Source organism: Ammospiza caudacuta, chromosome 1 (assembly GCF_027887145.1).
Source record: "Ammospiza caudacuta isolate bAmmCau1 chromosome 1, bAmmCau1.pri, whole genome shotgun sequence".
Classification (NCBI taxonomy): domain Eukaryota; kingdom Metazoa; phylum Chordata; class Aves; order Passeriformes; family Passerellidae; genus Ammospiza; species Ammospiza caudacuta.
In genome coordinates, this window is record NC_080593.1 from 44,259,960 (window position 1) to 44,548,317 (window position 288,358).

At 38.4% G+C, this 288,358-nt stretch overlaps 5 protein-coding genes across 7 annotated transcripts; 3 read left to right on the forward strand and 2 right to left on the reverse strand.

Moving 5' to 3' along the window:
• The first annotated feature begins 15,011 nt into the window (after positions 1-15,011).
• Positions 15,012-71,305, forward strand: DNAJC13 (DnaJ heat shock protein family (Hsp40) member C13). Of its 2 annotated transcripts, XM_058820556.1 has the most exons (57): positions 15,012-15,207; positions 22,902-22,982; positions 26,749-26,824; positions 27,314-27,463; positions 27,807-27,848; positions 28,941-29,141; positions 30,198-30,404; positions 30,490-30,585; positions 30,725-30,816; positions 31,619-31,785; positions 31,884-31,963; positions 32,043-32,212; positions 33,030-33,129; positions 33,381-33,488; positions 33,990-34,145; positions 34,876-34,932; positions 36,189-36,310; positions 37,464-37,539; positions 38,569-38,664; positions 38,803-38,946; positions 40,126-40,140; positions 40,652-40,734; positions 41,893-42,046; positions 44,115-44,218; positions 44,297-44,456; positions 45,406-45,468; positions 45,810-45,911; positions 46,059-46,163; positions 46,548-46,750; positions 47,194-47,278; positions 47,743-47,897; positions 48,815-48,860; positions 49,039-49,193; positions 49,792-49,993; positions 50,664-50,779; positions 51,596-51,674; positions 52,249-52,384; positions 53,493-53,677; positions 55,106-55,180; positions 55,385-55,504; positions 56,769-56,948; positions 57,300-57,467; positions 58,086-58,199; positions 58,533-58,649; positions 59,171-59,348; positions 60,421-60,512; positions 60,865-60,964; positions 61,837-61,911; positions 62,075-62,187; positions 62,608-62,777; positions 63,141-63,183; positions 64,134-64,307; positions 65,291-65,470; positions 65,719-65,859; positions 66,296-66,439; positions 67,251-67,350; positions 70,480-71,305. In XM_058820556.1, exons 2-57 carry the CDS (start codon positions 22,915-22,917, stop codon positions 70,575-70,577), a joined length of 6,738 nt encoding a protein of 2,245 aa, XP_058676539.1. In that variant the 5' UTR covers positions 15,012-15,207; positions 22,902-22,914; the 3' UTR covers positions 70,578-71,305. The 2 variants fall into 2 exon arrangements, with proteins under 2 accessions (XP_058676539.1, XP_058676547.1); XM_058820564.1 differs by lacking the exon at positions 40,126-40,140.
• A 963-nt stretch (positions 71,306-72,268) lies between these two features.
• On the reverse strand, positions 72,269-101,326 carry ACAD11 (acyl-CoA dehydrogenase family member 11). Its single transcript, XM_058816412.1, is given in 22 exon segments — positions 72,269-72,612; positions 73,041-73,150; positions 73,545-73,661; positions 75,474-75,628; positions 76,155-76,226; positions 76,418-76,503; positions 77,990-78,056; positions 89,503-89,601; positions 90,753-90,860; positions 90,978-91,116; positions 91,472-91,549; positions 93,200-93,323; positions 93,465-93,571; positions 93,997-94,118; positions 94,719-94,866; positions 96,562-96,726; positions 97,149-97,310; positions 98,677-98,802; positions 99,004-99,103; positions 100,917-101,073; positions 101,076-101,259; positions 101,261-101,326. Coding segments are annotated over 22 exon segments (2,607 nt in total). The 3' UTR covers positions 72,269-72,497.
• Positions 82,626-87,786, forward strand: ACKR4 (atypical chemokine receptor 4). Of its 2 annotated transcripts, XM_058816445.1 has the most exons (3): positions 82,626-82,712; positions 85,499-85,505; positions 85,604-87,786. In XM_058816445.1, the coding sequence occupies exons 1-3, from the start codon at positions 82,626-82,628 to the stop codon at positions 86,665-86,667; spliced, it is 1,158 nt and encodes a 385-aa protein (XP_058672428.1). In that variant the 3' UTR covers positions 86,668-87,786. The 2 variants fall into 2 exon arrangements, with proteins under 2 accessions (XP_058672428.1, XP_058672419.1); XM_058816436.1 differs by lacking the exon at positions 85,499-85,505 and having other exon boundaries at positions 82,644-82,703; positions 85,587-87,786.
• UBA5 (ubiquitin like modifier activating enzyme 5) lies at positions 101,325-110,685 on the forward strand. The gene is made up of 12 exons (XM_058816424.1): positions 101,325-101,470; positions 102,461-102,506; positions 102,600-102,689; positions 103,395-103,504; positions 103,916-104,002; positions 104,560-104,644; positions 105,446-105,550; positions 105,729-105,856; positions 106,256-106,391; positions 106,852-106,927; positions 107,702-107,808; positions 108,425-110,685. Exons 1-12 carry the CDS (start codon positions 101,325-101,327, stop codon positions 108,506-108,508), a joined length of 1,200 nt encoding a protein of 399 aa, XP_058672407.1. The 3' UTR covers positions 108,509-110,685.
• A 480-nt stretch (positions 110,686-111,165) lies between these two features.
• Positions 111,166-136,941, reverse strand: NPHP3 (nephrocystin 3). Its single transcript, XM_058816398.1, has 27 exons — positions 136,594-136,941; positions 135,248-135,373; positions 133,870-134,020; positions 132,965-133,117; positions 131,515-131,648; positions 131,104-131,264; positions 129,533-129,680; positions 128,916-128,990; positions 128,231-128,410; positions 126,739-126,842; positions 125,950-126,064; positions 124,786-124,929; positions 124,155-124,252; positions 123,573-123,675; positions 122,877-122,959; positions 121,707-121,845; positions 120,735-120,899; positions 120,175-120,272; positions 119,203-119,325; positions 118,679-118,868; positions 118,295-118,536; positions 117,820-117,895; positions 116,540-116,667; positions 114,675-114,915; positions 113,587-113,712; positions 113,152-113,267; positions 111,166-112,969 (listed from the first exon to the last, which is right to left on the reverse strand). The coding sequence occupies exons 1-27, from the start codon at positions 136,939-136,941 to the stop codon at positions 112,789-112,791; spliced, it is 3,948 nt and encodes a 1,315-aa protein (XP_058672381.1). The 3' UTR covers positions 111,166-112,788.
• Positions 136,942-288,358: the final 151,417 nt, after the last annotated feature.

Below are 288,358 nucleotides of genomic sequence, written 5' to 3' on the forward strand. Positions count from 1 at the left end.
TTTCTTTGTGCTCTGTTTACACCAGCTAAATCTCTCGCTCACTTCCTACAGTGAGCCCTTGACATCAGAGGACACAACAATTCTCCTAGCTCATCTACCCTACAAGGTAAAACTATGGAAAGAAAAGTTGTAAAAGGCAGCCTGATCATAAAGCCTTTTCTTTAGGAAGATGAGAATAAATGTGGACTGTAATTTAAGGTCCAAGTAGGTAAGCTCTCAATCTTCTAACATACAAGTATTGACAGCATTTGGATCAATAATTACAGGCAGACTAGCAAAATTCCATAATACCCACAATTACTGAGCTGTCTGAGGACAGCACCAGTACTTCTTGGAAGTGGAGCTCCTTTATTCTTTCCATTCTAAGGCATTCTCACAGTTTGTTCTGGCTGCTCTTCAGGAAGCAGCAAGAGCTGAAGCAGATCTGAAGCCTACACCTTGTTCAGAATTTTTGAAACACACACATTTAAGATGAAAATAGATGTGATTAATGAATTACTGTTGTACTTGTACAACAGTTTCTTCACTTGTTTTATTAGAATCTATATGAAGAAATACTTTTACAGTGCAGGTTGATTCCTCCAGGGCAGTCAAATGAACAATTCAGACACAGCATGTTAAACTTGTATTCACATGAGATCATTTGATACTGATACAACTAGCTCTACATGAGAATCTTCTGTATCCTCTGTAATATGGTGGTGGAAGATAGCCTTATTAATCTATTATCCACAACAACCAGAATCCTCTTTTCTTGGTAAAAGAAGATGTGGACGAAAAAGCACAGTAATCTGGAGTACTCTTCAAATAAACACATAGAAGTCTCCTTTTGCTAAATGAAGGCCTAATTTTCACTACATCCAGTTAAATGTTTGGAAAGAAGGACCTGAAAAAGACAGGCTATACTAAATCATACAATGCTGTGGTTAGCCTATCTCCAGCACAGTTACTGAGTTGTCTTCTCTTGTAAAGCTATTTTCTTTCACCTCTGAGTTACTGATAGGGTAGAGGTGAAGGACAACAATACAGTGAGTACTATACATACTGTACTTCTACATATTTAATGACCAAAATATTTGGCCATGTTTGTGAACCAAATGAGTCATTAATCCCCTTGGCTCCTCATTCTAACTGCCACACTGAACCTCACTGTATGCACCAAGCATAGCCTCTGCTGATTTATCTCTCTCCCTTTCTGACCATACATTCAGTAATATCAATACTATAAAAAAAAACCACTAGCTGGGCTGCTTGGTCTGGTTGTCTGGTTGAGACTTCAATATGGTTTGAATACCAACTCTCTGTAAAGACCACTCTTCACTATGAAGTGCTGCTTCACTTCATTAATGACTGCCTGACTTAGGCCCTAAGAAGAATCCCAAATTCTGCAGAATTGCAGGCAAGAGTACAATCATTTAATATCTCTGAACAAAATGTTAGGAGATTTTCATAACCATAGCTTGCATTATCAAAGCAGACTGAGCATTCTAAACAAACTTGCTTCTTTATTTCAATAAAGTAGCTGCCACTTTGGAGAGTGCAGACATCCTCTGACTCTTCTTAAGTGTGTTATTTATAATCATGTATAATCTTCTGGTTTAGGATGTATTTTTAAAATGTAGTCTATATTTGTCATCAGAGAAAACATGAAGTCTAATAGGAGGCTCTTCATGATGATAGGTCTTGACTATTCAAGAAAGAGCTGTGTATCCTGAAATAACAATGACAAACTTTAAATGATCTACATTGCAGAGCAGAAGAATGTTACATGTAAATAATGTTTCATGTAAATTCTAAGAAAACTGGAAATACTATAGGAATGGTCATAGGTAAGGGTTTGGAAGATTTCTAAGAATAAAATATAAAAAATTTGAAAATGGGCTCTTCTGTCAAGAAGTCCTGAAGTTACTCTTGCTGTTTTTCTCAGAGATGTTTTTTTTTCTACCATGTGCTTACATGTTCACTGAGCCCTTGTAAATGTTACTGTGACAAGATTACTCCTGATTTCCCCTGAGTCTGAAAGAGTGCATAGAAGGGAGGAAGGAGAGGAATTGTGCATGGCTGGACAACACCCCATTCTCAAATCAATCTTTCATTTATACACTAAGCAACTAATATAAAAGTGCTAGCAAGCTAACATGACACATGGAAAGGAACTCAGAAAATATATATGTTTAATCAGGTATGAGTTCTTAAGAAATTCTATCATGTTTTAAGGAAGATAAAAGCAAGAGAAAGATGAATGGCATAATCTTAGTCTAGCCAAAGCGTGCAGTAGAAATGTAACATAGCCTGAGCAGGAAAGCAAACCTAAAAGAATTCTGAATCTGCATATCCATGGGATGTCTCACTAACCATCAGCAGAGCCTAAAGGATCAGTCTCAAGAGTTAGCTTAAATATAGAAGCAGCTACAATTAGCATAATCTTAATAAAAATATAAATTCCATAAATTCCAAAATATAAATTCCAAAAGTTATTTTTTACTTTCATAAGGCCTTTCCTAGTATGAAAATCTATTTTCTTTTAATTTTCCAACATTTTTTTTCATATTATCCAACATTTTTGCATAGTGGATGGGCAGCTCCCCCAAGTGTTTACCAACCATTGGATTGTGTGGTTTCCAGCAGTCTCCGGACAGCCCTCTACTTTGATACAAGAGCCTAGTTCTACGTGGGTAATGAAATGTCTTGGTATACACTAGATAGAGTCTGAAAGACAGCAAAATAATGGCATGAGAAACAAGTGTGAGGGGAAGGCAGTTTGTGTAAGCACCACAGGCTTCTCTTGAAATGAAACATGTGAGACAAAAGCCAAGGCATAAAGTGCATCCTTAAGTACATTAATTATTAGCAGCAGGGCATTGGGAAAACCCCTCAAGGTGAATTTAAATTCAAAATAAAATCTGCTATAAAAAGAAAATATTTGTTCCATATAAACATCATTTAGGTAAGGGTAAGCACAAAAAAAAAAGTTTTGTCAAAAGACTGGATCCCAGCGTTTTGGGTACTGTTCAGAAAATACACTGTGTATGTAGAGATCAGTAGAGGCTCTGGGGTACCCACAGGCATCCTCAGACATAATTGCATGTTTTAAACTCTACTTTGGTTAAAAATCTCCTTGGGTCTCTGGAGTTAAAAGGGATTTCCAAATGGTGACAAAACTACAGGCAAACTGTTGTGCAGAGGTGTCAAAGGCATGACAGCACTGGCTTTCCCTCAACAGTGGCCAATCCTCCAAAACAAGATCGAGGTCACCCAGCTGCTGCAGGGCAGAGTAACAGCCACAGTTACTCTAGGAACTGATAACACAGGGCATGGGGGAGCAACATCCTCGCCTGGCAAGGGCTGCCTCGAGTATCCCTGGCATGCCCTGTGAAATTAGGCAGACTGCTTGAACCCTAGGAGTCTCCCCACCTTTACATCTCTCTTCTCATCACCTTTAGCTACAGCCCCACGGGCATTACGAAGGGCTGTCACAACTTCAGTAAGGATTACTGGGAGCAGTCTGCCACCTACTGCTTAGACAAGATCTTGGTGTTTGCAGCTTCCCACTTATTGCAAGAAATCCTGTTTTCATAATCGTAAGAGATCATAAGAAAGTTTGTTTTAAAAGGGATCTAGCCCACTCTGATTCTTCTGAATCTGAAGCTAAAAACATCTTGGATGGTGAAAGTCAGTTCTGCCCTTCCAGAACTAACTTTTGTTTTAAAGGAGTAGGAAAGAGATTAACAATTTTCTTCTAGATAAAATGCAGAAAGTTGATAGGTAAATTAGTGTAAAATGAACAGATCTTGCTGCCTCAGAAAATACCAAATTTCACCACTACACTTGGCTCAGGGATTAACCCATGGTCTTCTTTTTCACAGACAAGAACCTCTAGTCAGTCATATTCAATGGCAAAACTTCAGAAGGTGATTGTTTTTCTGACCTCTGTTAGCCTGTGTGCATCTCGATCTGTGCTAATTCCTATAGCCAGAAAATATAACACACACCTTAAATGGAAGAACAGAAGAAAAATATCTATGATCAGTTTGCTGTTGATTACAGGCTTAGCTGTGCTATATGAAATTTCCACACTGATCACCAGCATTTTCTTACCTCTTGTTGATTGCAGTGATGAATCCAACCCATTGTATTTGGCCACTTGGTCTAACACTAGGGATTTCAGCTGGGGATTTCTCAACACTTTGTTATCTGAAGTCCAATACTGTTGCCACACACAGATACAAGCTTTCTATCGAAACCAACGATAGACACATTTGTTCTAGAAACAGATGTTCAAGGCCTAGCAAGTTTGAAACTTTGTATATTTTTAATTATGGGAAAATCTGCAACATAAAAATTTTAAACCCCCAAGCCATTAATGGCTAAGGCTGTAGTAATTTGAGATATAATTAATGGCAAGGAAATTCTCACTTCCAAATTCTCCTTCAAGACCTTGTACTAATGTAAGTACAAAAAATAGTGATACACTGTAAGCAAATTTATGGTTGCAACAGATTTATATTGCTTTTAATAGTAGTATTCACATTTTAAAAAGTGAGGTACTTCTTGAGGTAGATGAAGCTAATGATCAGAAATTATTTATTAACTTTGTGTTGCCTCCTGCAGTACAGAGCAATTCTGCTTCAAGCCCATTTAGACAAGACACGAAGAAGGGACACTCAAGAGAGATTAAAATAGCAAAGGAAATGTGAAGATATGCACAACACTTGTCTTGAAGCCACCTCGTGGAAATCCTCACCTGTGGGATGAGTACATCACACATGCACACATGCACACATGCACTGACTCTGATCCTTGACACTGAGAGCACTCACCTAAGAAAGGCTGGAAGAGCTAGATGGCAAAGGCAGGAGCAGTGAAACAAGGAACAGATTGGTAAACTGCAAACATCTCAGATTTTGGGCAGGAGGGTATTAAGTCTCTCCAGGAAATCAAGAGGAAGGAATAAATTCTCCTAGAGGGGAGAAAATATACAAAGCCACAATGAAACAGTAATATTCTGCATGGGGATACCGGAAGCCACAAATTAAAAGGAAACACAATGCCATGTGTTGAGCTGGTTAAAAATTAGAACACTGTCAAATGCAGCTTCAGGCTTTTTAATTCTGCTTTTAATCAGCAAAATCCATGCTGTGTCCCTGTTTACTGGTTGCACTGAAATAAATTTAGGGCCACAACTGAACAGTTTGTCCTTTGTCTGCCATGTGCCAAGTCATCACTTTGTGCTTCTGTCAAAAGCTACATTAGTTTTCCTAAAAAAATGGGTGTGCCAGCTCTCTAAGCACTGGTCAGAGAGAAAACCAAATCTTATTCAAAGACATAACTGCTAGTCACTTTTACATAAGAAAATAACAGCAAGTAAATTAATTAAATGCTTCATTTTCTCTTAATGACTACCAAAATGTTAGTTATTCAAATACAATAAACAAACAATTCAGTTTTAGTACATTTCTGTATAGTGTATTCTATACTTTACTTGACTGCAATCTTATTTGTGCAAAGAAAATTTTGTTGTAATTTGTCAGGTCACTTCAAATTATAAGATTCACACTGAAATAATTAATCAGCACACCTGGTGCTATGAAAATAATTACCTCTTCATAAAAATATTCAGTTTGAACATGATCAGTAGTAAAAAAAAAAAGGCTCAGTGCCTTTTTTGCTAAGAAACCACTTGTTTTGCAGATTGTGGGTGAAAGCCATCAGTAAAAAGCTTGAGCAATTATGAAATTGGCTTATATATTCATGAATTTTATTCTTGACTTTCCTATAGTGGAAGATATTCCTCCTCTCAAAATGCAATTTGGACCAGAAGCAGAAACAAATAATACTGTGATTTATAATAGTGAACATGGTCCTTTTCATGGTTGGTATAACATCATTCCTTTTGCAGGAGAATTCAAGCTTTTTTAAACATTTGCTACCCTCCTCTTGAGTGGATAGTGCTTACTTGCTGACCAACTAATTCAATAAGCACACTAGCTAATTTCACTTCTCTGTTAAGTAATTTATCAAAAAGCAGATTAATTTATATAACCCAAAACTGGTTACTAGTAAAGTACAATAATAATATGTATTTTCCACAAATTAAGATGTATAAATAAGAATATATATTTGAGCTTCTTTTGTTACATGCCTCTCCACCATACACTAAAAATACGACAGCAGAAGTTCAGAGGAATTTGGTCAAAAAAACAAACTAGCACTAAATAAGATTACATAACTGTCCATATGCTTATGCTTAAAAACAACAGCATATGCCTTATATACCACTTGATGGTCACGATCTGTGTCAAAGCAAAGCAAAAAGTGTGGGAAGATAATATGGATAACATACTGCCTGAAATGGATGCTAGAAGGGGTGTTAACTTACTGCTGTTAACTTTCTGACTTGCTGCTTGTGCTCTCTCACATTCATCTACTTCTGTTTCCATTAATTCATCCAAATGACCCAGTGATCTGGATATTAATGGTGAAATTCTTTTTCATCACCAGAATCTAAAATACCAGTATCCCTGCAAGACTGAGAAATTGGTAAGGGACTCAGTGATTTGTCGGAATGAGAAAAACGAAACCAGCAACAGCATGAGGGAAATGAAGGTGAAACTGTAACAATCTAAGAAAAAATATCTACCAACTCAAAAGAAAACAGAAATTTCCAAAGTACTGCTTCTGCTTATTACAGGAAATGGGAAAGAGCCGAAAATCATGCTGACTGCAGCTCTTTTATGACTCACTCAATCTTACATTGTAGCTGTCATTCAACAACGGGGGAAAGGCAAAGTATCAGCTTCTCTATGTCCACAGCTTGCAATGCAGTTTAGCATTACTGCAGAATATGCTACACCCTCCTTCTGCTCTTAGTGTGGATGTAATCTGATTATGACTCTAAATAGCTCATAACGCGAGCTTTATAAGCACCTGTGCCCATCTCTTCTGAGCCTTCTTCCAAGGAGAGGGTGCGTTGCCTAGGAATATTTCCCTCCCTCCTTCAGACCAGCACTAGCGATCACTGATGTTGCACAGAGAGCTTAAAACATTTCTCACATAAATGATGAGACCTCTTGCCTGTGAACAATAAAGGTGAGAATAAGCCTTTAGGGAATACCACCCACCTCTGTGGGTTCAATCACTTTATTTTTCTTCACAAGCTCCACAATGTTATTTGGAGATTCCGAGTCAAGGACTCCAGGGTAACTGCATGTGACCTCTCAGATCTGAGATCTGTCTGCATTGAGGAGGAGGAGGACACACAGCTCCCAGAATCAAGGCTTTTCCTGGCTCCATCAGGAGTTTCAGGTTCAAATGTCAATTAAATCAGATGCATCATGTGCCATCAGTGTGTGACATGCCAGCTCTGCCATGCAGGGACACGGTGACATTGTGTGCCACACTTTGCTGAGGGAAGTCACACCAAAATGTAAAGCTACACATAGGAATATAGCCTGGAATACCATCACTGATGACTTACAGGCATTCTGACTGAAGTGAGCTGAAAGGAAAGTCACTATAGTTAATTTCCGGTTTTACATAGCAAAAAAGGGACAGGGGTTGGGAAGAAAGCAGCTTAAGTAGGCTAGAAAGATGTGAATACTACAAACCAGCACACACAAAGATAGACTAACTTTTGAAATTGTTGTAAAGGGTTTCTTTGGAGAGCAGGATTAGATAGTGATTGGATAGTGATTTGGATAGCATCCAAAATGTGGGAAGCAGCAGGTGTTGGGCATCCCATTTTCTGTGCTATGGTGCTGGAGCTAGGGGTGCCTGGTGTAAACTCACAATGAAAATTCTGAATGCATTGAGAAATTGAACACAGCTCAATAAAACAGCGCTTGAACTAACATGGAATTTTTTGTCTTCTAGCAATCAGATAACTGCATTCTCTTTTACTTTAGAGTGTTTATGAAACCAAAATACATTTTTGTAAAATCTACCACGAAAAAACATTCCAAGTGTGGATCACGCATATAGGGCATTAAGGTATCATTGGGGTGGGGGTCCCTAGCAGGTATACATAATAATGCTTGAGATTAAATTGTTATAAAAGCAACACAGCTTTCACATGTGATGCAACTTAGATCTTTCAGCCAGAAACCTTGTCATTGCTGCTGCTGCTATTACTAGTGATCTGTTCACAGATGAATTAGAGTTGAGGAATGTTATTAGACAATAAAATGTTCTTTTGTTTTTGTGATAACACCTTGCAGCTGTATCATTCATAAATGGTTAGTGTGCATTTCTCAGCTAGCAGTCATTCTAAATGGTAAAGAGCATACTACTGGGCTATGAGAAGCTTTAAAAAAAAACAAAAAAGGAAAAATTAAATATTCTTTCTGATTTGCAGTCTTTCTCTCAAGGCTATAATTTCAATGGCTTGGCCTGTAAATTATGAGATCATAATTTCCTCTGTTCTTCTTTGTACTTCATGAACAAATTTGGATGAACTGGATATGCTCAAGAACATTCTTGCCCTCTGAAAATAGTAAGACTTTTAGGATCATCTGAGACACGGTGGGCAAGATTAATAATTCTTGTTTGTTGTTTTGTCCACAATTATTTCCGTTGGGCATTATAATCTCACTTATTCCTGCTTCTGGGATTTGACCCCAGACTAAAGAATCAAATCCCCTATTGCTCTACAGGCTGCAGTGATGAATCAAGTATAAGTGAATCCTTCATAACTCTTGATGATGAAAACTGTATTGTGTGAGCAACAGGAACCTCTTGCTTGGTTTTCAAAGGCCCTTTTGGTTTGGATGACCAAATTTAAACACCTGCACTGCAGGAACCTCCCTATGATTCTGAATGGTTCCACCAAAAAATTAGTAGAATTGGTTTACCAAAAAATTGATAAAATTCCAATGACTGAATTTTCCTACTGTCCCACTAATTCACTGTGTTCCTGAAATAGTTCCGTGTTCAAAATAACTTTTCTTAACTATTTATTTTATTTTATTTTATTTTAATTTTTTCTTACCCTAATTGCTCAATATAAATTTCAGCCACTCTGTCAATATCCAGTTCCTCAAATTAATAGCATTCCCATTCCTGCACTAGCATTTAAATTTAACTTTCCACAAAAATCAACTTTCAATAAATAAACTGACAATGAAATTGACAATGCAATATCTTTAGTAGGTGAATTTTATAAGACAGGAGCATGTACTAAAATACATAAGACATGCAAAAGTTGACATGTCACACTGTCACACAGATCAATACATTGAATAAGCCTGCAAGGTACACTGTCATGTGGTTTTGTTCTCATGTCTATAAAAAGAGACAGGGAGAGATCAAATAGCAATTTTATTTTTTTTAATAGGAGAAGGGTTTTTTGCTAAAAAACATGTGATGCTTAAAGGTTGTGTTAGGATACTTGAAAATTATACACAGGAATACACAGAAAAAGAAACATTAATGTACTTTCAACTAGTCAAATATTAGAAGCAGAAGGATGCTGAGAAAATAAATTAATTCATGTTTCTGGAGCACTCAGTGTACTGAACAATGTCACAGAAATGCCAATATGGAAATTAGTAAGCTTGAATATTCTGAAGCTTGAATAATAGAGCTCGTATAGTGTACACTAAATAAATCTTGGGCCAGCAAACTGAGCAATGTGAATAGAACACAGCACAGCATCCATGTGGAGTCAATGAGTCCTTTCATCTTGTGGAGTGAATAAGGCAAAGTTCCCATGGATAAAAATTATACACAAGCATGCAATTATTTGCAAAGGCAATCCTAATCTTCTGGAATTTTGTAACTCTAAAAGACTTCTGGGTTTACAATGTCAATACTGCATAGTTATTTATGTATGTAAATGCATAATTCTCTATGTTTATTTCAAAAATCCGCATAGTTATGATGTGGGATTTAATCATATTCCACATCTAGATCTGCAACACAGATCTCTGGTTGGTATTAAGAATAACTAACAACAGAACTAAGTTGAGATCCACTAGAGAGGATTTCAGATACAAATGGGCATTAGGTTTTTCAGCCTGAGTTGTCCTGCAAAAACTGTGGTTTCTAGTTTAGCAGAATGTTGTGGGTATTGCCTCTTTTGTCCTGTCTTTTGCAGCCTGTTGCTCTGCTAAGACCTTCCTCCCACTCTTTGCTTCTACATTTGAATCTTCTTATCATCCTATTCTTTTCCTCAGATCAATCCCTGTCTCCTTCCTAGACATTCCCAGCCTTTCTTCTCAGCTATTTGTATCATTAACAGCGCTTTTGCTAGGCCACATCTAAGTATATCTTCTCCTTTTGCTTTCCCTCTTCTGTGAATTGGCCGTATCAGTTTCCATGAGAAAAAAATCCTCTTCTCCCTACATAAGTACTTCTCCTGTTCACAGCAAAATTTTCAAACATCATAGCCTCACAGCTCTTCCTATCTTCCCAGTTCCCAGGTCTAGCCTGCAGAAGCTGACTGATTACTCTCCTTCTCAGTTGTTCAAGATACTTATCCATCCTATGAGAGTCCCATGTGCAAAACCCACTCCTACTACACTGGCCAGTTCTGCTCTTCCAGAACTCCAATTTCTTCTTTGCACAGGTCCTCACTTTTCTCATATTCTGCTTCTTCTGCAATACCTCTTTGTGTTTCAGGGCACTTCCCTGCAGGTGCTGTGTGTCAACAGTGTGAAGAAGTATCACCTGGGACATCCACAGTACCTTTTATCACAAAATGAGCCCTAGGAGTCAGATATTTCAAAGAACAGTTTACCTTAAGAAGCCTTGCAATGCTAAGGTGAAGTACTCCCAAGATGAAATAAGTATATGGGAATTTTCATTGTCGTTTTATTGAGGTTTCCACTGAACATATGTGTACAGATTGTTTTTCAACAACCTGACTAAATGCAGTCAAAAGAGAAGGTAGTTAAAGACTTACTTTATAAATTGGTTGCTATTTTGTTTTGCATGCAATAAACAATACATTTGTCCTTCACCTTTTCCTTTGAAAAAATACAACCATACTTTTTTTAAACAGTGTAATTTCATTAGGAACTGTTACATTATTGTGCATTGCTATTTAGTTCTATTATAAGATTCTTTGTACTATGAATGACATCTGAGGTTTTAAACAAATCTGATATATTCACTTTTCTTACACCAGATGTACCACATAAACTACTAAGACTGGATTGCAACTAATATTGGAACTTACCTATTGGAAGGTGAAAGAGTCAAAAGAGTTAAAAGATAAAGACAATTTGTAGATTTTGGTGTATCTTCAAAAGATACACCAAAAAGACCAGGTTATACAAAGGTATAGATGGATCAAGAGCTCAAAAGTTAATATGTGAGGGTTTACTGCACATAGGCTGATGCCAAAATGAAAGGATTATCCAAACAGAAGAAGAGTTATTGGAGGAATGCTATGAATATGAATACAGATTGGCATGCATCGCTGTATTGAAGATACTTATTAATTATTTACCAAAATTTATCACAATTAGCTATGATAACAAACAAGTCGTCATTTAACAAGTCCATCAGGAAATATAGAATTATTATTGGGGAGCATCCAAAAGTTACCTGTTAATAAATGTCACAGAGAAGACAAATTATCGTTATTATCTGCACTTATTTTTAGACAAAATATGTCAAGATACATAAAAATTTGATGTGAGCTTTGAACAGCTGGCAGATTGTCAGCATAGTCTTAATGAATCTTTGGGATAACAAGGAATAGAACAAAGACTGATGCAGGAATGTGGGTCTGATTTCCAGAAGGCCCTCAGTGTAACCTGCATTTTGCCATTTACAACAATTTTGCAGTAAAAGAGACAAGATCCAGGACAGAGGTTTCCAAAGGCATGTTTCTTAATTAGATTTATGTGGGACTTTGACATTTACTCCCCCCCTTTCAAAATCTTTCTGTTATCCCTTCTCAGTCAAGTACTATAATTAATCATCAAGGGATTACTGTTCTTGTTATTTGGTCATTTAAAATTACAATTATTAAGCATATCTTCTGTTAGTTATCCTAAATTCATACTAAGCTGTGTTGTACCTTTTAGATCCAGTCTTTAAGATGACTAAATAGATCCACATTACTTCATGGCAGAAAAACAGTAGTTGACCTTAGAGTGGATGGTCCTGCACCCTCCAACACTGCAAGTTAAGTAAGAGTGAAGTAACTATTCCCAGTTCTAGCAGGAACTTATTTTCTTCTAAGACAAGGAAGAGTGGAAAAATCTCTCCTTTGCCCAAACAGATGACTCAAAATTCTGCCCTACCATTAGAGACAGTACTAGGAAGGGAAGTTAATTTGTTCATTGTTTGCTGCACGCAGGCTAGGTAGAAACCTGTTCTTTCTATTGCTATAAACCACAATATATCTTTCTTAAAGGTAATAGGATCTCTACTATTATAGGTTGTATTTACAATCATAATATTTATGCAGAGAATCTTAGCATTGGCTCGACAGTACCTGTACTGTAGCCTCCTTGAAGAATTCAGCCATCCTAAACCACTGTCTTTCAGAATAGGTGCTGATCACAGAAATAGCCAGTACACTATTAATTATTTAGTGGTAGACTAGAACTCTTCATTCCTTCCAGATTTCAATAATTGGATGGCAAGGAGAGACTTTGGTCTCTAGACTGGAGATGGCCTGAACTCTTTTGCAAATGAAGTATTTAAATGGACAAGGTCATATTGACATTTGCAGTACTTCATGTGAAAGATCTGGAAGAACTGAACTTGGGTTTGCTTCTCCAAACTGGATTGAAGCAATTTAATATTTTAGCTTTCAAGAGGGCATCAAACTTCTGTTTTACTAATGCTATTTTGATAATGAGAATGGCTCTGATATGATTTCTGACTTTGAAAGTGACTGGGAAAAATAAAGCACTACCTGTGTCAGACACAGGTAATAACAAAACTGTCATTGACATTAATGGAGTGAGGATTTTGTTCACTTTCTTTTTAAACTAAGATAACAAACTTTTAAATTTGAGGTGTTAAAGACAGAATTTTTGTATTCCAGCATTTTCACAAACCCTTGGTTAAACAGAAAAATGAGATCCTATCTCTAAAAATATCCAGTAGTGTCATCTCACAAGAAAAAAAGACCAAGCGAGAATACTTTTTTTTCTGCACACAAGGTAACTTCACACATACTTCACAGTTAGTTAGTAATGAAATCCTGGTCTACTTTAATTTCTGAGAGATGTTGCACCATGTTGTACAATATCATTTCCATAACTTTCTGTCAGAACTGTTAAACACACTTTCCTTGTTTGCTTTTTCTCTGAATAATTTCAAAATTATTATTTCACTGTCTCTCAAATTTTCTTCATCTTAATCTGTGTCCTCCTTTTCTTTTATCATTTGTTTGCATTAGATCATAAGTTAATACCACTACTTAGGCAAAAGCATGTCCAAAAATAGAGGAAGACACAGTTACTAAAATACTAGTTTGAGCTGAATAAATATACTGAAATATAATCTGTGCTCTCTGATTAAAATCCATCCATGAAAACATTGATTACTACTTTGTTACATCAGTTTCATTATTCAAGTGTCATTCTTTGTTCCCCAGTAATAAACAGCTAACAAGCTCTTGCTTTACTTGATGTATTTTACTTACCTATATATTAACAATGCAAAATAAGTACTGAGAAAAAAATCAACACCCCCTGAATCAAAAAAACCCTCTGAGCCAACTAATCAACAAAACAAGAATCCACTCCAAAAACTCATCTATGCACTCAGAGAAACTCTTCCAAATCATATGACCTCCCTCTGAAATTAGATTCCTGCAATTCCTAGTACGTTAATAAAACATTAAATCTTTTTTTTTCCTCCCTTGAAGTTCTGTAACCAAAAGCAATTTATCAGCTTCCCTGAAGTAATATGTTATTTTCCCATCAGTGCTATTTTATCACAGTGCCCCAGATTCGGAGGACTAGATTTTACAGAAGAATGTCTGACTAGTATTTAAATATCTTAACCAAAATACAAGACAGTTTATCACAGAATATCCTGAGTTGGAAGGGAACCACAAGGATCATCAACTCCAACTCCTAGCCCAGCACAGGACACGCTGAGAGTCACACCTTGTGCTCAGGAACATTGTCCGAAAGCTTCTTGAACTCTGCCAGGCCGGTGCTGTGCCCACTTCCCAGGGGAGTCTATTCCAGTGTCCAACACCCTCTAGGTGAAAATATTTCTCCTGATATCCATCCTGAATGAACCTGCCCTGACTCAGCTACATGCTGCTTCTTAAGAGTAGATATGACGGTGAAAAGGATATTAAAGGATATTAAAAAAAAAATTAACACCTGTTGTTTCAGTATTTTTCACCAAAATAGTTAGTTCCACTTACAGTTTTTTCCTCTTTTCTCTCTTCATCTGCAAGACATTTATGACACTGTTTTAAGGGAAAGGCCATAGTATTCTAATCCAAATAATATTTTAAAATATTCAAAATATTTATGCCAATCAGTAGGGATTTTAAGGAGCTCGTGTTACAATGCTGCCGTCCGTAGTTTACATTTTTGGGAACCCTTGATCTGGTGCAGAATATGGGGAAGTTGACGGGGAGCTTACGAGTCCCGTAAGAAATCTGGAGGGTGGTTAGCCAACCACATAAATCAGTGATTCAGTCTCCGCAGCCTTCATGTGGCATTTTAACATGGCTTTTACAATCACGTAAGCACTGTGCACAATTAAACAGCGTGCTCCGGCTTTTTAACTGTTCCACGCGCCTTCCACGGCCCGGGGACGCTCGGGCAGGAGCGCACCGGTCACTGGCACCCCTGAGGCGACGCGCAAGGGGAGCACGACGGGCACTTTGCACCCCGGCGGCGCGGCGCCTGCGCACGGAGCCATGCCGGTTCCCGGCAGAATCAGGCAGGGCAGGGCAAGGGGCGAGGGTAGGAAGGAAGGAAGGAGGGAGGGAGTGCGGCGGGAAGGGGGAGGCAGCGCGGAGCACATCAGGTGACCGCGTCCCATGACGGCCCCGGGCCGCACGGCGACTGCGCCGAGGGGGCGGTCTCGCTGCCCGAGCTAAGATGGCGGCCTCCAGCGCCAGGCTCTGAGGCAGCGGGAGCGGTGTAGCGGCTGCCGCCCGCCCGGCCGGCCGGAGGGTGAGGGGTGAGAGCTCCGCTCCGTGCCCCTTCGCCCTTATCGCCGGGAAAGCGCATTGCTGGTGGGGGCAGGTCCGGGCAGCGCGGGCTCCCCGGCCAGGTAAATCCCAGCGGCGGGGGAGGCGAGGGGGCGGTGGCAGCAGCCCCCGCCTCCTTCCACGGTCCCGGGCTCTGCTCGGGGCCGGGCGGGCGGGCGGGCAGGGGGCGCGCCCGGCCCGCGGCGCCGTGCGGGGCGCGGGGTCGGGGCTGGGGCAGCGCTGGCTCTGCCGCCCGGGGGCTGATGCTGCCGCCGGCACAGCCCCGCTCCCGCCCCAGCCGTGGGGGCCTGGGGCTGTGAGCCGGCGTCCCCCGGCCCCAGCGCGGTACCTGTCAGCAGCCGCCCCAGCCCTGCCTTCGCTTCCTGTATCCGGGCACAGGAGAGGGCTGGGTTGCTCTCCAGCCTCTGCCCGCCCGGCGCTTTGCTCGGCGTGCTCCGCACCTGATGCGGCTTCTGTAGCCTCCGGGCAGAATTTGTCTTTTTTCTTAGAAGAGCATTGACGTGTCCATTAAGAAAAGACACGGTATTTTCCTCCTCCTGCCTTCAGATCAAAATACACATCAGGAGATGCTTTGGGAAATAATTTATGAAGGGTGGGAGAGATGTGGCAGAGATATGCTCTCACAGAGATGAGATTTTATTTCTTTTTTGAGTGCTAGCAGTGTGCCTGAAGAGCATGAGCAGAACTAGATGCACTTTTCAGAAAATCTACCCTTAATGCTCTTATTTTTCCAAGAGCATTTGATTTCCTTCCATGCATGCTTTTATCTTGCTTTTTGTTTTCTGAAAGTCAAAACAAGCAGTCATATTGGATGGTTTTCTGTCTGCGATGAGCTGCCAGCAGTCTTTGGGATAGATTTTCCTGTGGAGTGAAGCCTGTGCCTTCATCACGGTGCTTCTACTGAGGGCTGAGTTGTGGGCCATTAAAATGTTATCTTTGCACTTCAGTTTGGGAGAGAGAGGTCTTTTTTCTCTTTTCAGCTTGGTGCTCTCAAGCTGAGGGAGTGCTTGAGCATTCTGCTTGGGGGAAAACACAGACATAGAAGTTTATTCAGAGACTTCCTGTGAATGCACTCAATCTCTGCAGTGTGGCTGCTTTTGAAGTTAATGTGATCTGAAATTTGTTTTCTCTTTTTCTCCTGTGCTCTTTCACGAATAAGACTTGTGATGGTTGGAGTAGATGAAATTCAGTAGATAGCTGCTTTGTTTCATGCTACTTAGCACTGGTTAGATAATACTGCACTTCAGAAAATATTCCTGGTTTTAGAATTTAAGTTCTCTGAAGCTGAAGACTTTTTTTGTTGATTATTAGATTTGTCTGCATAGGCTACTTGCCTGTAGTGAGATCTGTTGGAAAGGAGGAGGCTGTTGAAGGGACTGCTAGTGACTTTGAGTTTCATTTTAGGATTGAGTTAGGAAGGTGGTTTACAAACAGTCTGATGAATAAAATCAAAATAACAGGACTGGTATTACAGATGTGAAAATTATGCTTGGTTCCAGCCTGCTTCAATTCATGAATGTGCAGCTTGGTCTAATTCCTGCCTGCTATAGGCAGCCAAGTGCCAGAACACTTAACTAGAAGTTACTGGCACCTTTCTATTATTTCTGACAGTTTTTTCCACTTGCAGCAAATACCTGAGTGTTTGGAGACAAAGTTGCATTTCTGTCCCTGTGTATTTTAGCCTTGTTGGAACACATTTTTTGAAAGATTTATTTTGTATGTATTTGTTGCTTCTCTGGGTGTCATGTGGCATTTTTCATAGTTTCCAAACACATACTTTCCTGAAGGACTGAATCACTTTGTATTTCCAGATTTTAAGTGATATGCTGAGGCTTGGTCTTTAAAGCCAGATCTGTTTTTTGTACTGTGGAGGTGACTTTGCTTTTAACTTGTTTGAAGCTCAGTAAGTGAAACTTACTGACTTAATAATTCTTCTGCTGGCATTCAACCATGTCTTGAAGTGTTAACCTTCAACTCCTTAGCTTCCTGATTTGCTTCCAAAACACTATTCTTGTGTCAAAAAAATTAACAACTCTCTTGCCTCACTAATAAAACAGAACATTATTCTGAAGAAATATGACAGGATTGCTAACCTATGACTGAAAGGAATATTTTTTTTCTTCCTTCCCTTAGTGAGTATATGCTTTTGTTCTGATACTCACCTGTCTAGCTGGTGAATCAGATTGGTTCACTGGTAGAGCAGAATGCTAATATAAATTTAAAAGAAAACCAGAATCTTCCACACTTTTTCTTATCCTTAGCACTGATCCTCAGTGAGGGAATGGGTCACCTGGAGGATGGGCTCTAATGTTGTCACTGTCATTTATGGTTGCAGTAAAGCTGGAATTCTCAGCCTCTTTCTGTCCTGGGGCACTGAAGGTGGGGTTGCTGCTATCACTGAGGCAGGTTGCATGTAGCTTCTTCTAAGGATCTGGCAGATCTTCTCTCTTTCCCCTCTTACAAAAAGGACTGGGAGTTCCTACACTGCAGATGAAATCTGTTTCACAGCTATTTAGGCTGTAGTACTTTAGGAGAAGAGTACTGTTCAAGGAAGAGGAAAAATTAATGCTTGTTAGAAAGAATCTGTCTGAAGGCAAAACTCTGCCACTTAGTGACCACAGCAATGAAAGAGGAGGCTGAAATGTAGGCAGCTAAAACATTTCAGTGCAGGAAAACTCACTTATTTAAATAATGGCTTTAAAGCTACAGAGGTGTAGATGACTGGAAATCAGGCTCCAGACCTTTAAGCTAGCAGGCAGGTGTGTAGAACCACAAAATAACAGAACCTTAGGGATTTTTTTAGTGCTTTGCTCTCATTGCTTTCCAGTTCACTCTGTTTTTATGCTCATACTATGTCTTCTGTCTCTCAGAAAAGTCCCACTTGAGCTTGCTATGACTCTCTGTGTAGTAAAGACTTTCCAGGAACTCTTGCTAATGTTCTTACTAGTGTGCTGGAATAAATTTTTAAAACAAAATCACAGTTTCTTATCTGTGTTTCTCTTCCTCTTTTGCCCAAGAAACTTCAGTTTCTTATCAGCATTTTTTTTACTCCTCCCTGAAGTAGAAAAGAATAATAATCCTGTGTGGGGCTCTGAATCCTACTTTGTTAAACCTTAGTTTAAAAAAGATATTGAGGCTTTGTAATAATAGAGAGATAATATAATCAGGAAAAAAACTCAATCTGAATTCTGCACTAAACTTTGAACCCATGTCCAAACTTCTGACTTTATTTAATAAATTGAAGAAAACTTATGTGTAACTACAGCTGTGCCTCTTGCTTTGATGTCTGCAAGGTCACAGCTTTTCTTCTGACTCCACAAGTGCTGGTTTGAGACTGACTTGTCTCAGTTTCCTGAAATAGATTGTTTTCCCAGATGGTAGTTTTGTCTACAGAATGTGAAATCCTGGAAAGTGGAAAGTGCATACAAGTTGAATATAGATTGTGTAAAAGGTCCCTTTCAACTCAAACTATTCTATGATTCTGTGTAGCTTAAACTCTGAGGCAGGGAGACTCCTGGAAGCAGTTCAGGCCCTTTAGTTTAAAGGGTTGCTATTTCTGGTACATGAGGCACTCAAAAATGTGGTTTCAGCTCTTCCCCTAAAGCTGTTTCACTGCTATTTACAGTACTACAGGAACCAAATAGGAAAGTATTGTTGAACTTCAGTCCTGTGAAAAAGCTGATTAAAATATCCAGGGGATATTTTGGAGAGTGCTTTTGTTAGGCTCCCAAAAGAAATTGCAAGTTGTAGACAATACTTTGCCTGCAGAATCCTTGGATAGTTTGACTATAGTCTGTATTCAGCATGCCCTCTCTCAACCAAGAAAGTCATGTTTACAAACTGCTACTTTCAAAGGAGTTTTTGCCTCTGCTCCAATGGAAATAGAACAACTGGGTGTTTCTCTAGTATCAAACCTTTAAAAGCCATCAGTATGGGAAATGCAATAGCTGTGCTGCAAAGTATTCAAAATAACCTTTGAAGTTGTGACTTCTCTACTCCTAGGTACCCCAGAGCATTAAGATGATTGCTCAAGTTAGTGCCTTACTGTCCTGGGGGCTCTTATGAGTGAGATAACAAATTTCACTCCATTTTTGTGTTAAGGCAGGCAACTTTTTAAAGGTCTATTGAATGGAGGAAGAAAAGGTAAAGGTAACAAGAATGTTGTCTTATTTTAGGAAATTAATATATAACTAAGCAGGCCACTATAGCTCACACTGACAATATGGCTAAACTTGGTTAATGGTAAAGCCTGATGTGTTCTGCAAAGTCAATGGTTATACTGCCTTAGGTGCTAAAATTACAGTGAATGACACTGTGGAGAGTACAAGAGAGGTGCCACACTGGTTCTGCTGGAATGAGTGAAGGAAGAGGAATTTCTTGGTTTCTTTGAAAATACTGTTGCCTTTGATATGAACTTTTTTTTTTTTTTTAATCTTGTTCTTACTGTGAAATCAAAGACAACCAGTAAATAATTGCTGGGCTTTACCACAGCAGCTCAGAACACTAGGCTATTGTTAGCCTTTTTTGTCTGTTAAACTGCTGGAAAATGTGTACAAGAATTAATTGTTGCTGGACTTGAGCATATATTGCCCCTGTGGTGGTCTTCTCAGTGGGAGGGATGGTTGCAATCACTGTCCAGAAGCACAGTGAATAAAGCATGAAAGTTAAATGATTTTAGTGATTTTCAGCTAAAAAAAAAAAAGCAGCCTGGTGAATTTGTTATTGCACTTCAGGTATGATACTTCATGCATCAGTATCCTGATCCTAGTTAGATGCTGTTGTTAAAATTTCTGGAAGCTGCTGGTAGCTCATAAATGAATGTTTCTTAGTTCTGTATTATTGGGAGTAGATATTTGCAACCTTGAGAACATCTTGCTTTAAATACTCTAGAGCAAGTGGTGTTCAGGTCTGGGAGACCTAATAGAGCTGGTCAGAGGAGTCTGGTATTGGTGAAACTGGAATTACAGATAAATAGATCTTTTAATCCTGTACTTAGTAAAGCTAGTCTTGTTATAAGCCTCTTATTTTATTTTTACTAATACTTTAGTCAATGTCAAGAAAATGGCTTTGAAAGAGGGGCGTGAAGATTGAGTATGTGGCATGTTGTTCTGAAAGATAACTTTGAAACAAAATTACCAGATCTAAAGTATGCTACTGTACAGTAAGGTCTGTGTAGTTTGGATAGAGTGTACTGTTTTGATTCTTATCCATGGTAATAATAATAACAGTTCTTAACCCAAGCAAAATGGGAACTTCAGGAGTAATCATAGAATGCTTTGGGTTGGAAAGGATCTTAAAGATGATCTAGTTCCAACCTTGCTGCCATGGGCAGGAACACTTTTCACTTGACCAAACAGCTCAAAGCCCCGTCCAGCCTAGCCTGGAGCACTTCCAGGGCTGGTGGAATGGAGTATCCACAACTTCTCTGGGCCTATTCTGGTCCTCACAATAAAGAATTTAATTCTAACATCTAACCTAAGCCTCCTGCCTTTCAGTTTAAAGGGTTAAAGCTGTTGCTCTGTCCTGTCACAACGTGCCCAAAGCCCCTCTCTGGCTTTCGTGTATGTCCCATTAGGTATTGAAAGGCTGCTCTAAGTTCTCCTTGGAGCTGCTTTTTCTCCAGGCTGCACAACCCAGGTCTTAGCCTGTTTCCATAGAAGAGGTGCTCCAGCTCCCTCCCTGGCCATCTTTGTGGCTCTCCTCTAGATTCACTGCAAAAGGTGTGGGCCAGGTCCTTCTTATGTTGGGAGCCGCAGAGCTGGACACAGTACTGCAGGGGGGGTCTCACAAGAGTGGAACAGAGCAGAAGAGTCATCTCACACAGCCTGCTGGCCAGTTTTCATTTGATGCATCTCAGAAGGTGCTTCTGGGCTGTGAGCACACATTGCTGGGTTGTGTCAAATTTCTCATCAACCAACACTTTCAAGTCACTTTCAAGAACTGCTTTCAAGCCATTCTCCACGGAGCTTGTATTTGTGCTTGGGATGGCCCAGCCCAGCTGCAGGGTGTTGCATGTGTCCTTGTTGAACTTTGTGAGACACAGACCCACCTCTCCCACCTGTCAGAGTCCCTTTAATGTCATCCCTTCCCTCATACCTGTTGATTGCAACACACTACTTGGTGTCATCAGCAAACTTGCAAAGTCCACTGTCCATATCCCTGACAAAGATGTTAACGCAGTGCCAGTTTCAGTCTCGACCCCTGAGGAATGCCACTTGTCACTATCTCCACTTTAACACTGAGCCATTGACTGCAGCTGCTTGAGTACAACCCTCTGGACAATTCCCTGTCCGATGCTGTTGAATATCCTGCCCTTTGTTTCCAAAAACTGGCTTTAGAGAATTTAACTTGCTACGAGTCATTGGAATATTAACTCTAAAAATTTGACTCGAACACTGAGTCATTGAAAGACATAAATACTGCTCTTCTCTCCTCCCAGAGGCAGTACTTCAAGTTTCCTTCAGTAGCTAGTGCTGATTGTGCTGGCTCTTCACCTGAGGGAAGGAATTCTAGAGTTCATTTTGAGCAGGTTATCCATTCTTCATGCTCATGACTCCATAACTGCTATAGCCTTTGCTCAGAAAGAAAATAACCTGAAGTCGTAGAGGGTAGAAATTAGCAATGAGCTAATGTTGCAGGTTGTCCATCTCAAAATAAGAAATCTTCCTTTGCCCAGTCAAGCAGAGTTAGATGAATGTAAAAGATAATGGGATGTTACTTAACTTTGAGTGGGGCACTGACTGGGATTGGGTTGTTTGAGAGTTGCTTCAGGCAAGCTGTGTTCTTGCAGACCAGTGTTAGTGTGTGGTATTTTGGGGATGCCACTGTGTTATTGGTGTGAATCTGAGGGTAATACCAGTCTTCAATCAGTTACAGGGAATCCTGATTTAACACATTTGAAAATATAGCTAATGCTGTAGCAGTAAATGGAGAGTGACAACTTCACTTTTGTACTTAATCAGGGAATGTCTGCTTAAGTTCCTTGTATATGCAATAACAGCATAGTGAAATAAGAGGGAGATTAATTTCCTAACTACTCAACATGCATTTGTTTCAGGCATTGAAAATAGTAGTGTTTAGAAGCATTCCTTAGAACTTAGCAACTCCTAGAGCAATGATCTACTTAAGCAATTATGGGGAAGTTTAACTAAATTCCTCTGTGTGTGTGTTTAGGGAATAGATATTCCCTCTGTGTGAAATAAGCATGTCATGATGTTAGTGGTGAGATTGCTTAAACTTTTACAGCATAGGAATGGTACTTAGTCAGTTCTTCAGTCATAATGCTTAGCTAGTAAGTTTCTCAACCTCAAGTTCTGATTCAGACTGGGAAACAAACGGTTCTATGTATCTGGTATCTCCTTACTGTTTATTTCAGAATTGCAGTAGAACTTTGGTTTAGCTAGAGTTACAGGTAGAGGTTACTTAAATAATTTTATATAATACAATTTTTGAGAGTAAAGCATTTTGGAGATGACATAAAATGTACTTTACTTTCACTTCACTTTTGCACATTCAAATTTGAGTGATTGTAATATGGAAAATATGACATAACTTACTGGAACCTGTTACTGTTAAGGAATAGCTAGTGTAACAAATGCAGTGGAGAAACTAATAATTCTTGTGCAACTTGGTCCAGGTATTGTTTGATAGACAAGTTTAAAAACAAAGTCTTTTTGTAAAAGCATATCAATGATTGGTGAACTTTGGTTTTAAATAAGAATCCTGAGTGCTAACAGGATGTCTCCTTTGTTTTCAGGTCTTGGCACAGAATGAATATAATTAGAGAAAACAGAGATCTTGCTTGTTTCTACACAACAAAACATTCATGGAGGGGAAAGTAAGTGATTTGAAGTTTGTTAATTTTGGCTTTTTGTTTTTAAAGTTTTGTGTGACATTTTTCCTCTGTTACTGGATTTAAGTGCATAGTTTTAACTTCATCCAAATGATGAATGAAAATTGAACTAAAGGCTCCTGCTGCTCAGTGTCTGAACTAAATGTATCTTTACTAGAATCAGTTTGGATTTGTAACATTGTAGTTTAGCTTTCCTCTGCTTATGTTCCCACACTGCAGTGTAGCTCTGAAATGGACCACCCGACCTCGTCAGGTTCTGAGCCTCTGAGCTAACTATATAAACCACTAAATTTAAGATGGAAATGTTTCTTCTCAGAATAGTTTTATGGAGGAGTAGTGTTTTATGTACTTTAATTCATGAGGATTACTAGTGTACATATACACTTAAGTTGTGTAACATATTATCTGTTAAACTATTAACTGGGATAATTTGAAGAATTCTGCCAATAGAAATTAACCTGATTTTAATGGGGGTCTTGGATCTAAAAATAAATTTTTGGTGATGCTTCTGTCTGCAAAAGCTTGGGAATGTCTAATAAAATTATCCACTAAGTTATCATAACTGATATCTGTTATGCTGTGTCCGAAGTCAGCTGTTACAGAACTTGATTTGGTATGTTCACCCACTGTCCCTTTTCAGATGCATAGTATCTCTGTAGAATGAGTTTTTCCTTGCTATCCAAAAATCAACATAACAAAGAGAGTGGGTTATCTGCACCTTGAGAACAGGAGTACTGCTTGATTCTAATGGTTTTATGAAGAGGTATTGTCCAAATCTGTTGTTTGATCAGTAAATTGAAACTGGTTGATTTTTTTTGTCTGACCCATTCATTCTATCAAAGACTGGGAGTACTGAGAAGGAAAGGAGAATTCCTCTCATTAAAGAGCCTGAAGCAAGCTCTTGAAGTTATGATCTTGAACCTTGATGGTAATGTTCTGGTACATTTATAGAATTCTTAAAGAACTTCAGGCTAAGTCTAAAGTCTAGAACAGATTTAGTTTAAAAATTCAGTGGTGTGTTAATTCTTTTGTAGTGAGGGGGAAAGAAGTATTTAGTAAGTAGTTGCCCCTTGTTTGTTGTAACAGAAGTTTATTTGGGTTTTAGTAATTTTCTATTTGAATTTTCTAGTCCACTCAGTTTGTAGTTATACATTCTCAGTATAATCTATGTATAACATTAAAAAAAACAGTAACTGAATGTGTGGTGCTAAATGAGCCTGAATCATTTTGACTACTCATAGAATTAGTCATTTTGAATATGGGCTCTGTGTGTCCATAAAGTATTTTCCAGTAGTGCACATGATGATGCTCCAGTGTTCTGTAGATCTGTAAAATTAACGAAGTTTTTTTTATTTTTTTTGTTGGGTGTGGTGGTATGAAATTGATCTGCCAGGTTCATTGTGATTAAAAAGATTTCTCCAGTGCTTTGAAATAACTAGTGAACAGGCCATTGCCTTTTCTTGAGTCAGAGGACATTTGCTTCAACTCTTCTCAAAACAGCCTGGGATTAGACGGTACTGCAGAGTAGTTTGAGAGATAATTAATAGTAAACTCTTCAGGTCCTTTCTTGTATGAATACCTTTCTTAAATATTTATAGGTGAAGTTATGAACAAGAGTAGGCCACATGTAAGAGCTGACTTCTGAATCTCCTCTGTTCATGAAACAAGATTTGGTTCTTCTGAATTTACCTAGGGAGAGGAAACAAGGGAAGTGGCAACTCAGCAAAACTGCTGTTCTGTGTTGTGTTCCTTATCCCAGCACATATTAAGAATGCTGGATAACAAATGCTTTCCAGATCTTGAAATGTAGGCTTGAGCATAAGGGGAGAAAAGGAAGGGGCTATGATGTTTGGAAGCTGATCTTCAGTTACGTGTAGTGGTTGCAAGTCCTTACTCTGCCACAAAGCACTGTGCAGCTCATAGTCGGCTCAGTAAGTAAACAAAACCTTGAGCAAGTAATAAAGAGCTTTATTACTTGTGGTATGCTGTTCTAAAGAACTTAAATGAGTTTTCTTTATAGGTCATATAAAAGACAGAAAAACCTATATAAATTGTGCAACAAGAGGAGAGGGAACAGTGTGTTTCTTCTTATGCACTAAGGACTGGAGCGTTCCTTGAGAGGCTGAATATAGTGGAATTATTAGCAGCTAGAGTAGCTTCAAACATTCTGCTTCATTACTTCATTACTTCCTTGACTTGCATCTTAAATAAGGAAATTTCAACTATGTAGAAAAACACAGATAGGTTTTGCAAATATGTTAAACATCCTTAAGGGGGCCAATCAGTTCAATACAGATGTTCCTAAGCTTTGAAGAAAATAAGCACTTGTTTTAATTCCTAAAGTAAACTCTGGGCCAGTAAAGCTTCAACTTGCACTGTTTTAATAATAATGGAAATTGGAAGGGTATTAAGTTTGTGAGATTGCCTGACTGTCAGATGGATGCTCTTGACCTTCCTGTTATAAGGGATATGTGAGAGCTGCTCTGAATATATTTGATGCCCATGCAAAGTTTGACTTTATACAGAAATGATGGTTTGTGCTGCAGACCTGTCAAGTGAGAGAGGAGAAAGGACTGCAGCACAAGAATGCAGAGAAGGATGGAAGGAGTGATCTGCTGGTTCTTGATGCAGTCTAACATGGCACAGATTCAGATTAATTAAGCATCTGGTTGCTAATATCTTTTCTAAGCAAACCCACGGTTTACCCAGAACTGAAACTTAAATTCCTACACTGAATCAGTTTTAATGTGGACAGCTAGCCAAAGTATTTTTATTTGGTTCAAGTTCAAGAAAGGCATCCATGTTCAGATGCTATTGGTTTTGTCAGAGAATACTTACTAGTACTGGCTCTGCTTCAGCATTGGCTTTTCTTGTTGGGCCGGATGGCTTCCAGATGGAAGCACCCTAGAACATGGCTTGTGCAAGTAATAAGCTATTATTAATAACCTGCTGTTTCAAACTCTGCTTAGTTATGTTTCAAAACTTTCAGATTCAGAAATATGTAAAGAGTCTTTGTTTGTTCAGGGTACATTTTGGAAATTATCTAGGAAATGAAGCCATGGTAAGGCTTTGATTTTGCACTTGATGCATCAAAATTCTGTAGCTTTAGCTCACTGCTGCTTGTGTCTGATACACTTGAAACACAAACAACTACCTTGCTATTCTTTAAGCCCTGTGACAGTTAACATATCTGTGATATCAATGTACAATGACTGTAGCTTTGGTGATATAAGTCTTTCTAGAGTTTGGTAGCTTTGGTTTCCCTCAAGATGGAGAAAATTAGGCTTGGCCATAGTAGTACTTTGACTTGGTACAGTATTGTGAACAGCTGTGTAAGTTGGATTTTGTGTTAAAACTGTTGGCTGAGACAGCTTCAGATGGATGCTTTAGACTATTGCAGGAATGGCTGTTTTTTTTTTTTCCCTACCTGTTTAGCCTTCTTAAAATTTATTTTGGTCTAGTAGTACCTTTCAGTGCAAGTCCATGAGTCTTTGATCCTGCCTTAGCCAGTAACTTAGGAAAAGGTATGCATAAGTAAATCTGTTTAGTAGTATTTAACTTGTACATCCCCTTTATGGATATATAGAACTGAAGAGCTTAACATGTTATAAGGGTAAACTGCAAGTTCCAACAAAGAAAATTCCATATCCATTTCCTAACAAAAACCTTAATGATCTTAACATCATTTTTGCAGTTCAGCATGGGTTTTCCTGTGACTTCTGGAGAAACTTAACATTATTTTGTATTCTAGGTATAAACGAGTCTTTTCAGTTGGAACCCATGCCGTCACCACATACAACCCCAACACACTGGAAGTTACAAATCAGGTAGCTGTCATTTTTGAAGCTGATGTTTGACATATGTCCATTATCCAGAGTGAATAGTGGCATTCAGGCTTAAGAAACCATCTAGTCTGACAAGATCTCAGAAAAGCCAGAAGGTGTGGCAGCTGTGTACAAAAGTACACATAACAGAAGGTCTGTGGCCTTTGCTAACTCTACAAATACCCAGTAGGGTTTTGTACTTTTAGGCAATTTCTCTTCCTTGGCCAGCAAGTAGTAGTTTGCTTTTGGCTGTGCTGTTCTGAAGGAACCAGGGTAAGTTTGATCACTGCTGAGCTGTGTCCCTGAAGGGAGTCAGGACACTTAGTTACTTTGCATATTATCCAAGAGGAAGCTCAAGCTTATACTGTCACGTAGTGTGCTAGCTGTCACATTGTTACAGCTTGGTTATTATAGGTTCTAAGGCGTTTTGAAAGGGGGAGATGTAGCTTTAAAATTACTAACAGTATAACCTAATTACTTTCCATTGTCTAGTGGCCTTATGGAGATATCTGTGGTATTTCTCCTGTTGGAAAAGGACAAGGAACAGAATTTAATCTCACTTTTCGCAAAGGGAGTGGAAAAAAATCTGAGACACTTAAGTTTTCCACAGAGCACAGAACAGAACTCCTTACAGAAGCACTGGTAAAATTTTTATTTTTATTTTCTTCAAGCAGGCAGTAAGTACTCAGTTACCATTTGTGCTAGTGTATTATGCTTTCTTGCCCTGCATACAAAGTAGGAAGGCAAGTTTTTTGAACTGTTATGTTAATGATTTTGATCTAGTGTCAGTTGGAGCAAGTACTGCATGATTTGTGAAGAGTGAGTAAAGGTACAAATATTGAATATATTAATTGCAATGGAATGGTGAGCCTTCTGAGGAGGCTTAATACAAGTCTCATAAAACAGAGTCAGCTTAAATGTAGACTTTCTAGATTGATAGGTTGTCATATTTGCATTCATTCACTGTTAACTTTTTTTAAAACAGAGATTCAGGACAGACTTCTCAGAAGGAAAAATCACAGGACGGGTGAGTGTCTGGCTTACCTGCATCATGTGCCACTTAAGGAAATGATCTAAAGACTCAGATTTCTGCTTTGTTCATGTATTTTATGCTTGTGCTATATGTGCTACCTAAAATAGCTTTTGTGAATTTGGATCTGAAGTCTTTGAGAAGAGAATGGAGTTTGGAGTTTGTTCAAAAGCAGTGGGAACCTCTTTACCAGTGGAATATTTGAGCTCATTTTTATTGGCAGGAGCCTTATACTTGTACATGGACTATGAATGTTACTGTTGAAATACAGGGCTGAGCTATGGGGAGTTCTTATCTGGAGAGGAGAAAAACATTGACTCATGTTACTCAATGTTTGCTTTACTTACTAATTAAATATTTTCTGCATAACATCCTGAAAATTTGATGCTTTCTAAAAGGATTTCTATAGGTCAGATTACAGACAAGATTGGCATTCACTGAATTGTGGTAATACAGCAATAAGCAATGCAGTCTACAGAGCTGGACTTCATATTTGTCCTTTGGACATAGAAGACAGCAGTACTTCAAGTGCTTCAAGTTACTTTAAGTAATTTAAAGTGTTTAATAAAATAAATCTTCAGTCATGAGCATAGTAACACTGCTGGAATATGGGGATCCCCTTTGTCTTATTGTAGTTTAGAACAGACCTCTAACTTTTGCTGGCTAAAGTAAGTTTGTATTTGTAATGGAATGTGACTGCAGGAGATGAAAAATTTTCACTACAGTGACAAACTTACCTTAACTTGATTTAATTAGCTGAATAATAGCATTTGGTGTAAATGCTATTTCCTCATATAACCACAGTGTTCAGAAGTCTGTGAGAAGACCACCTGCTGCAGCAAGAGAACTTACTTCCTTTGAGAGTGGCTCTTTTGGGATTAGGTTCTTGCTTCAACGTGCATTATTTAAGCTGTGACCTCCTTGTCAATTGTCAACTACAGCTACTTTCCTTTGCTTCATAGTGTTCTTAATATAGACAACAGCATTAAGGGAAATTATGTGATATTTTTAACTTACTAGCTAAGTAGAGAACTACTGCTGTGTAGTAAAAGAGTGTGCATAGATGTCTAAAAGTAGCTCTCCCTGCAGAGGTATAATTGCTATAAGCATCACTGGAGTGATACAAGGAAACCTGTGATTCTGGAAGTGACTCCTGGAGGTATTGACCAAATTGATCCTGCAACAAATAAAGTCCTGTGCTCCTATGACTACAGAAATATTGAAGGCTTTGTTGATATTACTGGCTATCAGGGAGGCTTCTGTATCCTCTATGGAGGGTTTAGTAGATTGGTGAGTATGAAATCAAAATATCTTGGTATGGTTCTTAGGATATTTATAGCTGCATATTTAAGAATGAAATTTCAACATAGTTGGAGCATACAAATATGTGCATCTTTGGGACCCAGTTGTGAGGCCTCATGGCTTAGGGACAGATCCTAAAAGGAAAGGAAATTAGTTAAAACATTTGAGAGGGTGTTGTATGGGTTTGGTTATGTTTTTTGGTGTGGGGAGTTTTGTGTGTGTGTGTATTGCATGTTTAAGAATTAGAAAGGGTGGGATATCTACTTTTTTAGGTAGTCAATATGAATGTAATGTGGATGTGGAATTTCCTGTCATTTCTTAAATTTATAATAGTGTGTTACTAATCTACCTAACTGATGTAGGGATTCAATTCAGAAATAGATTGATCAGTGATGCCATTGCCTCTTTAGACCTGTGATCTGATTACTTAGCAGCTTTTTGCTTAGGAAATGTTTCAGTGTAATATTGGTTCTAAAATCATGACAGGGTTTCTGTGTACTGTACTTCAAACAGCTGAAAGGGATTATTAACCATAAATTAATTCCTAGGTATGGCTACCTCAGTCTCTAAAATAGAACTAGAGGAGGGTTTCCATGTTGTTTGTATTTCAGCATGCTTTTCTTTGGCATAAAATTAGCAATGTATAATTGATCCTCTAGAGCTGCCCTTACCTTGAAGATCACTAGCGGTAGCCCCAATTGCTTCTCTGGGTCCTCACTCCTGCCAGGCTGTCAGGGTCAGTTGCCAAGGGTGGACAGGCAGGTCATGCAGACCATAACTTTAATGGCACACTAATGTGTAGCAGGGTATCCTTTAGGAATAGCTGCTATAGATTTTCTTTTTAAAGGCAAATGTAAAGTTAATAGTGGATCTCCTGTGTAATAAATACCTGTCTATACTGTGCACTTAGCAAAGGCCAGTCCAGCTGCTGTGAACATTCCCTACCATTAGGTATATAGTGGAGGGTTATTTCTAGCACTGTGATTTTCTTCAGCTGCGCCATAATTTTCACCTGTTAATTGTTTTTCCTGACAAAATTTGCAGCACCTGTTTGCCTCTGAGCAGAGGGATGAAATTATCAAGAGTGCAATAGACCATGCTGGCAACTTCATAGGCATCTCTCTGCGGATAAGGAAAGAATCCCTAGAATTTGAGCAATACTTGAACCTTCGCTTTGGGAAGTACAGCAATGATGAATCTATAACATCTTTAGCAGAGTTTGTTGTTCAAAAAATAACACCTAGGCACTTGGTAAGACTGTCAGACTGAACATACTTGGTTCCTGTTAAGCACTAAGTATTCTCTTTCCTAGCATGCCTCTCTCTTGTTTTACAAGGAACCTGTGAAAAGAATACTAGCTCTTACAGAAGCTTGCTTAGTTGAGAGGGATCCAGCTACCTACAACATTGCAACTTTGAAACCTTTAGGCGAGGTAAGTGCATTCTTTCTCACTACCACTTCTTCAAGTAAAGGCTCTAAAAGGGAGGAATTGATAGTATATGCAAGCTTTAATTTGTAGAGTAGCTAAATAACACTACTTCATGAATGTGATCCTTGTCCCTTATTTTCAGGTATTTGCAATAGTGTGTGACTGTGAAAACCCCCAGCTTTTCACCATTGAATTCATCAAAGGACAAATTCGAAAATACTCTTCAACAGAAAGGTAACTGGAGCTTCTGTGCATTACAGATTCAAATGGAAGTTACTACTGTAGCACTTCTAGTTCCTCAGCTTCTATAAATTCTGACCCTTGGGAAAGGTTAACTCAAAGCATTGCTGTTCTAGCAGTCTGCCACTTACAAATCAAGGTTTGTTACAAGAACTAAATCTCTCCCATTTACCTTCATCCCAACTTTAAACAAATATCTCCAGAAGTTTTCTGATGAACGTGAAAGGATTTGAACAGTTAGATACAGCCTGTTTCTCCTAAGTAATATAGTTCTGTGTTTGCTGTACTTGGTTAAGTAGTATATCTGAAACAAGGGAAGAAAGCACAGTCTAAGTAATATGGAAATGTGAAGGCTGTGAACCCTTTGAGCTCTCTGCTTGAGACAGTCTTAGTTGATTCTATTTAAAACAAGCAACAGAACAGTCCCTGAGTGCACTTGCAGTTGTAATACAGTCTAATCCTGCTAAGTGAGGTTTTGCAGAAAGCCCAGGGCTGAATTGGCTAACAACATGTGTCACTCATTAACAGATAATCTAGAACTGATCCCATTAGTGAAAGGCTGCAGCTGGCTATACTGGGTGTAAGTCAGCTCTCTCCCTACAGTGCATAAAGGAACACTGAAAGTTAGTGGTTTCTTCCAGAGGTGTAGCTGTTGGCAGTAGCATTAGTAAGAGATCCCAGGTATTGCTGCCTTTCATGATGTGATTTTTTTTTAGCCCCGTTTCTCCTATAATTTGTTTCTTTGGCACCACTTCTCTGATATCAATTGTATTTGTGTGTCATTGTCCCAATCCAGAGATTCTCTCCTGGCTAGCTTGTTGGATGGAGTGAGAGCCTCTGGTAATAGAGATGTCTGTGTGAAAATGACCTCCACACACAAAGGCCAGCGTTGGGGATTACTCAGTATGCCTGTGGATGAGGAAGTAGAGAGCCTTCATCTGAAGTTTTTGGCTGCTCCTCCAAGTAAGCTAATGCTTCTTACATGGGTTTATAGTGCTCTTTAAACCATCCAGATATTGAGTCAGTACTGTACACTCAACTTTTAATATGTCTTTTTCCAGATGGTAACTTTGCAGATGCTGTGTTCAGGTTCAATGCTAACATTTCCTACAGCGGAGTCCTACATGCAGTTACACAAGACGTAAGAATAGAACCTTTACCCATCCTTTTAAGATGTTGCTAATGCAGAAAGAAAGTAATGATTGTTATTTTTTAACCAGGGACTCTTCTCAGAAAACAAGGAAAAGCTCATTAATAATGCCATAACAGCATTGCTCTCCCAAGAGGGAGATGTTGCAGCATCTAATGCAGAGCTTGAAAGCCAATTCCAAGCAGTAAGACGACTAGTAGCTTCAAAAGCAGGCTTCCTTGCCTTTACTCAGCTTCCAAAGTAAGTGCAAAGTCTCTTCAAGCTTGGAAGTAGTAGATGAAAATAGGCCTTGAATTTCTGTTAGTAACTTTAAAGTGAGAAATGGAATTCCTTCTGAAGAGGACTGTAAGACTCTGTACATTATGGTTTTCAGTAGTATGAGGCTGCCACCAGGCTTTTGTGCAAATTGAGAATCCCAGGTAATCATTTGCAAGGGAAGCTGATTCTTCCTGTGCTAAATACTCTGTCTTGAGGCAAATACAGTTTAATGATTTTCCTAGTGGAATAATTTTTAACATGTACCTTCATCTGTCCTTGAAGTAAGCAGTTCTTCAGTCTCAAAGTATGCTGATGTCATTGCTATCTTCAGTTCAACACAAGATAAAATGGTGTCAGGAGGTTGTACTTCTGTAGTATGTACAGAGTGCTTGGAGTTTGTCTTAAATAACATAAGGAAGCGGAAAAACTGTCTATTGTTCTGAAAATGAAAGATTCTTTAAAATGTTTCTGACTAGGAAATATAGAGGAACTATAATATAGAGAATTGCAGGAAGAGTAACAAAAGCACTTTGTCTGAGACCTTTATAAATTTCAGTTTCTCTATAAATAGTATCCTGTAACTACACAGATACATCTTTATTTTGATGAATGTGCTTGGCATGTTAACAGTAAAGTCAGTATTTTCCTACCAGGAATCTCAAATTTATGAAAATATCAAGGTACTGGCTTGCTAAATGCAATAGGAGCAGACCCTTCTTGGCCACTGATTAGATTTCATCTTAATTTTAAGATTTTAGTTTCTTCTCTTATCTTAGTGGTTTTGCTTCTCTTTCAAAAGATTTCGAGAACGATTAGGAGTGAAGGTTGTGAAAGCCCTCAAAAGGAACAATGATGGAGTAACCCATGCCTCTATTGACATGCTGTGTGCTCTTATGTGTGTAAGTATTAAATTTCAGGTTCTTTCACTTTGGAATATGTGAACTTCAGGTTACTGAAAGATGTAGAAATAGGGACTGCCATTCAACTTGCAGTGTGTTCAGACATGGAATGACTTGTTTTACAGTGATTTCTTGCTGAACTTGAACTGAACTGAACTTTTTGTACGTAGAGAGAGTGGCTTTTGGATTACAGCTGTTAAGAACTGAGGGTTGAAATGTTCCTGTGTAGTGAATACTTGTTTTTTTTATAGCCCATGCATGATGACTATGACTTGAGGCAGGAGCAGTTGAACAAAGCTTCCCTTCTTTCTTCAAAGAAGTTTCTAGAAAATCTACTAGAGAAATTCAATTCCCATGTGGTAAGTCAAATTTCGGAAACAGATTTGAGCTTAAGTGCCTTTCCTAATTTTAATGAAAATGCTTTTATCATGCTGAGATGTATCTTTGAATGTATTTGCACCTACAGTTGAAAATACAGCTCTGTCTGGCACTGAAGTTTGTTCTAACTAAGATTGGATCTTGACAGGTTAGGACATGGCTGTCAATACCACAGATTTTGAATGTCCTGCAACAAATGTTTGCATGTTTAATGTGAAAACTGGATGTTTTTTTTAAGTAAAAGAATAGTGTAAACTCGAATTTGTGGGATTAAACTAGATAAAAGTATTTTGACTCTCTAACATGCCTTAGAAACCAATTATTTACCAGGGTAGTGCCATACTCAGAGTAATGGAATATTCTAAACCCATAGTTTTTGTTTACAGACTATTTTAATGCTATGACAGGGAAGAGCACCTTCAGCATCATGAATATTCTCAGACTGCTTTATCTGAGTTACATACCTGTCTTCCTAATTTCAGGATCATGGGACAGGTGCCCTAGTAATTAGTTCACTTCTGGACTTCCTGACATTTGCCCTATGTGCTCCATATAGTGAGACTACTGAGGGGCAGCAGTTTGACATGTTGCTGGAAATGGTGGCATCTAATGGAAGAACACTATTTAAGCTCTTTCAGGTAAGATTTACTTTTCACTATTATTAGAGGCTTCAGGTAATCAGTGAACATGAAATTTTTCTAGTTTTACTGAAAGCTGGATTTGGCTTCAGATGGTTAATGTGCCTAAATCTTTTCTATCTTGGTGAATGTTTTAGTGGCCTATTATTTTGCCTTCAGATATCAGATTGAGGTGATTATTCTATAGTGAAAGATACACCACATCATTGTAGAATAGACTGCCTAGGACCTGTTTCCAGAAACACAGTAAAATACCACTTGGACTTTAGGATAGATTCAACAGATGCACAGATCTTCCCCTGATTGGCAAGTTTTCTGCCTTTTTGTTTCTTTCTCTGTAAATGAGAGTTAAGAGTCAGAAAACGAAAGTAGCATCCTCTTCAGTAACAAACCTGTAAGGATTGTAGCATTTTTGGCTAAAATGTTAATGCCTTGTTACTGTAAAAATAGTATTTTCTTCTGCTTTTGATTAATGTCAGCTTGTGTCAGCCACTTTACTCAGCATTATTTCAGCTTTTCACTGCTGCTCAGTGCCAGGAATTCTGTCTGGGAGTTGCATGAGAGATGCTTGTTCAAAGATATAGGATAGGAACTCTTCTTAAGGCTAGCTTTCACAAAACTGAATTGGAAGTAGAACAGCCATGTACATTAGTTAAGGAAACTGAATCACAGATGATCTAATCTTCAATTTTTGCACTTGGATAATTTTTTTGTTAACATTCTGTTCTAGCACCCTTCCATGGCAATTGTGAAAGGAGCAGGTTTGGTGATGAAGGCAATAATAGAGGTGAGATCTTATCAATGTTAGCTGGGATAGCATGCAAAATATGTATTGTCTATTTTGGAAGTGCAATTGCTTACCAAGAGAAGTTTGTTTTATTAGCTTCTCAAAGTGGGGAGTGGGGAGGGGGAAATTGGAAGTGAGGAACAGAGCACCTGCTTAATTGTGAGTGGTTTAATATAGCAACTTGCTTTGTCTTACACTTGGGGGTTTGGAAAGCATGTGAGTTGGGACATTAGGTAGTGCCTTGCATGTCTTCATACTGCAGTCAAGATTTGGCTGTAAATGTTGTACGTAGCTCAGCCACATACCTCAGAGCCACCAGACTTCTGCATGTTGGAGGGTACTTCAAGGAGGAAAGGTCATATTTCCTGGGATGCATTGCCAGATGGAATGGGACTGGGATTAGTAAGCGGTAGTGTCCCAGAGCAGACTAGTGATGTCAGCCTCTGTTCTTGCTTTGGCTTTAAGTTTCCATACCACATAATGTATGGGCCAAGTCCATACTTTTCAAGGGTTGCTCATGATTGTTGCAGGGTGACCTTGCTAACTGACTCTTGACATTTTCTGGGTTGAAATTCAGGGCTTAAGTTAGTGCCTCATTGTATCACAATGGCTTATGCATCTGAAATCCATCTAGTACTTTCTTGGAATGGAAGTGAATGAACACTTGAAATAGAGGTATTCCAAATCTTCACATTTCCCTCTATCTACCTGATAATGTTAGCTGAAAGTTACTATGTTGTTTATTAAAAGTCCCGTAATTTAGAGGAGTAAAAGTGCTGCAAAACCTTTTTCTTATTCATTGCAACTAATGTGTCTTGAGTGAGTGGCAGTCTTACCCATGTGGCTGTCTAAACTGAACAGCAGCCATTAATCTTAAGTGGTTACTGTCAGCAAACGTCAAGCAAAAAGCAATTATGTGTGGCTGCCATTCTCTGTTTAATCCTAATTTATAATTGCAGTGTGAAAATGGTACTGCTACTACAACCTCCTGATGTATGATGGGAGACAGGCATCCTGCCCTCTTCAGTTACTGTCCTCATGGATGCAACTACCAGTTATCTGGTCCATGGCTTTACTACAGCATTGAGCAGTTGCTGTTGAGAACTTTCACTTAAAACCTATCATACTCTAAATTCTGGTTTTTGAATATTAGTTGGTATAATTGATGGTCAAGAAGGCCTTGGAACTTTAGACTGAGATAAAAGCAGCTTAACTAAGATTCTTTCCTTAGTAATAATCTTGCCCTATTTCCAAAGGAAGGAGACAAAGAGATTGCTACCAAAATGCAAGATCTTGCCCTCAGTGAAGGTGCCTTACCTCGTCACTTGCACACTGCTATGTTTACAATAAGCACAGATCAGAGGATGCTTACAAATAGGTATGTCCATTTCACTTGATATATCATGTTTAAAAAAAAATTTCTAAGTAATGGCCTAGCAAACATTGGGAGTTTAAGGAAGAAAAGTTGCAGTTCTTCAGGAGAATATTTTCTTTAGCAGCTGGTATGTTTTAGTAGGACAAGCTTCAGCTGAAACTGCAGCAATTTAATAAACCCTTGATTATTTTTTTGTTAACGTGGGTTTGTGTTGGTTACTTGTTAATGGCTCAAGTTTTGATTTTTATTTCTTTTAATTCATGGAAAGAAAAGGCAAGTAGAATGTTTGGAACTTGTAAAAAGTTTCAACTTGTACTGTACAACTGTTAAAAATGGGTGTGCACATCTTAGGCATCTTGCATGCAGTTAGGATCACCCATCCTATCTGAGAGAGAAGTTTCCTCACAGAAGTTATTCCCTGAAACAACAGTCAGTAGAACTTGTGATCTCTGAGAGTATGCTGTGGAGGATGAGTGATGATTCAATTAATTCCACCCAAATACAAGATTATGGAAGCTTTAGCTGTGAATTGCTGAAGTGCTTAGAGTTGCTAAGGAATGTAGGGACAAGTGGAGCTTGTTGCCACTGTGTGTCATCCAGGAGAGAGCGGGTATGAAACCATCTGTCATGCTAGTTCTGTTTGGTGCTACTACTTATAATGTGCTTGTAGCAATGCTTCAGTTCAGTGCAGTGGAATCCTAGTGACAAATGTTGGCAGAAAGAATCAGTTGGCATAGAAGGCAGGTTCCCAGAAAGGATTTTCTAGTCAATAACTGGTATTAAGAACTTCAAGTAGAGCATGTAGTAGTTCTTGATGACTTCTAGCCTCTTAACTTCAGCTATAAGTTAAGGTTGGCTGGATAGACTTACACTTGGTTATTAGATGTTTCTGCTCTATTGCTCAAGTGTTCTTTGAGGTCTAGATCAAAAAGCATGTGCTGCTGCTGCTCCACTAACTTCACTGGAACTTCTTAGAGGCAACACTTTAAAGCATGCTAAGCATATCCTTGAACAATGTAATGCTTTGTGCTCACTAAAGAGTGCGAAGCTCTTGCTCATCTTCATTTCATCAGCATGGTAAGGGTGACAGTTTAGTGGTTTAAAAATCTCTTTAAAGTACTAACTTGCAGTTTGTTAATTTCAATGGCTTTTTCAGGCAGTTAAGTAGACATTTGGTTGGCCTCTGGACAGCCGAGAACAAAACTGCTATGAATTTGTTGAAACGTATTTTGGTAAGTAAAAACAAAATATGGAGTAGCAAAAAAATAAAATATGAAAGCTTGCAGTATCAAAGTTGGGACAGTCTATATAGTAAACATATTCCCTTTTTCCTTCAAGGGGAAGGTCTTGCCTGGGAGATCAGCAGTCTGGCATCTGCTAATTAAAGGATATTGATGAGGTTCAAAGCATCTCATAATCTAAAAATTTAGTTACTTTCCTGACACTTTTTAAGATACTTTGACACAAAACTTAAAAATAAGGAGTCTTGACTTATTTTTCTTGATTAAAGGGGGGACACATTGTAAGCATGTCTCTAATGCTTTCTTGTGCCAATAAGAAATTAAGGTATCAGGAGTTTCTGTCCATGCTTTCATGCCTTGCTTGTCCAACTTTGTTTGCTTGTAACTTGGTTAAATCTGTATGTTGTTAGTTCATATGCTGATCGTTCATATGTTCTTTCACCCTTACAGCTTCCTGAATGCTTCTTGCCTAAGTTACTTCAGTGAAGTTAGTTCAATAAGTAGTGTTGTAAGAAATTATCCTATCTGTTAAATTACTAGCTTTTAATTTCAAAATAGCAGTTCCTTCATTTTTGGCAGAGCAAACTGTCCTGATCTTGAACACTATCTTATGGAAAGCTTCGTCAAAAAAGACTGTCTCATCTCTAATGTTGCATGTAACATTTAGTCCATATCAGAGGATGTGGATGGATTCTAGTGTTATTCTCTCAGTATTGCCCTGGGATCAACTCTTTTCTTCCTGCATTCTTTAGGTGCATTAAGTACTGCTTTAAGAAATGACGTATAGCCAAGAGTTCTGCTGTACTGAAGCCAATAATATGTCTCTGTTAAGCAATTCTGTTGAGGATGGTGGCATTTTACTACTCACAGCAAAAAAAAAAAAGCTGAAGCTTTATATACCTACTTTAGAGTAGAATATAAATTGAAAACCCTGATTTAAAGAAATTGTGTTATTACCTAAAGTGTTGGTTTCTGTTAATTAGCCCTGTGTGTGTTTACACTGGTTTTAAATGTTTTTAGCCACCAGGTTTGCTGGCATACCTTGACAGTGCTGATCCTGTTCCTGAAAAAGATGCTGACAGAATGCATGTTAGAGATAACTTAAAAATTGCAACTGTAAGTAATTGTAGTTGTCTTTCCTATTCCATTATATAGATGTATTGTCTTAGTGACTTTTGTAAGAGAAACACTTGATTGCTGCATTGACCTGCAGCAAACATAACCCACAACTAAATGATTGGTTTTATTCTGCAGGATCAGTATGGCAAGTTCAATAAAGTGCCAGAGTGGCAGAGACTGGCTGGAAAAGCTGCAAAAGAAGTTGAAAAATTTGCCAAAGAGAAGGTGGATCTAGTCTTGATGCACTGGAGAGATCGAATGGGCATAGCTCAAAAAGAGGTAAAAGTATTTGAAAGTCTTTGTTAGAGTAACTTGACTAAGTCACTGTTGAGTGTCAGAACACACACTGAAATAGTAAAGAATTGTTTTGATTTGAGAGTTCTCCTTCCTTTTAGCAAACTCTCTAGTGCTTACTATTCTTGGGTTAGAAATAGGATCCAGGGAGAATGTAAATCAGGCAAATGAATTCCTTCAGAATATGTATTAGGCATTTTGCCATCTGTATCAAACTGCCGTACAGCTTATATGCATTTCTTGTAAGATGATTATAGAGGAGAAAATTCCTTGAAATGTGGCAAAACCAGTTTTTGAGGTATATTTAAAAGAAATGGAATATTCTTTGCATTCAATATTATATACTTTACACCAATGATAATTTAGCTATGGAACCTTCTTGAAGAATCATAGACTAACCTGGGTTGGAAGGGACCTTAAACATCATCAAGTTCTATTTCCCCTGCCATGGACACCACCTTGGGATTCACTTGAATATAGGTATCTCAGTGCTTGAAGGGCAACACAAGACTGTACCTAATGTCATGATTGAGACTGAAGTCATAAAAAACTGTTTTGGTCTGATATTGTAAGAGGAGAGCTTAAGCATTGCTTGAGTCTGTTGGTCTCCTTTTTCTTTTAGTTTTATTGCCATGTTCAAAAAGACAAACTCTCTAAATTCTGAGGTGTTTCCCTTAACTTTCTTTACTATATTGACTAAGCTTGTTTTTATGCATTCTGGAAGTGAAACAATCTGTTGTGCATGCAAGGAAGGATGAAAAGCACAATGCAGAGTATTGAAAATGCCTGTCTTTGTACTTGTTCTGATATAGCAATAAGCTTTAATTTACGAAAATCTAGCTCAAGTTTGATGTAGAATGTGGTGCAGAAGTTTGACAATAATATTTGAGAAATAATGATGAATTAGGTTCAAAACAGGAGAAATGAAGAAATGTGAAAAACAATGTAAGGTCAAATTGTACTTTAAACAACTTGTCTAGATACTGAGTTTAAAGAGTCATTTTTCTGTGTGGAGTTCTGAGCTGTATCATTTCACAGCAAATGTGTGCAAGTGTAGCTTGGAAGATGTAGTAGAAAGTTTGGTGTTACCACTTTAAATTACTTCAGTGACTCTGGGGTGTTAAATGTATTTTTCTTTTTCTTCCAATTTTTCTTCATAATCAGGACAGAAACAATATGGTGAGTCTGTATATCTCTTGTCACTTGTGTGGACTCTGTTGCTCAGACTTCTGCTTGCATGTGATACCTCATGTAGATGATAACAGTGATTTCATGCTTCATCAAAATAGGGAATCTTTCAGTGACCAAGTCAGGCTTGGTTTTATTTTTGTGACTCCCTCTACTTCTTCCCTTTCAAGGGCAAAACATTTTTCATATGAGTTTTCACCTCCATCAGCTTTGGAGCTGATGAGTACCTCTGGTGGTGGGAATTAAGCTTTTATCAGGGATAACTTGCTTCTAAACAAATGATGCATCAAACAGCTGAAAGTTTCTCTGGCATGATTTAACTTAGTGCAAATAACACTTGTGAAAGTCTGTTGCTGCTACTCACTAGAAAAGGAGACATTATTAATGAGGCTTAACTTAGTATGGTTTTTGAAAGAGTGTAAAAAATATAGCCTTTTATTTTAAAAGGGAAAAATGGGAGACATCTGCCTCTACTGACTTATGAAATTTGGTTATTTTGCAGAACATGATTCAAAAACCAGTGATATTAAGGAAACGGCGCCAAAGGATAAAAATAGAAGCAAACTGGGATCTCTTTTATTACAGGTGAAAATACTAAATTTAATACATGTTCTTAGCTGGCTGGATATTTTTGTTAATATCTTCTGAGTTTCTGTGACTTTGAATTTCTGCCTGACTTGAAACAGTGCAAGTGTTTTGGAACAGCTACTTACTAAAAACATCCTAAGCTATACTTAAGGATTTCACTTGTGTTTAGGCAAAGGAGGAATTTAGAAAGCTTCTGAAATATTATCAAACTACATATTATTTTCCCTTTTAACCAAAAGGAAGAGTAAATAACAAACTGCAGGTGCAAATCTGCATGGTGCTGAAGGCCAAGTGAAGTAGCACTGGAAAGTATTGTAGTTTGATGGTGCCTGTAAGCTACTCAAGATGTTGTAACTTGAATTGGAACAAACATGAGCTTAAAGCAGGGCAAGAGAAAGCACATGCATACTGGATTTCAAATAGTGCCACAGGTCCTAAATGCAGCTTGCTTACCCGTGAGTTCTTACAGCTGTCAAAGTTTACAAGGGAGGAGCTTCCATCTGAAAAAAATACATCTCTTTGGCTAGAGCCATTGTGTTAGCCAAGCCAAGCTTTATTAGTCTAACAAACAATGTAAGCAAGCTTGGGGAATTCCATAAACCTAACTGCTTGATGTTTCTAAATGTCAAATACAGTTTCATGAAAGGAAGATGATTGTGTTCCTAAACCTTTGGTGCTAAAGTCCATTCTCAGTCTTTGGATCCAAAGGCTGTGTTGGTAACTGCTACTAAAGAATGCCCACTGACTGTTTTGTGACATTTAAGACATCAACTTCTATTTTACTGCATAAGCTATTTTTTAATGTTGTTATTGGTTTAAAACACAGCATGTCTGCTACTCTGTATTGTTTACCTGTAGCCCTTGCTGGCCTACAGTGAATCACTTGCATGTTTCCTTGTCATCAACTACATGCAGATGGCAAACTGAGCCCTAAGGGATGACACAGGCATGCTTTAGTCTAGGCTGGCCTCCATGGCTATCAAAACAGTATACAAGTGAACAACTGTAATTACTGTAGCAACCTGGAGACCACTGCTCTCTGCCTTCTAATTAAGGTCCATTAATGCTAATGATTTCCCCTAGCTTGCCAGCTGAATCTTGTCTGCTTTTCAGATCATGTTTTGAGGGGTTTAAACTATGTAACTTCTTTCTTAGATTTGTTCAGGATCATGCTAGATCAAACTTGATTTGGAACTTCAAAACACGGGAAGAACTGAGAGATACTCTTGAGTCTGAGATGAGAGCATTTAATATTGACAGAGAACTTGGTAGTGCTAATGTTATCTCATGGAACCACCAGGAGTTTGAGGTAAATGACCTATGAGAAGACAAACTGCATCTGTAAAGTATCACTTGAAATGTCACTTCTGTCTCTTATTCTACAAGTGAATCTTGTGTTGATGATCTCTGACTGCAAGCTAGATTTTTTTAGGGGTTATGGGATCAACTGCTAAGGCTTGAATCAGTGAACAGGTACTACTGTCCAGTGTCACTGGGCAAAACAGAAGCTTCTTTAACCCAACAAATGGTGCTGTAGAGATTAAACTTTTATCAGAACCCGTGGTGTATTCTTGAATTAAGACAAGAGTTAGTCCTTGCACTGTTTTCCAGATAAATTCAAACTTGTTTTTGAGTGTGTTCTGTCAGAATTGGTTTGGGTAGTTTCAGAAGTCACTTCTTCCTGATAACAAGTTTGTCTTTATTTCCTTCATGTTTCAGTAATCCTGTATCTGTTAAATACTGGCTTGCCAAATCATGAATAGCTTATGGGCCTAAAACATGTTGCATTGTAAATTATAGCAATATGGTCTTGATTGGCTTTCTCAAATCATCTTGCAAGATGTTTTCAAGTAATATGCTAATAAACACTTCCTGTACTGTTCTCTTATCTCTAGTATTGTTGTGGTTCCACACAAAAATGTGGTTTTAATTAATGTGTAACACTTAAGCAAAGCAAGGCCACCCTTAAATTTAACTGCAAGATATTCCTTAGATATTCCCATTGCCATCCTTGTTAGAGTATAGCTTTCTAGTGACATTTGAGCTGAGAACTGTTAGTGACATAAGAGCAAACTTGGTTTGAGGAATTTTTCAGCTGGCTCCTATGCAAATCAGGAAGAACTGCAAGACACCAGGCTAATGTTTTATGAGAGAGCAGTTTTATGTATGCAGTTTATCCCTATCACACAACTACAGGTTGCTTCTTATATTGATACAGGAAATAGCTAAGACTGGGTTTAGATTAATATTTCTTGCGCTGTCATTTGTGTTTCAAAGCTTCCTTCAGGTATAGGTCAGGACTTCTGGGTGTCAGTGTCTGCTATCCCAACTTTTTAGAGCTGCAAACTGGGACAGAATCAGAAGTACAGATTTGAAGCTTAGTAATGCAGACTTCCCCCATGTACCCTATGCTTCTGTGTGGCTTTATGCTGCTGGAATGTAGCAGTAGCATTCTTGCAGCTACAAGCCAGGATACTTTGGGACTGGATTGAACAGCTGCTGTCTCACAGATTTGCTTTTAAATAGTAGTGAAGATGTTATTGGACTATGCTGTAAATATTTGAATAGATAGTGGTGACAAAGGCTTTTCTATCAACTGTGAAAGCTGTCACTTTGCCAAGGAGGATGGTGGCTTGATACTCCTCTGAAAGCATACCAGTTAGTGGGATATCATTGTATGTAATGCTGTGATCAAATCTTTAGATAACTTTGTGGCCTCATGACAGTAATCTGCAAACTATAAATAACAAAAGCCACTCTACAGTGGTTTTTCTTGTATGTTAGAAGTACCTCTAATTGAAGTGCTTCCAAATTCTTGTTACCACTGAACATTGAGGCATTTGTTAAATTTAATGTAGTTGCTCTGAAGTTAATGATGGCTTTTATTGGGCAATTTTGCTTCAGATTCTTGTTTTGTGAACTGATGCCTCTAGGCTTTTATTATCCAGCAGAATAGCAAGTATAACTAGTAATTAGGTCATGCTTGTATTTCATACTTGCAGTAACATTAAGTGAAATACCTTGCAGTGGAATAAGTACTTATTAAACTTGAGTCACTGAATGCATCATGTGTTATCCAAGTTTAGTTACTAAAACCAGCTGGTATTAGAAACAAGTTAGTTAAAGTCTGGAAATGGAGATTTCAGTATGATGAGAAGCTTCCTTTATTCAGGGGGGCAGCAATAGCCAGTGAGTTCTGTTCTGTGGATGTGTTTCTTTAACAGAAAACCTGCAGATTTCAGTTTTCCTACAGCTTAGGAGAGGTTGCTAACCTTGTTGAGTTTTAAGATGCAATCAAGCTCAGTATTGTTTTGTGAGCAAAATCTTACAGAAGGAGAAACAATATATGTTGTTAAGTAAGGTGTTCTGTGTTACAGGTAAAATATGAGTGCCTTTCTGAGGAAATAAAAATAGGGGATTATTATCTAAGATTACTGCTGGAAGAAGATGAAACTGAAGAGAGTGGAGCAATCAAAAGATCGTGAGTCATTATTAAAACCTTATCTCATTCCTGGGGTCTGTGTTTGTTTTCTTTTCTAAAATCTCATTTCTTTTTTAGATATGAATTCTTCAATGAACTCTACCATCGCTTCTTGCTTACCCCAAAAGTGAATATGAAATGCTTGTGTCTGCAAGCATTGGCCATTGTTTATGGAAGGTGTCATGAAGAAATAGGACCATTTTCTGATACTAAGTACATTGTTGGAATGTTAGAAAGGGTAAGAATGATGTTAAATTACTGGATATAGTAGTTAGCATACTGCTAGTCCAACATACATTCAGATCTTTCAGTTACTGTGAAACTCAGGTTTTGGGTTTACAGCTTGTGAATACTTTTTTCCATGCTGTCAACAGCTGTTCTTAGAATCTCCCTTTGTTTTAGTTTCATTAAAGTTTAACTAAAAAAACCTTGCTGATCCTAGAGATGTTTCAAACTAGTCTCTTTAAGGCCAACAAAATGCAGATGTAACTTCAGCTTGCTTTTGAAAAATGCAGAAGCTTTATGAGAGGAGAGTGTTGTTCCATATCACATTATTTCAAAGTACTGACTTCAAGTCATAGCCCCAGACCTAATGAAATGACAGCTTTAGATGAGCACATGTGGTGGATTAGATTTGTAGTAGTAGCTGCTTTGCCTAGTAAGTGTTTGTTAATTTATGTCTGACAACTGATTCAGCTTGCAAAAATAAATTTCCATGGAGTCTGAAGGAGGAGTTCTTTCCTTGCATCAGCATGAGTTTTGGCTGTTGTAAGTGAAACTGAACCAGGGTAGTCTGTTGTTATTTTGCCTTGAGCCTTGGTAATCTCACCAGGGGTGAAATATCAAAGATCCTGTCTGCTGACTAAAAGCATTCTCTTTTTTTCTTGTGCTTGTTTTAACTGGTTCACTGGGAATCCAAACATAGTCCTGATAGGACTGTAGACTTGGCAGAATAGTGGATTTGATCCAGGGCAACATCAGTGTTGGAGGGCAGCAAGGCCTTTGCTCCTCAGTGGCAGAAAACTACCTTTATTAGCTGTGCATGAAACTTAACATTTAATAGTCATCAGTTTTTCTGGGCGTGAAAAAAACAATATGGGGATTTGCAGCTGCAACTGTGTTAACTTTTCAAGGGAACTTCCAGTATGTGCTGTGATATACTAAGTTGTTCTTTTCTACTAAAACAGTGCACTGACAGGCTGGAGCGGGACAGATTGATCCTGTTCCTCAACAAGCTGATCCTCAATAAGGTAAGGTGGACATGTACACTTAACAGCAGTTCAGCAGTCTTGACTCTATAAAATAGTCTGAAGTAATCTTTCAGAGTTAACTTGTACCAAAATTCAAGTATTGAGGAAGTTTTAGAACAATGTTTGCTACAGCTTTCTGGAATGTGATTGCTGTTATTTACTGGTGAGAAGGCTGAAGGAAACGTGTAGATATTGTGGTGATTGCACCAAATCCAGTCGCTTTAGAGAATGATTTGACTTTTTTTGTGGTCACTTCTTTTTTGAATAAAACGCTGCAATACTTAATTGCAGCAATGCTTATCTAGAAAATGCTTTTGGTAACTCAGTTCATTTGTTAACAGAGAAATGTGAAGGACCTTATGGATTCAAATGGTATCAGAATCCTTGTAGATCTTCTTACTCTGGCACATCTTCACACGAGCAGAGCTACAGTCCCTTTGCAGGTACAGGGCCTTTGTTTCTTACTACCCATATGTTGCTCTGTGAAAGGGACAATTCTTAACAAAATCAATGTACTTTTCACATTTCCTGTAGAAATGTGATATTTGCACTGTGAAGCTAAAGCTGTTCTTGTAAACATCAACTTTTAGAGCAACGTGATTGAGGCAGCACCTGATGCGAAGAGGGAGAGTGAGAAAGAATGGTACTTTGGCAATGCTGACAAAGAAAGGAGTGGTCCTTACAGCTTTCAAGAGGTACCTGTCAGCTTCAGACTCACAACTTGACAAATTATTTCTGTCCTGGTGCCTGGATGTGTTTCAAACAGTGAGAGGGACCATAAACAATGCTAAAGAATGTTCTCCAAGTAACTCTTTAGTTAGATAAGAGACTTGATGTAGTGCCAAAAACTGCAGCCTTTTTGGTAAGACTGCCTACCCCTCCATGCCTCAGTTAGTCTCAACATAATCAACACTGTCTTCTTCGTGATTCTATGACAGTGTTATAAACACATTGAAATTTCATGCAACTATAGGAGTCTGCCATATAGCAGTTAAAAGCTTGTCATGAGTGTGAGTGTTTAGGAGCAAAGGTGGCTCTGAATGCTGAATAAACTAAATTCATCTGTAATCTTGCAATAGATGCAGGAACTATGGAATGATGGGAAGGTGACTTCAAAAACTCGTTGCTGGGCTCAGGGTATGGATGGCTGGAGACCCTTACAGGTCATCCCTCAGCTGAAGTGGTGCCTGCTTGCCAGTGGGCAGCCTGTGTTGAATGAGACTGACCTTGCCACACTTGTCCTCAACATGCTCATCACCATGTGTGGATATTTTCCCAGCAGGTAAACAGTGATTTTCAGCAGAAGGGGTTAACTTTATCTAGCAGATGCATGAATTAATAAATCCTGTCTTAAAGCTTTTCTTAGAAAGTAGTACATTGAGAAGCTCTATTAAAGAGCCTTTTACATGGTAGTAATTAATTCTGTGGGCAAATAGAGAGTTTGTAAATGAGACAATACTAATATTGTGAAGGGAACTGCGGGAATGAATGCATAAGCTATGTGCATTTCTAATGCTATAGACAGGCTCTTGTTTAACTTAAACAAAACTGCTTTAATGCAGGACACTTAACCACACTTACCAAGTCTAACGACAAACTTTGAAGTTAACAAAAAAGATAAGAATATGGCTTCAATAGTCTAATATTGATGCTTAATAAAATTCTTTGTTCTTGAAAGAGAAAAAGCACACGTGTGCTTACTGCTGTACTACTTGATTTTTTTAGGGATCAAGATAATGCTATTATAAGACCTCTGCCTAGAGTGAAAAGGCTGCTGTCAGATAGTACTTGCCTTCCTCATATTACTCAGGTAAGTAACTCTTCAAAAATATGCCTGAATGAGTGAAAGTTTCACTTGCTCTGTCTTCCTCGTGTGAATACTTCAGGTGGGATAAATGCATCGAAGAACAATTGTAATATTGTGCAGGTTCCTGATCAAGCAGTTGTTAATTTCATAGGGTGTTGTTGCAAATTTCATGCTTTTCAGCCAATATCTCTTAAGGAAATATTTCCATCATTGGAGAAACTGAAAAGCCACCTGGACATGATCTTTATCAACCAAGTCTAGAAGATCACACTTTTAGCAGAGGGCTTTGACAAGATGATCTCCAGAGGTCCCTTTAAATGTTTTTTGACTGACACTTGTTGTTTTTAAGCTGAAGTATTCTTTAACTGTAATACCTGTAAATTTCTGGGTTGTCCCAAGAATTTGTTAAAACTTCAATTTTGGTTAGATTACTTGCAGCTAATATAAATGCTTGTGTTTGGTTTCAGCTATTACTGACCTTTGATCCTATCCTGGTGGAAAAAGTTGCTGTATTGCTCTCTCATGTCATGCAAGACAACCCTCAGTTACCTCGTTTTTATCTGAGTGGAGTATTCTTCTTCATCATGATGTACACAGGTTCCAATGTACTTCCTATTGCAAGGTGAGGAAAAAGAACAGCCAAAAGCACCTCTTGACCAGTCATGCTCAGGACTGCTGCCCTACATCTCTACATGCTCTGGGGAATGTGGCTTGCTAGAACCAACATGAAATTCTTCTAGAAGAATTGCCTCCACATGGTCTAGTCAGTCACAAAAATGAATTTCTTACCCTTCCAGAGAGGGAATGAGAATGTGTCTGATGACACAGTTCTAACAGTACAACTAGGCATGTCTTACTGTAGAATAAGCCATTTACAAACACTAAAAAGTAGTAACACAGGCTACATATATGCTGATGTAGTTTTTGATGGTAGACAGCTATTGAAAGAGTTTAAAAAATATAATAACCTCTTTCAATATTGAAGCCTAAAACAGTTAAAACAGTCTGTACTGCTGGATAATGCACTGCATATTTAGGTAGCTACTGCCGTTCTTGTCAGTACTTTTCTTCTAAATGCAGTAGTTTATAAAAAACTGTCCTACAATTCCAGTTAAGTCTCTTGGACAGTGAAATGCATTGGGCAATGATTGCATGCTTCCAGGATGACTGGTGTAATAGAACTGTCAGCACTTTAAAATAATCCTGTGTCATCCCTGCAGTGATGATCTAACAGAGCAGAGGTTGTCTGTGTCTCTATAGCATCTTTTTTTGTGTGTGTAGAAAACCAGCTTTCAGGAGTAAGACTTTCAAACTGAAATGATGAACATGAGGCAAGATTTATAACAGGAGTGCTTAGCTTGGTGGAGTTCCCAAGGTTTTAATGAACTTAGTACTTAATAAATTCATACATCTGTTGCAGTTACTCTTTTATCTCAAAGTAAATGTGTAATACCTGCCAGCTGGACTGTGTTGGTCTGCTACTATTCAAGAGTACCTAAGTATCAAACAAAAAGAAGATAACTGCTGTTTCTCTTCTAGGTTTTTGAAATACACACATACAAAACAAGCTTTCAAGTCTGAAGAAGTGAGTAAATTGCAACAGTAACTAACTCTGTTTCCAAATAGTTTTGCAGACTACCTGTAGATGTTTTAACTAGAATTTATCTACTATAAGGGAAAAGGGGGAGAGTTTTTAGGTCTCAAATTATTAAGCAAGACAGAATTCAATTATTGTTGAGATGACCATGTGATCTCTTCTGTAGACAAAAAGTCAAGATATAGTTCAAAGAAGTATACTTGGACATATTCTTCCTGAAGCAATGGTGTGTTATTTAGAAAACTATGAACCAGAAAAATTTTCGGAGATATTCCTTGGAGAATTTGACACTCCGGAAGCAATTTGGAGCAATGAAATGAGGTAACTGTTTTCTGTCAGAGGGCCAAATAAATCTGAACTACAGGTTATCTTGAAGAGGTATTTGATGTTCTTAAAGAAAGCTGAAAATACCTGGATTCAATGGCTTCACCTTGTTTGCCTTCTGCAAGGGCAGTATCCTGCTCTGCTTCAACCAAAAATAACCAGGGCAGGGGAGAGCAGAATTGGCAGTGGGAAGGGGAATATTTCCCTGAATGTCTTGAGTAAGTTCCTTCTGTGATTGGAGGCTTGACTGTGTATGTGAAGTGCTTTATACTTACTCATTTATATGTACTTTTTTATGATCAGCACCTATCTGTGTGATATACCTCTAATATTCTAGTACATATTAGGTCTTCCAGAAAGTAAAGAGGTGTTGAGAAAAGGAAAATATCACTTTTAATTGATTTAATACACTAATTTTCATGGTGTTTAAATAGCTCTCTAATAGAATAGGAGAGAGTCCTATTCTAAATCCCTACTAAAATGTGGGAAACTTCTAAGGAAAACCTTTTCAGAGGAAATCATTGAACATGCTTGTGCAGTGAGTGAGGATTAAGGACTGCTGGGCAAGTGTTAAACTAAACTTTGTCACTTTTAGGCGTCTAATGATCGAGAAGATTGCTGCTCATCTTGCTGACTTCACTCCTCGTCTTCAAAGCAATACAAGAGCCCTCTACCAATACTGTCCCATCCCTGTTATCAACTATCCCCAATTGGAAAATGAGCTGTTCTGTAACATTTATTACCTCAAGCATCTTTGTGATACACTTAGATTTCCAGACTGGCCAATTAAAGATCCAGTAAGTAAGAAGTATTTTAGGATTCATTTAGTTCTTGATCTTTCAGTCCTAAAAGTTAATGAAAAAGTACTAGGACTTTCAGTCCTAAAAGTTAACAAAATCAAGTGCTAGGTCTGTTGCAAGTAACTCCTTTATCGTGAATTTTGGTCCACAAGTAAATACATTAAACCCTGCTTTATCTTGAAGCAGCATAGTGTTCTTTCCACATAGCAATCTCAATAAGTGTATCCTTCTTGTGGTACTTGAATAGCAAACTCAAGCATCCAAGCAACTTCAGGGAGTGTTTCAGTGAATCATATTTTGGGGGCAGGGAGAGAGAATGGAAATCGTGACTTTGGGGTTCTTATTTGTCCATGCTGCAAGAGAAACCAAGCTAACATGTCAGTACATTAACTGAAGAGATCTTTTTGGTACAAGTCTATGGACTAGATTTGTCTAAGCAGCTTTATTTATTCACGCAGCTTTTCAGTTTCTATAGTATCATGATTTGAGCTGTGTCTTATTTAAGTGATTCGCCATCTTCTAATTTTACTCTTACATAGTTATTTTAGTCTCAAGGTGCTTTTATCTTGAATAAAATACAGGATTCTTTAGTAAAACAGCATTTTATTAAAAATTATGTATACTGGTGTCAGCATAAATTAAACACTAATAAATTGTAATTCTTGAGGTTAAACTGTTGAAAGATACCCTAGAAGCTTGGAAGAAGGAGGTGGAGAAGAAGCCACCTACCATGTCAATAGATGATGCCTATGAAGTTCTTAACCTACCCAGAGGACAAGGCCAGTAAGTTGTCTTCAGGATTTAAAGTTATGTAAATACTTTGATATAAACTCCATGCACTGAACAAACTGAAGTTTCTTAACTTGGTACATGGAATGAGTTAGTGGTACCAGCTCAGTCACGTGTAGCACCTGCTTCTTTCACAGTGGAGGATTGCTTTGCTAAAAAGATACAAAGCTTGGAAGTACAATTCCAATGTTTGAGAAAACAATTGTTAAAGTGTTTAGATAACCTGAAAATGGGGAAAAGAATGTTCTGAGCTTTGCTCTTTTAAAGGACAAGCTTTAACCATAGTGAGCAAAAAATATAGCAGAACTAGAGTATGTTCAAAGGAGCTTTTTTGTGTAATCATCCTTCTCCCTCCCCCATATTGCCTTTTTTTCTTGGTGATTATACCCTTAGAATTTTTTGTGTACTGTCTTCCCACTGGTTTCTGACTTCAGGTCTCTAGAAGTGAACCAACAGCAGTTTGTTTATACTTCAAGAACAGTGCACTTACAGCAATGGTGAAATACTAACTTTCAACACTTGTAGCTCATTTGGATACTTCATTTAAAGTATTGAGGGACTTTGAGCACCTTGAAAGTATTAAAATACTTTCAGTCTTTAAAATTTCTTCCTATTGTGACAACACAATTACCCCCCATTCTGTGTAAGATGATGAAGCAGAGTTTTAAAAAAGAAATAGGAGAGCTTTGTAGTTTTTACTCAATTGCACTTAGTGTTAGTACTGTTTTCAGAACCCCAGGCTTGTTTTGCCATGGTTGTTTTAGGTTTTTTTGTTATTAAGTGTAATTGATGGAACTTGTTTTATTGCAGGAATGATGAAAGTAAGATCAGGAAAGCTTATTTCAGGCTGGCTCAAAAATACCACCCAGACAAGAATCCAGAAGGCAGGGTATGTACAGCACAAATTTGGGGTGTTAATAAAATGGGAACATATTCTGCTCTTACATATATTAAGAATTTTGAAATGCGCACCTAAATTGTCTTTCTTCCTTTTAAAAGCTGTGCTCTAGATGAATGATAAAATACAGATTAATGCTACAGATTAATAATTTAACTAATACCATTCAAGGATTTAGGATTTCTACAGTAAACTGGTGTAGTCAGATCAGACTCATATCTCAGAAATGGTCTTGTTTAGGGAGTTACACAGGATCTAAATGAGCTACTTGTTCCATTGTGGAGACTGACTGCATCCTCTGCCCATTCTCACAATCCAGCTGTACTTACTGCTTTTGTCATAGTATGATTGACTTAAAAGTCTCTTGCCTGGGGCAGAGTTCAGGAGACAAAAGAAAACTATTCTATCAACCAGTGTTTGCAGTATTTCCTTGAGTGCAGTGAGGCAGCAAAGTTAGTGCTGTTGCTAGTAACCTGAAATGCTCTATTTTACTTGCACTTAAACTACGCTCCAGTAATTTAGGGTGTTCTTAACAACACTTACAGCTGTTTCTCCTTATTGGCAGGATATGTTTGAAAAAGTTAATAAAGCATATGAGTTTCTGTGCACAAAGTCTGCCAAGGTGATAGATGGGCCAGATCCAGAAAACATAATTTTGATCTTGAAAACTCAAAGCATCCTCTTCAACAGGCATAAGGAAGGTAAGCATGCTGCCTCAGTGTTTTATGTTCATTTTTTTAGTGGTCATTTCAGTCAGCTTTAATCTCCTCTCTTCTTTAGTCTGTGCTCTGTTGATCTGGTTTCTGACTTGCCACAGCACTATGTAGTTATGGTATAGGGCTTCAAATTAGTACTTTTTCTTCTAGGAAATAAACTAATCTGCAGTAAAACTTAATTCATAACAGCATGAATAGCTCTTTGTAGTGCTCTGCTCCAGTACTAATCAATTTGAATCTTCCTCTGTACGGAGAGTTCTGTCTGTGCAGAAAAATCCTCACTAGTACTCAGTCACCCAGATGCTGGTTATGCACATATATCTGGCTATTAACAGTGAGCCATTCTTTCAAATCCTGACCAGTGTTGGAGTCCTTGGGTGAGTGTGCTGCAACACAACTTATCTCATTGCTCAGTTGGGAAAGGGGGATAGCTAGGGCATCCTAACACTTGGCTCCAGCTACAGTCCCAGGCTGGTAGCTGCTGCCATGTCCAAGTCTTGCAGAGCCAACCATGTTTTGCTTTTTAAGTGTTACAGTATAATGGTAAACTAAGAACCTTAAGTGCAGTCCTAGTCCTGTCAATTATGTGGAGCTAGGGACAGCATTGGTATAGACTTAAATGTGTTGGCTTGCAGTTGGCTCCATATGAAAAATGAAATTATGCTTTAGCACCATGGAATTCTACAGGAATGAAAAATGCAGTTTGAAACTTAAAATTGTTGTGGCAAACTGGAGAAGGTCCTCATAGGCTGATTGTTAGTCAGTCCTGGCCCAAGACAGAGACCAAGCTATACTTGAGTTTCTCTGGAGAAAGGGAAGGCTTTGACCTTGGGGGCTTACTGAGCTGGAGATAAGCCTTTTTGATCTTTAATGAGTTCTTCCTGTGAAGCTCTGTTAGCTTCTAGCATGAACAGTTCCATGTGATGAGGAGTTCAGTTGCGTGGAGTGCTCAGTCTTGTTCCAGATTCCCTAGGTGTTTGCCTTCGTTTCCTAGTCCCTGTATACCTGCTATATCTTCCACCAATAATTTTGTGGTGGCTTAGATTGCTTAGACTGTGCATATACATAAACTTGGACTTTCTTCCTCTTTCAGATTTGAAACCTTACAAGTATGCAGGCTATCCTATGCTGATTAAGACCATTACCATTGAAACATCAGATGACCTTCTGTTTTCCAAAGAATCTCCATTGTTGCCTGCTGCTACAGAGCTTGCTTTTCATACTGTCAGTTGTTCAGCATTAAATGCAGAAGAACTGAGAAGAGAAAGTGGAATTGAGGTATATGTAAAGAAAAGTGTTGAAATGCATGCTTTTAGTCTTAACTTTTCCATAGCTAGAAATCTTAGATCCTCAATGCCTGGGAAATCAGATGTAATTGAGAATCACTTTTGGTCCTGAGACACCTGTTATTCTTAACATATCAGATATTCTGGATACAGTAGGAGAAACATCTTGCAGAATATACCCTTTTCTAGACCTAGGCTTGTCTATTGAACTGTGTGTAAACAAGCTACATACAAGGTTTCTCTACTCCTTTACAGAACTGCTGCATTTTTTATGTGAAAGAATAGATAAATGTGAACAAGTCACTTGAGCAGAATGCCTTTTCATTGCACATATTACAGTATTAGAACCATGTGGGTTGGAAAAGATGCTGAAGATAGAGTCCAACTGTTAATCCCCACACTGACAAGTCCCACTAAATCATATCCTCATGCCTTTTTAATTACCTTCAGGGATGGCAACTCAGCCACTTCCTTTGGCAGCCTGTTCCAGTGCTTGACCACCTTTTCAGTGAAGAAATTTTTTCTAATATCCAATCTAAACCTTCCCTGGCACAACATGAGGCCATTTCTCCTTGTCCTTTTGTTTCTTGGGAAATTAGACCAATCCCCACCTTGCTGCAGCCTCCTTTCGGGTGCTTTACAGAATGATGAGGTCTCTCCTTAGCCTACTTTTCTGAAGGCTAAACAACCCCTACTGCCTCAGTTCCTCCTTATCAGATTTGCACTCTAGAACCTTCCCCACTCTGTTGCCCTTCTCTGGACATTCTCCAGCACCTCAATCTCTTTCTCATAGAGAGGCCCCAAAACTGAGCACAGCATTCAAGGTGCAGCCTCACCAGTGCTGAGTATAGGGGGACAATCACTGTGCTGGCCCTGCTGGCCACGCTGTTGCTGATCCAGGCCAGGATGCCCTTGGCTGCCTTGGCCTCCTGGGCACACCCTGGCCCATGTTCAGTGGCTGTTGAGCAGCACCCCCAGCTCCTCTTCTGCCAGGCAGCTTTCCAGCCACTCTGCCCCCAGCCTGTAGTACGGCATGGGGTTGTTGTGACCCCAGTGCCAGACCCAGCACTTCACCTTGTTGAACCTCACACAGCTAGCCTTGGTCCATTGGTCCAGCCTATCCAGATCCCTCTGTAGAGCCTTCCTGCCCTCCAGGAGATCCACACTCCCACACAGCTTAGTGTCATGTGTGCACTGACTGAGGTATTAGCTCACATGTGAGAAGACTGTCAGCTCTTAAAGCATCATTACTAGTACTTACAAGGAATTTTGCACTACATACCACTTATGCAGGCAGCAGATTTTTGTCAAATGCTTCCTTTCAGCCATTACAAATGACTTTACCAGCTAATGTTTTGGTTTTGCTGGCTTTTACCCCTTTTTGTTGTGACTGAATTTGTGCATCATCCAATCCTCACAGGTATTGCAAGAGGCATTTAATCGTTGTGTAGCAGTCTTGACTCGATCTAGCAAGCCAGATGATATGTCTGTACAGGTGAGTTTAAAGCAGCAGCTTTAACTGAGTCTATGGTCTTCTCAGAAAATTGCACTATGTATATATATGTATAATATGATAATAAACACAAATGTGTGTGTATAGATAATAAAAACATTGATCTAGTATTGTACATATAAAAAATACAATTGTAAATATGCATTTTTCCTCCTCTTGGAACCAATAAAACATTGTGTTTTGTAGGTATGTGGATACATTAGTAAGTGTTATAGTGTTGCAGCTCAGTTTGAGGACTGCAGAGAGAAGATTACAGAAACGCCTAACATAATTAAGGACCTCTGTAGACTACTGTATTATGGCAAGGTGAGTGCTTCTTTCCTTTGTCCAAATGGATGTTTAACTGTTAAATGTTTAGGGGAATATTCTGGTTTTTGGGCAGATAAGACAGTCATGGAATCATAGATTGGTTTGTGTTGGAAGAGACATTAAGTTCTTTTAATTCCAGTTCCCCTGCCATGGTCAGGGACACCTTTCACTAGACCAAATTGCCTAGAGCTGCATCCAAACCTGGCCTTGAACACTGCCAGGGATGGGGCATTCACAGTTTCTCTGGGCAATCTGTTCCAGTGGCTCACCACCCTCACAGTAAAGAATACTTCCTAACGTCTGGTCTAAACCTACTTTCTCTGTTTGAAGCCTTTTCCCCATTGTCATGTCACTCCATACAGTTGTAGATAGTCACTCTCCCTCTTTTGTGCAGGCTCCCTTCAGGTACTTGAGGGCCCAATTAGGTCACCTTGAAGCCTTCTCTTTTCTAGAGTGAGCAAACCCAATTCTCTCAGCCTTTCCTCATAGTTGGAGTGCCTGGTCAAACCCTTCTGTAAGATCCCAGCAAATCATGAGTTACAGAACTCAATTGCCTTGTTTCAATACTTGCATTTGAATCCATTTAAACTGTAGATTTAAACTGCAGCCCCTCTAAAAATTCAGCTACTTTTGCCTTTTAACTGGCACATTAGGCAGTTTGGCTTACTGTACCTAATTAGCAAATGTACTACAACTAAGCCTTGCATAAGCAGATAGACTCTAAATTCAGCATAAACTATGGGAGCAATATTTAAGAAGTTTTCTTGCCATTTAGCTCTTTTGAACTTGCCTCATGTTATAAAAATAATTAATTTTGTCTGAATTAAGAAAGGAAAGCTTGTCTTTAACTTTTCATGTGGGGTGTGTGAAAATGTGAGACTAAAACCAGATTCTAGCAATTGACTGTATATGCTAGTGTGTTCTTTAGTCCCTACAGGACACGTGTATTGCCATAAAAAACTCTCCTGGCAATCTCTGCTGCATTTCTGAGTTGCTTTCCCAGCAGTTCATTAATGCTTCTTTCTAATCATATGAAATAACTTTTCAGGTACTCTTCCCTTTGAAAGATGCTGACTAATTAGCCGTGTTGTTGATTACCAATACTACAGCTGCAGAAATTATGTCTACTTCAGTCTTGTCTCTGGGTTGCTTGATAGTACTGCAGAATTAGCAAGTTTGGGCTTTTAAATCTTATATACAGAAACCAGTTGGCATTCTTCGGTTACAGACTTTAAGGCAAACTTCTTTTTTCTCCCCCCAGACCATACCACGAGTAGCTGCTTTAGGAGTAGAGTGTGTTAGCTCCTTTGCCTTAGATTACTGGCTACAAACACATTTGTTCCAAGCTGGAGTTCTGTGGTACTTACTGGGTTACCTCTTCAACTATGACTATACACTGGAGGAGAGCGGGATTCAGAAAAGTGAAGATTCAAACCAGCAGGTAATGTTGCTGAGGTGCTGTCAACAATCAGTGGCTGTTGTTTGCCATCTCTTACTAAGAGACCAAGTGTATTCAAATATTTGTTAGAATCATTGAATAGCACGAAGAGTAACATCAACAGAAAGTTTTAGAAGGGATTTTTTTGTAAAGTGATGAGTACTCTTTGAGTGTTTTTTTTTATTGTTGTTGGTTTTGTTTTTTAAAGCATTGAACTGTTAAAGCTGCCAAAGCCCATGATTTCTAATGGACTTCGTGCAAGACACTTTTAATCTACATCAAACAGTATAAAAGTAAATTTTTGCTATCAGAAGAAAGCTCTAGGTTTTCTCAAACTGTCTCCACATTTTTCAGGAGGTAGCAAATAGCCTTGCTAAGCTCAGTCTCCTGGCCCTGAGTCGCCTTGGAGGGTATCTTTCTGATGAACAAGCTACTCCTGAAAACCCAGCAATCAGGAAAAGCTTGGCTGGAATGTTGACACCCTACATTGCAAGAAAACTTGCTGTGGTCAGTCCTACTGAGGTAAGCATCTGTTGGCCAAAACTTTCTCTAGTGATTTATAAAAGGAGCAGCTGGTCACTTGTAAAACACTGAAATCTCTTTGACCAAATTGATACTGAGAACAGCAGTGTGATTTTTATTTGCAGTTGAGGTAACTGCAGGGAAAAGAAACTGATTGAGCCTCAAGCACTATGGACAGGAACAGTGCTTTATAGACTAATTTTTGCAAAACAAATACAGGAACAAAAAAGTGGAGTTAATTGTTCAAGGCTTAAGGACATATTGATGATGGAGAGCAAAGGTTAAGTTTAACTTTTAAAAAGTGGTGCCAAGGAAGTCATCTGTAAAGAGATACTGCAGGTAGTTGCTGCTCACTGTCAAAAATGGATGGAGAATCTGAAGTAAGTGTGTCTAAGAGCAGAACAAACAGAAAATTAAAATTTAGATTGCACTTTACCACATAACTTGCACATGCTGTTTTTTCTGTATGTTTTTCCTATATGGGAAGTTTCCTACTTTAAATTTACTTGTGTAATTAGTCTAGCTGTTAATGAGATTACCATGAAACATGCTGATTATTGTGTAAAACGGTCCAAAATTGTTGTAAATGTGTTACATTGTGTAAATTCCTTTTCTTAGACTCTGAAGATGCTTAACAGTAACACAGAGAACCCCTACTTGATCTGGAACAACGGGACACGAGCTGAATTAATTGAGTTTTTGGAATCTCAGCAAGAAAGCATGATTAAGAGAGTAAGATATTCTTTACTTTAAATCTCAGTACTATTTTTTAAAAAAACTGTTTTGTGTTTTTCTATATACTCTAGGGATGCAAGTGTATGGTTAATACAAGTATCCATTGTTGTCTACCCCAAAGTCACTTTCTTCATTCTGTAGTTTTTAAAAGAAAACAAAAAACCCTAAGATTTTGCTTGTTCATTTCGTGTTATGTTTCAGTCTGAGCTTCTGACTTGCTGAAGCATTAAGTTTTCTGTTCAAGTATTGCCTATTTCATGATAGGATTATAGCTTTATACTTCCTACAAGATTTTCTGTCTGAGCTTGTGCTGCTTATTTCTGCTTAAAGGGTGATTGTGACAAGAGCTATGGATCTGACTTTGTCTTCAGTGACCATGCAAAGGAACTTATTGTGGGAGAGGTTTTTGTTAGAGTCTACAATGAGGTCCCTACCTTCCAACTAGAGGTGAGATGTAGCTAAAAAATTTTCTGTTAAAACTAGTGTTTGGAATGCTACTTCTTCCTGTTTATCTGTCAGTGCAAACAGAATGGAGGAAATACAAAATGTTATGGAAATTTCCTTCAAGATCAGCATGTTATGAGAAAGCTCTTTACTGGAGCAGAATAAATTAAGAGACCAAGTCTGTCATCAGGATGTGCTTTTCAGATGTCTTAATGACTTCTCTCTACAAGCTTGTGATGCAGACACTTGGGTTGATTCAGTAATTCCAGGAGGAGCCTATTGCTTTACAGTCAATCTCTATGTATGGGCAAACACAGATCTGTTGGAGTAGTGCAGCTTTTTAAGTGTATATGTAGATAGAAATAGGGTTTGATGTGATCCAGGTGTTATAGTGATCATAGAGAAGATCTGCCTTTCTGGAAGAAAGGAATATGTGAAATGTAGAAGTTACTTGGATACAGTTTCTTGTACTGTGACTACTGTTGCACCACACAGCTAAAAATGCTGTCATCTCTGCTTCAAAGCTCCCTAAAGCATTTGCTGCAAGCCTCTTGGATTACGTAGGCTCACAAGCACAGTACCTCCATACGCTCATGGCGATAACTCAGACTGGGAAAGTGGAGTCCAATCAACATGGAGATCGCTTACGGAGAGTTGAAATGGCCCTGGAGGCTCTGAGAAACGTCATAAAACACAACCCAGGTAGGCTTAAAACTGAGCTTCCCCAGTATACTCTTCTGTGGGCAGCCTTAAAAACTCTGAAGCTCTGTAGTCTGTGTCTTCCAGTGAGAAAGAAGCTTTTTTTCCTTGCTGACAGACTTTAACATTGTTAGTAAGCCATATAAGCTTGCTGGTTTTTTCCCTTATCTGGAAAACACTGTCAGTAAATGTGGCAAAATTTTGGGTTAAATTCAAGCCTTATCTATTTTCATATCTGAATCATTAGATTTCAAATGTAATTCAATTCTGCTGTTGCTAGGAAGACTTAAACTTCTTGAAAGAAACTTTCTGTAATCCTTCAAAGAATCTTCAACTGTTTTTTAAACTTCCTTGCATCATAGAATCTTCCTTGAACTGAGTACTTTGTGCTAGTTAACCAAAATGGCACCTGTGTTAGGGTTGTAGTAAAGCAAGAGGAGAAGATGCTCTTGAGAGTGGGCAGCAAAGTTTAATGAGCAGACATCAATGTATAGAGTGGAAAAGCCTGAGATAAATGATTAGGATGTTTTCCTACTGTATTATATGCTACTTCTGAAAGCAAACCATGTTACTGTTGTGGCATCTAATAATAGCTGGTTGGGATGTTCTCCGTGCTTGCAATTATAAACCTGAAGGCAGCTGCTCCTGCTGGAGACAGCAAGCCTGCTCTGAGCTGGGGCATTCTGAAAGGGCAAGTGTCTTTGAAGACAATAGGTTTTGATTGTCAATGATAAATAAAATGACAGAATTTGTTTAGTTGTTTTATAAGAATGCAAGTAACTAGGTAGCCCAAGAATTACATCGCTTACTTTCCTTAGAGTGGGGAGTTACCCTCTTGTTTTTGAAAAATTATTGACCTGAAATTCTGTGGAAGCTAGATTAATAGAGAGGAGTCCATAATCTTCTAACTCTGTAGCAGATGCTGTCCTGTATGAGCTATTGAAGCTTCTGTGGCTGACTACATGCAGCTCTGTAGTCTGTAACATCTCTCTGTACAGTGAAATATGGGCATGGGAATTGGTCTTCAGTGAATGCTTTGGCTGGCATGGAGAGTAACTTATTTGGTCTCTTGCAGGTTCTGAGTGTGAATGCATAGGGCACTTTAAGTTGATATTCTCCCTTCTGCGTGTTCATGGAGCTGGCCTGGTGCAGCAGTTGGCTCTGGAGGTAAAAACCAAACCAACCAAAAAACAAACCAACCCCCACAAACTCCCAACCTTCCTGTCTGGATGCTTTATGTAATCACCATAAACAAACCTGATTGTGTAGCTGTTAGAGTAGCATCTAAAAATGCTAAGATTGGGGTTCCAAGGTGTCAGTTCCTCCTTGGAGGAACATGTGTCATGCATGTGTCTTTGCATCCTTCTTGCCTGAAGTGACAAAACAATTTGGTGGCAGGAATAAATGTTGTAAATACCAGTTCTGGTGGCCAGTGAATTGGCTGACTTCATACACTGGGTTTTCTGAAGTGTCTGAATAGCTGAAGCATAATCAAGTGCTGTTTCTGATCTTTTTGCAGGTAGTGAACATAGTAACAAGTAATCAAGAATGTGTTAACAACATTGCTGAGGCAATGGTCCTTGCCAACTTACTGGCACTCCTGCATTCCTTACCTTCAAGTAGGTACCATAGGATTCTCCATCTTGCAAGGGAAAGGGTTTCCAACTCAGGAATTTATAAGAATGCAGCTGAAATTAGCTCTGAGTTTTAGGTTACAATGGTCTTGTTAGCTTTATAAGATAGAGAGCTGGATTATGAATAGAAGCTACAGTAAGAACACCTATATATTGGAACAAAGCTTTCCTCAGGCTTCCCAGCTGTTGCTGTGCTCCATTCCAGTTGCTCAGCTATTAATGAGAGCAGTAAAGACAGTACTGCAATACATCCTCAGTGAAGCATGGTGTTTCTATGCCCAGTCCTTTCTTTAGCTATCAGTTATTCCCTTGCTAGATAAGAAAAGCAGAGCTACCAAACAGGAATCACCATTTTTTTTTTAAGAAGATGACAGGAAGCAGGAATGGAAATAGATAATTTTTTTAAACAGAAGGAAAATTTAGACCATCTCTGTCATCACAGGCCCTGTGATATACTAAGTCACTTCTGTCAGCTGATTTAGACATTAGTGACTATCATATCCAAAGGATGGATTACAAAAATGTTGTGTATGACCAGTTTTTTGTCTTAAATGTGTGACCTGAAACATAGAAAATACAGATACTCTGATTACTTCTGAATTGTGTAGTGTTCCATGGACAAATTATTCCTGGGAATTTAGCTAATTAGCATCTAATTAAGAAGTTATGCTGTATTGGAATGTGGGATTGATTTGACATTCCTTAACTAATGTAATGTAGGCAGAAATCCCTAAGCTTGTAATTTTCTGAAGCTTTATTGCAGTTTTGATACAGTTTTCTGTTGAGATCAGTTACATTTATCTTCCCTTCTCCATTCTCTGTGACACAAAGTTCTTAAATGCTCTTTATTTTGACAGGTCGGCAGCTTGTCCTTGAAACTTTGTATGCTCTGACATCTAGCACAAAAATAATTAAAGAGGCCATGGCAAAAGGTACAGTACTACACAGAAAGCAACTGTTTCTTCAACAATGGGCTTAAAGTGCATGGAGTGGCCACTCTTCCCTTTAAAATAATCAGTGTGGAATTGGAGATTTTCTACTACTTGTGACCAGAAAAATATACTAAATTGGATGCTCCCTATCTCTTTGTTACAGGTGCTTTGATCTACTTATTAGATATGTTTTGCAACTCAACTCATCCACAGGTCCGAGCCCAAACGGCAGAGCTTTTTGCTAAAATGACTGCAGATAAGCTGGTGGGTCCAAAGGTAAGAATCTTAACAGCTCATGTTGGAACTTTTTCTTAATATTACCTGCATCTTTCTAAAGGTGAGCAAAAAAATCCTCTTCTGTGTCTGAAAGACTCATGTAAGGAGCAATAAGGCTTTTTCAAAATTTAACTTCTAATCTGTGATCAGACTTCTAGAAACTGTTGTATGTACAGTAACTTGTATAAGCAGTTTGGTTTCCATTTGTAATGACTTTACAGTAGAGACCTAGATTTCAGTGTCACTGGCTATTGCTATTTGAAATGATGGCACTATTTTATTTTGTGGTATTGTAGTCTAGCACTTGGTAATTCTTGCATTAAAGACAGTTGGACATTGTAGAGTTTTCTATTTCTGTGAGCTTGTCCTGTCAGTTAGTCATATGATAGACTAAGTGTCATTTATGTTCATCCCTTCTAGGTTAGAATCACTCTAATGAAATTTTTACCTGGAGTCTTCATGGATGCCATGAGAGACAACCCTGAAGCTGCTGTTCATATCTTTGAGGGAACCCATGAAAATCCAGAATTAATTTGGAATGACAGCTCCAGAGAGAAAGTATCAACAACAGTTCGAGAAATGATGCTTGAGTACGTGGAAACCTTCTGACTCAGTTATCTTTAACTGAGACACTCTTTGGCAGTGAACCAGAGTAGCTGTAGAACTGTGAGACAGGGCTCTGCCTCTAAAAAGTAGAATTCTTGCAAGCCAGACTTCAGTGAAATAAACTTGTTCATTGTTTATGTACTGTACCAGTAAGTCAGTGATGCAGGTGCAGTTTGTGCACAGTCCAGATATTTGCTCACTGCAGTAGGATTTGGAGGGATACAATGGGGGTAGAACGGAGCTTAGGAACTAGAGCTGCTGCACAATGATGGAGGGAGACTAAGGTGTCATGTAGAGAAGACAACTGCTTCATTTACTGCTCATTAAAACTTACTTTCTTTTTAAAGGCACTTTAAACTTCAGAGGGACAACCCTGACACTAACTGGAAGGTAAAAGTATATTGTTTCTGCTTTGGGTGTGTCCAGGGAGGCTGTAAGCCACATGATAATAGATGCTTGTATTGGACTCTTAACAGGCTTTTTTCTTAAAGTACTAACAGGAGTTCACTGCTGTGCTGTAAACATAATTGTTCATAACTGAGAACAGAAGTGGTTTAATGTTGAATTGATGCTATTGTTACTAGCTTGCAGCTTGAAATGAGACACTTATAGATAAAACCACTGTCAGCGTACTCTGAACATTTTGATAGTTTAGGTGATTCTAAAACTCATCAAAAGTCAGCAACAAAGGAGAATATTGAGACATCACTGGCTTGCTGGAAAAAGTCCTGTCACTACATAGCCATAGTAAACCTGTTCTTGGTAAATGTGAAGTAACTTTAGTAAGTCACTGGGTCTCAAAAAATATTCGAGTCCTTAAGCCATTCCCTTGCATCAGTCCCATCAATGAGGTGTTTCAGCATGTAGTGATTCCCAGTATCTGTGAAAAGCTAGACATTACTTCCTTCCAACAGCCCTCTAATTCAACATTAAACCAGTTTCTGAACACATCATAATGTCTATTTTGATCCAGATGAAAACTGAGAACTTCCCTGGAGTGATGGTGAGAAATCTTTCCCTGAAGTGTGCAAGGAAGGAAAGAGCTGTTGTATCATCAGCCTCATTGCTGGTGCTTCTCTTGGACTAGGGTTTGCCACTGTTGCAGTTGTAGGTTCAGTTAATTGTGTTCTTTGAAAGAAAAGTTCACTGTAGTGGTCCTGCCTGCACTGCACTGTTCTTTCTGCTGTCACTTCTTACCTCATGTTCTTTCAAGATGAAGGGTTTGTTGGCTTGCACAGCTCTGTTTCGGAGAATACAGTTAGTGACCCTGCCCACTTAGAGAAACAATTTTAGGTCTCTCAAATACTCTTGTCAATAACTTCTACTTTACAATTCAACAGCTGCCTGAAGACTTTGCTGTGGTGTATGGTGAGGCAGAAGGTGAACTTTCAGTGGGGGGAGTCTTCCTCAGGATTTTTATTGCCCAGCCGGCCTGGGTTTTACGGAAACCAAGAGAATTTCTCATTGCACTATTGGAAAAGTTTACTGAACTACTGGAGAAAAATAACCCCCATGTAAGATGATTTTTTTTCTGATTCTGTGCTTTGAATTTGTTTAGCATTCTTAAGTTTTTAGTCTTTTCGTTTCTGATAAGCTTAGATTCTCACATTTTATTCCCATCATAAATGGGGCTTTCTGTCTGCTTTCTGACTCTCTCTAAAAGTGTGCTGATATGTTTAGGCAACTTTTGAACATGAGTCAAGGTTTTTAAAGTTCCTGAAGCCATAGAATTAGCTTCAGTTAAGTCTTAGATACTTACTTTGTGCTAGAGATGAGGCTTAACAAATGAAGTGTCTTTTAATTATTCCATGACTGACCGACCTAAAAAAATGGCACTTGTTCTACATCACCTAAAAATTTTCTGTTCTTGAGACTTTTGTTGTCCTTCTGCAACACTAAGTTCCCACTCTGGTATAAATTATGTGACTACGGCTGCCACCTTAGTGTAATGAGTACAGCAAATGTGTTGCAGTTTAAAAATTAATTTTTAAACAGTGTTCAGACAGATTCTGTGTCAGACTTGCGGGATGGAAGCTAACTAGCATGTTGAATAAAACAGGCACCTTTATTACAAAGATGTGACAGCAGATTGTAGAGGCAGGCAGAATACACAGAGTATGATGAGTGCTTCTGCACAGACTTGCAGAATCCTTTAGGAATTCAGGTGGTCACCTGAACATCCATGCTATCAGTGCTTCCACCTAGCACCTTAGCCAGATACACTGGATTCTCAATACATTAGAAATACTGCTTAGGAATTCCTGTGTGATCTGTCTTTGTGGAACTAGTGAATGTTTGCCACTATTGGAGCTGATAATCATGTTCTTCACTTTTGTTTTAACAGTTTGAGAGCAAAATGATATACAAGCATTAAGGCAAAAAAATATAATGCAAAGCAAGTGAGAAATGTTGTTATTACGATGATACATAAGGCTTTACTTTTTCTTATGTAAGTTTTTACAACTTACATTTTCTGTTGATTTTCAATTTTCTGCAGGGGGAAACTTTAGAAACCATTACCACAGCAACTGTGTGCCTGTTCAGTGCCCAGCCTCAGCTAGCTGATCAAGTTCCTCCTCTTGGTCATCTTCACAAGATAATCCAGGCTATGAATCACAAGAACAATGCCATTCCTAAAAGTGCCATTCGTGTCATGCACATATTGTCAGACAATGAGGTACTGAATCATTTAAATGCTTGAGGGGAGAAAAGCATAGCTGGAGGTACTTGTATTGTTTAGTAGTGTTCCTAAAAGGACTATTCCAACTGTAAGTATGGTGTTGCAAGTGAGCAGGGACCTATAGCTAATTAATGGAGAATTGCTAGATCAAACACTGAGAAATGTGTGGTGTTGGCTGACCATACCTGCAATAACCATTAATCTTGGCACAAAGTAGAGTCCTCAGGATGTTTCTCTCTCTACAGCTTTGTGTTAGAGCGATGGCATCACTGGAGACCATTGGCCCTCTCATGAATGGAATGAAGAAGAGATCGGATGTGGTTGGGATAGCCTGTGAAACACTGAATCGAATGTTTCAGAAGGAACAAACTGACTTAGTAGCCCAAGTAAGTAGTACAATCTCAGACTGTAGAAATGTGGTGTATTTAAACTGTTCAACTTAAATGGCATCTGGGGAGCCTCCTGGACACTTAACTAATGTGCTTTTCTTGTTGGAAAAGTGTTTTGTCTAAAAAGCAGACCTGTTCAAGGATGTTACCTGAGCATTGAAGCTTAATGCACAGGGTAGTGTTGTGTCCTCTGAGAAAGTGAAGTGGAATGCCAACTAATTCAACTGAGTTTACACCTAGATAGAGCAGAATTGCTGGACAGTATCTTTGCTTTTTCTTGTTTGTATTCATACAGCTCAGGAAAAATGGACTCATCTTGGCATTTGTAGTAATAGCTGTTGGCACTTCTGGTTCACACTAATGCTAGTGATATCAAAATTCTGTATGGAACTTCCTGTCTCTGTTAAGACAACTCATTTGGGTATGTTTGCAGGCTTTGAAAGCAGATTTGGTCCCTTATCTTCTGAAGCTGCTTGAAGGTGTTGGTCTTGAGACCCTGGAGAGCCCATCTGCAACAAAAGCTCAGATTGTTAAGACTCTGAAATCCATGTCTCGTAGCCTGCAGTATGGGGAACAGGTGAGTACTCACAAGTCCTTGTCTGGGCTTTGACACTTGGTAGGTGTGTACCAAACTCTGAACATCCCTTTTTTAATCTTCTGGCTGTCATGTACATCATTCCACCTAAAGTGTTAGTGCACTGCCACTGCAAAATGAATATGGTTTGGAATTTCTTCACCTCTTGCTTGTGGAGAAGTCGTTGGTTCAATGCATGTGAAGACCACTAATAAAAAAGACAAATTCCAAGTGCAGAAATGTTCTATGAGCTGGTTGTCTTTAACTCTGACAACTCTTCAGAACTTGTGTTATAAACGTAAATTTCTCTTCTGTTTTTTAAATAAATACATAAGTGCAGCAGCATTATGGATATATATCTAAGTAAATTTGTCCCAGTAACTGTGCTAGTTCTTAATGCCTTCCTCTTACCCTTTTGTTGAAAGCTTTCTCAAGGGGAGGAAACTTTGAATAGTCTTTCTTCCAAGTAGTCCTTATCTTGCTCTAGTACAGGAAAAGTCCTATTCTCCCTCAGCTGTCAGTGAGTGGCAAGGGCAGCTTCTAGGGTTGTTTTTCCTTGTCACCTTTCTGGGGAACAAAGGATAAAGTGAAGCTACTGAGTAACTTCTTTTGAGCATTGTGTTCAGCTGCACAATTCACATGGAAAAGCAAGTCTCCTTGGAAATGTGCACAAATTCCATATTGCAGCCTAAACTACTGCCACATTCTTTGGTGTAATCCCTTCAGAATGGTTTGGCAATAGAAAATGGGTTTGTTTGCCTAGAACATGACAAATGGCACTTGCTCACTCTGTTTATCTCTTCAAATATTGCAGGTAAATGAAATTCTGTCCCGTTCTTCTGTTTGGAGTGCCTTCAAGGATCAGAAACACGACTTGTTCATTTCTGATACACAAACATCAGGATACCTCACAGGTTAGCAACTCTTTCCTGTTTATGTTCTGAATTATACTGAACTGTTACTTAATTGTCACACTGGACTCTGGAGTTACTGTTTATCCCCAGGATCTAGTGCCATCATGTGGTCTGAACAGTCAGTGCTGTAAAAATACAGTAAGTTTTTAAAACACTTACTAAAAGGTAAACTTCTTGCTGGTTGAGAATTAATTTCTCTGCATAGTCTTTACTGTACATACTTAGCAACAGGATCTGGGCACTGGCAAGACTTGCAAGTACTCTGTAGTGATAGAGCAGAGATGTAATTGAAACTGATGAATGACAATAGCTTTCCATGCTTTCTTAGAATCAGTCTACTTCAGTTCTAGAACCTGTCTATATCAGTTAGCTGGGTGAATTAACACAACTTCAGGGTTAGGCAGGTAGTTGTACTGTTGGAAAAGTTGGAATGCTAATAGGTTGGAGTACGAGGCTATGTTCCAGCCAGAATCAGTGGCCTGACAGGGTGGCCTCGTGCCTGTACGTGGAGCTTGCAGCATTTGCTTCACTGCTGCAGTGATGCACCTTGGGTGGCTCCCCTGCTGGTGCCACCAAGATTGAAATGGCACTTCAGGTGCACCCCAGCCCTGCTGGTAGTGAAGTGCATTTTAGCTGTGTGTGCTGTGCACTGTGTGCAGAGTAAGGTTGGCAACTGAGGGAACTTCCTTGCATGGTGCAGACGTAATCCCAGATCAGTATGTCACTGCAAATCTGCTCCTGTTCTTCCTTCACTTGAGCACTTGACAGACACAGTATCACAGTCCAAAACATCACTATCACATAAAATATTTTCAGATGTAGCAAATAATGGCATTGCAGCAAACTGTCTGCAAGCTTCTGACTCCTCAGTAGCCATCAGCTGAACAAATGCTTGGTCTTAAAAGCTTTGCCTCACAGGTGAGGTTTTAAAGTCCTTTGTGACAAGCCAGTGTGGACACAGCTATGTGCCACAAGGAACTTTCTCATCTAACCCAATTTAGGAATCTTGATAAAGCTTTTGAGTATAACTGAACTAATGAGGTGTAAATCAGATGGCCAAAGTTTTACTGCAAGTACTAGCATGTATTTTGAGTCTTTCAAGTCAGGAACTACACCTTCTAGAAGTGGTTGCTTGTATTTTGAGAGTAGCTATTGGAACACTTGATGTATTTTTTTCACACAGGGCTCTGCGCTTTAGCGCTGAACCGGGGTTTTCTGGTTTTGTATTGTTTAATACCAGTTTGACAACACTGGAACTGATTCAGTTTGTATTTAATTTCCTTGGTATTTTCATAAATACTATAAATTTAAATTTCATAAATGCTATAAATTTAGGAATAGGAAGAAAATGCTGATTGATTATTGGCCAAGAACTGAAACTATATCAGATGTGGTCAGGCTTGAGACTGGGGGCAATACAGTTTTCCAATGGCCTTAAGGCCCATGCTGCTTTTAAACTGCCTAATGTTTAAGTGCTTGCCAATGTAGAATGAAGGTGCTGTACAAATGCAAAGTGTAGATGGAAACCAAGCTTTATTTTTAACCTCTCTTATCTTGTATTCTGCCTTATGTCTTGCTTCAAATTGCTTTGCTATTTGCACTTCCCTTGAAACTTCCCTTGCTTATTTCTCTTCCCTCAGGTGTCTCTTCTCCTTCCCTTCTAACTGGCAGCAGTCCCCTTCACCTGAGAAGTGGGCTTTAGATCTGCTGTGTCAGGCAGCTTGCTAACTTCTGTGTAGCTCTCTAAAGCAGGTAGATACCACCTCGCAGAACGCACGCTGCGCTCGCTGCATTCCGAGTTACAGATGCATGTCCTAGAGCTGTACAAATGCCCAGCACCGACACACCACACTGACACCTGCACTGGCTGCTACTTGCTGGTGCTACACAGGAATTCGGCTTTGGAACTGTGTTAGGATTCCTCCATAATGGAAGAGCTTGAGGCACGAGATAACTACGGGGAATTTTTGCACTAGGATGGGTAGCAGTGGGTGTGACACTTGGCAGGTTCCACTGATGGGCTGGCAAGGAGAGGTCCCCTCCTGCAGCCAGAGGGCTTTTTATTGCCAGAGGCACTGCTTGCTTTGCTCTCTGCCTCATAGAAGTCGTGTGGGACTGTTTGCAGGAAGACCAACCACGCTCTGATGTTCTGGCTGAAGTAGGAGAAAGGAGGGTGGGGCAAGAAAGAATAGTAAATTTGGGAGAACTCAGTGAGAATGGCTTAAAGGGGAAGAGTAGAGGACCCAGCAGAACTTAATATGTTGAATATTGGCAGTGTAGGCTGGAGGTCTGAGACCAAATTGATCGCTGTATTGGTGCAGGAACATTCTGTGAGTGATCAGTTTTCTAGTCGCTAATATGATAAAAATTACTGTTAAAACACTTCATGCTGAAACCTAAATTTTTATTGCATTTGTTGAAAGTTTCAATATGACTAAATTTTTAATTCCAGGCTTTAATTCCAGGGAGAGGGGCTTTGCCTGCAGGGCAAAGCTGATTGCTCCTATTATAATCAACATAGAAACTTAGTAATGGTGTGAGTCCTGCATCTCCAGTATAGAATTTCTGTATCCCAAGAATGCTGTCACTTTATTCCAACTGAAGGCACAAAATGCTGGCTAGACAAGCTTTAGGCAGTTCTGTTTCTTCATGGGGCAGCCCATTGGGCTTCCTGGAACTGTGCAGCTGGGAAAAACCTTTAAAACACTGAAAAGATACACAAGGAGCCCAATAGTTGAACACATGCCTGAACTGACTTTAATTCCATGGCAGGGCCTTTCTTTAGCAAAGGAATGCCATCCCTGCTTTACTGTTGCTTCCACGATGGAAGGTGAGACGGGTAATGCAGGTGGTTGGGGTTCTTTTTCACTTATTTGGCATATCAGAATAAAAAAAACCTGAGCAAGCCCAAAAATGGTCCCCACAAGCTATTCCACTTGGTAGACTAAGAAGTCTTAGTTTCTAGTGTTCCTAAATTTTAGAAAATCTAAAGAAAACTCTTAAATGTTCTTGTGTAAGGTGTCTGGTTGGCTCAGATGATGTATCTGAGTGTTACCAGAGGGGAATAAAGCTGCTCAGTCACCCAGTAGAAGGAGAACTAATCCCCAGTATTTGTTTTCCTCCTGAAAGGCCCTGGAGTTGCTGGTTACCTCACTGCAGGGACGACATCATCCGTAATGCCCAACGTACCACCCCCGGTAGACAACGAAGTGGGAGATGTCAGCTAAGGACTGGAAATCCTTGTGGAAGAGACAAAGGCAGACTGGCCAGTGATGAGGAACAGCACTTTCCTCCAATACATTGAAGTGAACTTACTGCCTTGCCAGGTGTTTATGACAGTGTTATTCCTTTTTTCTATGACTTTTTTTTCTAGGAAAAGTCAGTGATTCTAACTTCCACACTGTAACACAAGAAAGCACTCTGTGGATCAGCTGAAATGGGTACACAAGAATTTTTTCTTGTTGTACATAAGCACATTTTGTTCCTTTATATTTGTTTACAAGACTGTGAATCAAACTTTCCTAGTTTTTATATTTTCTGAATTAGCATGACTGGAGTTGAGCTACAGTCTAGAGGAATTGGGCTAAAATAACTTTGACCTCACCGACCCCACTAAAGGCATCCCTTCATTTCTCAGTCTGATGTGATCACTTCCATTGAACAGGACCTGAAAGGGTTTGTTCCTGCACCAGTTCACTCATGTCCTTAATCATTAACATTATCTTCTTCCTTGGATCAAACAGCATTAGACATTTGTATGTATAACTGGCTTGACCAAATTGATGAAGCTTCAGCAAAAAAACCTTAAAAAGTTGACATGTTATGTAAGAAATTAGTGTAATTGTGAAATGTTCTATACATTATCCAGTATATAAAAACTTTCTATATTGAGTGTACATTATACAGATCATTCATATGTACATAGAATTTTAAAATAAAGGGAATTAAGAGCCTTGTTAATGAGATAAAGATGGTATTCTTGTCTAGTTGTTCATTGACAGTGAGAGAAATGAGGGCAGTCCAAGACCCTAACTGGAACGTGGCAAAATGTGATGCTGGGCATTCTTGGTTGAAAAAACACTTTGTGCAGGTTTTGACAGCCTAGAGCAGAACTCCTGAACCATATGTAGTAGTGCAGGTGGTTTTATAGTTGAAGTGCATTTCAGTCACTGACCTGCTGACACTCTCAACTTCCTGGAAAGCATTCTTGGCAGGAAGCAAGAGGAAATGAAGGTGGATGGAAATGTAAACGAGAATTACTCATTATAATCTTGGTTTTAAGTATCATGAGGTAAGGAACTTCATGGAATGCTTCTAGTTCTAGGTACCCTGCCACTGTACCCTGAGTGACCACTGCAGCTGTGGCTGGACACCCTGAGGCGAGCGCTCGGCTCTGGGCTCAAGGACAGAACTGGCACAGCCTCATCCTGAGGACTGAGCCAAGCCCAGGGTGTTCTCTGCAGGCTCCAACAGGAAGGAGCTTGGAGGGGGGAGTTTGTTTGTTCATGCAAACAGTAAACCCTTGTGTCCTTAACTTCACTGCCCTTAAGTTACCAGCCCTGTGTAAGCTGAGAAGTGATTATCCTAACTCCAGGAATCATTCCAGGCTCCAGCTTTCTGTGCTGCCCTGAGCCTCACTTGAATGGGGCTGGGGGCAGGACTGAGTGTAGTCTCAGTGACAAGGAAGGCAGCTGTGAGCAGGAACTGGGGAGCAGAGGGTTGGACTGCAACTGAGCTTTGGAAAAGAAAAAGCAAGGTACTACCTCCAGTGTTTGTCAATTTAACAAATACAAAAGTTTAGCCTAGCTCTCAATACATTAAATTGTGTGGCACTTCTGACTCAAAACTGCTTTGTCTACAATAAAAGGATAAAATGCTCTGATTCAGAATAAAGAAAGCACTTCAGGCCTGTTTGAAAATAGATTTTATTTAGTATTATAAAGACACCCAGATTAGTTATTGCCTGGTGTTCTGCAAATTCTTAAAAGCAAGCCCATAATTATTAAGGGTAATAAGTGAAAACAGTGAGAGAATTGCTTCCAGTTAGAATCAAGTTTTTGTGTTCTTTCAGTTTTATCTTAGATACCATTATTACACTGAAACTTTTCCTTAATCTTCCCTCCATTAAAGAAGGCTTTATGCTGACATTAGATTTTTGCAGTGAGTTTCTTGGACTGATCAAGGAGCTCCCACCTTGCAATTGTTGAGAGATGAACTTCATCGGGCCCGTCTGCCAGGCGCAAGGTGCGTATGGACGCGAACCTGTGGGGGGAGAGCTGAGTTAGGCCTGGCCTCCTGCCCTGCCACAGCAGCCACACTGAGCTCTCAGCACTGCTTTTGCTGCCCTTTGGACACTCCTTGCTTGAAAAGTGCTGTCACAGGGAGACACTGCAGCAAAATCTTCCTGGCACGATTGAGGTGGGTGGGCTGGGAGTTCAGAAGTTTCGCTTCTCCCCAGGGCCATAAGAGATAACACTAAGTTTTAGAAGCACATCCTCTTTACTGCTGATAAGAACTATTTTAGGCCCAGTGCCGGCTTTTATTTTTTGTAAGGCAACAATTGGTTTAACTTTTATAGCTTAAAGGGACATATACTATTATTTCATGCTGAGGTGAAACAGCATGTACTGGTGTTATAAATTATTATAAAAGAAATGCTTAGAATCTACAGGAAATCTCCTTTTACTCACATGAACGCCAAAGGAAAATCCTGAGAAACTCCAGCTCCACCACACACTTGAACTGCACAGTCAATCACTTTCAGTACAGCTCGTGGAACAACCACTTTGGTCATGGCTACCTGTGGTTAGAAGAACTCATGTTATCAGTAACAGTTTCATAAGCAAGTGAAAATATTTACCTAACACTTCTATTGAATATTTGTATCTCTCAGTACATTCCTTCCTCTTGGGGTTGGATGAGAGCTCTGCTGTTCCTGTTCGCAGGGGATGGTAAAACTGTTTCCAGTCACTCCAAACTATATTACTGTGTTGAGACAAGCAAGCAATGCTTGAACACATTCATCTCCACTTCTGACTAACTCCCCAATCTTCTGACAATTAAAAGCATATCTTAAGGCTCTTTTCAACATGGATTTATACTCTACACTTAGAATAATAGTGTTTAACAATATGTTTTACCTTGTCTTTTAACCAGCTGAATGCACAGGCATTGCATCAAAAAATAAAATTTACCTCTCTCCTTGCTCTTCTGTTGCCCAGCATGTCAATCTTGTGGGCTGTTTGCAGTGTGAGCAGGCGAGCCTGTTCTATGCTAAGACGGCATTCCGCAATCCAGTGGGCAACAACTTCCTGCAGATCCCAAAGCCAACACCAGGACATCAGTTAATGCCTCTGAGCCCCTCTTCCTCAGCATGTGCACGTTCAGCCAACCTACAGCCACTTGTGTGCAAACTAAAGCATATCTAAGATGAGGCATAATAAAGAAAACACTTGACTAACAGAAATATTAAAGATAGGAAAAGAATTGCTCTGCCAGGAAACAAGAAAACGGAAAACCTGTGGATTCTGGCACCTGATCAGACCCCACTGTGTGCTGGCCATTTTCCAGAAGCTCTTCCATGCCTGCTTTTTCCTTCCTCTTACCACCCCTCACAGCCTTCTCTCCATATGATAAGCCCCAGTGTATAGAAATAAGGGGGTGACAGGGGAGAGGAATTCCTTGTTTTGCTTAAACTGGTGCTGTGTGGTGCATGACACAGAGGCGAACAGCTGCAGGGTGGTGCCTGCTGCCTCTGACTGATGATAAATTAGTAACTGTCTGGATCCAAAATGAAGTTATGATCTTGGCAGCCCTTCCCTGCTCTTCTTAGCTAATTCCCCCCTGCAGCCAACATACCACAGGAGAAACAAATATTTTTGATGCTTGTCAGTGCAAAAACTGTTTGGAGCCTGACCCAGCCTCCACTTCTAGGGCTGTGGATTTTGTAGGACACAAAAGCAAATGTGCAGCACGTGCTTCAGTGCAGTCTGGAAGCTCAGCTTGGCTGGTCCCAGCAAAGGTGATCTGAACCTAGATGGGGTGTTCAGTTCTCTTCAGTCAGCAGCTCCTGGGGTCATAAATGATGGCCTGGGTGGGGGCAGTCACACTGGTACTCAGGGAAGCCACCAGCCTCACCTTGTCTTAGCCATCCTCACTGAAGGACCTGCATGGGCTCAGCAGCTGCCTCCAGGTGAGGCCTGTGGTTTCATCAAACATCACTGTTACTTCAGCCAGCTTCTGAGAGCCAGAGTGAGCCTCATGCACCTCTTACTCATTCTAGGTTATGGTGGTGAAGGAAAGTTGGGAAATTATATGACTGGAAATACAGATATGTAAAGTTGCTCCCTCTGGATCTGCACAATTTGCTACAATCTGTGCCAGATGCTAATTCAATTTCTTCTTTCCATTGCTTTTACTTGTGTTTTTTCCAATAAATCTATCCTAGCTGTTGGGAAAATTTAAGGAACACTTGAAATGTGACAGACCAACAACCAAACTCCGATAGTTCTTCTGCAAAGCAGACTGTCATATTTTTATTATTTTAGCAAGCTCTTGCTCATGAAACAGTATTTCAATCCTGAGCAAGATAAGAGCAAGGCTCTCCAATCTTCCCTTGATGTGGTCTGTACTTTCATAAGCAACTACAAATATTTGATCAAAGTAACATTTTCAGTGAAATTTAGACCCCTAAGTGTCTCCAGTGGTTCTGAATGGAGACAGCCAGGTGACAGAATGGATACACAAAAATGGTGAACTCAGATTGAAACAGAAGCATAAATTGCATGCCTGAAAAAATACCTGTCCAAACTGATCAAGAAAAGCAGAGAACAACACACAGTGAAAAAATCCACATTCAAATCCAGCAAAAGGTATCTAATTCATTGCATATTGCAAAGGGGAAAAAAAAAAAGAAAAAGATGCTGTAGATTCTGGTGAAAAATGGGAGCCTTGCAATGTGGTTTGTTTTTTTTTCCCTTTGCCACCCAAAGGTTTATGAATAGGAATTCAAGGTTAGGGCACAGCTGCTGCCATGTCCATTATCAGAGCCACAAGGCTGTGCTGGGCAGAAGAAAGGTCAGTGTGTGCAGTGTGTGCCCAGGGCCAGGAGGGAAGGTGCTTACGTGCTGATAGAGTTTCTTGCCGAAGGTCTGGCGCTGAGCCGCGCGCTGGCACAGGATCTCCAGAGCGGCCTCGGCCGCACCCAGTGACCGCATGCAGTGATGGATCCGGCCCGGCCCCAGCCGGCCCTGGGCGATCTCAAACCCCCTGCCCTCACCTGGTTGGAAAGAAAAACAGGCTCTGCAAACTGCCTCCTGGAAGGGTCCAAGGCTCCAAGCAGAAGGGACCCCATAGCAAAATAAAAGAAGCAGAGGGGAAATAGAAGAAATCAGGATCTCCACTAAGTGAGAGAGCAGAGTTCTCCCTGCAGGGGACCACAATGGTGGCCTGCTTGTTATTTCTTTTTCAGTTCTGCCAAGTACTGGCCGTGGAGTGCAGCACAACATTCTTTCTAAAAGTCTGTAAAGTCTGCAAGAGCTGGTTTTGGGGGAAGAACAGCACTTAAAGACTTCGCTTTGCTCTACCTCAAGGCAATGATACTTGCATGACAGCCAGAGCTGCCCTGCTTCCTTCTGCTCTAAGGTACATTCAAACAGCAGGAAGGCTGCTAAAGGAAGAGTGGGCTCCCTCAACTGACCAGAGCTGTTTAAAATAACCAATGGTGATTCATGACACAAACCACTGTCTCATAAAGCTTGGTTCATTGTTGTATGTATTAAAAATAAATCAGTGCTGAAACTCACCCAGTATTATATTGGAGACAGGTACTCGCACATCATTGAAGTGTATCTCAAAATGTCCTCCATGGATCTCATCTACAAAGTTAGGAAACACAACAGCAGTGTAAAATGAAGGAGAATAAAAATACAGGCCTCCAGTTCCTAAGCCTTCTTCTATATACCCATTTTACTGATTTATTTCATACACAATATTTATTAGTGTAACTGCAGCTTCTGAGCCTGCTAATAAATTAAAACACATATAGCTGATAAATATGATCACCTACCCATGTAGCCAAACACTGAGAGAGGTCTTATCAGCTTCAGCCCTGGGGTGTCCATGGGAACAATAACCATACTGTGCTGCTTGTACCTGATCAAGACAAAAAAGCACAGTTACCTCTGAGCCTCCCTTCTGTCTGCCCCTTCTGCTTTTTTATTTTCCATCCTTAAATTAGGACTCACATAAAGCCAGTGCTGAGATTTATCTGTACCACCTGCACCATTCTGCCCACACAGTGAGTGGCTTCAACCCTTCTTGACCCACCAGTCAACAACTGAAAATGTATTAGTGGCACCTAACACACCATGACTGAGAAACTCCTGCTGCTGTCACTTCTGTGCACACAGTTCTGTATCACCCAATCAGTTTCTCCCCCTCTACCTTTCTGCTTTGTTCTCAAAACCAGTTTATCAGAATCACCATCTTGGCTTGCCTACAGCTTAGGAACGAGAAATCCATCCCCATGTTTACATTCCTTCAGAATACTTAGGTTTTAGTCACACAGAACTGGAGGTGATGCCCCAGGTCTCTAAATTCAGTCTCCAGTTCTAGCAAGTGGAGTGTCACATGATCCCCTACATTAAATTCTCTTCAGCTTCTAAGAGCTCAACAGATGCCACTGTCTGTATAACTTCCAGGCAAACCTTCCTGGGTGCTGTGTGCAAGTTACTGATTGCTTCTTGGTGGAAACCTAAAAACGTCAGATTATCCATGGAATTTGGGCTAAAATCCATCTTAGATATAAATGTCACAATTCTTTTGCATTACAAGCTGTGTGATGTTAATAGCACCAGGCATGGAGCATTTCATTCATTACTTGTATAAATTTTTGCAAAAGCTTGCAATTCGAGTTGAACGTGTTTGTGTCAAAGAAGAAGAGGTAAGGATCATATTTACACATACAGTAATAAAATGAGTAGGTCTGATTTAAGATGTGCAATGCTCTCTGCTTACACAGCTTCACCTTACCAACACCCCATGTTTCAGACTTAACTTTCTGTATCTACAGATACCTTTGTGGAAAACTTAATCAGTAACTTCAGGTCTCTGATGTGCCACTTCTACCCATTCTGATCAGGAAAGCTCTGAAAAGTTTTGTTTTTATTATATAAGCATTTTTATTTAATTCTTCCTGGTGTTAATTGTTTTATATCCTACACTTAGAAAATAAATTGTAAGCCAGAGTTGTTGGTTATTGATGCAGACTAAACAACTGATGCAGACTAAAATTTATGTGACCAAGATAAAGCTGGTGAAGCCCCCAAAATTTCCGCATCCAGTTCATCACACAGCTGCACAAACACTAGAGCTGGTGCAATTGAGAGAGGTGGGAAACATGCCAATGAAAGATGGTAACAGTGGAAAGGTTGGGAGGACTCAGTCAACAGCATCTGACAGCAAAACAGGAACTCAGGCTACAATAGACAGGTGCTGAGGTTTAAAACATCTTTCTAATTTAGGAGCAATCCAACTGGTCAAGGCAACTAATGGCATTTCACTTAACAAAATTTTTGCAAGCAGCAACTCCTCCAGGGAACAAGTTTTAGGGGATTCTGAGTCTCCTAGGAATTCTTACCTGGATGCTGATGAGTTTTTGGTTTTGCCCATTACAATTGCAACTTTGCAATTTGGGTTCCCAGCACCTTAAAAAAAGTGGCAAACACAATAATTAGTTTTAGTAGTAAAATCTCAATGTAGAATCAAACTACAAGGTTTCATAACAAGAAACCCTACTGCCTTCCTTTTGTGAGGCAGGAAATGCAATCTACCCCTGTGTTTATATTCTGAATAGCACATCAGAACAAAATACACATTAGTAGTTAACAAGTAAAAGGGAGCTGACTTGTGGGAAGGAGACCATGAAAAGCCAAATATCCAAACCCTCCAGGTTGTATTCCTATGATTCCTAATCACCTATTCCTATGAAAAGGGAACAAGAAGGTACTTGAAATGGAATCTGATTACTGGAATGTGATTCAGTCTCCATTACAGCTGAGCAAATAAGTGTGATACAACAGCCCATCTATCAAGGTGACATGCTGCCGTTTCAAAAGTAAAACTTCTAAAAAACTTCTTCAACCCATAAAGACTGGAGGGTCTATGTGGGAATGAAACACCAGCCACATTATAACCAAATTATGCAGATAAGGCTATCAAAGGGTTACCATGATTACTTTACTACTACTTCAGCATAACTTTTCTGGAATGCAGGACTTCTCCCCCTTTACGCAAATGATTTTAGATTGCACTTTGAAGAAAGATCTGAGTGAAAATTGTTACCTGAAAATAGCCTGCTAGCATTTCAAACTATTGATAACATTACTTGAGATGTTTCTTATTATGGACATATTTATTAAGCCTCTGTAGCATAAAGCCAGCACTTTAATGTACTAGTCGTGAAGAAGATTCTACTATTGATTAAAACAACATTTCTATGATCCTTAATCCTCCCTTTTTCTTTTTCTTTAAAGGTTTCTTAGTACCAAAGCATGCTCTCATTCCTTTCAAAGCCTCCCACAAACAATACAGCTAGGGAAAATACCCAATGGGTGTAGCAATCAGTAATTTTTTAGTGCAGATGACAAGCTTTGTAGAGATTCAATTCAAGGCTTGATCTGTAGCAGCTTGGCTTTGTTCTGAGGTTAGAAGCAAATACAATTTCATGACTCCTCTGGCAGCTGTTCTCACAAGGCTTGGGAGACTCTGGTCTGGACAATACAACCACCTGGCTTTCAGCTGAGCCACTTCCTCCTACAAGCAGCCACTTTGATGGCCAGGAAGTGGGAGAGAGATTTATTTAATTGTGATAAACACTGCCTGTTTGGAGGGCCAGACTGCCAGATGTTTACTTTCCTCTTCTGCAATAGGGTATTCAGCCATTATTTCCACAGAGGGCTTAAAGAGTGGCTCACAAGCTGTACAATGCCAACAAGCTAAAAATTCCAGTGAAAAGCTTTGGCCAGGGGCATAAATCCACTTGGCAAAAAAAATTACCTAACTGGATCCCAAACACTTGGCTCATTTGGGCAACTGCAACCAAAAGCAGCTGATCAGCTCCAAATGACCCAACATATGCTTTGCAGGGTACTACTCTGCACAGGGAAATGTCACCCCTGCACATGGGGTATTTGACTCTTCTCCTTTTCCACAGAAGGTAAAGAATTGCACAAGCGCTCTTTTCTAAAACAGATCTATATTCAAGTGAGGTTTACAACAAAATATGTTTTGACCTTCTGGAAACGCCTGAAAAACTGTTTTGTAAATAATCCTCAAGTCACATCCCTACTTGAAAACAAAGGGCAAATTTAACCATGTCATTTAATCATTTAACCATGAAAAAAAACAAAAACCAAAACCTCAGAAGAAGCTTTCATGTTGAACTCGGTGAGGAGTTCACTAAGAGCTGGACATCTGGTTAGATGTTCTAAATCATTTGTACAATTTCTGGAAGGCAAATGAATACTCTCCAATCTCCTCTCTAAGCACAGCAATGGATGGCAGATTCCTGGCCCTTCCACTCCTTAGAGTCTGAAGTCCTGAAAAACTAAAATAAATTTTATGTCACTTCAACCCATAAAAGACTGAAAAAAAGTTCTGGTCTAATGCAAGACTCTGAAAGACTCCAGTGCTTTGGAGGGAATGCAAACAGCCTGGATGGAATAAACATCTCTTTTGTAAATGACATTTTTACCTCACTTACAGAATTCAGAGATGTTGCTGGAGGATGGAGGGGAAGAGTCACAGAATAGAAGTAGTTTTGCAAGAAAACTCACAATTGAAGAAACACTAGGCGTTTCAGGTGGTCAGTTTTAACCATATTTCCATATTGATGAGCTTTCAATAAAGTTTTCAATGTATATGACTAAACAAACCAAAACTTTTAGACCACAGTGCTGCTACACTGGCAAACATCTTTGGTTTAACTAACATACTTTTGAACTCTTCATGGCACTCACTCACATAGTGAGGCAAAGATAGTATTTTAACATGTGCTTAGAGCGTTGATCACAATCCCATTAGAAGCCTAATCTTTGCTGTCAGGGGTACAACATGCTTAAGTTTACTGATCTTCACACAATCAACTTATAGAGGTTCTCTCTGGTGGAGAGACTACTAAATGTGACAACCTTTGAGTACTACCTGTACTTGAGGAATCTGCCATAAGGTAGATTTTTTTCTACCTTATGCTTTCAGAAGCCAGCAGCACCTTAATTCTTACATTCTATTTATTTTTCAGTGTTCAGTCTTCAGCGAGACTAAGATGACTAAGGCCAGATGAACTACTGCCTGAATGCTAAATACCTATGGTTTTTGCCACATTGGCTGTTGCACCCCTCAGCCCAGCAGGTTACTTCTCTCTGCTAAAGGTCAGCGGTCTGTGGTGGCTTACAGACCTGTCAGCTTCCTGTTCTTCTTGTAGGAGAGTTCTGGCCTCTCCTACAAGAAGAAACTGGTCTTGTAGGACCAACACCCTTGAGATGTTGGTCCTACAAGGCTGTGTATGACAGCATGGTACTGATGGTTGGAATATGGGAGTCTCCTGATGGAGAAAAGGGACACACACGGCCACATCCCACCAAGAGCCTGCAGTAATTTCTCTCCACTAGCATGTTGTATTCCACAGCTTTATCTCATCTTCTCCAGTGCAGGCAGCTGGTTCATGGAAAAGAAAGCCCACAGCTGTAGCTGCAAGCAAACAGGCAATGCTGGGGCTGTGCAGTCCTGCCACTGAATGTGGCTGCTGGTCATTCCCAGCTGGAGCTCACACGCTCTGGTGGTGCCAAGTGAGAGCAGCTGCTCAGCTCAGGAATGGTTTTTTCCTTGCCTTCATGCCACTTTCACACAGCCACAAGTGTTTTTACTTAAAATCTATTTTGTATTCACTCTTACTTCCTAATTTTTGTTATTTTTGACCCTACTGAAATACACACATGACAATATTATTTCTTTACTCTGACTGGAAGGATCTGTCCTCCCTGCACCCCCGAAAGGTTACAAGGAGCTGAGGAACTGCAATAAGCAAGGGAGGATTCACTGCCTTCCTACAGAACTTGTTGGAGACCCTATTGAGACAAAGCCTACTCAGAACTGAAAATCTCATTTGTTTTTTAAAGAGACAGAGCTCAGGCCTCAAAGCCATGACATCACCTGTGAGGAGATGGCTGGGAAGGAGCCCAAGCATCTTTTCTGCCACTGTGAAGAGCACCATTGAAATACTGTGATAACTCAAGAGGAAAACATTGCAGAAATATGCACAAATATTGTGGCACTCTTCCTCTAGGCTGCAATTCCTCTCCTAGCCCATTTTACTTTGTCATTCTGAAACAAAATATAGCATGTGGAAAAAATTTGCCCACTACATTCTTAGCTGCCCATTTTTAAGAATCTTTCCTTTAACATATTTCAAAATAATGGAAGCACAGACAGAAGGTTAATCCAGTCATGGCAGATGCACCAGCGTGCCAAAAACCCCCAAAATCTGACCTCTGGTCTCCTTAATATCTCTCTGTGTTGCTAGGCTTCAATATTGCATTTACTGAAGCTCATTAGATTGTTTTCTGATCCAGGATAATTCAAACAGGTCACTAATTTGATTATGAGATTGGCAACATTTAAGGCCCTGAGAACTCTCCCCCAGGATGCAGGAATATCTGCTTGTACTCTGGTTGACAATTCACATATTTTCCTTAGCATCTTTCTGGTTTCACACACTGAAAAAACCCCTTTCCCCACCTCACAAAAACCAACTCATCTTTCTATTGTATCCCCTAAAAAGTTATATAAGGAGGGGATGTAAGGATCCCTTTAAACCTTACACAATCAGCCATCAAAAGCACAGTACTGCCCTGAGGAGAGAATGGAGTGACTCCCTGTGGTGTCTGGGCCAGTAACTCAGCCCCAGATGCACCTCCTTTCCATCCTTTTCACCTTTTTAATGTGTTGTTTGATAAAAGCCTCTCGATGATGTATTAAACATTTGGACTTCCAGGAATAAAACCACAAACAACAAAGAGAAGCAGTAAGAGCGTCCTGACCTTCCAAAGAGCAGTCACAGTTTGTTGGAACAGGAAGGAATGTAGGAAGTGTACGTGTTCAACACAAGAAGAGTCTCCAGGAAAGCACAGTTTTTAAAAGTTTTTTTTAACTATCAAGTCAAAATGAAAGTGCAACGGACTTCCACATGAGGGTGTGGTGTTTGAAGACAAAATGCAATGTGTCAGAGCAATTCAGATCACTTCACTGAGGCACATCTCAACTGCAGTACCTGCTACTCATCTGCTGAACAAAAGGTTAGTTTTGTTTTAATTCTTACTGCTCTGTATATTGGATGATATTTTCTTTGCATACATTAACTCTTAGTTAAGTTAGCTTTACAGAGATATATCATTTCACTAAAGGCACATCTCCTTTCCAGTTTCAAAATCAGATTTGCTCAGTAGCAGGACAGAATACTGCTTAATTTATCAGAGGAAAAAAAAACCTGTCTGTTTAAACTAGAAATATTAAACTAATTCACCATCATTCATACAATCCTACATGAAGTTTAAATACATAGAAACACTGAATTTTTATCTGACTGGAAGGCTGCAACAATTCTGTAAGGAAGAATGCAGTTGCAGATTTAATATATTTATTAGTATAACAGAAAGCTACTTGAAAAACCAGCAGCTTCTGAGCTGTTCGGGTACTTGTGGGCAGTTTGCACATGATAAAATTCCTTTCTGTCATATCATTCTGAGAAGCTCCAGCTGGAACACGAAGTGTGCCCACAGCAATCTGCTCCAGTAAGCAATTCCACATGGGCATGGCTCCCTGTGTGGGATGGAGACTAAACTAAGCCTTCCCACCACCCTTCAGTGCCCAGCTCCCACGGGACTGCTTGGCTGTCTGCAATGGGCACATGCTCGTGTGCCTGAGAGACAGCACCACCAGGAAAAACAAACGTGAGCAGGCAGGAGAGCCAAAACATAACTGTGCTTTTAAGGGAGAAATGTCAATGTAGCATTTTACATAACTTTGTTTCTGTCATGAACTCAGGGCAGGCAAAAGCTTATCAGGCAGCGGAGCACAGAGTCACAGCCAAACCGCTTTGTCATACACACACTTTTAAAGTTTGCCCTGAAATGTTTACTGGTTTGCTTTCAAGCAAATTTACCAGTGATACAATTTGATTAAGTATTCCTTGATGGGTTCTGTATTAAGTGTTTTAAGACCACAAGAAAAATATTTTCATTTAAATTCTAATTTTCCTCAAATCCCAGCTAAGTGGATTAAACTCTTCTTGCTGCAGTTTCTCTTCTACTAAAAAAATTAATAAAATAAAGGTTATTTTGCTGCTGATAACTAAATCTTTCCTCAAAGTACAAAAAAGCTGCAAAAGATTACTGCTGCTGGAAAATCCTGCTAACACAGCTTGTTAGGCATGAACAGACATCCCTTTGCCAAAGTATTAAGTAGAGTGACTGTACTTTTCCATTCTGCACATCTCATTAAAGATGACAATAAAGATAACAATAAAGAAGAAATTGCAAGACTTAAAAAGGAGTAATCCTTTTTTAAAGTTTGATGGGAAGTGTTTTGTACTATTCTGTTAACATTTCAAAGTCATTAAAGATGGAGCCAAACCAATAGTTAATATTAAACTAATACACTTTAAAAATCTGGCTAAGAGAATCACTGAAAAAAATCAAACAAAAAAAATTTCATTTCTCCATTTCTCTCTATTTAATTGGTTTGCATCCCTTATTATGAGATCAATCAGTAACTTATTTTTTCCTAGTAGACAGATACATTAAAAAAACTTCAGGAGTTTAAATATTCATTTAAACTTCATTTAAACAATTGTCTAAGAAACAGAAATGGTATTTGCATTTTTCTTTCAGGCTTGAAAGAGCCAAATTGTAGCTCTGGGACAGAATATCAGATAACAATCTGCTTTCAGCAACATTGACCTCAAATTCTAAACACTGCTATGATGCCAAAAGGGGAACATGTTTTTCATTCTCAGCTGATTTTTGCTACTGCTGTTAAGAAACCTTAGTCCCATTTATTCCAAGGAAACAGGGTACTGTATGACTGTATTTTACAACAGACAGAATTTCAGCACACTAGTCAATGAACACAGTTACAGGAAAAGAAGAAAATAATGCAGGACACAAACTTACTTAAGACCTAATCTGAAGATACAAATGCTTAAACTTCAACCCTAAGCTGGCAGTGAGAAGCCACCCTCGGTGTTTACAGAGTAAATCCATCATGAGATCATACTTCAAAAACCAACATACTTCAAAAACCAAACTGAGCTGTTTGGGTACTTGTGGGTAGTTTGTATGTGATAAAATTCCTTTCTGTCATAACATCCTGAGAAGCTCCAGCTGTAAGATGCAGTGTACCCACACAATCTGCTCCTGTAAGAAATTCCATGTGGGCATGGCTTGCTGTGTGCGATAGATACTAAGCTTGTTCTGCTGCTGTTCAGCAACAGACTCCTTGCTGTGCTTTTTGTAATGGGCATGTACAGTGCACCTGAGAAACAAACAAAAACACTCTCCCTGTACTAGACTCATATCCAAAATTTGTCAGAATTTATGACAGCAGACAGCTGCTTGCCTCAGCTCTAATCAGCTCATATTCCTTATACACCTGATTGCAGCAGCATTTACAGCCTTCAGCTGGTATTGCTTTGCTTTGCAGAGGCTGGAGAGGGGAAGGTGTAATTCCAACCCCATAAAGGTACAGACAGTTATGTGCAATGGAATTTTGTCAAACATAACACAGTCAAAGCAGGTAAAGCAATGATGGCTCCTTGACTCAAATGCAGAAATCAATGAGAGGCACTCCAGGCATTATACAACCTCAAATGCTAAGGGTGAGGAAAGCATTTCAATTGAATCCATTTTACAAGTATTGCCCACACTGATGTCCTCAGTTACCCTATTTCATGTGAGAACTTGAGATGGTCTGCTCTGCCTCAGTTACTGTCTAGCTTCACTTTGATTATTCACAAATGTATTCTGAATATACATATATAGGTATATATATATATGTTCCTTAAATTTGAGATGTATAAGCAGCTCTGAAGAAGGGTTTTAGTTTTCAACAGAAATTTTAGAACTTAAACCTAATATTATTCCTTTGGTGCTCCCTTCTCCCCACTTTTTTGTGTCTTGTAGCTTTGCCACGGTCTGAGACATGAATAACTCAACAGATTACTGGATTGACGATGAGGAGGATGACCTCAACCCTCTTATAGATTACAATACCTATGAGCTTCTCTGTGAAAAAAGTGATGTGAGAAATTTCAGAAAATTATTCCTCCCAGTGTTCTATGCACTGGCTTTCACAGTTGGAGTGGCTGGAAACTCACTAGTGGTTGCAATTTATGCCTACTGCAAGAAACCCAAGACGAAGACAGATGTGTACATCATGCACCTCGCCATCGCTGATCTGCTCCTGCTCTTCACCCTCCCCTTCTGGGCTGCAAATGCAGTGCAGGGATGGGAACTTGGAAACCCCATGTGCAAGTTCACTTCTTCTCTGTACACCATGAATTTCAGCTCCAGCATGCTGTTCCTGGCCTGTATCAGCGTGGATAGGTACAGGGCCACTTCTGAATCCCAGGGCCATAGAAGAGTGGGAAAACACTGCAGTGTTACCTGCCTCTGTGTCTGGCTGGCTGCCACTTTCCTCAGTATCCCAGAGCTGATATTTAATCAAGTCAAGAAACACAACGAGAGGAATGAATGCCTTCCCATATTTCCAATGAACATGGAAACACTCTTAAAATCAACCATTCAAATCCTGGAAATTATCCTGGAATTCCTGCTTCCTTTCCTAGTAATGCTGATCTGCTATTCTGCTACTGCTCGGGCAATCTTTAGGTCTGCAAATGTTAAGAAGTCCAGGCCTTTCAAGGTGCTGCTGGCAGTAGTGGCAACTTTCATTGTCACCCAGCTACCCTACAACATTGTGAAGCTGTGGCGAGCCATAGACATCATCTACATGTTGGTGACAGACTGCCAGGCCAGTAAAACCATGGATGTGGCACTCCAGGTCACCAAGAGCATCGCTCTGTTCCACGCCTGCCTCAACCCCCTCCTCTACGCCTTCCTGGGCGCCTCTTTCAAAATGCACATCATGAAAATTGCAAAAAATTACGGGTACTGGAGAAGGCAGAGGCAGAATGGAAGACCTGAAGAAATTTCTATGAATTATGAAGACCCTACTGAAGAAACAATCAGTTTCACTATATAGGCCCTCCATTGCTTCCACCATCTTACATAACCAAGGGAATTGTTTACTGATTCCAGGAGGTATTGCTTCTAGACTTGTTTCTCTGCAAGTCAGCTTTCAGATGAATTTCTGAACCTGCCAAGACATCACAAAGCACTTTCAAATGGAACATGTTCATTGGAATCAAGCAAGAACTGAATACTGAAACCCCTAGAAACAACCCAAGATATTTACTAAACAACATCAAAGAACTCAAACAAAAAAAAAGCACCACAACAAAACCCAAACACCTAAAAACACCCATAAAATTTAAATTTCTAAGTGTCACAGTACTAGGCAATTAAGCAACTATGTAATGAACAACCTGTACACATCTAAGTATGTGATTAAAACAGAGAAAAAAAACGTCACCAATCAAAAAACAGGAATCTTTGTACCAGAAGTTAATAATCTTGTGTTTCTCCAACTATTTTATAAAACTTTAGAACATTTGCCTAACAGTTCAGCTCCATTTCTCAACTATCATTCCATAGATAACCTTGTAGATTGAAATGAAGCATAAGCTTATGGCTGAGAATTCAGAGGGAGAAAGAGGGGGGAAAAGCCATTCTCTGTGTTTCTACAAATATATACCAGCAACAACATCCTCCACAAAAACACTCCAGCAACTCCTTTTCTATAACTACAGAAAAATGATCTTTTATCTCTTCTTTTCTGCTTACCCTAAGCTTCAACCAGTTCTCGAAGGGTGGCTGGCATACTCTAGATTTTTATAAATGTAATAAAAATTTCAGGTAATCATCAGATACAAGGCCTGGATTTTTTATTTAGAATTGCTAAAATTAATCAAAGATTGCAATAACTGCATCTGCTAAAATATATGAAGATATAATAAAATCAAAGAATAGAAAAAGTGCACTGGCTTTTGTTTTTTCTTATCTTTATTTTTGTTTTGTTTTAGTAGGTACTGACATCTCTCATCATAGGCATTTACCAACCAGCAAATGGGAGAGGCCTTGCTTGACAAAACAGAGAGGCTCTCATTCCATATGGAGCTCATGGATTTACAATTTTTACAAAGAGAGGTACCAAGGCCATCCCCTGCCACAGTGTTGGCAGGGGTTCCAGGAAAACAGCAGTTTTCCATGAGTCACTGGAAGCATTTCAAACATACTGGCAAGCTAGCTTAGCTTTCAAAATGAAGAAGTGGTGTTACAGCATTCTGTCCTTGTCTTCAAACATCCTGTGGGCACTGACAAAATGTCTCATCTACAGATTAGAAAAGCCAGCAAGAATCTCTCATTTTTAGATACTGTTCCTAGTTACACAATTATGGACTGGAACAAAAAGCTCTAAAATGACAGACAAGAAACAACAGTAGCATAAACAAGACATGAGCCTCTTCTCCCTGTTTGGATTACAAAAGTTTACAGAATGTCTGCTCAGAATGTTTTGAGAAATACTAGGGCGTGAACAGGTAAGTCAGAAGTGCCTGACAGGTTTTCTACACATACACCATAAATCTGACCTATTTAAGCCATACTGGATTTGCTATACACATGCAGAGCATAATAAGAAACCCCACTTCTTCAATGAAGTAACTGACTCCTTGCATGTGTGGTTTATGACTTGTCTTCACAAATACAGAGGGACATTCTGACCAGACTTCCAGGCTTCTGGGATTCCCACACATCCAAGGTTTTAATGTCCCAAAAGTTAAAAAAACCCAACCAAAACCAACAACAACAAAAAAATACCTTCCCAGCCAGGCAGAAAGAGAGATGAATACAGAGCCAAATGAACACGTTTCTCAAACTTCTTGGGATTGCAGTGCCTTTTATGCATCTGTCTTTATGCAAACCTGACTTCACTCTTTGCATTTATTAAAAATAAGACAAATCAAATAATGCTGCCTTATGTTTACTCTCCTTTTTATAATTCACATAATATTATTTTGTGTGTGTGACCCCCTAAAACTTTCTTGTTTTATGAATATTATTTTGTGTGTGACCCCCTAAAACTTTCTCAATTATTTCCTCAGGGACAGCATTGCATAGCTGGGAGACAGTGACCCAGAGCAAAGGCTAAAAAGCCAGTAGTTGAGCAACACTCTTAGGTCAGGAGACAAGATTCCATGCCTCTTTTTGCTGCCAGTTTTACAGGAGTAGAACAGAGAGAGAGATCTATCTTCTGGTGACTCCAAGTATTGCACAAGCATGTAGCAGCAGCTAGCTGTCATAATCGTGTACATAAATGAAACATTCCAGTTTAACAACTTGATTTATTTACTTGGATTCCAAACTCCCAGGGAATGATGACTTTCAAGTTGCTGTGACATGTTTTGGCAAAAAAAGTAACAGTACTACAATATCAGGGACAGTTGCCGCAGTACAATGCATTGATTTTACTGGGAATTATAACATAAGGAAATCTCCTTTAATAGTCAGTCCAACTGCACCACAGGCTACTTTAAAAGCAGCCATGTTTTACTGTAGCTATATAGTACTCTCAAGCCTCTCACACAAGCTGCCAAAGACAGCTTCATGAAAACAAAGCCATAAATATGTAATTTAACTGCTAGAAAGAGGTAATGTTTAAAGAAAATAGCAGCATTCACTCTGTGAACAAAATTCAGAGGTTCCAAAAAGGGCCCAAATCCCCAAACTGGATTTGAATCTTGGACTTTGGTTCACAGAACAAAAGCTCAATTCAGCTCCTTCTATTGCTTTACATTCTATTGCCTTTACTCAGGAGAAGACAAATTTTCATCTCAGAAATGGAGCAAAGTGATTTTTTTTCAATAGTTCTTGAAAAAAATTCTGCCTTAGCCATTCTTATTTAGGTTTTCACACTTACCACTGCTCCACCACTTCTTGCCATTGATCACATAGCTGTTCCCATCTCGCTCAATGCTGCATTGCATATTGGTGGCATCACTTGAAGCCACATCAGGTTCTGCGTCAAAGGAAGAAAACAAACCACCAGATTAAATATAAAGGCAATACAACCTCCACAAATATAGGGCTCTGGATACACTATTAAAAGTTTTGCTCCCAGTAGAAAAACTTTTTGAAGAACTCACTGCTGGTGGTCAAAAGAATTCCTGTTTCCCAACAATCTGTTATTCACAGCCAGTTTAAATGTACTTGTTCTTGGCCTTGGACCACCCTTTGCAATCAGCCTTCTTCCTTTCCTTCTCTTTTTAAATCCTTTATCCTTCCATTCTACTTACAGGTAACAGTCATATTTCTCCTCAGCCTGTTTTCTCCTCTTGGGTTCTTCCCAAGCGAACATAGAGATTGAAAATAATTTTGTGGTTGTATACGAAATACACTACATGAAGTTGACAGCAAAATTTCATTAATGATTTTTTGGAACAGGAAAGATTCTTACTCTCTCCTTTCACAGTTACATCTTTTTATAGGCCATCTACTTTAAAACAAAAGTATCTATCTCCTCTTGGGAAACACAGTGAAACAGAATTTGCAAAGTAAAAGTTTGCAAGGTTGAGTTCTCTCAGTTCCATCTAAAATAGGAGGATCAAGATTTTGATCCTCCTATTTTAGATGGAAATAGTTCCAAAAGCTACCTTGCAGAGATGCTGAATGCCACAAGCTTTCAGGAGCAAAACTAAATACAATGCTGAGCTATGGACACAAAGCAAGTTATTTCTGGGTTGTGTCTTAAAAAAAAGCTATGAGACTGCAAAACCACACAACTTTAATCACAATAATCATACTTGGACCCAATTGTGTGTGTCTAGAGAACTCCACAGCACACTACAAGGAAGGGTAAGCTCTACTGCAAACCTGTTTGGTACTACAAATTTTATTTTACTAGTACAAAAAGGAAGCTAAAAAGACATAGAAAGCAAATACTAATTATTGTAACCATGAAAATTGGCAACTACCAGGAAAGGCAGTAAGGCTGCTCCAGTTTGCATTCACACCTCATAGGTGATTTTATATTCAAACACATTCACTGATACTGAATTAGTACAGAAATGTCCACTGTAACACACAACTTGCAGTTTTCTACTCTTCCCTGCATACACCATGTGAAGTTTCAACCAATTGGCTCTAACTTTCTTCTGGAGAAAAACTCACCTGTCATGCAGAAGCAAGAACTAATCTTCCCTTCTAGGAGAGGCTCCAGCCACTGTTTCTTTTGCTCTTCAGTGCCATACATGTGGAGAACTTCCATGTTTCCTGTGTCTGTAAGAAATCAGCAGTCATGATTACTGCTCAAGACACACAGCCTGTAAGGTGTGAGACACCCAACTTTTTAATGCTCCAGTGCCATAGTTTTGGGATTAAACCAGGGTTGCTAACCTGGTGCATGACAGTTGAAAACCTCAGGAGCAATAAGGGATCTCCCTGTCTCCTCAGCTATTAGGGCATAGTCAAGCTGGCTGAGACCACTGATATCTGGGAGGAAAAGGTTCCACAGACCTTCTGCTTTGGCTAATTCCTGTCACAAGAATCAACAGAAAAACATCAGCAATAAGTCATTAAAAAAATTCTGGTTTGCAACACATTTTCTTCACTCCTGCCTACCCTACTGTCCAATATATCTGATGGTTTTTGCAATAGCTATTCTGAAATTGTAGGTTCAGTCTTTGATTTAAAGGTCAGATATACCCCTCTCAGACTTCATTTTGTTTTTCTTCTCTCTCATTTGTTTTCTCTTCCTTTCTTTTCCCTGTTCTTCACATTGTTTATTTCCATGTGAAGTAACTTCTCTGACAGGATATACCAATCACTCTTATCCTCTATGTCTGTGCTCTTTTACTGCTATAGTGCTAAAAATATTTGTTATCCCCTACCTTCAGTTTCTCCAGCAGTGGTGGTTTCTTCCATTTGTCCTCAGCATTTCTGTGTTCAGTGTAATATTTTATTATTTCCTTAGAGAAAGAAAATAAAAGATGCTGTTTAAATTAAGAACACATGTAACACACAAATAATAATACATCTCTTCCAGATCTATGACCCAAGGAACCAAGTAAAAAATATTCAACACAGGTTTACATTATATAGTTGGCTGCATTATAAAATTAAATATATCATTGGAAGTTCAACGGCAAGCTATTCATTCTGCAAGACTTTAAATATCAGATGACCCCAATCAGTACATTAACTACTATTTGGTATTGTTTAAAGCATGTGATGGAGATAGTATCCTAGGAGGTCAGTATTTTCTGGAGATAAAAGTACCTATTGTCAACAGTACACACAAGAGGCACAAACCCAAAAGTAAAACAACAAATAAAAGCCTGATGTACTGACAGTTAAGATTCAGACACATAACCCAGATAATCTTTTCTTCACTGTGAGGAAAAAAAAGCATTTTCTCTTTCTGTCAAAATAATTCCTTAACAGATAATGTAAGCAGTCATTCCAAGCACCAGTCGTTAGTTTTAAGTGAAACTCTAAATTCAGTAATCTTAGTATTTTCACAAACATGTTTTACTGAGGCACAGAACTTCAAATCTGGCCCAAACCTAGTTATAAAATGAATAAAAGTAGTGCCCAGTTCTGAAAATGATACCATAAAGACAAATGGCCAAGTAGAATTCACAAGTCCTGATTCACAACCCCTGTTACCAGAAATAACATCCAAGCACAACACAACTCATGTGAAAAACTTGCATGTTTTTTGTGGTTCATTTGTTTTTTAAAGAAAATATTTTAATTATTGCAAGGCTTTCTTGGACAATCCAAAACTACAATCCCAACTTATCACAGAGATACTTTTTTAAGAAACTTTGCACATCAAGAGCTACTGCCCTCAACCCCTCCTTGTGATAAGTAGATGTATTCATTAAACATTTAGATTAAGACATTTTCTGCATTTCTGCTTGACTTGGAAAAAAAAATAATTCAAAAAGCCAAAACAACAAATTCTGTATCAAAAGCCATCTGTACTTCCATGAGGCTAAAAGCTGAACCAACTTGCTATGTGGAAATTCCTAACCTCCCTAGGACATGAAGTAAACTACTTCATCTAATTTTCCCTTCTACTAGCTATAGACTTTGTGCATATTTCATTATCTGATTTCAAACTTTCATGAGTATTAGATATATTCAGGAATGAGGCTATTCTGACACATTATGCAATCCCACTTTCTGTCACAGCCTAAAAAGCAAGAAACAGAAAAATGCATCTTCATATGGTTAAATAGGTGTCTTTTGATTCAGTATCTGAGAGTTCTAGGTGGTTGTTAGTCTAACAAGTCTTCTGGCAACTTCCTCTAAAAAGTAACTCTTTCTAAAAAAGAAGGTTTTACACTTCAAAAGTTTAAAAAAGAACTCTTTAATTAACAATGCACACAACATTTTAATGTTGCATTTTAATCCTGAAAAGAAATAACGCTGTCTATAATGATTTCTGATAATATTTTGCAATGCCACAATCATTATTGCATGAAAATCAGGCTGTTTTGGAAAAAATAAAAACTAACTAGGAAGACATGACTTCTATACATATTTTTACATTTTTATAACATCTAGTCAGAAAATGTTCCTTTATAAACAGGTTGATGAAAAGCTTTTACCTTCTCAGCTGGATAAATGTGCTGCTTCATGAACTGCTTAACCTTCAGCAAAATTTCTTGGCCTTTCCTGCTTTGATGGAAGAGCTCTCCAGAAATGCTGTGCTGTGTGCTGCTGAAGGATGACCTAGTGAAGACCATTCAATCCAGTAACAAGACCAGATTTTCCCTCATAATAACAGAAGCTGCCTTAGACAGGCATTTAAATAAATGAAGGTGTTGGAAAAGCTTTGCCTTGCCTTTGACCAGTAATCTAGACCACTCTTACCTTTTTGAGAGCTCTAATCCTCTTTGTGCCAAAGGCTCCACAAGCTTTGCAAATTCATGACTATTCTCTGCAGAAGCATTTCCAATAAGATACCTGGCATATACACCCTAAAACCAAAAGAAAACCATATAAGGCATAATTATGCACTTAAAATTGTTTCTTTAACACACTGGTGATTTCTCCAAATATAAAAGTAACACTTTAATGCACATGGTCTTAAAAGGAAAAAAAAAACTTACTGGGATATGCTAATATTGGTTTTGGTACATATAATGGCTATAATGAAGATGCTTGCTGCACAAAAGTTGAAATCATATCCCAGCTAAACCAAACAAAAGGCAATCACACAAAGTAGTAGTGGAAAAGTAAAAACTAAAAAAGACAAATGTCTGCACATGATATGCCAAATGAGCCCAGCCTGTCCCTCAAGCCAACTGACAACAGCATAGACATACAATTATTACCCATGACTAAATGAACTACCCACAAACACACAAGGTACGTGGCATTTCAGCAAATGTGAGGGTATTACCTGGGCTATCCCTGCCATTTTAAAATAGGACAAAGCAAGAAAAAAGTTCAAGTTGGGTAAAGCAGTGGAAATACGCCGGCAGCGGCAGTAAATGGAAACCAGTTCTTCAAAGGAAGGAGTTTCTACAAAAATAAAAAAAAACAAAGAATTTTTTTTAGAAGACTCAACATTTTCTATGATTTTTTCCCCACTTTATTCTTCAAACATTTGTGCAGTTTTTAAATTTTATGAGGTATTTCTTTTACATAGTAAATATATGATTTATCATTTCTCATGACATAACTGTGATATGGAGAGACCAAAGGAAGTAGGAACTGCCAGAATTTCAGATAACCATAACAATTCCTGCTGCCCTGTGTCTCCACTCCAGTCAGGCAAAAAATTAGACCTGGGGGAAAAAAGACTTTTTTTGAAAAAAATAAATTATATATTTACATTTACATTTATTTTTTCTTCCATTATCTCTTAGAAAGGTTCAAAATAAGGTTTTACAGAAGTAGCATGCTGTAGCTAAGACAAAGCTTGATAGAAGCTTGGTAGAACAAAAGTATCTAAAGCCTCACTATCAGCATGTTTGCTACAACAACAAAAAAAAAAAAATTATGGACAAGTTCTTTACAAATGCCAAACTATATGCTTGTGAATTTACCATTTAATTCCTACAACATTTCAAATAGAAACCAAGCCTAGGATTTGTTTCAAGAAAAAGATTAGTTTCATACCTATGGTGTCTTTGAAACCCAAGACAGAGCCTTGACCTAAGTTCTTAATAGATGTAGGCCAAAAGTAGAATTGAGCGGCATATGCTAAATCTGCTAAAGGATGACCAGTAGTTGAAAGTTCCCAGTCCAGCACTGCCAAAACACGAGCCTTAAATAAAAATAAAAACCTCAAGTGAGTGCTAGAAGACATGTTATCTCCATCCAGAAATGCACAACCCACTCAATATCCAAGTGTTTTATTTGGTTACTGTATGTTTAAAATTAAAACCACACTCTAGCTGTCAACAGCAAAGAGTTCCTTTTGGCACTATCTAAAGATCTGCAGAAATTTAACATTCACATAGGGACAGAAAGCCAGGCATTTTTCCAAAGAAAATCTCATTTAAATCTACATTTTTGAGTAGTGTTCTTTCTGTCAGAAACTTCCAAACTCTTCTAGCATAAAAGATGATTGAATTACAATTTCCTAAAGAACAGCAGTACTGAGAGTTGTTCTATTTCTTCCCCAGTCCTGTTCCACACTCCTTTAGCATAGAAATTCACACAAGACCATGTACAAGAAAACCTAATTTATCACAACATTGTCCATAGATTAACACTTCTGTGGGGAACTGAATTTCTTAAACAGGAAGTCAAACTGCCCAGAGTGAGTGTCTGCTGCAATCCTTGCAATGGTGTCATCAGCTGGGTGGTCTGAGACTCCCCACAGTCATTCTGCTAAATTCCTATAATCCAGCTGTCCTGTCAACTTGAATGACCCCTCCAGCCTACTCATGATCCATGGCTACTTGAAATACGTGGAAAAGTCTTTCCTACATGGCCAGTCCTGCATATTCAGGAACAATTTCTACAGATGACTTAAAATGACCTATGTACAACTTGGTCAATTCCTTCAGTTCCTTCAGGAAGAGCTGGGAGAGTCCCCAAGTCAAATTCCCTGCTCAGGGAATCAATCAGCACATTTAAGCCTATAAATCATGTCTGTCAACTAATCTATGCACAAAATCCCTAGGAATCTCTGGGATTGGTTTCTTTGTCATGAAGCATGAATTGCAGTCATGGTCACAAGTTCCAGTCATGTCCTCTGGTCACAACTCAGCAGGTAGCACAGAAAAAAGTAATGAAACTGTGTTGATATAGGTAGCACATATTTATTTCCATAAACTAGAAACAATAAAACAAAACAAAACAAATCTCTTTTTCTGAATGGGGAACTTTCAGGATCTCTGTGATCTACACGTGCTCCATAACTAAACAGCTTTGGCAGATTTTCCTTTGCTTCACTAGTGTCATGTATCCCATTCAGCTCCTGCTCCAAAAGCCCTTGTTGTTAACTGAAGCCACAAAACAGACATCAGTGGGCTTTGGATCAGATGCTTATGTAGCTCAATGAAGTGAGTCTTCAGCTGCACTGAATCCAATAGGATCTATGCGTAGAAAATGCTTTGTTCCTGAACTTTGAAGCAGGGACTGAAATGAAGGAATAGAGTATCTCTCAAGGATAGATTGGATGGGGGTCTGAGCAACCTGGTCTAGTAAAAGGTGTCCCTGCCCATGGCCAAGGGGCTGGAAATAGATGATCTTTAAGGTCTCTTCCACTCCAAACCATTCTATGATTCTGTGATTCCATTGATTGTATATAGCTCCTGCAATGAAACCCAGGACTGTATTAGGTACCTAAACACCTTACACAGAGTATAGAGAAGAGTTCAATTTTCTACTGTTTCTTTCAAAGGTGTTCCATGATCTAAAATAATCCACATATAAGTGTCCTATTACATGATAGGAGTACAAACAAATGAAGGGCCAAAACCTACTAAATATACAAATACATTTCAAATACCTCTGTTGGGTGGAAGATGATGTTATCTATTCTGAAGTCCCCATGAATCAGCGTTTCTTCATTATCATCAGGTGGCAAGTTGTTTGCTAACCACTCAGCCAGCTTGTTCATGGCAGGAATATCTGTATTAGCAGCTGCATCATACTGTTTTTTCCAAGTTGATACCTTAAAAATACAAACACTCCGACAGATTTTTCAGTTGATTCACAAGTTTTTCAAGACTACAAAATTTTGAAGCACATACTTCTGGGCTTTGGCTATCACCATGTTTCTTGAAAATTCAGCAAAACCTCTGCATTTGCAAATGTGAACTGAGATATCAACAGATGAAACGAAGACTACATCTACATCAATCCTATTTACATAGCCCAATTCTAGTGTTATTCCAAAAGCAAATCTGTTTTCTTTCCCTAAGTACAGCATTACAGAATCAATCTGAATGTAGTAGTGGCTTCAGATTGTGCACAATTCATTGAACTAAGTGAAGTTTTAATAGCTAAAATACGATAATTATTAATTAACGATTTAGCTTGCAAATCAAATAAATATTCAAAGACCAGACAAAACAAGAGAATGTTGAGTTGTACCTGTCTTTTGCAGTACCCTGGTCCTCTACCATATCCTTGGAGGCCCAATGACTGCAAATCAAAGGAGTGCAAGAGGGCCAGAGTTTCTATCATTGCAAGATACAGAGCAGAGCGCTCTGCAGGGCCCACCTCAGGCAGGGAGATGTCTCGGAAAATGCGACCCTAGAAATGCCATAAATCAGGTATTTAGTGGGACATGCACATCAGATGAAAAGAAGTAAAGCGATACATTCCACAGCCAAAACCAAATGTAGTGAACCAACACTCCCTATGCAATCAAAAATTCCTTCCTCATTTATTTTATTCCTCACCCAGGGCCAATGAAGGGATTCATGGTAAACCCAGGTCTTTAGTATATAGTGTATCTGTAGATGAAATTCTGAATTAGAGCACTCAATCCAGGTATCCTAAAGCTTGAAAGTACCAGGAAAAACAATGTTACTGTACTGTCTCTAAAAGCTAAGTTGCAGAAAAAATACCAATGAAGACCGCAGGGGAAAGGAGGGGCAGGCAGGGTAATGGGTGGGTTATGAGTACAAAGACTCAAACAATCCAAAGAAATTCACTTATTTTTCTCCTTAAGAGTAGTTGAATACATTTAGAAGATGGGTTTGTTGTTCCATTTTCACAATTGTTAAAAACAGAGCAGTGCCAACCACCATAGAATGGACAGAACATACATTTACATACTTAAAAATGTAACAAGGTTTCTTTTTAAGGTACCACTTTGTTCTAATCAAAACCAGTAAAATCCTCCATCTTTGGAGGATTTTAAGAAATCCGTTCCAAATTTCTCACAACTCTTACATTCTATTAACCTTGATTTACAGTTTTGGTAGGAGGGTTAACCTAATCTTCAGAAACGGGCCCACAAACTAACATTTCTAATTTCCCAGTGAACCTGATAGAACAGGATGCAATGAAAAGGAAAAGGCCTGAATTCAACTCCTCCCAGAGGATAAAAAAAAAGGAAAAAGACACAGTAGAGCAGACCTATGCTCAAAATCACCAAAATCTAACAAAAAGTGCATCAATTCAGCTACAGCACCCCCAGAGTGGTGGACCACAGACAGAGCTATGCTGTGTTCTTTCTGAAACTAGTGTTTGAACTGGAATTCTGCTTTGTTTTCAAGAACAGGTGATTGTATGTCAGCTCCTATCTTCAATACTAAAAAGCCTCCAGGATGTCCAAAGATTCATTTTACAGACTGAATTTTTTCCCTCTGACTTGTGTATGATTTTCACAGGAGCAATATTGTCTCATTTCAAGATATCCTTCCAAGAGCTCAAACAAGAACAAGAGGTTAAACACTGAGCTAAAAAATTCAACAAAGTGTGAAATAAGCCCTGGAGAAGCTGAAATCTGTGAGAATCACTGACAGCTAACATTTCTTCAAAGCATCAAAAGATGATTTACTCTCATATCACAAAACTGTGCTGAGCAAGGCTCTAACAGAAAGGTTTTAGACAACTTAAAAGCAGCTTGGAGTAGGGAGAAGGGAAGAATCTCTCACACAGGAGGACCAACCTGCACATGCTGCATTACATAAAACTCTGTTCCAATGACAGAAACATCACTGCAATACAAAAGGGGCTCAGGCACTGGAAACCCAGCTGAAAATAAGGCTTTCTGCACACGGTATTCTCTATCCACCTGAGGAAGACACAGAAATTTAGGGTCAATTAAAACCTCTCAAACATAAATGAGCACAGTGAATCCTCTTGAATGTTTAATTATTAATGCAGCAACTCACTGCATTTCTGGACACATTCATCAGTGTGCTGGACCACCATGTATAGACCCTGGTCACCTGCAAAACAAAGTGTTTGGAGCTCAGTGAAGAGTGTTACTTACCTTGTGTGCTCCAGGTAAAAGGGGACCATGGGGCTTCTTCCTGAGCACAAAAGCCTGCCCACCCTTCTGAAGGTAAAAGGTTGGGTTTGACTGGCCTGAGCTGCAGAGAGAAACATTATAATTACTTAAAAATTCAAGTACTTACAAATTTGTAAGCTTCTAACAGAAATTATACTTGCAAAATGCATTGCGCCTTGATCTGAACAAAATGGCAGGATGGAGGAAAGCATCTTCTGTTTTGTGTTGTGGTTTTTTTTTTTCCAAATCTGGACTGGAAGAGGCTGCCACAACAGAGAAGTTGTGGATGCCCCTCTCTGAAAGTATTTAAGCCCAGAATGGATGAGGCTCTGAACAACCTGGTGTAGAGGAAGGTGTCCCTGCCCATGGCAAGAGGATTGGAACTAGATGACCTTTAAGGTCTCTTCCCACCCAAACCACTCTAAGATTCTACTCTATGATTAAATTACTGATTATTCTAGTACGAAGCCCCATTGTTTGCCAGCCTAATTATCACATCCAAAGATTATACTTAAGGTACAGCCTATAGGAACTGTAAAATTTTAAAGAACGCGTGTTGAAGTCACAGAGAAAATTAGACATTTCAATCACGTGTAATAGAGAAGGACAACCCAGTTAAACCCTTCATCACACCTTGTCTATCACATTCTAATCAAACTCATTGATCCTTATTTTCCCCAAGGCTCATTGATCCTTTTTTTCCTCAAGTGTTAATCTGCATGCTTTTCTCTCCTTATTCTTGTTCATTTTAAAGAAGTATTCTGATCTAGACCAATAAACAATTAGACAACTATTGGAAAATAAAAATCAAATGAACTTTTGCCATCATTTCTCCCATTATGTTTCCATTCCCCCCAAAGCAGTTAGGGCACAGTTTGTAATAGTTTAAAAAGTTTGACTGACAACACTTTGCCTGGAACAAAACAAATTTAGGCCAGCTGAAGCCTTGAACTGTAATTACAAGACCAAGAAGTAAAAGCATAAATACTAACAAAATTTTAGCAGACTTTACTATGACTTTACTATTAGCTACTCTCCTAAAGCTCCTCCTAAAGTCTTCTCAGCTGAAGAAGATTAGGGCAGACTGAACGAATTAATGTTTTATATTTACATCAGAAGACAATGAAAAATTGTTCACTGTTTCTTAGTGACAGTTGCAGGTAAGTTAGTCAAGATCACACCTACAAAGGAATTAATCCTTATTTTTAGAAAAACTTTACTTCTAATAGTTAGTTCCTGACATGAAGTCGTGCGGCCACACCACTGATTTGCTGAATGCAAACTCAGTGCTCTACGGAACAGAGGCTTTTTGGTGTAGCACCTCCCTAGCACACTGCATGATGCTCCCCGGGCAGTAACAGGAATCTCAGCTCATCCTAACGCTGCTCTCGTGTATTTGCTTACCTGGTGATAGCCTAATGTTTTCATTATTGATTTCTCAAGCCATGTGTGTGTTTGTGAACATTGCTATTCGCTGTGCCATTAAAGATGGAGCACATCAATTGCGATTTATGTGTAGGTAATCAAACAATCGTGGATGTACTCCGAGGACAGCGGGAAGCCCATCCAATACACAGCCCGCCCACAGACGGCCACAGGCTGAGTGTGACAAAGGGCACCTCGGCCGCCACCGCAAACTTTGCCTTCTCCAGCAGCTCAAAGGGCGAGCTAGGACATGCCTTTAATTGGACTAAGAATGCATCGTAAAAATCCATCGATGGCTGCTGCCCGCCATCCCAGCAAAGGGTTCTACCACTGACCACTTTCCCTGGCGGGCGGCAGCGAGCGGCTCCTCTGCCCGCCCCTCCCGGGCGCTCCGTGGCAGGGGAGCGGCGGCGGCCCCGCCACCAGGGTTAGTGCCCTGTCACCTGTGTCACCGGTGTCACCTGCGTTACCTGTACTGCCTGACAGCCAGCGCGCCCGCGGGCTGCCGAGGGAAGCCGGGCAAGCGGCTGCTCAGGTACCGCTCCAGGCTGCCCTGGTCGAAGCGGTGCTGCGGCCGCACCTCGCTAGTGCCCGGCTCCGCCGCCATCCTCGGAGGCCGCACCGGAGGCCGCCCGGCCGGGACACCCGGAGGCGCCTCGGTCCGCCAAGGAAAGCCCTTCGCAGCCCCCTGGCTGTCGAGCCCGGCGGCTTCTCCCGGAACACGACTTTTCCCGGGAGGCAGGTCCCGCCGCGGCGGCCACCGCCCCTCAGCCGTGAGGAGGCGGCCCCGGGAAGGGCCGGTCCCTGGAAGGGCCGGCCCCGCTCCGCCCCGACGCTTCCCGGAAGCTCCCGGGGCCGGGCACAGACGTGTCGCTGCCATGGCGGATCCCGGGCGGCTGGAGCGGCTGGAGCGGCGTGTGCGGGAGCTGGAGGAGGAACTGGCCCGGGAGAAGCGCGGGCGGGCGGCGGCGCGGGCCCGCATCGACACCATGAGCGCCGAGGTGACCGACTCGAACCCCTACAGGTGCGCTGAGGGCTCTGAGGGCGGCGGGGCTCTGTCGGGGCGCGGAGGATGGGCAAGGGGGAGGCCGTGGGTTGAACGGTGGGGCTGGGGGAGCGGGAGAGGCTCGGACGGGTGGGAATCTCAGGGATGAGGATGGGTGTGCTCGGGAGGGTGTCGGGCAGCGCAGGAGGCAGGTGCTCCGGGAGGGATGCTCTCGGGTTTCCCACCTGGCTGGGCTGGATGTCAGGGTTACTTTGTATTATCTTGCTTTACAGTAGAGGCAGGCAGGGAGGGAGAAAAATCTGAAAACCTTGTGGTTTTCAGCTAGGTTGCTAGTAAATGGGACAGGTGTTGGTATTATTTGAGGTCTTATTCTCATTCCTCCAAATTGTCTATTTTAGAAGTTGGTTTATAGAATTCTTGAACTTTAGAGACCCCTTCCCTTCTAGAAATCTGATGATTTTTTGGTTTTTGTTGGTTTGGGTTTGGTTTTATTTTTCCTTAATACACATTGATACTTGTACTTTCATGAAAAATGCCATAAAGAGATAAAATGTTCCTTTAAAATGCTTTCAGTTATCCTCAAAACCTGATAGTCTCTATTTATTTTTTTAATGTTATGTTAATCTAATAAAGTCGAGCAGAAAACAGTGCAAGTCTTCACTAGGTTGCTGCCATATGGTTCATTACCAAAAAAAAAAAAAAAAAGTGTCACCTTTCATTCTGTAAATCAGGGATTGAGTTACAAAAATATCTGTGTCCTCCTGATTTCATGACATTACCAGAGGAATAGGTGCATGAGTTTCTGCAGGGTTAGGACTCTGGGGCAAATAGGAAAGCATCTACTCTGTCACTCAGACTGTACCTAGCTGGCAGTGGAACAGCAGGCTTGCATTTATTGGTCAGGTTATTTCTAAAGCAAAAGTGATTTTAAGTACCTGAAAAGCAAAATTGTTGTTAGAAACATAAAGAATATTTTCTGTGTTAACATTGCATTTTTTTTCTTTGTAGTCGCTTGATGGCATTAAAAAGAATGGGGATTGTCAAAGACTATGAGGTAGGATTCTATCTGTAATGAAACACTGTTTGCATTTTTTCCCTGGGAGGGCCACTTTTGACATACTGATGTGTACATTATTCCTTCCTACAGAAAATCCGTACCTTCACAGTTGCAGTAGTAGGTGTGGGGGGTGTTGGCAGTGTGACTGCTGAAATGCTGACAAGGTGTGGCATTGGTAAGGTAATGAGAGTTTTTTTGTTCTTCTTTATCTTTATAGTAGATTGACCAGTCCTCTTTGTAAAGAGTTTGATTTGATTTTACCCAAATAAAAAAATGTTGTGAAGAAAGCACTCAAGAACAGCACTTGTGTAAACATCACACATGATGAGTCTGTATTTTATTATGCTGGTAAAATTTATTTATTTAGGGCTTGATCATATGGACAGTTCTTGTTTGGATGTTTGTCATCTCCATATTCTTATATGAAGCTATCTCTCTAATCTTCATAGTACAAAAGGATTATTGCCAAAGGAAAACAAAATAAAGGAAAGGAGGGGGTATTTCACATAAAGTCTTATAAGAACCAAGTTTATATCACGCAACTGAAATGTAGTAGATGACAAACAGAAATCTTTACCACAAACATTAGTTTGTCACATGGCAGCAAGTAATATAGGTGATAATAGAGGTGTTACTGTTCATATAGGTTAATCTGTTGAATATTCTTAGTTTTAATGACTTAACAGATTGGTTCAGTTTTTCACATCCTTATGATGTTTGTACCTCTTGTATGTGAACTGAATGGGCTTCTGAGGGAGGGAGTTTGGTTGGGGGAATTTTCTATGGCTATGGTTTTAGAATTAGTTTTATTGTTCAAAATTGCCACAGTGCTCTGTTTGCAGAGTCTCTGGAGATTCACACGTGTTAAAACAATCTTTGTTGTAGCTGCTTCTGTTTGATTATGACAAAGTGGAACTGGCAAACATGAACAGACTCTTCTTCCAACCTCATCAAGCTGGATTAAGTAAAGTGCAAGCAGCAGAACATACTTTGAGGTAAAACTTGGAGAAATGGGTATGAAAATGTATTAGGCCAGGATGCTGCTCTAGAAAATCAGTGTTTCGCTCTTAATCATTTGCAAAGAATCATGATTTAATTTGGGAATTTGAGCATAAAATATTTGTGGGGATGATTGATACCTCAAAGACATTTTTGTACTGCCCAAAACCTTAATGTGAGTCTACTTTTTAGTAAAAGCCAGTTTTGCTCAGAAGTTTGGTATAAACTATGCCACTCCCACATGTTGTGGGGTTTTTTTTATCTAATATGAATTTTTGACAAATATGGGTGAATTCTAGAGTTCAGAGTGGAAACTTAAGACTGTAGCAACACTTGGGAAATTAGGGAGAAGAACGCAAATTACCACTGTATTCTTAACTGCTGACTCCTATTATTTCCTCCCTAAGGGATATTAATCCTGATGTTCAGTTTGAAGTACATAACTACAACATCACAACACTGGACAACTTTGAGCACTTCATGGATAGAATAAGGTAAAATCTCCCAATTTTAGCATATTGCTAGGTTTTGCTGATGTGTGGTTCTACACAGCCTCACGTTTTTCTTGTTGGGGCTCTTTTTCAATTTATTAACTTCCAGTTGAAAACCTCTGGGAAATGTATGTGTTTGAAGACATTCTTGTCTAGATGTGTTATGGAAAACAGATCAGATCATATCTTGAGTGCTCTGTAGTAGTTTTCAGGTATGATTTATAAAATGAAGAAGAATGTAGTTACTAGTGGATCTCATAGAGATCTGAGATAACTTACACCGTTTGCAGTTCTGTTGTACGAAGATACAATTCTCCAATACTGTGAGTGCATACTATATAAAACAGTCTAAAATGCCCATATATTTAAATCCCAGCCTCAGCATGGTGTTGTTTCTACTGCAGATCTAAGATACTGGTTGTGTCCTGTACTGCATTTGCACAAGCTTTGTTAAAAATTCACTTTTCTTGGGCTTCTGTACTGTATAGCAACATGTCAGTTGCTGTGTTGGTATTTTGTTCTGCTGGCAATTTCATGTAAATTTCTGATGCTCGTTGCAGTAACGGTGCACTGGAGGAAGGGAAGCCTGTGGATCTGGTTCTGAGCTGCGTGGACAACTTTGAAGCTCGCATGGCAATTAACACGGTAAGGCCACCAAAGGCACGAGCTTGTGGAAGACTGTTTTCTTCTATAAATGTTAGGAGTTGTGCAACTATAGAAAAGACATGAACTTAAAAACAATCTCCTAAGAAATGTCCCCCTTGGCTTGAGAAATCTGAGCTTTTACCCAGTTCTTATAAACCATTTTATGTGTATAAATATCACTGCATTACTATCAGCTAATGTTTAGTAAAAGAAGTATCATAAACTCTGTCTTTTCTAATTACTCTGTTTATAAAACGGTATTTTCAGAGGCTGGTATGTTGAATCTCAGAAACTTAAAAAGATTTTATATACCTAATTATATACCTCATGTGATTTTTTGTATACTAAAAATGCTGTTTATTTAATCAAACTCTTTTTCTTTATAGTAGCAGCCAATGTAAGGTATATGCCAAATGTATGTTTTCTGTTACCCTTCAGCTGACTTGATCCATAAATTGCAGTCAGGGAAGGCACAGAGATACACTGTACCCAAGCCTCTAAAATAATTTGTGGAATTATATTCTGTAGTGTGCTGTAATTGGGTCACTGATGTCTGTATTGTTAGAACATCTCAGGTCCTCAGGAAAGCACAAAGGGCTGGCTTCGTGAGGGCAACTTTAATTTGCCGCTTGATTTGTCCTTTGATAATAATTTCTATCTCTTCATGTACTTTTTTCTGACCATAGCCTTTTTGCCTGAAATCAGGGAGATGAATGTGTTTCATCACTCCCAATTGTTTGAGTTCCTATTATTTTCATTAAACTTCTGCAGTGCTGATGTGTGTGTGTCTGTGTTTATAAGGCCTGCAATGAACTTGGACAAATCTGGATGGAGTCTGGAGTGAGTGAAAATGCAGTGTCAGGACACATCCAGCTGATCATCCCTGGTGAATCCGCTTGTTTTGCGGTACGTGGTGCTCTGCTGAATTGCTCTCTTGCCCTTTAGAGTGGGACTGGAAATGTAAAGATCAGCTGGCCTTGTGAGTGTGATCCTGGCACAGCTGATGCAGTACCTTTAAATTCTGTGTGATCTGTGGGATGTCTTGAATGCTTTTTTACAGCTTTTTTTCTCTATTGCCCCTCAGTGTGCTCCTCCACTGGTAGTAGCTGCAAATATTGATGAGAAGACATTGAAACGAGAAGGAGTTTGTGCAGCCAGTCTTCCTACAACCATGGGTGTTGTGGCAGGAATGCTTGTGCAAAATGTTCTCAAGTAAGTGACTGAGTTGTTGCTATTTGATGTGTACAGCAAAATATTTGAATATGTAATCATGCTCTGATTTGACATCATTACGTTATACATAAAAAAATGCTGTTGTGCTGACTTGTCTTTGTAATTTTGTACATGGACAAAGAATAAATTACTTCTCTTGCCTGTAGCTGAGTTATCCTCACACACCACGAGAAGGTGGGATTCTGTATTGATCCAGTTATTCTGTTGCCAGCTGACTACAGCATTACTGGATTTAAGGCTATTACAGTAATTCACATTACAACTCCATGAGTCTGAAAGTATATTCTAAAAGTTCATTGAGGAAAAATTATTCCCTAAGCAACTGAATTTTTAGGTTTGCACCTGCATTACAAGCTCCTTCTTTCTCTGTGTTTCTAGATACCTGTTAAATTTTGGTACTGTGAGTTATTATCTTGGTTACAATGCAATGCAGGATTTCTTCCCAACTATGTCTATGAAGCCAAACCCACAGTGCAGTGACCACAATTGCAGAAAACAGCAAGAAAATTATAAGGTAAAAACAGTTTGGGGTTGTGGGTCAATTTTCTAATTTCCCTTTTCGTAGAGAACAAAGCAAGTTGCAAATCTGTAGTAAAAGAAAATGTTCGTTGCTACTCTAGTTTGCAACACTCATCTTCAGATGGTTGCATGTGTTTCTAAATATACAATACTTACCTTAAAGGGTAGGAAGAAGAGTTGAGCAATTATCTAGAAGAAAATACTGCTTAAGAGAATGCAAACTCTTCTAGTAGTCATATGTTTCTGAGTTTTAATGGGTTTGATGGTTTTTTTTAACTTACTGATATTCTGCTTTTTTGCTCCTAAGCAGTCACCATTTAGAACCTTTTTATCTTACATGTTGGAAGAAATGTGACTATTAGGCTTGAACTTCTTTGCAGTTTTTGGAAATTGGACTGGAAATTGGACTAAATGTTGGTTATTGAGGGGATTGTTTTTCTGTGTTCTCTCTCCAGAGAAAAGAAGCTGCAAGACCAAAAGAAGTAGTAATTGAAAAGGAAGAAGAAATAGTACATGAAGACAATGACTGGGGTAAGTCATCACCTGGAGACTAATTGATTTTCCCAACACTGAGATTCATTTTGGGTGAACATAGTTTAGGGTACATAGAATTTTTTTAGTTCCTATATTTTGTAACTTACACTGTGTAATCACTTTTGGCTTTTCCTGGATTTTGAAAGTAATTTTACCACAACTTGATGATATGTTTTTAGTGCAATGTGCAGGTTTTAGGCTCAAAATGTAACTGCTGCTTGAATAAAAAACTTTCTCAGAAGATGGTTTGAAGATAAGGGAGATATGAGAAGATGTATTAACTGCATATTCCTTTTAAAGATACTAAAGAGCAGTTGTCCTTTCCATAACCACTGTGCTGAGGCATCCCATGGATTTTTACTTTCCTCTGAGGATTTTAAATTAGAAGGAATTATCTTAAGGAATGGTAAATGTGTTTTATGTAACTGTTTTAAGACTGGAGATATATGTTCTGTTTATTACATGCTATAGAAAATAATCTTATCTTACACCTGGGAGAAGTGTCCTTATGGTAAAGTTTAAATGGTAAGGACAAGGAAGAGATGCCATTCTGGTTCATAAGTTGCCTACATAGAATTATGTCATATATTCTAAAGGGAAAATATTTTCTATTGGTAATGGAATGAAATTGTTGAAGTCAAAGGTGTTACTAGTTTAATTTAACTCTGTTTTTGGAAAGTAGCTGCATCTTTCCTCTTACTGTGATAACTTGGTGACTAAAGAACTTTCTTCTAACTCCTAATGGAGTTTTTGTTTCCTTTTAATGCAAAGGCATTGAATTAGTATCAGAAATTTCAGAAGATGAGCTGAAGGCTGCATCTGGCCCAGTACCTGAGCTTCCTGAGGGAATTAGTGTAGCATATACTATCCCAGACAAGGTAATGAACTTATTCGTTATGAATTTTTTAAATACACATTGTAGATTAAATTTATAATACCAGCCAGTTTGGTTACCCTTTAAACCTAGAACAGAATTCCATCTTGAACAATTCCAGTGAAATGTGACCTCAGTTCATTTGATTATTCCTTTTTATGGTCCAGTTTTGTGTTCCTGGGAAAGATAATTCTTTAAGTGTGGATGGTGTCGTTATGGTAAAGTTTAAATGCTAAGGACAAGGAAGAGATGCCAGTGTGAATGTACTGCTGAGATTATGGGAATTAATGCATTTGGGGCTGGGGGAAGAACAGCAAATGTCAATTTCTCAGTTGATATTTTGGTGACTAATTAATTTTTCCCATACATATCTTGTAAAAGCTGTATTGTCAAAGAGCAATGAGCATACCTGGGGAACATAGAATCTGAATGTACTGCAGTAAGAACATTCTAACTCCTAGTCAAAATACTTTACAGTTGAATCTTATAATTACTTAGGCCTAATCTCACTATTGAGTGTCTGCTTTTAGGAAAATGGTGTAACAGCAATAAACCTGATCTGTGAGGGCTTTTTTTGTTTACTTTTTTTGTTGACAACTTTTTCTTCCTGTTCCTAACAGGAAGAGAATTCAGTAACTGGGGAGACAGTAGCAGACTCTGAAGAAAGCCTAGAAGAACTCATGGCCAAAATGAGAAACATGTAGAAAAACAAATATGAAGTACAACTTTCATGAGTTTGGATGGACGTTGGATTTTAAGAAGACCAGACTTCTTACTTTTTTCCTTTTTTTTTACTTCCTTTGAAGCTTACTTTTCTGATGAAACAGAACTGTTACAGGGGCAGGAAGGACACAGACTTAATTGTTTATTTTCTGTTTTCTCATCATGTCTTTATTAACAGATAGAGCTGTGCTACTGTTAAATTTTAATTTCTCAGCATTGCTAGTGTCCAGATATTCAGTGGCAAATAAAAGGACCTGGATAAAGTAAAAAAGCAGGCACAGCACATTATATACCCTATCATGTGATGAGAATAGCACATAGAACAAGCCAAGGGAAGGATGAAATCTGCTGGAGTGGGCTGAGTGAGTGAAGGGCAGATGATAATGCCTCTCTCATGATGCTGCTCCTGATTTTCCAGGCACTTTTACTTGGTTGTCACTCATTGGTCTAAAGTCTTGGCATGGATCATGCTGTGGGTATTTTTTCCGAGAAATGAGAACATATAAGCCTTTTCATCTGCCTTAAATATCCCTGGGATGGAATTTTCTTTATCAATGTCTTACTTCTGCTTGTCCTTAAACAGCTGCCTATGTTTTGTATGTGATGTTTTGAGTATACTGTAAGAAGGTGAAGTCTTCTGGTATTATTACATTAGCAGCATGCCACTATTTTGTCTGGCAGATGCTTTTCATGACAAAATTATGAGCAACTTTGGAAAGAACTGGAGATTTGTCTACCTTTTCAGAAGTCTAAATATTATATTTTTGTTGGTTACTGAAAATTAGCTATAATTCTGATCACTCCCCATCAGGTGGGCTATATTGAGGAATATAAGTCTGAGTTTGCATAGAAAGTCTTCTAAAATTAGATACTATAAATTTTTAGTTTTGCAAATATTTTCATTGGAGTAGCTCACCTGTTGTATACTTGTCTTGTAAATGACATAAGTACAGTCATATAACCTTTTAAATGGCCACATGTTAAACTGACCTGTAAATATTTGCATCCTGGGGCACCAGTACCCTGCAGAACTGGAAGGATCAGTTTCAAATATTTTAACTACTGTGGGCATCTGATCCAGAACTTGGTGATTATTTCAACCTTGGCAGTATAGTACAAATATTTCCAAAGTGGGTTCTCCAAAAAACTTTTCCACAACGTGATGCAGCCAACACAGAGTCAGCTAGTATTGGTCAGTAGTATCCCACTAAAATGAGAAGAGACAGCAATACCATGGTGGTGCTTCTGTTTCTTAGAGCAGCTGAATGAGTATCTGTTAGTTATACTAATAATTAGTTCAAAAAATGTTTCATTTCTAATAAATGGTTACAAGATTCAAAATCAGTTTCCTCCACAGAAGACATCAAGTTATATTTTACATAGAAAGATAATTTCTGAAACCAGTGAGGGAGATTTTGGGTGTGTTTTGAGTGTGGGGCATTATACTGTAAAACTGAAGTGGCTTTTTTGGATTGAGTTCTGTTTTGGAGAAACCAGCTTTTAGAAATGAGCTGCAAAGAAAGATAGGAAATAGAATAATGAGACCATTAAAAAGGTAGATACTTGAATCTGTGTCACTAAGTCTACGTTAGCTTGATCCAGTGTCAATTTACGTGTTACTTACATTTCTGTGTGACTTTCACCTTTCTGTTGGGAACAATAGAAGTCAGGCACACAGCTGTGTGGTTCTGGAGATCCTGAGGGAAATGGCTGATTCATTTCTACAACAGCTCATTTCATCCTGACTCTTAATTATTTGGCTGACATGGCTGCTATCACAGGATTGACAGCTTTATGAGAGGCAACTTCAAGTAAACTTTTATGAGGGAATTAATGCACTTTTGTATGCCCTGTTAGAGAGTACACAAAATGGTTCCTGTGTTACTTTTACACTTTCAACTTGTATATACAAGAAAAATTTGAAATAATCAGAAAATGAATAATTGTATTAAAATAATTGTATGTGTCAATGGTTAAAATTATTTAAAAATAAACAGCATCCAAAAAAGCAGCACTAAGGATTTTTTTTTAACTAAAAAGATGTTTACAAGTATAATGTACTCTAACTGTAAAACACAAGAGAATATTTATTGCTTCCTTGGTTATGAACTTCAAAGTGCATTGCCATGATTAAGTCCAGCTTTGTTTATTCAGCAATCTTATAAAAGTGTTCAGTTTTTACCGTGTCTCATGAACGTTATTAAGATGTTGATATTCTGACAGTATAATTACATCTCCATTGAAACTGATGACCCTCTGCTTTGAGGTGGAGTCCTACACAGAAGTATTATCTGGCATATCCCATGTATAGAAATGACTTTTCCTTGCTGTCCATGAGGTACAGCTCCATGGAAGCTGTCTCGTAAGCTTTGTTTGGGTTCACAGGGCAGGCACATGGATTCCTCACCCTCTTTTCTGAAGGACAATGGATGTTGGGATCTGCTGTTTTTGAGGGACTAATTTTTTATTTTAATTATTTTTCTTATTCCAGAACCAATCCTGCAACCTAGGAGGAAGTTGGAGAGAAGTTGCTCAATGGAAGAAGAGTAACAGTTCAGCAACAGTAACACTGAGGCTCTAGAAAGTAACTTCTTATTTAAACTAGCTACAATAAGGGAAACTGTTTAGGAGAGGAAGATGTACCACTGTACCTATTAAAGTCAGAATAGACATGGCAAGCTAGACCAGACATCTGATAATTCTTTAGAGGAGAGAATTAGGGGTCTAAGAACATGAGGCAACATAAACACACACAAGCTGAGTAAGTTGAGGTTTTGGAGGGGAGGGGGGTTGGGCATTTTTGGTTGGGATTTTTTTCATGTGTATTTGTCTGTCTATCCTTTTGCCCCTCTTCTCAGTTGGTGACAATCCTGCAAAGAACTTTCCAGTTTTTAAAACTTGCTAAGGTGGTTGAAATAGAGTGGTAAACCCTTGCTTTGTTTACAAACCCATTTTCTGAATAAGAGGAAAATAGCCAGAGAGCTATTTCAAAGTGTCTACTCTTAGTCCTCTATTGTAACACCTTCAGTAACTATTTTTGATTTTTGTTTTCAACTAAACCTTAATCTTAAAAATCAAATTTGGGTTTTAATTTGTACTGTCAGTTTTATATACATTTTCTTTTGCCAAGTTACTGCAGTACCAAAATACTAAATTCCTCCTAATCAGAACAAGGGCTGAAATGAGTAATATTTAATTCTACTATAAAAGAGAAAAAACACTTGGAAGGCAAGTATTCCTTTGAAGTGAAGGCCATTTGCATTTTTGAAACTGGATCAAGTTAACATTAGTTGCCTCTGAAGTATTATAGTAGGGTTTCAAATAATTTTCCACTTACATTTCTTATTTTATAAAAAAGTATTTTTTTAGTATGTGTTTAAATTGATGCATACATTTATGAACTGAATGAGAATAGAACTCAGACTGATTCTTCCAATGACTTGGGTATTAAGAAATACAACAAGCAAGTAGATTTGATTAATATTTCTTTATCTGATGGCAATCTACTTTGCATCACTAGGTTTTCCCAGCTAGTAAAAACATTCTTGTATTTTAAGGGATTCAGTAGGACTAAACAGTAGATGTATTGCTAAAGGTTTAAGAACAGGAAATCTGGCCATAATCATATTCATTCTGATTCCTCACTGGAAGCATTTTTATTGAACAGAGTGGAATCCTTCAACAGCTTTAACTGTAGATGATGATGATATATTTAGATATCCTAGTTTCCCAAGGAAACCACTTCATTTTGCACAACTTCCTTGAATGAAAGTTTACTTAAACTGAAATAACCCTGCAGGTAAAACTTGAGGTTAAACAGTATTTTCAAATTTTTTTCAAAATTACCATTTCTTCAGAAACAACTTTAAAGACTTGTAAAAAGGCAGGAAGGACTGATGATACAAAAATACACAAATTCTCTAAGCCATGCTGTTACAACACATAAGTAAGAAATGTCTCTTAGAGTTTATACAAGTGGTTCAGCTTAATTTGTTATAGTCCTGGCACTTGGGCTAGAAGGCATCAGGTCCATGGTTTTGGTATTAGCTACAACTTGAGCTAGTAACTAATGTGTGTGCCTATGAACAATGAAAGCAGCTCACTTTGTACCTTACAGTCTGCAAAGTTAAGGCAGAATTCATGAAGATGGGTGTCAGTCCCAAAACAGTACCAAATCCTTGGAAAAATGGATTTATCTTAGTAATTTTCTGTCTACTTGAAAATATCCATAGACACTGCCTCTTCTTGGAGCAGGTTTGTATCACCTTTGTCCATGTTCCAGCAAAGCATTTGGTGATAATGCACTTTTTAAGCTGAATGTGTCTCCACTTGATGAGTGTCGAGAAGCTGCTTTTCCACCTATCAACAAAGTCTCTGCTTCTTTGATTTCCATAGCTCTCTTGTAAAGTTCAGCTGCCTTCTCAAAGTCTCCCCTTTCATAGCTTTGGAAAAGAGCAAAACAAAGTTGAAACAAGCAAAACAAACAACTCTCTCAATTCATTTAAATTGAAATATACACCATACTATCAACATAGTGTACTTAAACTATACTTTCCTAGAAAAGCCCAGATGTTTTGTTTCATGCAGTAATTTGCATTTATAGGGTTGAAGCATATTATCTTACCTTAGCACAGCTAAGTTTTTCAGTGTTTCCCCCACGCGAGGATGCATTTGGCCAAAGCTGTCTTCATAAATCTTTAGTGCGCGTTCATAGAGAGGCAAAGCTTCAATCTGCTTTTTCTTTGGGTAGCAGAAAGTTTCTTTGTTACAGGTGTGTATTTCTTTGATATAGATGTGTAATACATAGGCTTTTTCTTGCCAACATAGTATCAATGCATCCTAGGTACAGTATCATGCCTACCATTCACAGCAATTATTTTTTCCCTGCATGCATTTTTCTTGCCAAATATGCTTTCAACATTTAAAAAGGAACCCAAGAATTTGCAAATATTATAAGGAATTTCCCTTTTCAATACGATCAAGTTTTTTTAGTTTCATTTAGGTACAAGTCAAAAAAGCCTAAGACAGGAAAAATAAATGTTGGGCATGAAAACCTTACCATCTGACAGTAAAGGACAGCCAGGTTCACCAGAGCAGTTGCTACACTCGGGTGTTTTGGGCCAAATGACTTCTGTCGAATTTCTACTGCTAGCTCATACAGAGGAACAGCCTTGTCAAGCTTTCCCTAGAAATAACATGAAAAAAATGATTAATTTCTCTGATATCAAGACGGTAACAGCAAAACCTATTTTAAACAAAAGCCTTGGAGAAGACTGAATTGTTTCTAGAATAAGGAGATAACTTTGCTAAATAATATGTATATTCTGCATAAATTATTTATCATGACTATTTATTAGAACCTAATTTTCCAAAATACTGGGCATATTAAACTCTCAGTTAATGTGTTTCTCAGCTAGGTCTATTTCTTCCTTTCTTAATTTATTTTTTGCCCACAAGTGTCTCATTGAGAAGGCTGTAAAAAGAATTTTCAGTTGTACTTTTAATTTGTGCTCCTTCAAACTAGCAAAGAGGTTTTTGATGCAAATACTGAGTGGTTTTGCAGCTTCCAGCAGAATGAAAATTAGAAGGTGAAGTGAGCAGGAAATAACGTGACCCAAAACCATTTGATGCAGATAATAGCGGGTAAGAATTATTTAGCAAAAACATGAGCAAATTTGATCTAAGAGGTTATCAGGGTCTTTTTTCTCTTGAAAGAACAGTAAAATGTGAAAACGTAAAATACATAAAATTCTTATAACCCACAGAAATTCATCATGCTTGAACTGTTGGAAACACTATATCACTATTAAACTAATGGTTGCAACAACCACAATCAAACACAAATATTCATGACACATTTTGAAATTAGAAAATGCAGAAGTTTATACTTTTGGTAATTTTACTCCACAGAGTGCTTTTTTCACAGGAGTAATGCTCATCTTTCACTGAGCCAACAGAGGTTGAAGGTGGCTCAGCCAGACAGTTTATTTGTGAACTGCTATCTCCCTCATAATTCTAAAAGTTGCCCTTAAACTGACTGTAAAGTTCAAGGCCATTGTGTTAAAAGAAAAACATGATTTTTTCCATTAAGACAAAGACATTACAGTTAATTTAGGTGGTCAGAAGAGATAACAGGTGTGTGCTCACCATCTTTTTGTACAGCACTGCCAGGTGTTTCACAGTGTAAGCCAAGGAGGGATGGTCTGGAGCTAAGGCTCTCCTCCTGATGTCCAAAGCTTTCTCATAGAGCTCCTCAGCCTTGTCATAGTGCTTCTTCTCGTTGTACAGGGCTGCCAGGTTGTTCAGAGACTGTGCACAGTCTGGGTGGTCAGATCCCAGCACTCGCTCCCGCATTTCCAAGGAGCGCTTCAGGAAAAGCTCTGCTGTCCTACACAACAGATTTGCTCATCAATATTTTAAAGCTGGTAACATCTGTACAGGCTGAAGTGCCTGTTTGAAACAACAAACTCAGCCTTGGAAACTTACAGTAGAATTTGTTCAGAACTGACAAAGTAGAAAAGACTCTGTGTAATGTCACCACTGAAGCAAAGAGCACATTTTATCTCACTACAGTAGGGTGCCACTATTTCATTTCAGCTTTACAGCAGCTCCTCTATCAAAACTACAGGTGATCCCCCCATAAGACTGATAGCATCCATTATTACTAGGCAGCTCCTCATCATGACATCCACACAAACCCTGCCATGCTATTCTCAAGAGGTCAGCTTAATAAATCAGAAAAATCCATTTTATGTTAGCAAAAAAAAGACCATTTATACACAGAACTGTAGGTTCAATTCTGGAGCTCTTAGAAAAGTGTCAAAAGGTGCAAGGGCTGGAAGATCATCTGTGACAAATAATTATTCATTAAGTGATATATCCTTCTGCCGCTGATTTCATTTTAACAGCATGAAGTCTTGGACTTGCTGGTTCAGAGCAGGAATATCCATTTTAAAAAGTTCCTTAAACCTCCACTAGAACAAAGTTTATACCTTTTCTCACCTTTGAAATAGTGGAGATACAGCTACTCTTGAAGTAGGTTGCATTTAACAGGAACTACATATGAATAACATGGAATATTGAACAATATTGTACGAGATTAGATAAAATATTGCTCCTCTATAATCAGTCATTTCATGAGGGTAAGCTGATGAAAACCCCACATGTCTAACAACTGTTAAAAACCAATTCCTTCTCTGCAGAGATCATGATTCTGTATGCAGATCCCAAATAACTATATACTTCTGTAATTATCCAAAAGCTACAGGTGCATTAAACATCAGGTACGGAAGAACTGGAAGTAAAAATACTTCCAGAACTCACTCTATGCTTTTTGCTTTTTTGCTGGGCATTTTTATTCTCTGAAAAGACTCAGTTCAGTAGAGTGGGATTTAGGTCACTTTACAATTCCTTCATAACACATAGCTTAGATTCCTCTGTCAGCTAAAGAAGTTGATGTGAAGAGTGGTTAAATATACAATCAGAACCATCTTGCACCTTTTATTCCCCTTCTTCAACACCCCTGTTTATCTCTGTCTGCCTTTAGAACACCTTTGTGCTTTTCTGGCCCTTTCTGGTTTTTAGCAGGATGTCAGGGTAAAAGCTGAAGGATTACAGCCACAATGAATATTTAGGTCATGACTTCTTGTAATACTGTCATAGAAAAACAACAATCCTGCTGTTCAAAGATGAACACTGTAAAGGAGAGTCATAAAATAGTGAAGCTGAGCAGAGAAGGCAGAAGTTTGAGAGAGAACTGGAATTTGCAACAAAGGCTAATTAACTGTGGAACATCAATTCTGAATGCAGGAAGTGCGCTGACATGGTAAACACCTACATGTCAACAGCACCAAACAGAAAATAGGAGTGAATTTCACAGTGAACAAAACCCAGCAGAATGAATAAGGGACAAGTAGTTGATCATGTGTCTGCATTTAGAGTTAGATCTCCATGTTCTGCCTCATTCAGACATGAGATCACTCAGTGGATGTGTCACAATCAGTACAACTCACTCAAGATTATTCTGCAGGTAGTAGAGGACTCCAAGCTCATTCAGGGTTCGAGCATTGTCTGATGTATCCTTGCCTGACGTGAGCTCTTCCAGCTGCAGGGCTCTTTGACGAAGGAGAGCAAAGCCACACTACAGCAAAAAGAAGGAGATGTAAGCCAGTCACCGGTACTTTTAAAGTTTAACACTAAAGACAGAAAACCAAAAGACTTAGTTTGATGCCAAAGTAGCACAATAATCCTCCTTAAGTTCTATTTTTGAGCTATATGGCAAATGCTTACTTACAATCTATCAGCAAATTGCACCAAAAATGTGAAATTTTGGTGAAAATTTCCAAGCAATACAAGTTACTGTGCAGTCACACCTCTCTCCCTGTATCAGACATGCTAATTTGCTTAAACTCCACAGTTCAAATAATGAATTCAGATTGAATTCTTAGGTTTAGAACCTCGAAACTTAAAATCAATTTAGCCTTCAATCCTAAACACATACAAATGCATATAATATTACTCAAGGCTTCACATCAATCTGTGTAAAATGGGCAAACAAGCTAATGTTTACAAACAAAATAAATCAAAGTAAAAAGTGCATCATTTTTACACACTCTGCTTATTTTTGGTCTTTGCAGTTTTGATTAAAATATTTTTGCAGAAGAACTCATTACAGAAATAGACCAAATATTCATGAACCAAATTCATTCTTATTTAATCACTGTGGAAACAGCAACATAATTATGGGTTTTTACTACTTTCATTAGAGCCACAACTTGAGCTCTGGAGTTATTAGCTGGACTCTTACATACAGGCATTACATGATAAACTCTTAGCTCAAAAATGACAAGAGAAACCCTGTAGCTGAAAAACAACACAGGAGAAGAAAACAGGGGAAAACTGTGTATGTCACCTAATATATTTACCCGGATTTTCCATTGCAGTAAGCACTGCATTCACTAGTAGGATAAATGCCTCAACTATTCTGGAGATCACCTTTTTCCATTGTGACTTTGACACACAATTGTATTGGCTGTAATTCTGCGCCTCTGAAATGTATATATCCATTTCTTTCTTTTCCACTTCCAATCCATTCCAGCTGTACTGATACATCTCCACCTCTAGCAGAGTTGAAAGGACTCTTGAAAGTTACCAAAGCTGCTGCTAAGATACTTCACTAGCTATGCCCACAATTATCAAAAGCCCTGGAGCATTATCAGCTCTGTGAACAGAATTTATCATCTGTTTAGCAACATGCCCTGTACCTCTTCTTAAATATCAAGTACTGCCTTACCAGATTGCCTTTCTGCCTTGCTGCTTTCTGGCGTATTTTGAAGGACTTTTTCCTCAGTTGCTCAGCTTGTTCATATCTGAAAGTAGTTATTTGGAGTGTGAGAAGAATGTCAAATGTGGTATCAATAAGCATCCTGGAAAGATTCTAAGGTACTTAAGTGTACAGATTTGAAAATTTAAGATTCTTGAGAATAATCACACTTATTTTCAAATATAAAATTTACAAAATTATTAGGGACAGACAATACTTCTCCTTTATCTCTGCAAGGTTTTTGTTAAACTAAGCACAAAAGTTGGCCCCTCCTATGTGAACTGCTACAAGAATAGAGAGGGGATGCTCATGGTTGCATTTAAACATATGAAACTGGAAAAAAAAAACAAAGAAAAATTCTAGCTTCAGGAAAAAAACTTTTGCTGGTAATTTTTTTTTGTACTAGCTCCATATAAAACAAAACCAGCAGTGCAATTAAGCTTACTTGTTCTGCTTTTGGTACAACGTTGCAAGTGCATCAAGCTCACGGGCCACCCAAGGGTGTTCAGCTCCACAGGCGTTCTCAGAGATTTCCAGTGCCTGCTTATAGAGCTGTTCAGCATTTCCAAACTTCTTCCACTGAACGTACACCCCTGCCAGCTGGTGGAGTGACTGTGCCACCCTGGGGTGGTCTGGATCCAGCGCCGTCTCCCGAATCTCCAGAGAGCGCTGCAGAGGAGCTACAGCCTGGAACAGCCAAGTCCAGAGCGTGAGGGCAGCAGGCAGCATCCTCTATGCTCCAATAACTTAACCACTGCCACAGAAAGCACACACTAAGCTCTGCTTCATTTGCCTTTTTGCTGTTACAACAATCTCTAAATGTACTTACCTGACCGAGAAGACCTAGGTCCTTAAGAAACCGTCCCAGTGTCTCATAAAGATCAGCCAGGCAGATCATACTTTCCTCTCCCTCACTGCTTTTTTCATATTCTTTCAGAGAGTCAAAATACTCAGCTGCCATAGAGCTCTTATCTTTCCCAACCAGCTGCCAGTAACTCAGCAATTCTGCAAAATGTCCCCTGTTTTAACAAGGAAAAGAATCTTATCTCTGATACCTCTCTATTCAGACTGATGCTAGCTTAGGAATAAAAGGCCTACATGCACAAATGTTGTTATGCTACAGCATCTACAGAGACAGTCCATGGAGACTAATGCTATTCAACAGCAATATTTATTCCTTTACCACCCCCCAGGGTGTAGCAGAATAGAAAAAAATACATTATTTATACGGAAACATCATTAGCATTTCAGCCTCCACTGTTTAAGTATTTCAATCTGTCGCTTTCTGATTTATATTGACAAAAAATTACTATGAAATGTTTATAATGGCCAAAGCAATTTCTACCTTTGTACCTTTTGTAAAGGTTCTGGGACACAAAGAGATTCAAAAGACACTTGTGTAGCTTTTGCTTATCACCCTGCTGTTGGAAGAGCCAGGGAAGTTCATCTGCACTTCTCCAAGTCACTCGGTCTTGACTATTGAGAGAAAAACAAATGTAAATTAAAACTCTGACAGACCTAGCATCTTTTTGCTGTGAAAACCAGGCAAGCATACAATTTCCACACCTGAATGTCTGGACAGATTACTGTAAGGCCTATGTACTCCATTTTGTTATATGTTCATTTTAATTTCACCTCAGAAGGCACTGGAACCCCCAGGCACTCCACAGGAAGCTGCCTCTCCATCCCATATGGGCTAATCTACGCCTGCCAGGAGGACTGCAGCCCTGCAGCAACCCATTGTCCCTTTGTGCCTCCTTTGTCTGGCACACTGTGGCCCTCTTGGCTTCCTCCTACCCAACAGCAGATGCTTGGAGGAGCAATAAACAGCAGCCCACAGCTGGGACACTAACTTGGGATGTAAATGCAAATCAGTTTTCAAGCTGGATATGAACTTGTAGATGTTCATCTGTCCTACCAGATCTCCTCTTATCTATGTGTAATTGCTTGCTGAACACAAGTGGTTTTCTGCTTCAAGTCCCAATCAAACTCAAATTTCCTAGCATTTACTGGGAAATCCATAGGGGTTGGAGACCACAAAAATCCATGGGGGGTTGGAGACCACAAAATAACTGATACGATATAAATTCATGCCCTATATTTCCACATGACCACTTTATCGTATGCCCATTCCCCTTCACAGACCTCATTCTTTTCCAAGACTAAAAAGAAAACATATCAATAAGTAAACTTTTAAGCTGACAATTTTGCATAGTTATTTTGCGATAATAATTTACTAAACTCAAAGAAAGTATATGAAGAAACCAAAATATCTATGAGGCATGAAATCTGCAATTTAGCACTTCTTGAAGAATTCTGACCTACCTCAACTGCATGGTGAAATATTCCACTAGTTTTTGTCTATAGGCAGAAATAACATTTTCACCTGCTTCCATATACTCTAGTTTTACCATCTCCCAAGCCTGAAAGAGAGGATAATTTAAAAAAAGAGAATGCATTTAATTTGTTTAAGTGGTGATGATACACAGGGTGATGAAACACATCTCATGTTGTAGAACTGAAAATCTTCTAATGACAAAGGCACTACAAACAAATTGTCTTACATTAGACCACAGCTCTGGTTATTCAAGCAATATTCTTTTCTACTCTTCTTGTTTTTTTGGGAAGCCAATGTTTTCTAGGATACATGGAGTTAAAAATTAATAGATTAGAAATTTATGAATGTCTGAAAGGTCAGATTTTCAGCAATACTGGTTTATCACAGTTCTGGTAGTTTTCAAGGTGTTTCTAAATCTAAGGAGAATGAATGAGCAAACATGCATTTCAAGGTCTAGGTAGCTAACAACAGAACTTATCTAAAAAAACAGGGGTTGGATCCAGGAGCTGGAGTTTCCCTTGCACATGTTTAGAATTACAAACTTTACCTGGAGGTGCTGGAATTTCAGCAAACCACAGCCATATGTCAGCAGACACATTTTGTGCAGGCTATGAAGGAGTGAGGCCAGCACTGCAGAAGTCAGCTCAGGATAAAGCTCCATCAGCTCTGACTCACTCACCCCATTGTGGCTGACACCAATGACACACAGGATCTGCATGAAGCAGAAAACAAGATTTCACACAGTTAGCAATATTTCCCGGAGAGCTTAGTTACACTGAAATCTCAAGAAAAATGCTGTTTATCACTGTGATTATTTTATAGCCAGAGGAAAAACCCTGCCTATAGAAGCCCTTTTCACCTTCTCAAAGAAGAAACCTCAGTGTAAATGGTTTAATATTCTAATAGATAAAGCACCAAATGGGACACTCTGAGATCAACAAATGGCCCCTCAGATTTCCTCTAAAACACTGGGAGAGAGTAACTCCATTATCATGAGGAACTTTCATCTAAGTCAAATATGCTGAGGGTCTTCATGCAGCCAGAACCAAAGAAGTAGCAAGTAAAGAGTATTGTGTACTAATTAAAAAATGTTTTGCACAAGAGGGAAATTCTGCAAAGGTAGGAAGAGGAGTCAGAAATGTAATAAGCAATGCCTGCATTCATAAGACACCATGTTTTGATTGCATTTACTATGCTCAATGTAATTAATCACTAGATGATGGTAGTGATCAGCAAGGAAGTGCTAATTCTGTATCACATCATAGGGAAAAAGCTCTGCTTTATTCTGTGAGACAACAGCTCAGTTGTTATTTAACACAAAGCAGTCATACATTCTATAATTATCCAACAGATGTAATTACACTAATTAAATTGTCCCTTGTATACTAATAATACACAATAGTCCCTGAATCATACATATGAACTAATATAAATTTGTATTTACTTTTAAGTTAAGGAAAACTCTTTAGAGGGAAGAGTATTTATTACCTGTAGAAACAGTGATGCATTCTTTGCTTACCTCTCTCAAAAGATCTTTCTCTTTATCACTCTGCAATGATTCCCGAATCGATCTCAGAACAAGCCTGTACAGTGACACTGTGTCTTGACACTGGCAACACTGCTGAAGAATCTCATCAATGTTTCCTGTATTTCCAACACTGAACAGAAGGACAAAAAGGGTTAGGTTTAGCACATTATATTTGGCTGAGTAAGATTGATTTGAAACTACAAAAGAGTTGTATCTCAAATATTCTCTGGATTTCTACTGGGTTCAAAAGCTGCAAAGCACCTGGTGAGATTTCAACAAAGAAGAGGTAAGTTCTTCCAAGCCAATTTCTGATTTCTGTCATATTGTCTGATTTTTCTAAATAGCTGCAACAGTTTTATTAAAAAACCTAGGCTGCAGTGTTCATTTCTCCAGCAGGAGTACAAGCAGGAACATCAGGATGGATAAAGATAAAACCACATGCTGCTATTTCATTTAATGCATTTACAAAGCACATTTTCAGGAGCAATTAAGTCTTCTAGAACATAAAACATGAACAAAAATAATGAAATCAGTCACCTGGAGTAAATTACCAATTAGTGTATCATCTTCTGGGAGTCTCTTAACTAAAAATGCATCTTTCTCAACAAGATGAAGTCTAGGTTAATAAGAAGCCAATGCACTTATTGGGTATTCTCTTGCACAACAGGGAAGATTAATTTTCTCCACAGCAGAAATTACAAGGCTAAGGACCATATGCAGGAAGTTAAACTAAACAGTTGTTGAACTTCCTTGTAGCCTTAAAAATCTGTGGGGGAAACTCTGTGGTACATCAGAAAATACAACCACCTGAATTTAACTGTTTAACAACACAATACCAACATTCTTCAAATACCTTTAAAAACCACTGAAGCAACTGACACACCCATAAAGGAGAAATTAAACAAATTAAAATTAAATAAAAATAGAAGAGCTGGAAACAAATAGATACAACTGCTTGGATTCACTTAGTATCAAACTGGTGACTGTAAACTCCGATTTCTGTTCCTGTTGCATTCAGAGTCAGTGGAGGGCAAAACTTCTCCATCATTTTTCCTAACAAGATTCATTCTGTGTTAAATGAAAGTATTTCAAAAGGCTGACCTACTTGAAGTCTTCTGATCTAGTGGTGACCATAGTAATTTCCAAAACACCTCAACTTACCAAGCAATGGTTTTGCCCAAGAGAGTGACATACAAAGCATTGCAAGTTGTGGCAGAACGACAATGTCTCTCAAGCTTCTTCTCCTACAACATTTTAAATAATCATCTGTGAACTGAGATGAAACTAACCATACAAATAAATCATTGAGAAGAAAACAAAAATCCTAGATATTATTTTATGTGCAACATCTGAAGACTATAATATGGTAAGTAGTACACAAAATACTGCACGCATTTCCAGCTATAGGAGCATATAAGTGAAAATTCCCATTTGAATTTAAGATGCAGAGTTAGGGTCTAACATTGTATCTGAACATGAAGGTTACCTTAAAGAATCAGTCTCAAGGACAAAGGTGAAATACTGTTTTTCCCAATCTGTTGGTGACTGTTACAGTACTATGCAAAAATAGTTAATTAAAACATAATTAAACCTTCTGGTATTCTAAAATAAAGCATCACATTTACAGCAGTATGTGCAACAGCACAGTTTTTCTGTTAAAAATTTATATTGTTCCTTCTGTGTTTCAGGGCTGAGAGCCATGGAGTAAAAATACTCAAACTTCATGTTATCTTGAGCAATCATATTTAGTTAGCTAAATATAATTCTTTACTCTGGCAGCTGGGCTAATTCAATCTTTCCATGCTTTCATTAAAAGTTATACTAGAGTAAAGTATTTCAGAAAAACAACAGACATACCTGCTCTTTAGTCAATTTAACATTTGCAGAGTTACATTCTGCACTAATGAGAGATTTAACATCTTTGGAATTCAGTGGATCAAGATGAAGAGTGGGCCATAACCTTTGGTAAGAGAGAAAAAAGTCATATTTGAACCTTATTAAATAGCACAAAAGAGTAAAAAAAAAGACATCAGAGTTCCAGGGCTTTTTAAAGATTTATATCAAAGCAGCAATTGAAGCTATTCCCTCCTACTATGAAATTCTATTTATCTGAAGTAAAATTTCCACTTTTAGCCTTATCCTGAATCTACATCATGGTACTGCAGTTCTTGATGTGCATCTGACTGCATTTAATATCATCTTTCATACAGTCATGTGGGTAGATCCATCACAGTAAAACAAAAATCTGGTTTTCCAGCATCTAAAATCTGTCATTGCAGCTGAAATAGAGCAGCTTTCATTTTCCTCATAGGTTGCAAAATCTTATCCTATTAAATCTCCACATCTTGACAAATCTGTCTGCTCTTCAATGAGTAACTGCAATTTAAAATAATAATTCTAAGCCAGGATACTTTGTCACATCACAGAAATGTAACATACCTCCAAGCCTGTGGACAGGTTTCTACATTCACTGATACAATCACTCTCACATTCACTGGCAGTGGATCTATCAACCACTTCATGTGCTTCTCAGCTTGCTTAAAAACAAAATTTCATTTCTTAACACAGAGGTTGTTCAAAACAATGCAAGAAGTTGCTATGTCTCATCAACTGTGCAACCCAATGAACGGAGTCTTAAATTCTCCAGTCCTTTAAAATCTTTCATGAACTGGTCCTCTAGGCAGTACTAAATGACCCACTTATATGCATCAGCACAACTCTACACTAAATAAAGCAGATAGAATACTATTGTTGAAATGGTCACCCCATAAAAACCAGGCTATATACATGCCCAGTAAGTCAGCTCACAGGATCTTTGGAAAAGTAATGTAAGCAAACTGCTCAAAAATTAAGGGGTTAAGATAAAATTTAGAAGAAAAATACCAAAACAATCCTAAAAAAGTTTATCTACAAAAATAACTCAACTGCACTCTTTACGAAACTATTTTCTATATGTTTTCTTCAGAGCAAAGCAAACACTAATATTTTTGTTACACAGCTATGACTGAACCTATTACAATAGTCAAGATTCCTGTTAGACTGCCAAATGGCAAAGATTTTGAAAACATACCTGTATTTGGTCAATAGAGTCAATAATGATAATAATGCTGCCTTGATGGCGTGCAGAAAGCTTTTCCAGCCAACGGGGAAACTCTTCCAGAAGTTTAGCTGGATCGAAAGTCAGAGGTGATACTAACCAAGAGTGTTGCATAAGCTGCAGAATTATAAACATGACATGAAATTCTATCTTAAAAATCAGCTAGGATAGTTGAAAGAAGTCCTTTAGACACAAAAGGGACAAAAGAAAAAGCCGTTCTACCCCCCTACCTCACCCTCTACCCCAAAAAAACTCCATGGGATGTGGGGGCAATTTTTCTAGTCAAGTTCACACAGAGTTCTTTCTTTCTAGTATAGGCAGAAAGCTGGCCTATGCAGAACAGAGAATATTTCTTGAACCCAGTGTGTAAATTCTAGAGATAACCTTTACACAACAGACAAGAAATATAAAGACTTAAAGGACTTTAAGTTGCACAGATTAAACAGGCACACATCTAAGATAGTTGAGAAAACTACATGGATAGCAAAATTGAATTCATTTTTCTACAGGTTTTACTGCTGTAAGGCCCTTAGTGCTACTCTTGTGATGGAAAAAGCAAGTTCAGACCCTAGCACAAAAATGATCCTTATTCCCCATGTATTTAGCACACAATTAAAAATAAATTAATATAGGAGCGAGCCTAGTCTAGGAACAAGATGGTACCAAGTGGCCAGCACAGCCTTGGGTTTCTAAGCACATAGACACAAGATGTACCACCTGCCTCTCTCATTGGCCAGATGGCAGGGAATTTTGGAAGGAGTACAATTATATGGTTTTATAGGTCACTGGAAACATAACTGCTAATGCTGATCTATTATGAATATCACAGAGATGCTATTTAGTTGAACTACATTAAGTGTATAGGATCAGATTCCCCTCATCCTATAATGCCTTACATTTCATAGACTCACAGAAGAGTTTGGATTGGAAGGAGCTTTAAAAGGCCACCTAGTCAAATGCAGGGGCATTGCATCTTCACCCAGAACAGGTTGTCCAGAGCCCTGACCAATCTGAACCTGAATATTTTTCTACTACAACTGTATTACATTTCACTGCTGAAAAATTTGTAGAAAATATTATTTTTGCACACACACACACAGAGAAAGATGCAATGCAGGGCATGTAATACAGCATTACCTTCAGAGTAAGGCGCTTAATTATCAATGCAGACTCTGAACTGGTAGACATGGGCCTCCCAACAAAGTGGTAAAGAATTAGAGTGTTTGGAGAATGCTTCTGCTGTAATTGAATCCTAATGAAAGAAGAGAAGAAAAAAAAGTAGACTCAACAGACTGCAGTTTTGCAAATAGATCTCAAAAAAATGCATCAGTTTTGCCAAAGAGTAGCTTAGCTACATGTGTTCCATGTTTATCTTACAAAACAGGATAGACATTTCCTGAGTTACAACTGAACTTCTAATGTCAGATTCCATTTTTACTCTCATCATTACTGATAGCAATTAGCAAGTGCCCTTCCTGGCACTGAACAGTCATGTGCCACTAAACTTTCAAAAAGCAATGACACCATCAATTTATCAGAAAATTTTGTCATAGCACACAAGTGACAATAAAATTCTATGGTCTATGATAAATTATGAGGATTCTTTCTTTATTTCAGACCCTTCTTGTGTATGAGAGAAGGGAAACACAATTGAGCTATCAAAACCACTTTGTAATGCTGTGCAAAGACAGGTATGTAAGTGATGCCTTATCATAAGGTGTTGCAGCTGGCATCAGAGAGCTGTCAAAGGCAGCCCAGATGAAATTAGCTACTCAAATATCACAAATCTTTCCAGGATGCTTCAATAACGTTAGCACTTTTGTAAATGCCCCCATTTTATCTCTTATTACTGACACAATGTTTGAAATGTAACGGAAACTCTTTTCTTAAACTTCATTCATATTAAAAAAAAAAAATTTAAACTACCATTTAGACAGAAGGAGAGATTTCCCAGAGCCTGGTCCTCCTGATACAAGCAATGGTGGAATTGGTGCTGGTGCTGCTACTAGGTCATTCAGACGTTCAAAATACTATAAAAAAGAAGCAATCATTACAAATAATCCAGTGTTTAAGGAAGAAATATAGTGCCTGGTATTGTAAACCATTTTGATTCAAAATGCATGTACCAATTTATTAAGGTAAAGAAGAAACTGCCGAAATGCAATACAACACAAGTGCAAACAGATATTACAAGGAAACACTTAAACCACAGAATTTATTATCTCTTTTTTAAAAAGTGTAGAATTAACTAACACTTTCTTCAAAACTCTTTTTAAAATGGAATCTTCAGTGGTAATAAACGGAATTAGTGTTATTACAGTAAAGCAACACTGTTCTGTTTTTGCTCAGGCTTCCTTGCCCCGCCCTCTCCCCAAACTACTCCACTGCACTGGATATGGTTGCCAGGAAAAAGCTGGCATCTGCCATGAATGACTATTTTGAGCATACAAAGGCATACAAAAGAAGGCTTTCTTACAGCATATGAATGTCCAAAAATATTGCAGCAGATGACAAAATAAACCAAAGCAAAACATCCTTCCCTTGCTTGGGAGAAATATTTTGTCTTCAAAGTAAGAGGTGCATTTCGATAGACATTGGTATTTTTTCTTTAATGTTGTGTTATTCTATTGCTCTAGAATGTAATAAAGATGGTACAATACTCCAAACCATTACCAATATAGGAGTGGGGAAGTAAAAGAATATATTGTGCTAGTATAATCGGGGTATTAAGAATTTAAATGCAGTAACAGAAAATGCATGCTTATGTTACATTGCCAAAATAAACTACTGCACAATATTCCGTGATGACTTTAATGTTTATCTTCCTACATTCATTATGTCTTCCCAACATATACCTGATACTCACAACTTGAAAAGTTTTAAAACATTATTTCCAGTAATGAGTAAGTACTGAGGTATTCAGCAGCTTTCCACTATAAAGTTTCCTTTGTTCTTCTTTTACAGCTGCATGATGAGATGAAATCTTTTCATTAACCATCTCCTAAAGACCTAACTCCAGGTGTCAAGAAAGAGATTGGATTTCCTCAGGGAAAATAAAAGAGAAATAAAAAACATAGAAGAAGAAAAAAAAAAATAGATATTCAAGAGTGTTTTCTATTGATGACCAAAGTCTAGGAGGACGCTCTGCTTCTGGCACACTGTTTTAGTGCTTTTCTCCAGTGCAGGCACAACAACTACTTCTTCATCAATGTCATTCAACAACACACCAACTGGCATCTCTCCCAGAAAAGAAATATGTCATCTATATCAGACATATGGCTTCTTCCAGCATAAGGAGTAATAGCCTTAGAGGATGCTCTCAGACACTGCTTCTTCTGTAGAAATGCATCTTGCCCAACAAGGGATGAAAGTGAGTTAATACTTTCTCTTCATCCATATACCTTTATAATGTACTCACTTTCTCAAATCCCAGCTCACATGTTGAATTAGAGGCCTGCTGAAAAGCTTCCATCTGTTCTTGTTCATCGTGTGCATCCCACAATACATCACCAAAAACTTCTTCTTCAGGAGCAGCAGAGTCTTCCTTATTACCCAGGTCCTTGCCTTCTAAGTCTGTCATTTCACACCCCAATATATCCTAAATAAAAATAAATTACATGGAAAAAACTGCAACTGTAGTGCAAGCACATATGCTGATAGTCTCAGTATGAGTGTGGCTCTACTAACACCAATATGTTCATTTCCTTGCAGGGCAGCAAAGAACATAAATAAATAAGCAATTAATTGAAACTAAGTTAACTCTGAATGCACAAGACATTGATTTAAAATATCTCATAGTGGAGACAACTCACCCCAAGAATAAGGAGAGGATGCATCTATGATATGGATAAAGAGAAATTAAAAGCTAATTAAGGTCCATAAATAGAACCCTTTCCCATGGTCCAGTGCTTCTATCCATAAAAGCACTGCTCAGTTTGGGGTTTTATTTTCCACTTGCACATTTTCTTGGTTGCCAGATATTAACAATAAAACAGAGAGATACTTTGAATCACACCTAAGTACCACATAGTAATCACATTGACATCATTCAAGATCATAAATCAACATAGACATAAAAAGCTAAAATGCATGATGTATTTTACCTGTTTAATTATTTTCTCCACACAATTATAGATTTCATATGCTCCTTCCTCCATACCTCCAACATGGTCAATCATCTGAAAAAGTAAAGGGAAAAGCATGACACAACTCTGAATCCAACTGAGAACAATATTTAGGACTTCCAACAAAAACATTCTGGAACACATTTAAATTCCATTCTGTTGCCTTCCTTAGGTAAGATTCATTTTGCCTAAGGACTTTAAAAGTTGGGCATCTAGTTTCAGCTGTTCTCAACCATTGTCTCTGTAGAGGGAAATAGATCATAACTGATCGATTTTTAGGCAGCAGTAATCTCTCTAGAGGTATACTTCATTCCCTTCAGTGGCTACAGAGGGACCTCAGATAAACAACTTTGCCATTTGAATGCCTAAATACAGGTAAGAAATTCTAACCTTATAGCATAGCCCTTTTTTTCAGTGAAAATGCGGTGGCTTTTTTTTCTCCCCTGCTAATGAAAATTTCATAACATTCATGAATTTCAGCTTCATCAATCTGCTGACAGAATGAGCAGCCAGAGCAACAAGTGCAATGCAATTTCTTCTAAAATCTGGGACTATCAGCATGCAGTGTTGTTTACAGCAATTATTAAATGTCATACCTTTGCTTTGTTCATGCAAGAAATTTGCTCAATTAACTGTTGCACTGAGATTGAACTGACTTTGCCTTCCTCCCTTCTGTGGTAAATTAACCGGGGCTTTTCTTCTGGATTTCTCAAGAAGGCTTCTTCACAGTCCTCCAACAAACAACTAGATTGGAAATCAGCATTCTTGTGCTATATTACACTGCTGTAGTAAACAGTTCAATCAACACAAGCTCCAAAGATGGTTTTCACTGCAAAATCTAATTCAAAAGTCATATCTATTTATAGCAAAAAAGCAATCAAATATTTCAACAGAGAATACGAGAAAAAGTCTGAAGCAAGAAAAAGCTGAGAGAGAGATTTACGCTACTTGTACCAAAACCAGCAAAACCATGTATTAATTTTTTCAATTATTGTTTGGTAAATTTAAAGCTGTTTTTCCTGTCATAGCAATATGCCAAGTGAAAGGTAATTGCCTTGCAAGGAAAAAGTATGGTTTCACATATAATTAATAAGCATCATATATATGCTTTGCTACCAGTTATCTGAAGGTTCTGTTCTATCTTTGATCTTTTCAGGAAGAGTCCTTTAGTATTTTTCTGATGTCTTGGGTGACAGTCTTTCAATTTATAGTATTTAAAAATGAGAATTTGACACCTCCAAATTCAAAAGCACTTTGGATTTATATATGTAAATGATATCCACAGATATCTATTGCTTTTCCACAGAAGGAACTATACTACTTGTGGATGCTGATAATAGCAGACAAGAGTGCTCAAATATTACCATCTTTACACAAGCACTACAATTTTCATCAGAGTTTTTCTAAGAGAAATTCTCTAAATTAATAGTTTTGGGGTTTTTTTCCCTGAATATTTTTTTCTTACACATTTTTGCTTCACATACATAAAACTGGGTTGTTTGGCAACAGCATATAACACATAACAGTAACATTCCTAACACAATTCAAAAGTATCCCTCCTTTGGTGTACTTTCTTTAGTGAATCATGCTTCTTCTTCTAGAAGGCTAAGAAATTACTCACTGAACAAACAGACCACATTCCATCACTATTTGTCATGAAACATCATGACTTCACTAAATAAAAGCTGTCAAAAGACAGCACACAGTAACACACAGGAGAGCCATTAAATTAGTCTCAAAGACAGCCAAAACCAGGAACTAATATGTGATAGAATAAACCCCAAATACTATGGACAGGTGTAAGGCTAGATAAGCAAATGAAAAACACTGAGTACATTCACATCAGCCATCTGTTGAATTCCTAAGACATAACGGCATGCACAACAGATAGCTCCTCTTGGAAAGCAAAACATTTCTGTATGTTATTAAGATATTGTTTAAGCTGTATTTTAAGAGAATTTGTAGCTACAAGAAGAAGAAAATGGTACAAAGCTGATACATTCTTTTAAGTGTCTGCACTAGCCAACCTAAAGTTTGAAGGAGTATCACTTTGAAGTAACTAGCTTAGGAAACATACTGAGCAAAGCATCCCATACATTTTAATAAGCTATGCACTCTGCATAAATTACAAGCTGCCATTTGTTTCACCAGCCTGGAAAATACTCACCTTGGCAAAGTTAAATGCAGGAGCAAAATTACTAATGAACTTTTTTCTATTTCCCATTTTCTTACATCCTGAAGAGGCCTTTCATTGTCTGTTGAAAAATTAACGACTTGAAAGAAGTACCCCATTGTTTCACAGACTCTCTGAAGTTTTGAAGAGTAGTTCTGAAAGCAAATGTGAGCAACAGTGCTTTATTACTAACCATGCATAGCACTAAGGACCGACCAAACAAATCTCAGTTTCTTTAATCTAAGCACTTTGTTTCCCTGAAGCCCTTGACAATACTTTCACTGATTTCACTGGAATCAGACTACACGTACTAAAGCTTTCAAGAAGTATTAGACAAATTTCTGAACCAGCATCACATTGGAAACAAGACAGTACAAAAGTGAGCACAGGTTTGGGGGTACTCACTCTAATGAAGATGGTCACTTCTGGCTGAGTCTCATCAGTACTGATAACGTAACATCTTACTGTGTTACTCCACAGAGAGTGGGAAAACAGAGGAGTAACCTGCAATAAACTGGCAACAGCAGCATCCCAATCATCTGCCAATGGAAAAAAACCCCAAAATGAAGTCTTAGACATTTTCTCCTGTCATCACACTGCATAACAGTTAAGTCATCACCTCCTAACATCATGAATACTACTTTTTATTTAAAATAGTAGCAGTTTTTTTACTCAATTATTTAAATTTTACAAATGTTGAGAACTCATACCATTTGATAATGTCACACAACTTGACAATGTGTCAAAATAAAAGTGTTAAATGTATTTATATTATCATCACAATGATATCTCCTTTAAAAAGGATTGATGAAATGTTTCCACAAAATCAAGCTGATAGTTGTAAAATAAGTACCAATATGCAGGAATAATAAGTTCACTCATAACCAAACACTTTTTTGTCCTTCAGATCTATGTGTATTTCAATTAGACCATGTGAATAAATGACAGCAAAACACTGTGGGAACTTCCTCTTCCAGAGAAAAAAAATCCATTGCTTTCTGTAGCATTGTGTTTATTCCCTACAGAAGCAATGAGTTTTAAAACTTTCTTAAACTCTTCATTTTGTGGTTGGTCATTCTTTCAAGATAGGAATAGGTTCTCTTCTCAGGACCACACAGGGTGATGAAAAGTTTAGTGTATGAAGCTGAAGCCATCACAGGGAAGACCCACCCTTCCCACTTTGCAGGCACAGACTTCTGAATCAGACACAGCCTGAACTAAAAAGGGAAAAACTGCCAAAAGCCAACTATATCCAGGAGAGTTCCAGAGCCAGGACAACAGTGAAGGAAACCAGAGTATCAGAAGCCGATTTACAAGAGGCCACTTGGGAAACAAAGTTCAAAAGCAGTAATTATTGACAAGAAAATATCAAGCACTGATTTACATAACAACTGTACATCCTGGTCTTATAATCAGATTTCCATACATGGCCTCCTAGGCAGACTCAAAATCCATGCAAAATCAATGAACAAAACAGTGGTATAATTTATTCTAACACAAATGTGACGCTCATACTCAGGAAGTACAGAATCTGAATACAAATGGAAAAAGAGAACACCAGCAGATATTGAAAGAAGGAGCCATTATCTTCCATTGTCAACATAAGGAACACACTCACAACAAAGCACTGGTAACTGCTGTTTGCTAAAATCACTGCTACACATACCACAGTCATCATATATATTAAACATAACTTAGCTACATTTACTTTTAGAAAGAAGTCCAAATAATCCTTTAGTTAAATTGCTCAAGAGTGGACAGAAAAGGATCCAAGAAGGAACAGAGTTATTTAAGCATAGTTGAAAAAATCCCACAGACTCCTACAATCCCAGCAAAATGAATTGTCATTACTTACCTCTGTTTATATTTGCAAATGGTCCCTCGACATCTATGGAGCTATGAGCAAATTCAGGCCCTCTGAAAGACTGCTGAAGTTGCATCATACTGCCCATGGATGGCTCACTTCCCAACACTCCTCCATTCCAGTATTCAGATGGCGCCCCAGCAGCTAAGAATTGGAAAACAAACAAAAAAACCCTCTTCACTGTCACTGCACAGGGTAAATTGTCATTCCTAAATACTCCAGCCACATACCACTGACCATAATTTTTCTTCTGTCAGCAGATTTCCTCGCACCTTTGTGTTCTAAATGGTTTCTTTTAAAGTTAACAAGAATCCATGACACCAAAGGCTGAGGGTATTTCCTAATATTTGCTATTACATAGATTGCTCACATACCCATCTGAATCCTTTCCATGTTAGTAAATTCCTCATACAGCATATACAAGGTTTTGTACCTACTTCTTCTTTGTTAAAGATCTAACTGCTGTTCTGGAACACACAGCAGCTTGCCACTGGCATATGTCATCATCCAAAGTGTCTAAGACTCCCTCGAGTTTCTGGTGTGATTTTTGGATAGGCTGGAGCATCATCTCTCAGATATAGAATAAGAGAACTCAGAAAAGACTAGAAAACTCAGAACAGCTAATGGAACAACTTTTAAAAAGTGTTCAAGTTACTGTGTCTAGACAGTTCTCTGTCTTCATTTATTGATTTGTAACACCAGAAATGTGAGGTTCCCACTATCTAAACCAAGTTTGCAAGGTTTGTTGCTTTTACCCTTCAAACTAATTTAAGTTGCTTTTCATCTGCATTAATAAAACTTCTTTTTTCAAAACAACACAAATATATGTCTTCTGCTTCACTATTTGGAGACTTCAGTCATGTTCCAACATAAAATGTTGGGGATGAAATGCTCACCTGTAACATCTGTACAATTATCATCAGAATCAGACTCTTCAGGATCAAACACCTGGATTCCCTGGGCCTGGAGTCTCTGGAGTTTTGCTTCTAGCTCTCGTTTGGCCCTCAGTAAGTCCTGAATCTCATTTTCTTTAGTTTCTCTAAAAATCTATTAGCAGGAAGGAAAAAAAAAAATCAGCATCTATTCCTGAGCTCATGTTATCTACTTTCAATTGGAAAAGTAAGTTTTTTGCATTCATTTACCAGGCAAAGGCATGAAAATGTTAATCTGAAGCCATCATGAAATAAGCAGGAAACCACAGTTTAAAATTATCTATTTTTTATATCTTACCATTATAAACCTTAGCATACCATTCTGAAAGAAGCCTGCATTAGCATGTTCATTAAAAATGAAAATAAGTCTTTTTACTTTTTAAACTTTATTGTCTTCTAAAATTGCTAAATGTAACAATTTTTTCAAAGGTTCCCTTTTATGCTCCCATGTTTTTATTTAAAATTACATATAATCTTGTATTTACATTCTGTTGTTGCAGAAATGTCAATTTCCTACGACAGAAATTGATCAAACATCTCCAGCTGTCCTGTTTGCAACTTATTACCATCATGTGGGAAAGAAAACATGAATCTAGTTTTAAATTCAAAGAAATGAAGTAGTCTTCAAGTCTCATTTTCTTAAATAAGGTCAGAACCAATCCTCTTTTTATATATCTGACAAACATGAACTACATGTAGCTACAGACAACTAAAATTAAGGACATGAAGAATCTTGAAAATAGTGAAAAACTAGGACCTGTTTGGGGTGGCAAAAGTATCATCTGCAGCAAAGGAAAAGCAGAAACATCTGCCTGGCCCTTCAAGTCATTCTGCAGGGAGTGCAAACAGTCTCTAACTATCATATTTTTGCAGCCAAAAGAGATGCACCAATACACAGTTTAAAAAAAAAATAAGCTAGACATGTTACATCTCACAATTCAAGGTATAACATTTATAATGGAACTCTGTGGAGCTCCATTATTTACTAATGGAACACAATTCAGCATGTGACAGTTTGCAGCTCATGTTTTCTTGTCATTCTCAAATATGAATATACTCCTGTGTTCAAACTCAACGCAGGAATTTAGTTTATGATGTATCACTTCATATTCTCCTTTTAATATTTATGAAGTTATTTCATGTTTTTTTCCTCTTGGTCTTACAGAGAGTTTTTGATAGGACTATTTTAATGGAAATAGGCATCTACAGCTATGACACTCTAAGGTATTTTTAAGAAGGAGAGGGTCTCATGAAAGCTTTTGGAGAAGGGTTCATTTGGGGAATGTGAACAAGTGATATCTTTTTTGGTCATTTTCCTAGGAATAGAAAAGTCAAACCATACCTTGAATTGCCTTTTGACCTTGTCTCGATCATGTTCAAAAGTAGCAGCTCTCTCCATGGCTTGGTATTTAGCTTCTAATGCACTTTCTTTCTCTCTAAGTATTTTCTGGTATGTTTTCTGAAGTGCCTGAAAACATTTAGTAATTCATTTTTTTTCAGAGTTTTATTGCCCGTAAGAGGTTTCAGATTACTTTTCAGGTCTGACTACAGTATTATCTCAGCACCCTGTATCTTTCCTTACTGTAGGGCAGCCAGAATCAGAGAATACTCTGAGTTGCAAGGGAACCACGAGGACCATCGAGTCCAACTCCCAGCCCTACACAGGACACCCCAAGAGTCACACCCTGTGCTCAGAAGAATTGTCCAAACACTTCTTGAACTCTGTCAGGCTTTGTGCTATGACCACTTCCCTGGGGAGTCTATTCCAGTGTCCAACACCCTCTGGGTGAGGAACCTTTTACAATATCCTGCCTAAGCCTCCCTTGGCACAACTTCAGCCCGTTCCCAGGTCGCCACAGCGGCGCACGGCGTGGTCCCCATTCCCAGAGGCGCACTGTGACGGCATCCCAATGGCTTGGCAGGAGAGCACTGGGACACCACTTCCCCAGTGTGAAAAATGTGTATTTTATGATTGGCTTTTCGCAAATATTAAAATGAATATTATATGTGTTGTGTTAGAAAGTAATGCTGTATTAATTCTCTTAAGTAGTGTGCTAAATATAGTTTTAAGTTATAAAAAACGCTAAAATAGAAACTATGCTATGTAGGATACTTTTTTTAAAGAAAGGACTTGCAGCAAAATAGCAGCCACAAGATACCTAAACCTTTCAGCGAAAAAGAATTTATTGCCCTCTTATCAGAAGAAACGAACTTCTTCCTGCCTCGAAGGTGCTGTTAAGATTCAGAGGAAGAAGCTGAGGATGACCAGACAGAATCCTGTATTTGAATGGAATTTATGCATCATGTATGAAGTGTATGAATATTCAACAGGCTGCTGCTTTTAAGGGTTAATCCTTTGTTAACGGGGGTCCTTTTTCGGGCTCGTGCTGCCCAGAAAAAGGTATGCAGACGTCCGTAACTCTTTGTCTCTATTGTCTCATATTGTCCTAATCAAATTGTCCAAATTATTATTACTCTAATTGTATTACTATTTTTATAACCATTTTATTACTATTAAACTTTTAAAATTTTATAAACAAGTGATTAGGGTTTTTCACACCCAGCACCTTGCCTTCCCTCGCACCCGTCACCTCCCTGCCACGGCTCTCCCCATGAAGCGGGACGAGTCCCTGGCAGCCTCAGCATCGCCGCTCGGTGCCCTCAGTACCCCGGGGCAGCGGGCGCTACCTGCAGCTCGGCGCGCAGCCGCTTGTTCTCCCTGTCCAGCTTGGCCTCCTTCTTCACCATGGAGGCCACCTCGTTGTTCTTGCTGACGCGGAAGATCTCGTACTCCTTCCTCAGGCGCTCGTACTCGGCCACGCACTCCAGCTCCTGCACCGAGGCCGTGGACTTGAAGCTGGCCCCGATGAGGCCGCCGGGCCGGGAGCCGCCGACGCGCCGCAGGGAGCCGCGCAGCAGCCGCGCCTTGGGCTTCACCTCCACAGGGATCTCGCAGGCCTCGCCGCCGCCGTACGTGTCCTCGATCACCTCCCCGACGGCGCCCGCCGGGCTCACCAGGGACGACGCCGTGCCCATGGCCCCGCGCCCGCCCGAGGGCGAGGCTCTAACCCCGAGCCCAGGGCCCGCTGCCCCCGGGGGGACCTGGCGGCGGGGCCGTGCCCGGCGCGGAGCCCTCCCGGCGGCGGCTGCGGGCCATGGTCCGCTCCTTGCGGCCGCCGGACGAGGAAGGGAGAGCGGGAGGAAGCTGCCCCGCGGGCCGCCTCTCTCCCTCCCTCTCCCGGCCGCTCCCGCCCCGTCCCGTCCCGCGGCGGCTCCCGGCTCGGGAACGCTGCTGGAGCAGCCCGGGAGGCTGGGAAAAGCGGAGAGGGAGAGCCGCAGGGGCTGGCGGCGGGAATCTTGCTGCTCACAGCCAAAAGTGACGGCGTTTTAGGGTTTTGCTGCTAAAAACCAGCTAATGTGAGGTCACGGCAAACTTTCCCATTCCCACTGACACCATCTCAGCCTCGTCGGGGATGCTTTATCAAAAGGAAAAAAAAGTGCCCATTTTTATCTTCACCGTGTCTATTTCTCCTCAAGTGTCTATTTCTAATCTGTCACCTGCCCCGGAGCCCTCAGGTTGCGCGGCATCCCTGGCTGGTCCACACGCTTATATCGCACTGTTCTCCTTGGCCAAACAGGGACAGACAGGTTGTGCCACCAACTTTGGTGTTGAGGAGACCTTGGAGGGGGAATCACCCCTCACTGGTGAGAAGTTGTGACCTCTCAGACCAGCTGGCACTCTCCAAGAAGAACTGAGAAGAGCCAGTAGTGTCACCAGCAAGAGGTGAGTGCTGGGCAATGGTGTCACGTCATGCCCGAGGTCAGCACTTGCACCTTGTGCTCCTCACATGAAATTGGTGAATTCCCTGTTTGAAGATCTTACCTGCCAAGAACAAGGAAGCCATGGATCATCAGCCCTGTAAATTATCCTAATGGCATTTCCTTCTCTATCTCTCAAAAAAGCCCTGTTTGGTTCCTTCACCGGTCATAGGAAATTCAGTGTAACATCCCTATAGCTGAGGAGAACATCCCTTTGTTCCTACATCTCAGAATCTGCTCTACCTTTAGCATGAATGACAAAAATGTCATTACCTCAAAACAGATTTTGCCTCTTGTGTGCCAGGTTTGTTAGCCATGAGCAAGGGAGCCATTTCCTCTTAACAATGACGAAAAAAATAATCTTAGAAATGTTATTCCAATGAGACATTCTTGAGTTTCAAAATCACTGGAGAGGGAAGTTACTTTTGTGTACAGTAGTATAAATAGAACAAAAGATGTTGCTTTATTTCCCTGAGTAAAAACTTTGGCTTTGGAGAATATTTGCTTTTTTCCCCTCCTAATTGTACCCCATTATTTTCATGAGGAAAAAAGAACTCATTGACTGAATATTATTTCTTGATAAGTCACATTGTTGATGTATTCCCCTTAAATCCTGCTTCACTGAAAAAGACATACAGAATATGTGACAATTGAAAGAAGAGGAAGGGTGCTGCTGTGTTTCCTCTAATATTGACAATAACATAGCTGGCACAGTATCAGGTGATTCAACACGTAAATCTGCAGCTCTGTAACAAAGCAAGGCTCTTGGTTTCAATTGTGTGTTGGTATAAGGCAGTTTCTCCACTTCCCTGCTGTCTGAGCTCTGGGAACAATTGAAGAAGCATTCATGCTGGTGCTTGAGCTGAATTATTTTCATATTCTGAATTTTTTGAATATGAAAATCTGCAAGCTTTAAGCCTAGAATAAAAAGTGGGCTATTGTAAGAGCTCTTGGACTCCTTCTAATAATCCACTTGACATTAACAAATAGATGGGAAGAACTATAAATGCTGTTTCTCTAATGCTGCCCCTGGGTGCATTATGGAATTTTCATGGATAATAAAGATCATATTAACACAACCCTTTCTAAACAGAAAAATTACACTGCTTCCCTATTGCTTCATGGATTGGTTTTCCTAATGTTTAGAGATTAGACAAGCTTACTTCAATATCTAATTTGTAAACTAACAAAGTTAGCTTTAAATCACTGATTAGGACTATTCAGAAAGCAATCCAACTGTTCATTGCACAAATATTGGAAACAGTGTCTTAGCTTTCAGAAATTAATTGCCCCACAAAATCATTTTCTGCAGAAAACCTTATCAAATTTTTTAAAAATTTCTCTTCATGTTATGCTACTTTTTTAAGTGTCCAGCACAACCCTTAGTCCTTTGAGGATATTGATGCTGGGTATATTGTGTCATAAAGTTCTTCATTGATCAGTGAAGATATTTGGGGTAGTTGATCAGTTTCCTATTTACCATTTCCATTATTTACATAATTTAGACAGTTTAATAAAACATTCCAGGAGTGAAATGTGCTGGGTTAACCTTGGCCAGCTGTTATTACTACATGATGTATTGTTGATGTTTCTTACTCCTGACTTTCTTTCCTTTTAGGAGTTGTTGGTGACTGTTGACAAACAAGTTCTATGGATCTAAGGATCTGTCCCATAGAGAAAAGTACAACTGCAGGAATTAGACCTTTGCAAGAAGGTTTGATTTCATATATGTATTATTAAGTTCAGCTCCAAGTTAGCAGATGTTCATATTATAAAATAATGTATTTTATACCTATGCATTCCAGTAAAATTTAGTGTACAAGTTCAAGATATAGAAAGATAAGGGGAAGCTTAGGAAGGCTGAAGGTGATAAGTTGTCACAGATTGATTAGTAAAAAGGAGAGTTGCTTAGTTTAGAATGAATGGTGATAATGACCTGAAAACAGAAGGTGCTTTAAATGAAGACAAGGGACCAAACTTCTGCTCAACATTATTTCTGTTAACTCAGAGGCTGGAGTGACTTTTAAGGCTGTATACTACAGTCATAAGCAAAATGTGTCAAAAATCCTTCACAAATCAATATTAAATTGCTTTTGCCTACACTGAAGGGAGTTGAAAATATTTTAATAAAGTCTTTGTGTCTGATGGAATATAAGGGAATTCTAGTGAGGATGTAGAGTTAAAAGATGTAGAATGTAGAATTCTTTAAAAATTGCTTTTGCCCTGGATTATACAGTCTTTTTACAAAGGCATGGAGTAATAGCACAAGAGGTAATAACTTTAAACTGAAAGAGGGTATATTTAGATTAGATACTACAAAGTATCTCACTTTACTGTGAGGGTAGTGAGGCACTGGAACAGGTTGCCCAGAGGGGTTGTGGGTGGCCATCCCTGGCAGTGTTCAAGGCCAAGATGGATGGGGCAACCAGATCTAATGGAAGGTGTCCCTGCCCATGGCAGGGGGTTGGAATGAGATAATTTTTAAGGTTCCTTCCAACCTAAACACTTCCATGAATCTATGGTTCTATGGTATAAGCTCTAAAAGGAGATTTGCTGTTGTGCTGTTCTTTATTAACTTGTCTCTCCCCAGTACTGTACATTGAGCACAGAGTGCAAGTCTGAATAAGCCAAAGGGCCGATCTACTTACTCAGCTTCGTTTTTATATAATGAGGCCTGATGACTTTCAATTGAGAAGATGTGTTTTGAATCTGGTACACTAGTTATTCCATAAAATCCTGAAACTGCCAAATCTTAGAATTACTTTGTTGTTTTTTGCCGTGTTGTGGCATGTCTATTTTGTTAATCGGCATGAAAGACATCTGGGCATCTGCCCCTGTCCTCCTCAGAGACCTTCATGCTAAGCATCTGCAGTTCCATGATGCACCAGCACTCTGGTAGGGTTCTGGAGCCATGTGCAGCTGAGCTGATGGCTGCTGGATGGTGGAGAGGTAGATGTCTTCTTCCCTTTTTCATGTGTCACAGCATAGCTGAGGCTACATCCATTGTTATGACTGGCTTACACCTTGCAGTCTTTCTGTGACCCAACATGAAATTGGATAACTGGGACTTGAGTCATTTGAGGTGTTGTGAGTTTAGGAGACAGGATAACTAAGAAATTGAGAGCAGTTCATCATTAGCTCAACAAGTTAGAAATTAACATTCATTAGAAAGACTTTGTCATAAACTTTTTTAGAAGTAGGACTGTGCAATTGAAGTCTGAAGAAACATGCTGAAAATCCCATCTAAAGTCATAAGATAATTTATTCCAATAGGCGTGTTTATGAGAGTCTGAAACATCTAACACAGTCTCTAATACATCTGCTTTTAATACATCTGGTTTTTCTTTTCAAACTAAAAGTAATTAAAAGTACCTGTGGTTAATTGTAGACTGCTTAACAAATTCAACCTTCAGGCATAGTTCTAAGTTCAAATAGCTACTGAACTTGCTATGTGTCACTCAGTAACTTTGTTACAGTCTGGCAAGTTGAAATCATCAGCTTCTTTCAAGAAACAATTTGCTGAGAGGCCTGAAAGTTACCTGGAGCTGAGAGGCCTGAAAGTTACCTGGAGCAGAGATGATGAAAATCATAATGAAGGAGAGGACATCTGCTTTCAAATGCTCCCACAACTTTTACAAGTCATAGCCCTTTGCCACTAGAGGACAGCAAGACCTCAGGAAAATGGGCATGATGGGGAGGTGTGAGGAGGTGAGAGAAAAGGAGAGAAATTGCTTACACAAGAGTTAAGAAAGCCTTAGTTCAGATGTTACATGCTTCTAGGTATAATTCATCTTCTTAAAGGTTGAGTCCATTTTGGAAGATATTTCAAGACAAAATATGGAGGAGGCAGATAAAAGCTGAAGTTTTAATGTAGTGCTTTGTCTATCAGTTATAGATAATGTTATTTGAAAAGTACAATACTAATTAACTTTGAGAGCTGTATGCTGTTTCCACTTAATTAATATATAGTTTTGTATTGATTTCGGCCAGAATAGAGCTTTGTTTTGAAATCTTAAATAACTTGTAGGTGTTCTGTTTTTTGATGAATAAATTTGATACCCTTATGTAGAAAGGTTCTTACAGACTGTTATTTAGAATGGAAATAATAGACTGAAGATATTAAAAAGGAATCTTCTGCCTCTATACCTATTATTTTTGTCTGTTACTTCTAATGCAAGGACTCATTAAAGGTATCAACATAAACTATAGGAAATGCATTCAGAACAGTGCAATTCATAACCAAAATCAAACTTTTCACCTTCATAGCTTTAGAATGTCAGACAAGAAAAACTTTTTAAATCTTTATGGCAAGGCACTTGGTGATATTTCTCCATTAAGGGTTCAAAAGCCTCTTTGAAGTGACCTTCGTTTGTCATAAATCTGAATTGAGTTTTAACTGAAAATTATACAATGAGTTATAATCCTAGAAAGAAGAGCTCTTGAACTTTATCTATTTTATCATTACTGAATCATCACTGAACTGAGAAGGACATATCAGATTTTGCACTGTCATGGTCATGTTGTTCCAGGCCAGTTGGATTAATGTATATGATCGCAAGGCAGAGGAACAACTAATCTTGTTCACCAGAAAGGTGGTGTGAAAGTGAAGGAAATATCCAAACAAACAGCAAACAGAGACACACTAATGACAAGCAATTGCTGTTGCCATGCTCTTTATTGTTTCAGCCTAGAGCCAGAAAACAACAATGGTGCACAGCAAGGAATGAATGTAGAGAAATGTGCTGAAACTTGCACCTAATAATTTTCACGATCACTTACGAGTGCTGTTTAAAAAATCTTCTTGTGTTAGTGGGAATGTGAAATTCAATAGGACCCAAGTGAAATTTCATGAAAACTTCCATGCTGCATCGTTCATCCCCAGAACATCTGCCTTCTTGGTGGAGCTGAGCGTCCCAATAACTTATCCTGTTTGGGATTTGCAAATTAGGCATCCTAAATCTGAACAAATTTTTTCCTTGAAAACACATGGAAATGGCACTGCCAATAGGAAAGTTTGGTACCTGAGTGAGTTTTTAGCTTTTTTAATCTGGAGCAATTAGATCCTGCATCTTTTGTTTCCCAGAAGGTTGCCTTGACAAAGGGGCTATAAGCAGGACTGGGCTCAGACTGACTGCAGCTGTCTGGGGAGAACTAGTATGTCATACAGCAGAGAGTGCATGTTTTGTGGGACTAAAATGAACTATAGGAGAAATGATTCTCTAGATTCCTCCTCTTCCAGCAAGCTAAAACAAAATGTATTCTGTCTCCAGATGTACTCAGCTATACCCAGATAAGGATGAAATTAACTCTTCATGAGTTAATTCAAATGAGTTCATTCAAAATGAACTTCATTTTAAATGCCTGATTCTGGGAAGCACCAGAGATCTCAAGAGTGATCAGATACAAACCATAGTCATTCTTCTTCATTCCTTTAGGTAGATATTGTCTTTGTCATTGTGTATTCTGTCTGTGGTCAAGTGTGACTCTGCCCTTGTAGTCTCTAGAGAAGTCAGACATCTAAAGCCACAGAGTGCACTGTCAGGGCAAGAGGCTTAAAATTTGGTATTACAGTGCTAGAAGATGTCATATTTAACTCTCTTTCTAAGGTACCAATTTAGCAGTGTCCCTAATCATGCTCAATCTGTAATCATGTCAGTATTTACTTTGAAATCCAAGGGGCTAATTCCTTCCTGACATTTTTTCTTGCAGTTGGTGTCTTCCTTATCTTCAACACAAGCAATTTTGGTTTTAGGAGTCATAAGGACAGCCACAGAGATTTTTTTTTTTTCAAACTGATCAAATGCAATAGAAATTATGTTGAAATCCTGTGAGAAGTTTCTTGAGAAATCCCTGCATTGTTAGGCTAGGGTAGAAGTGCCAGCAGAGGCATGGCATGTGGGATGTTGAATCCCATCTTTAAGAAAATAAATACTAGAAAGCTTCCCAGAAGTTCTTAGCGCATTTGAAACTTTGATTTCAGATCTAAATGAGGCCCATCAAAGGATTATATGCTCTGAACTTCCAGAGGCAGGTCCTTTTCATCTAGCTGAAAATTAAATACTAAGTTCCTTTAGTTTTTCATTGATCCCCCCAGTTTCAATTATGTAGCTTGGAGTGCTTATTACAGGGGTGCTGCTATATTTTATTATGTATACTGCTAAACAGGATACAATTTCAAGAAATGAATTGGATAGTGTGGAAATTGCTGAAATGAATGAAGAATGTTAGACATTTTCCATGGAGTTCATGTTATTAGCTAGAAAATGTAGTTACTTGTGTGATACATTAGTTCTGCATTTATGAGCTGAAGCTGGCAACCGCATGATGTAGAATTTTATCTCTAAACCATTATGTGGCATATTTTTGAGTCAGCTTATGTTGTTTCCTAAAAATTTTCTTTTGCTACTGGGGTAGCAGTTCATTTTTATACTTCATTTTCTATTGTGTTTCAATTCTCTATATGAGACATGTATTGAAACCAAATTACGTTTCTCTTTTTATAAATGCAGCAGATTCTGAACATCCTGAGGCTATACCAGGCTGGCATACAGATATCTTAGATAACCATTGCATAATAGGAGTGGCTGGAGAACACTGGAGCTGCAAATACTCTTTTAAACATGTAGAATTTTAAACATGTGACTCAAATGAAGAAGGATTTTGGCGTGACATATATATTAAGCTAAGTTATAGCTTATGCCTTGAAGACTTCAAAAGAAAGGAAATACTGCATAATTCTTACTTCATTTCTGAAAAGTTATTTGACCAGTTGTCCCCTACAAATTTATTTTTTCTCCCTTTCAGTCTCATTCCCATGCCACCTTTCACCATTTGCAGTACCTGCCAGAGTAATAGTCAGACAACCAGACAGACACTAGCAGGACCTCTTCACTCCTGATACTCAAGCATGAGTGCTGCAATGGCCAGACACCTCTATTCACTCTTTTAGGTATTGCTCTGCACCACAAGTCTGACTTCATCCCCTCAGATCCTAATTTAGTCTTCTGTCTCTCAAAAGAAAAAAAAAAAAAAGAAATAAAAAAGAAAAAGTACCAAAAAGACCCCTGACAACTCCTGTTTGAAGAGATATCACATACGATAAAGGAAGGGGAAAAATATGAGAGGTATCTTTTTCACTTGGGGTCAACATAGATGAAAGTATGTTCTGGCAACCAGGAGACTGCAGTCTTTCTCATCAATATCCTGTGGTAGGAAGCAGAGCACAGGTGTTTCAAATAATGGAGAAACGACAAGGTGAAGTGCTTGGTGTGAGGTACAATCTTTAATGCTTGCTGGTATCTCAAGTGCATTAGAAAACAGTCTTTGCAGTCATGAGGGCTAAACTTCTTTTTGAAAGTTTCTGCTCTGCACAAAGAAAGCAATCAGAAATGAGAAGAGAGACCTAACTCCCCAGGGCAGTTTCTAAGAACAAACAAAGCTGACTTTTTCTATGTTTTTTAAAGATCTCTTAAGGTCCTTTTAAAGACCTTTAAAGACCTTAATGAATTGAAAGGGAAAACCAGGCTATAAAACATCTTTTTGATGTATTTATAAACAGTAAGATGTCACTTTATTCTCAAACAAAGTAAATAAAGCCATGAAATATGTAGCTCAGACCTACGTATTTCTGTACTATTCAATACTATTTCTGATTCAAAGGCAGTCAAAAACATACTGGTATTTCCTACTACATCTTCAAAATTATTTTAAAATTCTGTCTAGCAATGAGACTAGTCTTCAAAACAGTTACCTTACCTAGCTTTAAACTGTTAAATGTCAGAGCTGAGCTTATGTTCACAATGGAACTAAATGATGAACAGCACCAATTGAATGACCTTTATTGAGTAAACAATTTGTTGCAGTCTCTGGTGAAGCCTCTCCATCGACATGCCTTTAGATTAGAGGATACGTTAGAATAAACAGTACTGATAGCTAACAGTAAAGGAAACATTCAAAATACTGCTTTACTTCCCCATCCTCCCTAAAGCCTGTCACTTCATTCTCATGTACCTGCTAAAGAAATGCCCAAGGCTGCTTGAAACATTCAGAGATTTCTTTGAAAATTAAGCTGCATGGAAAGGAAATTGAGAGCAAGGGCAACCTTCTTCCTGCTTTTGGGTTAAGGGCCATCTTGTTCAGGAAGTCAGGCAGTAATGAGCTTTTCTTTTTCCCCACAACACTTGAATAGCTTGGAAATTAACTGGGCACAAGTGAAGTACCTTTGCCTTGAGGTATCGTGGCAATGTTTCCTCAGGGAATCAGGCGTACCAGGGTGGGGCATTCATATCTAGTAAATAGTAAACTCGTGTGCTAGTTGGTTCAGATGTTGTTTCTGAACCAACATCTCTGAAGTCCTTCTGCTGGCAATGTTGCAATGCCTTTTTGGAACTGCATTCCAGAGTGTATTCCCTGCAAAATGTGCTATGAAAATAAGGCCATGTCTCTGTTCTCTTCTTGTTGCAGTTTAGTGCATGGTATTAACATAGAGTAACGTCACAGAATTACAGAATGTGCTGAGTTGGAAGGAAACCACAAGGATCATTGAGTCCATGCCCTGGCTCTGCACAGAACCATCCCCAAGAGTCATACCTTGTACCTGAGAGGATTATCCAAGTGCTTTTTGAACTCTGTCAAGCTTGGTATAGTGGCCACTATCCTGGGGAGCCTGTTACAGTGCCCAACCACCCTCTGGGTGAAGAACCTATTTCTAATGTTTAACCTAAACCTCCTCTGAATCAGGTTTAAGCCGTTCCCTCAGGTTCCCTTTAAGCCATTCCCTCCTGTCACTGATCAACAGAGAGAAGAGATCAGTGCCTGTTCTTCCTCCTCCCCTCATGAAGAAGTTGTAATTGCAGTGAGGTCTCCCCTTGGTCTCTACTTCAGGCTGAACAAGCCAAGTGACCTCAGCCACTCCTCACCAGGCTCCCTTCCAGACCCTTTATATTCCTTTTTGCCTTCCTCTGGACACTCTATAATAATGTCTTTACATTGTGGCTCTCAAACCTGCCCCCAGCACTTGAGGTGAGGCCGCCGCAGTGCAGAGCAGAGCAGGACAGTCCCCTCCCTTGCCTGGCTGGTGGTGCTGTCCCTGATGCTCCTCAGGACACACGTGGTCCTCCTGGCTGCCAGGGCACTGGTGACTCACATTCAACTTGTCATCGACCAGGACCTACCCTGGAGAGGATACTGCAGTGTTTGGATACATCTTTTCAAAGGCCAATGTGTGCCTTTGGTTAGCCTGGAACATAGAATGGAGTTTAAGTGATTATGGTTTGTTTTTCTGAGCATAGGCAAATACATGTTCCATATGAAGTGTCTCCTTAGGCACCAGGCACTTTCAGAAGAGTGTGAAAGCTGAATACCAGCCTAAGAATGCAGCTCACAGACAAATGTTGAGAGCACAGATGGGTTGCAGTGCCTGAAGCCCACAGGGAATGAGCAACGGAGTTGAGCATGTGTTTTCTTCTGTGACGGTTGGGTAGAGACTGTGTTTGATTGTGGGTTCTGATTTTGTATTTCAGTGCAGTCATGAATTTACATGAGGTTCAAGAAAATACCTATTCAGTTAGTCACACTGTAGGGAAATTTTGCTGAATGTGTGAGTATCTTGCTCTCTTATAGCATAGTTGTCATTGGGGAGAAGAATTGGAGTCTTCTTTGGTCAGTTATTTAAAACAAATTGGTGAAAAACAAGTGTAGTAAGGAATTAGGTCAGTGCAAAAAAGTTCCCTCCCCAATTCTGTGCTAATTAATGAGGAATTGACTTAAATCTGTGATAAATTCAACTAAGAAAATAATCAATCAGTCTTTCTGTGTGGTAAATGAATTATTTGTCAACTTGAAACCTATCAGTTAGTTTATCAGGTAAAGACAATTGTTCTGTGCATGTTCATGCTTCTGATATTAATTCAGCTGTTTATCTCCTTTTATATGTTTGCTCCTCATTAGTTGTCACATACATAATTTATGATCTAGTTTTTCAAAGCATAGATTTCTGTACATTGGTTCCTTTACATCTTCTTGTAAAGTTTTGCTGTGGAAAATTTAAAATCTAAGAGGATCATATAATATTAATTATAAACCTGTTCAGAGTGACTGAAGGAACCAGCATTTTTTCCCCTGCAAACTGATATTGTTTCTTTGCAGGGTTCCAGCTACATGGAAAGGACATGAAACTGTGAGATTGATTTTTCCAGTAAGTGATACATGTATTTTGGTTACCTGAGACATCTAAAGTTCATATAAAACAAGTTGTGGAGAATTTGGAGTATTTGGTTGGGTGCTTGGCAGTGTTCAAGGTCATGTGGCTGGGTGACCTGCAAGAGCTCTTGGAACAGCTGAGGTATTACAGTAGGACAAAAGGAGGGGAAGAGTAGGAGGCTGCAGGGGAGCAAAGGTGGAAGCAGGAGCCTGCCCCAGGGCAACACTCTGGATGTAAGTGGGGAGGTGAGAAGTGGAAATTAACAGAGCTACAAGCAGCTACATTTCCATATGGTTAAACAGCTGTGTGCTTGCTGCTCTCAGAAACATGTTTTCCTATTAGCTTGGAGCTGATTCATTCAGGGACACACTCCAGACCATAGCATAATGAGGCAGAGCCTTGCTTTCTATCTGGGTTATGATATTTAATTAAATACCAGATAAAATATTAAAAAGATCTCTAGGTGACTTAGAAATCTAACTTACTTTTTCATCAGTTTTCTTAGAACAATGTTAAATTGGTCTTAAACTCTGTTTGTACCAGTGTAAAAATGGAGTGTCTAAATACCAGTGTCTAATGTGCAGGCATAATTGTTTATTTTAAAGAATCTTAGTGTTTGTTAGGAAATGTAGAAAATGAGAAATACTATTGTTACACTTTTCCTTTAAATCACTTGGGCTGGATTGTGAGAATGAAGCGTGAGCAGTGATGTTGCCAGAACAAAGTGAGAATTTTACTAAAAATGTAAAGGAGAAATGAAAGGTGAAAGAAATTGAGTGCCCTGAAGAATTATTTTTCTTATTACATGATTGTCTCCTAGACCCATAACACCTAGATTATTCTATTCTTATTTTTTTATCTTGTAAGTCTGCATTATAATTTCCTGAGACTGTGGAACCTTGCATTTTAAACTGTCACTAATATCTGTTGTAAATACCATGTTTGCATTGATGAAAGAAATTATTTTTGGGGGGAGCTAATCTTTTTCTTCAATCCCTCTTGCTTAACTTTGTTATAATCCTTTAGGTAAGTATTTTAAGTAATACATATTAAAGAGAACTAAAATATGGAGTAAATGGAAGGTATTCCTAAATATTTTAGGAAGGTAACAAAATCTTAAATTCAGTTGAGATATTTGCTGACACTTCTTTGTGACAAAATATACTGTATAACAAAGCTATAAAGAATTGTAAGATTACATAATATTTGGATTTGAGTTGTTCTTCTGAGATTTTGGTTCTGAGATAAAATACATCCGCTTCAGATGTAGTTTCAACAACTCTTGTTCTTCTCCATTTGTAAGTAGTGCAAATATTACTGAAGCATCTGTGTACAGACATAGATAAGAGTCACTCATCCATGTCTTCTCTGCAAAGCTGCTGCAGTTAACAGGGCTGCCAATCCACAGCTTTCACTCTTTACATCTTCCTTCTTCTTCCTGTAGAAGTAATTCCTGCAGACCCAAGCTAGCCCAAAATCAGTGAAGACAGAACAGAACCCAAACAGTTCTGTAAATGACGTGTCATCTTGAGGTGAGGCTTTGACAGGAAAGGACTTTCTACAGTTTATGTTTCTACTTCTGCAGAGGAAAAGCTCAGCCTGGATGTAGATAACTCTTTTACATATTTTGTGGGCTGGATGAAAATTGTAGTATAGTATCACATATGGCACCATTTTCATCACATTTCATAATTTTGTAGAAAACCGCCTACTTTATTTGTCTTCTTATTTAAAGAAATACTGTGTTAAAATACTTGAATTGTGATAGCTTAATGTCCATATTGCTTATTCCTATTTTGACTCAAACACCCTCAACTTTATGGAAAAATATGTACTGCATTCCATTTTTAAACTACCTATTCATGAAGTCCTATATCCAAAAGAACCTGACTCTTAATGAAGTGACTCCCAAGTGTTCCACTCAAATACATACCCACTTTGCAAGCAAATGTGTGTTTCTGAACAAAACAGATGAAAACTTAAAGCTGCTTGGGAAAAACTCTAGAACTTTTCACAAAAACATAAAGAATCACTAGCAACATCACTGAATATAATAAAAAATGTAAACAGAGAACTGCTTTTCCATAAAAACAGAAGTGAAAAACTCTCTCCTAAGAAAACCTTCAAAAAGAAAAAGTAGGATTATTTCAATTGCACAGTTCATGCAATAAATATTCTAAAGAAAGTGTAATCCTGTCTTAATGCAGCTTCTTTAACTTGACTGTACAAGGTTGTGTTTGAAACCAAAAACCTATTCAGGAATTTTAATATCTTTTTGAATACTCTGGAAGAGGAGTGAGATTCTACAAAGGAGACTTTGGACCAGTTATTTTAAGTCTTCCAAAAAGAGATTTTGCAATTTTTGTACATCAGTGGGGTGATTTTTTTGTGTTTGCAGAAGCTCAGTGTTTTAATATGTCTTTCTTTTTTTCATAATTTTGAACACATAGGGTTATAAATCTCTTTTGGAGTGACTAATGATAAAATTCTTGCAAACACAAATGTAAATACATCAGAACTCTATTTTCTAGGGTGACAATTCTGCATCACTCTGAATTTTTCAGTCAGCATTAGATTTCTTTTAGTCAATTAATTTCCTTCAACTACAATGTTAAACTAGATTCAAGGACTGAATGACATTTTCCTTTTTTTTAAATCTCAGTGTCAGGTGACCTGATTGTAAATTCTTTTCTTTTTGTGAATACAGGATCTTGAAAAGGGGAGGGATTGGGAAGGCAGCATGGGCAGGGAAGTTAGAAACCACCAAATGAAGGCAGAGGAAAAAATGGCATGAAAGAAGAAAAGTATAAAATAAATTAGATAAAGAAGGATATAGATCAGCATTCAGTTTCAGCAAGTCAGAAGAATGTATCTGACAGGCCACAAAAGCAAGAGCAAGGGGCAGAGTTGATTGAAAAAGAATTTGCTACATTGCACATTTTCATCAGAACCAAGCTTTGCACTTATTTGCCCAAGCCTTCCACTTCTCAGGTACACTGGTTCCATCAAATGGAGCTGAATTGATCCCACCTTTCTTTTGCCTGATACCAATCAAAAGACGAGAAAATGAAGAATTTGCTAGGGCCCAGCAGGCTATGAAATGCATTTTGAATAATGCAGCTACTTCTACAATGCCAAATTAAATTTATCAGCTTAGTTACTATGCCAATTAGCTATAAATAGATCTTGTCATTAGATAACACAACAGCTGTATATTTGATATGATTTACTTTGCCTCTTCTGATGGCAAACACTGCTACATCATAGTGCCAGATTGATTTTTATAAAGGGATTTCTAGCTGATATAAAATATCATCATTCCACTGACTTAAATCCATCCAAGTCTCAGTTTAGGTTGGATGTTTGGCCAAAGTATTTGATAGCTGATGCCAAGAAGGCTAACAGTAATGCAGCAGGAAAAAAAAAAAAGTGAGTGATGAGAGATCTTCATTTTACAAAAAGCTTATCTCATTTCTGACTGAAAAAGTTATGAATTATAGGTGCAAGCTCCCTTCTTACTGAGCAGCTCATTTTATGTATACTTTTATGTATGCTGACCACAGAGTCCTGTAAACAGAACACATGGCTGCATACCTTAATTCTACCAAGGGAAAAAAACTTTCACATACTCATTTGCTTTGCTTTACATCAAGGAATGGCAATGAATGAGAACAACAATCTCCTGGCTTCTTTTGTAGTATTGATAATTTACAATGTTCAATTTCTCCGTTTCCCATCCTATAGTAAAAGAGATGTATTAATTTAATAGAGATACATTATTTGAACTTATTATTTTTGATCCACATTGCCTTGTTTTTTCTCCAAGTTTCTTGTAAATTGGAATCTGGTGTTTGTATGGCTTCTAGATAGTACCAAAAGGCTTTTGATTTTTTGTGCAGCAGTTGGATATGAATTTCTCCAGACATTTCTGAGGTTAAAACCAAATCCTCCTTGGAGAGGATCTATGAACTATCATGATCATAAAAGAATTAACAGACTGAAATTAGTTAAACTGCTACAAAGTATATCAGACTAGCAATGAGTGCCCTGGGTTACTATATTGGCTAAGAAGAATGGCGTAAGGTCCTAAAATTGCATGAATAGTGACAGCTTTTCTTTACTGATGAAGTAGATAAAAATGCAGTTTACTGATTTGCATTGACTCTTAAAATTTGGTAGTCCTGCAGAGTGAAGAGCTAGCAATTTTAAAAAAGCAAACCCAAGCCCAAAATCCCATGTATGTTTGAGGTTTCCTCTTTACAAATTGAGGATTAATTGTGTTTGACCACAGTCAACTTCAGTGTGATTTTTAAACCTTTCTAATTTAACTTAAAGGGATATTGAAACATTTCCATAGATTCTAATTTATATTTATGTTTAACTCTATCAGAGTTTTGACAGTTGCATTTTTCCCCTGCTGATTTTTGAAAACAGTTTGAAAACTGTTTCCCTTCATCATCTATATGGAACAAAAGCAATCTCTGGGGCTGATTGTCATGGTACTTTATTTCCATATTTTTAAACTGTGTGAAAAGAAGGAGTCCAACTACATAAAGCTTTCCAGAGCAAAGTCACTCAATGAACATGTTCAATAGTAAGCATTTAACAGAAGGTACAAGGGCACTGTAATATTTTGGGCTTATATGGGCTCATAACTCCCCAGCAGGCAGAAACAGTTGAAGCATAGACTGTTCATAGTGTCTAAAATGAAACATATGCAGTAAGCCTTTGAAGGAAAAAGGTCTAATTTTACTGGGTTTTAATGTTAGCGAAGAAGAACCCAGCCTAATGTTTTAGACAGCTGTCGCCTCCTTAAATGGCATACATCAGTGGATAATGCAAAATTAAAAGCAGTTTTGTTTAAAGGCAAAATCAAAGAAAGCTGTGCCCTATGAACTGCTCTGCAGCCCTCTGTATGTTCTAAGATACAATGATCTTTGCTGATGCTATCTTCAAATGGAAAAATGAATTTGAGTGGTTCACAAAACATCAAATTTGTAGTGTTGTTTATCAGAAGATGTTGAAAGACTCATACAATGAGGCATCTTCAGTTTGAGTACTTTACTGTGAAAGTTGTGGCACTGTATGGAGAAAAATCTGCCAGATGTTTACTGAAATAAAAATTCTGATGCATTCCATCATGCTAAATCTTTTTGCACATGTTTAAATTGTTGTGCTGCATGTACTGAAGCTATGATATTTCACTACACAGTATTTTAGTTAATATGGTATAATTTAATACTTAAATAAACAGTGTAATTTAATACTTAAAATAGTATTTTCCAAATATGAAAAATGCCACCATGTTATATATGTCTCCTTGATTTGAAGTATATCTCCTTGACATGAAGTATTTTAATAAAGTACCTTTTAAAATGAAATAAAGAAGAAATATCAACTTTAAAATATTTTAAAATTCTGAGTTATTTTTGATAGTAGTATAAATTAGATGGAGTAGCAACCATTTCATTGTAGTGCCTTCAGTTTTCTTAAAAATAATTTGACTTCAGGAGGGAGCCTCAATACATGTAGAGCACAGGATAGAGAGAAAATAAACACTTTTCACTGCCTTTCCAGTCAAGTGATGCTCATGCAAAGTTTGTTCAGCATCCCTATGGAATTCCAGCAGTGAGGCTTTGACCCTCGACTGGGATACGGTAGCTCAGATTTCTGTATCTATGAAGAATCTTTTTTAAGTCATTGGTATACACCTGAGTGATTTTTTATCACAGTTTATTGTCTGTTATATTTGTTTTAGAAGACCACAAGTATCTAACTATATAAAACAAGGCTTAATATGATTCACAAAGATAAGGGAAGCTAAAGAAAATGTTGATACCATAAAAATTGCCCTTTTAACAAAATAAGGTCAGTGTCAAACAGAGTTTTTAATCTTGTTTCAGTAAATAATGAAATGAAAACAATGCTGTTCTTGATTTCAGGTTCACCATTCACACAATATGGCTTTTTGTCCTTGTAGAGAGAGAGGGGGAAGAAATCATTCTTATCATACTGTCTGTTCATCATGATAAGTGGGCAATTGCACCTGCAGGCAGATGAAATCTACCAGCTGTAACTGGTAAGACCTGAGTTGACCCTCTCTTCTTTGAAGGAAGGCATTGAGCACTTTGCCATATGCCTACCAAAATGGTTTCCCATGACTTTACTGTGCTCAGGTAGTTCAGCCAGGTGTCTTGCTTTTCTGTGCTTGCTTTTTATGTCCTTATGAAAAAGATCTTCAAATAGCATAAATAACTCATCAGTGAGCTACAATACCTAAACTTAAAGAAACGTTGAATTACCTTTGTTCAACACCATAGCTTGTAGATTGTAATTATTTGCAAAGGGGAGATGAAGAGTCTATAGCTTCCCCATTTAGAAAGGAGCATTTAAGAAATCACTTGCCTTATGTTTATTGTATGATATTAAATGCTAGGAAAAGCAACTATAGATTTTTCAGATCCACATCCTCAGATAGAAAAGTATGTTTGAGAAACTACGTTCTAACAGCAAGGGTGTTGTTATGCTATGGGTCTCATTTTGTTGAGAACTGTGCACACAGAAAAGAAAAATTGTGCTTTAACCTATAAATTAAATCTTAAATACAAGTCTACATATTATAAAATGTGTGTAAATGAAGATGAAAAAGGGAGAACAGTGGGTTGGTTTTGCTCAATCTGATAGCCTATTGTGTTAGCTCACTAGTACAGCAAAGAGAGATGTAAGGAGAGTAACAGGGCAGCTATGCAGGTGTTAAGGTTAACATATGCCCAAGTATCATAGACAAGAGGAAGGAAAGCATAAATTATGTTGCTGTTTGTTTTCTTGCCTGTTCATTTAGTAAGCCTAAAATGAATTTGGCATTGCCAGATAACCATGTTAGCAAACTTGTTTGATAGAGATATATGTACACACACTGAAAATGCATACCTTTTCTGATTTCTTGTAATAAGAGAGCCAGTGAAAGGATGCAAACAAACAGCAGTTAAAATATGAACTAGGAAAATCACTTTTTCAGCATCTTTCTGGATATGTATGAGCAGAGCCAGCTTGCACTGGTCAGGACCAACAGAAAGGAGCTTGCAATACTGAAAGGTAATGAGATGCAGATCCTATGGTTTAATAGCATGTACAGAATCTTAGAGTTGGAGTGGAAGTTTCTAACTTCATTGAGATTCAGATGCAATGTGGGTGTGAGGATTTCAGAAGGAAGTCTAACTCCAAAGTAGTGATCAGCTGCTGTAATGAATACTGATGAGAGAGATTTGGTGATTGGCAAAGGAAACAGAAGGGAGAGATTAAAAGAAAATGTAAGAATGTCTTAGTTTTACAAATGTTGATGAATCTGTGAGTCATGAGACAGTTAGGTCATTCAGTTTAACTCATATTAGTGAATCTTACTGAGTGAGTACATATCTTACTGGGTTGTTCAATATATTCTTAAACAAGCTCCAAAGTTGTGGCTTCTGCAACTTACCTACTTCTGCTACTTACCTATCTTTTATTGATTCAGTACCGTTATCACTAAAATATTGTTTCTAATGCCTAATCTGAATTGATTTTGCTGCAGGTTGTGTGTCTCCTTCAGCCTTTTTTTGCCATATTAACTATCTTTCATACTGCTCATGCAAAAATAACATAGTCACTTCATTTAATTGTTCAGTCACTGATGGAGGTAGGATTTTGAGTTAGGTATATATTGGATTGGTTCTTATGTGACTGAGGTTCAGTTTCACTGTATATTCACATTTCTTCTTTCCCTTCTGAGGACCAAGAACACTGCCATTTCATGTAGGATCATATAATCAAGGAAAGGATAGAACTTTTATGGAACTTTTGGATGACCTCCCTGGTTCAAACCCCAGTTCAAAACAATGTCAACCAAGATCAGGTTTCTAGCAGCTTTTTCCAATCTTTAATATCTCAAAGAATAGAGATGTTGCAGCATCTTTGAACATCTTTTAGCAGTTGACTGCCTTCATAGGAACAATTTTTTTTGTCTATATGCTCCTATGAAGTCATTGAAGACCAAGATGTGTCTACTTCAGTACTCCAGTAGAAAGCAGCACTCCAGTAGCTGTCTTTTATTATTAGAAACAAATATTGAGGAATATTTGTGCACAGTTCTTTTTGACCAATGCATTTCAAGAGGTCAAGAGGTGACTAGACAAAACATATTCCTTCCCCAAGAGATATCTGAACAAACTAACATCCCTCATTCCCACCACTCAAGTTTGTTTTGAATTATTTTGCAAAAGGCCTGCAGAAATCTTGGTTTATCAGATTTTGATGATTTGGCTTCATGAGTTACCTTTCCAAAATAATCCCCCCCTTTTTTTTTCTTCCTTTTTCCTGTTTGTTCTTATGCTTTCAAAGAGTTCATCCACATTCCAGCCTTCAGAGCAAATTCTTCATGTGCAAGCTAAGGTCACTGCCATTCTGCTCTGTCGTATCTTCCTGAAACATACTGGGTTAAATGTGAGGCAAGTTATACATTTGCTTCTCTTATTTCACACCCCTGGTTATCTGCCGCCTGATTTCTACCACCTTGTGGTTTTTTCTTTAGTATACAGATATCTAAGTTGATCAGTGATTTGCAACAATTCTTCCTTTTGTCCTTCTCATTTCATCTTCAGCCATTTGCTCAGATAATCTTTCTTTGGCCCATAATATTGGATTGCTATTAGTAAAACTGGATTACAATCGAATTTTGAAAATTGAAAAAAAGCAACACTTTTCTCACAGTAATGTGTCGAAAACAAACTGTTTCCATGGAGTGGGTTTTCTTCTGAAATGACCTGTATGCACATCAAATGCTGACTCTATAACATAAAGAAAGATTACAAAAGAAGTTAACTGTAAGTTAATGGAAAGTCATGGTGAGAACTGGTATCTCATGTTCTGAAAGGATGCTCACACAGAATACAGCACTTCCAAGAACTTATTGCTCTATAAACTACACCCACAATTTTAAATGAAGGACTATAATCCTGCGAGATTGCAACATAGAGGATGGATAAATTGAGTTTAAATATATTTATTTCCAAACATAATATAAGCACTAAAACAGTTAATATGCTCTATGCAGTAAGAAGTGCACTAGCATTTTTATTACATAGTTAAGGGCAAAAAACACGCCAAAGGAAGGAAAACAGCATAATTCTTAAATGTAAAATTACTTCTAGAAGCAGGGGAAGTAGTCTAAACCAAAAAATGCTTACTTTGCAAAGTATTCTTTTCTATGAATGCTAAATGTGAAGGTCAACTGACCATGTGGCCTTAACTTTTGTTTCATAGTGTAACGTGGGCTTTGTTGGCTCTGATATACAAGGTTCCTGTGATCAGAAAACATAATTATAGAAAAACAGAATTTGAGTATTGAAGGTTAATGACCTTAGTGTATTCAATTTCATTCTATCCAAAGACAATTACACTGAGTTTATTATAAGGCTATTTTTAATCACTCCTGGACATTTTCCATTTAAGAGAGCACTTCCTGTACTTATAGAGCATGAGAAACCTAAACAGCTTTAAAAAATTTAACCCTTTTTATTGCATATGTGTTCATTGCTGATTAAATAATCTGACTCCTAGTTGTCAGAGTTATGTGTAGTTCGTCGGGAAACAAAACCCTGTGGGTGCAGTGAACAAGCTGCTGAGCTGTCTCTCCTCTTGTTAAGTCCAGTAGGAGAAAAAAAAAAAAAAAAGATTGGACAATCTAGATTAACCTACTTCAGTCTTTATTCTTATCATGACCAAAAACTCTGGACAAAGTATTTAGTGAGTGTTTTTAGGCCATTATAGATGCCTGCTTTCTCACTCACCTTTGCAAAGAAAGTGCTCTTTAGACAAAATTTCAGATAAACCTTCATTTTGGTTTACTTCACAACTATAATAACAATATTATAAACAATATAAATAAATAATGCCCTTGTAGCTAATGTTATTGAGTATATTCAGGAACTTTGGTGTATACTTATGATACTAATTAAGGCTCAAGGCAACTGTCCAATGACTGTCAAGAAAAACTCGATCCTCATTACTCCCCTTGACCTTCACATTCTTTTCCTGATGGTCTTCCACTGAGTTTGACTATCCTGTATTCCTGTACAGGGCAACTTACGTGTGTCTATATATATATATATATATATATATACATACATATATACACATATATTTATATACACATATATATAATCACCCCTAATTAGGGTTCAAAATGGAAAACCACTTTCTTCTTTTAATAGTTTAAGAAAGACAATTTATTCTCCTTTAACTGCAGAAGTAGTCTTTCTACTTCTAGCTTCTGATTTGACTTTCTAGAAATATTTTCTGAACTGTTCTAGATTAGTCACACATCTTCCTTTCAGGTACCGATACCCATTAATCACAGATCTATGAGTCTTCTAATTTAAGTGTGAAGAAAGAGTTGTGGCTTGTTGTCTACCTGTGCCAAATGCATGTCTTGTGATAGCATTGCTCCCTTACAGTCAGTCCTTCAGGTTCTCTGCTGTTGTTTTTCTTCAAGTTCAGTGATGAACAGAATTCTGCAGCAGCAGCAAATTATTTCCTGAAGAATTCAGTGAATTGCTAGAATCAGATCCTAATATAATACTATAGTATTTCTTATAAATAAACTGTCTATGTCTTTCAATGTCTACAACACCTACCAAATGTGCTTTTTGTTGCATCTTACATATCATCTCTCTTTTGATCTTACATCCAGATTGCTCATTTAACTGTAACTGACAGTAAATTCTTACAGATAGATAAATGTACTATACTTGTTCTGTAATTGGTATTCCATGACTTTATTTGTGTGTAAAAAAATCTACTTTTAGATATTTGTTATATATATTCTTTTGTTCCCCATTTATTTATAGATATGGAGATGTAGTTCAAATATTTTAGGGAAAAAGCAAATGGGCTAGAAATTTAATGTGATGTAGCTGTCTCATAAAAGGAGTTTATTGACCTTGACAAACTATTTATTTATTTCTTGTCATTCCCGTATATTATTACACAGTAACTAATGGAATAAAGGAAATACCAAGTTTGTATCACTACTTGGATTTTTGAAGTGTTTTATATTTCAGCTTTACTTCTGTTCTCCCTCTTTCCACCTCTTCTTTCCAGTTTGGGGCAATATTTGGTCTTTGTGGCCTAAGACAGTATGTTTTCTTGAAAGATTGCCTCTACAAGGCAGTAGCTTGGAAGGATGTAGTTCCTCACACAGCTGTCCATTTTTTACACACATATTAATATATGTGACCCCTTTATGTTTCCTGTGAGCAAGGGAATGAATTGCTTTGTTCCTAGTTGCAGAGTTATAATGGTAAAAGGCAGGTAAGTTTTCCCTTTTTCTGTAAACTCTCAGGAAATAATTTGAATGGTCATTTCTGTTTTACTACAAAATGAATCATTTGATGTAAGATGTTTCACTTTTCTTATCAATTACTATAATTGGATGTAAGTAAGAGACTGTGATGGCATTGACTTGGGAAGTTGCAATGCTACTGAAACTGATCCTGTGTCTGACAATGATCCATAACTGCAGTATGCTTGATTATTTATAGAAAATTTTCTGTGTTAGGTCAGTTTATTCCTCAGTTTAATTCTAGGCCTTTCAAAGCCAATTTTTAAAATGACACTGTTTACAGGCAGAATCTTAGGCTCTGTTTCCTGATCCAACTCTAGACTTGATTTAATTGTCTCATGGAATGGCAGTTTTCACTTACACAGTAATTGTGTTCAGGCAGTCTGCAGTTTTACACATGCAGTGGATGCAAGACCTTGTTTTTCAGGGAGTGTGGCAAATCATCATTGGATTGTAAATTTATGGTGGATACTGCCATCAATGTCAGCTGCTCCCCTGGTTATCAAACTGCAGCAACAATGTAAAGAAGAAACGTTAGATCTTAATGACAACAGTTAAATTAAAGTAGTCTATTGCTTACAATGGAAAACGCCCTTGACTTTTTTCATTTTCTCTTGTAGGGTGGAGAGGTCAATATCTCTTCTCATTTATGAGACTTCTTACAAGCATGGAAAAATGAATCCTCTAGGTCACTTTGGTTTATATTGTATTTCTAGGTTGACTGCTATTTACCCCTTTAAATATTGTGAATGCAAACCCATTATGGCTTTGTTTCTGCAACTATGTTCATCACCATTTTGTTTCTTGAAAGGAAGCAGACACAGAAGTTATTTTCCAGAAGCTTGTGACTTTCTAATTTTAATACTTTGAGATTTAAAAATCAAATATCTCTGAAAGAAAAGAGAATAGGAAAATTTTTTTTCTACTTTCCTTCAATGAGTGCCCTAAAACAGATTTCATTACTGAGCACTAAAACCAAAATTGCCTGGTTGTCGTCTGAATAAACAAGCTATTCTTCTAAGCAAGAATATATTCTGGAAGTCAGTGCAACTTTTAATACAATAGAGACAAATTCAATAAAACAAATTCTGACCATCTGCAGGTAAGATGAGAAAAATAACCATGCATATTTCATAGTGACCTTAGAAATATAGTAGTCTGGATATGGAGTATAGCTATGGCTCAATATTGCATTGCAAAATTTAAGACATTAACATGAACTAAAACTTTAATTTTGAATTCCTATTTCGCTCCTTATATACTTTATGTCTGCAGTAATTGAATTACAGAATAAATTAAACCTGTAATTTTTCTGATGATCTTTAGATGAGTCTTTGCAATTCTCCCAGTTTATGGAAATAAATTACTTACAACAGACTTTGGGATGAAATAATGATGCTTTTTCCCTTCTCATTTGTGGGTAGATGTTGGACAGGACAACAACAGCTAATAACCTTATTTTCAGCAATGTTTTGACTCATATAATTTTTGAAAAGTGAGTTTAAAGCCTTAACTATGCATGGATCTAAGTAGCAATTATTTTTAACCTAGAGTAATTTAATATTAATAGTAAGATGCTTCTTTGCCTGAAGAAAAGCTAAATAATTTTAGCTTTTAAATGCAAGAAGGAACTGCCATGAATAAAATTAGATGGTATAAAGGACCATTTGTTTTCATATCTTCAAATCAATTGGTACACCTGGGGGCTTCCGCAATGCAAATAATGGGGAATGTAGAAATTATTACTTCACTTGCTTTTAACCGAAAAAATTATTAGATTCACATTCAGAAATGTTTTTGCAATATTTTTATTAATTAATGGCTGTTAAGAAGAACTCAGAGACTTAAAAGTATGAGATAAATCTAGTCACCATGTAATTACTTTTAAATTAGATTAGCAATAAAGACTTAATTAATTTTTTTGTAATATAAACCAACACAAAATATTTAGATATTTAAGAGCTCAGTCCCTAAAATTATTTAGATCTCACTTATAAGATTAGAGCCTTTAGCTTCTCTCTGCTTGAGATAAACTCTTCTTCAATCCACTTTGAAATAAATCCATGTAAATTGGAAATCTTGAAATTATTCTGCTGGAACTTGCTTGAATGCCATTAAAATATATAGAGGGTAATTTTCTTTGTATCCCACTCACTTGTACCAGTAACTGTAATTTTAAATTGTAATTCCACTCTGTCTCCTAGTATGGGCATCTCTTTACTTTGTGTGAAACATTGTTCTGCATACTTATTCTACTTATTCTGTGTACTTAGTGTTAATACAGGAAATAGTGTTAATAGAGGAAATTAGTGTGTATTAGCTATTGAATTTCAAATTCACCTGTTCACTTCCTCACCTAAACAGGGCTATAGAGGAACAAAATACCCATATTCAGGCTCATTTTAAAATAGAATTTACTAGTCAATAGAGTCTTGCATCTCCTTCCCGTAATTCCATCTATTTTCACATAAATAAAAGCAAGGGTGGATACTCCCATTAAATCACCTCTGTTCATGCAAATGTTATTATTATATCAAAAGTCCTGACCATTTTCACATACATTACATATTGTATACACCAACACGATATCTGTAGGGCATATAAAAATGCATCTGTATATGCCTTTATGTGTGCCTAAAATATGATCTATTAACAAAAAGATCTAATTTAAAACCTTATATTTGCTCCTGAATCTCAAGATGTAAGAAGACCTTCTGCCTACTCTTTATTATGAAATCCATTGTGCTCTACATGCATACATAGCTGTTACTGAATTTTTAATTTCAAAACTAACTTCACTTTTCTGCATTCTCTCACAAAAATGGTTGCAAGAACAGGCTGGTCTAAACTGCTATCAATGTCTAGCTGTTTAAAAAACAAGTAGGATTTTTAAATGCATCATGCATCTTCAATGTAACCTTGCTTCTAGTGTGATCTGGATTACAGTTTTCAGTAATCCATAACAAATTCTTCTCCAGGAATGTTTATTCAGTTGACAATAGACAGTTAGAATAGAAAACAGAAAGTTTCTCATAAATGTGTGAGTCTCTTGTACTCGCGTGAAATTATTATTGGAAAAATTTTAGTTTTTGAAGAAAAAGCTGTGGGCTTTAAGGTCTTGGCTTTACTGACATACTAAATATCTAGAGCAGAAAAACAACCATCTCTGCTATGTAGATTCTATGCAATACAGAAGTTCTATTTTTTCCTTTTGCACCCATATCTTGATCATTTCTTTTATAAGAGCAATCAAGAGTGAGCGTGCTATGGAATGGTATAAAACAAGCACAGTCCCTCACTCTTACTGTTTTGATTTCACTATTCATGTACTCTTTCAGAAAGAAAAGACAAAAGGCAATAATAAAACTTTTTTCCTTTGTGTTTTTTTAGGAAAGAGAATGGTTTTATCTGTTTGCAACAAAGATAAAGAATGGAGGATTTGCTACTTCTTGCAGCCCTTGCAGCTGCTTCAGGTTGAGGTGACAGGAGGGCTCGCAGAGAATAGTGATGGTGACATGAAGTTAGTGGGGTTTGCATTGCTGTTTCAGAGGGGAAGCAGTAGCTCACACTGAGGCAATGGGTGCCACATGCAGTCATGAACATACAAAGTAAAATCCAGCAGTATGCGTCATTCGCTTGAGCCTATAGCACCTTCTATTAATCCAGCCCATTACTTTAGTTTATAAAACTGACTGAAGGGAAATATCAGGAGTTAACAAATACAGCTCTATTCAGAAAAGGAAATGCAGTTTTAGCTGTATTTACTGAAGCACAATGGTAATCTTGGAGGAACATCTGCAAAAGGAGCTGTTGTTTTACACCAAATTAGGCAGATCATGGCATACAAAGCTGCTTTGTTTCAAAGTGATACAGTAAAAGCTCTCCCTGTGTTCACGTTGCCCTTATGGATGTTGCTACTTCTTAGCTATTTTTCCTTCATTCCCCTTTAGTTCAGAGGAGATACTAAAATATAAAAAGACTACTCAGAAAAAGAGAATATGCTCTAAACGCAGTTATAACAGGAGGAAGCCCGATGCATAAAATCCTAGTAATTAATAGAAAATAATTAGTAAATGCCTTAGGCAAGGAGATAGCCTGAATTCCTCCTGGAAAAAAAGAAAATTATCTTATTTTGTGGTATTTCACTCTTCTGAAACCTCTGTAGAACTTAAGAGATTTCCTGAAATTAAAATGCATCAGTCAGAATCCAAATGCTTCAATATTAAGCTTGAGAGCCATGAGACAATGTGGTCCTTAGTGAATACCAATAGGTAGAAATACAATTAGAAAACATAATACTGAAAACATATGAAAGGTGCAATGTGTATAAGATATAGCTATATACAATATATAGCTCAGCAGTCTTTAATTGTAAACATGGAATTAGCTGAATCCAGCAGTATGATTTTAGGTCTGAGCTGAATTCTCTTCTTTCAAAGAAAAAGAAGGCTTGCGAGATTGCAAAGGGGGTGAGAGACACCTCTTCCCACATATCTGTGGAAATAATGTACTCACTTCAGGCAAGAGCCATTTGTACTAATTCCTGTTCCTCTGTGTGCACTGAGGGATATCTCCCTTTCAGTCATGCCCTTTCCCCCATGGCTTGAAAACTTTGCTGCCTGTTTGCATGGAAGTTTTAGCTGCAAGGGAAAAGGACCTGGAAGGAAGAACTCCACTTCTACTGAAAATAGACATCATCACATCTACAGCTGTAGCAGGGCACATCACCATCCTTAGAGGGCCTGGACCCTGGCACCATGGTCAGTATCTCAGGCAGGGCCATTCTAGGTTCATGGTTGTTGCCAACTACTCTAAAAAATTGTCAGAGGATTTACATGTTCTGGTGTTAGGCCAGAAGGACAGAGTTAGACACACATTCTGTGGCAGTTAGGCTTGAGTATTAAAAGCATAAGTCACAAAGTTGACAGTTTGGATCAGAAACTGGTAAGAATTTCCTTAGTAGTATCAAAGTATTTCAAAGGAGTCGCTAATTTTGCATCAAGATTGTAAGCAAAATGCCAAGTAAAGCACAAAAAATTGCTTTGGGAGTAGGAGACCAAACTGTATTATCAAATAGTAGTTTTGACCCAGGAAGAACTGTTGTTCTGTGCCCAATTACTTAAGTAAATCAATTGTTTCTTTCTTTATTTCCTTTGGTGTTGGAGTTTTAATACATAGAAAAGGCCAGTGGAGTGCTTTTGAAAGCAACCAAACTTCAGAGCAGTATTTTTTTACTGTAATATTCTGCTCCCTTTGGGGAATACTACACTGAAAAACTGAGGATTAAAACAACTTAATGGAGAACAATCTAAGCCTACTGGTGAGTGATGGGTAGGGGGAGAATATTTTGCAGATTTCTTCCTTGCCTGGAATGATGGTAAACACAGCACTGAAGAGAGAATGATAGAGGGAACTACCAAAAGTTATTATCTAACATGCTTGGGTGGAAAAACAAAATTTAGAAGGATGAAGAGATGGTGCTGTTTCAAGATAGAGAGGATAAGAATGGTGCCAGGTGAATAGAGGAGGTTGTGTGTGACCCACAAATCCAGAAGTCTTTAAAAACATTAATAAAATTAAACAAGTAAAAATCTTATCTAAAAAATAAGTAATCTACATTAAGTATCCTCTCTTTGCTGGGGAAATGAATCCATGACTCTCAGGGGGTATAATAAATCCAAATGTTGTCCATGAAACCGGATGTTGCATCTGGGTTCCAGTCTGACTGACAGATATGTAAAATCTCATGAAGACAGACAGCTCCCCACTGGCTCTGCATCTGAGGAAGGTTCCTGTGCAATGTTTTAATTAAGGTTATTTATTTCTTTATTATGATGATTGCATTTTAATTGCTCATGAAGCACCCCAGGGGTGGAGGTGGAGGTACCTCATAAATATTATATGACAGTATGTAAGGGAAAATGTTGCAGTCTTAGAAAATACTTCTGATGCAATCTAAGAATGAAAGCAGAAATGCTTCTTTAAATCCTTTCATATCTTTTGAATAAATAATATTAATTTATTAGTCTTTTCCATTTAGTACAGGTGACTGCAAGTGTAACTCATACTTGTGTTTAAGTTGTGGCTACATGAGAGAAAGATCTATTACGTACATCTCCACTTCCAGATCTCAGTGGGACCTTTTGGACAGGGTCAGGGTAGATATTTATATTTCCAGTGAAAGCACTGCCTGAATAAATCTCTGCTGGGCAAGTAGAATGGGAAAAATAGCAAAAGAAGAGGAAAAAATCCTGTTTTATGACTAGTCTCTTAGTTGTTTCCTCTTCAAGTGTTGTTTAGGTCTGTGTTTCACAGATGTACAAAGTGGAGGAGAGATCCACATTGTACAAAGGTATGCTCTGCTTGTATGGCTTTATAAAAGCCTTAGGATTTCTGTGTCTCATCCAATGAATAGTTTTGAGTTCAGGAATTAAAGCTACTTGTTTATATTTCTATATACTGCTCTTCACATTCATGGATTCTTGCAGTTACAAGTTTGTGGTAGAAGCTTGTGTTATGATGTGTTGCAAAATATTTTCACCCATCCAAAATTGGGTGTTCTTTTTCTCTTAGCTATTTGCATAATTTAATTCTTAAATCATAGAAGTTCTTATCCATGGACAAAGGTATTTTTTCCTTCTACCCCATATTTATTTTCAGTGCTTAATTTATGAATTCAGAAAGTGGTGTTTTTCAATATGTTTTTTATCTGGCCAAACTGGGCACTTTTTTTTTTTTTTGCCTTCTTTCAACATTGAAAATTGTTCCTTACAGAAAAAATTAAAACTGAAGCACTTCATTAATCTTGAATAATTTGACACTGTACAACAATTTGGAATTTATTTGAGCATTTCAGCCTTGAATATGCACTTTTATTCGGAGGAGATTTGGCATTTTTTCATACAAACACTGAAATAGATATTTCACTGGTTTTATAAACAAGAACTTTAGTATTATCTATCAAAGGATATTTTTATTCAGCAGTAAACATAAGATCATATGTATATCCCTCATTTTGTCCATCTTATTATTTAAGGTGAATATTATTATTTAAAGATTTTCCATCTTATTATTTAAAGATTGTCACATACAATAAAGCACAGGAGCCTGGTGTACTGTCCAAATTGAAGTTTGTGTACCGTGACAGTAGAGCTCAAAGAGTTCTGGTGCTTTTTACACCTCTTCAGCCTTCAACGTAAAACATTGATTTAAACAGTGGTTGTCTTCAGGAATGAGGTACCCTAATTTGTGGCAGGGTAGTTCCATATAGTTTCTGTATTTATCAATAATACTATGGGTTGATAATAATCCCCTTAGAAAATGGCTCCTTTATAACTGTTACTTTTTCAGAGCTAATTCCCTTATCTCAAATAAAATCGAATTCTGCATGTGGGAATGTCCTGTTGTATCCTTGCTGCTAAAAATAGTAAAACTATTAATATGGTTACAGTACATGTGGGTGGTTTTCATGTGCAGAAATCAAAACTACAACTTCCAAAACATTCTTTAGATCTGCTCTGTCTTTATTTTATCTGCCTCTGCTTTATTTTGCTGGCAGTGTGACAGAAAGGATGTTTTGTTGGTCCTTTGATAGTAAAAAAAGGCTTTTAAAATATCTCTCACCCCTGTATTTTTGTTTTCTTTGAAGGCTTTTATCAGCCTATAAAGAAAATAAAAATACAGTGGTGAGGGGTATTTATTTGTGCCAAATATCCATGCTAATGATTCAGTTGCCATAATGCATACACTGGTGTCTCTTCCTTAGCCATTGACTGTTACATGAAGCCTGGTAGAGCCAGCTCTTCACCACTGGGAATTCCCTTTGGTAGGTTCTGTCCTTTGAGGGCTACAGGGTCAGGGTAGCAGAGCATTTGTAAATAATTTCTCTATTACACTGTGGTCATTCCATCATTGCACACAAGTCATTTGCATATGAAATCTGACAAAATTTGTTCAGTTGTTCCCTCTTTATGTTCTTTGCTTTCTCTTACCTGCTTCCCTTATTGTCTTTATACCCCTTAGTTTATTTCTGCCTCGTCTCTGGTGTCTCTTCATCTTCCATTTCCTCCTACCTGTTCCATTTCCATCCCAAACAAAGCTATCTGATGCACACAGCTACAGCACACAGAGACATATATAAGCTAGCTTTGTACTTACTCATTTTGGTATTGATAGTACAGGTTCTATTTTTGTCTAAAAGTCCAAATATGTACCTCTGCACATTCTGCCACTGTTGGTGTCTGAGCTAATTCCCAAATGTGCAGGCACAGTGACAGCATTTTAGGTACACCCTGAGAGTAAGGCAGACAAGGTTCAGTGTATACACTACCTCTAGTTTTCAGCTGCTTAGTTATTGTTTAGAGTAAAAAAGGCATCTAATTTATTTAGGAGCTACTGGCTTTAATCAGTTACTTATGTGCAAGACCTGTTTACTCTGCAGGAAGCTGGTCTTAAACTCTACAGGAGCCATGGCATCTGCAAGGCCCTGACTATGCTTTTCCCCTTTGTCTGAATATTTTTAAAATGTACTGGAAGCATCAAAAAGGGTACATCTTGAGAATTTTTTTAAGGAGATTTGAGGTTTTTTATTGATTGATAATTTATGGAAATGGTTTCTGAGCTTGAAAAAAATTAATTCACTAATTATTTTAGATTTATCAGAGACTTCATTTTTTTTCCCATTATCGCCTCCCTTGCATCTCAAACTGAGTTAAATATTAAAGCATCTTTATTTGATTTATTGGTTTGTGCACCTGCATCATCAAAAGCTTCAACATCTCTTTGAGAAGAGTGTTCGGTGTCTGCTGAATACACAGGAAGAAGGAATTGCTTAGGTCAAATCTACAGCCAACTGCATTTTAATGGGAGTGGATGGTATGAGTGAAAAAGTCAACCAGTCAACCACTTTACAAATCTGGAATAAACTGACTCAAAGCAGGCAAGGACAGAGGTGGTGCCTAAAAGAATTTATGCAGTTACTTTACATAACGATGATATGAGCACAATCACCCAGAGCAGTGGCTTACTAATGACTCTAGACAGAGAGAGCAAGATGCTTAGAGAAGAAAAACCTCTAAAAAAGTGTTGTGGTAGATCAGGACCTTTCCCTTCAATCATGTTAATCTCCTTGAAGTTGTATGTGCCACGTACAGCAAAATACCATTCCCTTGCTTATTAGCAAATGTCTGACCAAGGATGGCTTAGTTATGTCAATGAATGCATTTCTCTCTCTTCCTGGTCTTGCTGCTTCCACATGATTGGAATAGTTTAGAAATTCAGAACATGCAGAGGACAGTGCAGCATATAAAATATATGGATTGCTAAATGCCTGAAGGTTTTTTTTTCCCCAAGAAGGCAATTTTAAATGAGTTATGTTAGACTAGGTTTGTGAGATATTAAGCTCTGTAGCACTCTGGGACAGTGCCAAGTTCCTGAAGCCTGGTGCCATTTGTTTGCTATGTGTCATTTGTGCCTGTCTCTGCTTGGATGGAAATGCTGTCTCTGTTTTGTCTTAACCACTATCCCCTCAAGTTTTCAGGATTTTATACAACTGTATTTTTGTTAATTGCTGTAATGATTTCATTGCATTAGTAGTAGATCTATTTCATATTGGAATTGAAGTAATATGTCTTGTAATATATTAAAAATGCCATGGTAAATGACATCAGCTCCTAGTGCAATTAGCAAATTATGATATAGTCTGACTTCAGAAAGACCTTGAAGGGTCAGATGCATACAACATACATGCTCGAGGTGGAAATTCTTTTCAAAAACCATATTTAACCCAGTTTAACAGCAGTTCATCTCAAATAGAATCAAAAAGGCATATTCTGTATGTAGAATGAGTACAGAATATATCTGACTCTTTGTTATCATTCTAGTTTTTTTTTTAAATTCCTCTGCAGCTGTCCACTGAGTGCTGTGGGCACTCTAAATGATGGATTAAGAATTACGATATGAGCTTTGACAAAACTTGTTACAACTTTAACTCCATTTTCTGAAAACTTCCTCAAAATCTATGGAAAAGAAGGAGAAAAATAGGGGCTGGGAGAAATTAGTCCATTTGGCATCCAGGAAGTAGTAACAAAGAAGGTAACTCCTCACAGTTACCATGGTCCTGTTGAAATAGTGCCATTATAACTGAAATAGAGAGAAGGTCAGAGCCTGTGTATGCTTTGAGGGAAGAGGCTTGTTATGAACAATTTAAATAGCATAACAAAATGTTAAAAGATATAATTTGTTCAGACTGTCTGAAAGACTTTTTTGGAAAGATCTGCTGAGGCCTGATAGAATGTTAGGTTTAAGTTTTTTCTATAATCTACACTGAGTTACAGTGGAGAATCTGAAGATTCCTCTGCAGAGATACATGCAGCTGGAAACCTCTGTTTGTAGTGTATCTTTAAGCTGAGAAACCTTTGTTATTGCTTTTCAATCATAATACTTGAAACATGAAGAAATACTTTAAATCTTTATGGACACAAATACTTAGTCTTCAGCTTTCACACTTCAATCATATTATGACTGTTAATAGAAACAAATTTTGCAAATGTCAAAACAGCTTTATTTCTTGGACAGACATTTCACTTTCTTCTTAAGTGCTGCGTTTAAATCGTCAAAAGTCCATTTACTCTGATCCATTTTCTTAACATATGAACATGATTGTTTAAAGAATAAACAATCTATTTTAGTTCAATTAATTTAGTTCAAGATTATTTTGGGCTAGCCTTCTTTTGCCTAGTTTTTTCATTGTGTGCCATTGTCCTGTTTAGTAATGTCTTTACAAAAGGTACTATTCTGTTTACACAGTCTTCAAGTCTCTGTACTGATATAACTGACTATTTTAAATGCAAGGCAACAAGAAAGCCTGCTCTTTCTTGGATTCCAGCTACCAAAGCTAAAAAAAATTCCTCCTTTTTTTCTCAAGCTAAAAGACTTTCCTTTGTATGTTTTGTGCTGAAAATTCAGCCTATGGATATTAGAGAGAGTTGAGGGGAAGGAAGATTTACTTATTTGATGATCTGAAAGGTCTTTTCCAGTCTAAATGATTCTATGATCCTACTCAGAACTTTCTATTCCAAGGTGCAGGAAATCTATTTCTAATCTCTTTCTAATTTCCCCAGTCAGGGATTGTTTATGATAGACACAACTCACATCACACAAAAATGTAAAAGTCTTTCAGGGTCCACAGATGTTGCTTTCTAAACATTTGATATGTAGGGGCAATCACATACCTAAATCAGAATGAAATAATGTCAATGGGGGGATGAACAGTGACTGAAGAATGCCAGTTACTCATTAACTCTCAAAGATTCTGTAGGAAATCACACATGAATGTACTGATGGTGTTAATTTTAATTTCTGTCCTTTGTTTCTCCAAGTAGTTCCTTGGCTGGAAAATCAAGATAATTTTGAGTTTCCCTACTCTTCATTCCAGACAGTGTAAACTATCTTGTGTATCATCTTGCCATCTATATTTTCATAAGCCTGAAGGTATAATTTTATTTCTAGATGAATTTGGCTGTAATTCTTTTTCAGTGGTTCACAAATATTTTTTAGCAGACTTTGCTGAAGAACATTATTGGGGGAAAACCCATGTATCTTTTTATTTAGCCTTTATTAGATGAGATCACTTTTGACTGGTTAAACTAAAGACCCTGTCAGGTGAAGATGTAGTAGAGATTTCTTGAAAAATTTGACAATGAAGCTTGTTTGACATTTTGTCTTTTCCAGCTCTCCTTGCTTCTGCATTGCAATTTCCTTTGGGGAAAGCAGATTTCTTTGAGCCAGACAAGTTGTTTTTAGTTCCTGTGCAATTGGCTTGAGGGTATTTTCAGTTTCTGTCTGATGTGTGAGATTGTCATTTTCATTTTCTGATGTTGGACTAATCTGAAGGTGTTTTGCTTTTTATTGTTGTATCCTCCCAGTATCTGTTTTCCAAAAATAAAGTTTAGGAACAGAGATTTATGGTAGCAATATATTTAGAGTTGCTGTTACAGACTGCTGAAGTTCTTTACTTGATTTCTGCAGTTCCTGCTTGCCTTCAAATGCAGAGATGTTTTCCAAAATACTGAAAATTATAGTAGCCATTGTAGCTGAGCTATATTGTCATTCTGAGACATGATAAAGTGGTAGAAGTATACTTAAAGTTATTTGTTTATATTAACCATCACAGAACTGGTATTCAGTAAGAAAACTGTATCTCCTTGAATGCTGAAAACATTAGCTGTATTTTAATTGTGAAACACTCAATGTTTGTATGCATTTCCAATTCAGTGTAACTTGGCCAGCTGGTTATATATTCTTTCCAAAATCAAAGATATAGCTATTGATATATCTTTTTGAACACTTTGGAACCAGCCAAATATATGACACACTAAGTATTATCAGTTTTTTAAAATTTCTGTAAGGGGCCTGGAGATTTTCTATAACTTTTATTGATGTCACTGTTTTAAAAATAATAATTATATGACTAAATTCAGAACACCATCTTTTTCTGTGAATGTTTTTGAAATGTGAAAAATACAATCTATGTACCTGAAATAACAGTAGATTTGCCTCTCATGACTATTGGGTAAGAAGATGACACTTTGAAGATTGTAATAATTTTAGCAGAAGCTATTCTGTTGAGAAACATCACAGTGTATGGAAATGCTACATGCTGTTATGTGGTGGTGTTAATTTGCATTAACAATGAATGCATTATCAACCTCTTGCATTCTTTTTAAGTACAGTCATGCTATGTGTTTAGTGGTGGATGAATTTAGATGTTTAAATAGACAAGCTTTGAAGAACTTCAAAGTGCTTTTGGTTTGAACCCCATCTAACAATGATGTGTAACTTACCTGAATTAAATTAGCAACCCAGCAAATAGTTTTTCCATCCTGCCTTCATTGGATAGTCCTATTAGAATTATTTTTGAAGTAGCATTTGCCCACGGTTGTTTTGGGGAGAAAGAGGGATGAGCATGCTAGCTCATAAGGATGACAATTTTCTTGTTCATTTCTACAAATCACTTTTTAGAGTCATATTGGTGTTGATAGTTTTCATTCTGCCTGGCTCTTTTGCCATGTAGGATTGGTCTCTGGTGAAATCCCTATTGTGCAGAATGGATCATCCAGTGTAAATTCACACTTGCATGTTGCTCTGTACATTCATTGACTTTTCATAATTTTCCTTCTTAATACAGAAAAATATCATTCGTAGAAGAGATGTGTTATACAGCATCCCTATGCTAGAAGCAAGGCTTTAATGGAATTATTATAAATAAGAGCATATGCTTATACAAATTCTGGTGACTGCTTAATTCCATCAGTCATCAATCAGTTCCAAAATATAGTATGTGCAAAATATATGTTATAAAGGATTTTAAAAAAGAAAACTTTAAAGGAAATGTATGTGTGTGCGAAAAATAACTCTTATTACAGTTTGGGTCAAAGGTGTTACACGAAGCAGTTTCCTTTCAATTCGGTGTAAACAAAGGAACAGTTAATTCACTTTTGTTCAGCCATAGCAAAAATAGGAAAAGCAGAACACAGGCTCAGATAAGAGTGAGCAGAAACCATTTTGGCTAATGCCTTTTCTTGGGAAATGATAAAACATGCAGGAACTGGGATTGACTAGAGAAAGGAGAGAAGGAAAAGGAAATGCGGACAAATTAAAACCAAAGAAGCTGAAGTCACGATGACCTTTAAAAAATTAAGGGAGACAGTCTTGGGCTGACTACTGACTGCAGGTAGGCATGGAATTACCCCCTGGGCTTCAGGGAATCAGGAGTTTACACTCCTTTGGATACAAATAAGGATAACACTAAAGCTACTTGTGCTTCCATTATCAATTATTCCTCCCCAAGGAACTAATTTGAAAGCTGCCAAATTCTGGTCACCAAGTAGGTATTCCAAGACAGTCTTCTATTAGTAGCTCAGCTAAAATGGCCGTCAAGAATAGTAAAGCATAAGCATTAGAAGAATAATAAAAATACTAAAGCTTAAAAAGACACTTTGAAATTATATGCAAGGGTATATTGGAGATATATGTAACTACTTGTTGGCTTGCTTCCAGGATTAGCTGCTTAGATTGTGGAATCAAAATGAGCATTTGGATGATCTAATAGTTCTTACTGCAGAGCACAGATAATAAATCTGCAATTAGTAATTCTCTCACTAAATACATTTAGGAAGCCCAGATATTTTGTAGTTAAAACTTGTAATGGCAGGGAACTTCCCATGTCTCTAGGCTTATATGCATTTATTCAGCAAGCAAGGGGTAGGGAAATCAACCCAGTCTTAATTTTCCAGCCTTTTTTTTCAGCTGTCAGAAGAAGTTATAGTTTCCTCCTACAAACTAAAAAATGCTGACAATAGAAATGGATGGATCAGATTTGCTATTCTTGTAAGTGGGTACAATTCCATTGAAATTAATAAAGTGCCATTGAATTTGCCTGAAAGTACCATTATACTCCTAAGGTTTTGATATGCAGTTCAGAAATATGATATTACCATTGAGTTCATGTGCATGATCACTTTTATTTGCATCTCTTCCAGCTTTTTGCCACCTCATTATTGTAACTGCAACTGAATCTGTCTAAAAAGATTTGTATGGCCAAGATGTTAATTTACCAGCTTGAGGAAAGCTTATTGAGGTTAGTTAAAGTTGAGTGAAGGCTTTTTTTTTCTCCTACGCTAGCCAACATTCAGAATTTTAATACCTTGAAAAATAACGATGCTAGAAGATTGAGGCAATCATTGATTGATAGTAAAAACATGGTTGCAATAGTATCAGTTTCCCACAGAAACAAAGGGAGAGGAGTTTTGGAAATATGATCCAGCTTAGCCTTTCAAGTCAGCTTTTCTGTCCACACAGATGACTGTCTGCTTTCTGAGCTAATCCTGATTTCTTTCTCTGGTCAGTCAAGTAGTAGAGCCACTGAAAGTTCTGTTTGGCTTCACACAGATCAAATGTACTCTGTAAGTTTTGACATAATAGAAGTTGAGGAGAGCATTCTCTGTCAGCATTATACCAGCTTAGAGGCAAGCACAAATGATTTGATAGCCAAGTTGCCGGCAAAGTAAATAAGAATTAAGATACATTTTTGGGAAATATTGAAAGCTGTAATATTAAATACCAAGAAGATGATTTGTCAAAATAAATGGGCTATATAAACCAAAATTGAAACTTCAGTGATGATATTTTCACTTCTCCACAAAGTACTATTTTACTTTCTTTACCTCTTCAAGTTACGATTTCAGGAAAACTTGAGATAAAGTAACTTGACAAAAGGTTCCCCAAAGTAAAAGTTTGCAAAGTAGAAAGAAATCAACAGACATTATCTATGTGGCATCTATGTCTTTCTGATGCAGCTTCCCCTAGATGCTGTTTCTGCCCTGGCAATAGAATAAGGACAGTGCCATGACAGTTAATATTTTCTTTGTTTATGGTCTCTTTTGCCTGCAGGAACTTTGGTTCTTATGTTCCCTCATTTGTTCATATTTACTTCAGTGAATTTGATCCTTTTGAACATGAAACCTGAAAACAAAGGAAAGGAGAGAATGAGGAATCCTGGAAAAAGAATTATAAAGTAGTAGTAGCAGTAGTAGAGTAGTAGTAGTAATTGAAGCATAGAAGTGGCTGGAGCCCCAAGCTGCAATTCTCAGAAATCCATTGATGCAAGACCATAATTGCAACAGAGGAGAGGTTGTGCTTTATTTTCCCAGCAAACGTTTCTTATTGTGATTGTTGTGTTTGGAGTTTTAAAAATCCAATATTGATAAAATTTGCATGAGTCTGGCATTTGCTGCTTATTTTTCCTTATAAAACAGATCAACTACCCATCTGTCTACACAGGAAAGAAATATTGTACCAACTGTGAGCCTGTATCCAGACAGGAAAATAATCACATCCTTTCATCTTCAGTGTATGCAGAGATGTCTGGAGTTGAAACAGACACAGAAGAAAGGAGACAGTGACTAAGTAATTCCTGCCTTTCTATTGTTAGGATTCAGACAGCTTGGTCAGCAGTCAACACAAATAAATTCCAGAAGGGAATTACAGTCAAGACACTCATGTTCTCCCATACAGCCCAAAATAACATGGAACACTGTTATTTCCAAGATGTTGCTCCAGAAATGACCAGTAATAGAAACAAAGAACCATAGTAAAGAAGTCAAGATGAGAATAACTAGCTGTATCAACTTTTATTTTCAAAGCTTAGTTTTATTTAAAGACTGTACTGGATGTGATCTGTTATAATTCAGTTGTTTTCTTTGGAAGGGATTGGGCAGAAATTATTTTTATAGCTTTCTTTAGGTGATTGTGAAAATAATTCATTGTAGAAAAGGACCTATTTTTGGTTAACCTAATCTTCTGAGGCTTTTATGGCGTACCTGTCACTGTGGTTTCTTAACAGTACCTCAAAAAGTGGCTAAGGAAGTTTCACACTTGGACAGAACTTTCTTACTGGCTCAGAAGCATGCTATGGTGCATACTGAAACATGCTGTGTTTTATTTCCTGTAATGTGTTTCTTTGCCTAGAAAAAAGATGCCAGTTGTGGCTTGTGGGACAGGATGTGCTGATCCAAGGTAGTGCAGAAGTTGCAGTTCCTGATTACTTATTGTCTCACCATGATTGTTTGCTAAAGCTTTGCGGGGCTCTGCTTTTATAATATCTTGTAGTGCTAGTTAACACTGTGTGTATATAAACATTTAAAATATTGGGAAGTGTATGCTATTTCTGTGGACATTGTGCAGTATACTAACTGGATCTTTTTTGAAGATCTGATAACATAATACACTGCCTGCGGTCAAATTTTATCTGAATGTTATGGCTTTTGAATGTCCAAACCGTGGTCTTACCCAAAGGGCTGGATTTTGCAGAACTAGGAGCAATGGAATCTTCTCTCTTTGTTGGCTTTGGTGGGAGGGTTGAACATCTCTGGCCTAAACCACCACTGGCATCCTGTTATTGCCCCTGGGATGGCTATACAGTACAAGTCTCGGGCAAGGATGAAATACAGACCTTCATTTTAGGGGCTGAGGAATGCATTCAGTATTTTCTGATGTCCAAAATCTGAGGGGTAGCTGAGAAGGTCTGATAGTGTTCCTTCATGTCTATTTTGCTGTTTTTCTGGCATGGTCTCTTCTATGGTTTTTTCCTCCTTCCTACACAGGTTCTTTACAGACAATGAAAGCTTCTCTGTCTTTTTGTTGTGTGTTAGGAATGATACTCCCAAATTCAGTGCCCCCAAGGAGACTTTTCAAAACCACATCGCTGCTTTCTCTCAGTCCTGTGTTTCCTGCCCTCTTCCCACTGCAGTGGGATGCAGTTGAAAACTGGAGGCACAAAAGGCAAAGATCACGGGTTGAATTTACTGGAAATGGCGATGAGATAAGAAAATGAACAGTAAGAGCCACAATATTAATAACAGAAGTGTACAGAAGAGAACGTGGTTCATATGCAAAATGCTCATTGAGCCCATCCTGACCCAGCTGCATCCAGAGCCACTCCACTGCTCTCTCCAGCTGGGAGCAGCACCCTGCTAACCCAATCCCCCCATCTATCCATGACTTTCGTGACTGGAAGGAACCCTTTCTATCTGGAAGACAGTTCCTTTCACCCACCCCCAGCAATGACATGAGGTAGTATAGAATAGTCTCAGTGTGCTAGTCATGGCCCACTCCTGGCTTCTGCAAAAATTAACCCTGTCAATTAACCCAGAATCAGACATTCCATTTGAATATTCCTATAAACGTGGAAAACACTTTGGAGTCTTATTTTTTTCTATCTGTACTTTTATTTTCTTTTGAAGTTCTTATTGTTGAGAAAGGTCCTGTCACAGTTTTTACCTGTCTACGAGGCATAGTAATTTTTTTTTTTAATTCTTTCTGTTGTATTGGGGTTTTTGGGGATGAAATTCTACACCTGCATGTAATATTGGAAGTAAGGATACACCAGTGATTTTGATATTAACATTACATCTTTAAATTTGTATTTCCTTCCTAAAGAAACCTAATGTTATAGCATGATTTTTAGGTATTGACTGAACACTGAACAAATAGATTTATTCAGTTCTCCTTGATGACTCCTTTTTTTCTTTTTTTTTTTTTTCCACGGGTATCTTATGACTAATTCAGAAGTTATCAGTGCATATGAGTAGTTTAAATTGTTCTTTTCAAGGTGCACTGCTGTGAACTTTTTCTACCTTCAATTTAATATGATCCTCATAACATCCAATTGCTTTGGTATAATAGGTCCTAGTGGAGTTCTTGAGAATGGCTCGCTCAAAGGTTCCTGAGCATTTTATCCTGCTGCCTTCTTTGGCAGTACAGCAGCATGCAGCACTTTGGCAGGAGTTAGGAGATCAATATGATACCCCAACGGGAAAGCCTTGTGCAAGCTAACAGAAATAAAACCTCCACAAATATTATTATTATTATTAAAACTGTGATTCTCTTATTAAAAATTGACCTTTTTTCCCTATGGGCTTTTAAATTATGCCTAATCTAACCCTTTATTTTTAGATGAACTTTAGTTGGTAATTCAAAAGGATAAGACACCATGGAAAATTGACGTTTTTCTAAATGGCATTGTAAAAATCCCTTCTATAAGGGAAGCACTAAAATATAATGATGTATTTGAATAACAAAATGTACTTTCAAGGAGAAAATAAATGAGAAAATGTTCATAAATTTTAGAAAACCCCTTTAAATAGACCCTATAAATAGAGAGAAACAGATACAAAACATTCCTAAAATATGATAGTATTGCATGATTTCTGGCTTAGTGGATGCCATTTCAAGCTTGAGTCATTTGCAGTATATGTGTACCCCTACATTTGAAATATCTTTCGTGCTGTACCAAATCCTTGCTCTTGGCATTTGAGGGTTTTCTAACTAAAACTAGAAAACTAAAGTTAGGAAACCTGACCTTTTAAAATTTAACTTATTTTCACTTACTTGGCAGAGCTTTTCCTCTCACTAAGCTTTTAATTAATGATATAAAAATATTTTATTTTGAAGTTTTGAATAAAACAAATTTCCAAGGTATTGAGGGTTTTTTTTCCCCAGGCAAGTGTTTGGTTTTCATTGTAAATTGAATCTGCTCCCCTTTTTTTGTTCTTCCCCCTATCCCATGTTTCAATCTGTTTGTTGATTAATTCAGGAGAATCTTGAAAACTTTTTAAACAATTCCTCAAAATAAAATATGTCTCTATATTCAGGGTAAATTATTCTGACATGAAAAATAAAATTCACCCAAACTAAAGGTTATATCGAAATACTGGTTTTAAGTTAATATTCCAATAAACTTACTTCTTTCCATGCAAAGCCATCTATAGTTTAATAAAATTATCACCTAGTAAACTGGTTGGTATTACTGAACTTTCTGGGATTTTGTGGTCACAGGGACCTCCATGTGTCAATAAGGCTATTGTTACCCTTTCCCTTCTTGTGCATCTAACATTAGATTAGTAATGAAATTTTATGCTTGATTTTAGTAATATTTTCATTACCTAATTATACATAAATCAAATCTCAGAGGATTTTTTGTCTATGGAGTCATGAACCTCCCATCACATCCATATTTATCACTTTCACGAGAAGATTGAGTTCAAATGCTTGTGTGGTACATGTTGCATATGTAAGAAGGAATAGAAGAAGCTAGAAATTAAATCAAAATGGTGTTAATTGCTAATAAATGCAGGATGCACAGCTGGAATGAAATTTTGTTGTTGTAGGTAGAGTCAAGATTCATGTTATTTAGATGTTTAGCAGTATGTGCAAATTTGGTCTCCTTTATACATTCTTTCTATTTCCAGTATTTCAAAATGTGGACTTGGAAAATGAGAAATCCAGACTCATGCCCAATCCTCCCTGTCCTCACTCTGGAGACAGCAATAACATAAACCCATGGGCGAATACTGTATTGCTGTTTATATAAGCTATTCATTTGCTTCCACTACATGTGAGGAATATTATATGGAAAGGTTCTTTCTTACTCCAAATACTCAATATTCCCTTAAAAATAATGTCAAGATATAGACTCAGAACAATATTATTTTTCAGATGATCATAAATACAAGGATTTCACAGGGCACAAATACACTCCCTCTCAAAAATCCATGCAAGATGCCGGTCAATTCTTTCAATGAAATAAACATCTGCTTGCTTCTTGTAAACAAAGCACCAAGCCATATTTCACAATTGCATAAAAGATGGAAATATTTTTCTTCAGTATTTTAAATAACAGCCCCATGAGAATGCCATTCTGTCTTTCATGATTAAAACATTTCTACAGAGGGAGTTAGAGATTAAAATCTATTCATTATGGAAACTATTTTCATGTTGTTGGAGCTTTTATGAAAGATTCCAAGTTTCCACACCATTTATTAGGCAATAACATCACAAGAGAGAACCCCCAGGAATATTTTAGATTGGAGGAAATCTAATAAGGACTTTCAAAACTGGGGTGAACATGATTTGAAAATATTTCAAAGAAATCTTATCACTGCTTTAGAGATATGGAATAACTTGCCTGCCCCACCCTCCCGTACTATCCATTTGGACCAAAGTCATATCTTTGCAATTAAATCCAAGTTATTATGAGTCAAATGGTGACTTTCCATTCGGTAATGGCAAACAAGGATGTTGGAGCAATAGTCATCAAAAGGATTCACTGAACTGGAAAATGCAGTTTGACGATAAACTCCACATAATTTAAAACCTATGGAGATGTGATGATGGGCTTTGCTGGCTTTTTATGGAAAGACATTTAAAACTGTCATCTGTTTAACAGTAATTTTGCTGGAAGATACAGCAACTGAACATTGTAAATACATCCAAGGGGAAAAAAGAGATAAAAGTGTGGGTTATTTTGTATTTGAGTGCGCTGTAAAAAGGTCAAATGTGACCCACTTGGTGAAAAGCCCACCTCTTTCTCCAGGGGAAAGTGATGGATTTTTGTTTCTATTGCTAACATACCATAATCCAGAAAGATAGCTGTGCTTTTCTTTTTCTTTTTATCTGGAAGTTTCTTGGTTTTTTTGTGGATTTTTTTTTCTTATACTGTAACCTAAGAACTTAGAGAAGAAAAGAACTGGAAATCTTTTGTGTCCAGAGCCATTGCAGGACTGCTGTTTTGACCATTATAATGTGATTTAGCTCGAATCTCAGTATGCTTGTGAAGCCTGTCAGATAGAAGGGATTTTCTGTCTTTGCAGAACTAGTGAAAGACAACAAATTCCCTGGAACTGCTCAACATACTAAAAGAGGTACTGATGTTACCTTAATACATGGTAAATACATCATCCTTAGCTGTGTTACAACAGCTGCCTTGTCCAAGCAGTGCTGCATTCCTTTATTGGTTTTATTTTTTCTATTTTAATCTATTACTTTAAAATATTGTCCAACTCTGGCCCTGTGCAGGACCTCCCAACAGCACACCTTGTGCCTCACAGCATTGTCCAAATGCTGCTTGAATTCTGCCAGGTTTGGTGCTGTGACCACTTGCCTGGGGAGCCTGTTCCAGTGTCCAACCACTCTCTAGGTGAGGAGTCTTTTCCTGATATCCAACCTAAACCTCCCCTGACAGCTTCAGGCTATTCCCTCAGGCCCTGTCACTGGTCACAAGAGAGAAGAGATCAGTGCCTGTCCCTTGACCTCCCCGCAGGGGGAAGTTGTAACTACAGTGAGGTCTTGCCTCAGTGTCCTCTTCTCCAAGCTGAACTGACCAAGTGACCTCAGCAGCTCCTCACGTGGCTTCCCCTCAAGGCCCTTCACCATCTTTGTAGCCCTCCTCTGGACACTAAAAAAATATTTCATTTTATTTCAATGCTATTTTTAAACAGTTAGTGTATAAAGGCTTCAGATTTTCAAGGACACAATAAGAGAGCACCAGCACTTCTTTATTCCGTTACATTTGGCTTTATCTCCTGGAGCTGCTAATCTATATTTATTTGCTTTTATTTTTAGAATGTGGTCAGAAAGATCTCTGTGAAATTATTTTGAAAAGCTTTTCATGTGTGTGTATATGTCTTTGTGCATGTGTTTATATAGGGGAGCATATGATGGATCCTTATTAATCCATACATTACAATTTCAATTCTCTTCTGTGGTATTTTTCAAAGCTTTAGAGACAGGAGCTTCTTTTCTTTCAGTATACATCCATCCTGCTCTGGATGCTTTTATCCTTATTACAGTCTCACATAAGTAATAAATTTCAGAGTAATCTGAAAACTGTCTTGTGTGATAAAAAGATTCAGCATTTGTCCAGGCCAGAAGGCTGCAGCTATCCAGCATAAAGCAACAGTGTGCAGGGATATCTGCACTAGAATATCAGAAATTCTATAGTTGTGTTTACCTAAAAGAAGAGCTGTGCTAATTGCCATTGCCGAGAACACATCTTTAGCACGAGGCCAATAAAAATGTCAATAGAAACTGCTGCAAATTAATCCAGTCAGGAACCTACCATTAGCAGCCAGAGTCCCCCTTCTACAGTAACTGGTAAGTTCCTGGAATTGATCAGTAATCACACAAATTGACAATCTGTTTCTTCATAAGCCAAAAAAGTGCAAGACAGTGTGAAAGATAATAAAGAGGTCTATTCTTTCACTGTGCATCTCTTTATGCCATAGAAATAATATTTCTTACTTCAGTATTTCCTAGAACTATATTTTATAGCATTGTGAATTTGAATTTCACTATGTTTTTTTATTCTTTCTGAAGTAATATAAATTATACTTCAGAAATGGAGAATAATTTACTTGGAGTATTCTCTGACATGAGTTGGGGTGGAAATACCTTATTGGATCAATCACTCCTTTCCAGACTCAACAATTTCTTATGATATATAATGGCTTCAACCAGTATTTGAATTTGAATTACTTATTTTATCTTTTTGATGGATAAACTATTCCATGGTCTGGGAGACCCCATGAACTAAAGGTATGTTCACTGCAGGACAGACAAACCTGGACACACAGCAGGATTAATTTCAAGTTGTATCAAAGTAAGTAAGTGAGGGTATGATTTTGATTTGGATGTAGAAAAATTTAAATTCACTGAACTGAATGGAGTCACTAGGTATTAATGACAATGAAGAAGAGAAAAAATCCAGGAAAATAAAGGGAAAATAGAAGATGAAAAGACAACTAAAAGAAAAGAGTAAGGGAGGACGGTTTTAAAACAGATTTTGAAATTGCTAAATTTGTGGGCCCACGTAGAGATCATATATAGACAAATTCTAAAGAGGAGGTCATTAAACCCAGTAAACTTCTAGGATTTTGTAGATGCAGAAATAAAAATCAAGGTGAATTGTAGAATGTGTAACGAGTTTCACAGTGCTCCCTACTATCATAGCTTTTGGACGTAGGACAGAGGCCAGCTACTCAGTGCCTGATAGTTCAGAACAGTTGTTCAGGAGTTAGTAATAAAACTATAGAAAACATGGTCATAAATACATGGAAATAAAATCCAGGTCATAAAAACAACTTTTTCCTCCAACACCTCTTAATTCTGAAACCTATCAGAGGCCAAGATGAGCTGGAAAGATGACAGAAAGCTCGAAACAACATAAATTATGCTCTTCATGATTAAGAATTAAAACTCTGCAGCTTCTTCTTCAAGGAAGAGACCAAATGGTTCTAAATAGATAATTTTATTCCACATTAAGTCAGCAAGCACCCTTCTGACTACTGTTGCCCCCATTGACAACAGTGAGTGTAAAAGCCAGGGGCTCTGATTGCAACACCTTTGTAGTTCCTTAGCTGCTTCTGTAGTAACTTTCCCTGAATGTTCTAGGTCAGAGACTCCTTTCATCATGAAGCCCTAATTCTGGTGTCATTCTTTCCAGTGGGGCACACAAAGAGTTTGGGAAAGTCACTAAGAGTTTTCTAACCAGAACCAAATTCATAGCTCAGGGAGCACTACTTGAAAGGATGGAATAGTTCATTTCTAGCATAGTGTGTTCTGGCACAATTTCATCAACTGGGAACATCCATACTGAACTTTTAAAGTCTCTAGCTTCCAAAGACCTTCTGAAATGGGAGCAATCTGTTTATAAAATGCAGGTTTCATTTAGAGAAATGACTCTTTCTGAAGTTGTTTCCTGGACATCAGCAACTTCTCTGTGGCAGTTTAATTATGGAATAGCATTCTTTATATATTCTAGTTATAACTAATTTCTTATTCAAGAATGAGGTCAGAGAATAAAGTCACAGTAAAATAAAGATAACCTGAAGCTGGCTCATTTTGTTCTCAAGGGATAAAAATTCACAGTCTAAGTAATAAATTTTATTAGAATTTCCTTTTTTATTGCTAGAAAAGAAAAAGTACTGCAAATGACTAACAGGAAAGCAGCATGTTGAGTTATTTGTCTCCATAGCACATACCACATTTAAATATGCAGTCTTTCAGCAAAGCCCTCAATGAGGTAAATTATAATGCCTTATGCTGTAGGTGGACAGAAAGACCAGATATTAAGTTAGTGTTTTCTCATGGAAGAGTAGAATTTGCAGATATGCTCAGTGCCCTCATCCTCATATTCACTCAAAACAGGTGAATATACTCATGTCTTCCTGGAGAGCTAGTCTGCACTCTGAGCTATGAATTCAGTTCCAGTTAGAAATTCATAGTGAATTTCCAAAAGTCTTTGTGTGCCTCATTGGGAAGAGCAAGGGCAGAATAAGAGATTCAAGACAGAAGCAGTATCTGACCTAGAACATTCACAGAATATTACCTCAGAAGGAGCTGAGGATGTACAAAATATTTACATTCTGGCCTCCTGGCTTTTAAAATATGTACATCCCATCATTAGTTACTGCTCTTTAGTAGGGTTAGTCACAGTCAGGTGTAATCTTCCTCTGTCATCTCTGAGTCTTCCCAGACTCATCAATTAATAGGCTTTGACCTATTGATCATAATTAGTTTAAAGCTAGGTATTTTGTTTGTTTTTCTGAATTTATATTTTCAAGTAGGAGCCAGAGAGACAGATCTGTCATTACTAATCCACAGAATACAAAATCTATGAAGAACTTTTTCCTTCCTCTTTGGATGGTACCTTGTAATCATGGGTGATGCAGTTCTCAGAACACTGTGATAATAATTGATGCTTTAAGTTTTAGTTGCAGAATAGACACTACAGAGAACTGACAGCTAAGTGAAATTGGGCCCAAAATCCCAGTGGAAAATAGGTGTAGGACAAAGGCTTTGAATTTATTATTTATGATTAGACATGTAGGTTTTCTTCCTTTTAATTATATAATTCTGAAATCCAAGTGTGTCCAAATGAGTTCCAAACATAGACTTTTTCTGACACTTAGGAATTCTGTATCTGAATTCTGCAGCAGAGCCCATTTCTAGTGCAGACCTTATTACCTCTCAGTTGCCTTTCTGAGTGCTTAGAAACTTACCTTCCAGGCATTAATTGTTGATATCCTGGACTATTTTTATGTGCCACTCTATCTAGTGGTATGGTGTTTTCTGTCAGAACTTGGCTGGCCTTAAAATAAAATCCTAAAATATTTACTGTTAGAAGACTCTGGGAGGGCATCTGGTCCAACACATCCCACGCCAACAGCTTTCTTAAAGCTGGGGGTGACTTGCTAAAAGAAAAGACCTTGGGTGAAAAAGAGTTTATATACACAGTTTCTGAAAAAAAAAACCAAACATTTTGGGAACAGCCCTTAAGAAAAAATGGTGCTCAGCATTTTATAACTTTGGATCTAGAGCTGTTACAGCAAGTGAAATTTATTTCACGTGCACATGTTCACAGTATCCCAATGAAAGTGACTTTGCTCTTACATCCAAAATGCCATTTTCTGTCAATGTATGATGCTGGATTTCAAACAAGTATTATAAAAATAAACCTATAAGTCTGGCAGCCAAGCACATCTTGTGAGTATACATGAAAGAGATCCCTAATTTTTTAACCTGCCATGATATATTTAAAAAATGTTGTATCTGCAAGTTTCTGAGCTATGGATTAATTAAATGAAATATAAATATGAACAAGAACAATTATCCACCATCAAAAATATTAGCTATTTCATTTTCTCCCTTTGATATGTTTATTAAAATTATCCAAGATGCAGAAATTGCTGCTGTGTAACACTGCAATTCTCAGCAAGATATCGGTATTTTGTTATGAGTTCATTTAATCTTTATGCCGTTCATTTTTCAAATGTTTTAAAATAGAATACAAATAAACTCTGATTCCTGTTCCCATATCTAGATGTTCAGAAAACTCGATAATGGCCCCAAACCAACAAATTGATAAAAACTGAATGCAAAGACTATGCATGGTATTATCACATGAGCAGAATGGGAGTTCAGGATCTTCACATTTTCATTAGAACCGGAAGAGACTGAGTTGTTTAAAAAACATAAACTTGTTTATACAAAAAACCTGTACAAGATCTATCTTACCCTCAGATTATGTCTTAAATTAGGCAGCCAAGCACTATTTTCCCTCATCTCTCTGTGTCAGCATGAATCTTGGGATAGCTTAAATACCTAAGTTGAAGTTAAAATCTTGGCTGTAGAACTAGTTGGCCCCCTAGAAGGGAGTGCTTGCTCAGACACTGATTTTTTACCAGCATAAGCCTTTGCTAAATACACACAGAACTTGCAGTGTCCATACCGCTCTGCTTGCCAGGTCAGGTGGACATTTATCCTGCAGCAGTTGTGTGGGTTTTGTTCCAGCAGTGATGGTCATGTGAATACAATGACATTAGTTGTAAATTAGATAGTTTAGCTATTGCTCCCAGGCTCAAAACAGAATGCACCTTTAGGTCCTTATTTCATATCCTGAGTGATTTTTGCGGCACAAACAGAGCTCTATGTCATTACAGCTCTGCATTTTGCAATTTCCTATGCAGCTTAAAGTTAACAAACTGATTAAACCATAATTTAATTACATACCTAAGCTGTCATCACTGTCATCGCAGTGCAGACATGTCCTTCTGCTTTGCACAGAGCTTGCTTTGATGGGTTGATGAGATGGTGCAGAGACCTTGATATAAACTAGAATCATGCCATAGGCTTTCCCAGGAATTATTGCCCCAACACTTGGCTCATTCTGTACTGCAGAGGGGACTGGCTTTGGAGTAGGAAGAATTTAACACGTGCCTTTGATTTTGAGAGTACTTACATATTTTGATTAATGATGCTGTGGACCTATATCCCTTTCTGGGAGCCATATCCAGGAATGTGTTCTTCCCTGAATAGATCTTATCCAGCAGAGTGTTATTGTGAAATAAGTCTTCTGTAAAGATGCAGAAATCTCACCTTTTGGTACTGTTTTGCAGATCTGAAGATCACCTGGGGATATTACATTTTATTCTAGCTGGGTTATGAGGTTTTCACCATTGTGTGCAATCCTGCCTGTCTGAATTACATATTCAGATAAGAAAAAAATGATCTTTCTTTTCTCCTTGGTAAAAACTATCATAAAATGGGTTTTGGATGTAGGAAATGTTCTCACATTAATATTTTAAGCCTAAGAAAATGACTGCAAAATATTGGTTAAGCAGTAGAGATTCAAAACATGCTTGACTGCAACTCTAAATGATGATTTACAGAAAAATTGACACTGATTTTTGAAAATTTCAGAGTTGCCTTTACATTAATAATCTTTCTGTCTGAAATTCCAAAGTATAATTTCTTTCAAAGCCTTTACATGAAGAGCGAAAAGTGACTTCTGGTATAATTTTAAGGGAATGATATCAGAAAGTCATTAGCTAGCATTTAAAACCTATAGTTCAGACTACAGCTCTATACATCTCAAAATTTAATATGGTTCTAATTAGGGTTTAATTTTCAGAGCATACATAATTCCTTGTAGCAAATTAGCCATTATTAGTGAATCATTCTTGACATGGTATGCATTATAAATCCTGATTTTTGAGAATGGGTGATCTTGACTTTCTGTCTGCAATCTTTTCACCTTCCACTGTGTTTGCTAATTCCTGTGGGATGCTGAGAACCCTCAGCTCTCTCTGTCTTCCACACAACCAAGCTCTGAGCCTACTTAGATTCTTTGATTAAAAGTTTGTTCCTTCGTTTGCTTTGTGCTCCCAAAGGCTTTTCTTCCAGGCAGCCCACATTCATTAAAGACTCTGTGGAAAACACATGGGACAAACTTAATTGAGCACTGCCAGTCCAGACTAGCAATGCTTGTTCAGTGAGAACAAGGTGCAAGGCAGTTGGCATCTTGGGAATTGTAAACCATCACCAAGGTCTTCAGAGACAGGTACATTTGCTGGAGACAGCGCAGTGTGTCAGGGGATATTGCATCTCCCTTCTGTAGAAACGGGGATTTTAAAGGTTACTGTGTATCCTTCTCCATTACCAAATATCAGACTACCCTTGAACTATATATAGTATACACTGTAGTCTTCATCCCTTTGCTTATTCCAGATAGTTTGGGGTGGTTTTTTTTCTATTGTATGTTGCAGAAATGGACTTTGGTCGTGTTTCTGCATTTATTGAAATACGTGAAGTGTGCCATCCACTTAAGCAAACCACACATTGAATTAAAAAAACCCCAACACTGTGTTACTTGGTGTATTGAGTAGTGTATGTACTACCTAGAGTAATAAATACCTCATTGATAGCTAGCAAGTACTTTTACATGTAAATTAAAAATGAAGTATAATGCAAATTATTGATCTCTGATCTAAAATATTTACATTCTTCATTGAAATACAACTACAAGTGTGATTTGCAAAGTTACCCTAAATACTACTTAATTTAAAACAAAGTAAATACCAAGTAGACATAATTTCCCAATAAGGTGATTCAGCAAAGACTATTTGATCATGGTGAAACAAATTCTGCATCTATTTCCCAAGTGACTTTAAGAAACTACGGAATTAGGATATTTATTTTTAAATGCAAATGTTATTAAAGTTCTGGATGTTCCCCTAAGGACTAGAATTTCTTCTCATTGGCAAAAAGTCATAGAAGATTATCTATTTTATAAAAATGGTGTTCCAAGTAGTTATAGTAGAAACTGCAAGGCTATTTTTGATCAACATACAGATACCTTAAAAATATACACAATATGGATAAAAAAGGGGAAATTAGACATCCATAGGCAGATGTACCAGCTTTTGATGTAGCTTTTCCATATTTCCTGATAAGGAGATTGTGTAGGAGACCAGACTCACGAGGCAACAGTCAGCAAATAGAACCCCAAGTCAAACAAAAGATTGAAGCATCCTGAATGCAAAATGATCCACCTGATAATTGCCAGTGCTACTAGGGATTCAGTCAGGTCACTGTTTTGGTTCCTAGATATTTTTTTTGCCTATTTTCTGAAAAAAAAGGTGAATTGAGAGACTGGTTTTCCTGTTTCTCACAGAAAGGAAAGGTGATGGGAAAGATTGTTTGCAGCAGTTTTTGAAAGACAAGGAACTAAAGTTTGATGTGTTTTAGAACCAAAATGAATGAAGTATAAAGCTAAGGCATTTATGGAGTCAAAAAGATCTTGTTTAATTTTTCATCTTAAGGTATGTGTTCAACATTTAAAAAAAAACAACTATTAGATAGCACTGTCCAACTACATAAGCTCATCTCTGGAAATTCCAGCATCTACACAGAAATTAAAATTAGCAATTAAAAGCACAAGTATCACACCATTTCTACTTTGTAAAACTTTTCAGTATCTGTAGAAGCCATCTCTCCTCCTGATATTATTGAATCAGCCACTCATGTTTGGTGGGTTAGGCATGTTCTGATGCTTTTTCCTGCTGCTTTACTTGTAAAACTAGGACTTGTTTGTAAGTCTATTCTATTTTTTAACTGGATTTTACAGTCATCAAAGCAATTTTGTTGTATTTAATTGGATGTTGTATCACGTCCTGATGGTTTTTAAGAACAGAAATAGCAAAAGCTTGGTTGGGTGGCTGTGCTTGAGAAGGATTCAAACCCAATCAGTTGTGAAGGCAGTGCTGGATGAGTTTGGTTGCAGGTAAAGAATGAATATGCCATTGAGCGCTTCACTTTCAACTCCTTATTCTACTCTCATGAGACCAAAACCTCAGAAATAGGTCACAGAAATTTTTTATATGTTGTCAGTTAAACTGACACAATGCTGCCTTGCAGGAATGATTGATATGGCAAATTAAATCATAGCATGCTATATGCAGCTGATGCTTTTGAAATATTTCCCTGCAGTCCCATATTTTTCCTGTTTTCAAGAACAAACTTATAACTCCCATGCAGACTTATAACTCCCTTCCAAAATAAACCAAATAAATTTGGAAAATTTGAAAAGTATCCTATATGGAAAAATTACCCAGAATTTTAGACAGGTGAAGGCATTAATATTCTTAGTGTTTAATTGTTTCACTCATTTCTGAGTGTTGAGTGACAGCCCTTGAATAAATGACCAGCAAATCTTTTTTTTGGATGCAAAGCAAAAATATGATTTTTCACTAGGGAAATGCCAAAATCTTCAGAATTTACAGTTTCTTTGATCAACACATTTAAGAATATATTTTACAATTTACAATTTAAGAATATATTTTAATCAAAAGTACTTTTAGTGGCAAGGCAGAGTAAGATTTACATCCCATACAGCTCAATCATTTATTAGCCTTCTCAGAGATATTATTTAGTATAGAAAAGAGTATGTCAGGAATCCTAAAAGCTTGCTTTTAACAATTTGTTGTTCTCTACATTATTAATTTCTTTTCAGAAATTACACATGGTTTTGCCATTATATTGTGTTTGAGGATGCCATTATACTGTGTTCTGTGGGCAAAACTTGCCTAAGTGAAAGGTCTTTCTTCCATGCCAAGAACCTGTTATTTAATCCTAGAATCAGAGAATGGTTTGAGTTGGAAGTTAAGATAATCTCTGGTATTGTTTAGTCCCAATGTCAGGATATACCAGAGGCCAATAGTCCAATGGAAGTGCCCTGATGCAGAGTACAGCTTATAAAGCAGTGCACAGAAATGTTTCTGCAGCACAAGTGTGTTGTTGTATACTTCAATGACCAAATCTTCAATCTTTCTGGACAAAGGTTCACCCTGTTGAAAGTTTCCAAATGCAGTTGGATTGTAATTGCCATCTGCATTTGCTGTTTTCTCATCTTTCAGCATCTTGCTCTGCTAGAAAAGCATTGTCTTCTCTGAAAGCATTGACTTCAGTCTCCCATGGCTGGTCATTTGATGAAACAGGTTTATTATGTGGGTTTCTGAGTGAGAAAACAAAAACAGCAATAAAAAGAAAGCAGATTGGCAGTTGCTATGGCAATTCCTTCCTTTGCTAGGGTTTGATATAAGTCTTAGGAGCTAGGGGAAATGCTCAGAAATGATAATTATTCTTTTTTCAAAGGAATGTAATTTTCCATTGTGAACAGGGATTATAAAGTCAACAATTTAACTGGTGCAACTGGACTCTAAATTTTAGATTATCCATTTCTTAAGGAGGGGAAAGGGACATTTTCTGTAAAATAGTTGTATTGTTACCTGCATTTCCAATTATGTATTGTAAAATTCTATTTCAGATTATTGGCTTTTTTTCCAAGTGTATATTGGTGACAATGGTTAATAATATCTGAGCAAACACAAACCCAGTAAAGTGTGCTATTTGTTGCAAAGAGATTCATTAATTTCAATATAAAACGTGGTGCTAAAATGACTTAGTTTTTTTCCCAGAACCTGAGAGGAAATCATTAAGTGAGTTTTGGGACATAACTTTGAGCAATGATCTCTGTGGATTTCCTGAAAATGATATAAAGTTGCAGTTATGTGGTATTTATCCATAACTGTACATTTAGGAGATTACAAAAGACTTCCAGATTAGAAGTTTGATACCAACCCATTTTTTTTTCTGGAAAAGAAATTTCTAGTGACAATGTACATACTACTGCTGCTAAACTTATGAAATAACTCTGGGGTAAGGGTAGACTAAAGGAATATGCAATAATACTCTTCCCCATTTATTATTCCATTTCCACAGACATGCAAAGGCTCTTATTTATGTATTGCTTTCTTATTCTGAGACTCTCCTTATATTAGTATTTATTAAATATTTTAATTATTATTTATTAAATATTTTACAGTAATGGATTTTTTTATATTTCTAAGGATGGATATTGAATAAGTTTAGTGGCTGTTTTGGAAGTGTAATTCCCTAAATTCTCTGTAGAAACTGCAGCACAACCATAGGACATCAGTTGTGTATCACTTGATATCTGTTTACAATAGAGTTGAATTTGTAAGAGATAATATTTGTTGTCACAAAGAACAATTGATTCCTATCCTCTCTTTTTAAATCAGTGTACTTATAAGAGAAGGTAAACTTTTATCTTTTGGGAATATCCAATGTGTCCAATACCCTGTGTTTTCTAACAGATGTACAGATGTAACACTAGGGAACATACAATGAAATGCTTTCTGGAAAGACAAAGGAGACATTCTAGGAAAATGTGCTAAGAATGGAGAAGAAGTAATTCAAAATAACAAGAGATGAAAATATGGAGTCTAACTGACAGCTGAGTCATTGTGTATGCTGAAATAAGTCTGTAAATTCAACCAAATAATTGTCTGGCTTTCCTTTCTTTTACTCGGGTTTTCTGCAAGGTGATTTTTCCTCAAAGTACATTGACAAGGCAAGATATTAGTAATTTTTAGACCCTAATTTTAAATAAATTGTCATTGCATTTTAAAAGATATTTTTAATGTATATGACAGCAGAACACAGTCAGACTTTGAATTATACTTTTGTTTCCCACAAGAGTTGAATTCTAAAAGGACCTTCAAAGGAGGGGGATACTGTAAGTCACTATTTTCCTATTTTGATCCAAGAGATTGTGATTTACAAAACAAAACAAAACCAACAATCAAACCACAACACAAAAAGGAAGAAGTTAATTAATTGCAAGGAAGAACACTTCAAAGGCTGAACATGATGTCTTTCTCTCTGGTTAGTACTAGCTGCTTCTGATTCACACAAATGAAAGAAAAACAACATCCTTGTGTGCTTCAGCTTTGCGGTACATAGGAGTGTTGGACACCACTATGGAGAGAAGACTCCTCACGCATGTGGATGCATTCTACCACTGAGAACATCTGCTCCTCACTGTCACCAAATATATAAGGAACCCTTTAAGTGATATGGTTTTAAAAAACAGGGTAAATAACCCCTGTATACGTCAGAAAGATGTATTTCAGAAAATAAGGGATATTATCCTAAAATCCTCATATACTTGTTGTATTCTGGGAGACTTTCAGAGCTGACTAAGTAAAATTCTTGGAGCAGCTAGTACTCACTTTTATTTGTTATGGGACATTAATTAGCCTTGGAGATGACCCAAAGTTGTGCATAACATACCTGCACAAGTTTTCATACTGTGCTGTGCTCTGTAGGGAATGCCCAGGCATGACTGAGGGCTGCACTTGTCCAGTAAGTGACCCCAAATGTAAAAGAACAGATGAATCCCCTCCCAGGGACTGTGGGCTGGTAGCAACAAAGGTGTTACATAGCACTTTGCAGCTCTGAGAATCCATTAGGAGATTTCACATAGACTATTTCTCCAAGAGAGATCATCTGACCAGAAGCCTGCAGCAGAGCTCTTAGAGGGGAATTACTTTGCTTACTAACATGTCTAAGCTTTTTGAATAATTTGTGCTGTAGAGAGATGTTCTAAAAAGAGTCCAAAAAAGTATTTTCTCAGGACTCTGAGGAAAGAAGTTAATTAAATTGTGCTGATTAGCATTTTATAACATTTTCTTTGTACCACCATCCAGGCAGGAATTTCCTGTTGGTTATATGCCATAATCCAATGAAACAGTTTAATAAAGAGGAGCACACACGTGCTGGTGTTGCTGAGAGCACTTTGTCCTCTGGCTGTCTGCATTACAGGTTCCTCAACAATGGGAACATACATACAAGAATGCAGATTTTTTTCTTTCCCTGTAATGGTCATAGACGTGGATGTGCTGAACAGAGTTGGAAAAGGTCTGCAATACTCAGACACAGAAGGGCATCTCTAAGTCTCTACAGTTGTTGCAGTGTTCTTTCCCATCTGCCTCACCTGCAGGTGCAGAGGTGAAGGCTGGTCTCATCTAACAAGAAAATTATACATGTAACTGTAATTTTGGAGAGTGAGATTTCGTCTCTGCAGGCTCTGGCTCTACGCAGAGATGACCCTGAGCACTAATCCAGAGCAGCCTAAATATAGTGCCCTGCAGAGGTACTCCAGTTAAAGTCTTAGAAAATGTTGTCTTCTCAGTCAATTGCAATTGCCTGCAGAGGTGTGGAACAATTATTCCAATCAGAAACACAGTACACACATTGTCTCCTTCCCTGTCATCCTAAAATCTGGTAAAGCCAAGCTTGCTTATCGAGCTTGACCCTGTGCGCTGTGCCTAGGGATGGAAAAATTCTGAGTTGTAGCCTGCATAAACAAAGAGGCTCAAGTCCTTTGGCACCCTCTGTAATGAAGAAAGAGAAATAACAGTGAGGGAAGTGAAAAAGCCAGTAAGTGGAAGAAAACGAAGCAATGGGAGGCATTGTGGAGCATCTAAAATCTGGGTGCAAGAGCACCAGCTCAAGTATGTTTTCTTTACTGCCTTGGGTAATGGAGGTTGCCGAAGTGAGGCATGGATTCTAGCAGCTTTGGGAGACACAGTAGGAATAGGAAGGATTTGCACACAGGCAGATACTTTCTGAGCAATTAAACCTTTTTAGTTCTGCAGGTTTCTCTGTGGTAATGTAATTCTGATACAGTTTTACAATGTGATAAGCTTGAAGAGAACAGGGATTTCACAGTAAATGGAGGTACAGTGAAAGTGTCTTGTAAGGTTCACACCCCATATATCAATGCATTTAAAAACCCAAGTAATTTTGTATGATATCTTACATTTTAATGTATTAGTTAAAATGTGGTTCATGGTCTAAAATTAAACAGCCTAGGGTGATCATATGGTAGCAGATAAAATATTCATCTCATTATAATTACAGAACTTAAATATAAAAGATTTAAACCTAGTAATGTTGCATTTTGAAAAAAAATACTGTATTGCAATTCAGGCGGGTTACGTGAGCAAGATCCCCTCTAAGATTTCAAAATATTATTTCCTAGCCTCAATAAATGCATTTTCTGTAGGATTCAACTTCTTCTTTCCTCTGTAAAACAAGCAAACTAACAGTGTTCTTTTCACTGAGCAGCACAGAGAATCATGGACAGAGAATTTCCATAGTAAAATGTACATTTGCAATAATACCACATGAGTAATGGAAGCAACGACTTCCCTCCCTGCCAAAAATATACACACAGCAGAAAAATCCCCTTGAAGTCTACACAAGGAGGATGTGAAAAATAGCCTAGAGAAGAGTAATCAGAGGCAAGATAATACCAGTTTTCAAACAGGAAAAAGGTTGCTTAAGAAGAGATATTCTGGGTCCATCCACTATGTTATTCTAAATGTAGCACCCCCAGAGGACATAAAAAGCCAGTAATTTGGATCAAGAAACAGCAATCCACCTTCATTACGTACTCCCTCCCCTGCTTATTGGACATCTTAGGCACAGCAATTATGGCCAGACTACATGGCTGGGAGTTATCATGGAAAAAAACATTGTTATGTGAGAGAACTAGGGAACCTGCTTAACTTGAAATGAGAAGAGCTCCCATTCCAGCTGTGATTTACTATTAACTGCAATGACACCAAGGTTTCCTGACTCAATTGCTTTTGAAGCAAAACTTTCTGGCCTCTCTATGGCTATAAAAAGCCATAACAATGTCATAATAGGATTTTAGATTGGAGAAAGGGAGACAGGATGCAAATTCAAACACCTCTGGGCAGGTTTGTCATAAAAATATATGGCTACAGAAAAAATAAGAGCAAATCAAAATATTTCTAGTTATAAACTTAGACGTCAAAAAATGCTGGTGAAGGACAGGGTACAGTCAGATACCCGGGAAGAAAGCTATTGCCAAACACCTCAGCCTTTTCCTACCTCTGCAAAGTCCACAAGGAATGGTTTAGGCAACAGCCCCAGTAAATAAATTCAAATTATGGAGGGTATTACATGTATATCCTTTTCCTCATTTTATCTTTCAATTATTGCAGACAGATGCTATTTACCTGTAGCATGCTTGTTTAATTGTGTGGCATTTAGGATGCTTCCTTTGAATTTTTTTGTCATATGAGCAACTTCTTCAGTAAGAACATAAGCTTCTACCCACTCATTAATGTATCATAATTTTAATGGTTCTTTCACTTTTCAGTATTGTTGTTTCATGGTTATAACACCCAGCAGTGCTAAAGAGCGGCCAATAACAAGGTCCTGTCAGGGAGAGGTCTCTTTAAAAAAAAAAAAAAAAGGGTGAAAAGAGAACACTTGTTTTTCAATTTTTTAAGTATTTGATATTGACTGTCAATCAGGTTGTTGTCAAATAAAGTCAAATATGATGATATTTCCTTCAGTCTTGTCAACAAAGGAAATGCCATTCTGGTCTTCATTTTTTCTCTAGTTTTCTGTTTTAAAAGCTGTAAATTTCATTAAATTGAACATATTCCTTGTAACAAGACTGATTTTTCTGTTTTTGTAATTAGACACTTGATAAGCCTCAAGCCACTTTGACTCTTTCTCTTTTTCCTCCTTGTATAAATTAGCAAAATTAAATGGAAACCTATACTTGTATCACAGGCTAGTATTGTACTTCCTAAGCTGTGCTTTTCTGGTATCATGAAGGCTGGAAGAGATTGAGCAACTCTTTCGTAAAATAAATAATAATTCCTCTGGCAATTGATTGCTTGCCAGATGAGGTTAAATGAGCTTGCTCTGACCTGACTACCAGTTCATTTTCTGGAAAAGACTTCAACTATTTGCATTTTTTGGAATCAGAAAAAAGTATTAGTTGCACAGAGCAACTTGTATACAGTGGATTTCTGGAGCAGATGTGCAGATATGTTAATATTTCTGCTCCACTGCCTCTCCTTAGCAGTAGAGGTAAAACTTGATCTTCTGTCCAATTAAAGACATTTTGACAAAAAAATGGCATTCTCAGGGCTGCATCCAAAGCTGTAGCAACAGCAGCAAGAGGAGGGGACAGACTATAATCTCTATTTATGAACAGTCCTTTAACTTTCTCCCATCCACATATCAAAGCAAGTAAACTGCTGTTAATCTTAACATCAGCAATCTGAACCGGAAATTAGACCATGCCCATTATTTATGAGGAGGGGTGGAAAGTGAATAATCTTTTTTAACATTATATTGCAAATTTGGAAAGAGATATGCAGGTTTTGGGTGATATGACACAGAGAAATAAATCTTACTGCTCTCCCAATTTAATACATCAGATTCTAAAGACATAAAAGTGGTTTCATTTGCTGCATCCCATTTGATTACTACCCTCTTTTGGTGCTACATCTTAATGCATTTACTCTCTGTTGTTTTGCAAGAGACCAAAGTAAAGCTTGGGTATACTATCAAGATGGAATAAGGAAAGTATGAGCCCCAAGCCTCCTTTAAATTACACCAATGTAAAGGAAAAATTTAATTGAATAACATTTCCTTGGTGCAAGACTGCTGACATCAATATTCCCTCTACTATGAATCTAGTAAAGTAAAACATAGTTGATGGATTTGTTGTTCACTGTGAGCAATGGCAGCACCTGCTTTTCCATTGACCCCACCTGAACATCAGGCTACAATGAAATTTTGCTGCTTGTTAGTCTGTCATTGCAAATCTGGTGCTTTGATATAAATGAGAAAACAAACTAGTACAATAAAGTTGTTGTTTGCCATTGGCAAGTGTTGGAGAATTTTGCTCAGAAATGGCTTATAGAGTTTTGTTCAGACATGCCATAATCATATACAGCTGATGGAAAAGTAAAAGGCAGCTGTGAGGAGCAAATTCTCACAGCCTGTTTCTGTAAACAACAAAAGTTCTCAGGCACGTTTATGTAAACAGCAGAAGTGCTCAGGTTGTTTTTAATAACAAGTAAATATCTTGTCCTTGGATAAGTTTTGGGAAAGCAAAAGTTGACAAACATGGAGGCCTTGAGAACTTTCATAACAGGGTGAGAAAATAAATCTTGGATTCAATAACAAACCACAGGTATTGAAAACAAAAGGAGGGGTTAATGTGTAATCTGTGACCAATGATGAGCTCGGGTTTTGCAATATGCATGAACTTAATTAACACAGTTATAAAAATGTGCATGGTTGATCAATAAATCGGAGTTCGACGCTGATCAAAGGATGGGTCGTCTCCCTTCGCTTTCCTTAGGCAAGTTTAAGGAGTTCTTATTTAACAGGAAGAGACATTCTTTCCCCATTCCTTCATGGTGGTTGTTTTTCCCTCCTTCACCCAGTGTCACTTTTAAAGTCTTGTTTCTTGAGTGATGGTAGGAAAATAAATCCTTTTGCAAAGAAATAAAGACAACTTCTTTTAACTCTGCTCCAGGCTGCTTTCTTTGTTGCTGTCACTCTGCAGCCACTTGGTACGAAACAGTCTGTATTTACAATCCAGAAAGACAACTTTTGGAATGTGTTGGAGGCCATTGACCCTAGAAAAATAAGCTAGCATTTCCATTTAGCTTCTACCCTGGAAGCTTCTCACTTGCATGCTATGATTCATTGTCTACACAGAAAATCAAGCTTAAAAAAACAGGCAAAAGGGCTGGATACACAAGTGTAGAGCAAAAGAGTTTCTTGCATTTCACAGCATTTCTTGCATATCTCAAAGTGCTTTCTGGGGATGCTGATGTAAATTCAAACAGAAAGTGCAATTTTCCTAATGTCAGTGATATAGCAAACTCCCAGCTATGCCTTCAATTTTTGTAAATAATGTTGTTTTTCTTCTCCCTCCACCACCCCCTTCCTACTGCCATCCCTCCCACCCCCTTGCCTTTTTCTGCCCTGCCATATTTACTTTTGATCCAGAGTAAATAGCTTTTTAACTCAGTGTTTTCCCTTCTAACTTTCCTTGAGGAAGCTACACTCAAGAGCGTAGCCTGGAGTCATTTAGTTCTTCTTTGCAAGATGCTGCCTGTTAGACTATATTACTATCAGGCAGATATTCTTCTACTCCACTGAGTGCTTTTCCCTATGCCCTCCTTGCATTATGGAAGAATTCATTAGCTGATTGACTCCTATCTCTTTTTCCACAGTGTCTCGTAATGTTATCTATTCCATTTAAATCCCTGTCCAACTCTGTGCTGTGTGGTCATGAAAGAGCAGGCTAAGACTGTGTCTGTACTGAAGGACAGTGTGATCAAGCAGGAGAAAATTGGGTCTTTGTTCAGGAACTACAAATTCCTTATGTGCAGCATCATGTCCTTTTGAGAAAAGAAGTTTACAGCTTCCTCACACATGCAGTAGGGCTTATCTTCTGGTAATGGAAATGGACATTGATCCACTGACATTACTGGAGCTATTTGGAACAAAAACAATTAAGGACTTGCCTCCCTAATCCTGCTTTCCCATGCTTTTTCTCAAGAAGAGGCTTCCAGTCAGAATACACCAGCAGCAGTGATGGTTTACCATCCCTGTTCAAAATGGAGACATCTCTGTGAGGAGCACCAAAGAGAGCAGGGCACACCTGAGCTGCAAAGATCATTGGTATGGGCTTGAGCAGCTTGGCTGCACATGTGCCTCAGCTTAGACATAGCACAGGGCCAGGTTGTGCTGCTGTGTGTTTTCAGAAGTCAGCTGCTATCTCCACATGAGGCTGGAGCACATGGAACTGCCGTCCTAGTTGGAGTTGTTGCAGGAAAGAGTCAAAATAGGGGTTTACATGACTGAGATCTATTCTGCTGCTATCTAGCGCTGAAGTGTGGTGGAGGATTGCATATCAAGGAGGGAGTTGTCTTTGCTGGTGTCATCTGACTGCTGCTCTGAAGCAGCAATGAAAAAATACCTACTAAGAGGGATATTTTTAGGCAGACTGCATATAAATTTCTCATATAAAAGAATAGTGATTTCATTAGCCCTTCAAAGACATGAGGGTCAAAGGACAGATTAAAAGTAATTAATGCAGATTTCCTAGGACTAAGCTTTTTCTGCATCCTTTGCAGTGTTCTGCCCTCTAAAGACAACTAGGAGTGCCATACAGAAGGAAAGGTAAGGCTCAATTTCTTGCTCAGCAGGAATATTTGTTTGACTTCATTCTAGTGGGAATTTTTTGCCCCATGGCTTGGGGCTCTTCACCAATAAAATCACCGAGGTTCCAGAAATATAATCACCACATTCATCTTCTACGCAGTGTTTCAGGATCAATAAAAGATTTGCATTTGAAATGTTAGTAAATTCTCAGTTCATCTGTATAATTTTAGACTGGCTGCAAGGTCACCACTTTAGTACACACTTCTGCAACAGACCTATGTTGTCAGTGTCATTCCTTCTCCAGATGTATGCAAGTTACTTTACTTAACTAGTTCCATCAATTTAATAACAAAAAACCAGGTTTTGTGGGGCCATCATAGATTTGCAGATGATGACAGCGGATGTTAGCTGAACTCTTGCTTATATCTACTTCTTAGCAAATATATTTTGCTGTAGATTGGAAATGTCCTTTTAGTGCCACCAGAACAGATGTTGGCAGACAAACATAAAAGACAGGCTGCAGGATGTTAAAAGGTCTTGAAATAAATTTGAGCACATAAAATTATGTAACAGCTATCACAAATAAGGCGCCGTGCATCCATTTTTTACTCAACTAACTTGAGTTTCATGCTTATAAAGTTGTGTAGATAAAGATTTTGAAAGCAAAGGCCTAAAATCTGACATGTACAGCTGTATTTGGGCACATAAATAGAAGTGCATGACTAAATTGATAATAAAGGTACCTGGCTTGCTATTTCTTTCAGACTCGCAGCTTACATGATGACTGGTGGCTTTGTAAATAACATTTCTTACACAGAAGAGCTACAGCAGGTCAGACAAGAAGGTGACCTTCCCTGGCATTTTTGACAATGTCCAATAGCAGATGTTTTAGAGAGAATATTGAAAAATGACAAACATACAGTGACACTACTATCAGTATATCCTCCCAACTTTTGTCTTTTTAAAACATTAGAGGCTTCTCTTAGATTGGAGTTTGCATCCATAATTGCAATCTATAATTGCAATTATAGATGCAAATCTATATCAAATCTACTATTTGATTCCCATTTAAGGCCTGTTCTTGCATGAATTTGCCTGGCAATCTTTTGAATCTCCTAGTACATTTGTTCTACTGTGGCCATCAGTTCTGCTGCTGAATTATTTTCTTTTGTTAAATTATTATTCTTCTCTTTTTTTCAAGAGAAATTGTTCTTCTTTTTTGTTTCTTATTTATGTCCCTGCATTTAAAATTAATGTGGCAAGCTCAGTCTCTCCTGGTCTCTAATTATTGCTTCAATATTTTAAGAATTATTTAAGAGTGCAATTTTCACTTAGGAAAGAATAAGGGTCTCTTGTTTCTGGTGCTCTTTGGTGCTAACTAGGCTAAACTTTCCTCTCGTGTAGAGACTCTCTGCTAGCTTCCAGGAGGCAGACAATGACAGTACCATATGTCAGTTTGTGATGTTCCCAGGTGGTAGGTAAGTGATTTCCAAACACAGGAACAGATTGGTGATGTTTTAGACTCCTCTCTCTCTAAGGAAAAACACTCCACTATATCTCACTGCTGTAAAAGCAAATAAATTTCTTCAAATATTCTTTAAAAATGCTAAAATTAGCACACACCTGAGCATTTCAGATAAATCAGAATAAAGAGATGAATTCCCAGTAGGAGAATGTGTTGTGGAACTTCATAGATCTCCTCCCTTTCTAACTTCTGCTATACTGTCATTCACATTTTTAAAAATTTATGTTTCTGACAAACAGGAACCTCTGGAACCTATTAGAGAGATATAAGCAGCCTCTTAAAATGAGGGTGGTGTTCAATAATGGTACACCAGTACCTCTGTAAGTTTGCAAAGATTACCTGTCCAATCTGCCCACAAATCTGAGCTCTAGGTGAGAAATACATTTGCTGCTGGCCTTAGGGTGCCAAATGTACTATTTATTCCTCCCTAATGCATCTCCTCCACATTTCTGCTAGTATTTCAAACTGCTTGTTAAGGAAGAGATGGCACAAGTATGACCTCAAATTCTGACTTTTTGAGAAAGAAATAGTAAAATAGAAACCTTCCAAATTTGATGGAAAAATATTAGAAGCTTTTTGGATTCAGGATACAGACTGCTGCAAAAGGGCCATATGAGGAAAAGAAAGATCTCCAGAGCAGCTAATAGCCACTAACCAAGACATTAATTTGAGTTAAAAATAGATCTGGTCAAATCAGTATGTTGAATATGGAGCAAAGACTCAAGCAAGTGCCATTGTATCTGATGAATGCCTTACACTAAAATTATTGGCTTTTCCAGGATAGAAATCTCTCAGATTCTTTGGATTCAGTTCCTGTGCTTTGTGTAAGAACTCCACCTCTCTTGGCAGCAGAGAAATTAACCCTTGTAATGGATGGTTAGCTCTCTCTACTGTCTAGAGTACGGGAGGTTCAAGAAAGGCAGGACAGTGGACCTGTGCCTCTCATGTGTAAGGAGTTGTTGGTTGCCTTGATTTAAATAATCTCTGCCCAGCATGTCTCTCGTTATTCCTGAGAAAATATTGGCAATTCTTTATAAAAAGAGTAGCCAGTGACTGAAATCTCAGAATTTTTCATGCATTCTCATTTTCCAACCAGTTGTACAAAAGCATTAATCTAAGGTCCTAAATTACAGTTCCTTTGAAAGGGCAGTAGGTTTTAATTATACAGTACTTTTAAGAATGTGAAAAATACTGCAGTTTGTTGGAGAATAAGACCTGAGCCTTGTCCTCAGTTACTGCTCCATCTGGGCAGAAATGCTTTACTCCCAAAAAAGGTTTCTAAACAATGCAATGAATGTATAGAAATATTTTCTGTAAATTATGTGGCATATGCAAAATGCAGCATGGCATAGATGTTCAAGTGGTTCAATATGGGATGATACTCATGACTTCAGCACCCCAGGGTAACTAATCCTTTCACTGTTCCTTCTGGTTCTCATCTCATTGCCAAACACATATTCTTTCTTCTGTGAGGGCAATACACTAAGACTTTTAATTTTTTTCTATCATTCTCCTTCAAACAGAATATAAACTCAAGGCAGTTAGTCACATTTTCAATCCATTTTATTCTTGGGTTGCAATAGCTCAGCACAGGCTCTGCTCCTTTCTCCATAACTGAAGCTAATCCTTAAGTGAAATCCAGAATAAATTTGTATCTTTCTAGAATGCCAGTCATGTCTGCACAATGATACAACAAGAAATTTAAAAACATGATGCATAATAGTCTTCTAAAACCAGCACTTGGCATTGCTCAAAATTAACTGCTGACTGTTCAGATCTCATAATTTTTAGTGGGTACAGTAGTGGAGGTCACTGCATTTTTCACTGGTGTCTGCAGGACCATGAGATGAGAGATGTGTTATTTAGCATCATTTCATCAGAAGGATGTCTGTTCTGGTTTACAGCTATTATTTCTGTCCTGTAATATATTTTTGAGCTTTAATGTAATCAGATTTTACTCAACATTTAGACTAAGAGAAAACTGGCAACTAATAGGCAGTACATGAAACACTGAGAAAGAAGTAAAAATCAATCTCTTTTTTTCACTGCTAGTCTGCAGATGAAACATTTATTTTTGAAGTATTTCTGTGTAATAAAATTCTGAGATTCTATTTGATTGGTTGTCTTTATTATTCGACTTATAATGCATGTGGTACTTAGTCTGTATAGATAGTTAAAATAGGTAAAATGAATGAAGTTTTTACCAGCCATGCACTGGGGTTTGGGCTGAGTCAAAAAAATTTGAATCTAGTTTCACATTTCTTATGAGTCAAAGACATATGACAGTGCTGAAATCATGAATTCTGGAATAGCAAACTCTGTAAATAAAAGGCAAGTATGGATATGGATGTCAAATTTAGATTCAGAGTTCAGATCTGATATTTTGATTTCAGTTAAGCTCCCTTTATCTCTTTCAGCTTTCAATTCAAAAAGGTAGGCATTGTGTATGCTGTTGTTAGATTCCCAGAAACTAGGCAGTTCCAGCCAGCTGCATTCCATTTTTTCATACTGTGCTTCCCATCATCATTTTCAATAAATCTGCTATGCAAACTGACCTTGATATTTAATAAAGGGATAAACTTGTTGCTACTGAGATATTGAATTTAAGGCATGGGAAATCATGTAGTCTCACTTCAGTGCATTTTGCCATTGATGGTATCTCTCAGCTTACTCCTTAAACTCTGGTGGTTGCTAAAAGCTGGATCAGAACCTCAAGTCCCTTCTCATTTTTCACCCTTACCTAGGCAACCTTTTCTGGAAAAAAAGAGTGATGTGTAGAACCAAAAGGCCGTGCTGGTTTCTCTTAGCTGGTCCTGGCAAAGCTACTCCAAGGGATGACACATCTCTGTTATTCTCGGGCAAAGCCAGTGGAAATGCTGTATGTTGGATAAAGCAGTGAAGAGACAGATGATAATAGAACTGTAAAATAAAGCAGTAGGCCAGGTGCTGAGAAAATAGTCTGGTTTTGCTCCATTTGAGGATAAATTCGACAGAGTTTAATAATTTCACTTGTACTAAGAATTAATTAGGACCTTGAGGCTGGACAAATACAGAATAATCACTCTACTAATCTACCATGTGCAACCTATTTATGTCATGGAAAGGGCAAGGATAATTAAAGGTTATAAATAACTTGGTAGACAAAACATGAAGGCAGAGACCTTTCATTGTGTTTTTATATGAAACCACTACCTTTTGATCCCTTTTCCCTTTGATTTCTTATTGCAGAAAAGATAGTTATCTTACATTAAAATTCTGCTTTTCACCTCAAAGCACATCAAAAATGTAAGCACACATGGTAACATGTGTGTGCAATGACTTACATAAATATGAGGCCTTCTATTTTATAGGGAATACCCAGGAGATGGAGGCTTAGAAGACAGAGTGGGGGTATACCCCAAATAACCACTTTACATTTTTTTGGCATTTAAATCTCCAGAACATAATTATCCAGATTGGTCTGATTCTGACAAAGGGATTCCTGAACATTTTTGGCCATGTAGGATCCAGCATTTTAGGTTTATCAATGCACAAAGCCACCAGATTAATGACAATATGGCTGCACAAATTTAGCACAAATCATTGATCTCCATGATACTGAAAGTGTTGCATATAAGATAAAACATTCAAAGGCCCTTTATAAAGGCCCTTTATAAAATAAGGGTCTTGTTACCCTTGTAAAATCATGGCTCAGGCCTGCTACTTCAGCTAAGTAGAAGAGGACTATGGGAAAGTGACTTATCTGGATTAGAGGTAGAAAAACAAGTTAAATAACCATTATGTGTTCATACCACGGTTTATGATGTTTGGTTGGATTACATTTGTTATGATTTACAACTATATAACTGATAAAGGCCTGGCTGCTTGAAAAGGCCTGGTTTTTGCAATAAAGGGCTCTCCTTTGCACCTGCCTGGGGACTCAGCATCACTATGGACCCTCACCCACATGAAAGCAATTTCATGAAAGCAATTGAGAATTCCAAAGTGAATTGCAAAGGTCAAAAGGACTAGTTTTGTTTCATCACTGCCATGGTGATGAGGAACTGTGTAGGTGCTGATTTGGTGCAGTAATTGCTGATGGTCCTTGGGCTTCAGGCTGGTGCTGGCCTGATTCTCCTGAACTTGTGGAAACAAAAGTCATAGCCTCAGGTTTGAGTTTTTCAGGTTTTCCTAGAGCTGGAGAATGAAGGAACAGCAGTCCCTCCCTAGAGCTAGTTGCTGTGTGGCAGAGGACATAGCATTTAGGAACAATTTTGTCATTCCTTCTCTGCAGTAAGCACTACATGGGCCAACCAAAGTAGAGGAGGATCAGACAGCTCAGTATGAATGCTCTGAGAAGCACATGCTAATGGACAGAAAAACCAGCATTTGTGCTCCTCATGGTCAGAATAGATGCAACAGTGTATGATCACTCTAATGAACACATCGGAATAGAGAAACTTTGTGTCATATGTATTAGGTTTCATTCCTAATCTTCTTTAATGTGTAATAGAAAACACGAGGAAAGGAGGCAGATGTGTGGGATGATATATGGAGAACTTTGCAAATGTTGCCAATGCATAGAGTTAGCAAATAAATTTAGTAATGGAATATCATGGAGTCATAAATTGGGTTGAGACGCACGGTTGGGTTGGAAAGAGACCTTAAAGATCATCTAGTTCCAACTGTGCCCACCATGGGTAGGGACACCTTCACTAGACCAGGTTGCTTAGTGTCCCATTCAGCCTGGCCTTGAAGACTCCCAGAGATGTTTCATATCTTCTCTGTGCAACCTGTGCCAGCACCTCACCACCAAGACAGCAAAGAATTTCTTAATATCTAATCTAATCCTGCCCTCTTTCAGTTTAAAGCCATCATACTTGGTCCTACAACTACATGTCTGTATAAAAAGTCTCTCACCAGCTCTCCTGTAACATCCTTCAGGTACTGACTGATGCAATATGGTCACCCTGGAGCCTTCTCTTTTCCAGGCTGATCAATCCCAACCCCCAACTCTCTCATCCCTTCCTCATAGGGTTCTAATGATGTATCAGAATCTTAGGCAAAAGGAGGAAGGCAGAGTGTGCTTTGGAAATAACAGAAGAAACACCTTTCAGCCTGTGCTCAGAACCTTTAGGAGTGATCTGAAAGCAGCACTATGTATGGAAATATAGGCAGGAAGTTTGCATTTTGATGAAATCTATCCAAGCCTTTCTTCCCCCTCAGTACTTCAAACAAACCACCATGTGTTACTCAAATGAACAATGGGAGCAGAAATGTGAGCAGTAAATAGCATTTTCTATTGTCCCATTGAATAAATTATGCTTTACATATCCTTTTAATCTTGGCTCTGTCCACAGCATTATTGTGGTATGGTATAAGTTCTGCTAATGTTAGCCTTGGTTACAAAAAGCATTGAGTTTCTCAGATGTGCTGTTTCCTTTTGGAACAGCAACAGTTGAGACAGACTGATTTCCCCGGGGCCCAGAGTAACTTTTCTTTGAAGTACTTTTCCCAGTTGATAATTTGGCCTGATCCTATGATCATAATAGCCAAGTTGTTTGGTGTTTTTCTATTGCTTTTTTGTTTTGCTTTGCTTTGCTTTTACCATTAGCAGCATGAGAATCTCCCTCTGTTCTATAACACCATCAGCCTGAGACCTTCTTTGGAATCACCAGTTCATAGGTGATTCATTAAGTTCAGTTCAACTAAATGGTCAATCATAGTCTGCTGTATACCAATTATTTTCTTCTTCCTTTGGTAGAACCTCTGCTTTAATCTGAATGGTAGACATAATATTGATACAGCACACACTCTGCCTCAGACACATAGAAATTTATGTGCCCCTGACACATAAAAAAACCCATTTCACTGTCTTGTCACTTACCTGAAAAAGCATTTCTTGATTTCACCAAGAAAAATCATTATCAAAAGCAATAGGTCTTTAGTGATGACAACTTCTGTGACGACTGTCAGAGTAAGGACATTATAGACAAATTTCTTGATTTTTTTCTAGCCACATTCAGAAATAGGGTGTATTTTTGCTTAAAAGTTAGTAAAAAAATGTTTTAAATTTTATCCATTGATGATAAAGTGGCAGATGAATGACAGTCTAGGGATATTGGTATGCATGGGGATCGAGATCCTAGTCAGGGGCAAAAAACTGTGGGGAAATGTCTGCAGAGGGCATCTGTAGCACTTATTTTCATTCTGTGTTCCCAAATACTTGAGTGATTTCATTCAGATGTGATATGCTGCATTGAATTTTGCCTTTGCATAGTTATATACAGTTTCTTGGCTGGGTTCTCCAATGTAACACTTTTCTTTGTCAGAAAGAACCTTGGATTTTGTCCTCCTCTCACAGGTGTTTCCTTTTCCCAGACTAGTTTCTTAACATTTCCAACACTTCCCATTTATTTCTCCCCAGCTGTTGCGCCATGCCAATAAATTCATGCAGTAAACATCTCAACAACAGAATAACCCGAGAGAATGTAAATCAGCACAGAGCAGCTCAAAATCTGGCATGATACAAATTTATGAAGCCTAGAGGTCTATGGAGTTGAACCTCAATCAAAGTCATCTCACAAAGAAATTTGCAACCAGTTGTGTGCACCGATACTTACTCTAAAATAATCTTCATAAGCAACAAAATCTATTGTTCAGTTTCAGGGGAGTTCAGTCTTTTCTCTTAACTCTTTGTCTTACTTATTTTGCTACCCTCCTTTTCCTTGACAAAACCTGGAAATCAGGCCTTATCAATACACCCTCCTTTGAAATTAATGTGCAAGGCACAAATAAGTAGCCTCTGTGTGTGATGTTTGTGTGTGTGTGCATGACAGAGAGACAAACCTTTTGAAGAATGGCATTAATCCAGCTGATACAGTTGGGACATACAATTAGGCCTCAGATGCTTGTGCCTGGAAATATGTCCATTTGTCCTGACTGAACCATTTGAACTAGTAAGAGGATGTGCCCATGTGAAACTTTGCTTCATCAGAATTGTAAGAATAGCTTTTTATGCATCGTGGCTTCCTCAACTCATGACTTGACAGCAAAGCAATGTCATATACAATAATTAATCTACAACTGCAATCCTGTCAGCACAGAGTAAATTTGAGTGACATGGAGGAATGGATGTGAGGGATCAAACACTGGAACATCCAAATGGTTCACTGAAAACTAAATGAAGATTTAAGAACACACCTGTGCATCAACCCTGAGACAGCAGTGAATAAATGTGTTTCAGTAATGATCCAAAGAAACAAGAAGGCATAGCCTGTTACTGGGACTGACAGGAATCAGAGCATGGGGATAATATTAATTACTTGCTGCCTGTATTGGATTAAGAACTGAGTTACCCAAACAAAGATGAAGAACATAAAGTGAACCAATACTTCTTTTTATGCCTGATGGGGTAAAATCTGCATGCTTGACTTATGCTGAGCACAACCTATTTATAACCATGCTCTTGCAGACTTAGTGGAATTTTTCCTGGAATCAGATGTTCATTGCAGCATCAATGAACCTTCAGTCAGGACCATGCCTTTCTATTCTTCAGCAGAGCAGCACCTGCAGATGGGTACTTGCAATGGGAATAAATGTGTCAGAATCGTCATCTTTTATTTTTAGCAAAGTGGATAAAAATTAGGAATTGAGCTAGAGCAACCTCTTTCTCTCTGAAATATTTTATGCAGTTGGAGGTCATAATAGTTGATCTCCAGTTTTATAAAGGCTTATGTAAATTAAAATTAGGATTACATAATTCTCTGCATTGAAATCCACTACTATTGTTTTCATGCTGGATAGCTAGCAAATTGATAATAGCACTGTGTATGCAGTAATTAATTCAGAATTACTATCATAAGCAATGACTAATATAACTATCTCCCTTCTTAACAAAAATTCCTGAAAATTATTTCCCTTTAAAAAAATCCATTCTCTTTGTAGAATAACTCATTCCCATTTCTCTATACTATTACTAACATTTTCCTCCAGACCCTTTAAAGACATGACAAATAGGCAGCATTCTCAGAAGCAAATCACAGAAACATTTCAATCATGGCAAATGATTTCTGAGGAACAGTTTTTAAAACAATGTAAACAAAGCAGAATGGAGGGGCAGAATTGTGTTTTAACAACCAGGATATAGACACTGACAAGGTTAAAATGAGAGAGATGAAATTGAAATGCTTCTGGCCAGTGAAGTGAATGCTAACTTACATGTGCTTCTCTGTTAAAGAGATGCATAAAGAATGCCTCACCTTATCAGCATGTTGCTGCTACTTCCAGTGGAATTTACTGTACATTCAGTTAGACATCATGTCACAAAGAAACTCTGAGCTTTGAGACTTCCCTGTGTTGTCCTACTGTACCACACACAGCCTTCAAAATTTACCTTCATTCATATCAAATTTGTAAACTTGTTTTCACATTTTGAACAACATTAGGTTGTTTTTCAATTGTGTCTCCTCTCACATTTTCCATTCAAACAAGAGTAGCGTGCAGAAAATTACAAGTGTACTCATTTATATTTTAGTGAACTTGGGCAGCTCTTTCAGTATGAAGAAGCAGAATCCTTCTTCTAGCAGAAACTGTAGCTTGCTGAACAGGAAATCCCTCCCAGGTCATCCCCTTGAATCGTCCCTGTTGCTAAAAAAGAGTGGTGATAAGACCAGGAAACTTAGTATGACTTGTGCCCTATCTATTTTCTTTTGTAATCAAGGGTATTTGATGAAAATGAATAAGCATTGTTAGACCATACTCTAGGTGTATTTTATTAAGCAACTTCTTCTTCATTAAAATTGACTATACACAAAAATTCATGTCTTTAATATTTCACAATAATTTGCTGTTTTAGAAAACACTCTTAAAAGTAAAATTTGGTTTTAAACAAAATGCAAAGAAAATTAATTCTGCAGGAGGAAACTGTCTGCTTCAAAGCCAGTACCAAAACCACTACACAAACACACAGTGGTTTTTGCAAGGGCATAATGTCCTTCCAGACAAAAAAAGTCTGATACCTTACAAAACATTTGGGAATTTGCATTTTCTAAAGGAATTATTTCTTACTCTTTCTGTACAACATTTAGCACTTTTGTTGGTCCCATGACCAATTGGCGCAGTTTCCTGCTATTTTTAGTATTTCCTTAGACCTTCATTGCTCAGTTCTCTTTAATTTTTTCACATTCTGGACAAAAATATCCCCTTACTATTTGTATGTCTGCTATAAAGTTATTAACCAAGACTGTTTGTGTCAGGCAAACGGATTTCATTTCAAAGTGAGATGTAGGTTATTTCCCTTGCTTTCAATTCTTATGTCTTTCCTAACCTTCAGTCACAAAGTTGACCAATTACAATTACACTCTGGAGAAGATTATCCTGAACAGGTTTTAAACTAATGCAAAAGATGTCTCCGTTTTCTTTTCATTTCCCCTTGTATTCAGGGGCATTAGTTATTTATAGCCTGGTAATTATTTTTAGTCATTCAACTGAACAAGATAGGAAGAAAGCAACAGGTTAAGAGAAGGTAAAAGCACTTTTGAAGCTAGCAAAAAATACATTGTTTCAAGAGCAAAATCCTGACTTGCATCTTAAACAAAGTTCTTTATCCTTGGAGTCAACAGCAGGGTTTATATTGACGTCAGCTGGACAGTACCACTGCCAGAGGTCTTGTGATGCCACTGAAATGTGCAAAAGGATGAGAGAGCCAGCAGCAGCAATTGAAGTATAAAAATACTGGTAGGTCAGCGTTATGTAAACCATGACTATGTATTTAATTTTTCAATTTTCTTTTACTAATTTCTGGTGTTGTTCAGGCAGACTTTTAACCAAGTTTGTCTCTTTAGCCTATATTTTCTTTTGCCTGGGTGCGTTGTGTTCCCCATATGATCTTTCTTGCCATAGTTAGGACAGAAAGGAAATAAAAATCAAGATGAAAGAGGAGAATCAGTTCTAGTTTGCTTTAATATTGATGGAATCAAAGCTGATATTAATATAGATAATGTAAGAACACAAAAGACTTTTCCTGACAGACAGAGAAACTTTTGTGGTTGGAAAAACCCATAGTGAGCAATGAAAATATATATATGTGTAAATTACTATGTGCATGCAGCTGACAAAGTAAAACAGATTCCTTCACTGCTTACTTTGAGAAATGGAGAATTTCAAGTCTCCATTAGGTAAAGCATTTCCTGGAGGAGATAAATAAGCAAGTGCCTAGCAAGACATTGGTGAAGGTTGAATAGGGCTGAGATGAGCCTGATGCCACACTGAATGGCATTATAAATCAAAAGGCACCAAATAAATAAAACCACTGGCTGGGAGAAGTTGATTATGGATTGGCTGAAGTTTGACTTGAGTCTGTGATGATGCTGGAGGGGTAGAGGAAGAATGAGTTTAGAGATTTCTTATTGAAGGAGGATAACTCTGAAGATTTAGCTGTCTGACACAGGTACTAAATAATTGAAGTTGTAAGTTGTCTAGGATAAAAATGGTTACATCAAAGCTGAAATGTGGTCAGTGTCTCCCAAAAAAAATTCAGACAGAGAAAGAGAAATTTAAATGTTTGTTTGAACTCAAACATATATTGCATGAGTGCTAAAATTCCACAGACAAATTATATTAGTTTTCAAAATTCCCTTTGTTTTCTGTTAATTTCTCATTTTTTCCTTTCATCATTCCTACAATAATTGTTGTGGGAAAAAACTACTCATGGTCCTCCACTAAGACAAAACAAATTGAAAAAAGAACAGCACTAAAACATAGTCATTCTTTTTGACTGAATACAGAGGTGCCTTTATATTTTCTCTAACTAATTTTATCTGTGAAGGGCAGCTTAAGAAAAATAAATTACAGACTGAGGTACTACTCACAGAAGTGCAAAATTCAGTAAACTGTTAATATTGTAAATCTGTTACAATTTTCTCTGCTCCATTACATGCACTTGACTTAAGCTGAAGATCAGCACATTTGAAAACTTGGACGTAATTTTGAGTCCTGAGGGAGTAAGGCTTAATAAGTACTCACACTTCTTCCCACTTCATTATTACTAGATTATTGCTTTCTTATTCCACTATCTTAACTTGTATGCCTTGACTGTTCAAATAGAAACTCATTGACTTGAAAATGAGCCCCGTTGAGTTGGCTCTACAACTTTTGCCTTAGAGGAGAATTTTTAATGATGTAAATGCTGTGAAACTACAGATACTTGCACAGGAAGAGAAAAGAATGAGGCAAATATTTCCACTTTGTCTTGAAGAGAAAAAGGGGTATGCAGGGAACACTGTATTTTTTGTTCCTGTGTCTGCAGTTCTTTACCAAAAGCTTGAACATTTTGGAACTCTTTATTCAAGGAAAATTATTAACTTCAAAGTCTCAGAATATGGCCCCGGGCCTGTAAAACCATTAGGATCATCTTGGTTGATGTGCGTTGGACCGTGAGTTGCTAGAGGGTTATAACAAGGTTGGATTAAGCAAACAGAACCAGACACAGAGATTGGAAACCTCTATTTTCCATCTACAGTGAGGAAGTTACAGGACCAATGGAAGAAATGTAAATTCTTCAATGGCTTAAGAAAACTTCTTTGCTTTAGAGCTAAAAAGCTTGATGCTAATGCTGATAAAACCATTTATTTGGAAACCCTGATGAAGGAGGACATGGGAGCTGTGTTGGAATTGAGCTGCAAATAACATTTATTTACTACTGCACACATATGCACGTTCACACTCAGACATAGTTTGCTGTCTGTGAATTCAAGGCATGGCATGATAGCCCTAGTGAGAGATCTCCAAATCCCCTTGGGCTGGTTGCTTCAGGTGAAAGAATCCCTGTTACTATCAGTCCTAGCTCAGCAGCTACCAGCCTGATTCCTTACACTGCTACCACAGGGCTGGGTGAATTACTACAAATTTCACAGCTGAAATACACCTATTTTCTTTCTAAGGATTGGCCTGTTGGCATAACAATGCATTGGATACTGTTCATTTCAGAGTGTTGACCAATTCACCAATTCATTTCAGAGTGTTCAGCCAAACACCTTGAAGTGTGACACATTATGAAGAAATTCACCCACATTTGGGACCCTCATTTTTACTGAACATAAGTAAGAAGCCAAAATGTTTGCTGACCCATCCTTTCCAGGGAAATCCCTACATGATCCACGCAAATATCAGCAATTGTGCTACCTGCACTGAGTAACTTGTAATTGTTTTAAAATCTAGACAAAGTGGATGGTGTGCTTTCTTTGATGGATGTTCAGAAGTGATTGAGCTTGCCAACAGACTAAAGACCTGCTTACAGACAGACATTTTCAGACCTGTCAGTCTGCGGCTGCATCTGGTTGACAGTGGGAGGGTTATTATGAGTCTCTGAGGAATGTCTTGACACTGCATCACCTGAGCCCAGCACTCTCCCCAACAAAAACCAGGGAATGGCACTCTTTGAGACTCATCTCTCCAATTGTAGTGCTGTGTCTGACAATTAATGTCAAAGTTGATTAATATAGCTAATTCATACACATTATGAGAATGATATGGCAAATGTAGAATTTGGATATTTGTATTGCAAAGCTACAGACTGGTCTTTCCAGAATTTAGGAAGAGTCAAACACCTGAACCCTGAGGAAACTGATGGGCAGAGATTGTTTAGAAGGTTGGCCCTGTGAAAATGGCTGAGAACCTTTTGCAAACTGTGATGAAAGCAACAAATGGTAGAAATGGTAGGCAAAAGGAGGATGGCAAGGTTGGTGGAAAATAGAGAGGTATTTTTGCCCAGGAATGTACTAAAAGAAAGGAGAGCATTCTCTAGAAATGATTGTATTTTTCCTGCCTGTCAAGTAAACAAAAATATCACACTCTGAATAAAAACCATCAAAAGAAATCAATATACTAGAACAGACTTCACCTTCCAGTTTTCCATGTAAAACATATTTTAGTCTTTTTTCTTTCACAGAAAACAGTCATATTTTATTTGTTTTGTCAATGTTTCACATTTATTTTAATAATAAACAAAAGGCAGATACCTTGGTCATATCTTCTATTTGGCTGAAATATTTTCACACTTTCATTGGAAGCCATATTTAGACAAAATATCTTTTTTTTTTTCTTTTTTCTCAAAAGACTGATAAAAAATACTGTTGTCAGAGCATGGAAGCTGTTGTGGAACCCATCTGGAAAGCTGCACTGACTGGGGCATTTCCAGGAGTCACATCATCAGACAAATAATGCACCACTGAATCGAATTCCAGCAGTATGTTTTGTGACTAAATGCACTTAAAAATCTCTACAAAATGCTAATGTTTACATGGCTGGTTTAATACCCCCTAAAAAAGACTTATAAAACTTTTTGGTAATGCAGTTGTTCAAATACCTTCATCCAGCTGTAAAGAAGAGATCCAGTAGGCTCTACATGGTTATATTTTCATAAAACCCAGAAATAACAGTGCCATCATGGCAGAGAGATAGCTTTCTAATTGGATCAGAGACAGTGCAAACAATTTTAATCAGACATCTGTTTCTGAAGTCTCACTTCCTAGACTTGTAAGTTATGTGACAATTAATTTTCCGTATAAAGTGTCCCAACCCTTGAGGTTGGAAACATGAATTTTCTATTCATTATCTAGTCCTCCTCTCCTGGAATGCACAGAAGAATGTCAGAAGAAGACAAATAGCTCATCTTATTTTAGTCTTCTCAATTTGGAGAACTGTAATAATGAATTAATCCAACACCTTGCTAATTGGAACATGATTGTAGTTTTAGAGATTTTTACATTTAGGTGTAAGAATTACACTGTCTTTTCAGGGGAACTTTTAGTTTAATATAACCCTTTGCAACTTATTTAAAGTCCTCACTGTATATATAATTTCTGCTTCTTGAAAGTTATTTTACAAATAAATGCATCCAACCAAAAACTCCTGGTGATACTATAAATTTGGACACAACAACTCCATAGGAAAAAAGATGCAATTTAGGAAGAAAAAGCAAGGAAAATGTTACTTTACCTGTGTTTGCATGACAGATGGTGAGCACAATCTTGGGTAATCTGTTAGTCCTTGTGAGTGAAATCAATTAAGTTAGAAAATCTATTTATTGCCAGGGAGATTAAAAAGTAATTAGCAATCATAAAGAAATCTGTAAAGGTCCTAATTATAATGGAGCAATGAATTTAGTTTCTGAACAGGAGGGAGGTTCTAAATACATGGAAAATTTGTATCTTTTCTGTTGTTCATTAAGAAAATAGCAAGCCCAATCTTTTTGGTGTTTTGGTGATGATGTGTGGAAAGGCCACCTGAATTTTTTTATCACAATGCTGACACAATAGCAATGTCCTTAATACCAGTTTATTAAAACCCAACAGCAGGATTAAGTACTTAGTTAAGAGCATTTCGCAACAGATAGGAAAATAATCTTACAATTTTTTTTAAATTTTCATATTCTTTCATCTTTTCCTGCAGTTTCTTTTAGTCAGTTGCTTTTAGTTTTATTTAGCCTTTTACTCGTGCCACTAAAATTATAGGTTTTTGTTTTTTCCCAAGAGCTGGGCATAGAAGAATAACTTAATTTCCACACTAAGTTTCCATGGGATGTGCATCACCTGCAGTCTTTGCTGGAAGAACATATCAAACCCCAGGCTAAAGCTGGTGGTGGAAGGTTTCTGTTGACCATACAGACATAAACTAGGGAAACACCTGAAATGAAAGTCAGCAACAACAAATCCCTGGAGTTTATGGGACATATGAAGATATGTGGCTTGTTGAAGAGACTTAGATATGCTGTGGGGGGAGGTCTTTTTGGTCACCTGCTGTCCAGATTGCCTCAGCTTCTTCCCTGCTGTGCCCCTGTTGTTAATACTGACTCTGATAGACACATGGCAAAATGGAACTTAAGCCTCCACTCTTCTGGTTTGGTGTGGTGACCTTTCAGAAACACAGCTCCCACCAGCAGTGATTGCTTAGCAGCACTAGGAATTCTTTATGGGTGAGAGCTACTTTAAACTAGTTTTCTTTGTTGACATGTTTTTAAAATTTCTTTTCCCTTTGTGAATTTTTCTCTTTGTGCTGAACCAAAAAAACCAAATAACCCTAAGTTTACTTTCAGCTACCAGTGCTCTTCCTCAAAGAAGTGTTTCATTAAGGTATGGGTGAGGTATACACACATCTCAACACCTCTGGTTTTGAATAGTCTATTCAGCACATTTACAAGAGAAGCATCGCCATTCCAAAGCCTGATATGTAACATTTAGAGACAGATCTAAAATAATTGTGGCAAGCTTTGAAAATGTTATATTTTAGTTTACTCTTTTCAGTGGTATACTCCATACTCTTTTGCAAAATCCCTGAATAGCTACAACCCTACTCAATGAAAAGTACTCTCAAAGTCTTTTGAATTCTCCTATAAACCCTAAGGCTTTTCCTTCCCTCTAGGAAAACTTTTGAAGCATTAGTAGGTTTTTTTTTGTTTTGTTGAAGATTTTGTATTTTTAATATATTGCTTCTTTTCCATCTTGCTTAATTAACTGCTTGGAGACTTCTGTTATGCTTATGCAACCAGCACAAGAACAACTTTCCCCTAGTAACAGCTGCCTTTTTGAGAGCCCGTCTTAATCAATATGCATCAAACCAAAATCTCCGAGCACTTTCCTAAAACCATTCAATATATGAGCATGCCTTATGTGTAAGTGACTTTGGCAATCATAGCTGATCAACTTTTCCTTCTTCAGTCCTTTCCTCTCTCTTTACAAATTCTAGGGAGCTGAGATGCTTCTGAGAAACAAAAGAGGATAGAAATTTAAGGTTTTTGAAGTCTGTAGGCTTAACCTTGGATTTCCAGGACTATATATAAACATTTAATAAAACAGTGCTCAGTCCTAGAGCTGCTAGGTATTTATAGCTTCTATAGGTAGGTAGACATTTAGGATGCCTGGAAACCAGACTATGTAATTAAATATTTTACCATGCACTCAGGGACCCAATGTTAAGCGTAAGCATAAACACAAAATTACAGTAGTAAAAGAACACTTCACTGCCTGCTGTTATCTGAATTCACAATCAAAATTAATCCAGTGGATGCATATTAGAAACATTATTTTTAAAACCTGCTAAAATGGCTCAGGTCAATGTTGTGGTCCTAAATGAATGAAACTCCAATATTTTCCTTACTCTTCCCAGTATTTTTATCATTACTTTTATTGAATCTTTGTGAGGGCCTTCCTTCTTTCATTCTAACTCATCGTTCTTAGCACATGCATAATTTCATGACTTTGTAAAGACCTAGAGATGAATTAAATTTGAGATGAAAGGAAAAGAGATTAATAGTAAAAAGGAAAAAGCTTTCTCCTTTTAAAAAAGTGACTCAAATACTACAGATTCGCTGCCAGTGCTTTTCTGATAAGTATTTATGATCACAGATGTTTATAAGCCAAGACATTTTTGTAAAAAGTCCTGCATATTTCAGGGATCGTTTTATGCATTTAAGGAACATATTCTTAACAACTCATCTCCAGGTTTTATTTTTAGAGCAGTGCCACAATATTTTAGTATAATTTATTAAAAATTTATTATGCTGTTAGCTCTCAAGTTGTAAATGAAGCATGTAGGAGGAGAGGGATTACTACTGTACAGCTTCTACAACTGGGAATAATTACAGTCCTTCTAGAATTAGAAGGGGGTGGAAAAATACTGTGTAATAGGTTGTGTATACTTTTTCCTTTCAGTTACAGATGGATTAATTTTTAAAACCTGCAAATCTCTCAGCTCCTGCTGGGTGTTGGTTACCCACCATGAGACTGACCTGAGAGAGAAGAAATGGATACGGTCAGAGGACTCATCTGGGGCTCCTGTGGCTGCAACTCTGAGTTGACAGCTCCATATTTCTTGTGCACCTCATCCTGACCCTTTGAAGCTGATGGGCATCTATCAGGCTTCAGTTCTCTTGAGTCCTAAGGAATCCTTCAAGGATGGAGAATTCTTGTATAGATTCTTGTTCATCCCATTTTAAAACTTCCATTCATTTTGCAAAGATAAATTTTACTTTATATCTAAATCAGTTCAATTTGGATTCTCTATGCACTAAAGATTTACTTTCATTTTGGTTTGACATTTTTTTTTTAAATTTTCATTAGGTAGAAGATGAATAATGTCATGTGTTTTTACCAGTCCCATGAGGACTTTGAAAATTTCTTGTAACTATAGTTATAACATCAAAAATAATTTTGTTCCAGTGAGAAAGAACTTCCAATCTTTTTCATTTGTCCTTTATAATTACTTATTAATTACAGTGTCTCGAAGGAGCCGAGCTTGCTGGCTTTTGACCAGAGACAAGTCACAACTTCTCTTCAAAGCACAGATCTCTGAAGTGGCTGAACTTCAGAACTTTAGTCTTCAGAAAACATCTTTTAACCTGTAAATATCTATTGCTGGCTAGTTAAATGAACTACCTTAAAAATGGTTAACCTCAGTATGTAAAACATAGGCAGACAAGTGATTTCTCTGAAATATGGTTTCTATATGTGGTTTGCGTGAACCTTGGGCCAACGTTTTCATAGCAGCTGAAATTTCCTCCTGAATGATATTAAACAACTATGGAAGAAAAAGCTTTTACAGAAAAAATAATTTTTAAAGTTTAGCAGAGTTGATGGACATTCTGCCAAACAAACCCCCTCTGTGTGCAGCAAAGGGCTCTATTTAACTTCAGGCTGTTACTTTAGCCTGTATAAGGCAGCAGGGAGATTAGACAGACTGGTGTTCCTTCTCTCTTTGACCATGAACCAGAGTATCCACAGACTGGCAGACATAATTGAGGCTGCCAGCCTGGGGAACTCTCCTCATATCTATTCACTCATCATACAGGAAGATGAAAAATCTTACACTTCCTAGTCAGTAATTGGTTACTCTGTTATTACAGCTTCATTAGCATATTTAGCCTATTTATTTAATATTTGTACTGTGATTGAAAACAACTAATTGCAGATGTTGCTAGTGGTTGGTGTATGACATGGACTCAGCCATTCATGCAGCAAATGAAGGAAATATTGGGTAGAAGAAGAAATAAGAAAGGAAAGCCATAAAAACACAGCAGTGGTTAGTTTTACACTGATAAAGTAAAATCTCACTGAATAATCCATAGTTTCAGTGTTGGTGATATTTCACCACCAGTAACTCTTTCTTTAATTGGAAGGAAGTCAACAAAGATTGTAAAGCTTGTTGAATGAAGTGTTGAGGAACCAGGCAGATGGGGAGATCTTGTTTTAGCCTTTTAGTGTCTAAAAGGGGGCTTATAAGAAAGATAAGTTTTTTATTGGGCCAGTTGGGATAGGACAAGGTGTAGTGTTTTTAATCAAAAAGAGGGTAGGTTCAGAGGGTGGTAAAACCCTGACACAGCTTCCTCACACACAGGTGCTGGACACCCCATTCCTGGTAACATTCAAGGTCAGGTTGGACAGAGCTTGGACCAACCTGATCTATTTGATGCTGTCCCTGCAGGGAGGTTGGACTAAAGGACCTGTAAAGGTCCTTTCCAACCCAAACCATTCTGTGATTGTTCTATACACCAGAATCTCTGTGTACCACTTCACGCTCTCAAATCCTAGATTCCTGATGCACTCAACATTTCCATGGAAGTAATAAGAAATAAAAAGTAAGATAGCCTACACTATTTTAAGTAAGATAGTGTACACTATCAGTACAGTAAGATAGCCTACACTATCAGAAGACTGATGTAGCAGGTTTGCATTGGCTGATAATAGTTATATAGCAATAGCAAATCTAAGGCAAAAAGAGATAACCAGAAAAGGTAGGGTTTTTCCCTCTGTTGGTTAATATAGAAAAATACCAACCAATAATGATTGTGGCTAATGAGGGGAGAGGAAGGACGGCTTAAAATTTTGAGGAAGCAGCAGTACTTTGGGTAAAACATTGAACTGGAACAGACCTGGGAGCTGCCACTGTTTCTAGATCTGCACTTCTGAGGCTCAGGTTCTCAGCCCCACCAACGTCCCTACGAACGTTCCCTTGCCTACGGGATAAATCCTAACTCATCAGCAGCAAATTTCCTCTGGAGATCTCTTCCAGGCAGGCTCAAACCTGTAAGAGTTGCCCTGACAGCACACGAGTCCCGATGTAAACGAGTGGTAAAACTGCCGGAATGTCAAACAACCCACTGCTCGGCGGAAGGGGCCGTGTGGAGCGAACCGCTGTGGCAGCCACCTGTAATTTCCCTGTCACACCGTATTCCTGCCAACAGCTCCTGCCGTACATTTAACCTCCTCAGCCCGGCCCCCCTAAACCCCGGGCTTCCCTCTTGGCGCAATCACGGCTAAAGCCCCCTCCCAGATCCCGGTAAGACCCTGCCCCGGTAAGACCCAGCCCCGGTAAGACCCAGCCCCGGTAAGACCCAGCCCCGGTAAGACCCTGCCCCTCATCGCTGGCAGCCGCTGCCGCAGCCGCGGCTCCTCATTGACATTCGCCGCCCGCGCCTCGTCCGCCGCCGCTCCGCGCCCCGCGGCGGGGCCGCCGCCTCCCCCGCCCTGCCGCAGCCAGGGACCCTTCCCGGGGAGGCCGGGCCGGCGGAGCCCCGCCCGCCGCCGGGCCAGCAGCAGCGGCAGCGGCAGCAGCGGGCGGCGGAGGGTGCCCGGCAGCAGCAGCGACAGCAGCAGCAGCAGCAGCGCCGCCGCCCGCTCCGCAGCGCAAGGGGAGGTGAGCGGCAGCGGGAAGCGGCGCCCGGCTCCTGCTCGCCGGGGCGGGGGCTGCGCGGTTCGCTTCGCTTCGCTTCGGCTCGGCGGCACCAGCTCCGGAGCGAGAGGGATGGGGCTCCTCTTGTGAGACGCGTTCGCTCCTCGGTTTGCCTTCTTGCTCTTGTTTCACGAGAGGTGATCCGAAGTGGCGGCAGCCTGGTGGCCAGCGCTGATAGTTTAAGGAGCGTTGCGTTGTAGCTGTCCTTCTGCGGCGAACTGGGCTCGGTTATATGTGAATAAGCAGTTTCAGGGGTAGGTACGTCGTGAAAATAGCGTGTGGATTATTGCCACTCTCTTCGAATGGGTGGGAGCTGCCAAGGAAGGTGACATTAGTATCTATCATTCCGTGAAAAGCATCATATCTCGGGTAGAAGGCAGGATTTTTTGGTTTTTTTTTTTTTGTTTTTTTGGGGTTTTTTTTTTTTTTTTTTTTTTTTTTTTTTTTTTTTTTTTTGTTTTCCAGGCAGGAACGACCAGGTGCTTGTCGCGACCAGTTAGCAGAGATGTGTATTGGTAATATTCAGCCAAAGGCACGAGACTGCTCCATATCAAAATGAACTGGGAGCCTGTGGCTTGCATGTTATATTTAAAGTAGAGCACTGCATCCTTTCTTAAAGATGTCTAGAAGTGTAACCACAGAAAAAGCCTGTTGTTGTAGTAGTGATAGGCAGTTTACTAGACATAGCCTTCATATATTTATCTCATATAGTAGGAGGGGCCAGACGACTGTTTCAGTAAAATGTTTTAAAGCACAGATGGCAGAGATGGTTGTAACAGAGATAAAACAACTATGGATAAGTAATTAAGGATTGAACAGACTTATATGGGAAAAATGGGGAAGGAAATTGAACTGTGCTATGAATAAATGGCCATGCTTGTGCAGCAGTACTACAAAATATCTACTGTATCAGAGAAAATTCACCTCTCCTAACTGCAGAAAGCAGTCAGGCATTGAAGGTCTGTGGAGGGAGGGAGTCCTTTATATGGAGAGGCTGCTGTGGAAAAAGCCGCTAATTAAAGCACGTAGGTTCATCTTTATCCTATTGACAATTTAATGTTTAAAAATGACCCTTTGACTGCCTGGGAAGGTAAATCAGCAATGAGAACATGCTTTTGATGAATGAGGGTGGCATTTTACACCTGGCCTTTATTTTGGAGGGGGGACGAGGGGAGAGGGGAAAGTGTGCTAATCAGTAGATTAAGGAATGCAATTCAAAAGAAAAAGAAAATTTAAGTAAACATTTTTTATGAATGCTTTGCAGCACTATCCCTGGAAGGCAGATGCAACTGTTCAAATCTATATTAAGTTCATCAGAGTGAGCTCTGATGTTTGCAGAATGATTTTAACCAGATAATTTGTAGGGATAGATAATAGTATAGTAACAGTGACACTGTGTCTGAAGATATTCTAGAGACTTAAAAACTTAACTAGACCTAAAACTGTACATGCAAGCAATTGGCTGTTGTCTGCTCTGCTGTTGTCCCAGAGTGACCTATTCCCCTCTCGTTTATGCCAGACTTACTGTAAGTCAGAAGCATAAAGTAATATTTCGTGCAGATGCAGTGAAATTATTCTGCTAAATTTCTTACCGGCTATTCTGATTGTGGTGGACCATGCTAATCAACTGTGTGAACACCAGTTACTCCTTTTAAAAAAAATGTGTTATTTCTGAGGATTTGAAAACTGCAGAAATACCTTTAATCCTATTAGAACTGATGGAATTTGCTCTACCCTTGTAAACTGATGTTCTCTAGACTAATGCCAGGTGTAGAATAGTTTGCACTTTTGTCTTTCCACTGGAGAGATTAAAGAAAGAGGGAAGCCAATTACAGGTGTTACAATGGTAGAGATGCAATTATGTGATTGCACCCAAGATCTGCAGTTACAACAGCAGAATAAAACAAAACACAAGGTTATTATTGGCAAAATCTTTTATTTCTGTTGAAAAAATGGATGTTTCAATATACTGCTGACACATCTGCAATATTGTGCATACATTAAAGAAATTTTATGTGTTGTCACTGCCTCTAAAAGTTTGAAAACACTGGGCAATCTTTCCTCTCCTGGCAACGGCAGGCAATATTCCTAAGTGCTTGTGCTGTAGCATCTCCTCTGGTGCTGCCTTCCACTGGAGGTCTTGCCAGGGCTGAGTTTTGGCTTAGCAGATAAGCTGAATCAGCACAGATTACATTTCTTCACAGCCTGCAGCTCCCCCAAAGCAAGAGTTCAGCTAAGCTGAACCATGCCACAGACCTTGGTTGGATCAATGAAAACCAACTCATGCTCCAGTCTAGCTCATTGTATCATAAGTAGACCAGAAGTTTTGGCCATGCTGTAAATTGGATTATTCCATTGCCAGGTAAATAGGAGCAATTGGTTGAATAAATTCTATTGTATACGTTTGCAAATTATTTATTCTTGTCAGAGTTAGTGGATATGTGTAGTAAACTTTCCCTGACTGGTTCCGTGACATCCTTGCTTGAGCAAAATATGAACAGGTATGCCTGGCTGTGCTTACTAAAAAACTAAATTAATTAATAAGCAACCTATGATTTTTTATGAATAAGTACTAAGTTTTTGCATCCAAAGCTCAGCTGTGTTGTGGAGCACAACTAAAGACAATATGGTGTCTACGACAGATCTTCTTTGAGTGATAGGGAGCAATTTTATGACTGTGATACTGAAGATATTGAAAGCTTAAAATCAGTAGAAATTAAAGTGAACTAAAAATCTTATTATTCCCTGAATTATTTCAAGGAAACCATTAGGCACAGTTACTGTGGGGTAACTACAAGTGACTCATCTGGAGGCATGCCCTGGCCACAGTAAATACACAAAACAGGAAGAATGAAAATCTCTGTTAAGTTTTTAACTTAACATCCACAAAGAGAAAGCTTCTTTGTCAACTCTCTTGTCTGACTGAAGAAGTTATTCTTCAAAAGAAACAGGAGTGAGCCCAGGTTATAACTTTGGATCTGCTTGGTAGTCTGTTATAAATAAAGCTTTTCAGACTTTGAGTTTAAGATACTAGGACTCAGAATTGTGAGGTTAGAGGTGTTACCAATAGATCATTAGTAACAGGAGTGTGGTAACTGTTGAAATAAGGAGTGATGGGTGTAGGAAAAAATGACCTATCTCTTGCTCCTGGCTGATGGAGGAAATGAATTATGCAGAGCACTTAGCCATCTCTTTGGGCAAGAACATGATACATCTCTTCTTGGTACTGAGTAATCCTTGCCACTGATGATGATATATGTAATCCACAGGTAAAACACTCATTGTGATCTTTGGTTTGCTGATAGCATTCTCTGAAAGATGTGTATGAGCTGGCATGCTTGCCAGTTTTCCTTTGAAAAGCTCTCTGGAGCTGAGTAAGGGTCCAACTTGTTAGTTATTATGGCAGTGAATTCTCTATGCTTTCTCTTCATTCTTCTGCATCAGAACAGCAGGTTTTATTCAGTGTGATGGGAGGCTGAGGGAAAGATTTGCTAAAAATTGCCTTGGCAGTCACCATTTGGGAGCATGATATAAAGGGGAGACATAAAAGTAATTTTACAAGTGGCTAATGCATTAAATGCTGAAAGTAGGACTACTGATCTTGCTGCAGGCAGCAGTGACCACTGGAGCTTTTCTCCTAAGAGAAGAATAAAAGAAACAGCATGATTCTTAGAGTAAGAAGAATCTCTAATATCTGGGCACATTTTCAAAGTCATTTTTGCATCAGTCTGTTCCATTTGTGAAATGTGGAGAACTCAGCTGAGATCCTTGTACCAACTGTTCAGGATCAACTTTGTAATTTGGCCAGGTCAGAAACATACTATGGTGAACCTGTTTTAAAAAAAGAGTTAAGTAGATTTGGGAACAGGGCTCTGTTTACAGGGTCGTAGAACTGCTGAGGTTGCAGGGACCTCTGGATGTTGTGTAGCCAACCCTTTGCTCAAAACATCTAGAGCAGGGTGCACAGGACAGTGTGCAGCTGAGTTTTCAATGTCTCTAGTCTCTGGGGTTGGAGACTCCAGTGCCTCTCTGGGTCACCTGCATGTGTGTTGGACCAATCTCACACTGAGTTTTCTTCTGTTTAAAAGCAGTTGCTTATGTTTTCAGTTGTGTCTGTTGCATCTTGTTCTTTCAGTGAGCCCCTGAGAAGAGCTTGGCTTCCTCTTCTTTGCTGTCCCTTCTTTGTCACGTGGGCATTCTCCTTGTCTATGGTCAGCTTGTCCACTGAGAGTCCCAGGTCTTGCTCAGTAAATCCATTTTGCTAGCCAGTTGCCCTCCAACCTCTGCTAGCACAAAAGGAGAGGGAGGGCTAAACAGAAAGGTGGGAAGAAGAGAAAATGACAAAGGGAAAAGAGTAGGAGACGTGGTGGGAGGTGGGTGGGGGCGTGCAGAGGAATGCAGGCATCTGGAGACATTATGCTGTTTGCAGCAGGCTGGTTTACCTCAGCCCCATTATAGTGCTATTGAGGGAAGACCACATGTCAACCCACAAGTGCTTTTATGCCTGGTAATTGAAGCAGGATTTAATGCATCCTGTCATTGTTAACAATGACATTAGTATGAATCAACAAGGATGTGTGAGTTTTTCCTCTGAGGTTGGTACATACGCTTCCAGGGCAGCCAGGAATTTCCAACAGTCTTTGCAATGGCATAAATTCAGGCAGTTTTGGTGTGATTTAATAAAAGGTTTGGCTGGGCAGCTCACTTTGCCTTATTAAGGTTATTAAGGCAGGCTTTTCCAGGAACGGTCTTTCAGTGAAACGTCATGATTCCTAAAGGAACAACAATAGTTTTATGACAAGCCACCAGTATGATAGGTTAGTTATGGAAGACGTGGGTGAGAGAAGCCTTCTGTGGTCACTTAGAGGATCACTGGCATTCATATTTTAATCTAGTGGTAGTCCTCTAGAGTAGATGGTGCAGGACTACATTTAAGAGTCCTTTATGGTGGTTGTAAAATGGAGGTTGTGCGATGAGGTGGATTCTGGTGTTTCATAACACTTGTACACTGGAGCATAGAATTCCTTGGTGTTTGGAAATCACAAAGACTCCAACCACTAGGAGTCTTTCCTAGCTCAGAAGTAGTTGCTGCTTGTCCTTATCATTAGCCCATGCCCACATCCACTGTAAATAGGTCACTCAAAGTCAATGGAGCAGTATCTGTCCACCACTTGTACTTTGGTTTTTTTCTTCCAGAAGATGGAAAGTCACCCAAGAAACAAAAAATATGGTTTTCCTTTTCAAAGTCACCAGAAGTGTGATCCATGGTAAGGTGTTAGAACAATGCCATCAAAATTCTCTTTACTTTCATTCAGGCACATGCCAAGGCCTGTGTCTCAGATGTTCCTTTTCTTAACCTGCTGCCTCTCTGCCAAGTCGAGTTGTCCTAGTCCATGTTTCAGTGAAGATCCTCTTCGAAGCACCCACCATTCAAGGGACAGCAGCCACTCACCTCTGTCTGAACCCTGCTTGCTTCAGGACTCCTTGCAGTTACAGGGAAATAGAGATTGATCACAATAAATACGCTGGCTGCCTCTCGTGACCTACAGGCCCTGCTCCACCCAACAGGCTTGAGATGGCAGGAGGGTTTCATGTACTAAGACCAGATTTACTTATTTGAAGTAAAGTATAAGGTATAAGTATAAAGTACAAGTATTTACTTACATTGTATTTGACATTATGTTGGATTTCTATTCTGAAAGAGTAACACAGTATTATGCCAAAATCCCAGCACAAGCATGCTGCAGAAATTGTAATATATAGTGGAATTGCAATGCAAGCTGGTTCCTCATGCCAGTTTCTGCATGCTCCACTGTCATGAAGGTGGATTTCTTCTAATTAGAGAGGTCCAAAATCAGGTGTTGAATACAAATAACGCCTTCAAATGTTCAGATAACCTGTGTAGTGTGGCATTTTCAGGTTTTTTTCCTAGCAGTTTGCATTGTGGTGCTTAATTTGCAAGAGTGTGTGTTGTATTTTTTCCCTACATTAGGTCATGACTGTCATTTTATTCAGTACTTCAGAAGGACAAACCTTTTACTTCATAGAAACCAAGTCCTGAAACTTGTTGGGAGTAAAATGTTGTGTAATGTTGTTATTTCTCTGAGATTGAAAATCAAGGATTCTCAGGTAATTGTGTGTGACCTTTCAGATCTGAGATCTGTCTGCATCAAGGCAGAGGCACAGATCCCTTAAAATATGTCCCAGGATCAAGGCTTTTTCTGACTCTATCAGGAGTTTCAGGTTTGAATAACAATCAAACCAGATATAACATGTGCCATCAGTGTGTGGCATGCAGGGATAGGGTGGCTGTGTGTGCCACCCTTCATGGTGACAATTTACATCAGGATGTAAGGCTACAAGTGGTTCATATAGTATAAAGTGTCACCACTTAGGATTTTTAGACATTCTGACTGAAGTGAATTAATTTTCAATTTTCCATCATAAAAAAGGAGGGAGAGAGCAGCCTACAGAGGATATGCATACTGCAAACCCCATATACGTGAAGCTGTACTAACCTTTGAAATACTCATAAACAATTTCTGTGGAGAGCAGGGATGGCTTTTAAGCAGCAGGAGCCAAAATGTGGAAAGCAGCAAATATGCATCCCATTTTCTGTGCCATGATGCTGGAGCCAGGGGTGTCTGGTGAAATCTCATAATGAAACAGTTGTTTGAGCAGTTGAATACAGCCCAGCAAAGCAGCTCTTGAACTAACATGGGCTGCCTGTCTGCCAGTAAACAGATAATTACACTCTGCTGTTTAATTGAACTTCCATGAAAACTGCAATATGTTTTTTGTAAAAACTACAATGAAAATGTGTCCTGCTTCTGGATCCTGCATATGGGGATCAAGATACTGGGGAGGGGTGTCAGGTACAGAGGTAATGCTCTATATGCTGAACACAGTGCAGTGGGGAGTCAAGCATATATAAGTGACTCCCTCATAGCTTTCACAGAGGAAAAGTGTGTAAGCAGAGAACCTGTTGCTTGGTTTTCAGAAGTCCTTTTGGTTCAGATGACCAAATTTAGATACCTGGAAGGCACTGCAGCTCTGGATACATTTGAGGAATCTACTGTTCCTCAAATGGAACAATACTCCATTTGAGGAACAGTAGATTCCTCAGATGGAATACTGTTCCATCTGAGGAATCTACTGAGTAGATTCCTCAGTAGGAGGAGAAGTAGTTAAAAAAAAAAATCTTTGACTGAATTTTCCTGCTGTCCCACTAATTCATTTTGTTCCTAAAAACCATTGAAAAGTGGCCAGGGTCACTTTTTGGGAAGGTTTTTTCTTTTTTATTACCTTGATTGCTGAGTATAAATCTTGGCCAGTCTGTCAACCTCCAGTTTCTCAGATTAGTAGCATTCTTATTCTGAAACTAGTATTTAAATTGAATTTAGTCTCTTTCCACAAGAATCAAGAACCAACCTTTAACAGATAAATTAACAAAGAAATTGATGATTCAGAGATGCAAATTGTGCCATGTTTTTTTGTTAAGTATTTGAATTTCTTAACATTAGGAGCATGTTGGGAAATCTGTAGGATATACACATAAGGAATGTGACAGCCTGGAAAGTCTGAGTCTGCAAAGAAATCCTAGAGTCTTCTACTTATACACCTCAAAATCAATAACCTACAGAAACAATGTGGTCTGTAATCCATTACACTGAAAGCTCTGGAGAGCAATAGGAGCCACATGGCACAGAGCCATATGTATTTAAATTGAATGCCTTATAAAATGAGATGAATAAACATCTTGGAATAATACACCCATTTCTGTAAATTTACAGGTTGCACCAGCTGGCAGATTAAAAAATAAGAAAGGAAGAAGCTGGAAGAGATTTGATGACCAGGAAGGTCTGAACCAATGGACTGTGTGGATATAGATATGTTTGAAGGCATCTGCTCTTCCCCTTACAAGGTAAGGCACAAATGGATTTTTCTGCTGCTTTGTGTCTCTTCAGTGCAGTGCAGCTCCCTTTTGTAGCACTGCCCAAGATGGTAGTGGATGTGTTCTCCAAAGCTTGTTCAGCCTAGTGTCTGACTGCTAATAACTGTGGCCAGTTATTAATGACATAAGTGGATGATATGCAGACCCAAAAAAGCCTAAAGCTTCAAAAGCCAATGATAAATTTGGATCCTTGGGGCCTGTAAAATTCCAAGTTTTATTATATGAAGTACCTGCTCAGATAGCTCTACAGGTTGTCTATTTTTAGCATGTGCTAATAGAAGACCTTCCTGCTCACCTAGGGCATCTTTTTATGTGCTTATTAATTGCTGTAGATTGAAGTAGATTTGAAACCTGTACGTAGTTTAGCAGCTAATCAGGAGAAAAGATCTCTAAACTAAATGCTATAACATGTCTCTGACTGGAGATGCAAGTTTTGCTGTTTTCTTTGTACAGTTTTCATTTTTCACTTTCAGGATTGGTATATGGTTTGTTTACAAAATCTGCTTGATTTTCCTTTTTTTTTTTTCCTCTACCAGTAAATTTACTTACTGGTCCAAACTGAAGGTGGTGGAGAGCTTGATAGATTTGCTGGGCATCTTTTGCCTGATGCCCAGATATAATCTCACTTACTCTGAATGTTTCCTTTACTGAGTTATTTTCAGGGAAGGTACAAAACACAGAATTTCAAAAAGCTACTTGAAGCTGGTAGAAACACTTGAGAAACACATTAACTGAACTTGTTTTAAAGTAAAATTTCTCATTTTTGAGATTATGTAGTTCTGCGTGTCTGAGGAGTGGCTGTGTGGGACTTCATATTTTAACAATTTGGATCAAGACAAGTTTGCTACAAAGCAAACACAAAACCATACCAGCTCTGTGTTACTCAAGAGCTCAAATCAAGCAGCTGAGCAGTTGGAAAAAGAGGCATCTGGGCTTAGCTGGTCTCTGCTTTAACCCAGAGCAGCTGAAGAGAGGACTTTCAGCTCAAGTCAGTGCAACTCTTAATTTCTCCCTTTTCCCCAGCCAGTGTTAAATGATAAGGGAACAATCCTGTGCAGTGCTCTGCCATTGCTTCTATTCTGTATGGAAATATGACCACCAGTGTTATCAGTCTGCCATTTCCACAAGTGTGAGATAACCAGTCTCCTTCTTTTGTGGAAGAACTAAATTGAAGAGATCCTTAGGTGGGGACTGTAACAGACTGTGGCACTGCATCCTGTAGATATATACTGGGGGGGCTCCCTTGCATGCTGAAATAACAGGAATGACATGTATAAAGTATTCAGAAAATGCAAAGATAAGCAATAGGCAGATACAACCTAAAAGGAAAAACACATTCAAACACTTGAGCACTTGGGACATTCCAGTAATTTTCCACAACTCTTGTTAGGAAGGAATGTACATGGATCATAAAAAACTGTAGGATCTGTTCTAGATAACAGGCATTTCTCTAGAGAGTTTTATTTCGTCTACCAGATGGTTGTATAACCCCTGGTGTCCACACTCAAGTGCCCCAGTGGAATCTGTTTTGCCACCAGTTGTTGCCAGCTCCCACAAGTACAAATGCCTGCTGGTCTGTGCTTTCCTGTTTGAACACCTTTACACCAGGTGTGTGCAGGGGGATGGGGAGTGGCAGCTTTGGTTCTGCCTGTGAGAAGGGACAATGCCATTTCCTGTGCCACGTTGCCTTCTGTAATCATGTCCTTCTCTGGATCAGAGCTTCCTGAGTTTGTGTTTCTTGGCACAGCAGGGAGCCCAGCCTTGGCCAGGGCCTCTGGCTGTTGTGTGGCAAGTAATCCTTCCAAATAGGATTTGCATTCTTGCAGCAGCCCTTCTGGGGATAGAGGCTGAATGCATGGAGGCAAATTGTGCTTACACAGACATAGCTCAAGCCCAGCCATTCAGAACACCAGTCAATGACAGAGTTGCACACAAATTGAGTATCTGAGGAGAACTTGTACTAGTGGCTAAGAAAAATGTAACAGGTCAGAGTATTCTGCAGTGTCTTAGTTAACTGGATTTATTGGTGCTGCTTCACAGCAGAAATGTTGTTAGAGCCCCAGAGTTGCTTTGTTACTTTTCATTTGCCAAAGGCTGTCATCCCTGCAGTGCTGCTGTGTGAAAATGTGAACTTGCAACTCAGCTACCTCTGTGAATCGTCTTGGTCTTCACCTAAAACTTCATTGATCTTTCAGTGCCGTGCATGCCCTGCTTTAAAGCACCTGAGATGATCTACTATATCTATACTCTTGGTATTGGTATAGTATATATAGTACAGTTTATATAATATATGTTGTATAGTGATTCTTGATGGTAGCCTGCAGCTGTTGGATAGAAAAAATAATTGGATGTAATAGTGGCTTAAATCAAAGCCAGACTTTGAATTCCTGAGCTTTTAAATTGTGATTTGTTTGTGGGGATTATTCTTGATAACCCTTTGGCCATGTTTATCCAGTTTTGGCTGAGAAATGATTGAGAAATCAGACAAAGCTTAGGAAGTGAAGGAAAAAATGACCTTCTAGTTTATACCCAACACAAATACTCCGATATTACAAGAAGCTAGGTGAGTTTCAGCTAATATTCATGTCATGAAGATGAAGGCCTGAAAACCTCTGAAAATACTAGATTAGAAAAGTTAAAAATTGAATAAACATTTTCTTCAGCTCATCCAAATATTTTGTAGCTCTAGTTTTGTTGTGGGTTTTTTGTTTGTTTATTTCCTCTGTAGAACATAAGGACATGTTTTTCCTCCATATTGAAGCACTGATAATTTTTAATTGAAACATTTGTTTTTAAACTAAGGTTAGCTGAATCAAAATGAGTTCACTTTGCTAGGAGTTTGCAGTCCAGCAGAAGACTTCCTTATACTTCAATTAAAAAAAAATATTTTGCTAATGACTTAGTCCTGTCTTCCTCCTTTCTGGTGCACTGAATTTTATGTACCTATTATTCACTTTTCTAGCCTTGATGATACCTCAGTTGTTTTTCATACTGTGTTGGGTCCCACATAAAGAGAAAATGCATCTTTCTGCAAAGAATATATGATCAAAGAGGCAAGAAAGACTGGATGGGTATGACCCAGGAGCATAGGGACAGTGAGACATTTTTCATCAGCATAGTAAGCAGTGCCTTCCGGAACCTGCAGGCAGCCATTTGCATGCACAACTCGGTAGCCTTGAGGTGATAGTGTTTTAAGGTCGTAGAGAATCAAAGCCTTTCATCCATGCAAGTGGGGAAGGATCTGAAGAACTGCACACCGTGTCACTGTAGTACTCCGTCTATGCTGTTTTGATTTGAATAAGAGCAATTTGATTTAAATCAGCTTGGAAATGGGAGCAGGTTCTTGGCAGTGGGGGGAAGCCTTTTCCTTTTGGAAGTGAATGTGACATACATCTTGCCTGTCCTGCTGTGTAATTTGTCCTGACATTTGCTGGCACAGTAAGTTCTTACTAACTGCAGTGACATTTGCCCCATGTGACATAATTCGGAACACTTTTTCATAATACTTCCACTTGAACTGAAAGCAGCCAAACTGTCTTTTCTAATTTCAGCTCTCTTGATCCCTGGTCCCCAGTGATAAATTCTGCCTTGCAGTGTTTCCCAGTGCTGCCTGAAGTAAAAAGATGAGATAGCAGCTAGCAACACCAGGTTTTTCCCCTGTTGCTACTCTAAAGCATGCTAGAAGTCACTGATCCTTTATGAGCCAAATCCTGAAGGAGTTAGCTTCACAAGTCAGCCCTCCCAAAGCAGACATTAAGATACAGAAGTAGCAACAGAGCCACCTAATGATCAGGTGTGTTTGTTCTTGCCTCTAATACTATTAATACTGGTCACTAGTCACAGAATATTATATTCAAAACCCATCAAAAGGAAAAAATGAAAAAAAGGCAGAGTTTACAGTCTAAACACGCAAAAAGAATTTTTTTGGTTTTGATGGGGAATTGTTTCAACTTTGATTTCAATTTGTTTCTAAAAGAAAAGTATTCTGTATTCTTTAGTAAAGAATATCGAAACACTTGTTGCTACTTATTCATGTATTCAAGCTGCGTGTGAGATGCAACATTTATTTCTTGATGATTAGGTGGAAAGTAAAGTTGTTTTGATAGCATTTTGTTCATGTTGGTGACACTGAAAATACATAATTCACTCCACTTTGTGATCTGGCCCTGACAAGTTTGATTACTATTTCTATCACTAATAAGTGACAGTGTATCTTTTGGAGTGGTAGGAGACAGTAGGGATGAAAAGTCTTTTGGGTGCAGGTAAATGTTGTCAAGTGTGGTGGGGAATTCACCATTAACTGGAGGAAGTTTGGGATTATGATCTCTTGTTCAGTATCTGGTATGGAAAATAAACTGGTATACTGTGTAAAATCAGACTGTGAAATCTGATAAAAAGATGAATTTGCTGTGAGACTAATCTAAGAGGGTCCATCAGTACTGGCAGAAAGAAAGGAGCAGGAGCCTGGCTATGCAGGATGTCATAGTGCTCCCTCTGGTTTCTCACCAAACATAGAAACAAAGGGAGACGTTTAGGTATTTACTTATATAGCCTCAGGTTCCTCACAATCCATAATGAGCCATAGTTTTGAGGACAACCTTGCATCAGCTCTGTGGGGTGGGGAAATGCCCTTATCCCACCCCTCCATACAGATGGCCACTGAGATTAGCCCAGGATGATCATGCAAAGCAGAGAACTAAATTCCACTTCTACAAATAAGCACCAGACCTGGCTATACTTTTACATGCATGGGCTGATTTTTCTGCAGAATGAGTGGGCCATGCCATACCTGTCCTCAGATTAAGGATCAGTCTGTTAAATTTCAGCTGTGCATTTCTAGGTCAGATATAAAGTGAGTAAAAAGGTCACACTTCAACTCTTCGCTCTTCAGGAAGAGAACTGAAAATAGTAAATGGAGAACAGAGAGCTACAGAAATTCAAGAGACTCAGTTTTCAAGAAGCAGGACACACTGAACTTCTAAACTCTAATCTGTCTGCAAAGGTGAAATTGCAGCTGAGATAGCATCACTTTGTGCTAAAGAGGTCCCTATAAATGAAGATCCTCATACAGGAAATTAAGTCAGTATAGAAAATCTATACAGACTGACATGTGTATTTGTTTTTGTATCTGGGCTATTAATTGCATGTTAGATTACTTGAAGGAAATTTTTAATACTCTATTTGTGATTTAACCTTTTCTTTTTTGTTTCTGTTTTCCTCTTGTTTTTTATTCTTCCTTACATGTGTGTCATGATTGCTTAGATTTAGTTAGATGTTAAACTGCTTAAAAACAAGCCTTTGCAAAAGCAAAGTAACATTCTTTTTAAAAACCTGTCTTTTGGCACTTAGCGTGCCAACAGCAGTGCTAAGAAGTCAAGGGAATGCCTGCAAGCAGGAAGGGAGAAGCACTTGAAGTGAAATTTCACATCTGAAAGCCAGCATCCTCTTTTGCAACTAGTTGGGGATGTTTATGGCTGTGAAAAGCTTGCTGACTGCCGAGTTGTCAAATCAAAGTGCTTAAAAAGTTGGGAAAGATTTTGACTTCTATATGTTCTGTAAAATCCTGTTTTCATGCATTTCAGTGTGGGATTCAAAGTTAAACTGTTGGCTTCTTTCTAAATGTGTACAGACATGGGAAACTGATAGATATGATGCACAGAAGAAGGCACAGTGGTGTTTTTTTGCTAGAAAGCGAAACGAAAGATGATCTGAACACGGTCTTAGCTGCAGAATCTGATTGGGGTCTTTTTTTGCATGGCTTTAGCTAATTTCCTATTTATCTACCTTAAATATTTCCTTTGGTTGAATGGAGTAATAGCTTGACTTTGGGAATTAAATGAGGAGGTGGAAATATATGTGCAGTTGCTGAAGCTCCAGATTGTTAAAAATGCAGACTGCTGGTATTATACAACTTTGGTCTCATTTGAACAACATGTCAGCAGGCAGCATTGTCTAGGCATCCTAGTGAACTACCAAATAAGTATTTAATTCCCTAAATCCTCTATTGTGGTTGTCTTTTGTATGCATCAATGTCGTAACTCATGTTCTCTTTTATAGCTATTCAAGGAAAAGGTTGGTCCTTTTTTTAAAGTTATATTCTTTGTCCTAATCCTTTTTTTGGAATATTCTGAAGAATTGTATTTCTTGCTCATTTAGCTGCATCCAGTGCTGACTTTCCTTGCTCAGCTTAGTCATATTTTGCAGATAGGATATATTGTCTATAAACTTCAGGTAGTTCAGCTGCTCTGTCTTTTATGCTGAATCTTTTTTAATTTTCCACACCATTGTCCGGAAGAGACTTTCAAAGCTAAGAATGACATCAGAGAGTCACCTTGTTCTGTTCTTTCTGATTTGGTGTTATTAGCTGCTCATGCCTTATCTTATGGTAAAGTCAGCTCCAAAAATGGTTCATGTAAAGTCTTATTCTTAGAGCTTTTCTTTAAATTGAAATATGTTTTACCTATCACTATAAAGATACTAATTTGCAATTGTTTCTTTCTCTTTTGAAATGTCATCTTCATGCCCTTGAGTACAGTCTCTCTTAACATGATGTCTTAGGCAGACAGTGTTTATTTTATTTCCTCATTCTATCACACAACTTAATAGCTTTCAGAATGGAAGCTGTCAGGTACCAATTGGCAGGAACCACCATACTTTAATTTTGTACTTTCTTTGGCAATTTAATAATACTGTATTCTTCAGTTTTCTGTTTCTCAATAGTAGTCTGCATCTTTCTTCATCTTTCATTAAGGCAAGGCATCATTTATGACTTTACCCTTTTGGAGGATGTGACATCTTTCTTCCTTGCCCTTCGGCTGTTGAAATTCTTCTTTGATCTTCTTGCACCTTTCCAGGTTAATTTTAGTTGTCTGCTTATGGGTGATCAATCTGTTTTTATCCAGCTTTACACTAAGTAGAATCTTCTTTGTGTTTCCCTCCTGGGACTGTCTCATCCCTTGAACTTTTGCTCAAGGGAAAAGTAGAAATATTCTGCTTCTCGAACACAAAAATATCAAACACATTTTCATGCTAGTAGGTAGCTTTTCTTGTGTCTTACTTAGGTAATACACAAAATGCATATCAAGGAGATTTACATGGTGTCTCTTAATCTAATGGCAGCTTGCTATAGTCCTGGGCTAAACTTGCTAGGCATGGCTAAAATAATTTCTGTCTTTTGCAGCACCAATTTTATGTGTATATGTATATGAAACCTGTGCTTTGTGCTCTTCACACACTTGTTTAAAACTTCCCAGGGAATTTCAGCTGGGTATCTGCTGAGTTTCCAGTCTTGTTCCATACAGAATCTTTTCTAATTTAATGTTGCCGGTCTCATGATTCAGTTTGCTGAACACCTGACTTCCAGGTTTGGAAGAATGAAGGACACCTGGAACTTGTTAAAAAAATTTTGGCAAGAAGTGGAGGTGGTAATTTTCAACAACCCAGCCAGAAATAGGTTGAGAAAACTTAATGCCTGGTTTCTTTCTGATGTGACTGGTATAATGTATTTTAAAGTAAGCTCAGAAATAAAAGACCAAAATTCATATGCTGGACACATGACAGATCAGAGCAAAGCAGTCCTAATGAAATAGCAGTCCTTTCTCTCTTCACATTAGCAGCTGCTGGGACAGAAGTGCTGTGATTATCTCCTGCACAGGTACAAAAGGCACAAAAAAGTGATGTAAGGGAAATATTCCGTAAAAATTTCCCTAGAGTGTTTGCTTTCAAGTATGAAAACTGTCTAGGCTGATCACTAGATCAGTTCAGGCATAGAAGAAGCCATTCTGCAGATCTTTCCCTGCAAAACTGCAGAAAATTTCTAACTACCTCAGATATTGGAGGCACCAGCTCATCTAAGGTGTGCATCTGTTTCAGTGAAGCAAAAAAGAAATAATTGGCTACTTTCCCAAATGTGTGTTTAGTTTCTAAGCACCATAGGGTACAGAGTACCAGCAGAACTCCCTAAGAATTAGGTTTGGATAGCTGGCTGCCAGCAGCGACTTCTTCTTAAAAGGAAAGGTGATTTTAGATATCAGCAACTAATAGTAGAAAACCAGTCTAGCACTCAGTGTGATAGCACAGCCGTGGAAGTTTGGTGCCGAGGCGGGAGCTGGGGAGAGACAGCTGGGGAAGGCGTTGAGGGGGCGGGAAGATAATTTTCACACTCTGCACAAGTAACATAAGCTCTGTGTTTAATCTAATATCCTGAAATCTGACATGGATAGCTATCCTCAGGGGATATTCACAGACTAATTGTTAGTTCTTCTTTGACGAGAGGAGAACTCACTGAAACACTGCAGGAAGGGTAACTGTGAAAATTTTTCCACACATTTTTTTTCAGTGCTTCTTATCTCCAGTTTAACCCTTTGTCTTACTGAATTGCCTTCATTACCCCGTCTGATGTAGAATACTCGTGGATTATGACAGACCCATTGCAACAATGGGATCATTCACTATTTTTCTTCAAACTTCCAGTAATATTGTTCAGTGGCTGTGCACACAACCTTGCAGTGATGCAGTGACCTAGCCTCAGGCTTTCCCAGTGTTTTGTGTGCAATTATTTAACTTTACAATACCCTTCTGAGGCAGCATTTGACCTGTGTTAGGCAGTGCTTGTGAGTAGTTATATTGTAATTATTTTAACTGTTTATGAGTGGAAGTATGGTGTTGGGTGAAATCATGGAAGGTGGCCCCATCACATATCATATATCCTCCTCCCAAGGTCTTAATACTATGATGACAGGAATGACAAAAATAGAAGCTGAGTCTCAGCTCCTGGGAGAGTGATTTCATCATTGGACCTTCTGTGTATTTGCTTTATCCCACCTTCTTTCTACCTTTGTTTCAAAGAAGTAGCTTTACTTTAAATAAAATTTTAAATTAAGTGAGTTGCAATAATACATCTCTTCCACAGGAGTTTGCATTGTCTTTCTTTTTAAGTTAGATGTACTAGGAATTATACTGAACTCCTTGCTGTGTAGTCAATACTGCATGAAAATTGAAACATTCAAGCACCTTTTTGGAATGGAATGCCCTTACTGATGTTACAAGGCAATTAAGTTCTGTTAGTTTTGTTTGTTGAAAATCGACCAAAACACAACACCATTTTTTTTCTCCTCATCCCTGTGTCACAACCCTCAGTTTTTTGTGTAGATGTTAAAAGCAAAGATTCCCATTCTTTAGAGAGCCTGCACAACTTCTCTTTGCTATAGTTTGGATTATCATGTGAGGTATAATAAAAAAATCAGGTTTTTTTATACCACATAATAATTTTTGCATTCTAAATGCAGCAAAACTTGCAAAACATGATCACCAAAGGACTGTTAAAGCTGATTTCTTATCACTGGAGCTTACAAGCTGTAGCTGACAGCTGGGAATACATGTAACTAGGTAAAGGTCAGAAGTAATCCACCTCTTTGCATTCTGGCACTGCAGACCCATTCTAAATACAGTAACTGGCTGCAGGGGTGGGTTCTGTTCAGATCTCCCTCCTGGCATAGACAATGTGATGAGAAAAGGAGCTAATAAAAGCTTGGTTTTTTCCTTTGAGAGTGCTTGCCCAATTCAGTTTACTAAGGACCAGGCTGCCCAGTGCTTTGCTTTAACATCACCATCAGCCAGAATAACATATTGACTGCTCCAGAATAATACACTGAGCACAAATCCTGGTCAGGAACAGTAAAAGTAGCTGATACCATAATGCTGCATGGGAAGGGCAGCAGCTGTTACAGCTGTATTTTTTAAATTTATTTTTAAGTTGTATTTTAGTTTTGGTTTTGTTTGATTTGGAGGGGTGTTTTTTTAAATTTTGGTTTGGTTTGCTTTTTTAACTTGACATTGGAGATGCCACCTCAAGGGACCCATAGGGCATTTTCTCATTTATGCAGCATTTTCTACTATGAATATAATCAAGTCCCTGCTTAGTATGAGGCAATCTCTAGAATTTATGCCTGTATCTTGGCTGCAGATTACAGACTACATCATGCATATGTTTGGAAAAGTGCAGGAGATCTCTTACTGAAATTAAAAGTAAACTTCCTGTTAACTAAATGGTTGAAATTAGTTATGGTGATTTTGTGCAGTTGTTTTCCATGATTTGGACAGGACCAATCACAGGAGAATGATGAAGGTTTAACAGCAAGAAAATAGGGTTAATTAGGAACTGTAGGGTGCTGTAATGACCCTAGAGATTGCTGAAGTAGGCATGGCTTTTGTTGAACATGAGACTGCTTTCTTGTCTCCCAAACAGTTACACCCCAAAATGTGGATAAAGCTGTTGTAAAATGTGCTTCTCCAGAAGGTGTCATTCATTGAGAGAAAGAAGCTTACTATTTGTTTTTCTGTTTTGGAACTATTTGAATAAACATAAATCAGTTACTCTTTCTCCCACTGACTTGTGAGTCAAGGTGAGGGATTTTGATCCTGTGCTATTAATGATCATAGTTTTAACTGCAATGTTTTTATGCAGTGCTTTTAGTTGGACTCCTCTCAGAGTTTATTTTTGTTACTTAATGTACTACAGTATTGCTTAGTACATTTGAAAATTATATTTTGCTCAAACTCAGAATTTCTTCTGTCATTTTGCAGTAAAACAATGTTATGTTGCCATGTTTTTATAATCTTCTGAAGAACACCATCACTTGATTCCAATATAATTTCTGTTTATTTAAAAGGCTGACACATTATAGTTTACTTCAGATCAGAAAAATTAATGAACATTCCAGGAACATCAGGGATGAATAATGAGTATTAGTTAGTCATCACCACACCTTTTCTCTTTACTCCTTTTCCTTCATAAAAAGGAAAAATTCAACTATTAATATTTTTATTCTTCTTTTTTCAGTGAAGATATAATTCAAAATGCATTAATAGCTAACTGCAGAGTGCCATGGAAGTCTAATAAGATAACAAATTACCTTAAAAACTAGGCAACTTTCTGTACTTATTCTTGATTCTGGACCATGTACTTTCAAGGCTATGTACTTAAGCCATTGTCCTCTCAGATAATCTCTCCCAGTTATTAAAGCAGGTCACTGTCTGGTATGAACAGGAGCAGAGACTCAGGTTTCAAAATAATTTATCTATTCTGATCTGTGAAATGAAATACCAGTAGTTTCATGTATTTTCTAAAATTAATAATTACAATGTATTTATACTATCTTTCAATTCACATTCAGCAGCAGATGATAAAAAAAGAAAATAGATAACTTGATTTGTTGCTGTGCCAAAGCAGGATTGTCCTCGTGTCATATTTTCCATTGCATTGCCCAGTTCACTTTTTGGTAACTTCAAGGACAGATTGCCCCTAATTTCCTCCTCCTGTCTAGGTAAGGTTGAGGTTCTTAAATGAGTTTTGTTAAGAGGCTCATTCTTTGTTGCAGTCAGAAGTTCATCAATCTAAAATGATATTTGCTGAGGTGAATCCATGTGTTTTGTGTAATAATGAAGCAGTTTATAAACCTTAGTGACTGGATGGTGCAACTGGAAGAGAAAGCATGTGACCCCTTGACTTCCAAGGGTCTGAAAAGGTAGAAATGTTGCTTCTTGAAGGTCTCCTCAGGTGGTTTATTAAGTGGTTGGTTTATGGACTCTGCACTGAACATTGAGCTTTGTATTCCAACCTCCTGGGAAAATTCTGTGGCAAGTAGGTTTCGTGGTTAGCCAGGAAAAGTTGTGAATTCAGTCCCTCATCATGGAAGTGATTGTATTTCTTAAGCAGAATTACTAACCTTCTTGTAATCTAGAGAGAGAGGCTGATTTGTAATATGAGTCTTTTCCCATTTTGTAACTCTATGTGAAAGAATTGGCAGTCCCTCCGACTCATATAAAGTCACCTTAATCCAGGTAAAAGTTTTTTTCTCCTCTCTTCTTTACTGCAGCCCACCAACTAAACCTTTAGTAGTATTTAAAAGATTACTTTAAAAATGTTTCCTTTACTTTTTGCAAAATTACACTCAATCTCTTCCAGAAATAATTTTCATTGTGAAAGTGCTTCAAGTGAGCCCTTTCTTCAAGCAGAAAGTTTTTGCACTCTCTTCTTTTATTTAATAGAGGAAAACATTGAAGAAATTACAAAACTTGAACCCGTGTGGCTTGTGTTGTCTCTTAAACCAGCTACCATAAGTGATGACTGAAGGATGTACAGTCCAGCATTTATCTTGCTTGATTAGCAGATCCATCAACTGAATTTTGTTCTTCCTGACACTGAGGAAGTGAAGCTGCTTGCCTGGCCTTCTCAATTCTGTCCAGCTAATTATCTCTGTAGGATTAAATGCAAACAAACCAAAAAAGGCAAGCATGCAAAAAGCATGGTTTATGCTTGGTTTTGAAAAGAGACTTTAGATACTCATTCCCATTTGTTCTCATTGTTAAGGAATTGTGCTGACAAAAGCACTTTGCTCATGAAATAAGAGGAATGGAAGGAGAGGGCAAGGCAACATTAATTGGACTGAGGGATGTGCATGTGGCTTGGCAAATTGAGCAAGTGGAGGAGGTAGGGTCAGGGCTCCTGACTTCACAGCTGATAGACTGATGTTCTCAGTTTAACTGATTTACTCTGTGACACAGAGTACCTTGGCTCTTCACTACGCCCATCCATAAGAAGGTTATGTTACCTGATTAAATAAAGGGTTCTGCAGATTATTTTGTAAAATGCTTTGGGAAATTTGAATGAGAAGATTTATAGCTAGATAGGTACAGACGTAGAAATAAACACAGTTATGCATCTTAGCCTACTGCAGTTACAGAGCACAGCATTACTGCCACCAGAGGAAAGGACTGAAGGAAATCCTCCAGAAGCCATTAAGTGATTCCTTGAATCTTTTCATACATGTACTGGATGTTGCTTTTTTCTAGCAACAAATGTGGAGTGATATGCAACTTAGTGCATGGATAGAGGCAGAAGTGTGGGGATAAAGGATCATCTGTTGAGGTTTTTTAATTCTTTTGTAACTTAACTTGTCATTAGAACCAAAATTTGTTATTTCTCTCCTCTAGAGCCCTAGAGTGTTAAGGTACTGGCATTTAAAATGAAAGAATTTCAATAACCAAGAATTATATCCTGAGGAGAAATAAAAAGGCTTTTTCAAACATGCTTTTCTTGAAAACAGGGTACTGGGTAGATAGCTCCCTGGTCAGCTTCAGGATGCCAATTTTTACATGACTACAGCAACTCTTCTCTGAACACTTGTTTCTCCTATGGCTCATCAATTCCATTTGCAAATCACTCCGTTTTTAAACCATTAAACTGGTTAACACATTTTAAGACTCAGTCCTAAAAACTATTTAAAGCAGTAGTGATCTGCCAAAAATAACACCAACCTGTTCTTCTACAGCACTGTAGGATTCATTCCCCTTGCTTTGTATCTTCCATGTATTTTTCCTTTAGATCCATCTTTCTTCAGTTTCTGCTGTCCTTGTGGCAGTGGTATTCAGATGGAGTAGAAAGCAAGAAGGGAGAGCTCCCTGAAAGCATTTTTGCTACACCACTGTGAGAGAAGCCTATCAGTGTGTGTCAGCAGGGACACAGGCAAGAGGTAACAGGTGGCATGAAAGGAAATGTAAGAAGCCATGAAGGTACAAGGGAACAGCGTTTGTCAAAGAAAGATAAGTAATGTCAAAGCAATGTGCAGGGAAGGGAGACAGCTGGGGACCTAAGGCAAAGGTGGTCAGAGCTTGAAAGTGGACAAATACCATTCTTCCCAGACAGAGCCTTTTGTGGGATGTGGCCCATGGTGACCTGCTGACTACTGGGGAAAAAGCTTTGGCCTCTTCACACTGAGCTAAAAGATCCTGGCTTTTTAGATCAAAAGACAAACAGACCTCTGAAGTACTTTAGTTCATGTTTCTTCTTGAAAGTGTCCTGTGCTATTAGTACTTGGGTACAAACGGAAAGAGGGGAAATGTAGGTTCAATATTAGGAAGAAATTCTTTACTGTGAGGGTGGTGAGACTCTGGAAAAGGTTGCCTAGGGAAGTTGTGGATGCCCCAGCCTTGGCATTGTTCAAGGACAGGTTAGATAAGGCTGTGACCTACCTGGGAGGTGTCCCTGCCTGTTTTGGGACTAGATATCTTTAAGGTCCCTTCCAATCCCTTAACATTCGGTGATTCTACAATTAAGTCATGCAGTAAGAGAAAAAGCTGCAGGGCTGCAGCTGTTTATTTTGCCTAACCAATATTGCTGCATCACCCTTAATAAATGTGGCCAGCATGCCCAGGGTCACTCAGGCCCTGAGCACAGCTAGATACATTCAGCTCAGCTCTATATAATCAAACATTTTTTAGTTTACAGGTGATAGCTACCTGTAAACTGATTGCTTGGTGTCGTTATCTGTAGATTGTTAACTCTCAAAGTGTGTCTGGGAGTTGTCAAATCCAGGACAGTGACCCTCTGAGTGATCTAACAGCACTGGTGATTGATTTCCAGCAGCCAGAGGGCCATAGGTTGGCTTTCTCTGAAGGATATAGAAGGGGGTGGAAAGCTGACATTATACTGATAATGGCAGGTCAGAGATAGACAGTGAGGATGCGCAATGAGTCACATTGATCTTGACATTCTTTACAGCCCAAAGTGTTTTGGGTTGACTTTACTCCACCTTAAGGAATGGAGTGAATATTTTGAACAAGTTTTGCTTTTGAATGTCGGAAGTTTGTTTGAGCCTGAGGAGATTGGTTGGAAAAATGAACAGGGACAGATTGCAAGTGTTCTTCCACAGAACTGCTTCAGTACTCTCTGCATAAAGAGAACAAGATTATTGGGACCGTATTGTTGAAAGCGAAGGGAAGCCAACCCACCTTGTTGTTGATCAGCATTGACTTCGATTTATTGATCAATCAGCCACTTTATATAACAGTGTTAATTAACTTCATGCATATTGCAAAATCCAAGCTCATGATAGGTTAACAGAGAAAACTCTAACCCCTCCTTTTGTTTTACAATACCTATGATTTGTTTATTGAAAACAGGACCAGCGTTCTCATTGTGATATGAAAAGTTCCCAAAACCTCCATATCCATTCCCAGAGTAGCTATCTTTTCCCAGAGAGCCCAAGGACAGCGTGTTTTGCCTGTTATGGGAAGACTGTCGGAGAATCTTATTGTTTATAAAATGGTGCTTGAGAGAGCCTAATTATTTATAGAATCAAGCCTGGGAATTGCTTTACAACTACCTTTTACTTTTCCCTCAACTGTATACCTTCATGGCCTCTTTCCTTAAGCCATGCTAGAACCAGACTCTCCACACTGTATTCCATGAGGACCAGCTATGAAACAAGGCTAAAAAGAGGCACTTTTCTGTTGATTGCACAAGGAATTACACTTGCCAATGCCATTATGTGGATGTCATCCTAATGCCCATTTGCAGCAATGCTGTAAGCAAACTTGTACCATGGTTTATTTCTAACTAATTAAAGTCTTATTTAGGAATAAGTTATCTGTACACCAGAATAATTTATTTATTTATCTAAAATCACAGAGGCAGGCACTTCATACTGAGGTCTGCTGCCTCTGTAATGCAACTTATTATCCCAAAAATGATCTGGGGTTGCTTCTCTCTGAATTCAAGCATCTGTGACGTTAATGTTACTGCATTTTATAATTGGTACTTGATAGTTTAAGTGGATAATCAGCTAAGACATAAATGCAGCTTACCAGGAAACAATTGAGAATTTAGGATAATAAGACTGATTAGACACTGTGTTATGCCAGTCTCATGCTAAGATAATTTTACTGAGTTGAAGTTGTACAAATAATGCTGTAAGATGCACAGTGGTCAGGCAGGTCCCCTTCACATATGCTTAACTGCCTGTCTTTGAGCTGACACTGTCTGAAAGGTAGTACGCTCTTGTTAGTGAAAAAGATTATATGCTTCTCAAGTCTAGGATCATAGACATTGCTTTCCTCTGATCTTTGCTACTTCTTTCACAGAGGAGTTTGAAAAACAGTTAATAGCATCTCAAAGCAGTCATAATTTCAAATACTTTTGTCAAATACAAATATCAAGGCTATTTATTTTAGATTAAAATATAAAGGCAGAAGTGTCTTGTCTGGCATTACATAAGCCTGGTGGCTTCCAGCATTCATTTGGAATGCTTGTGTGCTGCTGAAGCATGTGTTAATGCTCTGAGGAGGAGGAACTGAGGGCATTTTTCTGGTGTACAAGCAGAAAATTGGCAGCACATAATTTGTACAGGCTCTTAAATCAGCAGCAGAAGGAGCCACAAGCTCCCCTTGAGCTGTTAGGTAGAGGTGAACAAAGAAAGCTTTATGTTACCTTTGCTACAAGGCTTCATGAGAACCAGTTTATGTCACCAAAGATACCAGCCTTATTCCTGGGTATCAAAGGAAGGTGACACAGCCTGGTGTGGAAGATGTTGCTGGATATAGTAGCACAGAAGGAGACCATTATTTGTAGCACAGGAAGGAGACCACTCACTCTTTTGTCCCAAGGGCTCATTCTGGCCCTGATTCCCATGGTCTAGGGATGGAAAGCAAATGGAGAGAGTTCAGGGATGATAATTACAAGTTGGTTTTTTTCTAGAGGGTGCTTCCCTGACACCAGGAAGTACTTCTGCTAAGAAGATTGATGTGTCAGTATCTTGTGCTGCTCTGGGACTCACATAACCTGAATCATTTGGATCTGTTTCTCAGATTCCTCTGTACTTATTAGGCTCATGAAATCCATACACTCTGATGAGCATTTAATGCTATCTCCAAAAGTGCTGGCTAATCCCCAAGTGCCTGTTTGGCATGCCCTTGACAACTTCAGTGTCACAGGAGCAGCAGCTGGAGCTGTGTGCTCAGTGGCCATGTGATGGTTAGTTGGGGTGTGTTAGGCATATGCTGTGTGTTCAGGGCTATTCAAAGGATTAATTTACATGAGCCATGCCACTGTACTAAAGCTAGTGGTCTTCAGTCTGTGCCCATTACTCTGTCATGCTTAAGCACAACAAACAATTCATCTTATTCCCAGTTTACTTTTCCCCTCCAAAAATTCACCAAAGGGAGAAGAAACTTCATGAAAATAACAGCACAGCTTGCATGGCTGGTTGTAAGAGAAAGAATGAATTTCCCTAGCTTTCCTGTTCTAGGCTCAGTCTGGCTCAAGCCAGCTGCCCAGTGTGTCTGGTTCATAGATGTGAGTGAGCCACAGTAGTGAGGAAAGACACTGGGATGTGTGGGTGGGGAGCTTTTCTGAGATTATTAAGGTAGAGTGGAAAGAAAATTACTGTTTAGGAAACAGGCTACGAGTGAAATGATTGCTTTTTTAAGCAATTTGGTAGAAAGACTGCTTTTTGAGCTAATAGTCCCAGATTTCTTTAGTTACTGACTGTATATTGGGTTATTCTTTCAGATCTTTATAACAAGCTTTTTTTTTTTTCCATAATGGCACTTTTTTATTTCCTTTACAATAAGGGTTATTTCACTGTCTTCCGAGCATAGGAAGCTTCACTTTTTTTTCTTTCTTTGATGTTAATAGATTTACTTTGTTATTCTTAGGCTGAGAATTTTTTAATTATTACTTTGTTTGTAGAAGTATGGCAAAAGTCCTGAGAACTGTTATCCAAAAGGAACTGGCCCCTGTTGAATTTTTGCTTTGATGCCAAAGGAATTTCTGTGAAGGAAGGGAAAACTCTGGTCTCTTTGTCACTGAGAACATATCTGAATTGATTTCAGTAGAGTCTGGTAAAATTGGTGTCAACCTTAACCACTGGAAAAAGACACTTTGCATTATTGTCTTACTTCTTAGTAACAGTAAAGTACCGTTTCCATCAAGGTTAGACAATTCTGAAGTGTGCTGATAAATATCTGATGGCAACTGTGCCAGTGGATCAGCATGGCTCTGAGTCAAGAACACTGAGATTCTGATTTCTGTTCCGTTTTTGAGGTACCAGCTGTCCACTGGCCTGTCCTTCTATCCAGCTCCTATTGCCAAGCTATACATTCACTTTCTAATAGACAACTTTTTCCTTTACCCCCGCATGTTTCTGGAATGCTTATTTGTTTATGCACATATTTATTCACTTATTTTGCATCCAGCAGGATAAATCTGTATGAAGAGCTGACTGTAATTCAGCCATGTCATCACAGCAGATTTTTCCAAGGAGAATTGGAAAATCCCACTATGACAGTCACAGCCCAGCTGCACATCTTAAAACTTATTGCAGCTCTAAACAAGAAAATGGCACAATTTAAATAATGAAGTGGATCTCAAATGTTTTTATTGCAACCAAACAAATAGACACACAATGAACATGGCCCTGCCACTGTTGACTGACATAAAACATTAGGGAATGTCATAATGTCATATTTCATGGTGCAGTTAAACACCCAACAGCCCTATCTCAGCATGGATGTCACATTTATATTGTAAGAGTGCTGTATGATGGCCATGATTTTTATTGATGACCCTTGCTACCCATAGAAAATGTTTTCTTGCAAGTGTGTTATCAAACTGACATCACCCCTCTTCCTTCCTATTCCACATCCACAGCAACTTTCCACAGCAGATGGATTCAGGTGTTTGACCTGTTTAGCTGCTTTAACAAAACACATTACTCATAGGCTAAAACTGCAATATGAAGTTACAGCATTTCTTACGGTTCCCCTCACAAAAATGTATGTGGCGCAGAACTTTATGGGAAGGAAATGTCTTACCCAAATATTATGTAGCAAGAAAAACGAATCCATCTTGCTAAAGATGTGGGTTTTGGGAATGATCTCAGCTTTGATAGTGAACTGAATACAAATCACCTGAAAAATACAAGCATTTGCCTTGTTCCTTTAGAGGAATTACACTAAACTTATGGTTAAATAGCCATTTCCACTATGGTCAGCCAAAGGCAGTGTTAAAGAAAGTTTGTTGTATTTCAGAGAAGCAAAATCAGCTCTCTCCAACAGTCAGTGGGAATAGGGGTTTTTTGATTATTTTGGCACCTTTTACATCTTTATTCTTGCAAAGCTGGAAATACTGTGTGAATAGCGTCCCTCTGGGAAAAAAAGTCGTATTTTATTTGCAGCCTGTCAGGAATGGATAGATCTGAAAGCTGGTCAAAATGAAAACCAAAGAAAATTGTTTGGATTGGGCTGCTGCCTGAAGATAGCTTGCTCTGAGTACTGAACTATGTGTTACTTCATGTTAAAAATGCCCCTGTTGTTCAAATTGTGTCTTAGCTAGTGGATAGAATTTTTTTAGGGATGTCAGCTGAAGGTGCATTCTGTGTTGGGATGGGAAGTTATTTGTATGCTTTGTGGAAACAAATCTAATTTGGATAGGAAAATTACTTATAAATGCCAGGTACATTTCGTGGCTGAAATTTTAGTCTAGTAACCTCTTGAATTTACAGTCACAATTTAGTTTTAGGTGGGATGCAAAATACAGCAGGTTAGATAATCTTTCTAGCTAGATGGAGGAGCATGTTTTCTAGGAATAAACAAATGACTGATTTTTCCCTTTTCGAAGTAGTTAATGTTCTCCAAGGTCTCTTCCTCAACTTTTACAAGCAGAGCATAAACAGAGAGGGATGAATCTTCAGTGCATCAGTTTCACACCAGCCAGTAAGAAACATTCATTCTAAATGTTGCTGAGCCCTCACTGCACAGCAAGGCATTCATTGCCTGCGTGTGTGCAGGAGTTCTGCTTCTGTCTAGTTGTGTTGGACACACTGCACTTTGGAAGGTTTAATCTACAGGGCAGGTCTTGTACAGTTGTCAAATGCATCTTTGTTATGAGGTAGTCCTCTGACCAGGGGTGTTTAGCATCCCAGAAATTCCAAAAGGTTGAAACTTTCTTATTTTCCTTGTCTGTAAAATTCCTCAAGCAGTAAAAAAAAAAAATAACATGAAGAGGAAAAAAAACAGAGTAGTGTTATTCAGAGTTATGTGTTGGAATAGGCTTGGAATTCAAAGAAAGGCTGATAATCTTGATGTTTCTGACGTCCTTTACTGCAAAAAAAAATTGTTCAGTCACATTGGCTGCAGGCCCTGTCCCTTTGCTTGTCGTCCTGCATGGGCTGTGCTGCTCATAAATAGGATTGTGCTCTCCCTTGCTGAGTTCTGGGCAAGCTTCGTGTGGATTCATATGGAAAACTGAAGAAAAAAAGCAGATCTAGAAAATAGAATTATGTGTTCTCACCTGTTTTGTCTGAGGTAAAGCAAGTTGTTCACTGACCTTTTCTTGCTTTAATGATCTCTGTGTTCCATCTCTTATTCCAGGAAGCTTTGCTTATCTGCTTGCTGTACCTATGACTAGAAAGCATTAATTTGGACACCTGGATGACAAAGAATTGTTTATTTACACTTAAGCAGCTGCAGTGTTGGAGTGCATCCTTTGAGGATAAGAGCACATGATGGACACTAATTGGAAGACTTTTAAAACTGAGCAGTATCTGCCTTGAATTATAACCTTGTGCTGTGCTCTGCACAAGATCTCTAAGATCAAGGCAGAAAGTCTCACTGAGAACTAGCACAGTTTCAGAGACTGCGAAAAGGCATTGGCAGTCCTAGAAATGCCTCACTCAGGGGTGAATGGTAGACATGTATCTCAACTGCATGGGCCTGAAGGAGAGGAAAAAAAATCTGATGTGTCGTTGAGGAATTCTAAGCTGCATTGTGTTAGTTCTGTATGAATTGTAGATCTTTGTTCATTTAAGAGAGGGCTAAGCCTCAAGACCTGAACAGGCTGATTTTTCATGTGCAGAGTTCTGCAAAGACTGCTTTGTAGATTGGTTTTTTAGATATCTATGAGCTTTACAAGCCACTGTACAATAGGCACAATGAAAAGTGTATAACCCAGAAGTACAGACAGTGAAAACTGTTATCTCACCAGGAAGTGTAAAAAGGGAACACCGCTGAGGCAAGCAGCTAAGTGAAAAACTTTGACAAATGGTAACTTTTTCTCTTTGGAGCTTTTCTGGATTTGCAAGGCTGTGGGTAGGGAATCATCTGGGGTAGAAGCCAAGCACCAATTTTAGTGGGACATTCATGATGGCAATGATGCCATCTGAGAGGAGGCAGAAGGGATGCATCAGCCTGATGGAGAATGACCTTGTCATTCACCTAAGATGGCAGCATCTGAGAAAGGGGAGCTAGAAGAAATGCAGTTGTATCTCACAAGGTGCATTGCTGCTGTAAGAGGTAAGTGCAGTGATGTTTGTCATTTTCCTTTGCAGGACTGCCGGGCAGCCAGGCTGCTCTCAGGGGCAGTATGTTGATTTGCAACAGAGAAAGGCTTGCTGTATCCTGCTCGCTTTGGGTAGTTTCTCTAGTTGCCACCAGTTCAGTGACAAGATCCTGTGTTTTTTATGTGTCCCCTAGAAAGGAGTCCCTGTCCCTGCCCACCCTTTCTTTTGTAGATGTATAGTAGCCTGTGATGAAACATAAATTTAGACTATTGTCCTGTTCCAAAAATCTGTTCAATGTTTTTATAATGCAGCTAGAGTGATTTTTAGGCATGTGTTTCTTTTCTTTAACTTGCTTGCCAGTCATGTTTATGCCTTACAGAGCACATTGTTCAGGGCCATCTTTGTTTGGCCATCTTTGCAAAACCCATTTTCAATTGTGCTGTTGGTTTATGTCTAAAGATGGATAGCTTTTGAGTCTTGGTCCTTCACAGAGGCACTTCAGTGAAGATAAACACTTGGTATACAAACTACAAGCTAGATGTAATGAGTTGTTTCTTTGACTTATTTGGGTGCAGTGATTTTTACATGGATGCAGCTGGTGTTGGTTTCCCATGTAGACACCCTTTTAGCAGGGGATATTGGGCTGTTTTGGGGATTTATTATATGCATCTTTTATCACACAGGATTTTTATTTTTTTAAAATAACTTCTACATGACAGCTATACTAACCCAGGTATCTGAAATGCAGGTCTCACTTTTGTGGAGATTTGAGGATTACAGGTTCACATGTTCCTGTACAACCTAAAGCCCTTCATTGCTCTGTGTGCCTCATCTTGGTGTGAAATGCTGACCTAAAGCCTTGCTTGTGTTTCTCTTTGTATATCCTGGCAGCAGAGTAGCTGGTGTTGCTGCTGCAGGAGTAACAAAAGCTTCCAATTACCATCTGTCATGTCATATTTATAATTTTCAGGATCCAACCACGGCTCTCCTGGTGCGATTGACTGCGAATCATGATTGACGTTAATAGCTATTTTTAAAAGTCAGAACCTAGGCTTTATTTCTGACAAGAGGAGCATGTTTGATTGATACTGAACTCATTACAATAATATAGTCGAGTCCAGGAGTCCTGCAGTGACATTTATAACAGCTTTGTTTCACATGCACGTGTACAATTATGTCCTAGTTGTGCAGGGCCTGCTCCAACAGTTGAATTTAATGCCATGTTTGGGGGGCTCAAGGAAGGAAGAAGAAGGGAAGAGACACCTGTAGAGGCAGTGAACGCCCCTTTTAGAGAGTTGTCATATTGCTGAGTGGAGGAAAAGAAATAAAATGTAACTCTTATGCATTGACTTTAGCCATATTTTTGTTTGAAGAGATGCATATCCCATTTTTAAGCTGTGGCATGCTGGCATCAAAAAATATTCTGCAAGGGCAGTAAATCCCTATTATTTGGAACAGGCTCATGATATGCTTGAAAAATGCAGAATTTTGATTATCCTTACTTTCGTCATTCACACTTGATTGCTTTTTATTTTATATACAGTAAGTAGATATGAGAGATACAGGCAAAAGTTTTGATTCAACCTTGAAGCCAGGCTGGAAATAAAATGTTTTTGCCAAAATGAAAAAAAAAAAGGAAAAGGCAACCAGACTTTTGTCAACTAAGTTGGCAAAAATAAATACTGCACTAGCTTTCATTGCATTGATTACAAGAAAAAGAAGAGACAGCTGTGAATGAAGTCCAAAGGACAACACCTGTGGCCTGAAAAATCAATATATTAGAATAAATTGTGTTAAACATTGACTGTAGTTGAAAAGCACGTTCTGTTGAGAAAATCTATTGAAGTAGATATTGTCCTTCAGAACTTTGCTTCGTATTCTGTGGTTTTTCTGCTTCTCCTGTATATTTTTAATAATTTGTGAACAACAAAAATGAAATTCTGAAGGTCTTTTTTTGGCATAGTTCTAGACATTTTAGTGCTCAAAACACATTAAGATTAGGTGATAACACAGTAGCATCTAAGTCTGCCACCAAAACCAGCCCTATAATTTCTGTGCAATGTTAAGATGTTTTTGATGATTAAGAGCCTGTTTCTGTCCTGTATAATGAAGTTTTTAAAGGGTTTCCTTCCAGCTCTCTGCCTCATTTTTGGTGTTGTGAGTTTGAAGGGCTGGGCTGGCACCAAATTAAACAGAGCTCTCATGTCTGCTCTCTCTGCCTCCCTGAGACATGGAATGAGTAATAATAAATGGTAAAGACTAGATGAGATTAGAAAATCTGCATAAATAAATAATGGGATAAAAATCAAGTTTTACAGAGTCAGGGGCATTTTTTTCTTAAAGTCAAGTGTCATAATTTTTAGAGACACACCTCACAAATATGTAAGTTAGTGTAATAATTTGTGAAAATGGCAAGCCATGAAAGGCAGGGGTTCTAATAGGACTATATAGCAACATGATCTATGATTAGAATTAATTATATTTAATTATATCCAGTGCAACTTCTAAAATAAGGCAAACTTCAAATAGGCATTGTCATTACCACCCTCTGTCAAAAGGTGGGATAGAACATGCTTCTCTTGTAGTCCCTGGGAGCAACACTAGTATTTGGCTGGCAAACAATAAAGGTTTTCCAGTAAAATTATGCTCATGGCTGCAGAAGACAAACTCACATTTGAACAAGTACATTGGATCATGGTGCCTACAAGCAGATAGCAGCTCTCAGGATGCACAGCCAAATGTTTGCTTGTCTATGTACAAGACATTTTTGTTCTTGTAAAGCAATGCATGAGCACTTTTGCAGGTAATTATTGGACATTGTTGTGAAAACCTGATCTTTCATTTGATAGCCTAATGGACTGATACTATATTTTCCTTTTCATTAATACACATTGTGGGATCTCAGCACAGCAGTCCTGATGTGCAGAGTCACCGAGACAACCCTTGGGGGGCTCGGAGGTCCTGGAATGTTGCCAGAAGTGTCTGGTGGCTGGACTTTGATCCTACACGGGAGACGACACCTGTATGAGGATGGGGGATAAATGGTGAAGGGATAGGTTAATTATAGAGTGAAACACAGGGTTTAGAATCTCGGTACAGGGGGGTTCTATGGGACAAGATGGAGGAATTAGGGCGTGTCCTGTCCTTCTTCTTCTTCTTGTCACCCATCTTCAGTGGTGGTGGTGGCACTTTGGGATTGGTTCTTACTGGATGTGCACTTGTCAATAAGGGTGAAAAGTATTGGGGGGAAAAGGCAAATATCTTTAAAAAAGATATTTTTTAAAAAGGTAGATATCTTTAAAAATGTAGTTTTTAGTATAAAGATAAGTGACCACCCCGAGGGCACGCAGTGTGCTCATGGCTGACATGCTGTGTGGACCTCTGTCGGGCTGAGAGAAGATATTGTAGATAAAGATTAATAAACAACACCGAAGACCAAAAAACCTGAAGACTCCTTTTGTCCTTTGGAGCACAGGCTGCCCCAAGGCCATCCTGAGCCTTTCCAAGCCATCAAAAACAGCCGAGAACAGGACAACACATAATCTTGAATTGATTTTGCATGAATTTCACTGAAGAAAGGATGTAACTTTTCTGCAGGCCTATTAAATATTGTCCTTTTTATCTTTTTCTAGGCTGTACTTTAAAAAAACAAAATTGCAAAAATTAAAGTGTTTCTTGGCATGAACTTCAAATGTCTTCTGAAGCAAACTTCCTTTTTTGAGCTGACTTAGCAAAGTGCCCTCTCTGCTCTGCAGCATTCATGCTGTGAACACAAGTTTGAAATGCAAAGAAGGTGTCTGTTTTAGTACCACTGGCCAGGGGCAGTGAAAGGAGTGCAGCTCTTCTTACCTTCAACTTAATTCAGTGCTCCCAGTTCTGGGGGAGAGACTATTGAAAGAAGAGTCCTCAGTTTGGAAACAACTAATGATTTGTGTTTGACTGGGTTTGATTTCAGATCCTGGACTGGGTGAGACACCTGACCAAGATATAATGAGAGGTTCACATTTTGAATTAAAACCAAGCCTAAGTAGAAGTAGCTGGGGCAAAAGCTTTTAAGTACTTCTGCACATAGTAGAGAATATTTTTTTCAAGTATGAAATATTTTATGTGAAATTTATAATGAACCGTATGTTCTTTTTGATTCTTGTACATATTAAAAAGCTGAGACATGAGATATACAGTAAGGCAGATAAATTTAATCTTAAGTTGGTTTTCTTTTATTTAGAAAAAAACCCAAAACTAAGAGATACGAGAGTACTATCTTCAATAGCTGTGAGGTATGCTAAGGAAGGCTTGTGAAATTGTTTCCACTAGGAAACAGAGTTGAAGTACTGTTTGAAGTTTCCCTGCTCAGGAGCATGCCCATGCCAGTATGAGCATGCTCATGGAGGCAGCACTGCGGTCCTGGAGCTCAGACTACAGATGCTGGGTATCACTGAGCTACTTCCTAAATGTTCTGCAGCACAGGGCAAAGTAAAGTAAGTTTACTTCAGGAGGTTTAAAATTGATTGAAACACAGGCTCACCTCCATTGAAAACACCTTTTCAATGCAGAAAGATTGAAAATCACTAGACTCCACAATTACATATGTAGGATTATTACAGAGAGCTAATCTAACTGCAGGTAAAAGCTCTCAATATGGGTTGCTTTCACTATTGACATTGTGTATGTACTGGAAAAGAAATTGCTGTTGTTTTGATTTCTTCAGATGAAGAATGTTTAAGTGTTAAAGCACACTTGTTCCATCTGGTGAGACCAAATACCTCCTGTTTGGAAGTATTTTAGCTAACAGACAGAATGCTTTTATGGTCAGTCATCAATTAACAAGATTTTCAAATCAATTCTTTAGATATCAAATTCTACCTTGGCACAGCTGTTGTCTTCAAGCAATGACTTTTAAAGTAGATTGTTCTCCAGAGAGAAATGAAAGTGTCTCTCTGCTGTTAATGTGATTTATGCTTCAAGTAATGAGCATACCTTGAACAATAATACTTGCATACTCAATTCTATTTACAAGTGAAGGGTTTTTTTTTTGTAATTTCTAGTAAGTTTTGCTTATGTGATAGGTGGAGTGGTTAACATACACCAAATTCTGATGGCTGGGACTAGTTCCTAAAATATGGGTGCTTTTTTGAGCAGACTTTGTGCAGTTGAAGTGATTTTCATGCCTAAATTCATGTTTAGGTATTACATATTTACTTTTGTCTGGAGATTGAGATGATTACATGTATAGATATTTGTAGATTAAGTGAATGTTTAGTTCTAAACCATAAGATAGACTACAAATTAATGGCCTAGAATTTTTAGAAGATACGAGTATGGTGAACAATCTCTTGTTTTAGCTTGATTTCAGTGTATTTGAGGTATCTCTTGTAATTTTTTAGCAAATGCATATTGATGTTCTGGGGTGATTTTTAAAATTTGATTATTTTATATTTATGTTTGAGTCTGAATGAAGAGCATTTCCATTTCTGATTATCCCTGAAGGCTCTCCACTGAGAGAGGAATGCTTCAGAAATAGCTGTTCCAGGAGCAGTGCCTTCTTAACCACTGACCAAGTACAAAGTCACAGAACCATATAAATTGGTGGTTAGCAGGCATCTCTGGAGAATACCTGGTCAAGCCTCCAGCTCAAAGGGGGCTACTACCAGCAGTACATCAGCTGAAGTGTGGCTTGACTTTGTCTTGCTGAGCCTTGCAAACCTCCAAAGCAGGTTTTGCAGCCTCTTTGCACAAAGCAGCCCTCCAGCATGGTCATTTTGCTCTTGGGCAAGAGGTTCAGCTAGTAATCAGTTGGTGTTTCTTGAGCACACGGTTCTAGGTGGAAGAAGGAGGAATTAATCTATCAAACTGTAAGACCTACAGTGTAAATCAAAACACTTTCCATAAGTAGGTTTGTTGAAGAAAACATAAAGGGGAAATTCCATGCTGGTTTCCTTTAATCACTTCAAAGCTCAGCAGAGAAATTTGAAAATCAGTTATACAGACATGACTGCATGCCAACACATCTCTTTTAGAAATAGCAGAATTGCTACTCCTCATTTTGCTGATGATGTCATGAGGAATCTGAAGCAGCAATCTGAACAAACAGCAGCTTAGGCAATGCTTTATCAGCAAAACAGTTATGGATTTGTGGTATATCGATCATGTGTTTTAGTGCACTTGGCAGTTTTATCCTTTAATCTGCTTGTAAACCCTTTTCACTGGCTTGTAAGATAGGCTTTCTCAAAATATGTAAACTGCAGAGGTGATTGTGTATGATGTTGCACTGGGATGAGCATCTCTCATAGTTAATATGATGCCATTTTTTCTTCTTGGGACCATGGGAACAGTTTGATAAATAATGTAGTTATAGATTTCAATAAAAAAGGGAAAGAATTGAGTAGGTCAAGCTAGACACAACTAGATACCACAGTAGTTGGTTTGGAGATGTTTTATAAAGTTGGAAAGAACCCCATGAAGTCTGAATTGGGGCAAGGAAATGTGCTCACTTACTTTCAGAAGTAAGTTTTGATTTCTGCTAGAAATAAGACTGACTGTGGGAATAACAGTGATAGAGATCCTTTGACCCTTGATTTTGCAGTGTGTAGAAACTCTTCAAGATTCTTTCAAGCTACTTTGCTCTGGAAATTTTGTGTGCATTTTGTGAGCAAATTTTCCCATGTCCTTGAATTTCCATGTCCAAGAATAAGCAATCGGTTTAAGTTACAACTCCTGAATGATGGAATACACCTGAAAATTTGCAATATTTGTTCCAACAGTCCAGCAAGATTTCATATCTAGTTGTCAGGAATTCACTTGACTTAGAGATGAGTGCCTGAGGGCAGGTCTTGCTTTGGGTGCCACTTCCCTACTGAGCCCTGCTGCTTAGGTCTGCTTATCCAGACGTGGACTAGCTGCAGTTGAGTTTGCAGGTTTAATGCCATGGGCATTAAATAGTTCAAAATGTGTTCTCACATTTTAATAACAGCCAGTTCCTGCCCTTCTGGCTCTGGATGATAATAAAATTACTGTGTGGAAATGGATAGGGGACAAATGAAGTGCTGCTGAAAAGGTAGATGTGACAAGCAATATGGAGGAATAAGACATTTCCAGGGCTTTCATTTGTGCTGCATTATGTGAAATGGATGAGAAATGGTTTCTTTGTTCAGTCAAGATTTTGTTATGAGGCAGCTAGGTCACCGAGGGTGACTTACAGTGAAAACAGGAGAATATTGATGACTCCTGATTGCTAGCCAAAAGCAGGAGAGAGGGAACAGCAGTTCATTTAAAATTGAGAAGTGAAAAATGTCACAGAACAGAAGTTTTTTCTGTTTCAGGAGAAAACATAGGTAGAGAAGTTTTTGTTCTCTTTGTGAATGGGTATCAGACTTGATTGTATGTACAGTCACAGGTATGCCAGGTCTTAAAGCTGTACAGGTACCATTATCAAGGGCCTTCCCTTGCAATCCATGCCAGCTCTGTTGCATCCACTTATTGCATTGAAAAGTAATGACTGAGAAGTTGGTGTTTCTTTCCATCTCTCTTCCTGCTAATAGGTTAAATATTTTCTGCCTCTGTAAGAAATGAATCAATAAAAATGGCTGGAACCCCTTGAAATGTACATCATAGGTTTTTTTGTTAAAGGGCTTATTTTTGATGGTAGCACTTCAGGTCTATTATGTACTTAAGAATCCTAGCCTTCTCCTTCCCTAGTCCTGCTGGGTCCTGACATAATAATATGCACATAAAATTTGCAGTTAGCCAGACAAGTGAACAAGTGTGCTGTTTTCTGTATTTTCTTAGTGTTTCCTGATGCCAGTCATATGTCAATCATTTAACCAGCACCATTTGCTAATATTTTTGTTAACTTGTTTTCTGAGTGCTCTGTCAGCAATACAGAGAATGTCATAAATTACTAGCAAAAGGGCAAGAGTCAACTTCACTAAACCACTTCTTGAGGCCTTTTCTTCATTGGGTGCAGATCCCTCTGCAGCATGTACCAAAGAATAGCTGATTTCTTGGTAAAGTAAATTTTACCTGTGGTGGAATGGGATGAAATTCTTCAAAGGGTTGAAATAGTTAACTGTGCCTGGTAGGGCTCCTTTTAAGTATGTTTGTTTACATCTTTTAGATTGTCTCCATTGATCATTGTTCAATGCCTTGTTTTCTCTTTTACTGCTTAAAAGTTACTTTGTTTTTTCTGCAAACAAGGCAAAAGAGTTTGTACATAAAGAACACTGTGGAAAATTGCCTCTCTGTGTTCAGAAAAGTATGGAAACAAACCCAACAACTAAGTGTACAAATTTTGAAAAAGAAAAATGCTGTGCATACATGTAAGCATATTAATATACCTGCATACCCTAAGTAAAGATACAAACCCATGCATGGTTTTGCTAAGTCACCACAGCTGCTCGAGATGCATCTTGTTCACAATTGTATTTATGAAATTGTCAACTCATGTACATCAACACTTTATTTTTCCTGTGTCAGGGAAAAAAATGGTTTGAGATGAAGTTGACATTGTATGATAGGTCCAGAAAAGAAGGGGTACTTGCTTTATGGTTAAATGGTGGCATAAGGTCTTCTTAGCTTGTAGTTTCTCCAGTCTCTCTGAGCTGGAACTGCAGGAATAAAGTCCCTACAGCACTCTGACAAAAAAAAAAAAAATAGTGGGAGACAGACATCGCAGACCTTGGTAAACACATCAGAAGACCTACTGATCCAGAAGTAATAAAATTGCTTGGAGTTCATGGTTAGGACCAGATGATTGAAAAGGGCTATGTACTATTTTCCCCTGTGTGGGCATGGATAGGTGCCTTGAACCCTTGATATAATAATGGCTTTTTGTATGGCCAGTGAAGATAGAACAGTTAGAGATATATTAATTCTTGATGCATTGCTTTTTGCATTAAAAATTGGGCATAGAATATTGCTGTTGGTCCATACAACTCATGTCTGATGGTGGTTGATCTCTGCTACCTAGGCAAGGCATGCATAAAGTAGCAGAAAATTTTTACCTTCTCCCTGCTCAGGACTGCTTTTTCACAGACCCAAGAAAATGATACATTGAACTGGGTTGTAAGTGAAATTCTTCTGCTTCTCTCCCTTCTGAATACAGTCACAACTTAGTCATCTCTTATATGTTTAATTCGAGAAAGATTCAACGCTGAAACCTAAAATATCCATATTTTAGTGTTGCTCTTGTGATCTCTACTGCCCATCGGACACTGTCTTCAGTGCCTTGTACAGAGAAATTCTGGTCTCATATACACAGATAATTTTTCATAAGCCAAGCAATCTCTGGGGCAGGAGATGGGAGACCACAAGAGTATGGCTTTGAAATTATGAGAGAATGTCTACAGGCTGGCAAATGGCATTTTTCAGTGGAACATTACCAGCTGGTCATGATATACTAAACATACCTTGGAGTTTTTTCAGCCTGGTACCTGATTTTTGGCCCTCTGACAGATGGCACCCCCAGCCCTTGATATCACATTAATTCCTCTCCTCAGTCTTGACTCTGAGGTAAGACTGCCATCTATTGAAGCCTCAACATTATCTCCTGCAAAATTTAGCTTTCCACCTAAATACTGACCAGTTGTAGTCCTGCATTGTTTACGAGATCTGACAAGACTGGAGGCCTCCCTGGCATGCCTTCAGGCTAGATCACCTTGCAAGCAGAGATCAGAGTGTCAGAGAGCAGCAGCTGAGCAAGAGCTCTTAAGCTGCTGCACTGATTCTTTTTGCACTGAAAGAAGCCATTACAGATGCATCTTTCCATAGCATGGTTGTCAGATGCATTTTTCCAGAACTTGTCAGTCGTAGTAGGATGCAGCTGTCTTCCATCAAAGGGAATTTCAGGCACTTGAGGATAATAGAAAGAAAGAGATAAGAATAACTTTCAGAAAACACAAAATTGGAACATGATTATAAGAAAAAACCCCTTCCATTCAGCTCATTGATTCCTCTCAATGATTTCTCTCTGCTTTCATTTATATGCAGGAATACTCTCAAGTGTAATAAGATTCATACCCTGCACAGTAGTAGCAGAAATTTTTAAAAGTACTGGAAGGATGCAATTCTGAAATTCTTCCTTCTCCCTAGACACCACTTCACCTTAATAGTTTGATAATGTGGAAATCCCATAAGCACAACATTTGAATTTTTTTTTTTTATTTATTAAGAGCCTCTGCTGAATGCAGTGGACTTTTAAATAAGACTCCCTCATTGAAAGATGTGGACTGACCACAGCCCAGGGTTGTGTGAAGCCATGTGGCTCAGTGGTCTTTTCTGGATGCCAGTGCAGTGGGGCTCTAGCACTTCAGCTAAGTTGGCAGGCCTTGTTTGTTAATCTCCAGGGACTTCTCTTGCACAGTCAACAAAGGGTCTGTTCAGGAGGATGGTGAGGAGGCTGACTGTCTCTAAACACACCAGGGTCACTACCAACCTTGCACCTCTTGTGTTTCCAGACATTCCTTCTCCAGGCACTGAACAAGCCAAAGGTGCATGGCTAAAAGCTTCATTTCACTTGACATATTCTGCACATCTGTCTAGAAGATATCTGTAAGGCCCTCCTTTCTTAGCAGTTTTCCTTGGAATATCTCCTCTGTATAATCATTTCCAATGGTATCACCGGTTTCAAGCAAAATCCTAAATATCATGCACTGCAGGATGGAGCTAAGCATCAAAGATGTCTAAATTGTGAATCCTCAGAATTTTAAGGATTATTATTTTTTGTTGCCTGCAATGGAAATGTTTGCAGCTATGCCAGCTGAAAAATAAGGTAAATCACAGGCCCAGTTCTTCTTTGCTCTCCCAGAAACTGATGTGAATTACTGGGAGCACTCAATTCCGAAGTGTGGTATATTCCCCTTCAGTGATAAAGCAGCAAAGCTGCTTGTACCTGCACATCCTTCCCTTTGGATTTAGGAAGGAAAATACTTTCCTGTTCAGGCACCATAAATGAGATAATGCCTCACCATCAGAAAGCAAGGGGAAAAACAAGGCCCAAAGGTTAGCATACATCTTATGCTAGTTTGGCATTGCCTGGACATTGGAAATCCACTGTCCCCTACTCAATTCCTACAGCCCAAGGAGCAGAGGCCTCATCTTGTTCTGCATGCAGTTGTCACTTGGGGCCCTTCTCCCAAGGCTGTGTGAGCAGTGAACTCCTAATGGAGCCAGAATTGCTTGGCCATTGTAAAGTGCAGCATAAGAGACAGAAATGTTCTCATCCCTTAAGGGGATAAATTGGATAGACACAGGAATGAGAACAAAAGGTTTTGGAGTGGATTAAGCAAATAATACATTTTACCACAAAGATAATCAGCACATACTGGGTGAACATATTGCTCAGGAGGATATGTTAAAGTGCATAACTGTTCATGTGTGGGATTGTATGCTCCAGTGTTCCTCTGTAGGTGTTCTTGTCACCCACTTTTCTCCCTTATGGAGAGGCAAAGTTGTGCTTCACCCAGCCTAGTCCTGCACAGTGATCCTGTACGAGGCCTTTCAGCACCCTAAAAGTACCTGTGCAACAACCTCTATCTGAACTGCATCTTGAAAGGGCAAGACAGAAAATGACCTCAGAACTGAAACACTGTCTTTTTCCTTGAAAGATCTCCATTTTTTTCCCATTCTTTCTTGGGGCTTTTCATTCAGACATCAATAAATTCTTCCTTGACTTCTGGGCACCCAGAGAATGGTGCTGGCCCCGGAGCTTGTTGTGTGCTCCAAATGGCAGCATCTTGTCCAATTCTTGACTTCAAAGTCTAAGGGAGATTTGATTCCCCTAAACACATTGGGTAAAAAAACTGGGAAGTAGATGGGCATTTACAAAAATAAATTTCCTCACACTTTGTGTGAAGTATTAGCCAGAAAAACCAACTAATGAATTCATGTATGTGTTTTATTCCTCCTGAGGCAAATATGAATATGGATCATCATTTGTTTATGCCGGACAGGAAATCTGTGTAACTTTAATAGGGCTTTCTATTAGTTTGTGACAAATAACAAAATGCCAATATATTCACAATTCCAAACCCATTAAACCTGTCAGCTTTGCAAATGATTGATAAAATGCTCTGATTCAGACTTGCACATTTCATCCACATTTTACTACAACTACTGCTTCTTGTATGAGGCACAGCATTCTTACCAGTTTCTCATCAGGGATAAGTAATTGGCCAATTAAATCATAGGCAATGATATCTTGTAGAGTGGAGTTAAATCAGTGATAGTCTATCTCTGAACACTTTGAATCTTAATGTAGGATAAATTGGGCTCCCTCCTTTGCAGTTCCCTTCATATGGAATCCTCTGGTGTGAATAATGGAAAACCTGTATTTGTCAGTCAGGCAGGGCTTTACACCCTTTTTTGTCACAGATTTGTTTCCAGACTGGGTTCCACCTCTACATTTATTACTGAGAAGGCATTACCAGCTTGGTTGATAAAATAATGTCTCCCTTATTTAGGCTGAGGCCTGACATCTTGGTAGCAGCAAATGTTTTATCAGGGTGAGGACTCCAGGACTTGATGTTGGAGCTTTCCAATATTACTTTCCCCCAGTAGTTTTGGCTTCTTAGCGCTAGAGGTTGAATTAATATTAGTAGTCCAGTAGTGGATAGAGGTTTTGAGCTGTACCAGAGCTCCATTGTGTCACAGACTGTATGTAAACCCCTAGTTTAGTGGGGAGAAGTCCCAATCCTGTAGAGACTGCAGTATAATCAGGCAAGAAGATGGGTAACAAAAGGAAATGGTATCTCTCTTTTTCAGATGGGGTTTCACTATTGACACAGGATAATGGAACAGTAACGCTGTCTTCAGAAGTGTGGAGAAATAAAGCATTTTGCCAAATGTCAAAAAGAGAATTTCTGTTAGAGTGGGGAGTGAGCTGAGATTTCTTGAGTCCCAGTACATTACTCTGATAAAAAGACAATCCTCCTGCTTTGTGATTTTTAAACAAAATTCAAGCATATCTCCCATAGCCTGGAAGCTAAGTAACGTTCTTCTGGTAGATGAGAAAAAAGCACTGTACCAAGTGGGGAAGGCGCAAAAAGTAAACGGAGATCATACAAATAAATTAGTTTTTCTTTTTTCCCCTCTAAATAATTTACAGATATTTTAGTGACAGTGCTAATATGTAAAGATTGCTTTTACTTGACTCAGAGCACTACTTCATAGTTGGAATATCTCCTTTTAGCACTCAGGGTTAATCTGGGTGCTTGGATAAGAAGGAACAAAAAAGGTAAAGTGTGTGTTTAAGTTCCTAGTAACAAAAGTTGTGACCAAGGTTTGCTGTTTATGCTCCTGGATCACTTTTCTGCATTCCTGTGCTGGCAGTGACTGTTCCCTAACTCAGGACTGAATGTTTTCAGCAAAGTCCCTCCCTGAAATATGCAGCAAACTCAAATCCTTACTTTAAGTTGAACCCAAGCCTAGGTATTTTTCCGTAGAGGCAAGGACTCCAACAGGGGAGTACAAAATCACTGTTAAACACATAAGTTCTCTTAAAAACCAGAATCATAGAATCATTTACATGAGAAAGACCTTTAAGATGTTCAATCCTAACCACAAAAAAAAAAAAAACCAAAAAAACACACACAAACCTTTTTGGTTTTGAAGAAGCGGATAAAACATTGTTTATTTATTCTTAACCTATCCTTTGGTTATGAGTCAGAAAACACCTATGCAGAAGCAGTTGCAGGACCACAAAAAAATCCTGATTTGGGCTACATTTTCCACTGAATCCATGGAACTGCACCCAGTAGTTAGGAATTTGGTGTGATGTCATGTCAGGAGCAGATGAGGAGGGCAGTAATGTTACCTCTGCTTCACTGGAAAAAATTCCTGATAACAAAAGCAAAACATCAGCCCTGATTGTGGGGTTTCCCCAGCCCAGCATGGAAAAATGAGTTTTTGAGCTTTTCTTGTTGGTGCTCTGTGAACTTTTTGTAGGTGGACCATGTGTTCATACACTGAGGAAGGAACAGACTTGGCTTTTCACACCACATCAGAAGGGCTTGATTGCTTTTTTGGAGGGAATGTGCCCAGACACCATCAGGGGATAAGTAGTAACCAGCTGGTGAGAGGTATTTAGAGCAGAGACACATTTGGTGATTAAGTTTTGACTGTTGCACTGATGGCCTTCAGCCTGGTTTCCTTAATGGGGCAGACTTGGCAGCAGGAGGAGTGGGAACACCTGTCTGCTGGCTTTCCCTGCTCCAGCCTGGGCATCCTATCATTTGGAACACTGGACATCTGCTGCTAGACCCTGTCTTTGTGAGCACTTGCATACGTTTTCAAACACTTGCATATGAGCTAAATGCCAAATTCAGCTGGGGCAGGGTGTCAGGAGTCAGAAACTGAAGCTGAACACCTTTGCTTCTGGAGTGATCAGTGGGCTTATTTAAAAAGAGCTGCAAAACAGAAGTGCAGTGAGTCTCAGCTGTGATGCACGGTAGGCTTGTGCAGACTCTGAAAACCAGATGTAAAAAACACCTGCATTTAATCAGTCTGGGGAGAGTTGTCTCTGAGCTTTATCAAGACTTCTGATCAACTGCTGGTGCCTAACAACACCCAGGGAGGCACTGGGAGTTGTTGTGTCACTGGCAAGATAAAATGCTGTTGTTAATTTAATGCTCTTTAGATTGTTTAATTTGGAAATTCAGATTTAATCAAATGTCAAACTCACTGTCCAAATTCCTAAATTAAACATGAATTGTTTGGAAGCTTCTCCAAACTGCTGTTTGTTGCATCAGTCCCACAGTCACTTTTATTGGTTGCAGAAGCAGCTATTTTGTACCAAGGTAATTTGGCCCTTACTACAGGAGTCAGAATAGCTGCCTTGAGACATACTGAGCCCATTTTCTGTAAGAACTTGTGATTTTTAATAACCTCATCGAAGTCATTTTCGCGGAGGCTGAGCAGGAGTGGAATAAAAACCCACAAAAGGAAGGATAATTCCCATTCTCATTAAGGCATTCCCTTTGTCTCTGTATCATGATGTATGTCTGCTTAATGACTGTCATCTCCCCCATCCTCCCGAGGGTATTCATGTTTGTCTGCTTTTATAAGAAATGAGTCATGGAGTTTGGGCATCTCTGTCACATAAAAGCATCTGCAAAGATCTGAGTGTAAACACTAGGGTTTTGTTCTGCTGGTTAAAACTGCTCTGCAAACACTGTGCTGACTAAAGTTGCTTGAAATATCTTTGTGAAAAGGGGAAAGACCAGACTTGGAATGTAAATAAATATATGAATATTTGTTAACAGATGAGGCTCTGGAGCAACTTTTTAACTTGCTACTGGAGTTTTTGGTGTAGTGTTGTACATGTCTGATTGCTACAACTCTGCAGCCTGGTTCCTTGTTAACAGCAGGGCTTGTGTGAGCTGAGCGTTGCTGAAAAGCCTGTCCCACTTGTGCGTGTGAACGGCTCACAGCAGAAATACGGGTCCATCTGCTTTTTATCGACTTCCTTCCACACTGGCACTTTGTAAAGGATGGGCTGTGAGACAGCAGCTATTCTAGATTAGAGTACACATGCCAAGTGTCTCCTCACATTGTCCTTCTGAAGAGTTGAAGGATTCGGAGCAAGAGCTTTGCAGGAGCCTGTTACTGCATAAATGCATGTGCTATCAGAACAGTTTTCAGAACAGTATGGTTTCTGATTTTTTGTAAATCCAGAACAAATGATACAGTGTCATTTCATATTTTTCTTAAGCTAATTAAAAGCATAATTTAGTCCTTAATGCAGAGTATCAGAAATAAAATGGTTATTAAGTTAATGGTCACTTAAAATAGTGATGTTACACTCAGTCCAGGAGGGCTTACTGAAAGATGCTCTGCTGCTCCTCCTTTCTCAGGATCACAAACAATGCAAACACCCTTGTTCCAAAAATAGACTTGATCAATACCACTTGTATTTAGATTTTTATTCTAATCATGATTGTATTTCAACTTTTCTTAATAAAACCAGCTACCTGTAGTTCACTAATTCTGTTCTTGGTGTTACTGGCAGAAAGGCAGTTACAAATGTGTTCTGTTAATGCAGAATGGATTTTCAATATGCACCTAAATTTCAGCCTGAGAATACTGAGACTTGTGTCCCATATCTGTTCAGGGATTGTCAGTGGTACCAAAAAACTTGCATTCTGGTCAGTGTAAGAAGAGGTGAATCTTCCCTGCAATGCTCCAGAGAGATACTGGGGATGTTTTGTTGAGGCAGTGGTAGCATTTGGTATTGATGGGACCCTTTACCTTGCCAGATCCATTGGAGCAGGATGTGAAAATTGAAAACTTAAAACTTCTTAGCCTAGACCAGTAAAAGTGTTTGTGTGTGTAAGATCTGACTTCCCTCAGTTCAGCTGGGTTGTTGAATATTTTCAGAAGCCAGCAAACAGCTGCTGCTTACCTATTCCTCACTCTGTAATTTTTGACCTGTTAACTTTAATTTTGTTTCAGCCTTGTTTTTACCCCAGTGTTCCTCAGACTTGTCACTAGTGCCTGCAGTATATGGAGCAGGAAAGGAAAAACAGGAGGGAGAAAAGCACAGGAAGGAATCTGGCAGTGTGGTCAAAGCCAGATGGTATAAGAGAATGTTTGGGGAAAGATATCTGGCTTCTGAGAATATTTTCTACCCTTGTTATTTAATTTTTTTTAAATGACATAAGAGTCTGTGGTTAATATTGCTTTGTCACCAATGTGTAACAGCTAAAATGTGTTCTTCCTAGTCTGCAGAAAGCTGTGTCCCAACTAAAGTGTGAAGCAACATGTCAGAAAAGCAAAGTGACATTCCGAGTCCTGAGCAAGACTTTTCTTTTTTTGCTAAAGGGTAAATAAATCTGAAAAATGGGGAAAGCTGTTTTGGTTTCATTTATCTTGCTTCAATGCAAGACTGGTAAAGGGCAATATGAGTGTGCTGTGAAGTGGACGTACAGAATGGGTAATTTAATTTTCTTGCTGTTGTAATCTGCTGGGCATTTTTCCAAAACAAGAGTAGGGAGTAACTGGCATATTTCATTACAACTGCCCAGATGACTAAGAGGAGATTAAGCCTTTAATTACAAGATGGAGCATCCTGAGCCAGCATTACAGCTTGTGACTGAGGCCACAGTCAATCCTAGAAAAATCTAGAGGGTCTCAAATAGATGACCTGTATGTACCTGCTAAAGACTTAATGTCTTGCCTATTTACATATTTATTTTATTGAAATTATACAAATGTATGTATAAGAGGATTAATATTTTCCATGAATTGGAAATATTCTCATGTGTCTGGCCTCCTAGCCATGTGGCACTGAAGAAAACTGACAGCCAGTTCTTTTCTTCTGTGTTTTCATATCAGCAACATAATTTTTAAAAGGTGCTACTCTGTGTGGATAGAACCTTTAAACATCATATTTAAACGCCTTGTCTCCTTTTTGACTTTTCCCTTCATATTACCAAGGCTGGTTGCTGTCAGCAGTGGTGAATGGTTAACATTCTTGCTGATTTTACTTGCCATCACACTGTCAAGTTAGGAGATGGCCTGCAATACTCATGTAAAAGCGGCAGAGAGAAGATTTTTGGTATTTTTTCCCTTGTAAAATCAGTAAAAAGCCAAATGGAGAGATCTCAAGTACCAAGAAGGGCTGTCTTTTGACAGTATTTCATTAAACCAACCTGTAAGAAGGAGCTGATTTCTCTTTTACACAGAACATTTATATGGAATAATGATCTATCATTTGAATATTTTGTTTTTTAGGGAGCTCCTTCAACTACATTTGTCTGTAATGGGAGTTGGAAGGGCTCAGCTTATTGCAGGAAAAGAACCTGAAAATTATGCCTTTATGCACAAGACTTAAGTGATTAAATGTCACTGTCATATTTTCTGAAAAATCTCTTTGCACAGGATTCTTCTCCTGGGAAGCTGAGAAGCCTCGGAGAAAAAGGAAAACAATAATTATCTGTTTTGCTTCTCCTGTGTTTTGCTGCTTTGGAATGTGGTTTGGACATTGTTTACCAACGGGTGCTTGTTTCATTGGTTTCATGTGAGTTGTTTTTACTTATTGACCAATCACCGTCAAGCTGTGTAGGGACTCTGGAAGGAGTCACGAGTTTTCCTTATTATCTTTTAGTCTTCTGTCTGTATCCTTTCTCTATTCTTTAGTATAGTTTTGGTATAGTACTCTTTATATAATATAATATCATAAAATTATAAATTAGCCTTCTAAGAACATGGACTCAGATTCCTTCATTCCTCCTCTGTCTGGGGAGCCCCAAAAATACCACAATTATATTTGAGACCTCTTCAGTAAATTATGATGGAATAGTAGCTGGAGCAGAATGAAAAAATTTATAGTGCTTGTTCATGTGCCCAGGTTGAAGATATGGCATGAAAAGCTGTATTGTGCAGTGTTAGATGGTCTGCCAGAGAGGAGCATTCCCTGACAGAATGCTCGGGTATTGCAGGCAGGATCTGGCTGTGAAGTCATTCTCTCTCAGCTGCACAAAAGTTGCAGGATGTGGGTGGTTTTGTTACTCTGATTCCTTAAGTCCTGGAGCAGCGCACAACTTTAATAAAGCTCTGTGGATGTTTCTGTTCTCTGGCGCTGGGAGCAGGATGCATTAAAGGGGCAGTTGAAAACAGCCATCAAGTTGGACCTTTTTCAACATACAATGAGTCTGCTTTCCTCACAATGTGTCTGACTCTGGTTGGCATGATGTGTCCTCTTGACAGTGGTCTCTAAGAAGAAAGCAACAGTGCAGTTTTTTTAGACATTACAGTGTGTTTGTCTGAGACAAGGCAAGAACTAAGTGTTGCAGGCACATCAGCTGTAGTTGAATGACTGAATTATGGTGACCATCAGGAAAGACCTAAAGAGGAGTGCCGAATTCAGCTTTAATGCGATTACTGTGAAAAATGGTGTCCTATGAGCATGCAGTTTTTGATGCTACTCAGAAATCCTTTGGATGACAGAAAGTCTTATGGAGAAGCTGTAATTTTGCATGGGATAAGTGCACTTTCTCTCTTTAAATATAGCATATGTGGGCAGTGGCCTAGTGAGTTGATAGTCTTCAGAATCTCAGTTCAGGCAACACTGCTGTTACATCAGTGGGATTTTTCTGCAACTTAATTGTCACTTAATAAGAGGAGAGAATATTTTCAGAAGTGAAAATATCCCTGCTAGCTTCTTTGGAAAGGAGTTTTACCTTTGAAAGCTTTGAAGTTAACATGAGAGGAGTCAGTAAACTAGCAAGCATTTTGATACGTAAAGGTCAGGGATAACTGTTAGATAGAGTGGCTGGCAGAGAAAATCCAGGCATTTAGCAGTGGATTCATGCCACAGTGAGTTGTGATCAGGCAGTTAAATAGCAGGGTTATTTGCATCATCCATGTGGCTCCGCTGTGCTATTAACCATTCCTCCTGGTGTCCTCTGCAACAGTGTTTTTGAAAGTTTGTATTTAATTGCATAGATATCCTGAGGCCCAGACTTCTTGTTCTTGTGTTAGTGGCTTTAGCAAGGATATCAAGAGCTGCAGGATAGGGCATATTGCTTTAGCGAAAGAAATTCAAAGACTACATTAAAGTAGCTCTTTCCCTTATTTGTTCTTATGTATTCTGCTTTTCATCCTTTGAACATGACAGGAATTTATTTTCTTTTCCCCCATGGTAGAGTGCATTGTGAGCTGTATATGTCCCTCAGCTATGACTGAAAAATAAAGGAGGGAAACAGCTGCAGCTATTCCGTAGCCAGCGGCAGCAATCACTGCATGCTGGGTCGCCTGCTTAGCAGGCTCTACAGCTCTCTGCTCAATAGCCAGTACAATTACCTCAGTTTATTTATGGTTGGGGGGGGGACATCAAGAGTAAATTTGGGGAAAATTTCCATTTTCATGGTATACCTGGAAGCCTCAGTCATTGCACAAACTCAGCAACCTTACCTCTGTTGAGGCAGAAGTTGAAAACCCATCCATTCTAACCCAGCTACAAACATCTTTCTTGGGTCTGCTTCTGTTGTGACTGCACATCTGTGTTTTCAGTGATCAGCCCCATTGAAAAAGAAGGTAGACAGTGGAGGATCTGCAATAGGTTTTGTTTAGAGAATCCCTCCTGTTGTCTGCACTTCTTATGCTTTCATTCACAGCAGTCCTGGTGCTTGAGAACTGGACTGGCTTAAGATAAACCTAAACCAGAAGCTGCAGCTCTGTTTGCAAATTTCTCTTATTCAATCCATGGGACACTAAAGCAAAGCTAATCCCAAGTAAGTCACTCTGAAACATATAGGATGTCGTTCTGGATCTTTAGCAATATTGTCATAAAAAACTACTCCGGTTGGGCTACACTACTTGCTTAATAGATGTAGCCTGGAACTACTGAGCTCTGTAGCGCAAGTCATTCCATGGAGTTCAGCTCAAGCCTTCACGCATCTCTACTCCCAAGTAGGAGAGACTCCACATTCAAAATGTCTCTTGATGGAGGGGTGATGGTGATTTTCTCATGAGTACTCACAGCATGGCAGGGTGAGATGGCTTCAGCTACCAGCAGATTCCCAGCTGCCCAGGGAGGAATGCCTCCTTTATCCTACAATAACCCTGGTCCTTTGAAGATGGATGGTCTGTATGAACTCCGCTTTCATTCAACTTCCTCAGTGCTGTAATGAAATGCCACCACTGGATGTGTTGAGGAATAGAAGAACAATTGTGATGCCTTCATTTTACAAGATGCTAATTGAAAGCTGCTGAATACAGCACAGGATACAAATACTTCCTGTGTAGCAATGTTTATTATTATTACTGTCTGGATGAAACAGGACAGTTTATTGTAGTTATATAGTTGTTAAATGATCAACAGAACACAATTGTATGGAGGCTGTGGAAGTTCAGAGGATGCCCCACAGCAGCTGAACAAAAGAGTGGCATTGCAGCTTATTCCCACTGTGTGGGCTGGGTAGTAACCAGCCCAGTTCACTCTTGCCAGGAGCACTGGGTGGGCCTGTTTCTTTCATGCTGTACCAGAAAACTGTCTGTGGTAGCCAAACAATGCCAGTGTTTTCAGTATTACATTACCATAATTGAAAATACTACTGAATTGCTAGAAAACTGCCAAATCAAATGTTCCAAATAGCCGTGGTGCCATTTGTCTGACAGATAATGTTTGATTTTCTGAAGAACCATGCAGCATGCAGAATTAGGCGAGAGAAAATACACTGCATGGTTATTAATTCTTTAATACTTGAAACTACTTAGCAAAGAACATGTAGATCAAAGCCTTTGCATGAGGAGATTGAGCTTCTGAGACAGGAGATAGCAGGAGCAGTCTGGAGGATAAAAAAAAGAACTGATTACATTTCCATTAGTTTTAAAATCTGCTTTGTGTTCAGTTTAGACATTTTCATGGCTCTTGAATTCCAGGTTAAATGTAACCTGTTAAGCCCTTGATCCATTTTCTCAAATTGACAGGCACTAGCTTTCCATTTCCAATAAATATGCTTGGAATTTTAGTAGCCATCCTTCAGGAAAAAAGCTGAGATGCTTGTTGATTTCTGATTGTCTCCTTAGATTATAAAAGAAAGAGGTGGGTTGTAATAATCCATTCTTTATTGAAATCGCCCCCAGAAGACATATTTCAGACAGGTCAGATTTTCATGACCTCAGTTGCTATTGCTCATAGAATGGAAAAAGGAGGGATAATCCTTTCTTTCTTGTTGTGATGTGCATTTAATGATCTGATTCATATTTAAAGCCCAAGCCTACCATAAGTACGTTCCCTATTGATTTCATTGGAAACAGAAATAGTTTTTTATACCCAAAAATCCTGTAAATCCAAAATCTGACCCTCCTGAAGTCAATGACAATTATACCAGAAATCTTCTAAGTGGCAAAATTTGACCTCAAGCTCCTCTGGATATATATTGGAGCTTTGGAGAAATGATTTGGAGCACAACTCCAGTTCAGTTACATGAAAAAGAAAATAAAACATTTAGGGTCATTTTGATCTATTGCTAGCTTTTTAGCATTTAATGTACTCAGTAATTTGATAGTATCAAACCTTCTAAGATTCTATGCTAGTGTATATTGCAGTTTAGTGTTACTGAAAAGGATCAGTTAAGCAAAATACTGATTATCATTGAAAACTCATCATATTTCATTAGAAGGAATTGCATTTCTCCTTGTATAAGTTGTTGAAGAACCTGAATTTCATCTCAGGAATCTCTAAATCAGTTGAAGCAAATAAAAACCCCTACAAATCTTGTATTAGTAAGGAATAAGTTGATAGACTGCATTCTTTATATTTCCCTGACATATAATTGTGTTTATTTCTGTAATTAGCACAAGTGTGAAAAATAGCACAGATTAAGGCAGCAAGCTGTCCAGTTTACAGAGCTGTGACTTTGAGTCACTGGGAGGGCAGTGCTGAGCCCTGGCTTAGTTAAATACACAAGCCAAGGAGTAAATCATCAGAACACAAAAGTAGGCTTTAGGAGATGTTAATGCTACTTATGTTAATAACCCTTCATGTGATACAAGTATATAAATGGTTCTTTCACCATTGCTGTTTTTACCCTTTTGGTACTAACTGGTGAAGCTTCAATTAAAATGTCACCAAAAGGTTAAGTTCTTGGTGGAATGTTTTCAGATCTTTAAATAAAAAATACTTTTGTATCTTCCTTCTTCTCTCCTTTCCATCCCTTTCCTGACTCCTTTTTAATGAGTATAAATACTGGGGAGGATTTCCAGGATGTTTAGGAGTCACTTTGGCCTCACTGACCTCAGTAGACATATGTTTATTTTGAACAAACATCTGATATTCTATTTTACTGTGTCTTTTCTTCCAAAGAGATGCCTGAATCTTTTCTTCTTGGTTGGTTTGGTTTTGTTAAATGTTAAATGCAATAATGCATTTAGCATTGCTAGATATCAACTGGCTGTTTTAAAGCAGTGGGAGTAAATAAATATTGACAGAAAGCATAACATGCTGTAACAAATATAACTCTATCTTCTACTGCTAATTAAAAGTTGAAAGTCAGATTTTTACATGTAATTTGTGTGTGAATAGAGCAAGTCTTTGTAATTAAGGGTGTCAAAAGAGGAGACTTCTAACAGCTGTCTTTTAATTTATAAGGTGATTTGTTTGTTAAATGGTTCATGGCTGCCACAATTTTGGGTGTACCTGAGTGTGGGCACCCACCATGCTGCTCTGTGTGTTTTAGCTGTGTTCCTCTGCCCTGGAGGCACCATCACCCCAGAGACTGTTGTGTCAGGGATGAAGAACTGCAGGGTATGTAAAATATACAACAGCACACAGCAGCTTGGCTCTTGGTGTGCGTCACAGCCCCCTGAGCACACCTGAGGCGTGGTGTGAAGCACCTTGGAAAGGCTCCATTATTTTTACAAACCCAAGTTTACTTATGGTCTCAGTTCATTGGTACTGAAGTATTGAACTCTTTTATGAACAGGCAAATGTGTAAAATTCAAAATGAAGGGGTTTATGTGCAGTAGGCTGGATTGCACCTTGAGGAACCTTGTGAGTCAGAGCAGAAAGAAAATCTTCTGGCTGGTAGTGGCAGATGTATTGAACTTTTCATAGGTGTGATTTATGCTTCTCTCTGCTCTCCAGTCATTTTTGTTGGGCTGAGGGTGAGAGAAAACAATTTATCCTATGCCTTTAAAAAACAAATCAAAGTTAAAACCTGCTAAATTTTCTTTCCTCTTTTCTTCTTTTTTGACCTTGAATTCAGTATAATGGTAGCATGTTAACAGCAGCAGAGACAGCATTGAAAACAGAAAATTCTCAGGTCGTGCCACTAGCTAGAACAGATGAAGCACTACTTAACAGGGCCTGGCTATGTTCTCTTGGATTTTTGTTCATGTTTTGTTCATTTTTGTCCATACTTTGTTAGCGTAGCATTATGGTTTGCATGCATTTACTTCATGGCAGAACATTTTGTCTGTGCATATGAAGTGTTGTGCAGTCATTACTCCTGTTGGCACTGAGCTTGGACCCCTTAGATATGAATTACAGCAAGCCTCGATGTTCAAAATGCAATCTATTTTGTCAGAAAATACTTTTGCACTGAAAGTGTTGTTTTACTAAAATAAACACCCAGTTCACCTAATCTCTGTTTGTCAAGTCCAATGTAAGACAAAGAATGTCCCTCACCAGGGTATGCAATTCCCTCCTGGTATAGACACTCATGTGAGAAGCTGAGCTATGGATTCAAGTCCCTGGCTGAATCAGACAAAGCAACAATTTGAGCTTGTACTTTTCTAGATACTAGATGAGATTTTGTTTAGGGCTTTTGATTTTGTGTCCTTTTTTTTTTTTTTTTTTTTTTGCCCACTACAATTTTAAGTGTAAATTCCTTACCCCAGTGTAGAACAGAAAAATATTTAAAGTGTTTCCGATTTTCTTAACATAAAAAAAAATCCTGCCCTTTATGATAAATTGCAAGGAACCCTTTATTTAAGTGATGTGTCATTCAGGAGGAAAATAATGGATTCTGTAGTATGTGCTGGTCTGCAACCCCATCTCACTGGCAAGCCCTGAAAAGTGAGAAACAAAGTCTCTAAACACTCCCTACTGCCACAAGAGAGCTTTTGCATTAGCACAGAGGTTTTGGAAGCTGCTATATCCCCCTTTTTGGAAAGATGAAGGGATGTGGGAACAGAAGCTGCTCTGTGCATTGTCTCCATTTGTGGGGAGTGAAGTTTGAAGTTTGGGACAGAGGGTTGTTCTTTTGTTGTCTGGAGGACAAGAACATAGGTTCCTCTTGGCCACTGTGGAGCTCTTGAATGGGTGGGAAAGGCACTTGGGGCTTCGGTAGAACTCTTATTGTCTTCTGTTAGAGACAAAAGAAAGCCTTTGTTTTGTCCTCCTCCATCTTTCTCTCCATCCCCCACATAAGAGCTGTGAAAATCTCCCCTTAGAAATACTCTTCAGATACATGTCTGTATGTTCAGGCACACACAGACTCACATGTGAGGGCATGTGGGTATTCCTTGGATTGTCCTGGGGATGTGCAGGTGGTCAGCAGGTAGAGAGCCCTAGCACACAGCAAATGACCCCATTAATTTTCCCCTGTTAGTCCAAACAATGCCAGCCCTGGGAGTTATTTCTGGAATGTGTTAGAGCAGAGCCATGTTCAGCAGACTGGCTTTGTTGCTAAGGAATAGCAGCAACCACAGGGAAAAAAAACAAGCTGATTTCTAAGCTTTTAGAAACAATGTCTGGAGGGATTTCCCTCTGGACTTAAAGAACATTAATCTTTCTGTCTCTTGTCAGAATTACAGTGTATTCGTGTTCAGGTATCATAGCTTGGCTGGAGCCTTGTTTGTAAACACAGACAAATGTCTCTTCTCTGAGTATTAGAGGTCTTTTTATTTCAGGAAAGCAATTTGGCCTCTTCAAATAAATTCTTTACATCTTGTGATTTCAGCCCTTGGGAATAGCTCTGGCTTGACAACCTCAGGTGCACGGGGCTTTTGTTTTGCTAAACAAAGCTTTTCCTTAAAAAAGGGAGAAAGATATTGTTTTTTCTGAGGTGTGATGAGCAGATCTGCACCTACTCCACAGAGGAGGAGATGTAAGCAGTATGGCAGCAGTGTAGAGTTCTTCACACCTGTGTCTGTCCATGTGGGCAGAGAAATTCTGTGGCACTCTTAATAACCCAGTAAAATTGATCTCAGTGGTGGTTGTAGAGGAGAACATGAGTTTGTCTGCTGTTGCTGATGAATGGTAATATCTGTTTAGTTGGACAAATGAGTGCACTTCGGTGATAAAGCCCATTTTCTGTAGCTGCTGTAGGTGGTCTGTGGTCATTCTACATGAACTCTTAACTGCAGGTTTCTTAACTGCTGTTCAGTAAATTGAACTGGAGATTGCATCTTTCTTGAAAGAGCAGCAAGAAATAAACATGCAAGTAAATAAGAAAATTGTGAGGGAGAAAAGTAAATCTGTGTATGTATCCCATCAATTGTAAGTATCACCTCTACACTGATATCTGGCTTAAAGCATCTACATGAGCCAGGTACAATTTACTCCTGTAATAGAAGGGGGACAGGTCCTTTTTCATGTGTGCTCATGGCTAATGGTCAGAAAACTGGGATAAGTATGATATTAATACATAAATAGAGTCATAAATATGAATTTTTACTCAGCATAGCTCCCTGTTTACCCTTCAGATATGTGCTACAAAATTAATTCTGTTTCACTAAAGAATGAAATAATAGGAAGCTTGGTCAAGAAACTGTTTCCTGCTTCAAGAGATAAATTCTCTGTAGCTAAAACATTTTTTGTACCACCAAAATTAAAAAGCTGAATGTAGATTGTGTAAGTTTGATTTTTTTGAGTTTTACTGTTAAATAAATCCATAAAGATGATTAAAAACTGGCTTCCTCTCGACCCTTTCATTTGTAAGGAAACAAACGTGCCAGTCTCAGCAAACAGATGTCCACATCATAACAGTCATCATCACAGTTGGCTTGAAACCTTGGTCTGTCTCATAAATGCATCCAAGGACTGAAGAGATGAGGAGTTTTACACCTCTTGGTCTCTCTAGGTCAGGCCTGAGAGAATAGCAAAGGAGAGTAAAGAAACCTGCTTTGTTACTTGGATATTGTATTGCAGGGGTTTGAAATCCCTTGGTTCCTGTTGCTGTCCTCTTTGGATATCTTGTTATTAAAAGAGAGTTATAACCAAAAATATGTAGACAATGTTGTTGTGTGATTGTTACTTTATTCACACCATGATGAATCTGGGAGGAGAATGCATTAAGGATTTAATGCAAAAGGACTGGGAGAAGGAATTCCCCAGTCCTGGCACAAGCACTTGGATCACTGTGAAGAAGGGAACTTATCAGAACAGGGAATTGATCTGAATGCTGTGGGGCAATTTTGGGGACCTGTGTGCAAATTCTTTTACTGATTCCTATAAGAGTGTAAGTCAGACTCATTGGATATGCCTGGGATCTGGCTGTACGTTTTTCAGATTCAAAGATTGCATGGAAAATGCAATTTCCTGAATCCTGTTTTTTTGTCCTTTCTCTGCATAACAACAACTCTTAAGACCCAAGAGTAAATTTGCAGACAAAATAAGGTGTTTAGACCATTACTTTACTGAGGAACAACTTCAGATTTGCTGTGGGTGCTATAGCTTATCAGCCACCAGCACATGCAAGACGTAAGAGCAGGATGCTCTGGGGGTGCCTTTGTTCCTGAGTGGCTTTGTGGATTTACAAAAGCCTGAGATGCCTGCCAGTCAGTGTTGGTAAGTAGTGTCTCATGCAGGATGAGTGGGGAGATTGTGAAACGCTGGAGTCCCACTTCACAGATTATGGTGCTGTTTGGTGCCTGTGCAAAGAACAAAGAGGCTGCATCTCAAAGTGCTTTCAATAGTCTCAAATTGGGTTTTTTGGGGAAAGGAGTGGCTGATTTTAGACTACTACATTGTAGGGTAAGGTTTTGTAATCCCAAACTACCACAAACTGCTGTCTCTAGTTTTTATGAGGGGTTCATGGCACCACAAGTGAAGTCTGCTGTGGCACTGGGATGGGATGGATCTTTCCTTACAGTCCTAAAAGTACTGCGAGTCTGACCTGTATGGGGATTCTTGTTGTGCATGGCGTGTTTGTCTTCTGCTTCTTGTGTTGTGACCTCTCTTGTGTGTAGGAGGGTGGGGGTTGGGAGAGGTGTCTGGAAAATAGATGTCTTTCAAAAGGACTGCATCTTGCCTGCCTATACAGGAATGATAATGCTGAATTTCTGACATCGTCAATTTCCATGGCAACGAAAAATAATCTCATAAATGTGGGATTATTACTTTAGGATCAAAGGGGGGAGAACCTGGGCTGTGAAAGAGAAAGTACACCCCTTTATTTAAATATCTTAGCAGAAGAAGGAGTAAGAAAACAACTCTTGAGATTTGAGCATACTTTGCTTTCACTTCTTGATCACCTAAAAACCCAAGCCTTAAATATTAAGCAAATAAAAGCAAGAATGTTCATCTCTCTTACACTATTATCTTGTCAGCAATGTTCATTGCTTCGGAGTGCTCAGCAGATGATAAAATAATTGCTGTGGAGCTAAAAGAAATCCTTTCCTTCTTTCAAAGTATATCTAAAAGAAATCCTTTCCTTCTTTCAGCAGTGCCCTCACAGCCACTGGCTGGAAGGTTAGACCCCAAAAAAGAGCATGATACTGTCCACATTGTGGTAGGTGACTCATCCCAAACAACTCTTAATGGGGACTCCAGTGGGAATATTTCTTCTGAGCAGGCTGGTTGGAGGGCAGCAAAAACATTCCTGGGCTTGCTGAAGAATTCTAGATGGAGTCCACTGCAGTTTTCACCATGAGAGGATCGCTGCAAGCATCTCAGTGTCCTCTGCTTCTTTTCATCACAAGTCATTTTGAAGCTGTTTGTCTCTCACATACCTACTTACACATTGAGAAGTTACAGAGGAAATTTAGGTTTATAGGAAGGGGTTCATCAGCTGCCATTTTTCCTAATAGAAAAGCTGCAATTTAACATTAACCTAGCAATTAAGCAAAAATTTACGCTAACATGCTGCATTCTTGCATAAAAATCCCTCTCAGCAGCTCTGAAAATTATCTACGAGAAAGGTAATAGAATAATTCCCAGCATCTTTGATTTGGAAAAGCCATTTTCTGGCATGATTGATATTTCCTTTGTGTTAGCATGGGAGGCCCTAGAAAGAGGAGTAATCTTTGTAATGGGTGTACTCCATGCTGGTGCCTGGGGTCCATGATACATTTGTCAGGCTTTAATTAAAGCTCTGGAGTTGAATTTCCACAGTAATTAACTTTTATTTTCAGTTATACTATGTCTCTCATTTTTGACACTGACACTTTCGTGTTAGAGATAGGGGCAGCAACTGGCACAAAAAAGAAAGAATGTGGAAATGTGGAATAATTTAGGAAATGGCATTGTATTTGCCATGACTTCTGACAGTAGACAAAATCACATTTTCCTAAAAAGCTGTTTTGTTGTTAGCTACTTAATATGTTTTTTCTTCTCCATAAACACAAATCCTCTTACCTTGGTTACTCTTCCTTATGCAAGGTCCAGTAGTAAAAAAGCAAGTTTTATTCAGTGGTATCACATATTGCTGTTACAACAGGTCTTTCCTGTTATGTCTTGCAGAAATATTTTGTTATCTTTTGGCAAATCTTGACTTTTAAGCATGAATGTGTGCTAGGGAGGCTATTCAACCATTATTTCTGGTATTTCTGCAACTTTCAGTTCCGTTCTGAGTTGGATTTTTAAGAGTAAATACTACAATTCTATTGTAGTTTGTATTGTATTGTCTACATTCTATTGTTGAGTTCACATTCTGTTGTCGGTGGTGGGTTTGGATTGCAGGAATCTCTCTCTCATTGAACATGCACCCTGCTTTTATTAGTAGAAGTTAGGTACTTGTATCTTTCTATTCCACTTTTAAATCACGTCATTTTCACATGTTTCACATACTGTGAAGTACTGCTTAGTAGGAGCACAAATAGTGAAATGACAGTCATTGTCATTTGGCTTGGCCCTAACAAAACAGCCTTTCCACGAGCAGAGAAATTCCAGAAGCAGACCTGGAATCCAGTCCCCTTCTGTCTGAACTGCTGAATCAATTACCCTATGTCAGACACACTGAGCTTCATTTTAAAAATTAAGGGTTATTGGTTTGTTTTTACACTACTGTAGTCTAAAATCTCTGCTATTTATTGACTGTCTTCTGATTTCCACTTTGCATGTGTTCCCAGCTGGCTGTCACCATGTCCTCACGTGTGCCAGTCTGTGTGTTCCTGTGCTCCTAGATGGGAGAGTGAAAGCCTCTTTGCAGGATGCTGTAATCGAGTCAAGAACTCTCAGAAAATATTAATTTCCCAGGTGTCTGAATGTTGTCTTGTCTCACCCTCAAGAGTGAGGGTGAGACAAGACAACATTTTTTCCAGAGAGGAGGTGGCTGCTTTCTAGCTTTACTTTTCTCAGGCCTGTTGGTGTAGCTTTGGAATTTGTTTTCTGTAATTTGCAGCAGCTTCGTCTTTGCTAAATACTTGAAAGGTATGCCTTGTTTCTAAACTGCAGGTCTGGTCTTGCTGCTATAGCTTTGAAACTGGTGATGGAATTGGCTCTCAAAATGCAATACTACCAGTAAAGAAACAGCTAAGAATAGTATTGCTTCTGAAATAAAGCACTAGAGATAATTAAGCAGAGCAATGCAGTAAATCAGTGTGGCACTTAAGGGCATGGCAAAGGCCATGAAAAAGAAAGGTAATAAATTGTATGGTGAGAGATGCTAATTGATCATTGTTTGCAATTTCAAGCTGTGTCTCCGGATTTCATTTTAATATTTCTTGTGGACTGAAAAGCAAGTGCAGAGCTGAACTGATTGTGATCAGATAGAAGAATGGAAGCTGCAGAGACACATGGGCTGTTCAGGCACCAAATTCCTGTGGAGTAATTCTGACTGGCAATATGTTTCCAAATGTTTTGCCTATCTGTTTTATAATGTGCTGGCTCTACTCACCCCACTTGTCTTACAAAACTGTTCCATAACAGAGTGTATCTGAGTGCTGTGAAATCCTGTATGATATTTTCTCTATACTTTCTTTTTTTAATTTGTCTTGATTTTTCCTTGTTTCCACCATCTCTATACTTTATGTGTCCATACATTGTTTATCCACTGTCTGTTAAAATTGTTGTTTGTAGATAATTTTACCAGCTCTTTGATCAGCTTTATCCCTGAATGTACTTCGGTGCTACCATCTCTTTGGCAGTGCTGTGTCAAAGACTGAGGGGCATTATTTTACATTCAGTTGTTCTAGAGATGTCATGGGGAGGAATCTCATCCATGTGTTCCACTGCAATACCCACTTGGAAGAGAAGCTTGGGGTTTGTTTGATTTCTGACCCTGCTCAAGTTCCCAGATCTGATTTTGCACTAACCTGAGGTTAGTGACCCATCCTATTTTAATACAGAACCTTGTCCCAACTTTATTAGAAATAGGCTTATGTAAATGGCTTACAGAAGGTTCCCAAAAATGGGCCTTGCCTCAAATCTGCCATTAAACAGAATAATATTTCTTCCAGACACCTGGAGAAGATATCTGGAGTCTTGCAAAGCAAGAATTAATGGGCAGGGATCCTGCATTGGTAGAGAGGAATAGCCACTGATGAGGTCACAACTGTATAAACCATATTTGCACCATTGCTGGGAAACTTGTGTGTGATATATTGTGTTTTATATCATTAATAATGATCTTTTTTGTTATAAGTACATTTCCAAAGTTTCCTTCTTCATCAGCAGAACATTTCATGCCATGAATTTATAATTCACTTCTTCCAGGATCTATCTATTTTGCACATAGAACTATTACTTCATGTTTTACAGAGAAATCTCTTACCCAGGAGTAGGATTTCCTGCCTATTCATTGTCCTTTGATGGAGTTTTGCAGACCAGTCTGAGTTCACTTTGATCTTGACTTCCCCAGTGAATGGGAAGCCCTGTAGGTACCTTAGCTGTGCTTGATCCAGTAAGCTCTCTCAGGGGGCTGGATTTATTCCCTAGAGCATAGTGCCACACTGTGTGGTTCTTGCCTTCAGCCAGCTCACATTGTCAGTAAAATATGTCTGTGCTTATCTGCAAAAGGCTGTGTAGCTGTAACACTGATGTGTGGGGTGAAGGTGTCTTGCAGCTCTTGGCTCCTTGGGGAGGTACTTCTTTGTATGTAGATGGTATCTAGGAGTAACAGTTTCTGCCATTCCCAAACCTTTAGGATGCTTGAAACTCTGCCCTTCATGTGGAGAAACAGACTGAATGTGCATTCAGGATGCTTTTATGGCATATATTAAAGGTGAAAGAACACTGTGACATTGACTAGAATCATTCCATCACACAGGGAGGCTTTCAGGGCACCTGCTAATCATTTGCAGCATCTGTGGTCTTTCTTGACTCTTGCTGTAGCCAAAATGTTCTCAACACAAGAATTAGCTCAGCGGTTTTGCATCCCTGTGCTTAATATCTCTGATAAAATGAGCATACACAAATCTCAGGCTGTTAATGTTGATACATAGATGTCTCAGTCAAGAAATAGAGAGAGGAAATAACTATCTGAGCTTTAAATCTACGTGTGTCATTTTATTCTTTCACCTAAAGTAATAGGCTGCCGTCAATCTGCGCATTTTAGGCCTGCTATAGCTGTTTTGTCTCGAAGAAATAGTTAGGTGTTCATGGCCAGAGAGAGAGACAAAGAAACTCATCCTTCCATTTAGTGGAGATTTCAGAACATTCTCATTACATAAAGGAGACTTAGGTTTTGTGTCTTAGTTATACAAAATGGAAAAACAGATCTAGGAGGGCAGGGAAGGAAGCCTTATGTTAGAGTACTCAGCAGAATGATGGTTTAAGTACTTATCTAGGCTGTGGATAACTAGCTTAACCATCACACTGGAAGGAGCCTTATTTTTCTGAGAAAAGAGTTGAAAGGCCATTTTTCCATCCAAGAAGAGTGGTCAAATATCTGAAATCTCAATAAAAGAAAGAAAAATTGAGGTGTGAAAAATATCTAACTCATCTCACTGAACAACACTTTCAGTTGTACACACCATCAGAAAGTGTCAACATCATATGTCACTCTTCAGCTTAATATTTCTACAGTTGACAAATCAAAGGTTGGGGCAACACTGCATCAACTCTGCTATCACTGTAGTATTCTATTGCTATCTGCAGTATTCTGAGGCAGTCAAAAAACAAGCTAAAATTTTAACTCCTGTGTAGCAATGGTTCTCCAAAACCATTCACCAGTAGGTGAAATTGGAGTAAGAAATCACATTACTCCTTGAATTTGCAGTTTGTGACTAGTGCAGTGTCACCATCATATTTTCTGAAAAATCTCTTTGCCCAGGATTCTTCTTCTAGGAAGCTGAGAAGCCTCAGAGGAAAATGAAAACAATAATTATCTGTTTTGCTTCTCCTGTGCTTTGCTGCTTTGGAATGTGGTTTGGACTGTGTTTACCAACAGGTGATTGTTCATTGGTTTCTGCTGTGAATTATTTTGAAATATTGGCCAATCAGGGGCCAAGCTGTGTCAGACTCTGAAGAAAGAGTCATGAGTTTTTATTAGTATCTTTTGGCCTTCTGTCTGTATCCTTTCTGTATTCTTTAGTATAGTTTAGTATAGTATTCTTTAATATAGTCTAGATCATAAAATAATAAATTAGCCTCCTAAGAACATGGAATCAGATGTATCATTCCTCCCTTCATTGAGGATCCCTGAAAATACCAGACTGTAGTTCCAAAGTGTAAATACAAGGAACTTGCACGTATGTTAAATTCACATACATGAATTGTCCTCCTACTCTCATCTGTAGTGTTGTTTGCATGGCCAGCCTGCATTCAGAGCAGATGTCAGTAAAAGCATCACAAACCCTAGGTAAGATAAATCTGAATATCTGGGTCTCATCTGCATTCATAGCACAATGGGAAAGACTTGACAGAGTGATGAAGATTTAAGAAATGGAAGCTTGCACAATTCAGGTGCTGTGTGCTAAGTTACTTAGGCATTCTAACATAAAGATATGTCCTGGTTTTTTTTCCTGAGTCTGTGATAAGGAGGATTATTCAAAGCTGCAGTTGATTCATAGATAATGCAGACGTAGTATATTTCCCCTGGAATCCAGAGAGAACTGGTACATACAGATAAGTTATTAGAGAATAATGGCACAAGATTTTCTTTCCAAGTGAATAATCAAGCATCTACATTGCCCTCAAAATGTCTAATATTGACTTTTCCCCAAAAAAGAACATCAGATTCAGTGGACCACTGCCTTTGTGACTATGCCTGGTTTATAGATCCAGGATCACTATGACAAATCCCACTGTTCTTTGGTGTGAGATGCACTGTTTTTCCAAGAAAACATTAAATGGTTTATATAAAGTCAATCTCACTCCCAGCCTTAACAAACTACTCCAGAACTGCTCTTTGTTTGCATTGTTCCATGTGCATTTAGCCTTCTGGTAAATAGCAAGTGAAAGTTTTGTTCTGCTGTGTTCCAGCATGCTCAGTTGTACTCCTACCTGGTGGGAACAGATGTATCTACTTCTCCTTCTTCAGAAATGCCTTGCAGGGCTTTGAGACTTGAAATGGCCTATTATCTACCAAATAACAGATGTCTTCACAGATTAGACTCTTGGAGTAAAAACACAGGCACACCACACAAAAGATGATGATTAGCTAGTTGAATAGCAATAGACAAACTCCAATGCAGATGTACAGGAAACAAGGAAAGGATCAGGCAGTTATATTTCTATTTTTCTGAGTTCATTATATGCATTCTTTTTTACAATGACATCTTAATGTTAAAGCTGCTATTATGCAGCTTTCTGTTTCAAAGCTTCTAACTTATGATTTTTTCAAATTAAAATAATGTATTAATATTTCTCCCAATTACATGCTAATAAAAGACTTAATTCAGTTTGCATACAATTAATGCATTTATTGCAAAAGTATTCCATATGTTATTTTACTTGATTTCTTTAAATATATTTCAGTTAAGGATTTGCATTCATCTCTTTCAATATGAAGGAGATTAAAGAATGCTTCAGGTAAATCCTTCAAATCATAATACACCTCTCTGTATATGGTCCAGCAGAAGCCAGAAAGTTTGCTCACAGAATTTGGAGTGAAGCATATGAAGAATTAGACACATTTATCTACAGGACTTCCCCTTGATGGTTTAACTGTCTCCTTGCAAAGACTTGAGTGCTTGCTGATTTGATGGGTCAGAGTCTTCCTGAATGCAGAAAAATATAGACAAGGACTCTATTAACCTTGAGTCTGGTAAAGGTTGCCTGATGCCTATTTTAGTCTGTAATTTTTTAAATTTCAGTGAAAATAATTTAGTCTCTTAGAGAAAAAGAAATTAACAAAACGGGGGGACATAATCATGTTTGATCACATTACAGTACCTTGTATTATTATGTGGAATTTCCATATCACAGATCAAGAAGTTGAAATCTATTGGGGAGAGAGGACCATGCAGGACAAAGACTAAGATTTCTCGAGTGGAAGTCAAGGTTAGAGCTTTACTCATATTAGTGGAAAACTGCCACATTAGATTGCCTTCTGGTCTGAAAAATCCTTATCCATGTATGTTTCTTCAAATTTTGCAGTTCAGCTGTGCTAGGATTTGGTCAGTAGGGAGCATGCTTCAGATGAGGGAGATACAAAGGTTGTGGCTATGGCCTAAATGATTGCCTTGGGTATTGAAATTATTAAGAAAGGACAGGGCTGGGATATGGTCCCCATGGAGGGGAAGCTAGGAAAGGGACAAAGAGATTATTAATATGCGGAGATAACATCGTGAGGCAAAGAGAGAAGGCACAGAAGGGTGCTGAGGAGGAGAGGATGGGATGTTAAGAAAGGATGAAACCAATACACAGGAGAAAGAGGTGGGCAGGATTCTGGTGGCAGGGACCAGACTAGCAGTAAGGCAAGGTCAGGTTGTCAGCTCAAGGGTTAAAGTCTGAGCTCAGAACAGAAAAGGCTCCAGTTCTCTGGAGGATTGTTTTTATTTTAATTTTTTTAAATTTATGATTTTCTCTTTGTGTTTTTAAACTGTGTAAGTTACACCTAAAAGCCCTTTTAAGGGTCAAAGCAAAGCTCTCTGAAATATGGAGAGATTTCAGTCAACACTGCTCAGATGAATCAATATTTTATTTTATCATAGTAGTTCATTATGTCACCTCTTCTTCCTGTAACTGTACATCATTCAAAGCCAGCTTTGAAGCCAGAGTTATTAATTTCCTGGGGAGCACTTCTGTGGCTCTCATTATTGGAGCATCCGAGCACTTTAAAAACATTAATGAATTTATCTGCACAATGTGCCGATAAGGTGAAATGACATTATGCACCGGGGAAAATTATGCACAGAATCATAATGTCAACAAAGGACATTTAATTTAGATGCCCAACTTGAGATGTTCAAGCCCTGACTTTCAAGAAACAGCATTGGATTGTCCTCTCTTTGTTTTGGAGTTGGCTTCTGCTGAGTCCATCACCGTTGGAATTGCTCCACGCTTCCACAGTTCAGAGCGCAGGTGTTCCGTGCTCTGCTCTAAGCAAACAAAGAAGATGCAATTAATGACTGCCTGCATGAAGTTTGGGTTTTGTGACTCCCTTGGCATTAGGCACTGAGGCAGAGACAGAATCCAGTTCCCCAAGCCAGCTTTCCACTGCCGTAGGCACAACCATGGTGGTTTTCCAAGCCCTTACCTCAGTCTTGTTGGACTGCCCAGTGCCATCCGTGCTGAGGCAGAGATGCAGCAAACAGAAGTTCCTTCTTGTTGTGACCTTGACTTGCTGAATGTGTGCAGTCAGCCCTTGCTCTTTCACCGAGTGAGGCTGGATATTAGACTAAAAATCAAGGTATGTGAGTGTATTATTTGCATTGTCACAGTGTGTACAGACCATAACCAGGGCAGATTTCTTGCACTGCCAGGATAGTTGCACCAAAAGAGCTCTCATTCCTTCATATTGATTCATGTCTCCTGTAACTGTTGTGACAATCTTAGCATACAGGGGCAGGGGCTCCTGAAGCAGAGAGAAGCTGCAATTTTATTTGAAAATGATCCTTCATTGTGTCCCTGGGTGGCCTCAAATTGTGTGAGCTGATTTGGGGATAAGGTGGAAACCATGTCACACAATACACCTATAGCTGGACATCTCCCGTTTTTGTCCTTGCAATGTTGAACTCATGGCTCAGAAGTGCATTGCACCCAAAAGAAACAGCATGTTCTCCCCAACTTTTTACAGCCTGTAGAAGCAAAGCCATGGTGCAATCAAGCAGGACTTGGAAGAGGTTGTCTCTGTTTCACTGAAAAATTTTTCTTTAGTAGGAAAAGAGAAGGATAGAAAGGGAGAGAGAAGGTTTTAAAGATGCACAAATAGAAGATAGTCTCTATTAGCTTTCACAATGAGAAGAGTGTCTCACTGAAGTCTGTACCTGCAAAAATCCTGCTATAACAATCCGATCTCCCTCACATCCTCTCCTGTTCTGTTCAAGACCACTCTTCCCCATTTTCCTTCTTCAGTTCATTTTCATATTGAATCCAGTTGTGGTTGGACAGAGTCACTGGAATTACTCTGGATTTGCAGTCAGCAGCTCAGAAAATGGCTTAGCCCATCTCAGTTGTAGTGTAGCAGAAAGTATCTGACACACCTGAAATGGTCATCACATTTTAGCTCTAGTCAGCTATTTAGGCACATGTTTATTTATTGAATCCACCTATCAGTCCTTCACCTAAGCAGTCCTATTCTTTCCCTGTCTAGGCTCTTCCTTACACCTGTCAGGAAAAAAAAAGAGCAACCTTCTTCAAATTGTGGCATTTGCTTGCACTGCTTTATGAATCTTGAGCCAGGTGCTGAATCTATACTGAAATCTCCTCTCAGGGTCAGTGGGCCTCACCTGAGGGAGAACTTCACCTGAGGAAGAACTTCACAGTCCCAGGCAGTAAATAGGGTTTTCACTAACCTATTAGAATAAGCTGTGCATCTGAGCATAATCTTAGTTGACAGGATAATGTGGTTTTAGATGCTGGTGTTTTGAGATTTCCCTTTTTTGTTCATATGCTTTTCCTTCTGGCTTGCTTGCACCTCTGTACATGCCAGTGAACCTTTTGAAGGAGGGAAGATGAGCTGTTTAGCCAGTAGCAGTTTTGCTGGCTGCACAAACTGAAAAGGAAGAAAATAAGACACACAGTGATCTGCATGCTAAATCCTCTCTAAAGCTTCAGACCTGTCATGTAGAGCTAAATCTCTGTCAGTGCCAGGTTAGCATCTTGCCCAATCATCTTACCCTACCTCTCCTTCTTTTGCCTTCAGTCCCCCTCTCCAAAGCCCTAAGTTGTAGACATCACGTTGACACAGACTAGGGCATTATTATTATTCAGAGTTGCATAAAAAGTGAATTTACATTGAGTAAAACCAATAAGCCATGCTGCTCTGACATTTAATTTTCTTGGAAATTCTTCCTATTGAATCAGACAGCACTACATGCATTTTCAAATGAAATTCAGTGTTTGCACTACAGTAACCTTGTAGGCAGAAGAATGAATAATTTGGAAATTACCAAGAGCCTATTTCCTGCCACCTTCCTTCAAACCTAAATTTTTATGTGGCTATATTTCTATGTGATCCCATGTGATTTTTTAAAATTTTTATTTCCACCCACTGTCTCAAAATGGTGTGCAAAATAGTCTTCTATTAAAAAAGGATTGCTATTAATGTGTGGATCACTGGTTGGTAGTCTCCTATTTTTTCTGTGGCCATTTCTTCCTCTGACATCAAACTCTGGGAAAGTTGAGGATAAAAAAATGGTGTCCCTTGAACTAGACATGGGTATGATAAACTCTGAGATGAAATGTCAAGCCTAAGCAGGTGTACTGTTCTACTTTCCAGTGTGTGTTGATCAGCCGCCAAAGCAGTGCAGTCATATTTCAGAGATCACTTTATCTCCCTTCTCTCCTTACCATATTGAATGTCTGATTATAAAGGAGGTAGTAAATGGCTCTGTTAAAAAGAGGTTTAACCAGAGACGTAGGTCAAGACATTGTCTTACTTTCTGTGTCAAATGATTATGCATTTATGCATCCATCCATCCAGATCTGCCAAAAATGTTCCTATTCTTAGAGCTGAAGTTGTTATAATTTCATAGAAGAAGCTGGTTCAGA

Excerpts from the sequence above, each read along its gene's own strand:
- DNAJC13 (XM_058820556.1), top strand. The coding sequence starts at position 22,915 with ATGAATATAATTAGAGAAAACAGAGATCTTGCTTGTTTCTACACAACA. Across the intron at positions 58,650-59,170 it reads TCCCTACCTTCCAACTAGAG|CTCCCTAAAGCATTTGCTGC; the intron begins GTGAGATGTAGC and ends TCTGCTTCAAAG. Across the intron at positions 61,912-62,074 it reads TAAAGAGGCCATGGCAAAAG|GTGCTTTGATCTACTTATTA; the intron begins GTACAGTACTAC and ends TCTTTGTTACAG.
- ACKR4 (XM_058816445.1), top strand. The coding sequence starts at position 82,626 with ATGTGTCAGAGCAATTCAGATCACTTCACTGAGGCACATCTCAACTGC.
- UBA5 (XM_058816424.1), top strand. The coding sequence starts at position 101,325 with ATGGCGGATCCCGGGCGGCTGGAGCGGCTGGAGCGGCGTGTGCGGGAG. Across the intron at positions 103,505-103,915 it reads GCAGCAGAACATACTTTGAG|GGATATTAATCCTGATGTTC; the intron begins GTAAAACTTGGA and ends TTCCTCCCTAAG. Across the intron at positions 106,928-107,701 it reads ACATGAAGACAATGACTGGG|GCATTGAATTAGTATCAGAA; the intron begins GTAAGTCATCAC and ends TTTAATGCAAAG.
- NPHP3 (XM_058816398.1), bottom strand. The coding sequence starts at position 136,941 with ATGGGCACGGCGTCGTCCCTGGTGAGCCCGGCGGGCGCCGTCGGGGAG. Across the intron at positions 126,065-126,738 it reads TCTCTCCTTCTGTCTAAATG|GATTCAATTACAGCAGAAGC; the intron begins GTAGTTTAAATT and ends TTCTTTCATTAG. Across the intron at positions 120,900-121,706 it reads AGAAAGATCTTTTGAGAGAG|ATCCTGTGTGTCATTGGTGT; the intron begins GTAAGCAAAGAA and ends TGCTTCATGCAG.